The sequence below is a fragment of the Primulina eburnea genome, chromosome 10 (assembly GCF_022965805.1).
Source record: "Primulina eburnea isolate SZY01 chromosome 10, ASM2296580v1, whole genome shotgun sequence".
Taxonomy (NCBI): Eukaryota; Viridiplantae; Streptophyta; class Magnoliopsida; order Lamiales; family Gesneriaceae; genus Primulina; species Primulina eburnea.
The window spans coordinates 6,277,417-6,562,542 of NC_133110.1; the positions used below are offsets into that span (position 1 = coordinate 6,277,417).

A 285,126-nucleotide genomic window follows, 5' to 3' on the forward strand; every position below is an offset into this window, starting at 1 on the left:
AGATCTAGAATACGTGTGCCGTATGTATTCTGTGTTGTATTCTCTGTGCCTTGGGGACCATAACCTTATTTTTATTGTCATTTTCCATAAGATGTATCTTTCACCATCAGTTGACAATCGGCTCTTTAGGCAACCCTTTCTTTGCACGCCAATTGGCATATTTGAGACAATCCTTCTTCACATGCCCATCAGTCTTTTTGCAAAAGAAACAAGTGATCACTTTATCTTGTTTCTGTTGCTCCATATGCTGTGAAGTCCCAGAGTTTCCTTCCTTATTGCTCCATTTCCTTTTCTTATTGATTCAATTACCTTGATAGTTAGATGCCAAGTGAGCACTTTCAATCACATCTTGTTTCAATCTCTCCTCCTCCTGAACGCACTGCGCAATAAGCTCATTCAAAGTCCACTTTTCCTTCCGGGTATTATAACTTATTTTGAATTGATTAAATTGCGCAGGCAGAGAGATCAAGACTAAATGCACGACTATGTCTTCCGACAATTCCAACTTGAATGCTTTTAGTCGAGTCACAAGATTTGACATTTCCATTATGTACTCCCTTATGTTTCCTTTCACTTTGTACCTCATTGAGACAATTTTATTCAGAATAGTACTTGTCTCGACCTTTTCGTTTACAGTAAAACGATCTGATATTTGAGTAAGGAACTTTTTGGCATCATTTTCTTCGGGAATTGCACCCCTTATAGTATCTGGAATGGAATGTTTCATAATCATCAGACTCATGCGATTTGATCGCTCCCACTTTTCCAAAGAACCCTTTTGATCAGCAGTTCCTGAACTGGTCAAAAGTGCGGGGCGATCTTCCCTTAGCGCATAGTCCAAATCCATGCAACCGGGCACTATCATAACATGCTCTTTCCATTTCTTGAAGTTTGAGCCATTAAGTACTGGAATGTTGTTCAGATTGGCAGATATAGAAGATGCTATAACAAAATAGAACAAAAAAAACTCACGGTAAAATAGAGTTCATGCATATATTTAAATTAAATAGATCACAAAATATAAGCATGCTGATGGTGGGCCCATAAAAAAAATACCTGACACAACTTGATATTTAATCTTTGAACAAAAATAACAATTTGTAAGTGGTACACTCAAACATCATGGTTATTAAATATTGATAATAAATCCGGCCAACAATATGCCTTTCTTTGGACCGACAATTGCATGCATGGATAAATAAAAAATTATCACATATTTAGTACCACATATTATGCTAAAATTTGGCCAGAAAATGACCTTCCTTTGGGCCGATCATTTTCCGCATAAATTTAACAAAATTTAATATCATATAATGTGTCTACAATCTGGCAAGAAAATAATCTTCCTTTGGACCGATTAATTTCTGCATAGTTTTGACACGCTTTAAGATCACATAATTATGTGCTTATAATCTGGCCAAAAAATAACCTTCCTTTGGGCTGATTATTTTTTGCATAGATATAAATGAACCTTTTTTTTTTCACTTATTATGTCTGCAATCTGGCAAAAAAATAGTCTTCCTTTGACCGACTATTTTTCGCATAGATATAAATGCACTAGAAGAAGATATATTGAATCTAAAATCTGGCCAGAAAATAATCTTCCTTTGGGCCGATTATTTTCCGCATAGATCTAGACGCACTTTAAAATCATCTATTGTGTTTGAAATTTGGTCAAAAAATAGGCTTCCTTTGGGCTGACTATTTTCCGCATAAATTGAAACACAATTTATTTTGAACTTGAACAATATCTACATACTAAAAAAAATCACTTTATTAATATGTAATTTAAATTTAATCAAATTTGAGATACAAGATATTAATTTAACTTTGATTGGGCCAAATAAAACATAGAGACCAAATAAGCAAGAAATAAAATATTTGCACCTCATAATTATTCATGCACAAATATTTTATCGAAATAATCAAAAGCGATAAAATAATGAATAATCCCATATTATTTTTATTTCATGCGATTAAATTTTGAAATGATCGAATTTAATTAAACAAATCAGAATTGCGGAAGTCAAAATTTAATAAATGGTCAAAATTGTGGATTTCAAAATTTGGTTCAAAATAGAAACCAAACAAGGCCTTAAATTAAACCCAAAAAATCCCAAAATTCCCGAAACCCTAACCCCAGTCCCGAAACCGGCGCCGCCGCCTCTTCCGGTGATATCAGTCGGCGGCGACCATTACCCATGGTCGCCTTACCATCGCCGACCACTTACCTACCATATCAGACCACAAAGCTGCCGGAATCCGATCGAAATTCTTCAAAAATGGACAGAATGCGCGCGGCCAAAGATTCCAGGATTCAGTCGAAAAATTCGATCACTTCGCCGCGGTTTTCGATCGATAAACGAGACTAATATGGGCGCCAGGAGATGGGTAAAAAAACGCCTAAGCAATCACCGCCGGAAGGTGGCCGGAAAACGTCCGATTTTCCCTGAATCCGGCGGCCTATCCATATTTCGAAAAAATCGATTTTCCGATTTTCGATTTTTTTTTTCGAAAATAAATCTGAATTTTGGGTGTAAAATTCGAAAATACTATATCCAAAAACATGAATTTATTCAGATCCAAATTCAGAAAATTTAAAAATCAGATCTGAATCCAAAAAAATTTATAGACGATTGTCTTCAACCCATCATAGAAGACCTAATTGGGCTGAGCTTCTACACATAAGGTGGACCATATCAATTTATTTAATACTTTAGAAACCCATAATTAATTAGATCACTTTATTGGGTCCTTTATTAGATAGCTTGTCCATGTACAATTAATTAAATTATGTGAACCCACATAATAATTCCAACAGAAAATTCGCACGATCTTTTATGATAAAGATTCTTGAGCTCTGGTAACATGATGAAGATGTTTTCGTAGACATAGTCATAAGTTTCACACTGGCCGGGAGGGATTCAACTTCTGCTGCATTGACATTGTTTTTCTGGTTGCTTTCGAGTCATCCAGAAGTGGAAAACCAGATATCGGAAGAGATTGAAGAAAAAAGCAGAGGAAGCATCTTATGATGAAGCAAAGGACATGATCTATACGCAGTAAGCACTGTGTGAAAGCATGAGGCTTTATCCACCGATTCCTACTGAGTCGAAGTTAGCGGCGACAAGCGGAGCCAGAAATCCGATTTTATCCGGGCTAAAATTTTAATCTCTAATCTTTTAATATTTTAAATTGATCTAACCGGGCTAATATCAAAATTATAAAAAAAATTACATATAAAATTTTTAAATATTTTTGGAACACCCGGGGCTAAAGTCCGGGTGAACAACTGAGTGCCTCCGCCCCTGGCGACGAGTGATGATGTTTTGCATGATGGGACGGTGTTGGAGAAGGGGATGAGGGTAGTCTGTCATCCCTACGCAATGGGGCTGGTCGAGAAGGTGTGGGGTGCGGATTGGGCGGAGTTTCGCCCTATGAGGTGGCTGGAGAGAAAGGAGGAGGCCAGAGAATGGAGTTTTGCGAGTAGGGATTCGTACACGTATCCAGTGTTTCAGGCTGGACCAAGAATTTGTCTTGGAAAGGACATGGCTTTCTTGCAGATGAAGACAGTGGTGGCCTGCGTTTTGCAGCAGTTTAAGGAGGTGTGGTGGTGGAGGAAGGGGCGGAGCCACTATACATATAAGAACGAGGAGTGGTCTCATAGATTTTAATATGTGACACGGGTCAACCCTACCTATATTCACAATAAAAAGTAATATTCTTAGCATAAAAAATAATATTTTTTCATGGATGACCCAAATAAGAGATTCGTCTCACAAATATGACCCGTGAGACCGTCTCACACAAGGTTCTGCCAAGAACGAGATTGGAGAACAATTTTGTTATGTGTGATTTGCGTATTTTTCATTTTTATCAAGTTTCGCGAGAATAATGACGTGATATGTCAGTATTTCGGTAAAAAAAATTAAAATTATAGAAATAATATAAGTTAGTGTACTAAAATCATGTATTGACCAAAAACATGACTATAAATGAAAAATGTATAAATCACAATAATATCATCTATATTTTATAATACAACAATAAATGTTTCCTTTGTTTGAAGTATAATTTTAAATTTATGATAATTAAGTTTTCAATTTTTTCCCCAAAAACTCATAGATAGAGAAAAAGGACCTAGGACTTAAATTTGATTGATTTTAATATCTCAGGTATCATAATTTGTAAAGATTTATGAGGTTGATATATGTTTCCATATATGGAACTACATAGAAGGTTAAATGTTCATATTAATCAAGCACGTGGTTAGTTGCAAATCTCGGTATATTTTAAGAACACGTCACCTGCGAGACGGTATGCATAGATCTATATTTGTAATACGAGTCGATACGATCTATATTTGGAGTAAAAAAAATAATACTTTCAACATAACAAAATAACTCATTTCATGAGTCGGATCAGATATGAGATTCGCAAGATGATTTTAAAAAATGATAAAACTCATCGATTAGCTACACATGTCGTATTTTTAGTTGATCATGGATCTCAACTTACTTAGGAAAAGCTTCGAAGTAATTAATTCTTGTTATACGTTATCATTAGAGTACTAGATCATATTGTTATTATCTTTCTAAATATTCAATCTCATGTGATGTAATTCTATTTGACATGCGTGAATCTATAGAAGATAACGGAGGAGGACTCCGACCCCAAAATATTCACGTAATGTGGTGAAACGTAGGCAAATAATTAAAATTTTAAATTATGATGGAGTAATATTAATTATATCTTATGACGTTTCTCAGTATATTTAGAGTTGTACCTCCATCGTATATTCAAATAATGTTCACATCTCTAACATATGAGTAATATTAATGTCACGTCCCGAGCCCGGATCCGTGTCTGCATGACTGCTCAATGGGCCTATCTAGCAACTGTTTCGTATTCGTCCTCGCTTTATTAACTCAGTTGATATAGAAGTCTATTGTAAGCTCATTATAAACTCATTTTAAATTTTTAATATGTGGGACAAGGGATATTACAATCACCCCTCATTCAGAACACGACGTCCTCTTCGCGGCCTGATCCCTCGATATACCAGCACTGAGAATCTAGATGTGACTCCTATATATATGTTGAAGATGTGACTCTCATGCACGTAGCAACTATTAGGACACTATCTTTATGGTAGATTGAATTCAGCCTATATACACGAATAAACTTTGTATATAAAATTTTCTCTTTAAAGAACATGTTGCTATGATGATCGAATCGGTCTATTATAAAATAATGGTTCAACCGGTCGGACCCCAACACTATTTTATTATATAAAATAATAGTGTTATATAATAAATAATATATTTTAAATTATATATAAATAATAATAATTTAATAATGTCCATTAGCAAGGATTATAATGACATTGGATTTCTGTTCAAATTTAATAATAATTAATAATGTCAGTTGCTTTATTCTCTATATTTCATGCATGTGATAAACATGGGGAGAACATACTTCTTTTTTTGAAAAACAAAAATGAAAATCGATCGTATCCGTTGCTGCATTTAGTTTGCCCCATCTTCTGTTCATAATGATAAAATTAAATAAATATTTTCAAAAAACACAGTACTTAATTTCAGTTAATTAAGGAAAAAAAAACTTAATTGCCCGATAATCGTACTCGTGTCGATCTAACCGGAAACAAAAAAATAATTATACATGATTTTCTAAGATTTTAAATCTGAACAATTATTATATATATGACCAACTAAATTTCTAATTCACCTTGACAAATCATAGACCTTTCAAAAAGATAAAAACCAACATCTTTTACTATTTTCTAACTAAATATATTTAGCAAGCAAAAGCATGCGTATCACATATATTTCAACATGCATTAATGATTATATATATATATATATATATATATATATATATATATATATATATATATATATATATATATATATATATATAAATATATAAACACACACACGTATGGAAGCATGGAGCAAAAGTCAGCAACTGTTTTGCTAACCTTTTCTTGTAAATCTTTCCCATCTCATTTCCATAACAAAAGAGTCGTAGAGAACAGTAATAGTAATAAATATATCATATAATTCTTTTTATAATAACAACAATTATCATATTAAAGCGAATACAAAATATTCTAAACCCTAAAAATTTAAATAAATAATTGCGTGATTTATTTATATAAAGATTGATACAAATGTTGAGATGCATAATCTCATCATAATCTTTCTTTTCATATGCATAATTCCTTCATAATATTTTCTCATTTCCCATAATAATACCATAATTTTTGCGGTGATAATACGAGCATTTCTATAAACTGTGACTAAATTATTCGTGTAAGTTGAACAAATTCAAAAAATTGACATACTTATAATAAGCTTAAATTTAATAATAATAATAATAATAATATTAATAATAATAATAATAATAATAATAATAATAACCGGCCGTAGCAGCCAACTTCTATAAATATGGAATCTCGACAGGACTTTGTCATCACATCCATACCTCGTAACTTAAAGTTCCATCCCACAAGAACTGATCTTTCCAACATCTACCAATCCAACATATAATTTAAAGTAAAACAATGCTTCTTCAAAAGCATATTCTACCATACTTGATTGGTGTCCTCTCATTAAGTTTATGTTGCTCTTGTATCATCCACGACGACGATCATTTGTCTCGCGATTATGACTCCCAAGAAGAAGTTGGCTACGATTTTCGGGCTTACCCCTCCTATTTCAACCTCGACCAAGGCGTCGAGTTTGACAATAGTTCAATCGAGTTTGATGGCAAGCTTTCTGGCTTCGACGAATTCAAAAGAGATACCGCGTCGTCATCGACCAATTATAAAACCATCAATGTGCTCAACTATGGAGCTAAAGGTGATGGACATACAGATGATTCGAAGGTATAAATTATTTACAAGCATATACCTGATTTTTTCTGATATAGAGAAGTATATAATTATAAATTATTTACAAGCATATTCCTTTTTTCTAAAGGAAAAAAAAGAAGAAGAAGAAATAACAGCCTAACTCGAATTAATTTAAAATCAGGTATTTCTGAACGCGTGGAAGGAAGCTTGCTCGTCTATTTATGGTGTTAATTTTGTGATTCCCCGGGGAAGAAGTTATTTCTTGAAACCAATAAGGTTTACAGGACCTTGTAAATCTGACATAATAATACAGGTAATTAATTAGTTTAACTTCAACATTTCTTACAAAGTTTTAGCCGTAAATTAGTTTAACTCGAATTTATTAATTGCATAACATTCATAAATATTTTTGGTCTCTCTCATATATGTCATTTACGTTTTGTAATATTCGAGTCTACGATATTTATTTATCATTACAACATTGATCGGGGAGACGGTTTGTTAAGGATGATGGCGATATTTATTTCATCTCTCTTAATCTATAGTAACTATACTATATTATTAAGCGTGAGATTCTTAGAGTAACTATTTTAGAAGACACCGAAATATTTAATTTCATAATTACCTTTCTTATCCAACTAAAAATCATCTCAAGTTACTCATATTACACATAAAAAAAAATCTAAACAAAATTTCACTTTTAAATCGAACAACTCTTCTAAACTGAATAATTTCATGTTAATTGTTTAGTATTATTTGGTCAAATTAAAAATAATAATAACACATACAATACTTGTACATCTTTTACTAGTTCTCATGATGATCACGATGTGTTCGACAAATTCGGAATTATTTAGCTTTAGAAAGGCATTTTTCTTAAAAAAGGGTATTCGAATAAATATTTTTTTTTAAAAAAATGACAAGATATTTAATTTCTGATGACAAAGTCTAATTTGTTTGTGCAACTAACTAAATATATATATTCCCAGATATCTGGAACCCTTATTGCATCCAACGATCGCTCAGACTACAGTAAAGATGGGAGGCACTGGATAGTTCTTGACAGTGTTCAAAATCTTCAAGTTGAAGGTGGTGGGACTATTGATGGCAATGGCAATATTTGGTGGCAAAACTCTTGCAAAATAAATAAAGCCAAGGTCAAGAAATATATATATTATATTAATAATGTTATTGGAAAATAAATAAATTATTGAAAAATTATATTGTCTTAGTTACTAATACTCTGTTGTTTTTCTTTTATTATTATTATTCTTTGATTGCAGCCTTGCAAGGATGCTCCGACGGTAAATTCACGCTGCTGTATATTTTCATACATGAGGAAAATAAGACTTTGTCTCGAGTTCTATATGGATCATTCTACGTCATTGTGTTCTATCAGCTATTATATTTATCATCACATATAGTTTATTAATTTGGTTTGTATTATTTTATTATTATTATTATTATTATTATTATACAGGCTTTGACATTTTTGAAGTGCGCAAACTTGGTAGTAAATAATCTAAAGATACAAAATGCACAGCAAATTCACTTGTCCTTTGAGAAGTGCACAAACGTTGAGGCTTCCAATCTTGTAGTGAACGCACCAGAGAAGAGCCCCAACACTGATGGGATCCATGTGACAGCCACTCAAAACATCCGTATTTCAAGTTGCACCATTGGCACAGGTACATAAAATTTATGATATCCTGATCCCCGGTCGAGCATGAAACAAAACCCCGAGCTAGGAACCGTGTGTCACTTGATTTTTTTTTTTTTCAAAAAAAATAAAAAAAACATTACTCGGTGGATTAACCGACATGTCACGATTGGTTTCGAGGCAGTACTCTCACATCCTAAAGGCCTGAGAACTGTCGCCTCGAAACTATGGAAGACTGAAACTAATTGTTTCATATTTTGAATGAATTAGGTGATGACTGCATTTCAATTGTGAGTGGATCAGCAAGGATTCAAGCCACAGGCATCACTTGTGGACCTGGACATGGCATCAGGTGATATTTTCAAGAACCTGAATTCCATACAAAAAGATTGATTATATAGAATTGTTCTGCAATTTTAATTGATGGTGTTTCTTGATTTCAGTATTGGAAGCTTAGGTGCCCGGAATTCAGAAGCTCATGTGTCTGATGTTGTTGTCAATGGAGCAAAGTTATCTGGTACCACAAATGGAGTAAGAATTAAGACATGGCAGGTAAGTAAATTAAAAATATGTATATATAGATCCAAGATTATGTTAGAAATGTTTTGCTAAATGAAAATCTGGATGATCCCCTCCTTCGTTTGAGTTGTTTTATTTATTGATTCTTAAGACATAGCTTCATACGAATGTGAACAGGGTGGATCAGGAAGTGCAAGCAATATCAAGTTCCAGAATGTGGAGATGCAAAATGTGAAAAACCCTATAATCATAGACCAAAACTATTGTGACCAAGATGGACCATGCAAACAACAGGTAAAACAAATAAATAAGAACCCTCAGACAGAATGGTTTTTTCTTTTTAATTAATTACCCAAGTGAGGGCTGCGAACGAGTAGACTAGTGGCTCACAAGAGGTTCGACCAAAACTTGACTCGAGCCGGCCTGATCAAAAAGAGCTAGAATCAAGCTCAAGTATTAATATCTCAATCTTGATTAATAATTCAATAAAGTGAACATGTAGCTTGATTACTGAATTTATTTGGGAGTTGGGCTTGAGTGGGATGCTACTTGAGATGAAACTCATCCCCATCTATACAAACCTTTTTTTTCTTGTCAAACACAGGCATCAGCTGTACAAGTAAAAAATGTTGTGTACCAAAACATCAAAGGCACAAGTGCTTCGAATGTAGCTATCGATTTCGACTGCAGCAAAAGCCATCCATGCCAAGGAATTGTATTGCAAAATGTGGATTTAACAGGGTATGGGGGAGGAAAAGCTAAAGCTGTTTGCAACAATGTCAATTTACAGAAATACGGAACGGTTACACCAAGCTGCCCATAAAATTACAAGACAGTTGATGGAAAAATAAAAAAATTTGCAGGGATGAAGTTTCAAGGATTCTTTATACGATCTAGCATTCATTGGTGCACATAGCATAGGAATGTATAATATTCATTTTTATTTATTAAAAGAACATGAATAATGTTTATTGTATCCCTGTTGTATCATAAGCAATAATTGAGGACTAATTGTGCCTCGTAATACAATGGTACTGCTGTTTGCATATCAGAGGTTATTTTTCAATAGATAACTGAATAAAACGAAAAGCACAATTGCCAAAACACAACAAAAAAAGTAATCAATATCTACCAGCTTTTATTCAAGCCGAAAATGTTATTGCTATTTTCTTACGGGCTCACACGAAAGGCACAATGTGTAATATATTTTCAAGATTGAGAGTCTTCTATCAGCGTTTAAATGACGAGGAGTGCATCGCGTGGTGTATCTGGAAACAAGAATCTGTAGCATTAATTAGCAAAGTTAGATTGTGTAGCTAAATTTCAAATTTCTTTTTCTGCATTTCAAACCAATTATGTTGAATGTTGGAAGTGAGAACGTAAATACTAGGCGTACCTTATAATTTTGCATATACCCTGAACTTTCCAGGAGCATCCTTAACAGATTCTGGTATACGCAAGTTGCAAAAAAAGGTAACCCTTGAGGATGCAATTAATGTTTTATTCTCAGGATTGGAAGGATAACATTTTGAAAGGTGATACCTGCTCACAAAAGTTTCATGACATTCTAAATTAGAGGAGATGAAAAGCAAGAATATATACATATTTATACATGTTTAATTAGTTACAAACCTAGCCCCATATTATTCAAAATACAAAGGTTGCACTAATTTTCATCTGAATGTAAACCATTCCAGTTACTAGTGGTGCTTTTTTCCCCTTCAGGTAGCATCCATTCTCTTTGATAAAAGATCAGTTTTTCCAAAAACTTGAGGTAGAAGTGTAGTACAAACAATAATTTTATACTTTAGCATAGCCTCCCATTACAGTGTTCTAACAGGCCTCGCCTAGGACTGCCTAGGCGGCGTCTAAGCGCAGGCGGTCGCCCAGATTTTAGATCCGCCTAATGTAATATATAGAATTTTTTACTTTTAAAAAATGATTGTTTAACATATTTTTCAATCAATTTATATTGGATAAAGAGGAGGATATGTCATTGATTTTTATTTAGAATCTAATATAGAAGATTTATTGGAGAATACGAAGATAAACTAGAAAAATTAGATATTTATGTAAAAAAAACCGTCTAAGCTCCCGCCTAAATGCCTAGGAGGTAGGTGGCTTCTCAACTACCGCATAACGCATTTTAGAACACTGCCCACATATAAACCCTTAGACAAAGGAAGTATGTACCAAATTGATATTCAAGGCGTGGAAGTGTACATTGTTTGAATATCCACATATAACCCTTAGACAAAGGAAGTAAGTCCCAAATTGATATTCAAGGTGTGGAAGTGTACATTGTTTGAATATCCAGGCAACAAAGGCCGAGAAATAAGCATCTGACACGAAATTAAGGTAATATATGGGTTTTTGTGAACAAAAACCTCGAAATTATGACCTCTTAGCCCTAATACCATAGTAGAAACAACTTTCGGAAAGCTCATAGGTTTGGCAAAAGCAGTAGTTTTATATTTAACATTTATATTGAGAAGATAAATCACAAATTATTAATAATTTTTTTACCTGAATGGTTTTGCCAACGTTGCCGGTGTAGCCTCAGCAACGACAAAGTCTCCCAACTCTGCGCTCTTTAAATGGTTAATGCTGAGTTGTATTCCAGCCACTCTCTGCAGCCCTGATGCAAGGTGAGCTCCCATGCTTGCGATAGCCTCCGCTATCAGAGCCGAGACCCCTCCGTGCAACACCTTGAATGGCTGCATATCCAGATCTGAAATGCTCAATTAAAGAACTCAACTACCAATCATTTGAGTTATGTCACAAAGTTATTAGAATCTACTTGTTCCAAAAGTTGAAAATAATGGAAGGCGATCCAATAAAAGTTTTATAATTTTAACACTTTTTTTTTTTGATAAGAAACTATTATATTGATACTAGTAATAAGAAAACGATTACAAAATGTTGTGGACAAGCAATCCACTCAAAATGCTAGGAATCATAAATTAGCCTAAACTTAATGAAGTCATTAAATCAACACGAAATAAAGCTCCAATCCCTAACAAGATCTGATAAAAGTAAATGTTTAAACGCCGTAGTCGCTGTTGTCCATCTTGCTACCCTGATCCTTATGACTTCCCATAAATTTTCTGAAAGTTCTTCAATGCTGTTGAATATTCTGTTGTTGCGTTCCAGCCAAAGCGACCAAAATAAGCAATGAATAATGATGCTCCAGAAATGCTTTAGTCGTTTTCCTTTCAGGTAGCTATGTTCCATAAGGTACATATCTCTAGAATTTAGAAGAAAGGTCCATTCAAATCCCAAGTGTTGCATGACCTTGGTCCATATACGTCGCGAGTAGGAGCAATGAATCAGAATGTGATCCTGATCTTCGGCATCATTTTTGCACAGTACACACCACTGAGGACTTAAAGCATTGTTAGGATTCCTTTTCTGCACCCTGTCGGTCGTCTGCAATTTTCCCAACGCAACAATCCACGAGAACATTTTCACCTTATGAGGGATTGGCACTTTCCAAATTTGATCAATGTAAGGGAAAGTTGAAAGGGAATTATTGTTGAAAAAAAATGAGTATAAAGAGTTGACAGAGAAAAGACTCGAAGAATCACCTAACCACACCCTAATGTCCCTAACCCCCACACTCAAACCAACTGAATGCAAAACCCCAGAAAGAGATGTGAATTCTTCCAACTCATCGTCATTCAAACCTCTTCTAAAACGAACTTCCCACTGGACTGAGGAAAGTCCTTGAGAATCGAATGCCAAGTAAAAATAATTAATTGGTTTGTTCTTAGCGTCTGATAGTAGATAAAGAAGAGGAAAACAAACTTTTAAAGGACACAACCCCACCCATCTATCCTCCCAAAATCTCAAAATATTCCCTCCCTTAAGAACCGAGCCAATCAAGTTCCAACAAAGGCAATGAGTCCGAGAGATATACTTCCACGGACTTTTGAACGTCGAATGTCCTGCCTCTCTTAAATCCCAACCGTTAGTTTGAAAGCCATAAATACTGCCCACAACTCTTTTCCACAAAGGACTTTCCTCGACCGCGGATCTCCACCACCATTTTGCAAGTAACGCTTTATTCCTTAGAAGTATGTTACCTAAACCGAGGCCGCCTTGCTCTTTTGGTTTTGAAACTTGATTCCAATTTATAACGTGACAGTGCGAGTCCCCATCTGATCCATCCCAAAAGAAATTCCTCATTAGTTTTTCCATAATCATCGCAACTCGATTTGGTACCTTGAATAAAGACATGAAATATGTAGGTAAAGCACTCAAAACCGCCTGAATCAAAGTGAGACGGCCACCTCTCGAAAGAAAAGCCTTTTTCCATCCCGCTAGCTTAGCGCACAGCTTTGAGATGACCGGTATCCAAAATTCCACTTTTGTTGGATTACCTCCTAAAGGTACCCCGAGGTATCTGATAGGCAATTTTTCTGGCTTGCATCCAAAAGATGTAGCCGCACCCTCCACTGTATCATCAGATTGGTTCAATCCAATCAAAGAACTCTTATCGAAATTTATCTTCAATCCCGATTTTGAGCAGAACACTTTTAGAATTTCCACAACTGCCTTGACATGTTGCTCTGATTGAACGAGGAATAGAGTGTCGTCCGCGAATTGAATATGTGAAACTTGTTCTCTGTTTCTCCCAACCTCAAGTGCTCTAACTGTGCCCGAAGATTTAGCTTGATCAATCATTCTCCCTAATCCATCAATCACTAAATTAAATAGAAATGGGGATAATGGGTCCCCCTGTCTGAGACCCCTCTCGCCTTTGAACTTCCCTCTCGGTCTCCCATTAATGAGTATGGAATATGAGACGTTCGAAACGCAACCCTTAATCCACTTTCTCCACCTCGCACCGAAGCCTTTTTTTTGTAGGACAAAATCCAAGAAGCTCCAATCCACGTTATCGTATGCTTTCTCAAAGTCCACTTTTAAGATCCTGCCTTTCTTTTTTTTCCTTCTATACTCCTCAACAACTTCGTTTGCAATGAGGCAACAATCCGTTATCTGTCTACCTTGAATGAAGGCACATTGATATTCCGCCACTGTTTTGTTCAAAACCTCTTTCAATCTGTTAGCTAGGACTTTAGCCAAAATTTTGTACAAGCTGGATATTAGACTAATCGGTCTGAAATCTCTGATTTTCATTGCCTCTTGTTTTTTTGGTATGAGACACAGGTATGTTTCGTTTGTGATCCCATTTACGATGCCATCACTGAAGAAATCCTCAAAGACAAGTATTAGATCATCTCTGATAGTATCCCAACATTTTTGAAAGAAAGCTAGAGTGAAACCATCCGGTCCTGGTGCCTTGTTTCCATCACACTGGAACACTGCTCCTCTAATCTCTTCCTCGGAAAAAGGTTCTTCCAATTTCGATGCTTCCTCTGGATTTAACGGCATCCATTCCAATCCCTCTAAGTCAGGGCCATCTCCCTGTGATTTTCTGAACAATCTTTGATAGTACTCAATGATGGCCTTTTCGATCTCAATTTCCTCTGTAATCAGCGACCCGTCATCCAACTCGATTTTCTCTATCGTTGCTTTATTACGTCTAATTTTCAGTAACGAATGGAAGAACCTAGAATTTTGATCTCCATCAGTTAACCATTTAACATTAGCTTTCTGACTTTCCATCTGCAGTTTCCTTATATTTAATAATTCCAATTCGCTTCTTGAGAAGAAGGAAGCAGGCATTTGGTCAAGTGATTTTAACACTTGCACTCACATCTATGCTGTAGACCATGAAACATAGATCCAGAAAAATTATATAATGCATACACATGTGTGTCGGTCAGGAATTGGGCATCAAAGTTTGAGAAATCAACACACGACTTGTTTCAACGAAATATAAAGTGACAACAGAATAGAAGAATTGAACTTGCATAATATTGGTACTTATACCTTGGTAGACACCAATTGTAAAAAATATTGAACCGATAAGAGATTCTTAACAATAATTTAATGCATCGAAGATATCTTTATAGTCAGAATAACAAATAAGCTAGCATAAGGAGTGTTACTTTACAACACTTTGAAGTGACCAGAAGGTGGCCTGAAACTTTGTGAAGTGAAAGGTCATCCATCTCAAATCCAATTGTGTGAAGCGTAGTATCCAAAATCTCTGTATCTGGTCATCCTCCAGTAGGTAGCGGCGATGGGTGTTCATCCTTCTCTGTCTCTTGCTTGCTTCGAGTGCTCTTGTAGGAAAATAATAAAAAAATTAAAAACGGGTCGGATATACTATTTCTCAGCTAAACTTGAATGTCCACCGAAATAGCACTTGGCTACAATTGATCCAATCTTTCTAGAGCTAATGTCAAGGCAATTATGCACCCCTCAAATCCTAAGGTAAAAAATACTGTTATAAAAGAGAGTTTGGTAGGGAAAATTTGGGAGTTTATCAGGCCTTGCTTTTTATAGTTAAACGGTCTTATTAGAAATATTCTAAACTGAAAAGGCAATCCCATCAAATTCACAGTTTGAATTCTGATCCGATATGGAATTCTTATACCATCAAATCTGGATGTTTATCCTACATAATGTCAACTAGATCTCTCATTGAAGTCCCAAGTTCTTGTTCATCTCAAGTTTTTACCTCGAAGCTGGTAATCATGGTCCAGTATTCATTAACCATGAAAGAAAAGCTTCACAGACTTCCAAAAGTCACATTCATTACACAACGCAAAAGCTAAAAGCCATTTTCAAAGAACAAACAAAACAAAAAGCTAAAAAGCCAAAATTCTCTCAAAATGTTAAATAGATGCCTAAAAGCCAGAGCAAAAAGGAAAAGAGAATCGGCAAGAACTGAAAATAAATACAACCTCCTCAACCCGTGAATCACGTAAAAGTTAAAAAATAGCGCGCACAACCGCAAACATAAAACTACTCCCGATTAATGTACCGACTCAACAGCCAAATTATTTTTTTTTAGACTTCCGCAGATAAATTGATTTTTATAGAAATACAAGAAAACTCACCAGCAATCAGGTATCGTGTGGGAGAATTTGTTTAGAGAAAACACAGATTCAAAACAAGTGAAGAAAACAAGCATCCACCATTTGCAAAGAAAAGAAATGAAGCGACCAAATTATATACAATGGTAAGCCGTCGTGTTAGGTGAGATAGAGCCTTACATGGGTCATAAGCGTCGCCGCAGTAGCGCCGCCGTGGCCAATGAGGTGGTTGCGACCCCGCGAAATTGGCACTTCGATATATATTGCACTATGGTTAGAGGGTTATAAAAAAAAGCATGTGTCTCCCGACACGGTCCCACAAATCTTTTATCACTATATATTTATAATAAAAAAATATTCTTAATATAAAAAATAATATTTTTCATAAATAATCTAAATAAGATATCTGTCTCATAAAATATGAATAATGAAATTATCTCACACAAATTTTTATTTAAATAAATAACAAAGTGAATTCTAACCTTCAAATAAATTAAATTTTAAAAAATACCCTAAAAACTTTGTTTTATTATTTAGCCTTCATTTGACTCTTTTCTACATAAACACAAAATCATATTAAATTGCAAAACAGGAGTTTATAATTAAAATCTGAAAGTTTATACATGTGAAAAAAAATCTAAAAATAGAATAATAAATTTTCCATCAAAATTGAGATAAGTTTGTTTTTCTTTTAAAAAATAAAGATAATAATAAATCAAGAACAATTCCCATTTTGCAATATGGAATAATAGTGTAGAGTCAATTTTTATCCTTAATTTTTTTTTCCTTTTAAATTTTAAAATAGAAGATAAATACAAAATAAGTATAAAACAAAGATAATATTTAATAAAAGATTAAAAGAATGATGAACCATAAAAATATTAACGATCACTCTCATTAATAATAATAAAACTATAGCACATAATATTTTGAAATATTCATACAGGGATATTAAATTTTAATTTATAAAGTATGTTATTATCTATACGATATTTATACTATATTATTAATTTTGAGATATCTAGAGTAACTAAATTTTAGTGTCATTGTCTGTTTTAATAATTACTAATAAAAGATGCACACGTTGTATGTGTTACTATTATTTTTAATTTGATCAAATAATACTAAACAATTAACACGAAGTTATTTTCAATTTAGAAGAGTGGTTCGATTTGAAAGATAAATTTTGTTTAGATTTTTTTCTATGTAAAATATGGAGTGACTTGAGAAGTTTTTCAGTAGGGTAAGAAGACTAATTATGAAATTAAATATTTTGGTGTCCTGATAGTTACTCTAAAGGTATTACAATTAATAATATAGTACAGAAGTATAGATATATATAAATAAAGTGTTAAAATTTTAAAGTAAGTCATATGTAATTCAGCGGATACATCTTTAGTTTTCTAAGCATTAAGTTGTAGGTTCAATTTTTACTTGATTTTTTTTTCTTAATTATTCTTTTAATTCATATATCAAAATTGCAGTATCGTTTCACTATTTCTTATAATTATATTTTAATTCTCATTAACTATAAACAAAATAAATTATAAAAAATATTATATAAACACACAACGCGTGCATCAGTACATTAGTTACTATTGTTGTTGTTAATGTATTGATATCATCATTATTATTTTTTGTCAATTAAAATCTAGATTTTATTTTTTTATTTTTTAAACAACTTTAAAATGTTAAATAATTTGGTATTATAAGATATTTTTATTGTCAAAATTATCAAAAATGATATAATACTATGAATTAATATAATTAGTTATGTTCTTTAGGAGAAAATTATTTAATATTATTTTAATATGTATAAATAAAATGTTGATTAAAAAAATTGTAGATAATAATTTACTTAATACTACTTTTTGTTTTTTATATTCTAATAAAAATATAGAACAAAATTCGAAATATGATGACGATATTGTCGACTCTATGAGAACTATATCTCTACAATGGATAATTTTCACTCGTAAACATATGATGTCAACTCTATATCTAACGTCTCATTTGACTGAGACATAGGACGGTCGTGAATTCTGTCTTCCAAGTACTACTAGAAGAGCATGCTCGAATTTATCCCAAAAGACTATACTTTAAGTCGTGAATCTTTCAAATTTATTTCTCTTGCATATGGATTAGGTATTCTTTTTAGAGAATATCAATGTCGATATAATCCATATCTACAATAAAAAAATTAATATTTTTTGACATAAAAAATAATATTTTTCATAGGTCGAGTCGGATCGGAGATTAATCTCATAAATTGTGAGGTGAGATGATCTCATATGAGTTGTTGTGATATATAGTATTTTTAATGTCTCACTATAGTTTCGTAATTGCATATGTCTAGGTCATTATTTTTATAAATTTTTGTACTAAATTATTTCTTACTAGACAAAGAAAAAGAAAAAGTGTTCTTTTATGTAACAAAATTCAAGATCCAAGAAAAAAATGTTACAACTTTAGATTTGGAATGAAAGTGGAGGGCATCATGCAATAATTAAACCAAAATAATTCTCACTTTTTACACCGTAAAAGTGGTTAGCAAAGTAAAGAATAATCATATAAAAAAATCCCACCTTAATGATTGTAAAATTGAAGATTGAATGTTCGTGTCCGTCCTAGTGAAATATTGATAGAAAACATATACCCAATCAATTTTGTCTGCCGCTATATTATCTATTCAAAACTCTATGTATTAAGGAGGAGGGGTGTAGACCATTTTTTTGGCGAGTAGGTCTCTTATGAGACGATTTCACGAATTTTTATCTGTGAGACGAGTCAACCCTACCGATATTCACAATAAAAAATAATACTCTTAGCATAAAAAGAAATATTTTTTCATGGTTGACACAAATAAGAGATCCATATCACAAAATACGATCCATGAGACCGTCTCACAATTTTTTTTGTCTTTTTTGATCTATTGGAGAGACCATGGGCGGAGGCACTAAGGGGGCTGGGTTGGGCTCCAGCCCCCCTAATTTTTTTTTAAAAAATAAATATGTTTTATTTTAAAAAATTTGTTGATTAGTCCCAATTGTATTTTTTTTCTTTAACTTCTCTATTCTTCTCCCTCAAATCATTACAATTTTGATTACTTCAAATTGCCGTTACTTCATAATCGGTCGCCAATTTTAAAAATCGATTGTAGATTCGAAAAGCCCACGGAATAAGCTTTTTTTAATACCAAATTTTCGAAGTTTCTTTGTCGTCTTGAAATCAACCGTCGCTCATTTGTCGCCGTTTTCACCGAAAATATGAGAAAATCTTAATGTTAGACTTCTACCGCTCGTTCTTGTTGTTATTTGTTAGATTTCGAATTTTAAAGGTAATTTCAGATTTTAGTATTTCAAAATTTGGGTATTTTGGTTTTTTTTTTTAAAAAATTCTGATAATTGATATATATTAAATTTTTTTATTGTAGTTACTATTTTGAGCCGATTGATGATATTGATAATTTTTAGAATTTATTTGAGCATTATTTCGAATTTCCAGATTTTATATTGAGTATTGTTGATTTTTAGTGTTGATTAGTTATTATTTGGATGTTTAGATGCTATAGAAAATATAAATGCGAATTTATGGAATTTTGTAGGAATTTTGGAAAAATTCAGAAATATGTAAATGAGGTTTTCGGATTTATATTCAGTAGTGTTTTAGCTCCATATTTTTTGAAGGTATTAAATATTAAATACTATTGTTCTATGTTTTCATGAAGTTAATTTATATATTTTTTATTTTAATTTTTTAGTTAATTATTTATTTTATTAAATACACTATGGGACGGAACCAGCCCCAGATAATTTTAAATACTGGCTCCGCCCCTGGGAGTGACATTTTACTTTTTTCTTTTCCTCCCTTGCATTTCACTTTTTTTTTATGGATAATTATACCCAATCAAGTTTGATAATTTCAATTGTAGACAACTTTAATAAAATCAAATATTATACAAATACGCAACCTATGCGTCGAAATCCTAAGGCTCAAAGACCAAAATGTTAGGATAATATGACCCCTCACTTACTATGACTAGCTAAATTGCAGTATGGACTCCGATCATTTTTCATAATTATAATATTATTCATATTTGAATATAAATCAAATTAATTAAAAAATATTAAATTTCTAATAAAATTTTCACAAAATAATACATACCTAACCACACTAACGCAATTAGTACAAAAGTATGTAAGAAAGAACCCGCTATTTAAATAATAACCAATATAATTTTGAAATAATTGTCATGATCTTTGGCAATAATGCCACCTAAGATCCTCCCAACTCAATCATTAGTGCCGACCTAGTTGAAAAAAAAATAATTGTGCTCTTTATTTTCGTTTCCTCTGTTTGGTTAAAAATATATTTTTAGAATTTATTTTGTAAAAATCATGTGAAATTTTGAATTCTGTAAATTAACATACACATATATATAATTTTAATATATTGTACACTGAATGTGTGTACTTCTATATTCACTTATAAGGTGACATTCATTTATTTTATGTATAATTTGAATATGCTTTATCACATTTAATAGATGACTGACTTCATAGATATCATATCAAAACTATATATGTATATATATATATATATGTGTGATAATTATAAATATATTTATTTAGTAAATAAAAGTATAAAAAGTTTTTTTCTTCGAAAATAAAAATAAATAATAGGCTTTATTAAAGAATGCTATTTGGTGGAAGATTCAACTGTCTGTCCTGTCGCCTGTATATACACGCATGTAGTTACATATTTTAGAGGGAAAAAGAATAGGCGGGCGGAGAGAGAGAGAGGTCATAAGTTTCAGGAACCCGTAGAGATTAGGAAAAAAGTTGGTTGGTCCACAGCCTTACAGGTCTGCTCGTTACTGGGATTGATCCGAAGGTAAATTTTTGAGACGTCATTGTTATTCGTGACCAGATAAAACCAGACAATGTTTTTTTTTTTTTTTGAGAATGATGTCTGTAATGTCTTGTTTGTGAATGATTTAATGTTGTTTTCGTACGATCATGTTCTCCAATCAATGGATAAATGATATATTTTTTATACAAGCAAGATGTGTTTTTTTTTTTTTTTGTAATTGCTTTCTTAAAAGATGCGTGGGATGCACATAAACTCATGTTTTGTCAAATGGTGATGTCTGCTCTTGAGATTCTTGAAACGTGTATAGGAATTGGATGTCTTGGAAACAATATTGAGACACCCGATTCATCGCGAGGAAATGAAAATTTTCGGAATATTTGTGAGATCCCATTTTCTTGGATGATTTTTAAACTTTTACTTTGAAATGGTTTGATGAGGTTTTGATTTGAGGTGTCTTTTAATTTGGGAATATGTAGGCTGGTGCCGGAAAGTGTTCCCCTGATCTTACAAACTTTCCTTTCCCTCCTAATTCTCTTCGTGATTTTCAATAATCTCTCATACGCATGAAATATAGAAGGGAAAGGAAACAATCAAAGTTTGAAAGTGGTGGCGAGAAATAGAAAAGGAAATCTGTTGGAAGGGAAAGGAAAGATCAAAGTTTTAAAGTGATTTGGTGAGAAACAGAAAAAAAATATCTGTTGACCGGTCGAATATGAGTGCTGTTTCTGGGGTGATGTCAAGACAAATCTTGCCGGCATGTGGCAGCCTTTGTTTCTTTTGCCCCTCATTGCGAACCAGGTCTAGGCAGCCTGTGAAGAGGTACAAGAAGTTGATAGCGGATATATTTCCTCGGTCACAGGTCTGTATCATGACTAATTGTTTGTTTAGAAATTTTGCGCTAAAAGCTCAGTATCTGTTGGTCAATTTGCATCATGTGAACGACTGAATTTGTGATTCTAGCAGTAGTCATATCATTTAACTTGAAGTCCTGTGGCTAAACAATTCTTTAAAAATTGGCATTAATTTGGAGAGGTAGTGAGTGGATTTTACTCTGTGTTAGATAAGCCAAGACTGGATTTAGTTTCTTGAACAAGAATTTTGCATCGAATGAGGAATGATATTTTGTGGCTTGCTGATGTTGTGTATCTCTCTTTGTTTTTCATACTTACTGCCATTTTATTTTGGTTCTTTCTACTTGCATTACAGGAAGAAGAACCAAATCAGAGAAAGATTGACAAACTGTGTGAATATGCTGCAAAAAATCCTTTGCGCATCCCCAAGGTATTTTTACACTGACATAAATTTCTTGTCCTAGTTAGTTTTAATACGAAAATTCATGTCATACACAGCTATTTTTATTTTTCATTCATCCTGGTTTTTTAGTATTCGTTTTAAACTCAGTTGATGAGTTTTTGAATTTAAAGAAAGCTGCCAGTCTAATAACTGTCCTGGGATAATCATACTAACTCTTTGTCACCTGCGCTTTATGGAGACAATGCTGGAGTCACATCTAGTAAAATGAAAAAAAAATAGTATAGTTCAAGTCATAAAACTCATAATGTCACACGCCAAGCATGAATCGTAGCATTGGGTTGTGACAGACAATATTTTTTAAAATTAAAATTATACTTTAAGAAACTGTATCACACAGGTACAAAAGTGCGAGAAACTAGTCTATTATTGGATCAAAATGCAGAAACAGTTTGTTACATCTGGAAAACAAGTGAAATGCATAGCTTCTCGTTTTTGCTGGAAAGTTAATCGCAACGATGAACAAAAAATAAAAATGATAAAAGTTGCAATAGTTAATCAACTATGATTAAGCAATTACATGACTTAGCCAGAAGGTTGTAAAAGGTGAGTGACAAGGAAATCGTTCACAAGTAGAGAACCAATTTCTTCCTGTACAAACATTTTATAAGACAACATATTTATACAGAAAACAAAAACAACTAAAAACATTTTGAAAATAGAACAAAAAACAAATGCAAACAAATTTGTCATTTGCTTTGACTGGTTTTGAAGCAAAGTATAAATTAGCAGAAAATCATATTACAAATGCATTGGAATTTTATATGTCTTCATTGCTATTGATATAAGTAATATAGAATTAACCGTTCCAGATGCGAGGTTAGAACAACGGATTCACCCTTTGTATCAGGATTGGAATTAGGTCGAAACAACGATTTCCTACCATCTTAGGGTTGAGCAACAGTTATAACCCATTATTTCAGGGTAAAAAAAAGATGAAAATAGGAACATATTCATACTATTTGGTTCCAGAGTTTTCAGTACAGAATTATAAGTTTTTAAACATGAATGAGTCATCCGGGTTTAAAACATAATGCAAAATTTTAAATCAGAAACCGCTTATATGTAGTAGAAATGTCGTTGAAGCGAAAGAATGAGTTTGGGGACACAAGAAAGCTAGAAACACTGAGCTTTTCCTTGCTGGATTTGTCTTTTGTTGGGCATTTGGTGTCTCAAGCGGAAATTACAGTAGAGCTATTTCTTGCAGAGAGTATTTGTACAAATTTCTCATTGGAATTTGTTGAGGATTTATAGGTGCTGAATTCACTTGTAATTTAAGTGTCTTAATTCTCATTATTGCCATAACTTGACTGTTACCAGAGGGGTTTATTTTTCATAATTTATCTTAAATAACGGCTGTTAATGGCAGCCATTATCCCTGCAACAAGTTCCATTTACAGGCCCTTTAAGTTCTCCCAGTGATAAGGAGGTTTGGGTTGTATACTGGGAGCCTGGCCCTCACATATCAATGTTTAAATGCTCCTTCTTTTTCTGTACTCGGCAAAAGCTTTGTCAGATTCGTGTGAGCTAAGTAGCTAACTATTTTTACTGGCAACAGCTTCATATTAGTTTGATATGAATACAATCTCACGATTTTCAGGGGTTTGGCGACCTTATGACTTTAAGCTTTTGCAGGTTTTCATTATGGTTCACCAGAGGAATAAATGAAAAAATTATATAAATATAGTTTATTATCCCCATGCCCTCATGTTTTTTCATTGAATGCTCCTATTTTTGCCTTTAAAAAACAAGACGACGATGACAAATTGATAGGATTTTATGAATGTCACTTTTGAGGGTATGGAAGCTAATTTTTCAATTAGAAGATTTCAAGAAAAATAAAATATTATTTAGAAGTAATTAACCTTATCCATCAAAGAAAATAAAATGAATTCACAAAACTCCAAAATAAAGATATGGAAATGCTTCTTGATAGTTAGATGCATGAAAAATAATATGCTGTACACCCTTCTTTCATCATATTCTTTTCAGTTTATATCTTAGGCTCTGAACATAACTCATAATCATTTTATAAACAATATTTCAGAATTATTATCCAAAATTTTGTGTATCACAGTGCTACTACTTGTATTCTCTTAGTAAATCTATTTTTTGTTATTATTTATATTTATTCTTATGTTTGTTTCAAATTACAGATTGCAAGCACTCTTGAGCAAAGATGTTATAAGTACTTAAGAGCCGAAAACTTTCAATCAGTGAAAACAGTCTTGTGCATTTACAGGAAATTGATATTTTCATGCAAAGAACAAATGTACGTACACAGCTGCTATGTTCATGTGTGGTGCCCAATTTATTGGATTTTGTTATTTATTTATTGGTAAATCATTTTGTCCATCATGTCATAATTATATTGGTGATATAGCATCTGAATAATTAATTTCTTCAATATTAGAACTATATTGCGGTGCTCTGAATATAAATTGTCATAATGCTTCAGTTAATGGGGTTTTGAGCTTCTAAATAAGTCTGGAAATATTTGTTCTTGTATTGTCATAATTGTTTCTAGACATTGGTAGAAAATGAACCATGGAACGATCTGCGCCAACATGAATTTTCAAACTGAATATGATATCATACGGAAATGATGAATTTCCCTTTCACCGTGTTTAATATTTTCCATCATGTTTCAATCCTTTATTTGATTTGCAAATTATGATATTTCAAATATTTTTTGTCATATCATCTCCTAAAAAAACCGCTACTCAGAAAATATACGTATTTAATTTTATGTCAGGCCTTTGTTTGCAAATAGTCTGCTAAGCATCATGCAAACCTTGCTGGATCAGACAAACCAGGACGAAATATTAATTATTGGATGTCAATCTCTGTTTGATTATGTGAATAATCAGGTTAATTTATTTCTTTCTTGTCTCTCGATGATCAGCTTCTTAAGCTTATGGATAAGGTTCTTTAAAGTCCTATTATAAAAATTTGACTTATTCAACTCTGGTATTATTTCCAGAAAGATGGAACTTACATGTTTAACCTGGAAGGGTTTATACCGAAACTATGCCAACTGGCTCAAGAAGTGGGAGAAAATAAGAGGGCAGAATATCTACAGGCAGCTGGACTGCAAGCTCTATCTGCTATGGTACATCCTGTACATTTTCACTACTTTTTTTAACCTTTGAGTTGATAGATTTAAATTAGACAAGGAATCTGAGTCCATTAGGTCTCATTACTTTAAATTTAGCCTATAAAAAAATATGCAGCATTTAAGTGCAAATAAATAAATAAATAAGAGTGTTTGTGTGTGTGTGTGTGTGTGTATGTGTGTGTGTGTGTGTGTATATATATATATATATATATGACATTAAGTCCAAACCTTGGCAACATTTTTTAGTTCTCAATTTTTTTTCTTGCTTCTTTAGGTGTTTTTCTTCCTCTTTCCTCCAACTATAATGGGTTTTTTCTTTACTTTTAGTTGGGACAAGACCTTTTAACTTTACCTTCAGTATACTGTAGCATTTATTTTTTGTGATTTGGGTTTCTTCAGAAATGTTGCTGGTCAAATTGTAAAGCCAGTACTTTATAATGAACAACAACAAAATTTAACACACGGCTGAGATTAGGTCGCATTCCAATTATTCTTTTAAGTCTTCATTTCTCTGACCATCTGACTTAAGCAACACTAGGTGCACTATATTTCATTGATACATGTCCAAGTTTATGTTGTCACTTACTGAAGTTATCTATTTCCTGACATTGGTTGCTGCTTGTGGCTTGGCTTTGTTATGGATGCAGTAAAAATAAACAGTAAATTTGAAGAAAAGGTTGAATCAAAACACCATCATACATCCAGTATTCTTGACTTCATGTCAATGGTCTAATAATCTCTTTTTTCTGGAAAAATCCAGCCATTTCTCATTAAATTGTAATTTTTTGTTTTTAATCAATGTTGTTATTACTGGATAACAGGTAAGTAATTTGGTGAAGGGGAGAACTCCAAAGGAATCTAGTGACTGAGATATATCTATATTGATTTGTTTTCTGATACTTTTTGTAAGTGTAAATGCTGGGTGTACTCACTAGCAAGCTATTCTTACTAGTTAATAATATCATCCTTTGGGTTCTGGAACAGAGCAGGTTTTGTTTATCTTTCTAATGGATCCTTTACATCATATTTAAAGCACACCGGTTTTGTTTTTGTAAGCTTCTTACTAGTTGTTCGTAGAATGTAATAATAACCATGAATTTGGTGTTTATTTCATTTGTGATAAAGGCCTCAGCGCCAAATGTGCATTTACTTGTATTTTTAGCCATTCAACATTTCATCATTATAATTTCATTTTGGCTCCTGTCTTCTCTTGGGCTTTGAATAGTTCCTCTTTTCTTTCTTTTTTCTTGTTGTACAGATTTGGTTCATGGGTGAAAACTCCCACATTTCAGTCGAATTTGATTGTGTAAGTATGGTCTTTTTAAAAGATATGTGAGCTGCTCTTCTTTGTCATCCACCTAATGGGCCTAAAATAGAGAACACATTTATTTCCTTTAATTATGCTCTGTATCTTATTGCATCATTGTTTTTCTACCTAAAATTCTGTTCATTTTTATTAGTTTCTTAATTGAAGTTGGAGTATTGATAATTTATATTATCACATTATGGCATTTGTAGAATTTTGCATGTCAAGTTGACTTAACTGTTCAAGTCTGTACATTATAGCCACTACTACCACTTTTAGATCATTTTCAAAATTCGTTATTTACTGACTGCACCATGTTCTTTCTGGTAAATCAACGAAAGCCAAGTATGCCTTTTAAACAAGTACATTAAAAAATGTGTACATTAGCTCCCAAATAACAAACGCTATTGAATTTCGACGTGTTTTCAAGCACAAAATGTTGTTTAGTTTTATCTATCTACGTTACTGAGCTCTTACTGATTTCTTAACAATTTAGATGTTGCCCAAACTGTTATTTTGAATATTTATTTATGATGTTGATGATATCAACAGCCATTGCCAACTCAATGATAATTTGTATACACATGTACCAATCTCCATTAGATGGCAGTAGAATTTGTTTTTTCTAAGTTTTATCTTTTTTTGGCTTAATTGTTTTTTTTTTCAAAGTAATGAAAGGTATAAACTAGCTGTTATTGATAATAAAGGGGAAATATGTATTGTTCAAATTCACTCTTCATTTTAATCTGTGTATGCTACGAGAGTTTGTTATCTAATTTATATAGTTACGTGTCTTTCCTTTTTCATCACTATTTTCAAATTTACATCCGCTCCCACCCAGTTTGATTTTATTTATCAACTCAATATTTCTGTTCAGATTGTTTCAGTGGTTCTGGAAAATTATGGAGTTGCAAATAAGGAGTCCCACGACTCCAACCAAAATAATATGGTGCCAGAAGTTCCTAAAACTGAGGAGCATGTATCTCCCTTACCAGATACGGAGGTTCCTTCTTGGACAATGATCGTTAATGATAAAGGACAACTAAACGTGACAGAGTAATTTCTTCGCACAATTTGGGTTTTCCTTCGCCCTTTTCTTGTATGCTTAACTTGCATCTTGATTAAAAATCACAGGAAGGATGCAAAGAACCCAAGCTTTTGGTCTAGGGTGTGCCTGCATAACATGGCCAATCTTGGAAAAGAGGCCACTACCATGCGTCGTGTTTTAGAGTCTTTGTTCCGCTACTTTGACAATGGAAACCTCTGGCATACCGCAAATGGGATCGCTTTTCCTGTTCTCAAAGACATGCAAATTCTGATGGATAATTCTGGTCAGAGTTGATTATATTTTTTTCAAATTAGTATTCCAGTCCTTGGCCTGTTTCAGAGAAAAGTGTATTTTTTTCTCTACTTCTTTGTTTTTAATATGTTGCATTTTTTTTATACGTGCAGGGCAAAATACACACTTGTTGCTGTCATTATTAGTCAAGCATCTTGATCATAAAAGTGTTCTTAAGCAACCTGGCATGCAGCTTGACATTGTTGAGGTGGTCATTGCCCTCACTAGACTCACTAAGATCCAGTCATCAATAGCTATAGTTAGCGCTGTAAGTGATGTCATGAGACATTTGCGCAAAAGCATTCATTACTCACTCGAAGATGATTCAATCAAATGGAATAGAAAGTTTCATGAGGCAGTTGACGAGTGTCTTTCAGAACTGTCGTCGAAGGTGGATTACTAAATCTCTATAATTTTTCATCAAACAGTCCAAACTTTTTATAGTGGACTCATTTAGTTGTCACTACCATCTTTCCTTCTTTCAGCCGACTTTCTGAAATTCATGGTGGTGGTGTTATTTATATAATTACAGGTTGGAGATTCAGGTCTAATCCTTGATGTCATGGCAACAATGTTGGAGAATATCTCAAGCGTTACTTCTATGGCTAGAACTACTATTTTTGCTGTCTATCGTGCTGCTCAAATTGTTGCTTTTTTGCCAAATTTATCATATCAGAACAAGGCAAGCTCTTAAAAAATTGAAAAGATTTCAGCTACTTTTCTTAATAATTTCTCTAGGTGAGATATTGATGATATGGATGGTATTTTTGTTCCATGTCTAGGCTTTCCCAGAGGCTTTATTTCATCAGTTACTTTTGGCTATGGTGCATCCAGATATTGAAACCCGAGTCGGAGCTCACCAGATCTTCTCTGTTGTCCTTGTGCCATCTTCAGTTTGCCCTCATTTAGAATCAACTGTGTCTAAATCAAAGAAAAACATTGACTTTCCAAGGACACTCTCAAAAACTGTTTCTGTATTTTCCTCATCAGCTGTACTGTTCGAGAAGCTGAGAAACAAAAGGAGCATTTCCAGGGAAAACCTCAATGAAATAAACAAAAAAAGTTTTGGTGATGGAGAACATAGAAACAACACAAATGGAGTGTTCAACAAAATTAAGTCTACATATAGTAGCCGGGGGTATAGCTTAAGAGGTTCATCAATGCCAGATATTGATTCTGTGACCAAGTCAAGTAAGGACATGGTAGGCCTACTTGGTATTCTTCTACTTTTTCCAAATCTTATACATGTCAGATTTTGGTTACTTATTCTTAGGTATAATTCATTTTTTTATATACGTTATTTGAATGGGATAGGCTCGTATCTTTTTTTATTTTATTATATGATTTACAACTCGTTGTATTAGATGTTGGTTACATGGGTTCAAATAGGCGGACCCAGGATTCAGGGAGGGTGAGAGGGATTGTAAAAAGGGGAAAAGATGGGATTTCAGAATATTTACAGCTAAAACTCCATTTTTTGCTCAAGCTGTATGTATGAGCAATAGCCTCATAATTTCCGGGTACATTCGCAGTAGACAGTGATTTATTATGTATATAACGTTATCATAAGCAAATATTTTCCTTTTCACTTTCAGGATGTCCCTCTCAGACTGAGCAGCCACCAGATAACCCTCCTCCTTTCATCTATTTGGACTCAATCACTGTCTACTGCGAATGTACCCGGAAATTATGAGGCTATTGCTCATACATACAGCTTGATTTTATTGTTCTCTCGAGCCAAGGTATATTTCAGGTTCTGTAATTTCTTAAACATCAAGCATTATTGGTGCAATATGCATGTAAATTGTGGTCCTATATTTATTTTCTTTTTCTCTATCAATGATCATGTGTTCTATTTTTTCTGAAGATTTGCTTTTTGGTGTACTGGGGAAGGGGGGTTATCCCGAGTAATGTTATCAAGACCTCTTTTTTATTATTGTATAAAATCAAGTTGAGACTTGATGATGTTTGGGTCCCTAAAAATGTACATTCTCTTTACAAGAATGCTTTTTACTGCATTGCAAGTGATGCGGGAATTTTTTTTTTATCGAACTTTGGATATGGTTAGACCTAATTATGATCCAAGTAACTTAATATAACATGGTAACCAAGCAATCAACATAAAAGGTATGGGAACTATCCAGGCAAGTAATAACTGGGGTAGGCCCTTGACTGAATGGAATAAACACAAGTTCTTCCATCATCCTTGCAGCTGTACACAGACAGTGATAATTAAATGAATTCATCCTAAATTTTGTCCCCCCAAATTAGGAAAAAATTACCTTGCTGGAGCTTGTGGTGGATTCAGGGGCTTAAGGATGTAGAGATAGAATGAGTCCTTCCTTTGCAATTGATTCTTTTTTATTAGGCATGTTATTGAGAGGGTATGAGTTAAAACTGTGAAATTGTTTTCTTCTCTGGTTGCAGAACTCAAGCCGTGATGCTCTAATTCAGTGTTTCCAGTTGGCATTTTCATTGAGGAGTGTCGCTCTTGCAGAAGGAGGTGAGCCTTCTTATGATGAGAATTCAGTGGCAGATAGTGTTGATGTACTTATTAGAGTTTTGCTTTGATATGTTGTCAATAATGGTGCCATCTATTGCCTATAGCTGACTATAGCGGGTCAGGGTCTTAATCTGGGGACATAGAATAATAGAATCTAATGAGACCTTATTTCTACAATTTCAAAAAACCACATTTTTCATGCATTTTGTAACAATGAATAGATGGTGGATGTTTATATTCATAAATCATGTCACTCATTTCATTTGGATCATTTTTCAATCGACTGAACTTGATAATTCTATTTTTTGATAATTAAAAACATTGTGCTTAAATCTAAATTCAGTAGATGGGTTAACATAATAACACTAATTTACATATAATTCATATGAAATATGGTAGGGTTCAACCAGGTTGGCCAAATAATGTAAATTTAGTTACTGGAGGAATTTTTTGTAAGATGGAGATACTAAGAATGCAAAAGAAGAATTGTTTTTTTCCGGTGAAACAAGTTGGGATTTATTGTTTGTATGTCTCTTATAGCTGGTATCAGCAAGGAACTTTTCCTCTGAAATTGATTATATTATTTTCAGGGACACTCCCTTTATCACGTCGTAGATCTCTCTTCATGCTCTCAACTTCTATGATTATATTTTCATCAGTGGCTTTCAACATTCTTCCTCTTCTTCCATATGTGAAGGCTACACTTTCTAATAAAGTGGTGGGTTGCATATCTGTTCTAAGATCCTTCAATTTTTATAATGTATATATTCCCTTATATTGTTAAGTCTGATCTTCTTTCTTCGTTTTTTTTTTGGGATTTGTGTCAGGTTGATCCATTTTTATGTTTGGTAGAAGACTCCAAGTTGAAGATAACTGAAGCTGGTTTAGGACACCAAGAATTTGTTTATGGATCCAAAGAAGATGACTCTTCTGCTCTTACTTGTCTTTCAGAAATAAAATTAACCAAGGACCAGACTAGAGAATCCCTAGTTTCGATTATAATTCAAAACTTGGGTGTCTTATCAGATGTAAGTCTTTAAATTTCTCGATAATGATTTTTTGACAAGGTGTATAATAGTTGTTATATGATTATTATCTTCATCATTGCTATTTGGTGTAGTCTGAAGAGTCTACCATAAGGGAGCAATTGCTCAAGGACTTTGTGTCCGACGACTTGAGTTCTTCTGGTGCCCAATTGTTTATTGCTAGCACCAAGAAAGAGCGTGGAACTGATTCTCACAGTCTAAAAAATCTAGAGAAGGTAAGTTACTTGCATTGAATTCTGAATTATATTTGTTTGTTGATATCTTATTTCTTAGTATGATAATACAGGCAACCTCGACCATTGGATTTGATGATGCTTCTCTGACGGATTCACTCACAAGTAGTAATTTCCAACATGATTCTCAATCAACGATCGAATCTCCAAATTTTCTTAGTGTGGATCAACTCATGCAATCTGTGAGTTACTTGAATAATTTGCATGCAGCAGTCCAAGTTTTGATACACAACTCTATCGTGCATTAATATTTTTTAATATTTGTATACAGGTTTTGGATACGGCACATTATGTCAGCAGAATCTCTGTGAGCACCGCCCCTGATGCATCTTACAAGGAAATGGCTAATCATTGTGAGGCTCTTTTAATGGGAAAGCAACAAAAGATGTCATATTTGGTTAGCACTGATACCATCCAAGGAAACTTGTTAGCCATATCTTTGCCAAATACCGATGAAGGGTGCAAGAAAATGGCTTATCATGCGGTTATTGACTATGATAAACATAAGGTACTTAAAGATATCTAAAGTTTGTGAGCGTATTTTTTATTAAACGCTTGTATGTGGGACATGCATCTTTGTATGTGTTCTATCCTGCCAATCCATCTAGGCTAAAGATGGTGGCATATGGTTCTCAGATTGCATACACAGGTACCTCCTAAGGTCTGTTACATGAGGAAATTTTCCTTAAATTTCGATAAGTTTGACACACACTGATGTTAGGCTTAATATAAGATGCAACCCATACCGTTATAAATACGGATGGACCATGAGCAATTGCTTTAACATCACTGTTTAAGAATTGAACTGCCATATTTAAAACAACCAAAAATTACAGTGTTTTTACTTAACGTTTGCAGTAAACTTTAATGATTATCATTGAGAGACGTTGACTTAATTATTGAAACCTCTATTGCAGATTATCTTTATTATAATGACAATAACCTTATAATAGTCATAACAAGATCCAAATATGGCTTTATTTTGATTTGTTGTGATATCATTTTCATTTATTTACATGACATATTTCTTATCATATTTATTTTAAGTTTTTCATCTACAGAAAACAGTTCAATTATGTTGTAATAAATTGATTAAGTTCATATCGTGGATATCTATCTTCACTGCCGAAGGATGTACTTTTCTCTACACGTTATTTAACAGCTTTAGTCAATGTTCATGATTTACCTTCTATATATTGTGCCTTTAACTGAAATAACTGATCACAAAAATTGTCGCATCAGAATGTTCCTAGAGCCCCAAATGAACCACCGGCAACAGCGCAATGTGCAGCTGAATTGCAAAAGAATCCCCACTCCTTCAGACTGCCAGCATCGAGTCCATATGACAATTTCTTGAAAGCCGCGAGATGTTGATATGGATGGGATTAATCAGGTACCATCATGGCCATAACTGCGCTATATCGCTCAAATATACGTAAATGTCCAGTTCCGAGTACTTCTTGCTGCCGAGCATATAGATTAGCATTTGGCAAGAACATAGCCGGCCAGCATCATGGCTTTAAAGGATTCCTTAAATCATTCTGTCTCTTTCCTCTCCACTGGTGTGAAAGTTCACCATTGGATTCGAGCTTCTCCTCCCCGCGCAGAGGTGTGAATTTTTACTAGGATGTGGGGGTTTTGTAGCAATAGTTTAGACCACGACCTTCTCATGTACAAATATCGGTTTGTTCATGGTTCAGCATTATGCTAACTATAGTGATGAGGAAATGTGTATATTTTCCAAATTTGTATTAATTCTTAATCGAAGAAATGTTGACGAGTAATAAAATCAAAGAATGTACGCTTAAATTTAAATTTTGAATTTTTCTGTATCTTCTAGTAATCCTACTGTTTTGGGATTTTCTCATTAAATCCAGGGTGATGCTATAGTGGAATTTATCTTAGTTGATACCCCCCCCCCCCACCCCCCCCCCCCCCCCCCCCCCCCCCCCCAACCCCCCCCTTCTTGTTCCCATCATTTAAGGTGTAAATAAGTTTTAGAGAGCTCTTTGTAGCTTGATCATACGTCTTCACGGGCACGTAGTCTCGTAGATGAATGTAGCCAATGGACAGGTCTTACTTCAGATTTAGAAATTCTGTCATTTTTTATGTCGGCGATAAATGTAAGTTTGTATGAGAATCTTGAAATGACTTTGAATACTAAGTTTTTATTTTACTATGGTTTGATTGTGCATAAAATATAAATTGAATAATAACTACTTTTGAAAAAAATTGAATGATTATCTATTTTATTTAATTTTATATTTTGATTGTGTCTTCACGAGACAATATGCATTTTTTTGAGCTTTTTTTGCACTAAAAATATCAATAAAATAAAAGTTTATGCTCAAATGTATCACAAGTGTACGAATCAAGTTATAATATAGTTAATAAAGTACGAGTATCGATCATGCAAAGATTGATTAGACAAATTAACTCAAGTCATATTCTTTAGTTAATTAAAACACTAATTGAATTAATTAATAAACCAATTTAATAATGAAGTAAAAGGACGAAACAAACACAATATAAATAATTAGACTGAAAATAATAAATCAACAATCGTTAGGATATCGGTTCACACACTCCTCTGATGATTGAATTTCCATTTATATATCATGATTTTGACGAGATTCCCTCGTTTGTCAATATACTTAACCGAGCTATATTAATCTAATTAACAATATGAAGTAACCAAATATCTTTGTGTTATTTAATAATTACAAGCCCTCTCTCTTGTGTGGCTGCGTGTGTGAGTAAATCTGATGTAGAAGTGGTGAATGAAGATTTCATTTCATGTATTAGGGCTACCATTAGATATTACAACATCCAAGAGTCCTCAAAAATTGAAACAAATTGTGGAGATCATATTTCCTTATCGGGTCAGGCTAGGACGGTTGGTATCACCTCAGCGCAGCCTCCGCTTAAATCATATTTTTCTTCTTGTGCGAAAGCGCTGGGACGGTATTTTCACCGCCCAGCACAGCCTTTGTGCAATTCTGACTCGTTCCTTCTTTTTGGGGCACTAGTGCGGGCAATTTCATCCGTCCTAGTGCCCTCTGCTTTCACCTTTAGCCAATATGTTTTTCTTTTTTCATTATCAAATCTACCTACAAATCAACCGACATAGGTAAGGGAAGCAAAATATGCATAAATAATGAATAAAAAAGATAAAATGTAGACTCAACATCCTAAAATCATGCAATAATAAATTATATCAACACTATTGAAACATGTAAAACGACTCTTACCACCTTCCATCTGGAAATGGCAGAGCAACATGAGGTGAAGATCACTTCATCTTCACCTAGTGTCTTTAATAATACCTTTTTGTTTTTTATTTAATAAGATCAATCGAATTTTTATCCCGAATCAAATCACTGTTGCGCATGAAAATGAATGCTATGAACTTTCCTTATCATTACCGCAGATCTATACAATCAAAAGTCAACATCCAAATAAACATACCGTTAGAGGAGGGCCGAGACAATATTCCGACGTAACCTTTCCGATGCTCAAGTCAAAGACTGAAAATATACGAGAAAAGAGCTAAGACGCCCCTGAAAATGAGAGTGATCAATCCAAATGAAGTTTTCAAACCTGGTATTTATAGGAAAATATGTGGGCCCCAAACATATGAGGTGAGAATATATGCGTATAACTCACGCACCCTCTCAGTCTGGAGCTAGCCCTCTTGGGGCAAGCTAATTATATAGAAGCTCGCCTCCTAAGGGTAAGCATTCAACTTTGTCGCCTCTCTTGATTACAATTGACACAACTCCAACTACTTTATACACCCTCTGTATCCTAACTCCTCAGAACACCATCAACTCATCAACAAAACCTCATCTCCTCAACTCACCTGCCTGCCCCATTGACACTCGTCCACCCTGAGTATTGCCTACCATGGGTGAACTACGGGCTGATACCAGGGCCTAAAGATCACCCCCATGAGGCTCACCCACTATGAGTGAGCTTCTCACCCATGCTCTTCATGCTCGAGGACACATCCCTCCATGGTCCCTACTCATGATCACCCTCTCCTCATTCACCTCCACAAGCCATCCTTATTCAATTAGTAATGGATCCTAGTAATGGATCCAAGGTCTAGGATTCTGTCGTGGGCTTTCGTTGGGCTAAACTATATTATGGTCCAACTAATGAGGTATCATCGATCTCCCCCTCCCAAGTCGAGTTGAATCAAAGGTTCAAAGCTCGATTATTTCCATAATCGGACCCTGAATGTTACTTAGGATTTAGGTTTACATAAACATTTGTCGATTATTTAACTTTGTTGCATCAAGCTCCTTTATTAAGCCATAGTAGGAGAAAAATGGACTTTATCCTCTCCGTCTCAAGCTCATCTACTAGGTTTTAGCCATAGTAGAAGAAACATGAATTTTACTTTCCCGGCCTTAAGCTCCTCTACTAAGCTTAGTCATAGTAGGAAAAACATGAATTTCACATTCGATGCATCAAAATCCTCTTATATGCTTTAGCCATAGTAGGAAAAACATGTAAATCTTTTACCATCTTGTATCCCTGCATAAGTCCTTTGCAAGGCATGGTAGGAAAATGAAAATTAGAAGGAAAATGAAAGCTCTTTACCATCTCGCATCCCCGCATAAGTCCTTTGCTAGGCATAATCTTAGCAGGAATAATGGAAACCACTTACCACCTCGCATCCTTGCCTAACTCCTCTACTAGACATAACTGTAGCAGGAAAATAAAAACCTTACCAACTCACATCCTTGCACAACTCTTCTGCTAGGCATAACCATAGCAGGAAAAATGAAAACCCATTACCATCTCCGCATAAGTCCTCTGCTAGACATAACCTTAGTAGGAAAAATGGAAACCTCTCATCACCTCGCATCTCTGCATAACTTCTATGATAGGCATAACCGTAGTAGGAAAAATGAAAAATCCCTCATCACCTTGCATCCCAACATAACTCCTATACTAGGCATAAACGTAGCAGGAAAAATGAAAAATATCTTACCACCTCGCCTCCCTAGGCATAGCCTTAGTAGAAAAAAAGAAATATTGTAAGGACCATGTATCGTATTATCGTAAATTTTATGTTGATTATCGATATTTTATGAAATTGTCATGTGATTATGTATTTGATGTATATCATGACAATGGAAATGAGAAAATGAGTATTGAATATGAATTGACGTTGTAAGAGCTCGAGTAGAGAAGCCGGACGCCAATATAGTACAAAAATTTATATTTGTACAGAACGTGTGGCGCCCGGGCGGTAGAAAATGACCGCCCGAGCGCCAGGGTATGCAAAATGTGTATTCGGGCAGAACACTTCGCGCCTGAGGCGCGATGCAAATGTTAGGCGGACAGAACCCTCCACGCTCGAGCGGTAATTTTTGACCGCCCGAGCGCGGTACAAATCAAACTCGGGGGACAGAATGTCTCGCGCTCGGGCGCGAGAATTCTACCGCCCGAGCGCGAGAGCGGTGGAGATAAGAATAAGATTTTCCTTCTTTCTTTCTTTACTTTCATTCGGCAACTTCAAGAAAGAGAAAGGAAAATCGATTTCCTTCGTCCGAATCGACTTCGAAACGCTGTCCAAACGCGAAACCAATTATATATTCAGAATCGTTGCGTCGAGAGCTTCTGACTGAGGTAAATTTCTTTTGGTTCCAGCAGCTCTAAATATCAAAGTGCTGGAATAACATGTATTTGAAGTTGAAATTCCTATATGTAGAAGAATAACCGACAAGAAACTCATATTCGAAGTCGGAATTGAATTATGATATGATTTAGATTTGATATGAATTTTTGAAGTTTCAAATGATATTTGAAACTCATATTAATGATTTTGGATTATGTTATTGATTGGAATGAGTATGTTATTGATGTAGATAAAGTATTATACCGATATCTTCAGGCTACATCAACTGGAAACGAAGAATTGAGGTATGTTGCGACCGAGTAACATACGACATGTATCTGTATTATATGATATATGTTGGATTGATTTGGCTGATTGGATTGAGAATATGTGTCTATATGCCTTATTTGTTGAGTTTATGTGGCATACATGACATTGTGATTTGAATATCGATGTATAAAATAAATGTTTTGTTAACACACATCGTTTGATGCATACATCGATACATGACATGCACGTTGAGCTATGATCCTTGGATACCCTGATATGATTTGATTGGATTCTGGGGTTTGTGAACACAATGCTATGTTTGGTATTACGTGACCCTTTAAACATAGACATTTGTGGCCCCGACGATTGATTGAGATTTGGGATTTGATGGCGCTTTGTCGACGCTATCATACAAGTATCCCTGATTGAGGCCGTTGTGCCAGCTCGAGCATTGATTTGATAGCGATTCGTTTGACTCTGACATGTGCTCAGTGGATGGGCATTTGACCCGATACCTCCACGACATACATTCATTGCATACCATATATCATTGTTTAGATACTTGTGGTATATATGATGGTTGTTCCATACGGAGCTTTGCTCACCTCAAGGGGGGCTGCTGTTGTCTTTGTGTGTGGACAATGGCAGGTACTCCAGGATATCAGGAGGCCGGAGAGAGTACTTCTGGAGGGAGTCACAGTTTGGAATGAGGTTTTATGTTTTGTTTCCCAGTATATATATGTATCTATATACCGGGGTATGTCCCGAGGATATGAGTTGTTTGTATGTGGTTGGATTTGATTACGTGTGGGCATGTTTATGATGTGAGATGAAATACTATTTTTAGTATTCAAATAAAATGATTTGGACTCATTGTAAAGAAAAATTAAACTCGTTTTCCGCTGTAATTAATTAACCCTAGTCAGATTATATTGTAATAACGATTAGGAGCTAAAGGACCCACAAATATCAACCCTGCCCCGCCCCGCCCCGGTTACTCGCCCTCGCCCCAACCCTTGCCTGCTCGCCCCATCTTGCCATCGCTTTCGCTACTCGCTGCCTCGTCTCGCCTCGCACTATCCCACATTGCCATCGCCATCACCATCACCATCGCCTTCGCTACTCATCTGTTGTCCCACCCTCGCCCGCTCGCCCTGCCCCAACTCGCCATCACACTCACTACTTGCCCTCTTGCCTTGCCTGCTAGCCCACCCTCACTTGGTCACCCCACCTCACCCACTACATGTTCGACCAAATGCATACCCTAGTTTCATCTCCCACACCACATGTTTGATATTATACCTAAATCAACCTCGACCTCGACTTTGACCCCGACCCCGACCTTGAGCTCTCTCCTGGCCCTGGAACCTCGATCACACCAACCTTACCCTCGCTCCACATTCTTTTCTCTTTTGCCCCTCACCCCTCGCCTCTCTCACCCTTGCCTATCACTCAGCCCTCGCTTACTCGCCTCATTCTCTCCATAGACTTGTCTCGCCATATCCCACTCACTCACTACATGTTCGATCAAATCCCCACACCAATTTCATCTCCCTCACCGTCTGTTTGATAATTTGCCAAGAACAACAACACGGTCACTTACTTTCCTAAGACAATCTTTGCTCTGACTTCAACAATTCATTTACTTGTTATATTAACTCTTTACTCCAATAATTTCCATACGCTACTTCCAGTTATTTTTTCTCTTATACTACTTTAGTTACATTTAATATCTATGTCTTCTTCTGAGTCTGAGTTTACTAAAGCTCACCAAGTTTATAATAGGGCGGAATCATTTCCCATGGATAAGAGGAAAATGATCTGACTCAATGGCTAGATAACATGTCCAGTAAATCCATACAAAGTAGCAGGTACATTCTCGAGTTCTAATCCAACTTACTTCAATTGTGTCACGCCCCGAGCCCAGGCCCGCGCTTGCGTGACTGCACAATGAGTCCCTATAGCAACTACTTCATATTCGTCCTCGCTTTACGAAAATGATTAACCCAAGTTGCTATAGAAGTCCATTGTAAGCCATAATAAACTCATTTTAAATATTTCATTTTTAAGATGTGGGACAAGAGTATCACAATCACCCGTCCTTCAAAACGCGACGTCGTCGTCGCGGCCTGACCCCTCGATCCACCAGCGCCGAGAATCTAGAGGTGGCTCCTACGGGTTCAAGAGGTGGCTCCCGTCATGTAGCACTTTGCTCCGCAGGTTCGAGAGGTGGCTCCCATACACGTAGCACTTTGCCCCGCATAGCACTTATTTCTCAGTATTCCATGTCGGTGACCGGCTCTGATACCATTCTGTCACGCCCCGAGCTCGGGCCCGTGCCTGCGTGACTGCACAATGAGCCCCTATAGCAACTAATTCGTATTCGTCATCGCTTTACGAAAATGATTAACCCAAGTTGCTATAGAAGTCCATTGTAAGCCATAATAAACTCATTTTAAATCTTTCATTTTTAAGATATGAGATAAGAGTATCACAATTTGATCCAAAGTCCTTTCAAACAAGATATTTATTGAGTTTCCATTGTCAATAAAAATTATCGCCACTTCATTAACAGCAATGGTGATCGTCACCACTAGGGCATATTTTTGTTGAGTCATGATGCTTCAGAGATCTTCCAGACCAAATCTAATAGTAGGATCTTGTAGCAATTTCAACTCCCTTGATATCTAAAAATCTCCAACCTCTTCATGTGTGCTTTTCGAACCCATCCGGAGTCTCAATCAATAACACCTTCGAATATCATATGAATCATTTTCCATGTAGAAGTGTTATTCTCATCCACGCTCTATCTTTGATGGTCTGATTTTTGACATCGATCTCTATCTAGCAGATCTCTTCTCATATCCCCTACCCTTAGGTTTATCCTTGGAGGACCTTAGCCTCGCCCAGGATGTGGGTGAAAAACTTTGGACGACCTCCAAGTGAGGCCCCCTCGTACCTACTAGGCACATAGGACGAGAAATGTTCTTTAACCCTTATTGTCCTCTCATTCACACATACTTCACTTTCTACCTCTTATCTCCATCCCCTCCACCCTAACTCATCCTCTTCCATCCACTTGTGTCTGTGCATCATCTAAATTTACGTATTTTTCTGCACGAGCTAAAAGATTTTTATATTTTGGTGGCGGTTTCTTAACGAGTAAATTGAAAAACTCTCCACCCTCAACTCTAAAATCTTTGAAGGACCCTATATAATCGGGTTTTAACATGTTGAATGACTATTGTGCCGATCTCAAAAGCGTGCTTAGGAACACCATGCACTTAATCTCGTCGATACATTGATGCGATAGAGCCACATTCTTAAACCTCCCTAGGTGTTATCACGGTCAGTACTTCTATTATATTTTTCTATACTCGATTGACTAAAATTCGATGAGAAACCCTCTTACATAACAAAGGAAAAAGATATTTTATGTTTCTCATTTGCTTCAGACTTTCTTCATATACATTCATATCACCGTCCTTTCTCGAACACCTACTCACCTAACCCATGTTCTCACCATACTCACTCTCCAACCCCACAACTCGCCCTCCTAATCATATCAAGGCCTCCGGATCATCACCTTGCCTCGCCTACCATTTCCATGACATCTATTCGCCCTAACCCTATGCATGATCTACTCGCCGACAAGCCTCCTCAATGCAAAAATATCGCCCAACTTACCTCACGCCAACCTGCCTAGCACATCGCCCAAGTCTAGCACCCCTCCCTCATCCAGCACCTCTCCCCACCCCTTGCCTCTTATACCCACCACCTAATTCACCTCTCCCGCACTCGCGTAGCCTCAGTTTCACCTCACCCTCGCCTTGACTTTCCTTCTCCCACCCTTACTCATTACCCTCATTCACGCCTCTCTCTCGACTCTGCCCCACCCCTCTCTCTCTCCCATACCTCATCCCCATCCTTGCCAACATGTGCTTTAAAATTGTTCATACCTTATTCAAACCCTCACTGACAACTCATTTCTCGCCTCAACAAGACTATTCTCTCATTACTCTAGTTTCACCCATAACTCTTGATTGCATCTACACCACACTTCGTCCTCGCTCCTGTGCCCAAGAACTTTGCTCATCACGTGTTCAAAATTCTACATAGAACCCCAACCCCTCATCCTCGCCCCACCACTGTCGCCTTGCACACGCTTCTTTGTCGTCTCTCCCTCAATCCTCCCTACAACGTGCCTCGACCAATTCCCTCACATACTGGTTGTTGACCACGACCTTCAAACACTTGGGGTACTTGGCCTAATTTTTCCATGGTCATGTTTCCCACGTTCGCCTCCAGTGGAGGCTGCTCAGTCCTTGGGTGAGGGCATGATGATGCTAAGTTGGTTCTCCCACTTATTCTCCCGTCTACCATCTCTACTATTTGACTCAAATTTTGAAACATACGGCATCAAACAATATTCGCTAGAATTAGAGGGTTCTTTTCTAAGACCCGAAGGCGACCGGTGATAATTCTTCTGACCAAGCGAGCCTGAAAATAAGACAATCGTTAGAAAGAGGCCTTGAGAGTATCCCTGTACATCCCTCCGATGCTATTTAAAGATTGAAGATATATGAGAAATGAGCTAAGGAGCCCCTGAAATTGAAAATGATCAATCCAAATAAAGTTCCCAAATCTATTACTTATAGGAAAAGATGTAGGCCTCAGTTTATGTGAGATGGAATCATATACGTGTAACTCACACTAGGGTGTCAAAATGCAACACAACCCGTCAACCCGACATGATCCAACACAAAAAAAATCAGGTTCGGGTTGGGTTTTAGGTTCGGGTTGGTGGTTCGGGTTAGTGCCAGGTTAGACGGATTTCGGGTTGGGTCGCGGGTTGACCCGCAAATTTTGTTTTAAAAATATTACCTATATTTTTATATATTGTATATTTGAACAAAATTTATTGTATATTTATATGATAAATTTTCATCATTTAATATTTATTTTGTATATTTTTTATTTTTTAATAATTATTTATTTGATTTAGTAAATATACTTTTAATTTTCTACAATTAAACTTTCAAATTTAAATCGGAAATTATGTTATTATTTGTTTAAATTAAAATATTATTATTTTTTATTTTTTTGAATTTTTTTCATTAATTTTTTTAAATAAATAATTAAAATTCGGGTTAGATGGGCTCGTGTTCGGGTTGGGGGTTTTCGGGTTGGGTTCGGGTTGAAAAAAAATAAAAAAAAATTCGCGGATTGACCCGAAACCCGACCCACCTCAACACATTATCTAGCTCCTTAGCACAACATCTATATATATAGATATAAATATATAGATATACCAGTTGTCACTCTAAAATCATTATGATCACAATCTCTCGTACTTAAGCATAGAGGAGTTATATTGGAATGCTGATATAACGTCAATCCACATATAACAAAGAACCAACGATCCCAATCCCCCACCTAACATATTGTCCCTGACTTAATTATCATTTATCAACATCATTATTAATATATATTACTTGGAGTAATAGAAATTTCGATCATATTTGAATAAGATATCAGGTTGGAGTTTCATTCATTTCAATCATCTTTAAATAAGATATCATCAGGTTCAAGTATTATGAATGAAGAAGATAAATGGTATCATGATAGACAAGATTCAACTCGACTCTAAATTAGTTTGGATTCAATTATGATTTAGAAAATAAAAGGGTTTGGATAAAGTAGTTATTATTAAATTTTTATGGATCTTCAGTTGCCTTTTCTCGAGGGAATTGCTCTGCTACTTGAATAATTTCTGTACCATGCCCTGTGTAAAGTGGAACAAATCATCCAAAGATCGTTTGATGCGACACCACCAATTTTGGACATTTGTGCGTCAAAGATAATGTGCTTTCATGGCCAATTTGAGGAAAACATGTGGATACATCCATCTTTTCTTTTTCATGGAAGTGATCAGTTGGTTATTTAATTGAAGATGATCGGGTTTATAGTAAAATATTTTATTTATAAATTGTGCTAAAATATATTTGAGTAGGTTTCTTGTGAGACGGTATCACGAATCTTTATCTGTGAGACGGGTCAACCCTACCAATATTCACAATAAAAAGTAATACTCTTAGCATACTTTTTCATGGATGACCCAAATAAGATATCTGCCTCACAAAATAGGACCCGTGAGACCGTCTCATATAAGTTTTTGCCAATATATTTAGAGATGATTTTCCTTCATAACAAATTGCATGTATTTCTTTATATGAACAATTTATATCATTATGAATGCACCCATAGGTGATATATTCAGCATGAATGGTTTGACATTTGATATTTTTATTATCGTGTATGCTCAGAGTATCTGTATAGCGTTTGATTGCCAAAAAAAAAAAAAAGAAAACTAGTTCAATTTTAGGAATTTTTGGTTACCTTTCTACTTCCTAAATAGTATCATCTATATATTAAATTTATGTAATAATATCATATTAAATGTAGGCAAAAACTTGTGTGAGACGGTCTCACGGGTCATATTGTGAGACGGATCTCTTATTTGGGTCATCCACGAATAAGTATTACTTTTTATGCTAAGAGTATTACTTTTTATTGTGAATATGGGTAGGGTTGACCCGTCTCACGGATTAAGATCCGTGAGACGGTCTCACATGAGACCTACTCTTAAATGTAATATCTCATATTCGACAATTGTATATATTATACCAACACAAATCCCTTCTGGGTGCTTGTGTTCTCATAAATACTCTTCCTAAGAAACATTTAAGTGGATCACACATCCCCCAATTTCTCCAAGTTAATAAACATACTTAATTTTGGAGTTCTTAAACAGTGGTATCTCGAAAAAAGATGTTTTATCTTGATATGAATATACTTATAAAATATTTTAAGATATACTCTTACTATTAGCAATTTATAAAAAAAATAGCCATGATTGCTTGTTAATTTATACACTGCTGTGCCCTTATTTGGAGGAGGAGGAGCGTTCTAGTGCTTCAGGAATGAAATTTTAGAAGTCGCAATTAATCTAATCTCCCCTGAAGATTTTGAAAAAACAAATTTTTTTATAATTATTATTCAGTCGAATTTTTCTCAAAAACTTCGAATAAAATGTGTTTTCTATATATATAGTACCAGAAGCTTGGGAAAATATATTAAAAATCTAATTTTATATTAGTCTGTTTTCCAAAACTTATTAGGTTATAAATCCGAGTTACGTAAAACGTTACGTGAAATGATATAAGCCACAAAATGAAAAACACGTTTTGATAAATAGTAATAATAATCAATATTAATAAACTACCGGTCTTTATTATTTTGAGGGGACAAGGACAACAAGTTCAATTTTCCGATCGTCGTGATTTGTAAGCTACAACGTTAGTTGCGATTGTACGTAATTAATCTTCTATTAGAGTCTAAACTTATGTTCCTGCTTAAAAGAAAGTGGGATATTAATTATGATACATGTGAATTTGTAATTCATGCCATAAATAATATAGTATTCCCCGAGCCTACAATTCTCTGGATGCCTTTGCTCATTAAGTTGTGGGGGACCTTTTACACCAAAACGGACAAATTGTTTTTGTTTAAATGTTTTGGAATTTGTCTTTTTTGCTTCTGGGTCTGATTTATACCACAACCATCGTAACACGTAGCTCGCATGATTGAATAAAATCCATGACTTATCCGAATTAAGTTAGAAAACAAAATTGCATCCAACTTACGATTCATTTATGCGCCCATTTCGTCTAATACAAGAACACACACTCACACATATATATATATACACACACGAATTTGTTATCCTGTACACCAAGTATGCAGAGTATCATGTGCAACACTTACATGGCGATGCATGATTGATCAGCCATTTTTTAAAAAAACAAAACAAAAAATTTTGTATGGTTGTAGGCGTGCCACGTGGATATATATATATATATATATATATATATATATATATATATATATATATATATATACACACACATAGTCGGATGTGTGATTACACACCATTTTTTTTAATTATGTTAACAAAACACGTGCAATTTTGGTATTATATATGTCTTTTAATAATTTTGATTTTCTATATTATCATATTTTAATTTTTATCTTAATATACTATTTTTCGGTCATCGATCTGTGCCGCGATTTTTTTTTGTTTTAATTTTTTCCAATAAAATACATGTTGTACCACTTTCAAGTTTTATAGATAAAGAAGTAGTTGATAATTCAAAAGCTTTATTTAAAAAATAAAAATAAAAATAAAAATAAAAATAGAAAATTTCAAAACCTATAAGCTTCTTTACGCAATGGATGAACACCACTTTTGTGTGTTTAACTTGTGTTTGATATAAGTGATAAATCAAATTAATTATATTCTGAATCATAATTATAAAAAAATTAAGTTAATTAATTAATTTAATCAATAAAACGATGTATCGATTAATTAAATAATTTAATAGTGTAATAAATTAATAATAGGACATTCAAAATAAGGCGATATTATGGTAATTTTTAAAGTATCGTTACAGTGGTTTATTGTGTATTATATCTATATTATATTATTAAAAAAATCCATAATACTTACATATCAGTGTCTTGGTATGATCATTTTTCATATGTAGATATTACTTCTATTCTATATAGCTAATATATCATCGTTATCATTTGGTGTCCTTGATGAAAGTAAGATGACACGTAATTTTGAGTAAGTTTTTTGTGAGACGGTCTCACGAATATTTATCTGTGAGACAGATCAATCATATTGATATTAACAATAAAAATTAATACTTTTAGCATAAAAAGTAATACTTTTCATGGATGACACAAATAAAATTTTATTAAATATCCTTAAAAATTAATTTATCCTCATTAATTTTTATCAATTTTTAAAATCTGCCTCATATAAAAATAATAATAATATATAAATAAATAAATAATATTATAGATGGATATTAATAAAATTATTATTAGAACCATTACGAATAAAAATAATGAATACAATTATATACGTGGATTAATAACTATATTTATTTTAATACTATTAATATTATTATTATAATTTAACTAATAATTAAAAAATTATAAATATAAATATCTGTAGTACTAATAATATTAGTACTTGTTATATTTGTGATTAAAACCATATTTAATAAATAACATGTTAAAAATAATCATTCTATTATTTTCATAATGTTATGGTTTTTTCTATGTTTTTTAAATGTTGCACGTTTATTGTGTACATTTATATTAATATCGATGATATTATAATTCAAATTTAATAAATGAATATTAATTTATCGATTCTCAAATAAGTATGTACCGTGCAAGGTCATATATACACACATCTATACTATCTATACTATATTATTAAGTGTGATGACATGATAATAACTACCTAGAGATGACAGCAACTTTTTTCTCAGTTTTACCCTTATATGATACTAATATTACACTTTTGTTTTTTGTTTTTTTTTTTTTAAATTTCAACGCACACTTTTATTTTTATTTATTTTTTATTTCAACCATTCAAATATCAATTTAGTCCCTCCATAATTTGTCAAATTTCACTTTAGTCAATCGATAATGATAAAAAAGATTGTTGCGTAGGCAGAATAACTAGTATATATATATATATATATATATATATATATATATATATATATATATATATATATATATATATATATATATATATAAAGACACACATATATATACATGTGCGTGTGCATGTACGTCAATTATTTCATCGCCGATTTCTTCATTCCCTCACTCAAAAAAACGAAGAAAAGCCATCGACTTTTAATCTATACATACAAAGAAATGAGGGACGCACCTTATTCTATGGATGAATTTCACAGCCGCTTATCTCCACCAGCTTACACCACAGCGCAACCGCCGTATCCGTCGTCCAAATGCGACGTGCAGAGGTGTCCCTGGTGGCCGTATTCCAGTTCCAAAGAATTCAAGGCAAACACGGCCTTAGTCATCATCTTCCTAACATGCGCATTGATCTGTGGTCTCGCGTTCAACTCTGCCATTCGATACGTCATCCGGATTCATTACAGACGGCGGCGGGGACAACAACCACAGAATTCGGAGGATGGGAAGCAGGAGCTCGAGAACGGGGCGGGGGGAGCGGAGGCGGAAATCCTGGTCCTGGATTACACGGAGGGGATGAAGCTAGCTGGGGAAGAGACGGAGTGCATAATCTGCTTATCGGAGTTCGAAATTGGGGAGAAACTCAGGGTTTTGGAGGATTGTAAGCATGGATTCCATGTGAACTGTATCCAACAATGGCTGCTTCTGCATTCTTCTTGTCCTACTTGCAGAACCAAGTGTTTGGTGAAATCCTCGACTCCACCATGAAAACGAATCAGGCCAGCTTTCGTTAACTTACAACATTTTCCATGGCTGCCATTTTTTCTGTTCCCTAATTTGCAGAGTTTTTCTTGGTTTAGATTTAGCTTCTGCAAACTGCAACGTTGACTTCGTTGGGTGTGGCGGATAAACACAACGTAAATCCCAAATCGGTGCCTTAAAAATGAAATATTTCAATTTGGCCCCATCAAGTTCACTGATTTTGTTTTAAACAAGCTCAAACATATTAATTTCTTGTACTTTAATAAATGTGCAATTTATAATTTACACTTTTTTAAAAAATAATTACACCACTTTTTATTCTAATTTTAGGAGTGTTGAGTTAATGAACTCATTCAACCAGTGTTTTTATAACCGGACCGTTAATCGAACCGATCAAGCCTTAAAAAATGGTTCAACCGATTCAATCGAACGGTCGAACCGGATCAATAAAATTAATATTTTATTTATTTTATATAATAAATAAAATAGTAAAATATTGATTATTTATGTTTTTATAGTTTTTATAGTTTTTAAGATGAAAATTACAACAAATATCAAAATAAACATCACTTTTCAAATTCAAAAATCCAAATTACACCTAACATGTAACAAAATAGTTATGACCAAGTTTAAGTGCCCAAGAAAACATCAAGTTTAATTATACAAAAAAGTAGCAAACATCAAATTTCTTATACAAAAAAGTATCAAACATCCAGTTTCAATTTTTTTTTTATAATTTCACAGACCCGTGCGGTTCTTAAAGACCGGCCGATTTCCGGTTTTTCCTGTTTAACCGGGTTTTAACCGGTTTTTTCCGGTTAAACCTGTTTTCCGGGTTTTTACTTATCTCCGGACCGGTCTGAAGGCCGGTTCGCGGTTGAACCGGTCCGACCGGCCGGTCTGGTTTGGCCGGTCGGACCGGTTCGGAGAACAATGCATTCAACAAATTATTGAACAGTGAAGCCATTAATAATAATTAACTATTATTATTTAATTAATACAATCGAATCACCTGTTTTTTTATACAAGCAAAAAATCACAATTTTATTCTTATATATTTTTCTAATTCTGATTATAGTTTTCTATGCTCTATGTTGTCAAATTTAGATTTTAATCCGTTCTTTTTCCTCTCCAAATTTTATATCATATTCGTTATTAATTTTGGCATCCTAGAGCCGAAAACAAGAGATTTGGATCATCTATTGTGTACATAAACACAACACCAAGTGTAGTGCATTTTTTATACATTTAACGAATTTTTCATATTTGTCTGACAATACGAGAGGTCCACATGATCATTAATTGGCTATCTATATATATATATATATATATATATATATATATATATATATATATAATGCATAATATATGGTGTTGCGCTTATCCACGGGATAAGAGGATTGAAATCCGAAAGCAAGATACATGGAGTACTGATGGAAGGGGAAGATCACTCCAGTGTAAATAATAAATCCTCACTAAAAAATAAGCAAGTTGCCAACTCCAAATGTGTTAGGGCCTTCCAGTAAATAGCACTATCCCATTCAATGGCACGTGTTATTTTGTTTAAGCCCAATCGGTTGAATGGCACATTACTATTTTAATGTGTGATTTTAATTTTTTGCGATTTTATATTTATTTAGAATTTTCTTCATCCAATATTTTATCTCTCAAATTTTTTGAGATATATAATTTACAACATCCATTACGCTTCAAACATCATATAATTTGTTTTTTTTTTTAAAAAAAAAAGACAAAAACTTGTGTGAGACGGTCTCACGGGTCGTATTTGTGAGACATATATCTTATTTGAGTCATCCATGAAAAAATATTACTTTTTATGATAAGAGTATTACTTTTTATTGTGAATATCAGTAGGTTGACTCGTCTCACTTAGGATCCGTGAGACGATCTCACATGAGACCTACTCAAAAAATAAAGCTAAAAACCTTGCAATAATCAACTTATATTAGTTATAATACCACTCTAGCTGGATATTTTCATTATTTCAAATAGTGTTTTATTTTAAGGAAAATCACAATTTGTCTTTTTATGATTTTGATAATTTGTATTATCAAATTTTAATTTATTAATGTAATTTTCAATTATTGGTAAGTTTAATTATTTTTCTATTGAAGTGTTGATGTATCACTATGCACGTCATTAACATGCGCCATATGTACATCAACACAAACTCATAATTATAAAAAAAAATTAAAATCATACAAAAACAAAAATAACATATCAAAACTAAAATGTAAAACTTTATTTATGTATATCATAATCAACATCGACCGACTTATGCGTTACATGCATGTCATTTGTTATATTTCAATGTGCTTTGTTCAACATTTTGACCAAATCTGTTCTTTTTTCTTTCGAGAAAGTCTATTTCATTTTTCGATGGCAACCATTGTTATTCAAAGTAAAATCATCCAACATAGAGCCACTTGAATAAAACTTGGTTTAAATTAGAATTCTATATATATATATATATATCTATATATATATATATATATATATATATATATAAAAGTAATGAGACGGTCTCATAGAACTTTATTCACGAGACGCGTCAATAATGTCCAAATTTACAATAATAATATAGATGACTTAAACAAGAGATATGTCTCATGAATAAAGATCCGTGAAATCGTAGTTTAGTGTATGTACATAGGCTTGTTGGATTTGTTTGATATCGTTTGGTACATGTCAAGATTTATAACTCAAGCCAAATGCTAGATTTGGCAATGCTGGACAAAAGAATCTACAGATAAGCCATGTAAAACCTAACTTTCTTATATGAAAACTATAATGACTGACTGATTCGGTCTGAGGTAATTAATTAACCTCAACCCTTTTCCTCTTCTTCTCTATCCCCCTTTGAACTTCCATTAATCTCACACCAAAAAGCATAGGCCCCTCATGTTCATAATTTTCTTCTTCAACGGCTACCAATTCAAGAAGTTGTTTACATTTGCTCTTGGCGATTTCGAGCTCGAAATTCAGGACCCCATTTTCTTGCCTGAGCCTTTTGTTTTCACATATCAGAGAGGTATGTTCCGATGATGAAGTTGACGACGACCGTTGATCTTCATCCGATATTTGAGTTTGGCGTTGTACGTTGTTCAGTGGCTTGTTGGACAATGCCCTTCTTCTGCGAATCTCACATAGTTGGTCTTTCTCGCCCTTGCGGAACATCTCATTGCTGAACTCCCACCGGCGGTTTGTTGCAACCTTACGAAAACCCTATATTTGTATATATAAAACAAAAAATATTAATAAGAAGAATATTGTATTGGAATCTGATCAATGATTTTTAAAAATAAATCGAATTATATATATATATATATTGAAACAGAATATTGCTTACACATGGATCGATCCTTTTAAATTTCATTTTCCTATTAATTCGAATACGAAACTTATAACATACGTAAGTGTTGAGCTGCCTAATGAAGCTGGAGAAATTGCTGTGCTTGAACAGTGTGAGAAGGAGGTCCCGCGCGAATTCCGCCGTCTGCCACACAATGAACGTCGTGCCGTCGGCGTTCCACGATATGACCTTGTCGGTGGCCGGATCATCCACCACCATGTATGTCTTCACCAAGAAAGGCGAAGCCGTAGCATTCCGAACATATTCCGCCAAACTCTTTTCGTCACTTGGATGATCGCACACCTCCATCATCATACAGCTAACGACTTGATCTAGCTTGTTAGTCAAAATCAAGTACCCCTTCGATCTACTATATATATATATATATATATATATATATATATATATAAACACACACGCTTGATTAATGAAAACAATAAGGGAAGAGAAACTGTGAGTTAGAAGGAATGATATTTAGTGGTCGAGGAGGAGAAGAAGGGCAGTCAGAAACTCCCAAATTAACCCAACAATAGAAACCCAATACGACTCCACGGTTCATGAGAATTGCAACAGCTGCTTTTTCCTTTTGTCTCTCTTCTCCATATAAACAACCAAACATTTGGTTTTCGTGTTATATATTTATTTATATATGTGTCTGTGTGTGTCAATGCCTGTCTGGATGTGTCGCTGGATGTGTCGCTGGATTAATTATGTGGTCGAAAACCATACATAGTGTGTTTTTATGTATATCGTGTGTTTGTATATATATATATATATATATATATATATATATATATATATATATATATATATATATATATATATATATATGAGTAAGTCTTTTGTGAGACGATCTCACAAATCTTTATTTGTGAGACGAGCTAAACCTACCGGTATTCACAATAAAAAGTAATAGAGTGAGTCTCATGTGAGACCGTCTCAGAGATCATAATCTGTGAGACGGGTCAACCCTACCCATATTCACAATAAAAAGTAATAATCTTAGCATAAAAAGTGATACTTTTTCATGGGTAACCCAAATAAGAGATCTGTCTCACAAATACGACCCGTGAGACCGTCTCACACAAGTTTTTGCCAAAGTAATACTCTTAGCATAAAAAGTAATATTTATACTTTTTCATAGATGACCCAAATAAGATATCTGTTTCACAAAATACGATCCGCGAGACTGTCTCACACAAGTTTTTGCCTTTATTATATAAGTATTCTTGTTTAAAAATTTTGGAAATTAAATTTAGAAAAATTAAATATCAAATAAATCTTTTCGTCTAACAACTATGATAATGTGATTGAGGTGGTGGAGGTGATTCTATTGTTTGGATAAATAATTGCGTGTTTTGAGGTATTGTTATAACAAAATAGAGATATTTTAGTCATTCTAGAAAAAAATCATTACAATATTGCGTGTGTATCTATTAGTACAAAAACTCTTGTGAGACGGTCTCACAGATCAATTTCGTGGGTCGAATCTCTTATTTTGTCATCTATGAAAAAATATTAATTTTTATGCTAAGAGTATTACTTTTTATTGTGAATATCGGTATAGTTGACACGTCTCACAGATAAAAATTCGTGAGACCGTCTCACAAGAGACTTACTCATCTGTTAGACCCAACTTTAATTTATAGTGTGTGTATGTATTTATTTAATGTTATATGTTGTATTATTATTCAAAGGAAAGTTATATTTAAAAAAAGTTAAAAAAAAAAAATTTAAGATTTTAGTTGTCGCTATTCAAAGAGGTATTTTAGAATATTGAAGTTGGTATTGTAGTCATTGATGCTAGAGGTGCAATCGAGTCGAACTCGAGTTCGAATAAATTTTATTTTTACTGCTCGAACTCGATCAAGCAATCAACTTCATGATCGAATTCGAGTCATGCATATATCGAGTTACTCGAACTTGAAAAGCTTGAAAATAAAACATAGATGTTTTATAATTTAAATTACATAATTCTAAATAAATAAACACACACACACACACATATATATATATATATATATATATATATATATATATATATATATATATATATATATATATATATATATATATATATATATATATATATATATATTCGAGTAGCTCGCGTATTAGACACAATTAATGTCCGAGATACTTGAATTCGAGCTCGATCAAATAAAGTTCAAGTCGATTTTGACCGAACTACTAATAGTATCTTGATTCATTTTTAATAGGGATTAAAATTTTTCCTACGGGCGCCCTGTGAAGTAAACCCGGAATGGGACGAGTTCAGGTATACGTTTTCAGGTATATGTTCAAGTTCGGAGATTTTTCAAATCCCCGCAACAATTTTTCCTAACAATAATATAACTCTTCCAAACCAACCCCATTAATAATAATAATAATAATAATAATAATAATAATAATAATAATAATATAATTTTTCCTAACAAGTAACAAATCAGAAAAAAAAATATATGTGATCCTCAAATTTCGTTCACGATCTCACTCACGATAATGATTTGTTTCTTTTTTCTTTTATATTAAACCATGAATTATTAGTGTTTGTATTGTTTACGTAATATTATTATTGTATCAATATTTTCTAAGTAAATTGGTATTTGAAGCGGTGATCGTGAGGACAAGGATGTAGATTTAATCTCTGCGGGGTTGGGGATGCGAGGATGAGGATGACAAACTTATCCCAATATGTTTCTAGACTATTTGAAACGAGGATATGGACATATACAGATGAAGATTTATAGGTGGTTTGCAGAGTTTATAAGTTCTAAAAAACAACTTATAAGTTGTTTCAAGACTTATAAGTTCTCATAATTTGTTAGATAAAAAAAGTTACAAACAAATTATATGCTATCAAAATAAGTTGTTTGGCAGTTTATAAGATGTTTTAAATAAGTTTAGTCAAATATCTTCTTAATTCTCGCAGAGTCGAGGATGATGATTTCCCAAATAGATAGTGTGGGGATCCGGACACTAATCAAGTTCTTAATCATCATTGGGACTAATTAATCAATTTATAAAACAGGGTCTAAAAATTTTTCTTTTTAAATTTGCGGAACGTAGTGAAATAAAACATATATACATCTCAGTATATAAAATACAAATCCTGTATTACAAAGCATTTATTCAAACTAGAGTTTAACATCTAATATCAAGTATTCAAACCCTATCTCAGATCAAAGTCCGAAGTCTCCACTCTAACTCGATCTCTCCTCATCTCCTCGACCCTGAACATGTCCCACCTGTTGTCAAGTACACATACAGACAAGACAACAGTCGGATAAACCGGTGAGAATAACTCCCAGTATAAATCAATGAAACATGCAATCATATAACAAATATAAAGCATGTAATCAGGTATCAACAATATGTAACGAATCTGAAACATAATCAATATCAAACTGTCGACAATACTCGTAGCTACATCATTCAGACTAGACTCAATCCTAGTCTAGGGATCCCGATTCCAGAAGTTGGCATGCATATATCGACTAACAGTAATAGAAAAGACTCCAGTTCTATCCACGCCGATATGGTATCGATCAACAGTAATAGAAAAGACTCCAGTTCTATTCACATCGATACGGTATCGATTACCAGTAATAGAGGAAGCTATTATTCTATCCACATCAATATAGTACCGATTAACAGTAATAGAAGCAACTCTAATTCTATCCACATCGATATGACATCGATTAACAGTAATAGAAGAGCTACTAATCTATCCACATCGATACAATACTGATTAACAGTAATAGAAAAAGCCACCATCCTATCCACATCGATAGCCAAACATCCAGTGACAGACTTTGGCACATCCGCCAATACACCATCTTATGACATCGTGCAATGTGCCCGTGGTGATCCCACCACTAACGGCACTTCTGTCATAAGATGACTCCTCTAATATCTGTAATCTATAACTCAAGAAACAAGTATATCAATCAATCAATGCAAATATCAATGCAATAAAGTAAAGTATATGATTTAGGGAAACCCAAGTCTAAACCGACTCAAGTTCATCTCCCAATACCACATTGACTTATACCTTTCCTTCGTCGGTTTCTGGCTCAGTCGAAGTCCTGAACTCACAATCTGTCTGGTACTGACAATATCAATAATCTCATATCAATATACTAGTCAATTCCATAACAATCTGATCAATCTGGATTTAATTCAAAATCAATGGTATAACGGTACAATTTAATATCCCCGTTAATACCAATTCACCAGATAACAGTTACAATCTATAACTCATATCACATACAATCCGTAATCCCGCCACAATTCAAATCTTTCCGGTATCAACCGATTATAATCAGAAATTCATAACAATTCCATAATCAGTCTATTTCTTAATCTGACTTCGATTCTATGATGTCTAACATGTCAAGAACATCATATATGAATCTTATTCCATTCTGACAATAGCATACTTTCAAAGCATGTCAAAACGTAGCAAAACTTACGTCAAAGTGTAGCATACGCTGATAGGATTGCAATACTGAAGTCAGATTACAATTCAGACGGACGGATTTCGCACAATCTCGATCCTAAGATTCAAGGACCAAATTTGATAGCGTTTCCTCGATTTCCCGTTTTTCTATTCTTAACAAATGTATATATATATATATATATATATACACACCTCGTACATGCATCCAGCCACCCGGCACATTTTCTGATTGCATGCCTCGCGCTCGGGCGGTAATAAATTACCGCTCGAGCGCGACCTCCTCTGTCCAACGCTCGGCGTACTACACCTTGGCGCTCGGGCGGTTAAAACCTACCGCCCGGGCGCCACACATTCTGCCCGAACATCTCCTATGGAGCATTGGCGCTCGAGCGGTCAAGAATCACCGCTCGGGCGCCACACTCTCTGCCCACTTTCTCAAATTTCACATGTACTCTTATTTTCGTGTCCCGATTAATCCTTTCATAATCATATCAAATTTATAACTCAATAATTACAGATTACCAGGATTAAATTTCCGGGCATTACAGATAGAACAATACATGGGGCGGGAATGAAAATTTAACCCCCTCGTAGACGGAGATGGAGAATCTCTAATTTGAAAAAACGAGGGATTGAGAGGAGAATCAAGGCGCGCTTTATATTCGAGGACGGAGATGAGGAAGGCATTCTCGCCCCCGCCCCACCTCACTCCCACCCACTCCATTATCATCCCTAATTTGTACCTTTAGGCATAGTTTGGTACATATGATAGGATAAGCATGTGATATATAATATAATGATAAGTTAAGGAAAAATAAGATGTAGGATATTATATTTAATATTTGGTATGATTTTAATAAGAGTGATTAAATTTATATATTAGATTATAATGACAAAATTAACCTTATCATAATAAATTTTATAATTTCAAAGTTGTTGCTTGAGTTCATATTTTTTATTTGTTCATGTGCCGATAGTGCTTGCATGATTTATTTATTTTTATCTAATTTTATATATTATATAATATGATAATTGAGCCCTTGATTTTGTGAGTCAGGTCAAATATCAATTTTTAATGTTAATCGGCTGATACTAATAATGACAAAATTTATATATTAGATTATAATGACAAAATTAACATTATCATAATAAATTTTATAATTTCAAAGTTGTTGTTTGAGTTCATATTTTTTATTTGTTCATGCGCCGATAGTGCTTGCATGATTTATTTATTTTTATCTAATTTTATATATTATATAATATGATAATTGAACCCTTGATTTTGTGAGTCAAGTCAAATATCAATTTTTAATGTTAATCGGCTGATACTAATAATTTTATTGAGATTTATAAAAATTATTTGTATAATTATCTCGAATTCATTTATATAATTATCATATTATATAATATATAAAAATAAATAAAAATATTTTAATTTCTACCTACCAGCATAGATTTATAAAAATCATTTATAAATTGAGGGTAATTAAGTCATTTGTAGTGTATTTTATTCTTAAATAAAAATTATCACACTTAATCGAAGTGATATTTTATCCTTCTAAAAAATTATTTATCAAGGGCCCATGTTATTATCATGAGCTTTTATAAATGTGCCAAACATGAGATAAGAAGTATTATTTATCAATCTCTCTTATCTCATGTATCAAACTATGCCTTAGTTCAGGAGTTGAGACTCACTTTGATATACAATATAAATGTGCAGTATTAATCGTATAACATGTATATTTGCAGTTTTTATTTCAAAAAAAAAAAATCCGATAGTTAAAAACTGAAGAATTTTTTGATTAAAAAATAAATTAAAAATAAATTTAAAAAATATCGTAAAATATATTATTTAAAGTCTAATATCTTTTATATTTTTTGGATTTTGAGAAGTGTTTCATATCTAAATATATTTTAATTGAGTATTAATTATTCACTATTCAAAACGTGTCGGAAGTTCTTAATATCATACGGCAGCTGAGATTCATTAACTTCCAATTTAATTGTCAATTCATTTCTTTTTTAATGTGCATGCTTTGCCTAACATATATAATATTTTTTCCTAATCTAAAAAATTCAATACTCTATAAGCTGTGAGTATTAAATCATGTCGTTAAGCTAACTAGAGAGCCCTTTACAATTTATCGAACATCCGTTGAGAAACACTAATTAGCTTGCTGTAAAAGTGATTGAAAAATGATGTTTAAATTGCTATACGATTTTTTTTAAAAAAAAGAGTTTTATCGTCACCATTAACTATCTTTATTTAAAATCGATAAACGTGTGATCATATAATTGGTATCAGAGAAAAATCACATATTCGATTTTGAAATATTGCAACGCGTGCAATCGTTGTAAAGAGAATTGTTCAGAAATAAGAATTGTCCATATGAGTACATTAATCAAAATGTGGTGTTTGAGCTGCTGTAAGGATTAAAAGAATTGAAGTCACGTCATTATAACTAACTGTTAGTTTATGTAAAGGGACATACGTTTCGATTCGACGTTATAGACTAATTAAACTTTACATGACATTATTCAATAAATTTTGGATATTAAATGTTCACGTTTTGTTAGTTACCCATAAAAGTTGTACCCAACATTTAAACATTATGAAAATTTATTTCTATTTATTGTCTATGCGTAAGCAAGTATTTATTTATTATTAGAGGTTGAAAATTAAGCTTACCTAACTAACACTTTAAATTGAGCGGTCTCATGTGAGATCGTGGATTTTAATTTGTGAGATAGGTCAATTCTACCGATATTCACAATAAAAAGTAATACTCTTAGCATAAAAATCAATATTTTTTCATGGATGACCCAACTAAAAGACATGTCTCACAAATACAACCCGTGAGACCGTCTCACACAAGTTTTTGCTTTTTAAAGAGTGTGTCTCATGTGAGACCGTATCACGGATCTTAATCTGTGAGAATGTCAATTAATTATATAATAATTTATTAAATTAATTTAATAAATTATTATATAATTTAATGTGTGTATGATTTAAGAAGGATTCAACCTTTTTTCTTCAAAATATCTAATAAATTATATAATAAGATTTACTGTTAATTTAATAATTATTTATTATTTAGAAAAATATGGTACAGATTATGAGTGAGAGAACAAATACTAATAAGCCTCTAGTTTGGAACCTTACAATATGTTCAACATGTTATCCATTCTCCAAAACCAATGGCCATTGCTCCCTCTCCCAAGCTAGCAAACTCCGTCGTATCCAGAGCCGGAGCTGATTTCGAGGCGGGATTCCGGATACGAGCCGCCGCCCAATCGGCTCAGCCAGTTCCTATACCCTCAATGGCCACCCCTTCCACTCTCTACAGCGTTCTTCTTCCAGCTCGGGCCAATATGATCTTCTTCAAAGGTGGTTCGGCGCGCCGGCAGGACTATCGGCTCGGTTCAGCTGGTGTTTCGACTCGCTTAAATCGCCGTTTTCCTGGTCGCAACTTTCGCGCCTCCTCCGCGGAAGAACAGCCTACCTCTTCAGGTATCTTATTCTGTTTATGCGTGTGCTAATGCAGCCTGGTTCTGTTTGTAGTTCTGTAAAGTTCTGTGCATTTTGAGGTTAGGTTGAAATTTTTCTGCTGTTGAGGCTGCAAGCAATGGTTTGTTCTGATTAGAAGCAAAATGTTGCTATAAGCACAAATCCTGATCGCTGTGTTATTCATTTTTTATGCAGAAATAAGGAATTTTCTGAGTTTGAGTTGAAATTAAGTTATGTATATACTCTTTAAATGTATTGATTTCTTTTCCTTTGGCAGCCCAGGATCTTGAGAATGTGGTAATTATAGGATCAGGTCCTGCAGGGTACACAGCAGCTATATATGCGGCTCGAGCTAATTTGAAGCCTGTAGTCTTTGAGGGATACCAAGTAGGTGGTGTTCCAGGGGGCCAATTGATGACCACCACTGAAGTGGAAAATTTTCCTGGTTTTCCGGATGGAATAACTGGTCCAGACTTAATGGATAGGTATATATCTGACCGTCATTGGTCCTTACTGATATTCACATTATTTGCGTTGAAGCAAAGAAGATTGTTGTCTTGGTTGTCCTCATTTGACTAGGATGCGAAGGCAAGCTGAGCGTTGGGGAGCTGAATTGTTTCAAGAAGATGTCGAATTCATTGACGTGAATAGCAGACCTTTTACAGTAAAAAGTAGTGATCGCAAGGTGATACATTCTTGCAGTGGATAGCATCTTTGATAACCAGCACTAAATGTTGCAGTAGTTGGACAAAAATTTCATCTTGGCATGAAATTGAGGGCATTATGCATGATACTTGATAGAAAATAGAAATACGACGTTCTCACGTGAAGTTTTCTTTTCAACATTTGATAAATATGATTCTTATGTTGTGATTTAGTATATACGCTATTTTAATGCCTGCGATTTCCACAGTGTCTGGGTGAGGATCCGTAGCATTTCAAATATTGGTTGTGTTGTCATGTTTCTCCTAAAATGGATCAGCATGATAATACCATCCTATTCTCTGGAGTAGCTCAGACAGTTACATTTTATGGCATTACTTCATCCACCTGTTGAAGTTTTAGGCTTTGTATCCAATAGCCATTTCATCTGACAAATGTCAGTTTTCATATCACTATCACACTATTAAATACACATTTGAAGTTGCATGGTCCATAAAACCTTGTGAATGTTATGTGTCATCAGATTCAAGAATATTATGATTAAATAATACTTAAATATGTGTACTTATAGAAACTGTAGTTTTTTAGCTCTTCTTTTGTTAAGATATCATGAATGTACTAAGTCATCATTTAAGGAGCACGATTTCCATCTGACGACAGATTTACTATTGCAAATTTGGCAAAAAAAATTGTACGTAAAAACTTGAATTGCACCACTGGTTGTCCTGTTATTCAGGTAAAATGCAACAGTATCATATATGCTACTGGAGCAACTGCAAAGAGGCTGAGATTACCTCGAGAAGATGAATTCTGGAGTAGAGGAATAAGTGCATGTGCAATCTGTGATGGGGCATCCCCATTGTTTAAAGGTCAAGTCCTTGCTGTGGTTGGTGGAGGTGATACAGCCACAGAGGAAGCATTATACTTGACCAAGTATGCTCGTCATGTCCACTTGCTCGTTCGTAAGGACCAACTGAGGGCATCAAAAGCAATGCAAGATAGGTGAGCAAGATTGTATACTTCTGACGCATCTGCTCATGTTGTTTGATTTGCTCTTGTAATGAATTAATTCAATTAGTGAATAATCTGAAAATCATTAGTGGAATATTATTGAGGTTATTGTAATGATGTCATAGAGTGTGGGTTAAGTTAGTCTTCTTGTAATGTTGTTGCGGATTACTTATCCGCGCAATTGGTGTAACATTAAATTATTATAATACATCTAGTTTTCTATCCAAAAAAAAAATTAGTGGAATATTATTGTCTACGTGGGGAACTCTTTTTTAATTAGTTTTTCCACTTTCAAATGTCAGAAAAATTTTGCTAAGAAATCTGGTTCTTTCTTCTTACTCTTTTTGCGTAAATTTGGAGTTTTCACATTAAATTTATCTCCAGAATATCCTGAACCTCCTTTCTTTTGCTAATTCTTACGCTGCATAAGATGTAATAAGGCACCTGAACCCAGTCATTCTCTCTCCTATGCACTTTTCTGGCAATGTTATTATTAAAGTTTCTTCTTTCATTGGATATCTATTTTGCGGCGAACGGATCTTATCTTGAAAGCTAATGACAGAAAGAAAAATAGGTTTTTCGTGTAGGGTTATGTGGATTCATGCTCAGTTCATCAAGTTGGCCGGTGGCTTGTTACCGTATGTATAGAGAAGTGTAAAACAGCAGTTCTAATTTTTCCACATTATTATACTAATTCTGCCTCCTATACAGTGAATCTAAAAAATCAATAAATAATTGTTGGTCGAGCAACTCAACCTCTTTGGAAGTGAAATAAACCTTACTTTTTTTTCATATTTGTTGAAGTCTGTGATGACTGTTGTTGCAAGTTGCAACTTCATGAAGAAAGATCTATTGATTTGTGAAGAATTCATATATTTGTTTCATTTAGAAGTATATAGCTCTTTGTCTCTTTGACACTGAGATGTGGTGTCTTGAATTTGATGATGTATCTTTTTTATACTGGTTTTTGCTTCGCTTAGCCATTGTTGGTTAATGCTTCCTGGTTGTACCACGAAGTGGAAATATTGACGTTGATAGTTTATCAGGTCAAAGCACTTGAATAGCTCCTCTTGATTTTTGTGGCATTATGATGTCTGGATGGGCTGTCTGTTTTCATGTTTTATTCATGATATTTTAAATTTTATACAGACTAATTGAATTTTCTGCATGTCTTCCATGTATGTTTCTCTTGACTGTCTTTCAGGTCCCTGAATGTTTGCTTAACAGGTTGATTATGGCGAATGTTTCAGAGTATTTAACAACCCAAATGTCACCGTCCATTTCAATGCTGAAACCGTGGATGTCGTCAGCAACACGAAAGGGCAGATGTCGGGCATATTGATCAGAAACATCAATACTAAAGAAGAATCAGTTTTAGACGCAAAAGGCTTATTCTATGGAATAGGTCATTCGCCAAATAGCCAGTTGTTGGAAGGACAAGTTGATCTTGATGCCGCGGGCTATATTTTGGTTGATGAGGGTTCTGCAAATACTTCGGTGGAAGGTGTATTTGCTGCTGGAGATGTGCAGGTAAAATATGTCTAGAATATTTATTTTCCTGCATCATTCAGTATGATTAATCTTTCCATACTATTTGTGCTTATTTGTTACAATTGTGCTTAAAATATGTCTAGAATATTTTTTTCCTGCATCATTTCAATGTGATTGATTTTTCGATACTATTTATGCTTACTTGTTACAATTGTGCTTTGTTAATTTGACTTAGTGCATAATCCATATTTGTATTCTTGGAGAAAGTCTATTCTGCACAAACTACAGGTCTCAGTGCCCCGACACATGCCTGAGGCATTATTCCCCAAATCATCCATGGATCAATTTACTGCTGGATTTTCCAGTTGAGGATAATTTTCCCATTGTGTTATAGGCACGCTTTTTCTCACAATAAAACATCTCTATTGAGTTTAATCTGGCTCTGTATTACATTGAGAGCTCTTGTTTGTAAGTTCTATGCCTGTGTCTTCTGTGTATTGTTTCATTTCTACCCTAAGACATGTATTGCAAAATGTTGGACATGGTTCATTTTCGCCAATATTTTTTCTGTGAAACTTCTTCGTAATAGAGTTTGTGAGTGGTATAACATAAAATATTATGACTAGTATGTCCGTGTGATTTGCCCGATTGAGACCGAGCATCTGCAACAAGGATTTCTTAGTTTGAGTTTTATTTTTTTATTCTTCAGTTGCATCCATCTTAGTTATGCTTCTCTTGTTTCTGTTTTAGTATCACAATTTTGTTATCTGTGACTAGGATCATGAATGGAGACAAGCAGTAACGGCAGCTGGATCAGGATGTATCGCAGCTTTATCAGTGGAAAGGTATCTTACAAGCAAAGGTCTGCTGATCGAATTTCACCAGGTAGGTAAAATTTTTTGGATCCGCTAATGGAGAATATTTATCCATCAGGACACACTTCCCATGCACAAAAAAACAACTACATTTGTGAGAAATGAGAATGCTTCCGATTCTGTAGTCTATAAGCTACCTTCTGCAGATAATTTAATGTTCCGTGGACCATTTTCAGCTTAAAATCGGCTTGTGTAAATAAACGTGCAAAACCATGCTAATAGTCTTATGCAAAGTCACTGGAAAGGCGAAAGGACAAATGAGAATCGATGACCGTGTAGCAATTGCAAAATCTAAATGTGACGAATAATATATTGTTTCCATCTGTTTCACTTTTGCAGCCGGCCACTGAAGAGGTTAAGAAAGAACTCACTGACAGAGATGTAATAGAAGGTTTTGATATTACACTCACAAAGCACAAGGGCCAGGTATGAGACCCGGGTCCATAAGCTTCTAAAGTCAACCCGCTCATTGAAATTAATGTTGTAATTTTTAAGTCTTTTTCTTTTCCCTATGCAGTATGCTTTACGGAAGTTGTATCATGAAAGCCAAAGAGTTGTTTGCGTTCTATACACAGCACCTACATGTGGTCCTTGTCGGACATTGAAACCAATTCTTAGCAAGGTGAGTCATTCACTCCAACTTGAGAAGAAACTGTCTCTAAATTATTCACCCATTTTTCATAAAATAATTATTTATGTACCTTTTTACATTCACAGTTTTCTTGCTCTCTGTTTTCATCTAATGTTTGGCTTTGTTTTTAGAGTTTTCTAATAAATAATTAGTAAAACATGTTGGCCTGTGTGATGTATAATGCTTTATTTTTCGAGAGGAGACTCGTCTCCATTTGTGATAGTTGTAAGAATAGATATGATATAGGAAAAATTTCTTTGAAGGTAATGATTATTCAGGGGGTAATATTTCCTTTCATCACCTTGATTCAATTGTCGTTATTATGTCCAAAATAATATTTTTAATTTGGACCCAAAAATAGCTATTCTATAATGTGTCTATGATTCTTGTAAGAAACGAAATCTGAAGACTGCTGGACCCTACCAAAGCAGATGACATAGAGAACTATGAAACACGAAGTGCTTATGTTTGATTATGATGCACGCCTTAAAAAAATTTGAATCCACAGTTTATATTGGTCGTTGAAGAACTGTGCTCTGAACTGGTCTGGCAGGTAATAGATGAATTCGACCAGAGTGTCCACTTTGTTGAGATTGACATTGAGGAAGATCCAGAGATTGCGGAGGCCGCTGGAATCATGGGTACACCTTGTGTACAGTTTTTCAAGAACAAAGAAATGCTAAAGTATGTTTTATATCATCTTTTTCTTTTTTGAATTCATGTTTTGCGTCCTCCACCCAAATAAATCATCCGCCTTCACCCCTACTTGTCCCACTGCATTCCTCATGCCAAGTATTTTTACATCAACTCGATTCAATGGTGTTGTAAATGAAAACCACAAGACTCATCAATCATCATTTGCATATTCTGCATGCAGGACTATATCGGGTGTAAAGATGAAGAAAGAGTACAGGGAATTAATCGAAGCAAATAAATGAGTGTAAGCTCCATTGCTATGCTCACTGTAGGGCTTGTATTTTTGCATTTTTACGTTGCCTCGTTCCAAATTCGATTCAATTTTGATAATATCTAAAAAAGGTAGATGAATATGCCATGTATTTTCCAGGTAGTGGTGTGAGTTTTACTATACATTCAGAATGGTCTCCCATAAGTAATAATGTCCCTATTTCTTTTTTTGCAGCACATTGTAACATTTTTTAAAAGTTAAAATTTGGCAATTTGATTTGGGATTTTCGTACATAGATTTGAGTAATGGCCTAATGGGTTTCTGATTATTTATTTTATCAAATTAAAGATTTGAAATTTATTGTTGAAGCTGAAAAATTATTGAAGTAGACACGAAATTTAATGCATGAATCCGAAAATTGTTAAATAAGTTAAAACAAATACTTACCATTAATATAAATTCCTTGATTTCCAAATTAATTTAATCGGTGTTCAAATATAGCCATAACCTTTAGTAACGCACAAGTGAATTTTATATAATGCATTTTGTTCCTTTGTAATTCTTCAAGCCATGCACGTTACACAACCCACTCTGAATATGATTTACTCACTGCACCTAATCTTGTGAGGTTTCTGATAGACACTTTAGGGTCAATTTTATGCTACACGTATCATAAAAAGTTTCAGTTTCAACGTATGACAAAATTTACTTCAGGTATGGCATAGATTCAACCGACAATTTCGATGAGAATGTTGGACAACATACTTGCATTTTCGAAAATAATTCTGTGTTTTTTACCTTCGAATTTGAGGAACTGCTCCCATATTCCATTTTATCATCTCAACAAAACTATTCACAATACATGATGGAATCCTCATAAATGACTCTTACTTCACAAAGATGTCTCATCGTATAGCATCAAATTTGAAAATAAATATTTCCTACAAGTTCTCCTGTAAGAAACAGGCAAATAATGCTTGAACTTATGTGATATACTGTCCATCTCAATTTTGGAAACCTGTAACTTGCAGCAACAAGAGTAAAAATCTTAGATTACGAGTATGTACCTAGCCAGGCGACTAAACTAAAATGACACAATACATGTCCATTTTTTTCATCACTAAAAGCCACTCATTTAGGCCTTGGGACTATTAAGATTCTTGAGGTCTCTTTCCTTGGCATACCATTCTGGTATTATTTTGGCAGCATGGGGGTAAAGATCTTTGTAGGCATTCTTGATAGTTCCTTCAGCAACTGTCGTGGCGATAGAGATATCTGCAGGCATGATATTTGAGATTTCCGATAGACCGGAACACAAATACAATCTCTAAAGCATGATGACAATCACATAAATTAGCCAGAAACATAAAAGTATCGAGACACCATGTGCATTGACTCAACCTAACTAAGTTCCAATATTATTCGATTCCGATTTGAAATTATCGAACTTGGGTGGACTCCAAAATATTCCAACATATTTCTAAGAGCCGAAGAAATTTGCTAATAACTCACGAGATTATATATATTTATTACTATTATTATAAATATATTTAGAATTTAAACAAGGTAACAAGTTCGAATAGTAATTCGAGTTTCTTAACTTTTTTAAGCCTCTATGAGTAACTTCGAATCTAATGAATCAATCTAAATTTGAGCCGAATTCAAGCCTGAAATAAATCATTTTTTGAGCTTCAAGAATATTAAAAAATTCGAACTCAAGTACAATTACACATCTGGGTTCGACCCGATACGGAGGAATCCATGAAATCTTAGGATATGACACCAGTTTGGAAGGGAATTCGGTTCATCAGATATGTGGTCTATTTACCCGTGAACGAGGAGAGCCTTGGAAAAAATGGCCTCAAAACATGGCCCATACATTGAAACTTATAAGACAACCGTATTAAACCAAGGATCACAAGCAAATAAAAATGATGGAAAACATCAAATACCTCGCAATGGTTTTTTTGAATCTGCAGACAAATGGGTAATCATAAATATTATGGCCGCTGCAATTGATATAGGACTCCTCCTGTAAGCATAGAATAATGGTAATTCCCCTAAGAAGCTAATTCGTCAACAATACAAGCATACTATAAAACATCTATAAAACCTACAAATCGTTCATTTCATTTCGAAGCGCAATTTGAAAAGATGCATGGCTTACGTAAAGGCTAATTTACCTAAAAACTGTGAGGATGTAATAGTTGAATGTTGAAGCAAGGAAAAAAGTATCATGGCATTATGAAAAGAAAATAAAAATGATAATCTTCTCCTCTCCGAAATATTTAACATTATTCAGTTCCCCGACTTCTTTCTTTCTAGGCATACTCAAAATCACCAGCTACCAATCAAAATTCATGTTTATATACTTCTCCAACTTTATTGCCATCAATGGGTAGAAATGTGATCTTGTTCAAAATTCAGGTATAAATTTGGATACATAAATAGCAAGGCTGGATCACCGTGGTGACAAGATGATAAGACATTGGAACAATAGAAGAAGGTGTAAAATTTTGACTCAAAAAAGACAGAAAACCTTATATCAAAGTCTCCTGACTTCTGGACTGTTTCTTGGACAGCTTTGACCTCCTCGTTGCTCATACCAAGATTAGAGCAAAAACGTCTCTGTAAAACCAAGAAAGGACAAGATAACTCACAAAATTGGAATAAAAATATACATCACTATAAAGATTCCATTGCTAAAGAACTATCTAATCCATTTAAATAACAACATAGTTTCCTTCAACAAACTCACCAGGTAGTCCCCTGCATGAATGGTGCCCATCTCCATTGATTCGCCCATCTCCACCTTCAGCTGTTTCACAATAAATTCTTTTGCTCGGCCAATTTCTTTTTTCGTAGCTCCAGCAACAATGGAGCATATCTCTAATCGAGATCCACAGGTTTAGAGTACGTCATGCACAGGGTAACAGCAAATGACGATTATCAACATGTGCAATTAAATATGGCAGCACCTTTCACAGTGCGTGGCTTGCCCTCTTGCCGACAAGCAATGTAAATACATGCCGCAACAAGAGCCTCTAAATTCCTTCCTCTTGTGCACTTTTGATCTTCCAACCTTTTATATATTTCACTAGCCCGATCCTTTAATAAAGTACCATAAAAAACTCAATGTTTGTAATCTTGACAGCTTTTCGCACAAGTAAATGAATTTCCACATAAGCCAAATGCCAAAAAGGTAAATGATTTCAAAACAAAAAATGATTTGAATTGAATGGATATTCAATATTTGCTAACTTAAAAGCTTTTTGCATGAGCACACCAACTTTTACACACCCAAAATGCCATGTGGTTTATATATAGATAAAAGTGAATCATATCATATCTTGAGAACTTGGGTTTACATTTGCCTAAAGATAAAATGAATCATAAAATTATTGCAAGGCAACACTTCATCTCAACCATTTACAGCCTGTCATTGAATCTCTATTTTAACTATGTACTGGTTTATATTTGCACACAGATAGAAGAAATCGGATTTGGTTTATATTCGCACACAGATGAAATAAATCAAAAAAATATCACAAGGCAACACTTCATCTCAACCATTTACAGCAAATCGTAGCACCTTTATTTTAACTATGTATGACAGACAAACGTGTCTTGCACCATTCCTAACATCCCAATCCCTCACCCAGAAAGATAAATTCGACAACAACAAAAGAAAAAAGCCGCACACATGTAAGCTCGTGCACAAAAGGAAAAGGAACTATAGATAGACAATAATGGAGAGGCATTAAATATGGAGAAGGCAAGTGATAGGATTTGATATGTAGAACTTCAACAAATGAACCATTCATAGAGTCCAGTCTCGATTCAAGAAAATCTGGGTATAAATCCACGCACCTTAATGGTTGTGACCAGGCTCAACCTAAAACAGGCAAAAAATCGTTACAGTTAGTTGTATTCACGATTACATTATTAACATCAATTATAATAACTCATGGAAAAATGAGAATTAAACCAAGAACCAATTTGCTCACTTAGGTATCAACTAGTTAAGGCACTTTCATGGGGCGAAAATCCCAAACTAACAGATTACCTAACACCTAAACTATCAATTATAGATCGTCACAACATAATTTCCTTTGTAATTGGACAAGACATGTTTCGAACATAAAACATCAAAATCAGCTGACTAGGAACTACGATACCTACCACTCCTAAAAAAGAGGCAAACCTAACCATGTATTCGCACAAATACGCAGATCAATGCGCCGTCTTACCCGCATCATTTATGAACGAAACCATTTGAAAAAAGATAAAGTCTTGATCATACAATCTTACAACCACGTATCGTCAAACAGTTTCAAAACAAACTAAAAACTTATAGATTAATGTTAAATCTTCACCCGAACAACAAATCCTCAAAATTTCACATGACACTGAACAAAAACGTCCAAAAAGATATATATAATATGGTCACAACACACAGACACACCTATCAGCCATATTAGATATAGCCTTAAAGGCCAACAAAATAGCCCTATCCGGATCACCTCCCCGGTTCTGCAACCGGGTCAGCGACGCATCAACCGCCGACCCATTACCACCCCGAGATATAACCGTCGAAAGCGCTGCGTCAGACAGAAGAGGGTTAACGGGTCCACCAACTCGGTTCGGGTCGTGATCGCCTGAATCATCCACAAAGGTTCTCCACTCAGAAGTTTCATCAATTGAACGAGACTCGAGTACAAGCCCACACTCGGAGCATACGGCGTCCCCGGCAGAGTGATCAAACACCACCTCCGTATTCCTCTTGCAATCGGTACAGTATATATCCGACATCCTATCCGGATCAAGAAATCAAGAAACTTGATATCAAACCCGGATTTTTGTGGGTCCAGGGGGATTTCTTTACAGCTCCATCTCTAGAATCTTAGCTGTAGAGGAGGAGGAGGAGAAATAGAGGGCGTTACAAAGGGGTGGAAGGGGGTATATATATAGAGAGAGAGAGGGGATATGAATTTGGGAGTCGGTGAAGAAGTGCTTGTCGGGCTGGGCCCACTCACAACCTGGGCATGTCAAATATGGCACATGTTTTCTGCTGGCCTGTCTTCTTTATTTTTTCATATGTGTTGATATCTCATTGGGGCAACTTTTCCCACGAGTTTGGGGAAGTCGATTTTTTCGGTTTTGAGTTGAGAGATTTTGATGGGTAGAGATTACTGTTTTCATCTTTTATTATTATTAATATTATATTAATATTATCATTAATAATAATATATAATGATAAATTTTGGTTCGAGAAAATCTTCGAACTCGTTTTCATTTTGTCATGTTAATATTTTTGAAATGGAGATGAGAAGTTGATTCCCGCAGTTTCGAGTTCGTGGGCGGGTTTAAGAATCCTCGAACCCGAAAAAGCGGGGATCCGGAGGAGTATGAAGGTGAGAATAAAATTCCGGGACGAAAATGAGGATGGAAAATCAGCCCCTGCTCCGTCTCATCCTGTCTCATTGTCATCCTTAATTCCTTAGCACATAGGCACCAGTCTTTTTTTAATATCAATTTTTTTTTGAAATATAATTTAAAGGAATTGACCGAGCAAAAGAAGTTAGAAAGTATGTTGGTGTACGAAAATATTGAGAAATTAATACATAAATTATTGTAAACGATTTAATTGATACACGGTTCATATAAAAAAATCAATTTCACTCTTAATCTAAATTAATTTTAATTCCAGTTATTATAAAATTCAATTGAATATACATTTTTATTTTCAAATTGATTCTATAGATTTTTTTGATAACTAATATATTTAATTAAAAATTATATAATGATAAATAAGCATCATACACTTCATACTATAATAATAATATAATAATAATATATGTTAGATATATTTATAAATATAAATATTACATTTATTTATCAATATTATAGTATTATAGTTATATATTAATACAATTAAAATTTAATAAATAAATCATATACACTGCTAAAATATATTTAATATATTAATAAAATATAATAAAATAAGTATTTGTCAATAGAGCCGGCTCGTTAAACATTTGGTTCGTACTCGAAATTATCGAATTCTAGTTGAATTTCAACATGTTTAAATTTTTTTCGAGTCGAACTCGAGTCAAATAAATTAAATGATTTCATTTTTATTTTCTTAGATTAAGAGAGTTTGGATCGAACCATTTTTAATTTTTTTTAAAATCCAAATTACCATTTTTATCCAAATGAAATATTTTGATTGTTTTTAAATTTATTGAATATAAAATTATATATTTTTTGAAAAATTAAATGATATGAGAGATTTAGGGTTTTTTTTAGCTCCAAAACCTCTCTCTCTCTCTCCATCTTTCGTTCAACACTGTACTGCCATTCGGTAGTATAGAGTGTGTGGTGAGTGAATTTCTTCACCGAGGAATGGCGAGCGACACAGACATGGCTGGATGGACTGACCTTTTGCATTCCTCTTCGAAGCTTCTCGAACAAGCTGCTCCGTCCACTCAGTTCCCCCCGCTTCAGGTCTCCATTTTAATGATGCACGAAAGATTTTCTTGCCGTTTTTTACACGAAATAAGCTGGTTCTATTGTAATTGTACGTCTTTTGGGTGGAAATAGAGGAATTTGGATCAGTTGGAAGCCCTGTCGAAGAAGCTGAAGGCAAAAACTTTGCGAACTGAAGCTCCTTCTCAGTCCATTGCTGCCACCAGGTGAATGAATTTTACTGTTTTAGATTTAAATATTGCTGGTGTATGCATCTAATTTTGCCAGTTTTTTCCCCATTTTGTTGTTCTTGAAGAATATTTGTTTTTTTTATTATTACTATAATTCAAAACTTTTGTCGCTCTCCCAATTGTTGGACTTTTGAAATATACTGTCATTAACTAAGTGCTATAACATTTGGTAGCATGGTAGAGAGCAAAGCTTATTTGGTCCACATGGCATTTCCTTGTCGATTATTACAACATCAAATAGCTTATATCTGGTCGTTTTCTGCTATTCATCCTTTGCTTTTGAAATTCAATTGTGATGCATTTTTAGGCTATTAGCCCGTGAGGGATTGAATGCTGAGCAGCTTGCTCGTGATCTTAAATCCTTTGAATTGAAGGTATATTTTTCTTCTCATTCCAAGCATTTTTTAATATTGTTGCCTCAGATACGTTTATAATATGTGCAATACAGCCTTGGAACTAATGGAATGGTGTTTTGTATACTCCTGACTCAAGAAAAGAACAGAGGAGGATAGGAGTTTCAAGAAAATACTGATATTTCTGGAAAATTTCTTATGCTTATGTTATCACGATATACGTTCAAATGGTTGCAACCAACTATTAAATCCTTATATCAAGGATATGTTTTTAATATGGATGCTTTCAGTTTTGCTTGTATATTACATTCGTTTAATTGTTGCTTTGCCAGAAACTGATACCAATATCTCTCTTTTGTAACTTTTCATGCTACAAACAGTGCTGTGAAGTTTTTTCCGACTCTATGTTTCCTGAGTTTATTTATGATGTTTATGTAATTTTTTCTGTTTGGTCTTTTGTCTTTACTCTTTTTTGTTTTAAAGACAACATATGAAGATGTCTTTCCTGCTGAGGCTACTACTGTCGAAGAGTATCTACAGCAGGTAGTTTATTCTGTCACGTTTATGCATAATTCAGAAAGAACATGCACATATATTCAAAAGGAAAGGTTTTTCGAGAATTTTCTAATAATTGACATTGTGATTGGTGTGACTCAGGTCCGTGAAATGGCAATGGTTTCAGCTGTTCAGGAAGCTCAGAAAGATAATCTTAGAAGTTTTAATGATTATATGATTTCTGTTTTGGAGGTATATCTGTCTGGATTCTAGAATAAGATCTGTATTCACTTTCTTTTTAAGCATTCTCATTAATTTTATCTGATTGCAGAACATAAGGATAGTGTTTATATTTCTGGCTATTTTTTTCTCATGTAAAACTTCTTCCGCAGGAAGATTGGCGAAAAGAAAAAAGAGATTTCCTGCAGAGTCTGAGCCGAATTGCGACCCTACCAAAGAAAAATATAAGTGATTCTAGCCCTGGGGTGGTTGCTCGCTATGGTCAAATAGTTCCTGCTATTTCTAGTCCTCAGGTTTCATCCACCCCATCAGGTATGGAGCTGGCAACTTTGGGGAATAAACCTGTACTAGAAAAAAAGGCGGTCGTATATGCGGAAGTTGTGAAAAATCTTAACAGTGCCAGGGAGCGTGGCATAGCCTTCAAAGTAAGCTTTTTGAGCCGTAGTAAGAGCTTAAACAGTTTTACCAGAAACCAAGTGTTTACAAATAAACAAAATGATGTATACATATTAATTGTTGTTCGAGTTTCATGCTTTAAGTCTGTACTCATCAGTTATTGTTCAAGTTTGTCGTACAAAAAAAGTGCTTCTATTTTTGGTAGGCACTTCAACAGACTTAGGGAGTATTGGGAGAGCTTCTAGGAAGCACTTCTTGGCTTCTAGCTGAGTAAAAGTGTTTTGGGATGTCTGTGAATGCCATATTCTGCTTCAACTTCTATGATTTTTAATTAAAATTTAGAATCAAATTTTAGATGTTTTTTCTGCTTTAACTTTTTTATTAATAATTTAAAGTTACAATTCGACATTTGTACCTTTTAAAAATTTATCATATTTTATAATTGCTCTCAATTTTTATAAATATTTTTAAAGATTTTTTAAAATATTAAATTTTATTTATATATAAGTTTTTAAGAGTTTCGAATGGAATTTATAAAATTCCAATCATATTTTATTACAAACATTATATTTTAAAAAATATACAATACATTTTTATATAATTTTTATTTCCATTAAATTTTTTTTTGCATGTTTTGTGCATTTATAAAAAAAATTTCATTTGTTTTTTTAATTTTATTAATCTTATATAAATTTTCATGCATTCATATTATAAAAAAAATTAAATTGATAGTAATAATAATTATATAAATATATTGTCTATGGTGTGAGTATCAAAATTTAGATAATTAAAAAAGATAAATTTTATATTGTCATTTTACTAAAATTAAGTTTGGAAACAATTTTTCTCAAAACACTCAAACTTTAGCTTGTATTAGATTTAGACTTTGATTTCCAAATGTTTCCAACTTTTGCTTCTCGTCCACTTCAAAATAATCTATAGAAGAATCACTTAAAAATAAGCAGAAGCTCTCCCAAACAATCTTTTAGCGTGTTAGGTAAGGGTAAGCTAATTGTTTCTTAATCTCAGCCTGCTGCAGCTTTTGGAAATGCTTATGAGAGTCTGAAACTTGATACTGCTGGTTCAAAGTCTGTCAACATACTGAAAATATGGCACCTAGTTATGGTATGTTGCAAACAATGTGCTTATTTCCTTGATTTTCAAAGCATCATTTCCTCTGTGTGCACGATGATTTTTTTACATGAAATTCGGAACAAATTTAGTGGTGGATATATCGAATTTGACAGGCCTTAATGGGTGAGCATTTAAATGTTCATCGGAATGTTTCCAAAAAAATGTCCTTAATACTGGGAGCACGGCACCATCTGGAGTGGGGACATGGGAAGTATGTGATGGATATGATTCAAAATTATCCTGCACAGGTAGCTTTCTGTTATCTTTCATTTTTACCATTTTTTTGTCTAGCTGTCCGTCTTTATCTTAAATTATTGCCCAGCTTATATGAACTCGTCTGAGTGGATGTAATGTTAAAATACTAATTTTTTTTTATACTTGCTTTTGTTTTGTAGTGCTTCTGATTCTTAATCCAACCTTGTCTTGAACATGTACAATCTTTTGTTTTGTTACTAAATAAAGTTCATGCTATCTGCTAATGTTATTGCAGGCTGCTCTTGGTGGAGCTGTGGGTAATCTTCAAAGAATTCGTGCCTTCCTTCGGGTTTGTTTGAGCTTATTACATCATTCAATGAATTATTGAAATAATGTGAAGCAGTTGGATATACTCTTTCTTAGGGTTACTAACAATTTATTTCATTGTTATTAATTTTGTTCCGTAGATCCGTTTACGGGATTACGGAGTGCTTGATTTTGATGCTGATGATTTTCGTCGGCAGCCTCCAATAGATACCACATGGCAACAGGTCTGCTTCACCTTTTTTGTTACTAGTGATAATGACTAGTGAAGTTCCTCATGTTGTCTGTGGACTCGCCATTTATGTAATCTTACCCTATAGCATATGCTGGTGACTTGTTTAATCTAATTTTTAAGGCACATTTAGAAGATTTTTTTGGTGATCCTCTTTTATCATATTCAATAGTTTAAAACTGTAAACTGCTTATGGTAGACTGTTTAACAGATATACTTTTGCCTGAGAACTGGATACTATGACGACGCCAGAGAAGTTTCGCGGACATCTCGTGCTTCACAGAATTTTGGTCCTATGGTATTAATTGTAAATTGCTTATTACATAAACATATTTTCTTTTTATTTTCTTATATGTATTACCTCTCTATCTTGATAGCTTGCTGAATGGATCGATACTGGAGGCATGGTTTCAGCAGACACTGCATCTGCTGCTTCGGAAGAATGTGAGAAATTATTGCGAATGACTGACAGGGCGGGCCGAGCATCATATGACAAAAAAAAATTACTGTTGCATGCCATTATTTCTGGTTCCAGGAGGCTTATCGATCGATTACTTAGAGAACTTCCTACAATATTTAATACTATCGAGGATTTCTTGTGGTTCATGTTGTCTGCTGTACGAGTTGGCTCTGTTGGTTCCTCTTCTTCGGCTGTCCTAAGTGATGGATTGTCCCCTTACAGTTTGGAAGAATTGCAGTCTTATCTGAATAAGTTTGAGTCTTCATATTATACAAAGAATGGAAAGGATCCTTTGGTGTATCCATATGTTTTACTTTTGAGCATCCAGCTACTTCCTGCTGTTCACCATTTGTCCAAAGATGTAGGAGATGAAGGATACAGTGTTGATGCTGTGCATATATCAATCGTGTTGTCAGACTATGGCATACTCTCAGAAAGTTCTGGGTCAGGTCAAAAGTTGGGAGTGATGGATGCTTTTGCTGAGGCATCTAGTATGATCAGGCAGTATGGAGCTGCCTATTTGGCACATGGTGACTTGGAAACGGCACTGGAATATTATGTTCAAGCTGCTGCTGCTGTCGATGACGGGAAATTATCGTTGACCGGAATAGGTAATAAGGATCAGCGAAGGCACAGGACCTTGCTTTTAAAGCAACTGCTGATGGAGATTTTGTTACGTGATGGTGGGATTTATCTTTTAATTGGCTCGAGAGGTTCTGGAGAAGAAGGTCAGTTGGGAAGATTTTTGACTGAGGCGAAAACCAGACAGCAGTTTCTGCTCGATTCAGCTGGATTGTGTCTGCAGTCTAGCTTATATGATAAAGTAATCTCTCTTTAAGTTTTCATGTTAAACGAATTTAGTTAGATCTTTGCGCAACAATTCTTGAAATTCACTTCTAATTAGGTTTTTCTGCCCTGCCAGCATGTTCTAATAAGAATCAAAATATATTTGTTTACAGAATTAGGATTTGCTGTGCAACAATTCGTTTTTGTTTTCATTTTACTTTTTGTTATAATTCCCTTTTTTTCAACTGATATTTCCCCTTTCTAATTGTACTGAAGTTTACGAGTTCTTCTTTACCAACACATATATACCATCAAATTTCAGGCAATAGAAATTCAGAAGAGAATTGGAGCATTTTCAGCTGCATTGGACACTATAAATAAATGTCTCTCTGAAGCAATTTGTTCCCTATCACGTGGTAGATTGGATGGTGAAAGTAGGATTACTGGGTTTATACACTCTGGAAATGAGATATTGGAGATGTTCAAGTATTACCCAGAAATCAGGTTCATCTTAAATCTACTTTGTCCTATGTGTTGTTTTAACTGTTCTTCCATGGTGTGGTTGTTGTCATACTTGCTAGAAAAAGTGTATTCTATCTCCTTTTTTTTTTTAAGGTTTGTCCATTATCCATATGAACATGCTATAGTGAAGGTTCTTTCATTATGATGATTGCTGATTTTTTTGAAAAAGGTTGAAACTTGAATGCTTGATTTTTTGTTTCTTTGAAATTTTAAGTGCTTGATTTTAAGATCCCGTCCGTATTAAAGTGGTGAGTCTAATACTCAAATATTATAAGGTGTAAATTCCATTTTAGATCAAATTATTTCGTGTGAATGTATGAAAACTTCCAAATCGTTTTAAAAGGGTGATGTTGCTCAAGTAGGTGATTAGTGGATGCCTCCTAATGTGGCGTCATTTACTATATATTTTTCAGTTAAAGTAACCCGAGGCTTATGTTTGTGGAATTGCCATGCACTATTACATGATGAAAAAACTCGATGCTCCTTTCAATGCAGTGACTTACCTTCCAGTGCTGTATTTTGCCACTCACCCTTTTCACTTTATTGTTATTGTTATAGGTGGCTTGGCTTAATTTCTGAAATTGTTCTTATTCATGTTGTCTTGTGTGTCTCAATTACCTTGTCAATCCGAGTATATTCACACCCTTCCTCTCCTCTCCTCAACTGTTCTGTCTTGCAGTCCTCAAGAAAGAGAGAATGTAATGGAGCAACAAACAGTGCTAAGACAGCTGGAGGCAATATTATCCATCCATAAACTTTCAAGATTGGGAAACCTTCTAGATGCCTTGAGGGAGGTAGCAAAGCTCCCATTTCTTCCTTTGGATCCTAGGGCTCCTGATTCAGTCTCCAATGCTTTCCAGAATTTATCGCCACATGTCCAAGCCTGCGTGCCTGGTCTTCTCAAAGTCGCGCTGCATTGTTTGGACACTCTATCAGATACAGATGGTTCATTACGCTCCTTGAGAGCTAAGGCGAGTTTCACGTTTTGCTTCTGCTTGTTTTCAAAATTTCTGGTTGCTTATTTATGGGTTGTTGATTCATGCAGATTGCCAACTTTCTGGCTAACAATCTGAATAGAAATTGGCCCCGTGATTTGTACGAAAAGGTTGCTCGTAGCTTGTGAACGTTTTAGTGACTCGTCGACGTAGCATGGAATTCACCTTGCATCGCAAACAGTCTGCTGTATCCCTTGTTTATACAATCTACTTATGTCGTCTGTGGCCATGTCTTGGTGTGTTTTTTCGATATTCAAATTAGTGATGTCGACTGTGTTGGTGGACCGAACTGAAATTATATTCGAATCGTCTCATATAATTTAGCAGAAGAAATTTCAAGAAAAAAATACTGAAAATAGAAATTGGCTCCTTGTTTTCGTTTGTGGGCTCTGTTTTATAAAGAATACGAGTGTTCGTATATGCATTTGCTTCAAATTCTTTTATTAAAGTGCGTTTACTTTAAATAATTGGATTATATAGATAAATTATAATGATTATTAATATAATTAAAAGGGATTTGGAATAAAGATTGATAGATAAATTGTTTACGTTGATTGATTGTGATTAGAATTGATATTAAAATTTAAATGATAATTCCTACTTTACTCATTAATGTATAATAAAATTAAATGATAATTATAGTTGAAAAATGTTATATATTTATTTTTTAAAATATTTTATAATGTTCTTTAAATTTTCAAAAAATAATCATTTCAATAATATAAACGAAATATTTTTTAAAGTGCTTAATATTTTTTATAATATAATATTTAATAATATAGCATTATCTCAAATATAAGACCATATATTTTTAGTTAGTAATAATTTTTATTTTATATAATTTAATTTTATAATAGAACCATAATAACCATAAAATATTTATTTCATGTAGAATGTCAAATATTAAGGTTTTGTAATTAATTATCAGATAATCAGACATAATTAAAATAATTATTTAGTTGTTAAATTAATTATTTATTTGTTAAATTAAAATAATTATTTATGTCAAATAAATTCAATACGTATGTTCAAAATCTGTATTTTATAATATCAGAAAATTTAAATTATATAAAATATATCCGAAATTTAAATACCTCACCAGAAAAAAATTAAATACAAAATCGGGATAAATCATAAATGATTCGAGTTACGAATTAACCCAATGTAATTATCATATATCACCATTTTCATTTCTTTTTTTTAAAGAAGAAAAGAAGAGAAGCCCAAACCCCGACCCCTGCAACCCGTCGAGTCGTCGACCACCTCCAAGCTCAGCTCCAGCCGCCGCGCGGCCAGCTGCCGGAGAAGAAGTGCAGCATACAATCTGTGTTGATCGGAAGAAGAAGACATCCGAAAGCAGCTCGGTTCCAACCATTTCTGCGCTAGTTCTTCCTCTGATTTTTAGGTGAGATTTTGTTGTGATTACTTGGTTATTTGGAGTGTTTTGAGTAAGTATTCGAAGCTTATTTTCTCCCCGACTGTTCCTGCAAATTTCATCAGAGATTTGAGCTTCTCCGGCGAGTTTTCCAGAAATATCAGTATTTTCTTGAAACTCCTATCCTCCTCTTCTGTTCTTTTCTTGAGTCAGGAGTTTACAAAACACCATTCCATTAGTTCCAAGGCTGTATTGCACATATTATAAACGTAACTGAGGCAACAATATTTAAAAATTGTTGGGCTGAGAAGAAAATTATACCTTCAATTCAAAGGATTTCAGATCACGAGCAAGCTGCTCAGTTTATAACATCGTTATAAATTCTAGTAATGATATTAGCTGTATATTTACAGGATTAAAAAATATAATTATAAAACTATAATTATTTAACGAAATATAAATCAACTAAAATTGACATTTTATTTTATTTTATAGTATTTTTCGATAATGGCCTTCACAATGTCTCACCCGGAAATCTTTTGGTCGAACACTCACACAAAGAATCCTTGTTCATATCGGAAAAGTTCTCGGCAGTTTCTGGAAAATCAAGCACAACCAGTTGAAGACAAGGGAACACCGGTCACTTTCTTGCAAAATTTGGAGCACAGTTCGTATTTTGGTTTCCCTCCATTTTTTTGCTGTCTTTTCCCCTTCCCAAGCAGAACCGATTTCCGTGCGGATCCATACACGTAAAGACCTCTCAAAAGCTTCTCTCTTCTGTTCTTTGATTCACGTTGGCTGCTAATAGTTTTAATTTCGCAGTTTTTAAACTGTTGGATATGTTGGTTTGTTATCTCTAATTTAGAACAAACCAAAATTTGTGTTTACATGCTGTAAAAGTCGCTGCTTTAGGCTGTTTTTTGGGCAGTGTGTGTCACATTTTATCTCATGTCTAAGGAACAGTATAAGGCATCGTATATGATGGAGCATCTTTTTTTTTTTATGATTATAAACTAGGCGCTGATGAAAATTAAGGTTGAATGTTGGAAGAAGCTAATCCTAAAAAATTGTTAAAAATATGACTCTCTTTTTATTATGGATTCTGTCCTTTCATTGACTAAATATCATTTCAATCAATCATCTTGCTTATTTGATTGGTTGAAACATGGTCTGCGAGTTCCGAAAATGCTTCAACTCTAATGAAATTAAGTCTATAGTTGTTTCTGTTGTCACTTCATATTCTGACAATGTAGCTAGAACCTAAAGCTCAGAAAATTTGATTTTTGAGCTGAACCAATTGGTTTAGGCTTTAAAACTTCTTGTTAATTGCCATTGTAAGTTTTTTTTTTCTGATGTGTTTGTTAAGAGGAGCTTGGAATTCCAATTAATTTGGATTGATGGAAGCTAATGACTTGGAAATTTTGAGTGTTGTTAAAGGAGAATATGACTGTGATAGTGCATCTGAGGCATTTTTTGAGGACTCGGTTGATGATGATGATCTTTCCTATGGCTCAGGAGATATACCCAAGTTGCAATATAGGTATCCTCTTAAAAATAGTTAATGACAGCAGATTGCTTCTTTTTTTCTGGTGAAAAATGTTTCGTTTGAAAGTTTCTTTATTGGTGGTTTTTTTCTTGATGTTAATGGTAAGGAAAGAAGCATCAAGAGCGCTGTGGATTGATGAGTTGGGAATGGCTGAGGTGGTGGAGAAAAAGGGTAAGATGTGGACCACAACTGGGATAGTTCGCAGTGGAAAAGTGTATTGCTCGATTGAAGAAACTCTGTATGTGATGCAACCCACTCTCTGTTGTTTTAATCATGGTTTTCTCTAATTTTTACTTTTTCACAACACGTTATCAGCACGAAGCTCTAAAAGTCCTACATATTTTTCCAAGCTCCAAACAGAAGAAAAAGGTAACAAAAGTAATTATATTTATTTTACTGTTATTTGTTTATTGTGTATTTATTTAATATACAATATAATAAATAACAGTAAAATAAATATAATTACTTTTGTTACCTTTTTCTTCTGTTTGGAGCTTGGAAAAATATGTAGGACTTTTAGAGCTTCGTGCTGATAACGTGTTGTGAAAAAGTAAAAATTTACTTAATGTTTTGGTAATTTCAGTTTATCTTTAACCCTCACTAGCAATTAATTTAGATATTCCTTTTATTTTGATCAACCTAGATATAAAATCCCATCAGGCATCAAAATGAATTAGCAATTAAAAATTTAAACAATGAAATTTTGCGAAGAAAAATCTCCATATTGCCAAATGAGGTGAAATGTAGAATGACTAATTTTTACGAGATAATGAAACTAGTTAATAAATTTGACACCGCTCTAAATAATTCTACTCATATTTCCTTGCTTTGTAATAGTAAGAGCACCACATCATAAATTTGCTACTGCACCAAATAATTTTTCTAGTTCCCTTTCCTTGTCATTTGATTGTGAGAAACACATAATATATTTTGTGAGGCCAATTACAATTATAATTAATTATCAAACAAATTTGATTAATTTAAAACTACAGCGGAAAAATGATTTAAAATACTTAAAATGGACCTCAAGTCAAAAAGATATAAATCGGCATGACCTCCCCGTAAGTTGTATGACATACCAAAAATTTTAAATACCGGTAAAAAGAAAAATGTCTCAAGGACGAGACTGCTGAATTCATAAACAGTCACACACAAGTGTCAACCAGGCACAAATCAACAATTCACAAGCAACAATTCAATAAATCTGGCAAGACTCAAAGCAACATAAACTAGTTCTAAACTGCACAACGACTCCAAATAATTATACTGATACACGAGGCAACTCCTCGGTAAATAAACTCTGACATAAAAATTGACAAGGCTCCAACATATATAAATAAACTAACTGAGAGACTCCAACTCTGATAACCAAGCAATATTATCTCACTCTCGAGCTCCACTGACAGACCCTTAGCCTAGTGCTGCAAAACTAATCGGGTGACCTACCATAGTATCCAACAACAACCACAGCAGTCCCCCAATATAAAATACTGAGGTTAGTATTCTTCTATGAAACAGTTAAACAACAAAAACAATAATCATAAATCATGCATAAACATATACTAGATGAAATATGCAATTCATGAATTAAGCAACATGTACATGGGAGCTACATAGTCATGCAACTAAACCGTCCTCTCGTAATGTCGTGATGCTAACACAAACATCCACGACATTTGCTACGCGCCACAGTGCTAACACAAACATTCACGACTCAGCCTCCAACATCTGATAACGATACAACAAGAATGTACAATAACGAACAACATATGATGTCAAGATTTCAAGTGTATATCACACGAAAAATGCATAAAGAAATAGACAATCATAATTTCGGTCTCAGGAATAACTCGACTCGAAAACCGCCAACTGATTCCGAAATAATAGTCTTGTGTGCTAGGAATACAATAAAACAGGAGAAACGGGTAACAAGAATGATAGAACTCAACATGTATGTAATAATAAATGCACTATTCTAAATGCCACAAAATATGTCAAATAATTGCACATATAAATCAACGAGACATAAAACAGCCAAAATAACTCATATAGTTCACACAAATCATGTAAACGACATAAAATGTACATAAAACAAGACTTATATGTTATCGTCGTATGTTATCGAACTGTAACATACCTATGTCAAGTTTGACAATAAACAACAGTCGACGTTAATCTGCTCGGCCTGAAAATAATAACAATAAGCCGGATAATTCCACAATTCTCCAATAAAACTAAAATAATCTTATTTATTTTCAAAATTACTAAAGTTGAATTTATTTGATAAAAAATCCAACTTAATGATTTAATCATCAAAACTTTGTCCCAATATTCTCAATATTCTACCAAGTCACATATTACTTCCAGTAATTCTCCAATTCTCATATGAAATCAAATATTCAACTAAAATCATTCAATATTACAATAGTTCGATTACTTTTCCAACTATTCAAATAAATCGATTTATTAATTAATTCTAGCTCCAATAAATCCCAAAAACTCTAATAATCAACATATAAACAATAATATTCGAATATACGAAGAAACTAGTCTGATAAACAAGTCTGATGTCGAAGATTTACACCTCAAACACGTCCAACGCTTGAACCTACAACCTAAACTCAATATATACTTCAATATAATGCACCTTAATTGACAAAACGAATTTAAATCGAAGCGGGTAAAATATGAATTCAGGCAGCCCCTAACTTGAACCAAAATTTGGAATTTCAAGCTTGTTATTACCGAGAATCGTAGCTAGATTGAACAAGGGTGGTCTCACGGTACCATGGTGGTGTAACGTTGCTGGAAAACTCGCCGGAGAAGCTCAAATCTCGGATGAAATTTTCAGGAACAGTCGGGAAGAAAATAAGCTTCGAATCCATACTCAATACACTCCAAATAACCAAGTAATCACAACAAAATCTCACCTAAAAATTGGAGGAAGAACTAGCGCAGAAATGGCTGGAACCTAGCTGCTTTCGGATGTCTTCTTCTTCCGATTAAGAACAGATGGGATGCTGCATTTCTTCTCCGGCAGCTGGCCGCGCAGCGGCTGGAGCTGAGCTTGGAGGTGGTTGACGGGTTGCAGGGGTTGGGGTTTGGGCTTCTCTTCTTTTCTTCTTTAAATAGAAAAGAAAATGGTGTATGTATATATGTGTATTACATTGGGTTAAAAATAGTAACTCGAACCCAATTATCCTGGTTTTGAATTTATTTTACTCTCATGTGGTATTTAAACTCGGATATATATTATATAGTTTAAATTCTCCGATATTATAAAATACATATTTTGAACACACGTCCAGAATTTATTTGGCAAACATAATTGTTTTAATTTAACAACTAAATAATTATTTTAATTATATCTGATTACCGGATGACATTGCACATGAAATAAATATTTTATTTAAACTATTTAATATGCAAATTAAATTGAGGAGCATTGTTATGAGATCAAAAAGTTGGTGTTTGCTATGTTGGTGTTACGAAAATGTGTTTAAAATCAGGAATAAATGCATTGTCTTAAAGGTAGGACTATGATTTTGATACAAGTTTAACACCAATATTTATAAAATAAAAAATAATTCGGGTGGGTTCCTTGAGTCGTTTACCTAAATTTATTAGACAAATGCAATTTATATTGCGAGTAGATCATCGTAATGTATTTATTTTCTACAAACCAGTGAAAAAACAAACATAAATGCTGTTACTTCTTTTTATTTTTGGTAGAAACAATTGACTCTTAGATAGAGGTTGCAGTTTCCATTATGCTCCATGACATTTATCTGGTAGATTTTTCTTGTAGGTTTTTGGTTGAAATTGGGGCATTGGATGTCTTGAATGATGACGGTGCTCCTCTTTCTGTATGCGATATGTATAGAAAATTAGCAGAGGACAGGAGTAGATATGGATGCTCTTGGGAGTCTTTTGAGGTCTATAGACATCTGAAACATCTTGGTTACATTGTTGGTCGTCACGGCATTCTTTGGTCTTCAAAGAATTTTAAAGCTGATGCTACCGTAGAGGAAGGTTCCAGAGAATCTGACTTGACAAGGGAAAATGGATCAATTAGCGGTAGTTTCATCACAGAGAAGATATCTGTACTGCAACTCAGTGAAACCAAACCAATCTATGATGTGTATCCTCCTAATGGCATGTTTAAAAAATCTTCTCCTGGCAGTCCGTGTTTTGTGCTTTACCTCATCAGGTAACTCAAAATCTGGTGTGGTTTTTTGGGCAAGATTAGCTCCCCTTTCTTTCTGCCTTGTTTAAACAAATTTCTGGTTTGGTTGCCAATATGCTTTTTGGAAATATGCTCTAGTGGATTGACAATTGTCACATTGTTCAATATATTGGATGCTAAATTATACAATTCTTGTGAGTGGAATACACTTTTATTTAGTGCTAGGTTTGTTGACATATTTCTTGATGATATGTTACCCTTGCAGTGGTCGCCCACCATCAAAACAGGAAATCGAGAACCTTGAGAATCGTTGCAGCGGAAATCCTTTAAAATTTTGTATTGTCGAACACGGGCGGGTCAGTTTCTTGTCATTCAACAAAGTCGAGCTCCCTGTCCTCCCATGACCTTTCTATTTTTTATTTTTGGGTCCAAAAATATCACAATACAGCAAGTACACCTAGAGACGATCGTTCAGGTATGCTTCTACTTAGTTGCATAGGTGTCCGGTCAAGTGGGATTTGGTGATTTAATTTGGATCTGGGCGGAGCTTGTGTGGTGACTCTCTCGATGTTCTTGGTATTGGTTTAGCTATTGAAGCAGTTTGGGAACTTAATTTAGGCTTGGAGCAACCTTGTGATGGATGGTGGGCATATAAAATTATGGTGGAAGTGGATCGCTCTACTTATTTGCCAATTGAAATTGGTTCATTCCTGTCTGGAGATCCGGAAAATGCTCATTGACCTGACCAAGACTTAAAGAAACTTTGCTGTGATCTTGTAGTTGATCGGTTAGCAATGGAAGCCAAGGAACTGAATGGAAAGTGATACAGACCACGACCACTGTGACAAGAATTTACATCAGTTGGAAGGCAAAAAGTTAGTGAATTGAAGCCAATTTTTACTGGTGTACGTCTAATTTGGTGGTTGCTGAAGAATATCTGATTACCGCGATTATTTAACTAAATGACCATGAATTTGTGATCTAACTAACCTTCTCAGTTTTCACTTATTGTTTAGTCTTCGTATTTTCGTATGTTTTAAAGTCATTTTGCCAAAAATCAAAAATTTAAAAAAATTTTGACCAATCTGATGAGTTAATAGTATAAAGAATTTCTAGTCAGAGTAAGACATGTACATTTTAGAAAGGTGTTAATACCTCATTAGTGTTATGTAGATCATGGATTTGAGCCTCAAGTTGCTATCGGTTGGCGTGGTTTTATTTGCTAATTGTTCTTTAAATTTGTTCCTATCTTCCCTTTTTTTTTCCCTTTTCTAATTGTGTAAATATGAAAGTCAAATTTATGCTTACAAATTTGACAATGTTTAGCATTATAATATAATATCTTTTTGAATCTTGATTACGAGGAAGTAGCAGGAATCATCCCAATTTGATCTGCCTACTGAAACAAAGATTGATAATTAAGTCAGAAGTCCCACGTTGCAAGTTGCCAAATTGGGTGACCTTACTTCCAAGAATCAATTTTATATCGCGAAGACACCTTCGATCGTTGTCTGTCTGTGTGTGCATAGTTTATTTGATATAAAAATCTCAGGAAATTTGGTTTCAGACTCTAATATTTGTATAAAAAAATCTAAAAAAAAAAAAGACGTTGACTTGTATTCCCAAGGTCAACCCAGCGTGTACAGATAGGGCTAGTCGTATTTTTAAACGTGGCCACGCCATTTCAACACCTTGCAGATGCATAGCCGACGATTAAGGGGGGGTCATCGACCTTTTGTATTTTTACTAATATAATATATGACCCTATATAATATGATCCATATATTATTATAATAATAAACTCGATTTGAGCTCGATGGAGCCATGTTCTATTTCCAATTTAAATATATTTCTTTTAAAAAAATTCAAATTTTATATTAATAAAATATAAATATTTGTCCAAGTGTTACCATATAATGTTTTGGTTATAATTTCTTTAACTACTCCACTAATTTGTGTTTATATAAATATATATATATATATATATATATATATATATATATATATATATATATATATATATAATTTTGATATGTTATATATTCATCATATACACTTATGTGAATACTGATAAAATGACATTTATACATTAGATGTACAATTTTTTTTATTTTTTTTTAATTGGAAATGGAAATGGAAATTGAGAACTCATAGGTATATAAATAGTCAGAGAAAAATTGTTTCAAAACATTTGATAAAAAATAAAATAAGTTATAGTGTAATTAGAATATTAATTTTTGATTTCCAAATATATCTCATGATACTCAATAAAATGAATTTCCAGTAATTTAAATATACTTTAGGGAATAATAAATTTCCAATAACACTTTGATCTCAAATTACTGAAAATTCATATTATTGAGAATCATGAGATATATTTGGAAATCTTAAAATTAATATTCTAATTAATCAGAGACGCGTTTTTTAACTGATAATAGTAATTTTTATATGGCCCTTTTCAAGGAATTGATAAACATATTATATTCGCCTTGAAGTATAAGAAATAATAATAAATAAATCAAAATAATAAAATCATATGATAATAATAATAATAATAATAATAATAATAATAATAATAATAATACACGATTTAATATCTCGGACAATAATAATATTACTATTATAGAAAATAATAATTCTCATACGAAAAGGTTTACAAATCTTAATTTTTGAGATTTATTATCCATTTATATTTATTTTAACATATAAAATAATATAGTTTTATTTTTTCATTCAATCAACACAAAATTGACTAAACATAGTACGGTAATTGTACATAGAAGTAGATACGAAACCAACAAATAGAGTAAATCAGTTGTGAGACAGTCTTACGAATCTTTATATGTGAACGAGTCAACTCTATTGATATTCACAATAACAGGTAATACTCTTAGCATAAAAAATAATGTTTTTTTATTAATGACCTAAGTAAAAAATATGTTTCACAAAATACTACTCGTGAGACCGTCTTACAACTGATCTACTCTATTTATATAAGCTAGTGATAAATTCGAAATAACGGCCAGTTCCAGGGGCAAAGAAGTTACCCTTATTTATTTAGCTCTATAAATTATCCAATTCCACTAAACAAAATTTTATTTGCATTTACGTGTGTCCATAATGTCCAACTACCCCAACCAGAATCCCTCCGGCTACCCCTACGGCGCTCCGCCGCCGTCTCAATCCTACCCATCAGCCGGCCATCCTCCACCCGGAGGTCCACCACCTTCCAACCAGTCTTCTCCTTATGCGCCCGTTTCCACTCCGTACTCAACGCCTTCAGCTCCTCCCAGTAACAACTATGGCGCTCCCCAGCAGCCCTATGGCGCTCCTCAGCAGCCCTATGGCGCTCCCCAGCAACCCTATGGCGGTTATCCTACCCCTCCTTCTGCTCCGTACGGTACCCCCTTCGCCGCGCTCACGCCCTCGGCTTTCCCGCCGGGGACGGACCCTAACGTGATTGCGTGCTTCCAGGCGGCGGATCGGGATGGAAGTGGGTTTATTGACGATAAGGAGCTTCAGAGTGCACTCTCGACGTATAATCAGAGCTTTGGGTTGAGGACTGTTCATCTTCTCATGTATCTCTTCACCAACACTAACACGAGGAAGATCGGTAGGTGATTTTACTCTCCGTCTTTGTGATAAAAACTGGAATGTCATTATCTTTCTTGTTGGTTGCGATCTCATCAATTCGGAGGCTTGACTCCGCCACAACTGATATGAAAGAAAAGGCTGAAAATAAAACTAAATGTCGTCCACGTTCATGCGGCTGGTGTCGGCCGTTTAATTGTATATGGACTTTTTTTTAATGACTTTGGCATTAGAGACAGAGTGTTGTGCATGAAAAGAATTTTTTAATGCTGGATGTTCAATTTAGATCATGTCTTGAGAGGTGATTGTACTATCTTCTTGATAAAATAAAATAAAATAAAATGATAGAACAGATTTCTTGTAATATCCAAATAATAGCTTAAGAATGAAGCTGCATTAATTACTATTTTTTAGTGTTATTCTGATAGGGATTTGTTGAAATTTTCCTTTTCCTTTTTAAGGCCATATTTCATCAGCATATATCCATGTGCTGAGTGGAAATGAAGACTTGATCATCGGGATATCATCTCAACTCTCAATGGTCTTATATATTAAATCTGATGCCACCGTTAGTCCTTAGTCCAAGTATAAAGAAAAAGTGAGAACCACCGTAAATTAGTTGTCTTGCAGATAGGTCCTATTTTTTCAATTTGAACCTGTACTGCCAATGGTTTTTTTTTTTGGGTGGGATTCTGCAAGCTTATGGTTTCTATGCTTGCAAGTGCGTCGTCGAAAGTTGTCAATATCTTTAAAAGTCATGTACTTGTAGACTTTTAGTGCTCTCAATACTTTTACCCATTAATTTGGATCATAGATGTGTATTCGTCACCTTATCTTCGATGTCCGTTCCCATTCTTTTTTGTAAATAATCCTATTTTTTTATATGTTCAGTAATCAGTAAATTTTTCCTCAATCTTTGTAGAATCAAATCTACGTGTTTACAGAGCTCGAGTGCTTTAGTATCAATTCTTTGATAAATCTAAAACATGTTGGTCATTGGTTTATTATCCTATCTTAAAACAGGTCCAAAGGAATTTACACAAGTCTTTTACAGTCTTCAGAGCTGGAGGGTTAGTCTCAACTCTTTATGTCTCTACAATTCGATATTTCCTAAAATTTAAGAATGCGTTCATCTGATTGGTTCCTCATTTTCAGGCTATTTTTGAGAGATTTGATAGGGACAGGAGTGGAAGGATTGACTCAAATGAATTGAGAGAAGCGCTTCTTAGTCTCGGATTCTCAGTGTCTCCCACAGTTCTGGAGTTACTGGTTTCAAAGTTTGACAAAAGTGGTGGAACTAACAAGGCCATTGAATATGACAATTTCATCGAGTATGACTTACATTCTACGTACCGCATACCAAGAATACATTAACTCTTACCAAGTTTCATGACTTCAATTTCCATTTTTCCTTGGTCAGGTGCTGTCTCACTGTTAAGGGTCTGACTGAAAAATTCAAGGAGAAGGATACCTCGTTTTCTGGTTCAGCCACTTTTACATATGAAGCCTTCATGTTAACTGTTTTGCCTTTCCTCGTTGCTTAGGGCAATACACTCGACATCTGCACTGTGATATTGTGTTGTTTAAGTCTCACTTTCGTTTGTTTTTTCTTCTCAATTATTTGTCGTTTCCCTTTTTTTATTGAGTTTGTTAATGGTGCTGTATTGTTTACTTTATGCAGAAATATTTGTAGTCTACCTAGTTACAAAGTGATGGGTTTCCCTTACTCTTTGTTAAAAAGTCGCCTCTTTAGCATTTGCACGGTGTGTGATTTTCATTCTGACTATTGTCTTAACAAATACTGATTCATCGGCAACACTTGTGTACCATTCGGTACACTGGACAAGAGATGGTATATACTGCTTATCACCCCACATCCATGTTTGACTCGTTTATGGTAAAATTTACCCAAACCACGGGCTCAGTACAAGAGATGTATATATTGCTAATCACCCGGGTGATAACTGCTCACCTTCTCCACAGTCCGACGAACGGGGTCTGAAAATAACAAAAACGCTTCTTATGTCTACTGAAGAAAACCCTAAGGAGAATGTATTCAGAATATGTCAAAGGTCAAAGATAAATTTCACTGGTAAATAGTAGGGTTGGTTGTTAGAGAAGAAAGGAATCGAACTAGGCAGGGAGAAAGGTGATATAGCTTGTGCAGAGTGCAATTAACGATAAGCATCGTCCAATTGCTTTATATATTTGGTTGCGTTCTTGCTGAAGGAAAACCCCACTCGCTGCAACGAATTTAACTTACATAGACTAGAGATGTCTTTAATTGTTTTCTACCATTTTTCATGACACGGGCACGGCGAGAAGAACCCCAAAACTTGTACGACACAGTTACGTTAAAAGTGATTTAGGCTGCGCTTGAATAGGTATATGAGAGATGGATCTCAAATAACGTTCATCTTGGTGAATATATTTGGTATCCATTATCATAGAAATTACGTATTTTATGTAAAATAAATTTGAAATCCACTCGAATTTATTCGAGCAAACCAATCCAAGCGCAAATAATTAGAGTGCATGTCAAATTTAGGGCCTTTGCCAGAAATGAATTGCAACATCATAGCAATGACAACTGGTGACAAGAATACGCATCTTCGCATATCATATGCAAAGAAAATTAAAAGCAAGCATGCCGTTGGTGAAAGTGCTTGAAGAATCTAGTTTAGGAACAATATCAGTGTTAAAGAGAATCACGAGATTATAAACATCAGTGTTAAAGAGTGACACATTGTACAAAAAAATGATTGTTTTGTACATATCCAAAATGAGCTTTGAAGTGGAGCAGAGATGAGCAGTGCAAAAAATTTTAAGGGGTGTTTTTTTTGTAGATGCTGTCATATTTTATACACAGTTAAATGAAAGAAAACACCACCGCCAACGCTACCGCAGCTGCCACCGCAACCACCACATGAGCAAAAAAAAAACCCCAATCCCACCCAATGTTATAGTAAAAAAATGAAAAAAAAAATTCAATTTAATAGTTGCTCCGCCATCGGTCGTGCCAATACCTCCGGCTGTTGTGTCTTTCATATGAGTTGTCATAACCAGCTTGTCCACCAGACCAGCTTCCTCTTTCAGACGGGGAACTGTAAGATGTCGAGGGGCGTCCAGAATCACTACTTTTATTGCTGCTATTCGTTGAAACATTCCTCATCTTCTCTTCGTTATCATACTTTGATCTCTGCATAAAAAATTATAAAAAAAAATTATCAGTGGAAGACCATACATACACGTCATAACTCAATCTTTAGATTTTTGGAAGGAGCCAACATCGTAATTGAATGATATAACAAATTCTTTCAACCGATTTATTTCCCCTAGCCTTACGTGTGAGCATTTTAATACGATTGTGTGTGTAATATACTTTCAAAATAAATGCAACGAATATGATCAATTGTTTTTGGTTAGGTGTGGGGGTCACGTAAGTGAAATATAGTGATCAACTGGTCTGGCCAGATTATTTCTCCAAATAATCTAGAAAATAACATATATTCCCCCTGTTTCTGGATTTATTATTTTTTTCCTGCAATAATATAAGGTAATCCCATGAATGTAACAACACCTTGCAAGAATCTGAGAGTACTGTGTATGCCTCTCCGATGATTTTAAATAGCTTGTCAGCATCACTGTGAATTTTCTCACCGACATCCTTCCACAACGTCCCATCATCTCCTACATCACTCTTGATCAAGAACTGAATAGCCTATATGAGCACAAACTTCGTCAAAGTAAGCAAATACCCAAGCAGAAGTTAACCAACTTGAATGAGAGAGAAAAAGGGACAGAAAGCAAAGACCTTATCTGGATGATGTCTGAGAGCTGCCTTTCTGTAAGCTTTCTTAATCTCGGATTCTGTATCAGAAGCTTTGATTCCTCTGCAGGTCAGAATTTAGATTAATTGGGGACATTCTCAAGGAGGATAATGGAAAAGTGACATGGTTCATAGACTTACAAAATGAGGTAAAAATTCAAAGGAATTTCCTTTTTGGCGTCAGCTTCGATTTTCGAAAATAGTCGACGAGCTTTTCTTAAATCCTTTCCGTTACTTCCACCTGATTTATTTTGAGAACCAGACTGCCGAGTCTTTTCTTGTAATCTACTTTCAAGAAGATAGATCAGTTTCAGCAGATCACAAGTTGCCTGCTTGTAGTCTCTGATTGTCTCATGTAAAGTGGCTCTCCTAGATAATGCCTGCAAAGTGGTATGAGCAAACATGTCAGCAAGAGAAGGTATAAAAAATCATGAAAAGACAAAAAAAGGATTTTACATGTCTATTATGTTTTCAAGGCCATCTCATATATGAGTACACCTATCGGTTGTTTTCAAGACCATCTCATCTATGAATATGTTGATCAGACAATCAAAAATATAATGAAAATACAAAATAAAAGGGGATTATCTACATTACGTCATTACCAGGGAAAAAAAGTTCTACCAGATAAATCATCGACTGGTACAGATGAACAAATATCACATGGTCTACGAAAAAGGATAATGCTTCAAAGCATAACATCAAACAAATATGGATAACATAGAGGGAGAAACTGAAGACGACCGACTAACTATATCTTATGCCAAGAATTTCTAGTCGCTTTTTGGTTATGTAGCCGAACCTTTTGGTAATTTTCATCCAGAGCAATGGCTACACTACAATCTGCAATTGCGTCAATAATCTGACCAATTGATTGGTATGCAGCAGCACGATTGCAGAAGCAGATAGCCATAAAAGGGCGTGAATCAACACTTTTCGAAATAGCATGAGTGTAATGCTCCACAGCTTCTGTATATCTTCCAGACAGAAAGGCTTCATTTCCAGATTTCTGTAGTGACCAGAAAAAAAAATTGTATCATAATCTGTCAGGGAAGAACAGATTCCTGGGGAAAAAAAGCAAAGAATACTCGCCAATAAATATAATGAAATTGCAAGATTTCGATAAATAAGACTCAAAAGAGAAATAGAATATGCAAACTTAGTGAATTTGCAGGTGACTGAGCTGATATGAAAAATTAGAACATAGAACTCTTACAAAGATACAAGGCAAAACGCAATGGCTGAGTCGATAATTCTACAACTAAACATGGAATGGAGCAAATACTTCAAGAATATTAATAATAAAACCCAAGTGCATGAGAATAGGTCAAAAAACATGTTCGCATATATACGCGCGCGTGTGTGCATATATATATATATATATATATATATATAAGTAGCTGCACTATACCTTCAGGTGTAAAAGTTCACGTATAGATGAAGCTAAAGTACTCGCAGATTCTTGAGTTATGTCTCCAGACCTGCAATTGAAATATCAAGATCTCAATAAACATTGGCAGTGAGGATGAAAACACGGTGTTTAAGGTAAATCAGGTTTACTTCGTGGTAATGGGCAGTTTTTCTACTTGTTCTATCAAATCAAGAGCCACGTCAAGCCTTCCCAGATGATAGTGGGACTTGGTCTGTAGATACCACCTCCACAACCTCGCATAAGAACTTTTGCAGCTTCGATCATCCAGATGATCAGATGTGAAGTTCTTTTCAGCAATGTCAAGAGTTTGCTCACATAGTCTAATCAATTCATGATACATCCGCAACTGTTACAATTATGATGAAAATTAAAGATTCCTCGTAAGCTTGAATTCAGGTTGTGATTTAACAAGCAAAAATGCCAAATGTCCAAAATATTGAATTGGTACATACAAAGCATAGAGCCCTTCCTTTCATCTCAAGTAATTTATCTGAGTACATGCTTATCGACAAGGCCTCTGCAATGCTCTCCAGAGCACTATTTACAGCATCACGGGATCCTTCTTTCAAGAGTTTGTCAGACTCATGCATAAGGTTGGAGACTCTCTGCCAATCACAAATTTTGTCATCCAAAAATGATTCAGGAAATGCCAATTTTTTACTCTTTTAAAATGTTAAATACAAACCGAAAAAAAATTATATAAAAAAAAAAGAGTTATGGGTGTGAGTAAAAAATGGCAAAAAACCATATTCTGGATGCATTCTCCTTCATTATCCTATTGTTTTGGTCATCAATGATGTAATAAGTACGGTATTGCCACTACTAGCGGACGTCGAAGAAGTTGAAAATTAACAGTGTGTGTGTGTGTAATATATTTGTATGGAAAGAAAGCTTTTCACCCAATGAAATGTTAATAAAGGGGAAGTACGGGACATTTAGAAGGCTGATATTAGCTCTCTGTTTGTTGTATTCAAAGGAACCAACAAAAAAGTATTTGATTTAAAAATCTCATATCCCAGATTCCCATTCCTCAATTGAAATCATTTTCTCCTTGAGCAAAAATCATAATTTCTGGTTCTCAATTCGCCTTGAAATGGATTAATCCCATGATCATTACATCCAAGATGCAAGGTCCTAATGAACAACGAGCATGGCGTCACTCCCTTGAAATTTGAAGTTTTGAACAATTTTATTTCATAGCAATAAAAGTTCTATCACCATGTAGCTTTTGTAAAGTGATCTCATCTTCGAGATACCAAGGGATCTATTCATCCTTCTGAATTGGTGGTTATTTGATTCTAAAACCCATAGTAGTAAGGATCGGGATGAAAAACTAATAAATATCCATAAGAGCCAAACATATGTAGAAAAAAGATGTCTGTTATTACACTGCTTCCTTTGCTCCAAAAAATTCTTACATAAAACAAAGCATAAATACCTTGAATATTATGCTCAATTGCATCATCAGTAAACTTTCACGGTAAACATAATACCGAATAACAATAATGTCCCACCTTTGCCCTTTGTAGGCGATCAGCAGCTTCAATTGTAACTCTCCTGTCTAAGCACACATTAGTCCCTGATTCCAAGCATTTATTGTAACAATTAATCGCGTCTTCAACTTCACCCAATACCAAATGACAACTGCAATTTACAATAAAAAAATATAATTAATTACTAGGTCTAGTCAACAGTTACACAAATAAAAGAGAAAAAAGTTCTTTAGCATAATTGATGAAAAGACTCGAGGCTGAAAACAAGAAAGAAAGACTAAAAGGAAAGGTACTTACGTCCCAGCCCTTAAGATAACCTTAAAAAGGTTGAGTCTGAGGCTGCAGCCAGTGTACAGTCACTTATGGCTTCTCGCATCCTCCCTAAAGTCATTCTTGTGGCAGCACGGTTGCTATAGCAGAGCAGTAGTGGTTTCATGGAATATTCAAGGTCATTGGTACGTGGGGTAGAATTTATACCCATCGTGTATAACTCCTCAGCTTTAGAAAATTTTCCAGCTTGGTATGCCTGGTTTCCCCTGGGTGAGATTATAACAATTTGCTCAAGTATAAATGATTGTACACTATAATGATCAATAAAAAATTGCATCCAAAGTTAACAGCAGAGGAAGCATTTATCGTAGAATTAAATGACAAGAGTAAAAAATAAGCATGACAATATTATCACAAAACGAGGGGAATATGACCACGCCAAAACTTTACCTTATTCTCCAATGCTCGCAAGTGTCATGAGTCACAGTAGCTTCAGAGCCTGGCCTAGAATTTTCTTTGTCAAAATTATCGCCTTGGACGGTGTGATTTGAACCGACTTTCGATTTATACTTTTTCTTGTATTGATGTTTTATTGCTGTTAACCCATCTTGTGCAGGTAATGAAGTAGATAAATTTGTATTGCTCTCATCATCACGAGACTTTTCATTATCCTCTACAAAATCTTTTTTAACCCCAGCATGTTCTCCTTTTATTCCTATATCCATAGCTGCAGGTGGTGATTTGCTGCAATCACTATTTTGATAAGGAGAAAAATCCATTGGGGATCCACATCTGGGAGATACATGACTTTGCTGGGAAAGGTCAACTTTATTCTCACGATCCCGACCAGACAACTGTCGCATTACAGTTCGTTCTCTTAACTTTCCATTGGCCTTCTTCCCTTTTCTTTTTGTATGTATCCTATTTGAGTTACTGGCCATGTGATCAACACTTGAAAAGGAGAACTTCAAATCGATATCAGATGAATCTAATCCAGGTAGCTTGTTGGTAATGTTTATCCCATCATTCTCATCTTTATTCATAGTCGGGACATGAAAAAATTCGCAACGATGACAACTTTCAATTTCAACAGATGAAAAAAAATATGAAGTCTTATGTAACTGAGGATTATCATGAGACAACGGACTCTTACCTGGAATCTTCTCACTCAATTTTTTCAGATGATTTTCATCCATCGAACCATAGATTTTCTGGTTGCTTCCAAACACAAACACATTATTTACATTGGCACACATGTTGCTAGTGAATTTTGCAGTCTTGTCAGCGCCTGCTCCAGAACTAACATTCATCCGTTTCATCTCATTGGTTAAATTAAAAATGTGGTCTTCCACGAAAGCACCTTCTGTATTACAATCACTACTAGATTCTCCATTTCTGCTCGAGCCAATTTTGAAGTCGTGCTCCACAAAACGTTTGCTCTCTTCAGCTTTTTCCTTGTTCAACTGATTCATCTCGTGAACAAGCTTAGTAGTTCCATCACTGCTGAAAACCTGCATGCCTCTCAAACCTCCAAAGGTAAAAACACCATTGAGACAACCATTCTGAAACTCAATATCAAATACTGCATTCTCTATGCCCCCATCTTTAACATCAGATGAACTACCATTATTACAAGTGGGATTTTTCTCGAGATCTATACTTATTTTGGAATCACTATATGAATCAAACATATAATTTATGTTATCTTTTCCAATACCATCAAAAGATTTAGAAGATAATCTGACACAAGGAGGGGAAACCTTCTCGGAATCTCCATAAGAGCCCAATTCAAATTCAGACATCACATCAGGTACTACATTTCCAACTTCTTTATCGATTGCATCATTGTTCAATAGTTTGCCAGGATTTTGGCTTTGGGAACCAGATCCATTCCCACAAGCACCAAACACAAAATTTGCACTTTTAGCTTTTCCAAGCTCATCAGCACTCTGTTGCGATCCATTTTTCTCTACATAGTGTTGGTCTAACTTCACACGTGAAGTGTGATCATACTTATCAGAACCAAAACCATCAACTGTAGGGGACTCATCTACTTTCACCGTAGGGCAGCCAGCCTTCCTTGCACAAAAAATAAAAGTACCATTTTTCAAGCTAGCATCCAAATTTGAGCTACTTCTGTCAGAGGCAAAACGAAAGTCTCCATCTTTTGAGTGTGAATTAGATGTTGAACTAATCAAATTAGAACAAAAATAAGAATTCAGATTCCCCGAACTCTCGAATTGTTTCAATTTTCCATTTATGTCTGCATTCCTTTCACTCTCAGTTGTTGCCAAATTTTCATCACCAACCCCGAACACATTCTTCGACTCACCATCAGCTTTAAGTTTCCTATCAAAACCATTTAACCCCAAATCAATCTTTGCAGAATTTAGAACACTTCGAGAAGCTCCCATCTGTTCTCTACTCATCCTTTTCGGCCTTGGTTTTATTCTACCTGAAAGATTATTAATTTCGGAGCCCAATTTCGAGCAATCGAATCCAGCAGTGTCGCTTGAACTCGAAGTAAAATCGAAAGGTCCCCAAGACATTGAATCCCGATTCGTTTTGCAGTCTGTTTTGGGCATTTCAAAGGCGGGTTGAGCTGTTGTGATCGGCGGTGACATCTTTTCGCAAGATTTCAGGGCTCCGAGAGTGGAATGTTCGGAAATTTTTTTTCCGGTCTTCGGGTTTCCGGGAATCGAGAGGGAGTGCCTGGGATTGGGGATATGGTATGTGAAAGGGTTTCCGGTTTTGGGATTCGATGTTCGACCCAGTTTATTTGAACAATACACAATACCTTAATGCCGCGTTTGGTTGCTCACATAATTGAGCAGACTAATAATAACGTTTTGCCCCTCTAATTTATGAATAAAGTGTACTTCCACCTCGAACCAGAAGTAGCCGACTGCCCTTTATATATACTAGTACAACGACGCACGCGTTGCGTGTTGTACGATATGTTTTTATAATTTATTTGATTTATATTTAAATGAAGATCAAAATATATTTATAAGAAATAATGAGTGGCTAAATTATAATTTTGATATATGAACTAAAAATTAACTTAAAAAAGAATAAAAAAGACCCAAACAAAAATTGAACCTACAACCTCATGATTAAGAAACATAGGCTTTATCCACTAAACTACACGTGACTTGCTTTTAATTTTTAACACTTTATTAATATATAGAGTGGGAGTGAAGGGTATTTTAAGTATTTTAAAAAACAGACCAAGGAAGTTACTCTAACCTACTCCGCCTTAATAAATAGTAAGAGATACTAGGTAAGGAATTCTACCCACATTTATACTCTGATCATTTATATATTTTTTATCGTTACAGCTCTATAAATACAAAATTAATTATGTTCATTATATATTAAGAAATCATAGCTGATGATTTTTTATTTAAGAGTTTAGTACATAACTCCAAAACAAGCTCAACTTATTATAATATATATCACTCTCTTAAAAATCATCTAATAACCTTTTTTTGGAAGTAAAATTTCAACAAAATTATATTTCAAAATTTTGATTCAATAGAAGTTTCGCTAGATAAATTTATTAGTAAAAAATTATGCATTAAAATAATTATTTCAGCAATTTTTTAATTATATATATTTCTAAAAAGAAATTTATTTTATATTTATGTATGCACTACACACGTGATTTATTTAACTGTAGTACATCAAACAACATGCTCAAGCAATATATTAAAATCACAGCTGAGTTATGAAATATTACGTTTTTATGTACAATTAAACTATTTTAAAAAGTAAGTCATGGTCATAAACAAATAGTACAGAGTGCTTGTAGTGAATATGATATGCTGTAAAGGAAATCTGAATAAAAGAAACCAGAGATAAAAAGAACCGCAGGATCCTACTCCAAATGATCAAAAAGTTATATAAGCTTCTTCAGGTTTATTATCCATCATTACTTCAGGATGCGCCTCTAAAATCTCGGCCATCTTATGTTCTGTTGAGTTTGTTGTTGTACACGAAGATGCGGCGTCTTCATGCCTCTGATGATCAGATAGGCAACATTCTGATGAAAAGGGGCACATTAGAGTTCTCTTATTTTTAAAAAAAATTCCCGATCCACAAACATAACCATTTCTGAGGGAGCTAGAAAGACAAATCATCGCAAAAGGCCAAATGTACTCGACGGCTCGACCGTACAGTAACCATGCTAAATGTTTCAAGATTTACCAGCACAGAAAACAGAAAATGCAAGAAAATTACAGTGACTAAGACGAAATTATTGAGCCAACAAATTTGTTGAATCTCGATAACTCACAGGATTGAGAACAACACCCCTAGAATATGATGCAAGTTGCGAACAACTGATGGATCCAGCAAGAACCTATATACAAATATTCCAGTTTAACATTCATGCCTGTAACTCTAAAAATGTTAGTGATACAAATACGTATAAAAGTGCCAAGATATCAGGGTCAACATACATCGTTATGCACACCAAGGCTACTCTCTCGCGGTAAAGCTTTGAAACCAGTTCAATATCAACGCATCTCAAAAGATGGACTGGTCAGGAACTCTGTAAAAAAAAAGAGACACCTGCATGAAGGTAATATAGTCTCTTTTCAATACGCATTCTAAGAAGAAAACATAATGAATTCATAAAAGCAAAAGACAATATCTACTGATACTAATATTGTTCTTCTCTAAAAACAGACTTCAGACGACCAATATCTGCAGGATCAATCACTGTGGCCTGCATTTCATTAGCATTAAAAAATGGTCAGATCTCTTAGGTCACAATAGAGCCAAAATATTAATCTTGCCCTGCACTAAAAAATAATATAATCAAAATACTGACAAAATTAACGGCATGTTTCCTCTCTTTTTTTCTTTCTCCTTTATTTTTTTATGACAAAATAATCAAGAATTGGTTTAATTGCTAATGCAAGCATATAATAATCACAAATTTACAAATTTAAGTGAATGCCCTGCTCCAATTTTTTTAAGCCAAGGAAAAGTTAAAACTCAAAATTGCCCACATTTTTCCCCATTAAAAATAATCAAATGATTGAGCTAAGTAGACATACAATGATTCCCATTTTGGGAAGAATAGCCTCAATGAATATCCAAGTCTTCCTATAGCAGTCAGTCATAAACACCATATGCCCTCCAGCAGGAACCAATGCCATCAACAGGACAGTGCTAGCACACATTCCAGATGCCTTCAGAAGGGTTGATTCAGCCCCTCCCAGTGCACTGTTACAATTTTTGATAAGACATAATGCAGATGATGTGGTCCACCAGACCATTGTTTCTAATTGAATACTAGAAGAGAATTAAACAGGATAATCAATTTCACCTTATCTCCTCCTCAGCAACAACAGTAGTGTAATTTCCATATCACCCATATTCAAAAGTTGCACGTCTTTTTTCCATATCGTCCATATTCAAAACTGGAGAATCAATTTCACCTTATCTTTTCCTCGACGACGGCCCGAACGGAAGCATAGTTGGTGCGTCGTTTGTCTATTCATTTCATGGTCTGACCATCGGTAATAATGAACTGGGCATTTTTTTACAGGCCAATCTGTGTTTCTCAGCGTTTCGTTGATAACAATAGTCATCTTATATACCATATGATGTCGTATATTAAATTGTTGAGGGATAACTCAATGTAATTTAAAGAAGTGTAGGCAGTTGCTTATGACAATGACAATGTTGTAAAAAAAAACCTTAAGCCTTTAACCAACAGAAGCAAAGCATGTGAAGAAATCAAAAAACCCAAACAAGAACAAGGATTTGTTAAGCAAGAAGACAGTGATGAGACTGAAATTCTCGAGTAACAAGGACAGCAACAGCGAAGCATGTCAGGAAAGCAGGAACCACAAACAAAAGTAATACAAGGGCAGACGCGAAGAATTTAGATAAATGAAGAAAAACAAAACAAAAACAGTCTAAGAGAACCAACCCAACAAAAAAAAAAAACACCTCCAGAAATCGAAAACCCCAAACAAGAGTAAGAAGAGGACAAGCACGATAATGGAGGAAAATTGGGAAAAAGTACAACAAAAATAAGAGGGAGAAAACTAAATGCCAACAAGGGGAACGTCGCGCACGAGGGTCGAGGACGAGGAAACCGCAAGAAGATGGAAGTGGAGAACAGAGCAATCCAACCTTCTTTGTTGTCCTTTGCTCGCCGACACTGTGGTGAGGAGAAATTAGAAGCTCCGAGCAAAAGCAAGCCAAGAGTGAGCTATGTCCTCTGCTGCGGTGGAGAGAAGAACGCGTTTCACGGCCGCTGCTCTCTGTTGTGGTGGAAGGCAAAATATGTGACACGTATAGAGTTTTTACCTGCAACCGGGAAAAAACAGGCCCTTTACAACTTATTCATGCTTTCATATAAGTAGATATACACTAGTATTTAACCCGTGCATCGCACGAGATGATATTAATAAAAAATAGTGAAAAATGAATAGATATTTAAATTGAAAAAAATAATATAATAATAAAAAAAAATCGTTAATTTAAAAAAAATTCTTAAATAAAACGCATGTCAATTAATTTTTTTGGCTAATAATCACTATCATATATCAAAATTTTAGATTGTGTTAGTTTAAGGCAATGACATTATGCTTATCGTGTTTAGTGTATTGATTTCGACCACCAACCTTAATACATATTTAATTCTTTAATTTTCGAGAAGTTGTGTATTATTATTTTTTAACATGTGATAAAAAAATATTTTTAAATCACATTCAATAAAATTAATAAAAAATGCTCTTTTCAGAATCCAGTAATTTGATCTTAATCCACATTCACAAATAACCAAGATTTCTCGACTTGGCTTGCTTCATCAGACACTGTCTTTATGCTTGGTTTCAAGAATCGATCAACCAAATATTATGAAAGGTTCAAAAGCAAGCTCCTATTATATTTATATGTGTGTGTCTATATATATATATATATATATATATATATATATATATATATATATATATATATATATATATATATATATATATATAACAATCAGATTTTTAACGAGATATAATAATGTTGTATGCAGGCTCAAAGGCATAAAATAGTAATTTAAATTTTTTTTCAAGTAAACGCGAATACACCTCTTTTTTTGAATATAATGAAAAAATCTCCTCTTTTTTCTTTTGATATCTCCGAGTTTATTAAACGAATTTGTAAAAATTGGGTAGGAAAAATGAAAGTATTCAAATTTTTGTGTGTGTATATATATGGCCTATACCACATCGATGTTCAAATAAGCCTGCACGATAAGTTTTTATCATATCAAAACTATATAACCTTATACATAAGGTCTATGCATATCTTGATGGAATTTTGCCTCAACAAACATACAAGACATCAATATTAATCAAGCGATGAAAATAAACAGTTCGTAATAAATTTACAGTACCGTTAAAACATATTTTTCTCTTCCTTTGAGGTCAATGATGAACGTCTGATTTCCAAGATACAATGGAGGAACATTTAGCAATTTAGCACAAAATCTGCAACATAGATGAATTGAATATACTGTCTCTAAAAGGAAGCTAGTACGAATGAAATATTGTAAGAGGAAAATGTATCTTGAGGTTTTTCCATTTTTTAATTTTGTATTTTATGAGTTGTTGATATTATTTTTTCATTATGTTGTAGAGTACGTCTCATGTGAGACCGTCTCACGGATTGGTCAACCCTACCCATATTCACAATAAAAAGTAATACGCTAAGCATAAAAAGTAATACTTTTTCATGGGTGACCCAAATAAGAGATTCGTCTCACAAATACAACTCGTGAGACCGTCTCACACAAGTTTTTGCCTATGTTGTAATGCCTATTGAAATAGACACTCAAGATATTGTAATGTATTTTAAATCTCAAATCAAGGTTTAAAAGAGAAAAAAATTAATTTTTACAAGGGCATACACCGCACCCTATTCAAGTTTGACTTGGAAAATATATCAATACTCTGTACTTAAGTTTGAATTAAATTTAGAAAATATTTTTAAGCTCGAGTTTATATATTTATTTTACAAAAAATCCTTATTTTTTATATTTAATCATCAAAATATATGATTTACGATAAAATATGGCAAATTAATAATTTAAATAAATATAAAAATTGTCTTCTTATCTTAGAATACACAACTGTAATAAGTGAAAGCTCGAGTTTAAATTGAATTTTGGCCTACTAGCTAGTAACTCTAGAGTTTTTTTCCACTCCATAAATATATGTTTACACTACCATCAACAAATAATTATTCAATATTTATATTATTATTATTTATTATTCGATCAATTTAATGTGATTATTATGTGTCATATCTGAAGTATTTTTTTATATATATTTTTGTTAAATGTTAGCCATTAAGTTATCAACATATATGTCAACTTTCATAAAAAAAAAATGAGAGACTCACGTGATCTAATGATATTAAAATATAAAGAAAAACGCTCTCGATATAGTATAGACTAAACTAATTTAGTACTTCTATTCTTATTGAATGAGAGGTCATATAAGCTACATCCAACATTTAAAATAAATCAAAATTTATTTTATAAGCTACTCGCTTTCCTAAGAATTAGAAATATTCCAAAAAACGTTTGGTGGATCGAAAGAATTTATTCTAAGGGAATTTCAAATTTTTAAAAATTATTTAATGATGTTTTTGGATTGATGAAATTTCAAATTCATTACTTAGATAATTTGAATTACATAGATAAACTAAATTCAAATGAAATTTAATCCACTAATTTTTTTAAAAAAATTACATGCATTTAAAATTCATTACTCAAATATCTTCCATCAAGCTAAAATCCATCGATCCAAACGTAAATAACATATTATACTTTGTACTGTATAACACATAGACTTAGCCTCCTAGAATTCGAATTTTCAAGTGAGACTGGACTTGTAGTCCAGTGATCTCACCCCTGTCAAATTAGCTGGCTCCCAGAGTTCGAATCTCCCCTCCCCCGGCGTGCGTTGTAATAAAAAAAAAATCTAATTTCCAAGTTGTCACCCTACATTTTACTTGATATTATTTTATTGACATATGACACACATTGTAAACTTGATAATATTTTTATAATTAATTTCATTTATATTCAAATCAAGATACTATCATAATAATAAAAAAATAAAATAAAATGTCATATTATAATTTGAAATTATTATTGTAACGTTCCGAAAATTTAAAATTTCACGTGAACCACATGCAAGTTAACGAATTTCTTATGTATTTTATTAAATTGTTTTAACGCATTAAATGCATGATTATTTCATGATTATGTGTTTTAAATCATGGTTTATAAAAGTTTCATGCATAAAGGCTTTTAGTAGTTTTTGCGCTCGAACGAGTAACGAAGATCGGGATAATTAAGGAAAAATGTTTTTATTAAATAATTAATTTTAATTATTTAATATATGGTGTATTAAGTATGATTTTTTGAAAATGGGCATTGTTTGGGTATTTTTACTTATCGAGTTATATTTTAACCGATACACAAATTTTAGCGAGTCAGAAGACTTTTTGAAGGTTCGGACAATATTTTCTAAAACGTACCAAAACGAAATACTTTTCGGAAATATTATTGGGCTTGATGAGTTTATTTTAGTACTTAATGAGCCCCAAAAACCTTTTAACCTTTTAAGTTTTAATTAAAGGCCCATTAGTGTATTATTTGTGATTTAAACATAATAAACTAAACCCTAAACCTAATATCATCAAGTGGCCGCACCCTCCCTCATTCCATCAGCAGCTTTTTCGAAAATATCTAGTAGCCCTCGATTTTTCTCTCAAGTTTTCAAGAAAAATCATCTCCCGCCTCTCTTGTGCACATTCTATGCAAGGATTTCCATGTTTTCGAGCGGTTAAACGTTAAGGCACGCCAGTATCCTTTTTTCTCATCATTCGCTCCATTTATATGTTGATGTAGTTGTATTTGCATGAGAATCTCTTTGATTTATCATGGGGTATTATTTTTGCAAAGTTTTGACATGAAATATGCATGGTTTGTTTCATAACTCACGTTTCTTGTTATTTTTGTGCAAGGGGATGCCAAGTGAGGGTCCTAGGGACTGTTCACGTCAAGGAAATAGGCGTCAAGGGGCTGGAGTCGGCTGAGGGTCGAGACCTAGTGAGGGCCGATGGGTATTTCTTGGATAAATGGATCGTTTGCAGATTGATAGGAAGCTTGGGGCGATCTGACTATGCAAGAGTCATTCCTAACCTTAGAATAGACCCTAGTGGGTCTGAGTCATGGTTTAGGATGGCTCGAACGCTGTAGGACTTGGTCATGAAGCCTATCGAGCGTGAGGGGTGAAGGTTGGTCTCGGTTGGAGTTTTTGGGTGGCTCTCGGGTGTTTGCGCCTTATGGCGTGTATGGGGCTGAGGGATAAGGTCATATCGGTCCAGGAGGGTCCAGGGGTGGTCTAGGAAGAGTTGGCTCAAGGCTGGTCCTTGTCGATTTGGGATAGAGTCGAGAAATCGAGGCTAGGGTAAAACTAGGGTTTCGTGGTAGGTGCGCTGGAAATTTCCAGCAACGTTTCAGACGTGGTTCATAGGTCCTAAGGGTTCTGGAACAAATGATTTAGGGGCTGGTTGTGCAGGTGCAAGTCATGGTTTAAGTTGAGAAAAATTTGGTTAAGTTTAAGGTTGATTCAGGTTAAAACCGAGACCCCAGTCCAAGTTTTAAAACAAATCGTGTAAGTTACAGAACATGCTCGAGGTCACCTCTAGGAAATGCTTATAAATATGTTGTGAGGTGTTTTAAGGAGTTTGGTTGGTTTTGGATCGAAATTCTGAGGTTCAGGGGTAAAATGATCAATTAGGGTTTCCAAGGGCAAAATGATCATTTTGCACCCGAGTCGAGTTTTTAGTCCTGACAGTGCCCTAAACACGATTTGAGATGTTTTAAATGTTTATATTATCATGGATATGATTTTTTATGTAATTTTGAGAAATACGTTGCATGATTGATTTTAAAGAAAATTTACGTATATGCATGATTTTTATAAGTGATGAATATGATTACATGTTTTGAAGGATGATAATTGGTTATGACTAATATGTATATGTATACGATGACATGTAAGGCCAATACTCAGTGGATGAGTAATACTGTCGCTGATGTCCCTGCTGCCGGGTACTATGGTTATACGTAGATGGATCCATCGAATAGAGCTGATACGAAAGTCACAAGTAACTAACCGAATTCAATCAAGAAAATGAACATGTATATGATGATATGTTGAGGCATGTTTTGACATGTTATGCTTTATTACGATACGTTTAAGTTCACGTTCACGTTTTAAGATCATGAAATGTATATTAGTTACAATACTTTTCACTATTGTATGTTATGTATATGTACTCGTTATAACGTTACAGGTGTGTTGAGTCTTTAGACTCATTATGTGTGAATGATACATGTGAGCATATTGACCAGGAGATGGATGTGACGAAGACTGAGTAGGCAGATTTGGATGTGCGCATGCGAACCCGAGGATCGTATTTTCCACACGTTATGTTTTGAGTTAGGGGTGGATGGATATTTTCATGCTCATTCATTTTATTATGTTGATGGTTATCATGATCTGTACACGTTTCATATTTTTTTTATTTTAAATAACGTATGTCGAGTGTTGACGAATTGTCTATTTTTTTTTAAACTGCACTATTTTCAGCTGTTAATTGATTACTTTTATTTTAAAATGTGAAATTTTCAGATACTATTGCATACATGCATAAAGATATAATTTTCGAAAATGAGCTTACAAAAAAAAATTGTATTTATATAGTAAAATGTTTCATTATATTTAAATTATCTCAGTTTATATTTGCAAAAACTAACGAAAAACTAAATTGTAATTTAAAATAATGAAATAAAAACACAAAGTGACTAAACTACCATTTGAAAAAATGAAATATAAAAAACATAAAAAGATAAAATAACATACAATTTAACCATGTTGTGAAACTATGACACTATTTTAACTATGTTTTGAAAATTCTTAATAAATAATAATGTTTAGATTGATTAAATTCAAATTTATGAATTTTAAATATATTTATATGTGTTTTTGTAGTTTGAAAAGACCATAATCTCTAAAGAGTGGGTCTCATGTGAGACCGTTTTACGGATCTTAATCTGTGAGACGAGTCAATCCTACTCATATTTACAATCTAAAGTAATACTCTTAGCATAAAAAGTAATACTTTTTCATGGATGACCCAAATAAGATATTTGTCTCACAAATATTATCCGTGAGACCGTCTCACACAAGTTTTTGTCATCATTAAATACAATAATTCTACGTTTATATATAATTGATGTTAATTAAGATTTATTTCAATTTCACACAATAATAAAATTATTTGAAATTTAATCATATTTTGTTTAACTAATGTATAAATAAATATGACAAAAATTTATGTGAGACAGTCTCAGGGGGCGTATTTTATGAGACGAATCTCTTATTTGGATCATCCATGAAAAAGTATTACTTTTTATGCTAAGAATATTACTTTTTATTGTGAATATTGGTAGGATTGACTCATTTCACAGATAAAGATTCGTAAGACTATCTCACAAGAGACCTACTCAATAAATATTATAAATCAAAATAATAAAAATATAACCAAATTCATATTTTCCAAATACAAGGGATTTATTTGTATCATATATTTGATAAAAGTGTTTTTTTAGAATCATATAAAAGTAAAATTTTAACTATATATAATCTTTTAAAACTACGTGTCTTCGTCGCACGAGCGCAAGATACGTGTCCGATGATATCGTGGACACATTAGCGTCTTGAAAACTCGAAAAAACTCGTTGTCCAGATTGTTCAGAAACTTCGAAGGGTGGCGAATACTGGATTATTGAATTCAACGATTTTATCCGGGTAATGGGTTACTTCTGCTTCTCATAAAAATTGAAGTCTTTTTGCGGCCTTTATTTTTTGTTGGTGTTTTTTCTTGGTACATGGGCAATGGCTGTATTTAGCTGTGCTATTATGTTTCATATGAAGATTGATTCTCAAGAAATTTGTTCTAATTTATTTGTAGAAGAAAAATGTATGGTTGAATTGTGGTAAAAATATGGTTGATCAGATATGTGGTGTTACAGATTTGTTTAATAGATCGATATTGTTTTAAATTTAGTCTCAAGTCGGGCTAAGCAATGGAAAATTAAAGGTTAAAAAAAATGCATTTGATTGTCATCGTTGTTGCTCCTTGTTAAAGCAAATGCACCACTTTTAAAGAGATTGCTGAGAAATAGTTTAGTTTCCAGTTTGTGCTAAGTTCCTGTTAATAATGAAGGCGTGGATGCCAAGAACGTTAAATTCTCCTCTGCTGGTTCACAAATTTTAAGAGACTATCTGTGGAAAATTTATTTGCAACATTGCATAAAATTATTTGAAAATTTTGCCTTCTGTAAGGACTCATAGTACCTTTTAGGCTCACACGGTCCCCCTTAGCCTCTGGTCTTTTTTCTCTTTTTTGCCTTGTTCGATGCTATTAATTAATCTCTTCCATTATATCTTGTCCTACATTTATTGGAAATCACATTTCAACCTGGAATGACTTATCCCTATTCATCTGCTGTTAATAGGTTGTTGTTTGAGAGATCAAGTGCTGTATTGGTCTGACAACAGCTGGCCACAGTATTCGAAATGTGAAAAAGTTGGAAAATTTGAGTGGTCTCTGTATCTGGTTCATGACTGAATAGTTCAGTTTGAATTTCATCTTTGTTGCAAGCTTGATTGATTTTTTGTAGATACGGAGTCCTATCATTGAACGGTGTTGTGGAATGGTGCAAAATGGGTAATCTGTATAGGTGGTGACTGGTGTGCGATACTGTGTGCTCGATACCTTTTCTTATTCGGTGTCTATATTGTTTCGTAGCATTCAATTTTCCTAGGACATGCATATCTGAATAAAATTGTTCTTGGAAACTCTAGTATCGTCCCTTTTCTTTTCCTGTTCCATTAATAACTTATTATGAAATTCCTGCATCTTATTATGTTCAGAAGTCATCAATACGCCTGAACCTTTCTTTTTATCATGCACCAGATAAGAGAGAAGTGGAGCCTGAAGACAAACAGCGAGGTGGATATGACTGAACAGCTACCTTGGTCTCCGGCAACTAGAGATGCTTTGGTCAAAGTGAATATTGAAGCTCCTGTTTCTGGTGATAACGTTGTACCTGCTGGAGGCTTTGGAGCTACAAATGATATAAGCAGTAGCGTTTCATGTGCTGGTGGTTTCACCGATATGGAGGCCCATCTGCACAATGACCAAGAATATGGAGATTTAGATGGTAAAAATTCTGGACCGTCTGCTTCTTTTGAAGATATTCCAGAAGTTCGAAAAATTGATTTTAAAGGCAATGAGAATGTTGGGGAGCATGTCAGCCTCCCTGGAGATTCATGTGAAGCAATATATATGGAAGCTTCTCCCACAGCTGACGAAGTTTTAAGGGCTGGAGGATTTGGAGCTACGGATGATATCAGTAGTTTCCTTCCAGTTGCAAGTGATTTCACTGATTTTGAGGCCCATATTCGTGATGTTGAAGACTATGAAGATTTAGAGAAAGAAACTGCGCGGCCTGGTCTTGGCTGGACTAATGATTCAACTTGAATATGTTGCGATTGCAAGTTTATACTGAATCTCACTTGTTTTGTGATAGATACTACTTCCTTCTACATAAAAGTCCTTTTTAAAAGTTCAAGTGATCTGTTTGTCAATGACTTCTGCTTTCCTTTATGGACTTACAGCTGATTCAGCCTTACCCTTGAGAACAATGCATCTTGTCTTTGAAATAGCTCTTTAAACATTAACTAGAATTTAATTTAATATACTCTATGGTATTATTAACAAAGCATAAAAGCGAATTATTGCTTTATCTCTGAGATCAGAAGTTAATATCATAACCTGAAATGCAATATATTCCTTGCTTTTGAAGGTGAAGTCCTCAAAAGTGGAAATGCCAGCATAATACTGTGTTGTGACTGAGATTGAGAATACGAAGTTCTACATTTATCACATTTTATGAAGCTGTATCAATGTTCCTTGAGCTATAATAATACAGACTGATGTATCTTTAAGGTTACTTCTGGTCAAAGGAATACGCTCTTCAAAAGATTCCTTGTCCAGGAGCTAAAATTCCGAGGGGATCATAAGTCAATTTCCTTCTGAAGAAAGCTTCCCAGTGAATGCCAAAGTGAAGCTTTCCATTCTTCTTGTGAGAGCTATAATGAGGCAAGTACTGTTTGATCACCAGACTTGACATTTCACAAAACTTCAAGATTCTGTTGTTTTTTGAGACAGAATGTGACAGTCTAGACCATCTTTTCCGGTGGAAGATGGTCTTTCCGAAGATAGGAATGCGACTAGGTAGAAAACATCCTCCTCAGGACCTACAAAAATGAAATATGCTCGAAATCAAATAACATTTTTCGAAATGATGTCGCCGTCACAAACTTGCAAATTTTGAGCATAAGTGTATGAAATAAGGTGTTGAATAAAATTAGAAAGTATTACGTTTAGTATTCTCAGAATTCGTAGTTATCAACCGATATAATATGCTTCATGTATGCTAGCCAAACCTGACCAGTTTTCTTTCTTTCATGATCAAAAAATTATGATGATTGAAATGATTTTAGCCAACCACCATAAGATTTGTCAATAATTGCATCCAAGAAATTGTGTTAATTATTGAAAACCACAAAATGATCTATAATCTATGGAGTAATTGTAGTCGATACTGATAGTGGCTGGTGATAAAATTGTAACTTGACCCGCCGATCTCAAACATGATCTCATATTAAATTGGAGATCTTCGTATCAAATCAACTACAAATCATCATGAAAATGAATGTGTATTATAAGGCTCAAAAGTTATACTTTTATAAAGAGAGAATAATTTGGTGAATATAATTGCTATAGATTCACTATGCCAACCATATCAGCGAACATATAATTGGAAGGTTTGATGCGGAATGTGGAGACGTAGCCAATAGCAAAGTCATGATTTGTGGATTTTAATAATATATAGATAGATAAATTAATTCAATATGCAAAATATTTTAACAATTTAATTTTACCTTGTAGTCATCAATCGTTGTTGTTAGTTCAAGTAGTGCCGGATGAGTGTGACGCTGTTTGGCCCATTACGTTTGGTGGAAAAATGTGATGTGTTGAGAAGATTAGCCTTGAAGCAATAGTGATAGATTTGATTGACCATCCAAAGATATCGTGTCTGAATTATTGTATGATTTAAAAATATGATATTGTTCGACATTAAGCTTTTGATCCTACGACTGGTAATCGAGTTGATTTCGTATTTTCGATTTTCATATACGGGAAGGTGGCGTACTTGTAAAGAGGTTGGAACGTGGCAATCCGAGAGTGAATAAATGTATCATGGTTTTTAGGTCGAGCTTCATTGAAGTATGAGTTCACATGATAAATCAAAGTGCCTCTCGCACGTCTATCTCGAATTTTAGTGCCTCTTGCAATATATCCAATTATGCATACTAAATATTAAATAAGAGCAACTTAGTCATATTTTAACTTTTTTATTTTTCTAATTTATACTTAAATCAGAAGTAGTGAACATATTTAAATCACAAAATACATAATATTTACATGTCTTAGGAGTATCCGACTCAATATTATGGGTATATCCGTGCATGCTCGGCTGGTGATGCATAGATATGTAGAGTTGGTGCTGAAGGGTCACTTTCTTGCCACATTGCTGCATTTTATCTATTTGTCTTCAACAGTTGTGTATCCCAGGTAACTCGCAGACGGTACATACCCGAAATCTCCATCACCACAAGATAAAGATCGTATGAATCCATCAAAATTTAATATGAGCATTGAATAAATTTTAAAGTTCGCCGAAGTTCAAGAATTTCACCCTTGTTGGGCATCATGAATAATAAATGCATTTAGCATAAGTACTCGGATGCAGATAATGGCATTCAAGAATTTAGATGAATGTGTAAACTTACACTTGGAATAATAACGAAGGCAGAAATGTTTCACACTAGATATTGAAAAAACCAAAAGAAACGACTTCATTGTTTTGAAGAGATTAGTATTGAAAAGAGTATTTGTTTATTTGAATTCTGAGCTAGTCATCATAGTTGGAATCCAAGCGTGTTTGGATGGAGTCATGGAAAGAAACAAACATGAAAGGACATGGAAAGGTGGATAAGCCTGGTTGAGGTTACCGGCCATCTTAGTGACTTATTTGCAACCACTACAATCTACAGGAGTCGAGCACTTAGACACAAGCACAATGTTTCTCCGCTGTGTCGCCACATGGAAGAACGAACTTCATGGTTATTAAAATCATGAGACTAATCATACTTATAAGATGAAACCCACATTTTATTGAAGTGAAATTTAGTGCTCTAAAATATAATAGACAAGAATCTAAATATCTAAAAGAAATTATAGCTTATAATAATATCAAATGCCATCAGGAGAAAATACTCATTAGTACGTATGCGAAAAGAAATCACAAATGTAATCTTGCATTTCATCTTGGATTTACTATCCATACATTTAAGATGTGCTTAAGAAGATGCTTTGAGCTTCTACAAGTGAACCAAGCTTAGGGCTTTGTTGATAAGGCGCATGCTTCAGAAAAGGGCTACGACTTAAATTGTTTTGTAGACGCAATGCAAAGCCTGAATCTTGAGCCTACGCCTTGTGTGCTTTTAAAGTACGATAATTGAGTTCTAATTGATAAGGGTATGTCACACTTGAAGTTGTGAAATTTTGTGTGGACCTTGATTACTACACATGTGTCATGGTGACATGATACAACAGTAACTAAATGCTCACGTTTACATTCAAAACTCAAGTCAATAAATTAGTTTATACAAGAACACACAACATTGAATGCCAAAGATCAGTTGCTTGTATATGTAATTCAGTTGAAATTCAAACTACCAAAATTTTTTGAAATAACAAATACTGATCTTATTCACGTATAAAGTAATCCTCAACTAGTAAATGAGAAAAATTTCCAAGTAAACCAGTGTCTCGGCTCACCTTCTGAAGGCTTATGATGATTCAACAGCAGTCAAAGATTTGAGCTTCTTTGGCGGAGGATTACCTCCAGATATCACCACATACAAATAGAAGCACAGCATTGCAGCACTAGTGCAAATTGAAGAAACGAAATAGTTTATTATTACATAATAAAGTAGATAAAGATCAATCATAAGACCATGTTGTACCTGATGACCGTGCTCAAGCCCGTTGGAAATAATTTTTTAGTCTGCAAAAATCAACATTTTTAAGATAATTGTGGAATATACGAAAAACCATAGAAGGAATGATAATGTGAAGTCTAATGAATTACCAATGCATATGTCTGACAATTGTTCCACAGAAGAGCCAAAGAGAGCACTGCATAATGATAAAGAGGGAAGATAAATTAATACATATGAATACCCAAAAAAAAAGAAACTTGTAAACTTATTATTAGATGTATTCCATCTCAAATGCGGATTCCTGAACCAAAACATAAATATAGAAAAACATCCCAAATACAAGGTCAGTTTGGCGAGCTTAAGCTTGAGCTTGGACTCAAGCCACATTGTTTACAGACACAAGTTCAAATGCATCTCAACTTAGATTGTGGAGAATGCTCTAGATGCATATCACATTGTACTAGTGACCAAATGAGATGTTACGCAATAAAAAATTAAAAAGAAGAAACATTATACAATTGCATCGAACATGGGGAAAATCGAAATAATGATTCCTTACACAGGAAATAGGTAATCACCTGATTGTCCCAGTATAAATGGTAGGCTGGATTTTCCTTGTCTCCAAACCTTCAAACTATACAAGCTGAGGGCCAGTAGAGCACCTCCGAAGAGCACACCAGTGCTTAAATTAACAGGGTTTCTTGTGAAAATAAAGCCTACAAGTCCCCCGCTTAGAACAATCCCACCTGAGGTTAAGAGATCCCAATTACTGAAACCAAAACAAACTTACGCAAATCCAACATCAACTGCAATATTAGGTTTAACTTTTATATTCTGGGTAAATGTTGGGAAATGTTTTTGATAACTAGTTTTAGGAGATAAAAAGGTATGTTTGATATCATTTTATGTGGAGACAGTTTTTACTGTGCATGCATATGAAATTGCGTAGATTTTAATGGGAAAATATGATTTAAATTATGTTTCAATTGCTAACTATGGGATCATATTCAGTGATATGAAAATATAATATATTTGATTAAAATATTGTATAATCATAGAGAATTTTTTAGAATTGGAGAAAAGTAGAATGAAATTTAAGGATTATGTTGGAAAGCGTAGAATCGATATAAATGTGCTACTGGGAAAAGGATTCAAAATAAGGGGATGATACTTGATTTTATTTTGGGGAATCAAAATTGGTTTGGGAAATTAAAAGCAACCATTTTGAATAATTTTTATATTACAGAAACATGCAAACTAAGGTTTGTCAAAGGAGAAGAAATTCGACACAAAACTCTAACTCGAAAAATAACTTACCGAAGGGAATTCCAAGACAAAAGTCGTGAATCTTGGCTGCCCTCTTTGGTTCGCTGGTGACTTGATCTTGTATGTGCCCATTTGTCACTTCTTCAACGGTACAACCTTCTTTAACAGCATATGAATTTACAGAATTTCTATCATTTGATGTTGATGTGTCTTCTATGTAACTTGGCGTAGTTTCATTTTCCAAGCTGTATATTTTTGTGTGATGAATCTCACAGGTTGTAAATGTCGGAATCTGAAAATAAGACATCTGGAGTCAACATCAAACTTAAGAAAAAACCAGAAACCTCGTCAATTTTGTAGCTGCCTCCATACTTTAGGCATCGAATATGACATTGCATATTTTGTGACCGAATAAAGAAAGCAACAAGTCTTCTTCTTTGTTTTCAAACAGAGAAAAATCATGTTCGTGGAAGAGTATAGTCAATTTATTTGTCATTCAGAAGAGATCTTAAATAGAACAACAAAACATCAAAAATCATGAAAACAATCTACAATCATGGAAGATCTTGAGTAGGTAGGTACCTGGTGGGCTTTCAACAGAGTTAAAACTCACCACATATTTTTCTGTTGAATGAAAATCATGTACAGATCAACATAAACAGGCTTCCCAAATGTTGTTAACATGCCATCATTCCGATGTCATAGAACTCGCTTCTTTTAACTATGTAAAATGATTCTAATGCATCAGCAGACATGTCATGAAGAATCTCCATTTTACCTTCTAGGGAATTAATCAAAAAAATTCTTGTACCATGTTTCAAACATCACGATTGAGAAAAAACACTTAAATGGTTTCTGCAAAATAATATGGCGGACATTTGAGAAGAACGTATCCTCTTATTTTCTTTATAATAAAGTTGTTGATTGGTATACGCTATATAGATCGAAGGAACAAAATCAAATCCCAACAAATCTGGGAAATATCCTATCTTACCAATAATATAAAATCCTAGTCTAAATTAAACTTTATAAAATCCTATCTGCTCGACACTCCCCCTCAAGTTGGTGGGAAGATATCTATCATGCCCAACTTGTTCACTTGTTCTTCAAACGTTTATTTGGATAAGCCTTTGGTTAAGGTGTCAGCAACTTGTAGTAAGCTTGGAACAAAAGGAATACAGATTACTCCGTCTTCAAGCTTTTTTTTTATAAAATGCTTGAGAATTTCGATGTGCTTAGTTCTCTCATGAAGAACTGGATTGTGAACAATGCTGATAGTTGTCTTGTTATCACAACACAACTTTATGGGAAAATTCACTGTCAACATTAGATCCTCCTTGACTCGTTTGAGCCACAATTCTTCACACACTCCTTTTGCCATGGACCTAAATGTTGCCTCCGCACTGCTTCTTGCAACTACCTTTTGCTTTTTGCTTCTCCATGTTACCAAGATGCCCCACACAATGTGCAATATCTAGAGGTTGATCTTCAATCATTGACTGATCATGCCCAATCAACATTTGTATGCCAACTTCTCGTTCCTCATTTTTTTCAAGGAAATACTTCATCTGCCTTTAGTTTTTGCTTTTGGACACCATGACTCTTTTTTAAGCCCTTGCTACCTTCATTCCAAGGAAATATTTCAACTGCCCCAACTCTTTTGCCAAGCTATTCTTAAAACCTGTTTATCTCCACTATATCATCATATGTCAATATGTACCATCGACATAGACAATCAATACTAAAATATTTCCGTCACTGGATCTTTTTGTGAAGACAGTATGATCAGATTGTCCTTGATTGTAGTATTGGCTTCTCACAAATTTTGTAAATCTTTCAAACCATGCTCTGGGAGACTGTTTCAGTCCATAGAGTGGTTTTTAAGTCTACACACATATGGTCAAAACAGATCAGTAAATCTGGGTGGTGGTTCAATGTACACAATTCCTCTTCTAGATCATCGTTTAGTAATATGTTCTTAACATTTAGCTAATTTAGTGGTCAATCTAGATTTGCAGCAACATAAAGAATAATTCGAATTGTGAGTTTAGCTACTGGTGCGAAAGTTTTCGTGTTGTCAACTCCATATGTTTGGGTGAAGCTTTTGGCAACCAAACATGCTTTATACTATTCCAAAGATCCATAAGAGTCGTATTTTTGGGAAAATACTCACTTACACCCTATAACAGATTTCCCAATTGGTAGATCAGTCTTCTCCGGGGTAGAGTTCTTTTCTAGAGCTCTCATCTCCTCATAAATCGTCTCTCTCCATTTAGGTATCACTTGAGCTTCCAGGACATTGTTAGGAATCCTAATGGCATCTAACTGAGAGACAAAAGAACAATACGAACATAAAATATTTTAATAAGACACAAAGTTTGAAATTGGGTGTTTTGCGCATGATCGAATGCTTATTCTCAAGGCAACAGGAAGATCGATATTGTTGCAAGAAATGTCGAGACATCATTCCGAGTTTCATGATCAAGCCCATGAGTTGAATCATGGTGTTATTGCATGACAGGTTCTCCCCTTTTCTTAACACCACTGTTATTTCTATAAACTAACCATTTGAAATGTTTCTCACTTGTCTCCACTGTCGTGTCAAAGTGATAAAAAATTGGTTCAAATCTAGGCAAGTCAAATACTTCATAGGTTCCAAGTTCTACATTAAAATCAGACTCAGTTAAGTGGTCATTTTCACTAACTTTGGACTCCTCCTGAAGATGAGAGGAGTAAAATGACCGACCTTCAAAGAATTTTACATCCATGGAGATAAAAAAATTGCAAAACGCTTATATCCCCATTGGTTTGAAGGATAACCAACAAGAATACATTTCCGTGCCTTTGGGTCCAGTTTCGAAATGCTAGGATAAAGGTTGTGAACAAATGCTAGACTACCAAATATTTTTAGAGGGATTTTGGTGATAAGGCGCATATTGTGAAAGCCTTTTTGAAAAATATTAATGGGGGATCGGAAATTCAAAATCCTAGATGAAAGTCTATTTATCAAGTAGGTGGCAGTCAAAACTGCCTCTCCCCAAAGATATTTCTGAACTTTAGTTTCAAAACTAACCGTTCGAGCAACTTCAAGAAGATGTTGTTTTTGCGTTTGACCACACCACTTTGTTGAGATGTACGGGGACAAGAACTTTGTTGAATAATCCCTGGCTCTCGAAAAAACTCTCCTAGCATAATATTAAAGTATTCCCTCTCATTATCACCCCGAGAAATTTTGATCCTAGTCCGAAATTGAGTCTGAACCGTTTTGAAAAAAAATTGAAAAGTGATTCCTTCATTAGACTTATCTTTCAAAAGGAATACCCAAGGCAGCTATGAATGGTCATCAATAATAGACACAAACCACGGTTTATCAGTAATTGTTTTTACTTTGCATAGTCCCCAAACGTCACTATGAACATAGTAAATGGTGCGGACTTTTTATAATGTCGAGGAAGCAAAATGATGTTTGGTTAACTCACAAATTCACAATGCAAAGTAGTAATATTTTATTGATAAACAACTTGGGAAACAATCTTTATAAAATAAAGTTTGGACGACCTAACCGACTATGCCATAATAAAATATCATAGACACTAGAGTACAGGGGCGGAGCCAGGATTTAAAATTACCTGGGGCTGGCTCTGTCCCATGCAGTATTTAATAAAATAAATAATTAACTAAAAAAATTAAAATAAAAATATGTAAACATTGACTTCATGAAAACATAGAACAAGAGTATTTAATATTTAAGACCTTCAAAAACATGGATTTAAAACACTACTGAATATAAATTTGAAAATCACATTTACATAATTCTGAATTTTTCCAAAATTCCTACAAAATTCCATAAATTCGCATTTATATTTTCTATAGCATCTAAATATCTAAATAATAAATAATCAACACCAAAAATCGACAATAGTCAATATAAAATCTGGAAATTCGAAATAATGCTCAAATAAATTCTAAAAAATTATCAATATCATCAATCGGCTCAAAATAGTAACTACAATAAAAAATTTAATATATATCAATTATCGGAGTTAAAAAAAACCAAAATACCCAAATTTTGAAATAGTAAAATATGAAATTATCTTTAAAATTCGAAATCTAACGAAGAACAACAAGAACGAGCGGTAGAAAGTCTAACATTAAGATTTTCTCATATTTTCGGTGAAAACGGCGACCAATGGGCGACGGCTGATTTCAAGACGACAAAGAAACTTCGAAAATTTGGTATTAAAAAAAAGCTTATTCCGTGGGCTTTCCGAATCTACAATCAATTTTAAAACTGACGACCGATTATGAAGTTACGGCAATTTGAAGTAATCAAAATTGTGATGATTTGAGAGAGAAGAATAGAGAAGTTAAAAAAGAAAAAAATACAAATTGAGGCTAATCAACAAATTTTTTAAAATAAAACATATTTATTTTTTAAAAAAAAAATTTAGGGGGGGCTGGAGCCCAACCCAGCCCCCTTAGTGCCTCCGCCCTTGCTAGAGTAGAAAACAAAGTTGAGACACTTGTTCTAATCACGTTTTCCGAGAAAAGATTGGGCACCAAGAGAGTAAAGGCCACCATCATGTCTAGTATTGCCAATCATCATCCACAAGGCCAAATCTTGAATTTCACAATGAGAAGACAGAAATACGACCTGACATTTGAGATCAAAAGTGAGTTTGCAAATTGCGAAAGGGAGAGTGTAATACATTTGTAAGGGTAAAAACAGAAGAAATAACAACAGTTCTTTTTCCCCGCAACAGATGCAAATGAGCCATTTGCAATTTTAAACTTTTGGTTTCCGGCACACGGAACATATGAGGAAAAAATGCGATGATCATGTCATATGATCTGTTGCACCTGAATCTAAAATATAGGCGATGTTAGCGATTGCATTTGAAATATTTGCACAAGAATAAACCTGTTTGGGCCAAGGAACATGAAGGATTGGATCTTTTGTGAGGAAGGCAGTCTGAGGATGACGAGGGCATTCCAGAATCTTCATCACCTGCTTGAAGAGCACGACCACTAGTGTTTGACCTGTTGCTGCCAAACTTTTTCTTAAGATGGGCTGGTTTACCGTGTATTCTCCAGCATGTGTCTATAGTGTGCCACAGTTTCTTGCACTTTTCACAGAACAATTTGCCCCCAGATCCCATCTCCCGACTCACGAAGGTCAAACCTTCAGATTACACCGCGAGTTCAATATGCATCACTTGGCGACGAGTTTCGTCACGGCGGACCTCGGAAAACACTTTCCGAAGGCTGGGTGCCCAAGTACTTGGCCTCGAACCTCGTCCAATTCCTTATTTAACCACTCAAGGAAGACAAACATTTTGTTGAAGTCCAGTTTTGTCTTGCATCGCGAACAGTTCTTGCTGCTCTCCCACTCATCGAAATCAAGAAGGTCCAATACCTGTCATAGAATCATTATCTCGTTTAAATATGTCATGACATCCTTGATGTCTTGTTGCATCTCTCATAAACGATTAGCTCGTACAGTTGGGAGTAATTTTCAGCATCGGAGCAAGTTTCTCGGACTGCCTCTTAAACATCACGAGCCGTGGGTAAAAACATGAATGGTTTTCCAATAGCCGGTTCCATAGAATTGATTAATCATGTCGTGACCAACGAATTCTCGAAACGCCACTGCTTGTATTTTGAGTCTGTCGAACTTGGGCCTTTCACTTGCATTTATAAACCTTAGTTTGCCTTTGCCATCAATCACAAGTCAGACTGATTGTGCCCACTCCAAGTAATTATTTACATTCAATTTGTGGTTCGTTATTTGAAGAGAAGAATTTGATGGAGCGATAGTTGAATGGGTTCGTTGGAACCGGGCCGACCATGGCTACTTTAAAATTCAAGGTCGATCCTTATCTCCGTTACCACATAGAATAATATGGCGAACATTCAAGAAGAACATACCCTCTTATTTTTTGATAATAAAGTTATTGATTGGTACACTTTATATAGATCAAAAGAACAAAATCATATCCCAACAAATAAGTGCTCGAAAGTTTCTCTTTTTGCCAAGAGAAATCATAATAATCTTTCCCAAGTGTGATTAGATCATCTCAGAAATTCCAAATGCTCAACTTAATAGTGGGGTATATTGATTATTGAATAATCCAGTGGAAAAAATATCCTAAAATTAATACTCTTGAATCGGTAAGACAATTTTTTTTTTGATAGAAAACTAGAATATTATATATTAATAATGATTTGGTTTACAATTGATCGCGGATAAGAAATCCGCTGTCAACTAACTCCAACGTCATCATATTCTAAACTGTAAGGCCTTCAAAACTAATGGCCCGACCTAACAAACTTCCAATCTCTAACTACATCTGTTACACATAAATGACCGAATTTTTGCAAGCTCGTCGTCCATATTGCAATTCTGAATTTTACTTTGTCCCATACATGATCGACCGACTCTTGTTCATCTTCAAATATTCTTCTATTTCTTTCCAACCATAAAGACCAAAAAACCCCATGAATAATCATCTGCCAGAATTCCTTCAGTGATGCTGGCGGTGGGCATTCGGAGTCAGCATCTAATAGATCATTAGCCTGATTCGGAAATGCCCATTGAACTCCCATTCTCTTTGAACTTTGATCCATATGCACCGAGCGAAAGAGCAATGTATTAGGATGTGGTCCTGGCTTTCTTCCTCGTGTCGACATAAGCTGCACCATTGAGGCCGTAGAGCACAACTCCTCCATCTTTTTTGCATCTTGTCACATGTCGGCAGCTTCCCCAAAGCGACGATCCACGAGAAAATCTTAACCTTTTGTGGTACATTTACTTTCCAGATATATGTGAAGTAATTGAAATGTGGAAATTCTGAATTGTTGAAAAAAGAGCTGTAAAAAGACTTGACAGAGAACAACCCCGACGAATCCCCCAACCAAACTCTATAATCCCCCAAACCTAAATTCAATCTAACTCCTTGTAAGACTCCTGACAGAATGACGAACTCTCGTAACTCCTCGTCGTTTAAATCTCTCCTAAACCTAATATCCCAAATCAATGAAGAGGAACCCCCCGTATTAGAGACCTGATAGAAATGACCGATCGTTTTGTTATTTGTGGTAGAAATACGAAATAATGAAGGAAATTTGTCCATAAATGACTCCCCTCCCTCCCAGATGTCCTCCCAAAATCTTATGCGATTACCCTGATTTGGCACCCCTCTAATTAGTTGGTGAAAAGACTCGTAAGACCGAGAGATACACTTCCACGGACTTTTAAATGTCGTTTTCTCCGCCAACCCCAGATCCCACCCATTTTCATTCAAACCGTACTTGCTTTTGATAATCTTTTTCCACAACGTTCCCCTCTCTGTCGAGCATCTCCACCACCACTTTCCTAGTAGTGCCTTGTTTCTGAGATTGATATTCCCCAATCCCAAACCTCCTTTTTCCTTTGGTTTACACACATGTTTCCAACCTACCACATGACAATGTTTATCTCCTTCGTCACCATCCCACAAAAAATTCCTCATTAACTTTTCCAATTTTGCTGCCACATTTTTCGGTACTTTGAATAGGGACATAAAATAAGATGGCAAGGCGCAAAGGACGGACTTAATCAAAATGAGACGCCCACCTCTAGATAGATAGGCTTTCTTCCAGCTGGCCAATTTCTTCGACATTTTTGAGATAACAGGTTCCCAAAACTCCATCTTTGAAGGATTTCCTCCCAATGGTAAGCCTAAATACCTGATCGGCCATGACCCTTTTAATCCCCCAAAAGTAGCAGCCATCTCATCCACTTCCTCATCCGGGTAATTCAATCCGAGCACAACACTCTTCCCCATATTTATTTTCAGTCCAGATCTAATTGAAAAACTTTTGAGAATGTTTACTATGACCAACAAGTCCAGCTGTGAGCTTGCGAAGAAAAGAACATCATCTGCGAACTGTAAGTGTGAGATTTGCAGCTTATCCTTTCCAATTTCGAACCCCTTAAACTCATTAGCTTCCCTCGCCTTATCCACCATTCTTCCCAACACATCTACAACAATATTGAAAAGAAATGGTGATAGTGGATCCCCTTGTCGTAGCCCTCTTTCCCCTTTAATTTTCCCACAAGTTCTCCCATTGACAAATATCGAGAAAGAGACCGTAGATACGCATCCCCTAATCCACCTCCTCCATCGCTCCCCGAATCCCTTTTTAAGTAGTGCAAGATCTAAAATTTGCCAGTCGACATTGTCATATGCTTTTTCTAGATCAACCTTAAGCACCCATCCCTTTTTCCGCTTTTGACGATATTCTTCCACCATCTCATTCGCAATAAGACAACAATCAAGTATCTGTCGTCCTTTGATAAATGCACATTGGTTTTCTGCTATGGTGTTATCCAAAACCCTTCTCAATCTATTAACCAGAACCTTGGACAGAATTTTATACAAGCTCGTGACCAAGCTAATAGGTCGGAAATCCTTAAGTATTGCATTCAATCAATGGACTATCCATCCAAATCAAAGTGACTACACAAACCTATACATGTCAAATGCATTTTACCTTCACCTAAATTATCTTCAGCCGAATTTTAACAAGCAATTTATGTTAGAAAGGAAGTTACCAAGTTGCTGGGTTAAGACGGACACATTACAGGTACATATAACCAAAACCATATGAATGAGCCTAATGGAGGAATGCAAGATGCATCAGTTCATAACGTGAAAAGGATAAAAAGCCAAATAATAGTGAGAATAAAAACTAGTCATTGGATTATCAAAAAAATAAAAATACTAGTCATGGGGGGATAAGAACAAAGGCTTCGAAAGGATCCAGAAAAATTTCGTCGAAACACGTATGCTTGAATCCCCAGACTCTATAACACTAGTAAATAAAACCAAAAGACACCACCATGCATCCTCCTGACTAACTTCGGAAGATACTCGCAAACACAGTCGTCATCACCGTTCAATGCCTACTATGCAAAAACAGTGCATACTTGGAACTTCTCCCTTAAATTACTACATTTTTCTCGAACCCCAGATTCTGTAGACTAGAAAAAAAATGAAATCTTGAATTCGAAATAACATTTAGTGCAGATAAACAGAAAACATTTACCGAGTCCCCCAAAATTCTCCACACAACAACAGAATCAACATCAAAGTCACCGAATCATAACAAATTTCGCACTCATATCATATCAATCATAGTTATAAACACGTATAATCTAAAAAAACACCTTTACGGCGCCGAAATTGGCAGGGCGGTGGTAACGTCCGTTGCCGAGTTTCCACCGGCGATTGCTCATAATAGATGAGAAACATGAAATCTGAGAAATTGAAGACGACATGTTCTATTCTGAGAATTGAGATGAATGATTGTGTCTGGAACCGTAGGAGGAGGAAGCTGGTCGGCAGAAGACCTTATAAATCACTTTTAGCCCTCTGATGTTTTGATTATATTTTGTTTCGCCCCACTAATTATTATTATTTACTAAATTCTCTTATTATTATTAATATATTATTTTGGCAAGCTCCACTAATGTTGACCACGGTAAGTACAATTTGGTAAACACGTAAGTTTGTTAAAACAATTTATATTTAAATATATTTTATGAGCATATTTATATTTAATTAATCATAAGATTAACCTCGAAAAATGTTTTAGAACATTAATTATTTTTCTATATCTACGAATATTTTCGTTAAGTTGTGTTTGGATAAAATGATTTTAAGTCAATGCTCCCATCGCAGCGGTTCTTTCGCTCTAGGCGTGCCCATGTGATATCCACGGTTTATTTCATCCTACTCATGTGAGCATTGTCTTCATGATTTGATGAATGACCAAGATTTGTCCATGCATATATAGGACCCACTTTTTTTTTGAAATTGTATGTATGACAAGATCTTACCCGTTGAAATGAAATGAGGGTAGGATCTCATTAATCGATATCCACAGGTTCATTAAGGCTGGATCAGGCACTTGGCATGGCAAAAACTTGTATGAGACGGTCTCACGGGTTATATTTGTGAGACGGATCTCTTATTTGGGTAATCCATGAAAAAGTATTACTTTTTATGCTAAGAGTATTACTTTTTATTGTGAATATGGGTAGGGTTGACCCGTCTCACGGATTAAGATCCGTGAGACGGTCTCACATGAGACCCACTCCACTTGGCATTGGTGGATTCAGGGGCGGAGCCACCCTTGGGCTAGGGTGGGCTCCAGCCCCACCTAAATTTTATAAATTTTTGTTTAGTTTTTCTATATTTTTTTATTTGTATCTTATTTTTGTGTTTTTTTTCTTTATTTTATTGATACAAATTTGAAAAAAAATTTAATCATGAGTACCTTTTAAAAATGATTTTCTGCAAATATATATGATGAAATTTGACTTTTGCTTGCATTTTGCTCAAAAGGTTGAAGAATTTGATGTCAGTTGATTTTTAAAATTAGTTTTAAGTTTCAAACATTATTTTGGACTATATTTACAATAACACACAAAATATATTAAATTTAACTAATATGGTAATAGAATTATACAGTTGCTACATATTTTATTATATCTTTATTTAATTTTTTATCAATATTAAAAGTTTTATAGAATTTTAATTTTTTTAATATGAACTAGTATATGTTTATAATAATTTATTTTGAGAAAAATAAAGTAATGATTTTGAGAAATTGCGTATATTTTCCATGTGAATCATAGTATATGATATTATATGATTTATCAATGATTTAAATTTTGTGCATAATGACTTAAATGATGTAACAAATTTTTTGTTTTCTATTAATGTCCATATTATTCTTTGATGTTTGTCAATGTCATTTTTTTTTTTTACCATTGGTTTCAAAAAATGATGTGAAATGACTTTGGCTTTTGATCACAATAATTTTTAAGAGTAAAAAATTGAAAAATCTTTTTTGGAATTAAGATAAGGCAATACATTAATTCAGTTTATGAGTGAACAAAATATCGATTTCAACCCAAATAACTCATCGAGCTGAATTAATAATTAATAAGTTTTATTCTAAAAGAATCGAAGAGCACAACTTCAGTAGTGTTTTAACTTCATGTTTTGAAGATATTAAATATTAAATATCATTGTTCTATGTTTTCATGAAATCAATGTTTACATATTTTTAATTTTAAATTTTTTAGTTAATTGTTTATTTTAGTAAATACAGTATGAGACGGAGCCAGCCTCAGGTAATTTTGAATCCTGGCTCCGCCCCTGGGTGGATTAATGCCTAAGGTTTGCATCTAGATAGGTTTTCTGTATGATTGGTGTTTGGTATTGTCCATTTTCTACGCGAATGAAATTATTGGTGTCAATTAGGGGTTACTTTCACCGATGACCAGTCTTGTCCCAAACCTAGCCATATGTTGAGTTAGCTTTTGCGCGCATGAGGATTGTCTTTATTTTATTAGCTTAGGTCTTCTAGGTTTTTCTTCCATGGATTTTTTTTTTTTGAAAATATTCATGTGAATATTTTGAATATATAGTTTCTTTTCTGTATATCGGCAACACATCTTGTCATGATATAGTTTTTTTCCTTTTTTACATTCTTTTGCTTCAAATTGGAATCTAAATGTTGATGGCTGATCCCGATTGCTTTAATCAGGGAAGAATGGTTGAAATTTACGGGCAAGAAGTATCGGGAGAGACAACGCTGGCCCTTCATGTTAATCAAATAGGCTCAAAAGCTTGGAGGTTTGTGTTGATCTAAGTTTTTTGGCAATGAGATGCTTGAGATTTGAAAAGTTGCGAGGAAAAAAAAAAAGGATTCGTAGCAAACCAACTCTCAAGCTTGTAGAGTATTTTATAGGTTTTTCAGTACGTCGGCAGACATATTTTCTATTCCTTTGAATTTTTTTACTCTAATGCGCATTTGAGTTGTTCCAAGCTTCTGGACTTTTCTCACTTGAACACAAGTACAATGTTTTTTTTTTCTTTTTCTATTCATTCACAATTTGATCAGTAATCGTGTAGTTTATGTGGATTACAGCAATGTTTAAGTTTGTAAACTTGAGCACATGTGTGAAAGATTCTCCAACAAAAAATACAGGTAGGAAAGTCTAAGATTGTGGGGACCCGGGCTCTAATTCTTTTTCTTGGGATTAAATGGATCAATAATATAAAAGTGGGTCAAATTTTCGCTTTTTACATTACTCAAATGTAACTAAACAACATCAGTTCTTTATTTATTTTACAACATGCAAACGTAATATACAAACATAGGATACAACATTTCTTGTTTTAATCCATCCTCTGTAACTAGTAGTGAAATACAGTACAAGATAAAAGTAACTCTACTAGTCCATCTGCTAGGCCCGCGATCACCACGCTATGTCCATCGCTCATCTCTGTCGTGACCCAGATCCTGCCCCACCTGTTGTTATGCTCACATACAGACATAACAACAGCCGGAAAACCGGTGAGAACAAATCCCAGTATAAACATGTATACATGCAATACAACAATCTAAAACATGAAACATGCTAATATGAATGTCATTCATATATAATCATGCAATGCGAGTCTAATCATGTCTAGATGCGACTCGACTAAAACTCTAGGGATCCCGTTGTGAATAAGACGTCACTGGCTGTCACCTACCCTACCAATCGAGGTGCTGTACGTCTTATTCCTAGACTTCGGCCTGATCTGTATCCGCGTCTACAATAGGGGCGGTGATCTTCCCCTAAGCTGAGATATCGCCGAACATCTAGTAGTCTGCCTGATCTCCAGACTGCCCTATCTTAATGCATGAATACAAAATCTGTAAACAAGCATAATGCAATGCTACATGATCTGTAAACAAAGCATAGCAAGATCTGTGATCGAGCAAAACTTGCACAGTAAAATCTCCAATAAAAATAAATAAAAATTCAGGCTCGAAATAATCGCAAGTGCACGATGTCAAGTTATAGTAAAACGTATAAGAGTACGAGTATCGATCCCACAGAGATTGATTAGACAAATTTACTTTAAATTAAATTCTTTAATTAATTAAAACGACAATTGAATTACTTATTAACTAAATTAATACTAAAACAATAAATTGAAACAAACACATTAAAAATAATATAAACTAAAATAATAAATAAACGAGTGTTAGGATCTCGGTTCACCTACCCGTCGTTAATTTAATTGATTAATATCGACACTGATTTACGCTTTTGACAGAATTTCCTAAGCAATTAACATACTCTCTCGAGCTATGCTAAACTAATTCTACACGAAAGAATAATAAAATCTCTTTTATTATTTACTAACGGTGAATTGCATGTCGATCTATGAAATCCCTTAGTTTTCGCTCTACTGGACTATGACTACCAACGTGTATCCAACTTCATATCTCTATGTAAATTGTAGATCCACGGATTATGCTACTTGTTCCTATCGCAAGTTATTCTCTCGAACTCACCCACAATATTAGATATTATTAAAGTTAGCTAGGCTTTAACAATTCAATGTAAAATAATAGCACAATCAAGAATGAATCAAAAGTCGAGAATTAAATAATCAAACAACGGTTCGGGGTCGGATCCCCTAAATCCTAACTACAATAAAAGAGTAAAGAGAAAACGCTGTTGAATTCTTGTTCCGGTTCCGTTGAGCTATCGCCTGCTACAGTGCTCTCCCTTCCAAATCGCGGCCCCCCTTTTCTCGTGTATTAGGTTAGGTGGTTTTATAGAGTCCATAAAATTTGGAAACAAATCTTCTCGAATTTCGTCGCTCGCTAGGGCGGCCACTTTTGACCGCTGGGGCGAGTGGTTCTCGAATAAAAATCCTTGGCCGCGTCTTTGGTCTCGCTGGGGCGGTCACTTTTGACCGCCCTAGCGAGAGGTTCGCGCAAATACTCCTCGGCTGGATTAAAATGCTCGCTGGGGCGGTCACTTTTGACCGCCCTAGCGAGACCTCTTCGATGCTATGCAAATAAAATCCCATTTTTTGGTCCACTTCCTACAAAACAACCACAAAATACACGAGATCAGCCAAATGCTAAATAATGCTAAATGAATGCTAAATTAAACTAAAACAAACTAATATGATGCATGAATGCGACTCAAAACTAACACTAAAAACACGTAAAAACGAGTCCTATCAACCCCCTCATACTAACCTTTTGCTCGCCCTCGAGTAAAATAGGTTAACGCACGAGATACTAAACAAACTCAACAAAAACAAACAAACTCAAACAAGAAAAAACCAACACAAGTAAATGTCAATGGTGAGTCGACAACGGTTATGTTCATGCCTCAGTTTACTTTCCCACTACCAATCATAGTCAAGTCAAATCGCAAACGAATACTCATTTCTCATCTACACATAAATATCAACACTAGTTTGAACGTGTGTGTGTGTGTCGTGATGGGTCTAGTCATTCGTACGTCAAATAGATCAATTATCAAATCATGCGAGTCACTTAATTAGCACTTCAATACAAGTCTCACTAGCATGCATTCCCGTATCCATTTATCACTAGCCATAAAGTGAACTTTATTCAACTTTTAAGAGCAGATAGGGGTGTCGAAAGGAAGGGAAATAAGCTCAAGTGGCTAAAAAGTTGGGAGTACACCGATCATTTTCATTGTGCAATCGTCAAGACTTTTGCGTCTGACTTTCCTCGTCTCCTTACATCTCCAACTTTTAGCCTAGGAATAGAATTTCATTCCTTTTATTTAGGCTCCCCCTCACCTTACATCTCCTTATTTTCTTTTCTTCCTTTTTTTTTGAATGCACAATTTTCACACATGTACTCCCTAGGCTAAGAATGATATCACTTTGGATTATAGCCGGTTGGGAGTTTGATCTTTTAATTAGTGCATTGGAGAGGAGGTACAAGTAAAGTTCAAGGCAAATCAACTTTTCTCAATCAAGGTCACTATTAGCGACTTATTTTCACGGGTTTGCATGCTAAATCAACTCATAAATGGTGCCTTTCAAGTTAACGAAACAAAATTTTCAAATTTCACCATTATTCCTACAAAATCCTAGTCCCCACGCAAATGTGCTCAAAAGTTCAAATTTTGTACCAAACTTTATGCTTCAACAATTAAGAGTACCGTTCACGAAGTGACCCAATCAACATTTTTGTAAACTATCAATTCAAGATCATCATTGGCTTATAAACTATGTCTTCTCACCATAAACGACACCAACTAAAAGAAATGCAACGAAACTTAAAGAAATGCAATGAACTAAAACAAATAGCTAAACAACCAAAACAAACTACCCACCCCCTCATACTAGAGTTGTGCCATGTCCTCATAGCACAAAACGAAACAAAGACTAAAAACAAACATAAAAACGCATGAATGCAAATGCAAGGACTGAAATAAGCAAACAAATAAAAAAGAAAGGGGAAACAGTAAACTCCCCTGATCAGAAGTCCTCCTCCTCGTCATGCTCAGGTGGTCGGACTCCCTCGTCAGCTGGTATGCTCACCTGGCACAAAAGAAATTGAGCAAAATCAAATAACCACGAACCCGAGACTCAATGCAACAACTAAAATTAAAATAAATAACTAAAATATAAAACGCTTGGGTTGCCTCCCAAGTAGCGCCTGATTTCTAGTCGTCGGCTTGACCCTCCGAAGTCCTTATCAAAGAGCGGCTGATGCCCAAAGTAAGTGTCATATGACACCACATCTGGGTCTGGATTCCAAATGCCCTCAAGTCTGGCTAGATATAGGCACATTAAGCTCGTCACCTCAACAACACACAACTCTGAATAATTGGCATGAGATGAGAAAAATAGTGTCGGCACTCCTTTATCAGAAAATTCTTCAAAAATCTCTTCCGACTGAGGCTCATTTACCAGCGAAGGATCAAGCAACTCTAGATTTTCAGTCTTATCCAACTCATTCTCACTATCTTGGTTGTTTGAGTCATCATCATCAAACCAAACCGGATCGATCACCGGTTGAGTATCTCGCTTCACTTCATGTTCTCGGCGACTCTGAAAGATGGATTTCTTGATATTCTCTATTTGCTCCTCAAGGTTGCGCAGAGAATTAATTTGATTTTCTATAGCTGCCTCAGTCAGTGCCACATACCTATCCACGGTATCTTCTAGTTGAGTCGTGATCAGTTCATGGCTATCTCTCTCATCATTTCGAAACTCAAATGGTTGGTCTATAAACTCTGGGTAATGATCTTGTGTGTATTGATGACTCCAACACTGAGGTGAAAGATCCCAATATCTATGGTAGTCAAAGTCCGCCATATCACCCAACAAAAGTATCATTTTCTCATCATCTCGGCAAAATAGTGGACTGCCTGTTGTTAGTGCTCCGTCGATCACCCATCTTCGTGTCAGTGCATCCAAACCATTAAGGAAAAATTTAAGAAGAGAATAGTCAGAAAAATCATGATACAGGAAATTGTTTGCTAAATAATCGAATCTCTCCCATGCTGCGTAAAAAGGCTCTCCGCGTTGTTGGGCAAATCTTGTGAATACTTTTCGATGAAACATCTCAAAGTATTGCACAAGAAAATTTCCTGAAAAAAGAAAATAGAAAACGGTAGATCACGCAGGAATAAAATAAAATAAATAACTAAAAAAAATTAAATTAACTAAAGAAAATAACAAAAAGAAAAATTTGTCAATTTCAATCCCCGGCAACGGCGCCAAAAACTTGATCGAGCAAAACTTGCACAGTAAAATCTCCAATAAAAATAAATAAAAATTCAGGCTCGAAATAATCGCAAGTGCACGATGTCAAGTTATAGTAAAACGTATAAGAGTACGAGTATCGATCCCACAGAGATTGATTAGACAAATTTACTTTAAATTAAATTCTTTAATTAATTAAAACGACAATTGAATTACTTATTAACTAAATTAATACTAAAACAATAAATTGAAACAAACACATTAAAAATAATATAAACTAAAATAATAAATAAGCGAGTGTTAGGATCTCGGTTCACCTACCCGTCGTTAATTTAATTGATTAATATCGACACTGATTTACGCTTTTGACAGAATTTCCTAAGCAATTAACATACTCTCTCGAGCTATGCTAAACTAATTCTACACGAAAGAATAATAAAATCTCTTTTATTATTTACTAACGGTGAATTGCATGTCGATCTATGAAATCCCTTAGTTTTCGCTCTACTGGACTATGACTACCAACGTGTATCCAACTTCATATCTCTATGTAAATTGTAGATCCACGGATTATGCTACTTGTTCCTATCACAAGTTATTCTCTCGAACTCACCCACAATATTAGATATTATTAAAGTTAGCTAGGCTTTAACAATTCAATGTAAAATAATAGCACAATCAAGAATGAATCAAAAGTCGAGAATTAAATAATCAAACAACGGTTCGGGGTCGGATCCCCTAAATCCTAACTACAATAAAAGAGTAAAGAGAAAACGCTGTTGAATTCTTGTTCCGGTTCCGTTGAGCTATCGCCTGCTACAGTGCTCTCCCTTCCAAATCGCGGCCCCCCTTTTCTCGTGTATTAGGTTAGGTGGTTTTATAGAGTCCATAAAATTTGGAAACAAATCTTCTCGGATTTCGTCGCTCGCTAGGGCGGCCACTTTTGACCGCTGGGGCGAGTGGTTCTCGAATAAAAATCCTTGGCCGCGTCTTTGGTCTCGCTGGGGCGGTCACTTTTGACCGCCCTAGCGAGAGGTTCGCGCAAATACTCCTCGGCTGGATTAAAATGCTCGCTGGGGCGGTCACTTTTGACCGCCCTAGCGAGACCTCTTCGATGCTATGCAAATAAAATCCCATTTTTTGGTCCACTTCCTACAAAACAACCACAAAATACACGAGATCAGCCAAATGCTAAATAATGCTAAATGAATGCTAAATTAAACTAAAACAAACTAATATGATGCATGAATGCGACTCAAAACTAACACTAAAAACACGTAAAAACGAGTCCTATCAATCTGCATACAAGTTCTATAAACCAATCTATAACAATCATAATCATATCAAGGTATGAACAATAAAACAAGTATGTGATTTTGGTTGGGAAACTCAAATGTGATCTCATTTGAGTCGTGATTCCCCAAACAAAACATGTACTATACCTTTCGTCGTAGAATCGCTGTCACGGTCGTCAATACGAATCTGAAATGGAAATGTGGATACGCACTCTATCAATTTCTAATCTAAATCAACACATAACTAAGTCACTACGTGATCTCAATAAAATCTGACGGCATAACGACGTAATTTTCTATACCAGTCAATTCAATTCTCAACAGATATCAGCACTATCTTATTCTCAATCACAATCCAATACAATATTCATCCAAACACAATAATTCTATCCCAACAATTCATAAATCATACTAAAATTCATAGGAAATGCATATGATATCCTTTCTTTGATCCGTCTACAAATATATCATGCTCAATACGCCAAGAACACAATATAATTATCATATTCTCATTTCCTAAACATCTGAATTTCGAAACTTACTGAAATTCCATACAACTTACATCACTTTATAGCCAATACCGAGAGGAGCTCAAAACCGAAGTCGGATTTGAATTTGGATAAGTAATTCTTGCAAAATCACAATTTGAAAGTTGAAAAGGAGTTGAAAGCTTTCTTCTGAAATTCTCGTCGATTCCTGTTGCTGAATGAAGAATTCGTGCCACTTCTATATATACATTGCATGGTTTAAGACACATGGCAAATCCTTTGAGATACACGCCTCTCGCTCGGGCGGTCAAAAGTTACCGCCCGGGCGAGTAATGCTCGGCCCTCGCCCAATCCAACAGCCTCGCTCGGGCGGTCAAAAACATCCGCCCGGGCGAGTGACTCTCGACCCTCTTCTCCGAGGCAGTCTCGCTCGGGCGGTCAAAAATGTCCGCCCGGGCGAGTCACTTTCGCCCCACACTATTTTTATCTCAATTTAATCTTAAGATAACCTGGTTATAATCATGTCACTCAAACTTGATAATCTCAAACTAACATGTTATAAAATCTTGGGCATTACAAAGATGCTGCGCGACGGCCTCTGAAATGGTCAATGTTCCTGCAATAATAGGAAGCTAAAACCACCATATCAAATTTTATATTGCTTATGTAAATGTGGGTTGAAAAATTTCGGCAGACATGGGTTTGAAAAATTGATGAAATGATTCAGACGGAAAATGCGTTTTCACACGGATGAGCAACTCTAGCTTTATAAATAGAACTCCCTCTCCTTATTTTATTTATCCCTTCATCGAGTTTTCTCTCATCTTATAGTATTTGAGTGCTTAATTAGTTCTAAAATATTTGTAAGATGTTTATTGATCTCCTGTATTAAGAGAGTTTGTGTTCTCTTTGAAAATACAATGAGTGGTTGTACACCATAAAAATATTATATTGGAATTTTTTTCATCTTGTTCGTGGTTTTTACCCTAATAATTTTAAGAGTTTTCCACGTAAATATCGGTGTCCAAATTTATTTTTTCATATTATTATCTCAAGTTGTCATACGCTAGACCAACAAATTCACCACCATCGCAACTGATTGTATTGAGGCCGGGAGTCAGCTATCTGGTGGTTTAGTTGATTGTATTTCCACGTAATCTATTTATCGAGGGAGGAGCTTCAGAGCAATTTCTTTATGGTCTCTTAGGTGTGATATGCGACATGGGTTAATTTGTAGTTTTAAGATTGCATTATATACTAATTTGTAATTTTAAAATATTGATGAATTTTCTAAATAATTAAATATTGAAGAAAATGAGAAATTGTAATTTAGAGGGTTTATTCAATCTAGGAAATGACTTTTGAAGAATTAAGAAATTTAGAGGTATTTATTTTAAAATTTTATAAACTCTATAGAAATTCATTGGTATTTGAAATATATTTTAGTAGAGTAATAATTATTGACTCCTTGTGTTTTCAAATCATGAGTACACATATTGTCCGTATCAAAGTGTTATACGTTGCAAGCAATCGTCTCCAAAATACAACGACTTCACTTCGAGATTTTGCAGCACTACAAGTCTCGAATGCAGCGAACAATTGCATGCAAAAGCTTTCAAGTGCCAAACGAAAATATGCAACTATATGTGAAAGAAGAGAGCAGCAAACAATTCAGCAGCTTTTGAATATGGTTTAAGGGATTATTTATAGATGATCATCGGTTGCGTTGAGGAGACACCTTTCTCCAGACTGGATGCTTCGAAGAGACACCATTCTAGTCAAGGGATACATTGGTTGGGCGAAAAACTGATGCCATCATAGCCAAGGGACGCGCATGCTTTCAGAAACAGCGCTGCGCGCGACAATACGCGCGGCCGCGCGCAGCATTCTGTATGTGTGCGCTCACAGTAGGGCGCGCACGTCCTGTTCTGTCCAAACATGCAACAGGCGCGCATCCGCGCGCCCAGCTTTGTTCGAGTGCGTGCATCATGCACACTGTTGTGCATTCTTGTTGAGTTAAAATTTAATTTCCAAATAAATTTGGTCTAAAAAGATTAACTTTGGTCAAAGACCGCACCACACCGACCCGAGACGAGCGCGCGTCGCGAGACGCAGCCTATTAGCGTCTTCTCTCTTCTAAAAACTTTTGGTACCCCTTGGGGCCCAAACCCTTGTCTCAACTTAGAGCTTATTAGGGAAACTTCACTTATTTGATTTCTCAATGTGGGAAAAGTCACATTAAGACATCATCTCACTTCCCTTTACAACTCCCCACTCTTCATTATTCATTTATTCAACACATATCACTAAAAGTACGTACAGATAAAAATACGAACGCTCAAGATTTGAAAACATGAGAATGTATGTGTCCAAGATTTGAAAACTCAAGGAGTTAATAAATCATTTTTCATGAATTTTTTTTATTAATCTCGAGATTTTATTGGGGTGAAGTATGTATTAAACTTTATTATTAATCTTGTAGAAAAAAAATAATTGTTAGGATTTTTTTTAGATATAGAGGTATTTTATGAATTTTTAGGTAATTTTATTAAAAAATGTTTTTAATAATGTTGGAGCAACTGTCCTTGATTACGTGCAACAGGAACAGGAGGAGAATCAGCAATTTAATTAATGTAATTTGATGGGTTACAGGAATATTTTCTGAAAGCTCACAATCGAATGTTATTTTTTATATAATTAATTAAGATTGACAATATTTCGTTGTGCAATTATGCCTTGAAAATGTAAATTTGTAAGGAGATAAATACGAAAAAGCTTCCAAATTATATTTGATTAACATATATTTTACAACAATCTTGACTGAGATTTGCATGTTATACAATATGATAAATTTTAATTAATTTCATAATACCACTTTACATGCCTATAAGTCTGAGATCGAAATTTTCAATCTCCACGAAACTGGAAATATATATAAGTTTAACAATGTCTAATTTACATGCGTTGCTCCATTTGCCCGTGAAAAGTACCGTCACATTCATAATCTTGATTGGGTTATTTCTTCTTTGCTCGAGTTTAGCAGGTCGATTAATATAATTTCCTGTTTATTCATCTTTTTTTTTGTTTTTGACTCGATAGACTAAATAATTCTCCATTCAATGTTATTGAAATGAATAAATGATATCGAACTTGATGAATGTTGGATCCAAGAAAATTAAAACCTGATGCAAATATTGCACCGGAATCAGCAAGAACTAATTATGTTTTGCATGTTTGAAACAAATGAAATGCAGATGCTCAAACGGGAGTATGTTATGGAATTCTCGGCAGCAATTTACCTTCGCCACCAGAGGTGGTTTCACTTTGCCTCCAACACGGTATCCGCTCGGTCCGAATCTACAACCCTAACCCCAACATCCTCCAAGCCCTGAGTGGCTCCAAAATTTCAGTCATGGTAGGGATCCCGAACGAAGATATCCCTGCAATAGGGAAAAACCCTGCTGTAGCAAAAGAATGGGCCCAAAACAATATTAGGAGATTTCCAGGCGTTAGTTTCAAGTACATCGTTGTGGGAAATGAGATCGACCCGTCAGACCCCGCCCATGCCGGAATCGCCCCATATATTGCCCCTGCCATGGAGAACATTTACTCGGCCGTTTCTGGAACTATCAAGGTTTCTACGTCCATAAGCACGGGACTTCTCGGCCAGTCGTATCCTCCCTCGGCAGGAGCTTTCAGAGCAGAAATAGCTGGGTTTATTGGCCCGATCATCAATTTCCTCAAGACGCATAACTCTCCTTTACTTGCAAACATATACCCATTTCTGTCTTACGCAGGGGATCCAAGCCACGTAAGCCTGGAATACGCTCTTTTCACTTCTCCTTCGGCTGTCGTGATAGACGGGCCTTATAGGTACCAAAACCTGTTCGTATCGATCCTGGATGCCATTCACGTGGCTCTGGAGAAGTACGGGGCACAAAATGTAGACATCGTGGTTTCCGAAACGGGTTGGCCTACTGCCGGTGGACCAGCTACAACTGTGGAGAATGCAAGGATTTATAACAACAACTTGGTTAATCATGTACGTGGTGGAACCCCGAGGAGGCCTGGAAAGTATATCGAAGCTTATATATTCGACTTGATCGATGAGGATCAAAAGAGCCCGGAATTCGAAAAACATTGGGGGGTCTTTTATCCAAATAAACAGCTTAAATATCAGATCTCATTTTCTTGATCCGGGAATTGATTATATACATACATGTGTACTGCACATGCTTGAACAAGGTAAATAACAAATTTCCAAGCAGAAATAAATTGTGCAACTGACATGAACAAATAAATGAACATTAATCTTATGTTGTAAAAACGCACTATCAGTGATTTTCTATCTATCCAATATTTTTTTAGTTGTAGTCTTATGATTGTTTCCTCACCGATGTTTGATCTGCTGGTTATTCTTTAACCAACTAAAAACTTCGAAAATTGTGAGAAACGATTTTTTTGGTCCATCAAATTGTCTAAATTTGGGTTTTAGTCATTAGCTTGTCAAAATTAGGTTTGATTCACTAATTTTTTATTTCAGCTATTTACTTACGTGATATCTGATAAATCAACAATTTTTTTTGTCATGTGAGCATTTTTCGGTACGACGTCCGCAATTGCACCAAATAGTCGAAAATTCAAAAGTTAGTATACTAAAACCAAACTTTTAAACTTAATTAACCAAAATCCAAAATTGAATAAGTCAATTAGATCACTAAAAAACTATATTCCCTAAAATTATTGGTTAAACATCAACTCCAATATTGAATAATTTGGAATCTAGCTGGGTTTTTTTTTTTTTTATTTAGATTATTTTCGTGTATAAAATAAATTTGGACGTAAATGTTGATTTTTTTTTTATATATATACATTATATATAACTTTCTTTTCATTTCAATATCGAATATTTTAGTATACCGAACTTACCGTATCATAAATATCACACATATGGAAGCTTATGATATATTGGTCGGAAAATTGTATGAAGAAAATAATTAATTTAATTAGACATTAATTATAACATTTTTAGCTATTGGACTTATCTTAATCGAAATTAATTTGAGTCTCCACAGACTACAATCAATAATCTCCATGACTACAACTTTGGACTAGTTCGAGTCTTATTCCATTCCATGCATGTTGATTTTCTTTTCCTTTTTGCTAAGCGTTTTCCAACATTTGCATCAATCACCTTGCTAATTGGCAGTACATACATTATTAACTGTTAAAATTTGGGGTTTTGGTCAAATAGTAAATCTCATTCAAAATTAATGTTAAAATTTGGATTTTTTGTTGATGAATTTGGAGTGTAAAATTTGGATTTTTTTAATAAAAATTTTTAGATAGGAGATGAGCTGAGAGATTTGAGTTCAGACTTCGAATTATTTTAGTCATAACTGGAAATCCATATTTGTATAATACAACTGTAGAATACAAATATGTATATGGAAAGATTGAGATACCAATCATAATAGAAAATAGTAATCTATCTTTATTTTTCGTTGTGTGATTATGCCATAAAAATGTATATTTGTAATGAGATAAATATGAAAAAGCTTCCAGATTATGTTTGATTCGCATATATTTTACAACAATCTTGACTGAGATTTCCATGTCTTTGTGGAATATTACAACTTTTAATTAATTTCTAATGCTACTTTACATGCCTATAAGTATGAGATCGAAATTTTCAATCTCCACGAAACTGTAAAAATATATGTAAGTTTAAAAATGGCTAAGTTGCATGCGTTGCTCCGTTTGCCAGTGAAAAGTATCGTCACGTTCATAATCTTGATTGGGTTATTTCTTCTTTGCTCGAGTTTAGCAGGTCTATTAATATAATTTCCTGTTTATTCACCTTTTTTTTTTTTTTTATGTTTTTGACTCGATAGACTAATTAATTCTCATTCATTATTATTGAAATGAATAAATGATATCGAGCTTGATGAATGTTGGATGCAATAAAATTAAAACATGATGCAAATATTGCACCGGAATCAGCAAGAACTAATTATGTTTTGCATGTTTGAAACAAATGAAATGCAGATGCTCAAACGGGAGTATGTTATGGAATTCTCGGCAGCAATTTACCTTCGCCACCAGAGGTGGTTTCACTTTGCCTCCAACACGGTATCCGCTCGGTCCGAATCTACAACCCCAACCCCAACATCCTCCAAGCCCTGAGTGGCTCCAAGATTTCAGTCATGGTAGGAGTCCCGAACGAAGAGATCCCTGCAATAGGGAGAAACCCTGCTGTTGCACAAGAATGGGTCCAAAACAATATTAGGAGATTTCCAGGCGTTAGTTTCAAGTACATTGTTGTGGGAAATGAGATCGACCCATTAAACCCCGCCGATGCCGGAATCGCCCCATATGTTGGCCCTGCCATGGAGAACATTTACTCGGCCGTTTCTGGAACTATCAAGGTTTCTACGTCCATAAGCACGGGACTTCTCGGCCAGTCGTATCCTCCCTCGGCAGGAGCTTTCAAGGCGGAAATAGCTGGGTTTATTGGCCCGATTATCAATTTCCTCAAGACACGTAACTCTCCTTTACTTGCAAATATATACCCATTTCTAGCTTACGCAGGGGATCCAAGCCACATAAGCCTGGAATACGCCCTTTTCACTTCTTCTTCGGCTGTCGTGATAGACGGGCCTTATAGTTACCAAAACCTGTTCGTAGCGATCCTGGATGCCATTCACGTGGCTTTGGAGAAGTACGGGGCACAAAATGTAGACGTCGTGGTTTCTGAAACGGGCTGGCCTACTGCCGGTGGACCAGCTACAACTGTTGATAATGCAAGGATTTATAACAACAACTTGATTAATCATGTACGTGGCGGAACCCCGAGGAGGACTGGAAAGTATATCGAAGCTTACATATTCGACTTGATCGATGAGGATCAAAAGAGCCCGGAACTCGAAAAACATTGGGGGGTCTTTTATCCAAATAAACAGCCTAAATATCAAATCTCATTTTCTGGATCCAAGAATTGATTATATATACATGTCTACTGTACATGCTTGTACAAGGTAAATAAGAAACTTCCAAGCGGAGAAAGATTGTACAACTGATATGAACAAATGCACATTAATCTTAGTTGCAAAAACGCACCATCAGCAATTTATCTATTTATCCAATATTTTTATTTGTAGTTTGATGATGGTTTTCTGATCGATGTTTGATCTGCTGGTTATTCTTTAACCAATTAAAAAAATACTAAAATTATGGGAAACTAATTTTTTGGTATATTAAATTGTCTAATTTTGGGTTTTGGTTCATTAGTTTGTCAAAATTTGTATTTGATATATTAATTTTTAATTTTGACTATTTTATTTCAATTGTGTACAACACATTTGATAAATCAACAAATTCTTTTGTCTCATCCGTATTTTTGATTATGACATATGTAATTACACCAAAATAGTCGAAATTCAAAATTAATATGTTAGAAAATACTTTTAAAACTTAATGGCCTTTGTTTGAATATAGAGAAACAATTTCGATTAATGATCATCTTCTCCCCCACACGTCGTGTCCCGTACAATAAGAACAACGTCAGAAGAATACGGATTTACGACCCCCACCAGCCAACTCTCCGGGCTCTAACATCCAGGTAATATTGCAGTACGTTGGATTCGTTCTTCCGTTTTTGAGGAACATTTTTATTGTGATTTTTGGTTCCGGACTCGGCGTCCACTGCTATTGACATAGAAGTTCTTGGGTACTCTTACTCTCCGGCGGATGGAGTGTTTAAAGATGATGTTCGGTCATAACTTGGTCCGATCGTAAGCTTTATAGCAAATAACGGAGCCCCTTTGCTCGTAAATTAATACCCTTACTATTCATATGTTGGCAATCCTGGAACTACTAGCCTTCCTTGAGCGCTTTTTACATCTGATGGAATCGTTGTTCCTGATGGACTACGGTATCAGAATCTTTTCTACGCGATCTTAGATGCTACGTATGCAGCACTTGAAAAGTATGGAGCAACGTCAGTCGATATTGTGGTATCCGAGAGTGGATGGCCTACGGCAGGAGGAATTGCGGCGAGAGTTGAAAACGCAAGACTTTATAAGACGAACTTGATTCAAAGGGTCAAGAATGGAACGCCTAAAAGACCTAAAAGGGCAATGGAAACATACATCTTTCCGCATTTAATTTGCATAAAATCAGAAGAATCCTAAGATTGAAAAGCATTTTAGGGTCTTCAACCGAATGGACAAAGCAAGTATCCGATCAGTTTTAACTTGTTCTGTTGAATAAAAATTCTATCCATAGAATAAGGACTTCAAGTTCAACCGATGTATTACAATCAAACGTTATTAAGCTATAAATTCTACTGAACATAGTGTATTTATCTGGTTTCTTCACTATTTTACCTAGTTTTCTATGCTAGAGAACCGAGTCTGTAACATGATGAATTTCAGTTGGCGATAATATATGTCATTTTACAAACAAAAGATAAAAAATTTGGACTAGAAAGAAAAGAGGGCTCTCTATTAGATTCATCGGCCAAAAAGTAATTAGAAAACAACAAATCAGAGCGGAAAGGCAAAAATTTGGGTAAATGCACATATTGACACGATAAATTGTAATCTAAGCTCAGAAGTGGGAGTATATTCAAAGGTTTAACATATAATATAAATGAAGACTGAATCATTTTCTTTCTTAATCTTGATGAACCATGATGTTCTTCTTATAGGTGTTAGTTGTTTGACCATTGAATGAACTTGATGAACAAATCTTGATCTTGTACGGAGAATGTTGGCCTGAGTATGTGTCACATAATCTCAGCCGTTGCCTTGGTGTGCTCAGTGATCTAGACTTGGCCTTAGCAGATTCTGTGGTGGTCATGTATGCTGGAAAAACTGGAGAATTGGGTAAAGATCCATCTTCACCTATTGATTTCTGTTTCATGTGACAAAACGATCTTCTTGGTAATGAAAAGGGTGAAGTTAGTTCTTCCATTAGTTCTTGTTTCTCTGTAGTTCGCAGCCTAAGGTTTGAAAGTGGCAGATTCTTCGACCTCTCTGTTTCTTCATGCTGATGTTCCTCGAATTCTCGATCAAACCAGCTGCTTTTTCTGTTTTCTTTGGGGTTCATTGATCCTTGCAGGTTTTGGTAATTTTCCCTCTCCTAAATAAGAAAAAATAATCTCTCTTGAAATAAATAACGAAAAGGTGCACAAATTTTTACGCCTTATTTGGTTATGAATAAAGATACTTGTCATACAGCACCAGACAAGCTAATAAAAGAATCAAGATTACCCGATGAGAGAACGAAAAATGCTTCATTCGGTCCCTTTTAGCGACAGATTCTTGCTTTCTCAGGTATAATCCATCTTTGGACACTAAGGTTAAATCCCAACTCCTGTGAGTTCTACAATGAAGCTGCCATGAACAGAATAGAGGTTTCTTTAGTTCGATTTTTAAGCCAAAAGAATCATGCAAAATAATGCAGAATCTTCCTCATTTACTCTTAGTTCTTCAGATTTGATCCCTTCCTTTCCCCTAAGATTACGTCTCTTTTCACTGTAATTTAGGTAATCAAGAAGAGTTGGAGCTCTACGATGATGTGGTTTTTCCAACTGCATGGATGCTAAGTTCTTAGCAATTCCGCATCTTACTAGCTCGCCTCGAACCACTGCTTGAAGTTTCACTATTCCTTTTAATGCACTCAATGCTTTTCTAGCCTGCAAAACATCCAAATCAATCTAAACATCCGATTTCGATACTTTTAACTTTTGCAAAAGACCTACCCATTTTTTTCTCTTACATAGTGATTATTGAAAGCACAATTTTTGTGGCGAAATTTTCTATGAATTTAAAGAAACTCACAAGATGTCCCCTATAAGCACTTTGGATTTTGAGGGTTGCCAAGTACTGATTTTTCAGTTCAATTTTGTACGAGATATTTGTGAGACGGACAACCTCGGCTGCAGCATTGGCAGCAGCAACGGCAGCTTCTGCTGCAGCTGCTGTTGCAACGGCCACAGCTAATGCACGTTTTCGCTGCTCTTCTGTCGCCTCGTTTAGCAATTTTTGAGGTTGTTCCAGCTCAGGGCACTGCATGAACTGGAAAATTCCTAAAAACCAACTCCATTTCTTTGATCTCTAACCATTCACATTCACAGAACCATTATCAAAAACAAAAGTTTATGAAAATGAAGAACAGAACATATTATGATCATAGAATTTTTACCTCATCTGATTTCTGTTTTGACTCGGAAATGAAAAATCTTTTCACACAAGTGAACCAACCTTTTCCCTTTCCCATATCAAACAAATCTCCTAAATCAGTTAAAGAACAAAAAGGTGAGTAGGTCATCGATGATCCCGTTGGTTCAAGTGATCAAAGAACCTCATTTCATATAACCGTCAAGAAAAATTCAGCTGTCAATTTCAAGAAAACGAAATTTAGAGATCATTCATCAATCACAACTAACGAAAAGAGCAGAGTGCCAGCTAAAAGGAGCGGCCCATATGCATACGATTCATTCAAAACAATAAAATCGTCCTCCAAAATACATCAAATCACTCGTTCTCGACTAATGATCGAGAGATGAAGACACCTCAAGAGTAAAACCATTAATGAGAATGTTACGATACCTTCCAGAAATTCATGTGACGCATGCAGGCAGAAAGCTAACAACGCAATTTATACAAAAAACTCCATCATTTTCTTGGCCTTCATTCTTGAATGATGACAACAATAAAGGACATATTTCTTTTTTTATATAATCATAATATAATAACCCCTTCGAAAAAAAAAGGTTCCAAGTACAAGTAGTTGCTTTGATTTTTGTGCTCTGAATAGCAATACATGTGCTGATAAGAAAGTGAGATCGAAAGCAACTTTAGGCTACGAATTAAAGTTTTTCCAAACAACTATTTGAATTATCAAGTCATTGTAAGTACTGTTTTCGGGTGACACGAGGAAATGCTTTTAACATCAAATGGGCTTGGATTTTTGCATTCTTTTCTAACTGTCATTTTCTCAAATACCTGCCACTCATCACTTCAAATGTCTCTTTCGCATGAATCAAATTTATTGAATCATTTTAACATATCTAATTTTTGAAGGGAAAAAGCCAATATCTGATTCCCTCAACCATTCATTGGCATTTGTACTTGTGATAAATTCTTGAAACATTTTTTTTATCGCTTTCTTGAAATATACAAGATATCTTATGGACGGATAAGATTTTAAGTTTACGACCAAGTCTTATTCAATTATAACTAACTTCTTCTTCATTAAAAAAAATATATATATCTTCTGAATACTATTAGAAAAAAAAAAAAAATTATATTAAATTTATGAAATTAATAGTCATATTATGTATAATATATAACATGATATATTAAGCCCAGTTTGGTATGTATTATTAAGGTTAGATTATTTAGTAATCTTTTGTTTGATTTCATTTTTAAATTTGATATTGACTATCTGTTAGACGATTTTTACTGTTTGAATAAATCCATGTATTGAAGATGGATAATATTTATCCCGCTACACTCAGAAAGATTAATGACCAAAATACCCTCGAAAACCAATCTTACACTCAAATAGTTGAAAATTAAAAGTTAGTAATCTTTTGTTTGATTTTATCACTCTTCATCTCTCAAATTACATATCTTATCCTATCAAACATTTATCAATCAAATTATTAATCATTCAATTATCACGTCCTAAAAATCAAACGAACCCTAAATACACAATCTAGTAAGTATTGTTATTATTATTATTATTATTTTATAACGATGAAATCTACCGTCGCTATCTTCGATAAATCCATTGTCCACTTGATGACCAACATAGCATTAGATATATATGTACCTTACGAAGGTTCGTGTAAATAAATTTTAAAGGGATTCTTCTTTTAAAAAAAAAAAAAAAAAAAAAAAAAAAGTTTTTCCATCTCACTTTCAATCATTCAATGTTCTAACCTACAAAAAGCTTCATGTATCGATTAATTGACGTCACTTTTAATTTTTCACCTTCACCTTCCCCAAAGAGCAGTCACACGAACTCGAATTCAGAATTTAAGTATCAGAAAAGATACCTACATTGGCCACACATAATAAAGTAAATTGCAATCTTTTTTTAAAAAATCTTCTGGCAAAGTTAAGAAATGGGAAAAAATAAAAAGAAATAGAATAAGCAGAAAGCGTGTTTGGCTTTTTAGCTGTTAAGCGAATCAAAGCGTTTTAATGATGGAAATCAAGCCTGGGATATAATTTTAGAATGCACCAGTTTGGGAACTAAGCTTGAATCTTGATTCAAAATGGTCTTTCGAGAGAAGCTAAATTACTATAATAATGAAAAGAAAATAATTTTTTTACGAGCAAGTCTCATGTGAGACCGTCTCCCGTGAGACGGGTCAACCACACGGATATTCACAATAAAAAATAATACTCTTAACATAAAAAGTGGTACTTTTTCATGGATGACCCAAAAGAAAGAGATCTGTCTCACAAATACGACCCGTGACATCGTCTCACACAAGTTTTTGTTTTTTTTTATTGCTAAAGTTCAAATGTTTTAAAAAAAATTACTTGAAAAGCAAAGTCAAATTTCAAATAGGTGGTAAAGTCCCCATTCGAGGCTTGAATGTAAACCTAGAATAGTCAATATCTACATTCAAAAAAGAAAATAAAGAAAAAGTCAATACCTATTATTTTGAAATAAAAGAAGATTGGACACAAAACTGGTGTTTTTCAAGAAAATCAGCGTCAAAAAAATTTATAGTGTCAAATCAGTTTGGACGTACTATATTTTCAAGTCTCACGTCTATATGTAAGAAATTTAAAAAGAAAAATTGAGATCTTAAAAAGAATAATGATGTTATGCTTAGAAAAGGTGAATTAAATATAGATTAGGCTCATATACGCTTATGGGTTTTTTTATTTACTTTTATTATAATGTTTAATTAAAAAAATTGAAGATTTGCTTGCGATTGAAACGAAATAATGGGCATGACCCCGAGAAAATGATGCCACCCACGATGCTTACAAATTTTAATTTTTGCTTCTTTGCTTTGATCAGATATCTTTACAAGAAATATTCTCTCCATTGGATCAGATCAGTCCATGTGAAAATATGTTTTTTTTTGAAAAATGTTAAATTTCATTTACGTATATATATATTTTTGATATGTTGTACGCCCATTGTAAATGATGATCACTTATTGGATACACGTAACATTATTTAAGTCCCTTCTTCCCTGTAATCTTTACATTTTGTATGAATTCTGCCACATTCATAACCGAAAGCAACAAACTTTATGGACAAGATTGGGCCAATCTAAATGAATCATGTCATATTATAAGCAAAACGAGAAAGAAACATCATCAAAGCACAGGTCACCCTGGAAATAACATATGCGCTGAAAGTGCGAGATTTTTTTTTTAGGATCAAGGAATTTTTATGTCAGATTCAGACTGTAATATGACGTTTTTGCCCTACTACACATATCGAAACCGAGGATGCTGCATCAAGAAACCAAAAACACAGTTTTGCAAATTAGATGCTTCCCTTTTTCGGACCAAACCAAATTAAAATTGATTCCACAAAAGAATCCAACTTGCACGTATTCAATAGGCTAAGAGTTTCCAAATGTTGCTACCCATTTCAAGAATGCGAGCAAAGGATCATGGATCAAGATGGTCTTCAGTACCCTGTAGTAAAAGAACCTTTAATCCCAAATATCGAGGAAGAGTCTGGTTCACGTCAGTCTTATAGTTTTGAGAATGAGGCCAATGGGACAATGATCACTTCCAGCAACATATACCTACTAAATAGCCTAGTTAGCCATAGGATCCCAACTTCCCCTAGAGACTTCCATACCTCAATTGGTATCTCATCTGGTCTAACTGTCTTCTTCGATTTCAACTTCTTCAATATCTATGTTACTTCCTTAGCACTAGCTCTACGATGGAACACTAAATGTCTTACTTCCTGCATCTCATGTCTCCACACCCTTAACTCCTCCCTATTTGTCTCATTGAATAAGTTCTTGAAGTAATCTGCCCACCTATCTAAGATAGTTTATTTTACATTAAACTTCTACCATCTTCATGTTTGACGCACCTGACATGGCTCACCTTACATGTTAAAAAAAAAATTACAAGGCTAATAACTACCTTAATCTTGACTTAATCTGTTGCAGAGTCATTTCTCTATAACCATAGTCTCATCCCCGAGAAATTCATTCTTTAATTAAAATAAGTGCTCTGTGCATAAAACAGGACAAATAGTCCAACTACACCAGAGGTACTTATTACAGTCTGTTCATTAGAATTTGAAGTATATGTTTGGGCAAGTATTTTAAAAATATTTTTAATATAAGTGAAAAAATTTAAAGTATGTATTTAGATAAGATTTTTGTATAAAAATTATGAAAACATTTTAAAAAAATTGTTCTACTAATTTACTTTTTAGATAATAATTGAGATATATTTTTTTCATTTTTTAAAATATTTTTAAAAAATTGGTCAAACGGGTAATAAATCATAAACAAAAAATTTTAAAAAAATTTATAGATTAGTTTTCCAAATATCTTCTTAATTATCTCTAACTATAAAAACAACTTTACAAAATAGTTTTTCAAACGCATATTTATTTTTAAAACACCTTTTAATATATTTTATATTTTTATATAAAAATATTTTTATGAAAACGTATTTAAATACTTGTCCAGACGAGCTTATATAACGTCTATTTAGACATTTTGAAATTAGACAAAAACTTATGTGAGACGGTCTCACGGGTATTATTTGTGAGACGGATCTCTTATTTGGGTCACCCATAAAAGAGTATTACTTTTTATGCTAAGAGTACTATTTTTTATGGTGAATATGGATATTGTTGACCCTTCTCACAGATTATGATCCGTGAGACGGTCTCACATGAGACTCACTCTTGCAATTAATCTCAAACGAAAATCTTGATTATATGTGCATATATATAGTTCGTAAAATTTTTATTTAAAGTAAGATTAGATCTCTCCCGGTTCCGTACGTAAAATAAATAATAATATTTTTTATTGGTGTATTTAAATCAATCTCAAAAAGAATATACTATTAGAAAATTCTATGCACATCCAAGAATATGAAAAATTTGTGCTCGTGTATCTCGCACAACATGCTATACAAGATTGTAGGGACTCGGGCGATCTTCTTCTCCATGTGTAGCATAAAAATTAAATATCACGTATCGAGATGAATGCCATACGTGGGCGGCGCCTGCGGTGGAATAGCTGGAAACTGGAGAACATTCCGAGAGCGGGTTTGATCGTTTATCGCCCTCAAATACGTGTTGTTTTCAGTGTTAATGGTGGATGGATAGGTGCTCCCAGATGACATACTTGCTGTAATGACAGAACTGAAAAGCTGTGATTCCCTTAAGCTTTGTATGAGGACCTGAAAGTATATTTGAAAAGGGGATGAGCCAATGTAGAAGCAGAACATGTACATTTGAAATAAGTAGTTATTTTGTAGCTTCACAATTGGAGAGAATGGAAGTACCATTGGAGTGTGTATTCGGGTCAGCACGCCTTCTTTCAAGAGTTTTAAGTTGAGTTCCTTGTCGTCCCAGACAACATGAGCACGGTACCTGTGGAAGAACAACAAGGGACGACGAAGGCGAAAATGTTTCATTGTTTTAGAGATTTGGTGAATCTACTTGATTCTGAAGTTCTGAAAATATTGAAAAATATGAGGAGATAGTAGTAATCACCAGCGAAGCATTTCTTCCTCTGTTGCCGTAGACGCGATCACAAAAGCCTGCGGTTCAGGTCGGTTTCGAGTTAAGTATGGCAACTACGTTGTTTGAAAAGAGTGTAATCGGTAAAATACTCCAAGATAACACGATTTTTGGAACTCACAGCTCTATCAAAGTCTAGCATGAAGCATCTTTCAATGTCTTCCTCTGTAAGTTTACAGCCACATCGATCACGTCTCGAAGTCAGGTCTGAAAACTTCGCATATGTGTAATGCAAAACCGCAGCCTCGTTGAAACTGATCTCCCTTTGGAAAAGAGTAGAACAAAACAGAAACTTTGGAAAATCGGTACTTCTTTTGTTATAGTACAGGTAATGTACTTGTAATCGAAGCCAACATACTTGGGAATCTTGTTGTAATTGTGCCATCTGTGTGCTCCATTGGGACGCAGATGGTGCTGAAGACGAGCAGCAGACTTCCCATTCCCGTAAGTCAGAAAATAGTTGGGATTCCCATGAGACGCCTCCATGTAATTTCCAAAGTAGACATCTCTCGGAACATGGTCGTGATTCTTCTTGAACATCGAAACCTGAGACGGTGTAAGAAATAAAGATGTGAAATTCCCTTCGAAGCAATTGCAAGAAATCATTAGTTACTACCTCGCTGAAAGGTTCTTTGATATCATCTCTTTCCACAATACTCTCCTGCGCGCAGAGAGAAACATCCTTACATATTCATCTTGATTTAACTTGATACGAATAACTTCATTTCAAGGGAAATATATATCACTCACATAATTTGGGAAAATAACCAAGTCGACATCCTGAGGAACATCGAGCAACAGTTTTTGGACAGAATACTGGCTGCTCCCAACAGGATGAATCAGTTCATCGGTGTCGACGTGGATTATCCAATCCATACCAGCTTCCTGGCGTATTATACACATCAACATTAACTGATCAAGCAGCGATATATTTGAAATTCGTTAAAGTTGGTCGTATTGGTGAGGACATACAGTTGCCATGACAATGCCCATTTCCATATTGAGCGTCTGCTTGACAAATAACTCGTAGTTGCATGGTTTATAAAAGAAAGATGACAGCCAAGTTTCGTTCCAGATTCGGCTAAGGATTACAGATATATAGCCATAGGTGAATAGTCCACATTAATGGTCCACCAAAAACTACATTTTGCAGAGGAACACCTACCTCTTAGCTTGTTGCTCATCTAACTCTCGCGTTCTTCTTACAACTCTCACCCCCTGCAAGAAAACGAAGCATTGTAAGACAAACTTGGCCTTTGTCCATCTACATAAAGCTCAAACATCGCGTTCCGACAGTGGTAACAACAATGTCAATTGTCACTCCTCAACAATACCATGAAGCTCACAGTCAAGTAGTGGAAAACAAAAACAAGCTAGACCAGAAAAAGAGGTGGAGCTGGAATTGGTATCTAACCGGGATGGAGTCGAGGACTTTATAAACAGCTGGTGAAGCAGCTTCCCCTTCCACGAACAGAAAAAATTTTGCAACTCCAATAACCTTGTGATAAAATATCCACGGTAGAATTTGCTCTAAGCCGGCAGAACTTGTTGAAATGATACATATCTAACATATAGATAAAATCCTCGATTATGAAATATAAGTTACCTAACGAGGCCAAACAAAACTGCAAATTGCTTAAGCAGCCCTGTGATGAACATAGGAACTAACTAACAATATCTTGTTTCCAAAGCATTTAATTTGTAAGGAACATAATGGGGTACATATACATACACGTGTATACATATATGTAGAAAATCCCACCATTAAAAATCTTTTTCAATACAATTTTTTTTAAAATGTTGATTTCTTAAATTTAAATTTTTTAATGTGTACTTTTTTTTTAAAATGAGAAAATTATATTAAAACTTAGAAAATATTTACAAATACAACTCTACATGTAAAAAATTTATAAAAACAGTACTGCAAAATATTTCGGAAAAAAAAAATTTGAACTAATAATTTTCTAGTTATTCGATATGTATTGTTGTGGCTCAGTGCTCTCTTAACAAATTTTTCTTGTTTCTGAATAGTTTTGCCCAAAAATCCCAACTTTGGAACATAATCAAAACATCAATAAAATCCCAAAAAAAAAAAAAAAAACCACCAAAATTGTTAAAAACCTGCTCGAATCATTCACCGAAAACAAATTTTTTATTTTTTTCTAAAAAAAAAACCAACCTTGGGTCCAAGATCCGACCCGAGACCAAACTTCCACTCCCTGTAATACGGAAACGACACCTTATCACTCATTCCAAGAACTCCCGCGCAGTCCACCGAGGAAGGCGAGGAGCTAACGGGTTCCGAAAAAGCCAAACCCGCAAATGCAGCAGGGCCATCGTTGCCGTGTTGTAATCGGACAGTCGGGTCGGTGAACTGCAGGAGAAAAGCGAGCAACGCGAGAGAGATCAAAAGGAGGAGAGTGAAGAATCCGATGGGACGTCGGAAAGCTAAGAAGGCCGGAGAAGAGACGGCGGTGGTGTTCCTGTGAGTAGTGGAGAGACCTGCCGGACGACATTTGAGAGTTAGATTCGAACGTAGATTCTGATACATCGATGTGTATGTGTTTACATGCAAAAGGATTCTCTGTGCGTGAAACGAAGCGGAAGCGCCGTTACTTAGTAGGATATATGACTTTTTATCGCTATATTTTTCTAATATATGTATGGAAAAGTTTGAGAAGATAATTGTGAATTTTTTTAAAAAAAAATCGGATTGTGATTATGGAGATTTCAAAACATTTATCTGATACTGACTTTTCAATGTATATCGAATCAGGAGCGGATCTAAGATTATATGTTTGGAATATCGGTTCTCCATCAACTATGAAAGTTGTAAGTTGGGTGTTTGATCCTTTGTAAAGGTCCGTTATTTAGTTTTTCGAAAAAAAATTGCAGAGAATGGAACGCAGACCACATATATATACCTTACAGTGAATCCGCCTCTGTATCGAATGATAACAAATATGATTCATAAACAAAGATCGTAGATATGAATATCATCAATTACTATATGCAATAACGTGTGCCGTGTTTAGTTATTAGTAATTTTAAGCATTAGAAAAATAGTATTTACACTATTACTTAGTGTAAAAAGTCTAAACAAAAGGTTATATTGAAAAGAATGTATCAAAATATGAAAGAGTGGGTTGTACGGTCTCATGAATTTTTATCTGTGAGACAGGTCAACATTATCGATATTCACAATAAAAATAATATTCTTAGCATAAAAAATAATATTTTTCATGGATGACTCAAATAAGAGATATGTCTCACAAAATACGACCCGTGAGACCGTCTTACACAAGTTTTTGCCAATAGTAGTTATTTGAATGAACATATTTTATTAGCCAAAATAGTTAAAAACTCATGCAAATTTACATACACATAAACGTATATTTCTTAAATTTCTTGTTATTTTGACTCGTTTAAATTACGACACAATAATGGTTTGATTACATTAATTAATCAATTAATAATCAGTTGATACTTTGGTAACCGTGGTGGGATTAATTTATATGCAATAAACGTTTTGGCCCTTAATTTTGGGGTATTTAGGTTTTTTTTTATACTTTAAAATTTTTAAAACAAAAAACAAATAATAGTAGACCAGTGCATAAAATTAATCATTTATCATTATACAAATCTACAATTTAATATTTTCTCAAGATGATATATCTTCTCCAACAACTGGTTGGAATCTTGGATTTTCGTCAGATAATTAGGGTGGGTTGTTAATATTTTTTATTTAAATTTAATTTCATCGATTTTTTTAGTTCGAGCTCGAAAATCACACTTTTTTTTAAAATTTAATATTAACATAGTTAGAAACTTAGAAGTATTGAAACAGTTAGTTATATATAATCCATGTGTTATTACTAATCCTAAAAATTTATCTCCGTTTACTCACTCGTGAACAACCTCGACAAGTGCTGTAGGCTTCACTATAATAAAAGTAACATTAATTCTACTTACAATTTGAATTGATTTAAATTAAAATCTATTCTTTTAATTTTTAAAACATAAAGAAAATTTAAAATATATTCTATTTTATTAAAGTTGAATACATCACAAAAACCGTTAAGACGGCAAAATTATTTTCTATTAAAATTCCAGTATAACCCCTCATTATTTCTTATATTTACATTTGATTCTCATTTAAATATAAATCAAATGAGTTAAATTTGCTTTATATATATATATATATATCCAAGTTGATGAGTTGTTGCATAGCTAAAATAAGAATACAGTGAGAAAATCGATCCAGAACACCCTTACGTAAAAACCAAAACCATGGTGAAGTTATCTATATCTGAAGCAGACAAATAACACCACATTATTATTAGTACACAATGGCGAAGTTATCCATACCGGGAAGTATATAAATCTAAAAAAAAAACTAAAGTATATAAAACAACAAGCACATAATCTACAAATTACTGGCTGTTGCTGAGTTTAATGATGATGAATGGTGAATTAATAAAAATAAAAATTGACATGATATTGATGTTATCTCCTCAGTAGCTTTAGTACATCTCCAACCAAATGCAAGGACCCCGTAACAAGAACCTGTAAACTCAGGAATAGCAGATAAATGCACGTCAATTACTGTATGCTTGGATAAGTCTTGTCAACGTGTAACAACCAACGCGAGAACGACAAGTTTCATTTCAAGCATGAAACGTCAGTCATATAGAAATATAGAAGAAAGATCTGAATCCAAATATTTGTATAAAACTAGTCAACTATCTGCAGGTAGTGATATTTGGTGAGCACGTAACATTCAGAAAAAGGCATTATAAATTTCAGTTCTGAATGCTTACTTGAATCCTGAAGGATGGGTTTTCTTTAACGTAATCCCTTAACCAATTTATGGTCAATGGCAGAGAAGAAACCACCGCACTGCAGGTAAAACGTCCATTTAAGGGACTGCAGTTTGATATATCATCGTTCATGAACCTCGAACGTGGTTTACTTTCTGGGATTTCCATCTGAAAATCCTTGCATTGGATATCTGAACGATGATCATAACAATTAAAAAAAATAAAAATATAAGAGAGACATCAGAGCTTGGCGATAAGTTCAGCTTTACAAACTCAAAAATTAAATAGACAGATCACATGAACTCTTATTAACTAACAAGTTGATCTGCTTTGCCAATACATTTCAGTTACCATAAGCAGCAATATTCGAAGAACTTCAAATTTACAATTTTGACGATCATAAAAAAGAACTTAATTAAAATGAAGCATACGGTATATGAACAAGAGCAAAAACACTTTGATTTGAGATACTGTAATTTCATCACTGCCGCAACTTTTTTAGTACAACACTTCAGTATGAAGATGATGCTATCAAAAACAACTTGCATCCTCTGTAACTGGAAGTCCAAATCCTAAGCAATGTTCACTGTATGCTTGAGAAGGATCTCATTCAGTATTAAGAATAATCAGGCAACTGCAATGCTCTACTCTTGGAATTCATCTAAGAAGCACTTTACATGCACTATTTGATCTCTTAAACAATTCTACAAGGAAACGTGAATAGTCAACCTTACTCAGTGATTTCCACAGGCCTGGATGCTTAAGGTCTACTCCATCCGACTAGTTCCGGGTTCGAATCCCGGGCAATCCACTTATTTCTTTATAGGCTATGGAATAGTTTCCAGTAATTGCTTTGGCAAGCTAACTGAAGGATCGAGGCAATGAGGATGGGATGCGACTATAGAGCTATAAGAGGCATATAAGGACTACTAATTAATGGTTTGCATATAGTAAATTCATAGTGTCGAAGAAAAAATGGGTATTAGAACGTAGGAATAAAGAATCGTATATTTATGGAGAACCTCCAGGCTCCAAGTAACTAAAGGGGGTTGTTGATTACCAAGGATTTCAGAAAGTAACCAAGGAGATGTTACCTTTTCCGTGAATGATCTTCTCCCATACACTTTGGAGGAAAAACTGCCACGCCAAATCCTTGGAAGACATATCCAGAGGAATAACCGACGAACCAGAAGTAACCTTGCTATATTTTGATATACTAGGGACAAAAATAGCTTTCGAGAAATAAGTGCCTGAAAACACAACACATTCATTGCAATTGGCATAGTGCAAATAAGTGTTGAAATAATTGGGAAGGAGGAGAATAGATTAAGATCCACAACACTAGAGTTTCATTAAAGTAAATGCTATTCAGTTATAGAAAAATGTCTCAAAGATCAATCACAACTTGATACAATGTCGGGCCCATACCTGAGGAAGCACATGTATTAACAAGTGTAGGGAGAAGAATTTGGGGATCTCTCACATCCATACAATTGAATAAAAGAATCTGTAAAATGTGAATAAGTATATGTTAGATCAAAAGAAGGTCTACTACTCAAGCGACCATTTTCCCATTATCCAGAAGGAATGGTGAAATTTACTTTCTTGGAGATTTTGTCGGAGGACTCGGGCTTTCGCTGTTTTGTGCAACAATTAATCAGTGTTTCTTCCGCATTATGAAGCTTTGCATGGAAAAATGGAATTGATGAACCTGTGTTTTTCATTCTTTCACAGCACAAGAATACCATTTGGCACAAGCTTCCATACTTTCAGGACTATGAGCCCCATCCAAATAGAAGATTAAATCCCCTGAACTTCTAATCGCTCCAGACTTTTCAGAATATGTAGATGGAGAATCATGAACAATCTGAGCCCTCCCAGAAAGACGGGCAGTTGAAAGTCCCCGTAAAAATGGCTCGGGTAAACTTTCTTCAAAGTCACCCTGATTTGACAACCAAAAGATATTAGCCATCTGATTGAGTAGGACAGGCATTCACCAATTGAAAAATATAAGTCAAAATCCAGAAACACCAGTCAAGTTACTCGAGGCATTAGAAGTTCTATAAATTCGGTGGAAAGACAAAAGCATACATTTGTTTCAGGTAAAGCTCATTCTCAAAAGATGGGTTACAATAGCGTTTAACTAACATGTGGCAGCTTTTCCCTATGTCCCGTTCTCTGGAGCCAACTTTTACAAAGAGCAACAGCAAGGCCAGCATTGGTGAACTGGTGATCCCCAGACAAGCTTAGGGATACTCCATTTAGTTTCTTATGATCAAGTGGTCCAACGACCTCCAAAGGGACCTGCAGCAAGTGAGAAGGCAAAGAGCCTTGATTATGTTGAAAGTCAGATCAAGCCCCATTTCCAAATAATTAAATCTCAATTTTAGGGATTAAAATAATTTCATTGATGAAAACTAGATACAATTGGTGATATATTCTAGAGATTAATTTCCCTTCTTTTTGAACATGTACACCAAATTTAAAGAAGAAATTATCCCAAAAATCAAGTAATTTTTCATTCATGAAAATAAATAAACAAGATTGTGTTTTCCCATTTGTTTACATGTTATCACCATAAATTTCTGAAAAGAAAAAACAACAGGGAGCAGGGAGCAAAATCTGAGCTGCCACCAAAGCAGCTCACAGCAGCAACTCAATACTGTGATGACAAAAGAAAACATAGCAGGCAGCAGGCAGCAGGCAGCTTAAATTTTATTCTTTTAGCAGACAAGCCAATGTTTCAATTCTTCAACAAAGCTTTTCCTATGTTAGTGAAAAAATTAAAGAAGGAAAAGTTTCTGCCCATGCCACGTCTCATTGCAGTTTCTGAAACCATCAATTTTGTGTGCTGCGAGTTATTGTTCGTGCAGGTCCGACAAAAAAACCATGAGACCTTGTTTTTCCTTGTATCCAAAGAAAAGGAGTCATAGTAGAATTGTTCAACAAATTGGAGCAAGTGAGCCACTTGCACCATCATAGCCCCATTATAGTTTTCTCACTGGAAATTGTTTTCATCGTCATTTGGCAGCTAAAAGTCACCAAACCATACAAAGACAAAGCACTCTGAAGTATCAACCTATCAAGTGAGAGTGATTATTAAACACGAAGAGCACCATTTTGCGTCGATCTGTGGTTAAGAGTGACCTCTTATTATGACTACGCAGCGTGGAGAATTGGTCAGACTTCTAAAAAACAATAGTTGATACTTTTTTGGTGTTGAACTGATACAGGAAATAAATGAGGGGGAGAGATAGTGCAGAAGAATGGTGCAACCAGAAGTTTGTGGAGTAACCACATGAAGCTGGTGCCTCATGGAAGCATGACAAAAGTACGCATAACAGACGGAGTAAATTCTCCAAGCAAGACGATGATTCATGCTCCTTTTTTGTCCAAGCAATGAAGCACAAGATCCTTCATCTCGAGGGGGATGTTAGAAAATCAAATTAAGCTCCATTCAGTCAACTAAATCTCAATATAGGGGATAAAAGTCATCCATTGATTGTAGCCTAGATATGATTGGCGATATATTTTAGGGATCACTTTTCATCTTCGAATATCTAATCCTACTTTAAAAGAAAAATCAGCCTATAAATCATGTGGTGTTTCATTTGATAAAAACCAATTAAACAAGATGAATGCTTCCACATTTTTCTTACAAAACTCCTACAATTAACTCTTGTGCAATTTTAGTACAAGACTAGAAATACAATTATTCAGACACATGCACAGAGACACGCCACTTGCTGCATGTTCATATAGGCAAATGTGGTGATATTAAGCACATCGAAACCCCACGATTGATTCAATGAAGAGATTTTGGAGATAAAAGGCCAGTTAACTCACTCAATGGAAATCATAGATAAATAAAGGGTGTTGGTGCATCAAACTATAACTTGCTTTACTAATCTCTTCAAAGATAATATAAATTCCCATTAGACCCTCCTTAGTAATCCTAACTATATATAGTCGCTAATTACATGCCTGACCATTGTTTTCAAAGTAAGCTGAGGATATTTCATAACATAACAATTCTGTGGGGCCCGTAATTGAATTTCCTAAATAAAAAATAAATTCATGTTTTGTCCCGCGGAAGTTATAGAAAATATAGTAACAGTTAACCAGTAATGGTTTTTACGGAGCTATATCCACTAATATCATTTAATTAACTACGTGATTCACATAGTCATGTTCTGGTACAAAGTAGTCTTAAAGGAGTCATCTCAGGGAATAAACTCCAATCAAACAAATCAGTAACATAGACGTGAACTATATGATTAATACATGATAAATTAGGTCCTTAGAACGACCAACATAAACATAAAATGTAAGGAAATGTTGAGTTACCTTCAGTTCGCTGGCCTTCTTCTGAAGAACATCCATTGCTTCTGACAGCTGTGGCACAGTGAATGCAGGAACTTGAGGCTTCAGGAGAAGAGAAAACATCAAACAATTTTAACAAACACTTGACTATCAAATGCCTATCCAATGTAAAGAAAACTTCTACACATTATTCCACAGAAGCATCCCGTTAAAAGGCTTTTACCTTGAAGATTCCAGCCTTATGAGAGGCTATCTTCCCAAGTGTATCTCCTGGATTAAACACCACGTACAAATAGTTAGCTATGCTTAAAAGATGAATCTAGCAGAAGGAAAATCAAAAAATTTCAGGTGCCCCACGTGTGATTGAAGTTACTGTTTGATATTTATTTATTTATCTATCTATTAATTTGTTGTTAGGATAAATAGATTTTGTATTTTAAAGTTTGTTTCTTTATCAAGTTATCTTCGGCATATTAGGTCTCCAAGATTGGTTGATTACATTTATAAATATGTGACTAGCTGTTCTTCTTCAATATCAGAAATTCCATATCTCTTGTATTTCTTTCATTATTAGCGACATGGTATCAAAGAGAGTGAGTGATCAATGACGAAGTATGGCATGGCGTCCTCGTCGGGTGATTCTTCATCTCCATCTGACACATCCTCAAACCCTACCCATACTGCGACTGGAATTTCAGATCATATGGCCAGTGGATGATATTGTCCTCACAGGGAATCATGTTGAAGATCTTGCAACCTGTGAAAGTAGTGTGTGACAACCAAGCAGCTATAAGCATAGCCAAGAACCTAGTCCACTAGGATGGAACGAAGCACATTGAAGTGAACCAACACTTCATAAGTGAAAAAGTTGAGAGAAGAATCATTGATCTCAGCAATATTCCGACACACATGCAAATTGCAGACATCTTGACTAAACCTGTAAACCAGTCCATCGGCCAGTATTTGAAGAATGAAGTTCCAAGCTGGACATGATCAACGTATACGACCAAGCTTAAGGGGGATGGTTGGATATTTATTTATCTAATTAATTGGTTGTTAGGATAAATAGATTTAGAGTATCCTAGATTTGGTTGATTAGATTTATAAATATGTAACTAGCTATTCTGATTCTATATCAGAAATAATATGCCGACTTTCATATCTCTTGTATTTCTTCCGTTATTAACGACGGTTACTAAAGATCAGATCTTATGCACATTGTTAACTGCATGCACTATGAGCATCAATTAGATTAAAAATTGGAGAAGAACAAACCCAAAGTTTCCATGTGATCCATGCCAAGGGGACTAACACCACATACAACAGGATCTTTGACCTGCTCAATTTATAACAGAATGATATTAAAATGGCATAAATAGCATAACTGTATTTCTTTGAGACCAAAAAGAAATAACAGCATGATATGATGCTGGCAGAAAGAACGCAAGTTTACTTCACTAGGACAAAGTGGAATACTGTGTTCTTTTACTACCATATATCTAAAAAAGAAGCTCCCATTTTTGAAATCTCAAGTGGACAGATATCAGTATATGCCATCAATATTGAAAAATTGACTTACAGGACTGTATCAATCAAAGACAAGAAAAATTACCACATTGGTTGAGTCACTGGTCCCTCCAAGACCAACCTCAATGACAGCGACATCAACCTGCAAATGAGACGTCTCAATCAAACAAGGCACACTATAAATAAAAACTGGAACATGTTAAATGCATTTCACAAATAATATGGTATGAGAAATGACAACAAAAATATGGCAATGATTTTCAGCTAAAACGTACGAAAAAAGAAACATATTTCTTCTGTCAAACTGCCGTAACGGATCTTGCTTAGCACTTAGCAGCCAATCATGTTAGAATGATAGGTTAAGTGAGAGATGAATCTGTTCAAGAATAGAATAAAAACTAATAGGCAGAAAATACTCCAGATAACGAAATTAATTTAAATTATAATATGTGTCTGTTATTCTTCTTTCCCGCTAATCAGAAATTAAAAAAGGGAAAAAATGGCACCAGGGCCCTGTCCTTTGTAATAAAGACAATAACGCAAATCTTTTCATAATCTGAAAAGGAAGAGGCATAGGAGAGAGAGGGAGAGATTATCAGAACCCAAAAAATAATATTTTAAAGGTTTAAAATTATTTTATCAAACCATTTTTTACATGACTTGGCATCTACAAAAACAATTTTACTTCTCTAAAACAAAATGAAACATTCAACATTTAAAATATTTTCCAAAACATTTCCACAAAATCAAACAAGCCCATAGGATCTGGCAAAGGACATCACCTTACCTTTTCACAAGTAAAAATTTTAAGGGCCAACACAGTGAGGAACTGGAACAGAGGAGGCATAGGTAATTCATCATTGACATTTTCCTGCAAATCAAAACTTTCATGATTAGAAAAGCCCACTGCAGGAAATAAAAAATTATGATGGGCGAAGCCAAATGCAAACTTCTAGTTAGAAAGTTGTTTAATTATTGTCATGTCTTTCTCAGAAGTTTTTTAACAACCCAAATACTGCATGAATGGGTCAATAAATTGTTAAGGAATCAAGTAAATTTAACTAATCAAAATGTGCGTCGATGCAATTCGATTTCTGAATGATGCACCATGCTTCCAACGAAGTCCAATGACTCCAATCATTACATGTATATCAAAATATTTGTCTTCTAAGTTGACTGTGATCCAGAAGTAAATAGCCTTCCACATTCCACTGCAAACTCAACTGATCAGGCTACCGATTGTTGTCGAGGAAACAACATGGAGAACAAATAATTAAAATAAAAAGTACATCTATCAACAACTTTTTTGGGGGTGTAAAAGAATGTCAGGAGAAATAAATCAAATGAGGAAAAAGTGCATAAGAATACCCGCAGCTGATGCCAGCATGCCCAAAAATAATGTAAAAACTTTTCTTCAGATATATCCAACCTATAAAAGAGAAACAAAAATGAACAAGGAACCATATGGGATAGCCTCTAAATGACATATAAATAAATCAATTGATGTACAAGCGCAAAATAAGAAAGTAGTGACAACGATTAAACCTTCCACCCACCCAAACCCCCAAACACAAAAGTGAGTGCAAGAAAGAGCGCGCGCACTCCCACAAAAAAGGAATAAAAGACATGCCGGTGCTACTCAGATAAAGAGATATATTTAGGCATTCGGATGCTGACCCATCTAGCCGAAATCTTTCTCTCACGTCAATTAAGTGAGGAGAAGTGAATAGTCCAGTTCTAAACCCGCACTCTCTCAAAATTGCCTCACAAAATGCGCAAGTTGATCCCTGAAACATGAAATTTAAGAAGAAACAAAGAAGAAATGTGAAAACAATTGAGTAAATAAAGCATAACTCGACATCGTTCTTTAAATGCAATGCATTTTCTCTTATACTTGTACAGCAGAATGAACAAAGGAGTCAAACCCTTGCCCAAATCATTATCTCTTTATAAAGGTACAACCCTCTTATCTCTAATACAACCCCCAGAAAACAAAAAAAAAACATCATAGTTGAGGTGAAACTCAAATACTGGAATGTTCTGTAGAAAAAAGCAAACAAGTAGCCGTGACGATCTTACGTCGCATGAACAAAAAATATCTTTCTTTCTCTTCATCACCAAGTTAACAAAAATGCAGACAAAGGTCCCTAAGAGCATCACATTTGAGAAATCGACAATGAAATATATGCTGGTTCAAAATCTCATAAAAGGGATAATTGCAACCATAAGCTAGGGCGCTTCCTCAATCATTTCAAGATACAATTTGTAAAAACTTGTTTGTTCACAAAATTTAAAAGATATAGCCTTTATCAATTGAAAGTCATTCGAGCAAACTGGTATATTATTATTTTCATAAATCTATCAACCGCATAAAAAGTTTACGCTTATGAGAAAAATACCTTCCCTTTAGTTCCAGAAACGTGGATGATTTTGAGGTTAGCTACATGTTCTTCCAAATCCAAAATCTGCCAAGAGAGCATGCACTTAAATTTACTTTTAGAAAAATGATGTAGACGCGAAAAGTACAAAGTAACATCTAGCTAATGTTATCAACTATATCTATGCTAAACATAAACCAAGATAATAAGATTAATTGAGGCCAAACAGCACAACATTTCCTCAAATGCATATGCAAATATTGCAAAGGAAGTATTTTGAGAAACACTTCACAACGCATAGCCCATAAAAAGAAGGGATATCATAAGGAAATACACAAGCAACCAGATCTCATGCATCTAATAACAACGGGAGCAACAATAGGCAGGGGGAGAAAGGTTATCTTTTTTACCATATTTTAATGGATGTTATTCATTAAGAAAAAAGGTTATGTCCAGATATTACAATTCCAATTTATTTCCTAAAAAAGAACCAAAGGTAGACATTAAGTTTCAACACAAAGAAAGGGAAAAAGGACCTAAATGAAACACAAGAAAAATTTACGGGGAATGAGTTTAAGTCCATGTCAACAGAGTGAGTGGAAATGCCTCTGAACATTTAAGGTGTTTAGCAATCTCTCTAATAAAACTATTAGAAAAACAAGGTGCAAGCAAGATGGATGAAATGGATAGTCTAAGAGAAAACATGATGTTCCACCTCTTGAGATGGACATAGGAGCCGAGCCTTATGAAGAGTTGGGGACATAGAGCCTTTAGCTGTTGCAATCTCGTTCCAGGTCCTTCACCGATCTCCGCTCGTCGCCCTTCTTTTTCCGACGTATTGCCATAATTTCCGGTAGTCTTCTCCGGCCGTCCGCCGATCTATCGTCAGACAGGCGCTTTCATTTTAAAAATCGACCGTCAACCTCGGGTCGCGATTATGTTTAACATCGGCAGAAATTTCAGGGATGGACTTGTCACATTACGGTCTCATATCGGAGACGAGACGATTAGGATCGATTTTAAATTATTTACCTTGAGATTGAGCTCGGACGGTAGATCCATTTGGTGGTCAGAAAAAACAAGGAATGCTTGCTATATGCTGGATTTTCAGCGCGAAGAGGCACGGTGGATTAACTCTGTTTTCGGTGAGTATATTTACTCCAAGCAAGCAGGTTCGTCCTTTCGCCGCCTCAGAGGAAGGAATGCGGTTTTCATAATACAGCGTTTTGAAAACAAGCGTGGGAGATTCATTGAACTGTCTAAGTTCAACAAGCAAGGGAAAAAGCTCACCACTATTGTACCAAGTGGCGTTAATGCAAGTGGGTGGATTAGAGTGACGAAGGCCATGGATAAGCTGCTTATGGGAGACTTTCAGAGGGTGTTTTCTCGGCAATTACCCGTTCCAGATAAATATCAAAACAACACCTGCAATAATTATCAAAAGATGGGTTTGGGGGACAGGGATTGCAAGGTAGATCTTAGGGCAGATGTGGACGAAAGTAGAGAGCAGCGAGGTCACAAGAATTGGAACGAAGCCATCATCATTACCAGAGACAAAGTAACATCTAAGTGGAGTCTTGTTGAAGAGGTTCTCCGGAAGGCTACGACCAGAAACATTAAGCTATATCCTTTTCAAGCCAATAAAGCGTTATGGTGGCCATTTAATGCGGAAGAGTACACGTACTTTATCAATTTGAAGAGAGGGTACTTCGAATCAAGAGTGCAGTTGGAATTTAATCAGTGGTCCAAAGATATTAATACATTGGACTCGGTGGAGAATTGTTGCAATAGCTGGATTTGGATAAGAGGTTTACCTTGGGACCTATGGTCGCCAAATACGTTTAAAATTATTGGGGAGCGTTGTGGGGGACTGTTGGCCATTAGCCCGGATACATTACATTTCCGAATGATCGGAGCAGCGAGGATCAAGGTGAAGGGAAATGAAGGTGGTTTTATTCCGACTACGATGGTCATTCCTTTGGTAGGTGGACCTACAGAGATCAGAATTAGGGTCGAAACTTTTGACTCAAAGGGTTATGAAGAGTATGAAAAGCAGACATATGCTCAAGTAGTGGTGAATGGAAAAAAGATATTGGCGGGTTGGGGTAATAATAACATCTACAACACTCTTGCAAGGAATGAAGATGGAGAAACGAATCAATACAAAGGAAAATCAATTATGAGGGAACCACAGATGCAAGCCATGAACGGTGCGGAATCAAGTCAAATTTTCGGTCCAAAGAGTGGGAAAGGCAGATTACATGAAACTCAGGGGCAATTGCTCTCGAAAGGCACAGGAATGAAGCAAGTAACAGAATCCGTTACAGCTGATCGGAAGTGTGAAGGAAAGGTGCAGAAAATACTAAGGAATGTTGATCCTAAAGATGTAACGAAGTTTACAACATCCTCTATTGGATCCACAAACAAACAACATTCTGTGGATGTGGACAAACGGCCCGGAGCTCGATTGCTTAACACTACACCGGATCAGTTCTGGAAGACATACCGCCGTAAAAGAAATTCAATTGAATTTGACGGTATTGTATCACAGGTGGTTCCGGACAGCCTGACTCAGAAAATTCATAGTACGGATTTGTGCAACAAAGACGACGGAGAGTACAGGGGTGAATTTGAGGACTTGGAATTTGAAGACTCTCAAGACGACTTGTTAGAAGAGGAGCATTACTCCAGCGAGGCAGAAAGTGTTGGGTATACCAGTTCTGACAAAATTGATTCTTTCGAAGACGCTGCGGCAGATTTGGATGACTTTTTCTCAACTCCAAAGTCTACGAGGTGCATCCCTAATGAAGTACAGGTGGAAGATTTCGTTGCAGGACTGGACGCGTTGCACAAAAACCCAGATGGTTCAAATAACAACGCAGACGATGGTTTACGAGACATGGAAAGATCTTTTGTGGGACAGGTACTGCATGGTAAGCATTCATCACTTCCATATCATTACGTATCGTTAAACTCCATTTTGTCATCCCCTTTCAGTGTCTTGGGTGAGGGTAGAGGTTTTGTAGGGAGTGGGGTAGGAAAAGTTGTTGAAAAGCCCTGTAACATCAAAGAATTATCAGCGCCGAAAGTGGGGGAGGACATTGAAGGTTCAGTAGCACAAAATGAAGGGGTGGGTTTAACTGACAAAGGTGGTGACACAGAAAAACCACAGAATAGTCGATTGAAGAGAGAGTTGATCAGACTTCAATGCGGAATAAGTTATGAAAGAGGAAACACTTCGACGGGTCCGAAAGGTTTTAGATGAAGATTCTCTCTTGGAATATTAGAGGAGGGGGGGCGTTGAGGAGAAGACAACTTGTTCGATCAGTAATTCAAAAGGAAAGGCCGGATATTGTGATTCTTGTGGAGACAAAACGTGAAAAAATAGACAATAAATTCGTGGGCAGTGTTTGGAGATCAAGATTTGTTGACTGGGTTTGCTTGCCTTCGGCAGGTAGGTCGGGAGGTATTCTTGTTATGTGGGATCCTAGATTAGTGTCGGTCCACAACAACCTGATTGGGGAATTCTCGGTTTCAATTGAGATTTCGAAGGCTGATGAAATAAGATGGTGGTTTTCGGCCATATATGGGCCTGTAAAGCCGAGGTTACGAGAAATGTTTTGGGATGAATTAGCGGGGTTGAGAGTAATTTGTGGTGATCTTTGGTGTCTCGGAGGTGACTTCAATGTGGGGCGGAATTTGGGAGAAAAATTGAATAGCAATTCAGTGACCACAAGCATGTCATGTTTCGATGCTTTGTTAGAGGAGTTGGAGCTTGTTGACCCACAGCTGCTCAATGCCAAATTCACATGGTCCAACTTCAGATCTACACCAATTTGTAGTAGGTTGGACAGATTTCTATTTTCCAAAGGTTGGAGGCAAATATTTCCTAATCTCAGACACACGGTGCTCCCAAGACTCACCTCGGATCATTGCCCGATCTTGCTAGACACATCTAATCGTCGATGGGGTCCAGCACCTTTCAGATTCGAAAATGCATGGCTGTCGCATCGACAATTCACACAATTAGTTAAGCTGTGGTGGAACAAAGAGGGCGTTCAGGGGTGGGAAGGATATAAATTCATGCAAAAGCTGAAATTGTTGAAAAAAGAAGTCTCCGAATGGAACATGTCAGTGTTTGGAGATGCCCGGGTAAAAATAAAAGAGTTGACCTACAAGATTGATCAACTGGATGGGCTTGAGGCAGCTGGAAATTGGTCAGAGGAGTTGAATGATGAGAGGAGGCTGGTTAAATGTGAGCTGGAAAAAGCATCATTTACAAGTTTTCAGATTAATAACCAAAAAGCAAGAACTAAATGGTTACAACAAGGAGACCAAAATACGAAGTTCTTCCATGCAGTGTTGAATAACAGAAGGAGCAGAGCACTGATTGAGAGAGTGGAAGTGGAAGATGGCAGCATTCTTACAGATGAAAAACAGATTGTGAATGAAATTGTAAGCTTTTATAAGAAATTGTTCAAGAAGGAAGAAGGGGAACGGGGGTTGGCAAGTGACTTGGGGTTGGGTATTGAGGGTCTGGATTGGAAACCGATTACGAGAGTAGAAGCTGATGAGTTGGAAATTAGTTTTGAGGAGAATGAGATTAAAGAGGCATTGTTCAGTTGCGATGGATCAAAAGCACCAGGGCCAGATGGATTCACTTTGGAATTTTTCCAGAAAAATTGGGACACGGTGAGATTGGATGTGTTAAAGGTGTTTGCGGAGTTCTTTCAAACGGGGGTGGTGAATGGAATCACAAATGAGACTTATATATGTCTCATTCCTAAGAAAAATGATGCTACGAAGATTAAGGACTTCCGACCTATAAGCTTGGTTACAAGTTTGTACAAAATTTTGGCAAAGGTTTTGGTTCACAGATTGAAAAAGGTTGTGGCTAACACCATTGCGGAAAATCAGTGTGCTTTTATCAAAGGGAGGCAGATACTCGATTGTTGTCTCATTGCGAACGAAATGGTGGATGAATACCGTAAAAAGAAAAAGAGGGGTTGGGTGCTAAAAGTTGATTTAGAAAAAGCGTATGATAATGTGGATTGGCAATTCTTGGACTATGCTCTACTATAAAAGGGATTTGGTGAGAGGTGGAGGAGGTGGATTAGAGGATGTATCTCTAATGTCTCCTTCTCAATATTTGTGAATGGGAGAACGTGTGGGAAAATCAGAGGGGAAAAAGGGCTTAGACAAGGCGATCCATTATCACCTTTTCTATTCAATATTGTGGCCGATGTGTTGGGAAGGATGGTGGATAAGGCTAGGGAGGATAAAGAGGTTAAAGGCTTCCATATTGGAAAGGATAAGCTGGAAATTACACATTTACAGTTCGCAGACGATACTCTGTTCTTTTTGGATTCGGATAATGATGTGACGAAGATAATAAACATACTCAAAACTTTTTCTATGAAATCAGGGCTGAAAATAAACATGGGTAAGAGTGTCGTGCTTGGTCTGAATTTTGTGGATGAAGAGGTGGCGGAAATGGCTGCATCATTCGGAGGGATGCAGGGTTCATGGCCCATTAAGTATTTAGGTCTGCCGTTGGGGGGAAATCCGAACAAGTTGGAATTTTGGGAGCCCGTGACTTCGAAGATGGCTAAGAAATTAGTAAGCTGGAAAAAAGCTTTTCTATCCAGAGGTGGTCGCCTTATTTTGATACACTCGGTTCTTTGCGCCATGCCATCTTATTTTATGTCCCTCTTCAAAGTCCCGAAACAAGTTGCGGCACATATGGAAAGGTTGATGAGGAACTTCCTGTGGGATGGTGATGAAGGAGATTCACATTGTCATGTGATAGGTTGGAAGCAAGTGTGCAAACCGAAAGGAAAGGGAGGATTGGGTTTGGGGAATATCGGTCTTCGAAATAAGGCTCTTCTTGGAAAATGGTGGTGGAGAAGTTCGTTAGAGGGGGAGTCGTTGTGGAAAAATGTGATCAGAAGCAAATACGGATTACAGGATAACGGGTGGGACCTGGGATTGGCGGAGAGAACAACATTCAAGAGTCCTTGGAAATTCATTTCTAGGTCTTACCGGGCTTTTCATCAACTTACTAGAGTATTGCCTAATCAGGGTAACATCATTAGATTTTGGGAGGATGTTTGGGAGGGAGGGGAGTCATTCAAACTGAGATTTCCATCATTGTTTCGTATTTGTACCTCAATTAATAAGCCTATCAGCCATTATATTCAAATCGCAAATACTGGGGTTGTGTCTTCTTATACTTGGGATGTGAGGTTTAGGAGAGATTTTAATGATGAAGAGTTACAAGAGTTCACAAGTTTGTTAGGTGTCTTAGATGGAGTCACGTTGCGGTTGGGTCTGGGCGATCGTAGGGTATGGTTGGGGGATTCCTCGGGGTTGTTCTCAGTCAAATCTTTCTATAACTCTTTCTTCCCAGATTCTGCTTTTCAAACATTCGATTGCTTCAAAACCATTTGGAAAGTTAATGTCCCACAAAAGATCAAGATTTTCTCGTGGATCGTTGCTCTGGGGAAGTTGCCTTCTTGTGACAACGTGCAGAAAAGATGGGGGAGTTGCACTCTACTGCCTCAATGGTGCTGTTTATGTCGGCAAGATGAAGAAAACCAGGACCATTTACTGCTGCACTGCCCATTCGCTCGCTGCATTTGGATAAAAGTTCAGAGGGAAATGGGAATTCAATGGGCATTTCCTAACTTTGCTAGAGAGCTGTTACAGGATGATTTTGATTGTCCATTACCATCTTCACTTAATGATTTCTGGGCTATGATTGTTCACTGCGTATTTTGGTCACTGTGGCTCGAGAGGAATAGGAGAATTTTTGAAGATATGCACGAAACGACAGACCAGGTTTGGGATAAAGTAAAATTCAGGATGGCAATATGGACAACCAGATTGAGAGAATTTAGTCATCTATGTATAAGTGATTTGGTTCGAGATTGGAAGTTTGTATTGCAATATCATTAGTGTCAAGCTCATTTCTATTAGGTTAAGTCTGTAGAGCAGTATGCTCATTGAGGATTTCTTATCCTCATGTTATTGTAACTCAGTCATATTATTCTAATATAATAGTTTTTTATCAAAAAAAGTTTAAGTCCATGTCAGAACATACCAAATAAAGATATTTATAGACCTAATTGACAATTTTAATGCACATCCTTTGGATGAGGCATAATGATTCCTCCAAAGAAATTGTAAGTTAGTGCATATACTTCAAAGGTTTCATGAGCAAACCCTTTCGTGAAGCAGAATCAAAATGGCGTCAAACTTATAAATGCACGATCGTACATCATTTTTCAGTTGTATAACACCTGAGATAGAGAATCAATTTTCTCTACAGCATTACCTTAATATACATCAACATCCTGTCCATTTTGTTATACTTGCCCCTTACTGGTGATCCATCGCCGCGCTTTTTTTGAGTAATGAGAGATGACAGTGCCTCCATGGCAGTATCATACGCAGATGGAAGATGCAAGTTTTCTTCAGTCAGCATATTACCATCCATCGTCTCCAGAACGTGAGATACAAGGTTCTTATCACTAAAGCCTAAAATATCGAAACAGATAACCTGAGAAACTCAAAATTGACGATATTCCAAATTCAGAAAAGAATAAAAAAATCAAAAAATTCAATAACTTTGACCACCCAAAGATTTCCTGAGCATATGCCATGTATAAGTTCATATAAGCATTCGGCATACCTTTGTGACCTATTTGTACTTGAGAGTGCAGTCTTTTGATTTCACTTAGACCAAAGCCATTCCTTGAAGCAGGCAAGCAGGAGAATATCCATGTCAACTTATAAGGAAATGGGCATTTCTTCAGACTGAAGCCTGAAATGGCAACAAAATTTTGCCACTGATAAAATTGGTTGTATCTGAGCATAGGTCGATTAAACTCTGCAAACCACAAAAGCTTCAAATCAGCAGAACTTCCCAGAAAAGTTCCTGAAGTCAGACCTACTTGGAAATAGACTCCTCGGCGAAACCAGGTCGCTAATACACAACGATAATACGAGCATTCAATAACTACGATATACTAACAATAATGAATCAGTCTATAATTTAACAACGCACGCCATAAAGCATCTTTCCAACACTCAGTTGAACTTGAAATCTAACAAATACAGGCAAAGCTCAGTACTTTTTTTCAAAATCATTCGTATTCGTTTACATTTATAATAAAGAAAGCCATAATAAGCTACAAACCTTCATCATACCCACACATACATGGCCAAAAGAACAAATTTTCAGGCGAGAAATTTATCTTACCTCAGAGTTACCATCTTCCAATCTGATTGCCAGCCGTCGAGAGAACCGTCTTCACCATCTTTCACACGCAAAATGAGAGTTCTGGGTGGAATACATACACGTAGTCGAAATCGAACTTCGCGATGTGCTCACACTTCCATCGCGAAAAAACGTCCATTTTATTTTTTCCCAATTATCATTATTATTATTATTTTACCATAATAATCGTTGAGTGAGTCTCAAGTGAGATCGTCTCACGGGTCGTAATCCGTGAGACGAGTCAACCCTACTCATATTCACAATAAAAAATAATACTCTTAGGTTGCGTTTGGTTCGGGTGATTAGCCTGTATTGATTATTTTATCCTACCTAGTCAGCTGTTTGGTTCGCGTGATTATTAAACCAACTCAATCCCTCCTATGAATGATTAGGTTATATTAGGTAGGTTAAAATAATACCTCCTCACCCCCTAGGATTATTTATCTCACTCTTAATACCTCCTATTTTTCTAATTTTACCCTTCTCCTAAATTCAAACTCACCACCACTTCCCGCCACCGACCGCCGCCTCCACGACCGCCGCCGGCCGACCACCGACGGACCGCCGACCGCGGCCGAGCACGGCAGACCGACGACGAACTGCCGAATGCCGGCCGAACACCGGCCGACAGACGGTTAGCGACGGTTTGCAAAAATTCCGTCGCAAATAGCGACGGTTTTGTTATAAACCGTCGCAAAATGTCAAATTTTTTAGTAATTAAAATAATTCAAAACAAGATCGGCGACAGTTTCTCAGGATAGCGACGGTTTTTCAGAATCCGTCGGTAATTTCCGGCAGCCGTCTCTCACCCACCGATCTTTTCCGGGGGGAAGGGCAATTTCGTCTGTTCATCAAAAAATTCAAAATTATCCTACACTTAAAAATCTTACCAAACATAATATTATTTTACACCATATATTACAATCCTACCACAATCATTTTCTTTATCATTTACGTACTAATCATTAGTTTATCCTATCCTTCCAACCAAACGTAACTTTAGCATAAAAAATTATACTTTTTCATGGGTGATCCAAATAAGATATCCGTCTCACAAATACGACCCGACCCGTGAGACCATCTTACATAAGTTTTTGCTATAATTCTTTATAATTTTGTTGGTTTCGGGAATTATCATTATTTTAAATAATAATCTTTATAATTTTGTTGGTTTTGAATCCAAATTCATTTATTTTTTTAAAACTAAAATAAAATCATTCATTTCAGATAATAATAAATAAATACTCAATTCAGGCAAAAACTAGTGTGAGAATGTCTCACGGGTCGTATTTTGTTAGACGGATCTCTTATTTAGGTCATCCATGAAAAAATATTACTTTTTATCCTAAGAGTATTATTTTTTATTGTGAATATAGATAGAGTTGGCATGTCTCACAGATAAAGATTCGTGAGACCGTCTCACAAGAGACATACTCAATTTAGACAAAAACTTGTGTGAGACGGTCTCACGGGTCGTATTTTGTGAGACGGATCTTTTATTTGGGTCATCCATGTATTACTTTTTATGCTAAATGTATCTCTTTTTATTGTGAATATCTGTAGGGTTGACTCGTCTCACAGATAAAGATTCGTGAGACCGTCTCACAAGAGACATACTCCCAAAGTTAATCCATGAAGATGCAATAATAATTATGATATACTTAAGATGTGTGTCATTTCAAATACATCGTTTATTTATCTCTCTCCAAATCTATATTTTCTTCCATTTTTGAGATTCTCCAACTCCAGCATTCAGCGACTTTTACCAAACATATTCCGGCTTAGTATGTGAAAACATTCAAATATGCATTCGGTTCGCCTAAATTCACGACCTAAATTGTATTTTTGCTTGTTCTGACTAATATATATTATCCTTCATTAATAATTATATTGTTTTTAAACCCAAATCTCTTTCCATTACAACCAACAAGTGGTGTCTAGTGGCAATTCAAGTGCTGCACGCTTAGTATTAAATGTGTGTCATTCATCAATATCAAAAAGAAAACGAGACAATAATTTAAAGATTGTTTTCTACTTGAATCATTTTCAATGGAGTTACCATAAAAATGGCAAAATTGAAACTAAATAAAGAAAGCAACGATATTTAAAAAATCTTTGTTCCTAGACCGTAAATACTAGAAGAAGATGGTCATTTGTGTCAATAATAATAGAGTGATGACCGGGTGAATCGGGTGTGAGCTTAGTAGGCGATTACACCAAGTCGATGTGATGAGCTAGAGGTGTGAGTTTCTCGCCTCTTTCTCTTCTCCCAGCCTCCCGCTTTTGTTTATGTGCCTCCTCCATGTTAATGTATTTCTCCGCTCGAGACAACAAATCCTCAAAGTCTCGGGGTAATCTCTTCACTAACGACATGAAAAAATCACCTTCCTACAATTATCTATGTGAAGGCAGTAGTTTTTGTCTCGTGGGCATAGGATGATACTTCCAGCACCGCCCTATTAAATTTGCGGATGTAAGTCAACAATGATTCATCCTTGTTCTGCTTGATCTTGAATAGTTGAAAGCAGTCCTCTTGTACCTCTTACTGCTACTGAAATAATGCAGAAAAACCCTCTTGAAATATTGAAAACTCCGTATACTCTGGGGTTCCAATCTGTCGAACCATCATTGGGAAGAATCTATCAACGTGGTTAAAAATGTTTTACACTTAATCTCATCGCCATAACAGTACAGCATGGCTATATTCTCAAACCGAATCAAATGTTCTTCTGTATCAAAATTGTCATCATATTCCTTGATACTCGTCGACTTAAAATGGGCGGGCAAGAGCTCATTGATAATGTGGGCAGATAAAGGGCATCCTCTCGGCTGGACTCAGGGAACACATGGAGATCCAGCTTGCCCATCCAACTTCTTCACCTTTTTTTCTCAAGTCTTCTAGCTCATCGACCATAGTGGGGGCCCTGGAGCATTCTGGTGAGCTTTCTTCTTCTTCTTCTTTTTTCCTTGGAGAGGGAGACTTGTCTCCTGCCCTCTCTTTGCGTTGTGCCCGGTCATCACCAGGGGGCAATTTTTCCGCTACATATTCTGAACGGTTGCTGCTATGATTTGAGTAAGCTATTCTTGATTAATTTTAATGGTTGGTTGAGGCTGACCTTCTGGAGAGACTTCCGAATCAGAAGGCTCTCTCCCGGTGTTATCTCTTCGAGTATATTTTCTTGTAAAAACCATTATCAACGTCTTAGATCACGATTTCCCACAGACGATGTCAATTACTGTGAATTGGGTGCGAGCTTAGTGGGGCGATACACCATGTCGGGGTGATGAGCTGGAGGTGGTTGCCCGGGTACATTAACCTACACTCTCAAGGGAGAAAGAATGTTAATGGGCGTCGGAAGATTCTTCTACAAGATCACCCCTAGTCAGTAAAAGGTTTTAGAGAGAATCTTGTAATAAATATTGCATGCAATATGTAAGTGAATGAATCTTTAAATGTTAAACATACCTAGTATTTATAGAAAAAAGTCAATGATGATCTTGTTTTCAGTGTATGCTTACTAATTATGGAAAAATGATTGTTCATGCCATGTTTCTGACACCAACTGCTTCTGACCATCCACTATGTCCCCTGATCTGACGACGATGATTAATGAGGTATCACCAATTACCATTTAAAATTGCTTGCAACTCGAGAACTTGGATCCCGGATTTCAGATCCGTGTACCACGAGTTTCTTGAGTCCACACATTAAAAATAGCGCCTTTTCTTAAAATGATTTTTACGCCTGTTAGTCCTTGGTTTCGCAGAAGAATGAGAAATTCAGCTTTCAATCGATCAAGGGCCTTGATCTTATTAGCAAATCTACTCCTTTCACCTGTAAATGAAAGACAATTATGTATCAACCGTTTTCACAATTGTTATAATGCTCAAGCTTTTGCCTGATACACGCGATGACAATATTGGCGAATCCGAGGATTTTGATCAAGTAAGCGACATAATATATATATTGAACAAAACAAAACTATTATTTTATGACTATTAAAAAGCGAGTCAGTCCAATGGTTCTTCCCATGCATGCTGTCACTAATGGTATACATAATTTAAATCAAAACTGGCCAAAAAAAAATTCGTTCGACAACTTCAGGTTTATTGTTTTCTTAAAAAATACTTTTTAAGTATCACACCCTAACATAGAGTTCGTTCCGAATCCCAAAAAACATTTTGAAAAAAAAAACATAGAATTCATTTTTTTAAAAAAAAATTAAGATATGCACTTTTGCGTCCAAACTCACCACAGATAATTCAAGTTATGCTTCCATGAATCTATACATTCTCATTTCATTAAAAAAAATCATGCTCCCGTGAATTAGTAAGATATTTACAATTTATGGAAGGATTTTATGTCCGTTTTACCTTATATTTAATGTCCCTGAGTGCAGAGCAGAGCTACAACCTCTTGTATCTGGACTTTAGCCTGAGTGGTCCAAAATTTTTTAAAAAAATTTATATGTAAATTTTTGTATAATTTTGGATAAATTTGATATTAGCCCGGGTTATAAATTTAAAATATTAAAAGATATTAGAGTTTACAATTCTAGTCTGGATAATACCAAATTCCTGACTCCCCACTACGTGAGTCCATCAACCACCTCGTTGAAGCACTATGCCAACAATCAAATGGAGAATGCAATTATTTCGTATATCGAAAACATTGCTACTGAAACAAGTTTCTCCTCCTGCAACTGCAAATCTTCCCCATTTCCGTGTGCATGACTCGAACTGATTCGATCTGTTATTATTTATTTTCTTTATGGACAGCTGCGGAAATTTGGTTACTTGGATTGAATAACAGAAGGTTTTTCATCGATATATGAGACATGATTTTACGTTCATATATAACTAATCATACATTATTTACTGTGATGCAACATAATTTATTAAAAAAAATTATGGACCCACCGAGTAAAGAGTGTTTGAAAATGATGCGCATGCGGCATGACTCTATCATTCAAACTGGAAACAGGGAAAGGTTATGATCCATCGGTTGTATTTCATCCGATGGATCTGGATCATTCATCAAACATTTTGTGCAGTCCCCTTGCCTGGTGAATGCAACACCGGGTTTTTTAGCATAGCCTTACGAAACAAACCGTACTGAAATAATTACTTATAAGAGTGAAATACAAAGACAATTAAGTAAGAAACATTTTAACTAAATGGCCTCATTTTCCATTCTTTTCTTTTCAAGACTACGAACATCTTCTTGTACATATTTCAAGACTTCGTTTGGTTAAAAACTAAAACAAGGGACGTCAGAACATGTTAACAAGGCTTAAATACAAAGAGTTGCAACCTTGCTTTTTATACAGAAAGTTACATGAAACAAAGACGACAGCTTCTGTTAAGCAAGCTGCCAAGTACTACAACCACCTAAACACTTCAGCGAGGCTGCTGAATGAATCGAGGGCTGTGTTTCGGGCTAACATGCTTGGCTGTTTTTCCCCAGAACCTCATTGGCTCCCTCGGGGACTTCAGGTCTCTCTCTTTGGACATGCCGATTCTCTTCACAAGCGCCTGCGAATTTGAAATGAAACCTAGCAACCCATTTAACATACAATAAGATAGATGTTCTAAATTTTGGCCTGCGTAAGCAAAACTACTACTTTTTGTAAAAATCATTCGCCTTCAGCTAGATATATCCCCGAATTCTATCATAGACTAATAAAAAAAGAAAAGAAACAAACCTACAACCCAAAGTACTCAAGGTTGAAAAAAACGACGTCTCAGCATATATGACGAGTGTTAACATATCATCCTAACCCTATTGTTTTAAATTTAAACATTTAATGAGATCAAACCTAAATCAACTCGAAACAGCAGGATTAGTCATTAAATTTACTAAAATAAGTATGACTTCTTAAAAACTTGACGATGCAACAAATTTTTTCAATAAGTCCGCAACTATATATGCTTTGTGTGAAGTTGTTTAAGCCAGACAAATCAGGAAACGAAAAGATCAAGTGATGATAAAGATTACACAAGGTTTTATAAGGTCATAGCCATTAAAATGGAAATAGCATACCATTTTCAGACACTCCCTTGATCGACTTGTTCCCATGACCAGACTCGGCCAATTGGAGAAATTCCTCAAACTGCGCTTCCATGTTTAGTACATCTTCATCCACACCCAGGTCAATGTTATCAGGCAACAATCCAATGACATCGTCCCCGACGAAACAATCATTCTCCGCGAAATAATCTTCTCCTTGGTGTTGACTGATCCAGTAGTCATGGAACCAAGTCGATGTGTTTACAAGGTTCCACCACTCTCGTGAGAAATCCTCCACTTGCCGCACCGCGGCTGGGATGAAAGGCCGTGCATTTGGATTGAGTGATGACCTTCTTCCAGATACTAAAGCCATGATCGTTGAGATGATAAAACCAAATCTCCTGAAAGTTTAAGAAATTTTTTTTTGCAAAATTATTAATGGTTTTAGTATAGTAAAAATGCTTAGTTCGACAAAACTTGAATATTAATAACTTAACCATCGTAGCAAAAAACAGAAACGTAGCAACCGATTTGCACAAGTAAAATCTAAGCATTCAATTTCAGAGGCAAACAAAAATAACGCGTTTCAAATTCTAGCAACCCGAACAGAGCGCGATAAAAATGTAACAGATAGATGGAGAAAAAAATCTGCAGAAAATTAAACCATCTCTTCCTCACGTCCGAAACCAAATTCCAGAATTAATTTTTGAAGAATTTCACGTTATTCGAAAACACTAGCGACAGAAATTGTGGATCTTTCACTGCTATGTTGTAATTTAACTTCACACAAATCAACGAAGAACATAACGCATCCAAATACATAAAACCCACAGATCAGAGCACAATCTCGATATTCCGAGAACAATTTACTCAGGGTCAGCGACAACCAAACTAATTCGAATCGAAACCACTAATTTCAAACAGACAATCTACAGATCTATCGATCAAAGGTCTACATCAACAAATCAAAATCCATAAATCATATAATTCGAAAAATCAATCGATCGAACTTTGAAAAAAGTTAGTAGAGGTTTGAGAAAAGACCGAGCCTGCCAAACGTACCCTTCGGTGAGATATCAGATACTTCAAGGAGTTTTGCAAGTACACAATGATCAATGACTCGCTCTGAGTATTGTTCGAAACAATTTATAGGGCGGAATAAGCCGAGCCTGTGAAGTCGGCTTTCGAAATCTTAGGCTTGGAAAATGACCGAGCCAGCTCCATGATTGACCTTCCAGATGAAAATGACCGAACCTGCCCTATGATCGAACCTATTATGAGGCTAAGGAGACCACCGCCTCAAAGTCCGGTTCTGAGGGGTCCCACATACATATTTTCAGCTGATAATATGTTGAAATAAATTTTTTTGGGCCCAATATTAAATAAAAAGAAGAGTAATCTGATTATTTTTTGTTTATAATTGATGAAACTCAATCTTTTTTTGAAGTTCGAACAATTTAAATAATATCAAGAGACTTTGAGGCATTTGTTGAGCTTGGAGAAGTTAACGAATTAGTTTTTAACTAGTTTGATGACGTATTGTATAAAACTTCAACGATTTTTTAGATACTACTGTGTTTAGTAAACTAAATTATTTATTCTCAAATACTTATATTACCTATAAAATTTTGTTAACTATCCTAGTAACATTTGCATAAGTCAAAAGAAACTTATTGAAGTTGGAGTTATTAAAAACTTATCTTCGATCAATAATATCACAAAATAGACTAAATGAGCTAACTATTTTGTTAGTTGACAGAGAAATTATCCGAAAACTGAATTATACAAATTTAATATATATTTTACTCTAAAATAACTAGACATTTATTATTTATGTAATTAATTCAAATATTTATTGACTTGTTTTTTATATAATATATCATTTTTTTTTTGTATTGATTATTTGTTAACATGATTGTAACATTATTTATAACAACACGATAAATCATTTTAAAATTTTCGCTTTAGGATTCATCGAACACATGTACGGCTCTGATCAGGAGTTATTATTTGTCTATTAATATTTTATCGAACTAATATGCCGTACAATATTTATTAAGTCAAATTTATCTGATCAACATAATTTATAGGTTGTTATATTGGTTTGAATTTATTTAATGTGTATCTAAAAACAATGACGTCAGATTTAGAAAAACCAAATGATTTCTACACATTTTATTATTATCATATTAAATTATTGTTGTTGTTATTATTACACAAAGATAATTTAATGATTGGTCGGAAGAAAATGACCTTTTTTATTTTTACCAATTGCACATTTTCCATTTCAACACAAAAGTAAGCATTATTTTACTATATTATATTGTCATTCTTTTTTCCTTAATTCGAATTAAAATTTTATGGTAACACATTTAATTAACTTTATGAAAAGTATTGGTTAGTTATCTTACATCTTACTATCTAATTAAAGTTGAGTTCCCTAAACATTTTCTAGTTGATTTGATGAAGTCTTGTTCAAAATTACAATTATACCCTTGTTATATAACTTTGTTGATGAAACTTCTTATGCATTCACTTCTCGTGTATTTAATACATTAGTCCTATATGTAACGCAATAATTTAAATAATTACTTAAAATTATTAATATAACGAATATATTTAATTATTATTATATGAAAATTATATAAAAACTTGTGTGAGACAGTCGCATGGGTCGTATTTAATTTGTGAGACATATCTCTTATTTGGGTCTTCCATGAAAAAGTATTATTTTTATGCTACGAGTATTACTTTTTATTGTGAATATCGGTAGGGTTGACCCGTCTCACAGATAAAGATTCGTGAGATCGTCTCACAGATAAAGATTCGTGATACCATCTCACAAGATACATACTCAAATTTTTATACCATTTGATAATAATAATAATAATAATAATATCAATAGATCATTACCGTCAAAGGGAGGTGACGTACAGATTTTTTCAACCATTTCCCCTATAGATTATTGGAACGATCTTTTGATGGAAATGGTGAAGGATACCTATGTATGAACATGCGAACACTAATTTATACATATTCTTACATCTTATAATGATTCGTTTCTTGTATCTTAATTCTTTGAAGATATTGAGTGGGCTTGTCTATTCAAATTTGGCAACAACTTATGTGAGACAGTCTCATGAGTCGTATTTGTGAGACGGATCTCTGAGTTGGGTCATCCATGAAAAAATATTACTTTTTATGCTAACTACTTTTTATTGTGAAAATGGGTAGGGTTGATCCGTCTCACAGATTAAAATCCGTGAGACGGTCACACATGATACCCACTCTTCAAATTTATATTTCCTTTGATTTGATTTTATTAAATAGTTAGTTGTTTTATTTTTCATCGCATCGTGTTAGGTATTTTCAACTTTTTTAAAAGAAAAAAATTAACACGAGCGATTATTCGTTTCTTATATATATTGGTTTTTAAACAAGGTTCAGTTCTAATATATATATATATATATATATATATATATATATATATATATATATATATATATATATATATATATATATATATATCATAAAAACTTCGTGCTAAAAAATATAAATGTGAATTAGTGTTATATTCAATAATTTTCAAATTTCAAATATCATGAATTATTTTTTTTCAAAAAAATAAAAATATTTCACATTATTTTTCAAAAAAAATAATAATAATAATAATTATTATATATATATATATATATAATAATTATTATTATTATTATTTTTTTTGAAAAATAATGTGAAATATTTTTATTTTTTTGAAAAAAAATAATTCATGATATTTGAAAATTATTGAATATAACACTAATTCACATTTATATTTTTTAGCACGAAGTTTTTATGGTAACCTGCTATATATAGCAACAACTACACTTGTTTATATATTAATATCTCATCTGTGTGGCACACAGATTATTAAAATTAGTGAATACGAGCGTTTAATACTTTAATTAGTTACTTAAAATTATTAATATAATTAATATACTTAATTATTATATAATTTTTTTTATATCAGTTAAGATCATATTCAATAAGTCAAATAAGGATAAGAGTCATGCCGCAAATTGAATTATTTACTATTGTATTTGATATAATGATTTAATGAAATTGTTACTAATAAAAAAATAATAAACAAAATATTAAAAAATCGTATATTGTTTGGCTATCAAAATTTTAAAGAATAATATATATTTTTCAAAAAATAAAATATGATTTATTAGATAAAAATGTTGAATAAAAGTTATAATTATTTTTGAACATTTTAAAAATTGAAAAGCATAAAACTATTTAAGATTGAATTAGAGTTTAGAGGAAGTGAATAAACAATTTTAAAAAACTTCTTCTAAACCCTGTCAAATAGTGCGATCTGTCAAATTTTCGATTTCATCCACAAAGTTTTTTCACAAAGTACATGTTAATTTGTTGTTTCTAACAAACAATAAATGTAAAAATTTAAATGTCAAAAAATTAATTCACCACAAATAAAATCTGAAAATAAGAAAAATCGTAGTTGCGCTAAATCTTTTATAACGAAATTGACAAGTTTTGTAGCAACTCAACTAATTTCTTTATTTTAAAACGAGTCTCTTGCTATTATTTTATCAACGACATAGAGAAAGAAATAAAAAAAATCGTAAGTAGACATCAAGGCATCGTTTGGTTGGATGATAAAATAAACTAATGATTAGTATGTAAATGATAAAGAAAATGATTGTAGTATAAATGTAATATATGGTGTAAAATAGTATTTTGTTTGGTAAGATTTTTAAGTGTGGGATAATTTTGAATTTTTTGATTAAAGGACAAAATTGCCCTTTCCTCTTTTTTTTCCTTCAACTCCGGCGGCGGTGGTCGGCGGCGACGGCGATCGATGTTGGCGACGATGACGGCAGGTCGGCGGCTGGCGATGGATGGCCGGAAGAGGTGTTTGGTGGTCGGCGGCGGCGGCGGCGGCGAGGTCGACAGCTGGCGGTGGACGGTCGAAGGCGAGGCGGTCGTCGACTGGAAGTGGCGACGGTGCCGACGGTGGTCGGCAGTGGCCCGCGGCAGTGGTCGGCGGTTATCGGCGGCGGCGGTTGGCAGTGGCCGGCGGCGGTGGTCGACCTTTGGCGGGGGTTGCCAGTGGACGGTCGGTGGAAGGAAATGGTGGTGAGTTTGAATTTAGGAGAAGGGTAAAATTGGAAAAATACGATGAACTAAGAGTGAGATAAATAATCCTATGGGGTGAGAAGGTATTATTTTAACCTACCTAATATAACCTAATCATTCATAGGAGAGATTGATTTGGTTAAATAAAAAACGTACCAAACGAATGATTAGGCGGTTTAAAAAAAATAAACCAACCTAATCAAGCAAACCAAACGTTGCCTAAAATGATAGAAAATGTGATAGATCCATAAGTAACGAATAAAAATAATTAGCATAGCAAAAAAATTCAGTCTCGTCAATGATATCTGTATTTTTTTAATTTATAAAGTTTTTGAATTCAAGCTTCATTGATGGAAAGGTATTAACGAAAACCTCAGTTCAACTTCACAGACGTCACTGAATAAAATATACAAATTTTGAATAAGGTGATCATTTCGAGAATTCAAATTTATATTTCGAATAGTGACTTGAGTTGATTTCTAATTTCTAGAAGATATTTTAATTTTCAGAATTGAAAGTTGAACTATAATTTGAATGTTGTTTGATATTCAAAGTCATCAAACATTTATTATAGACAAAAACTTGTGTGAGACAGTCTCACGTGTCGTATTTTGTGAGACAAATATCTTATTTGGGTCATCCATGAAAAATAATTATTTTTTATGTTAAGAGTATTACTTTATTGTGAATATCGGTAGAGTTGACCCGTCTCACAGATAAAGATTCATAAGATCGTATCACAAATATAATATAATATAATATACGTAAACATATTTCAAGTCCTTTCTTTTTTTACAACGTATATTTATGTGGGAAATAACTTAAAATAACAGACAACTTTTACCTCCCTTGTAAAAAAACACAAGTGATAGCATGTAAAGGAAACAAGTCTTAAATATATTAATTTAAGGGAAGGTAAATAAAAAAAAAACCATTAAGTATATATTATAACGAAAATATTAATTCAGAGGGAGTGAATTCATATTGTATTAAAAATATTCAAATGTTTTAAATAAATAAAAATTTTAGGATCTAAAAAAAAACTATAAATTCCCATTAATGTTCGCCCTTAAACACACATATATTTAAAATAATACACGATAAAAAAATTTAAAACAAAAAATGTTTTAATCTCTAAAAAAAATATTTGGTTAAAGTCAAAATATTAAAAAAATAGTTTCCCTCAATTTAAAGACAAAAACTTGTGTGAGACGGTCTCGTGTCTCGTATTTGTGAGACAGATCTATTATTTGAGTTATCAATGAAAAAATATTACTTTTTATGGTAAGAATATTACTTTTTATTTTAAATATCAGTACAATTGATCCGTCTTATATACTAAAATCCGTGAGACGATCTCACATGAGACTCGCTCCAATTTAAATACCGAAGAGGGCAGCTTCTTGGAATCTCGGTGTCGTGGGTCCCGCATAACATTTATATTCTGATAGTTGTCGTTTTGAGGTATTGTGATCCAACGGATGAAAATATAGGAAAAACAATCCGACGGCAAGAGAAGGGGGAAACATACCAAGTTGTTAGGTAGTGGGCCCGGGTCATGAGCTATAAAATACATGTGACATGGGTCTTGGGTTGGCGGCCGACCCACGTAACACCTAGCTTCAGCCATCAGCTTCGTACACGATTTTTTGTCTCCTTAATGCTATTCTACTATTCCAATTAAGAAATTAATTGTGCTAAGATATTTGCTAATTTGTATATAAATTTAATCACTCTTATTAAAATCATACCAAACATTAAATATAATATCATACCTCTTATTTATCCTTAACTTATCCTTATATTATATATCACATGTTTATTCTATCATGTGTACCAAACTATGTCTTAGTGGACACGAAAACACGTTGCTTTAATTGCTCATGGGTTGGGTTAGACCATGCTATTTAGGCCCGTTTCCACAGAAATCATTATCGGGTTTATTTCGAATTGCATGCTTTTATCATATCTATTCCATATGTACAATCATTTCCTTAGTAGGACACGGGCCCAAGAGGTTAGTCTATGAAGCATTTCAACAGAGAGTGAGAGTGTTTCTCTTTTTATTTTAATATCATTAGATTATGTGGGTCTTTCATATTTTTATAGAAATTGACATATATATTGATGATCTAAAAACTAATATTGGATCACATCACATGAGAGAAAATACTCCAGATGTAGCATAGAATTAATAATCCGGTCCACGGACACGAAAGTGAAGCCATAAATATGCTGTGATACAAGGGAAGAAATGAGTGCCAAAGCTAAAGAAAACAAGATAAAAAATCAGAAAATATCACCTTTTAAGTTGCATGAAATTTTAGCACAGAAAAGATTCTTTACCCCATTTAGAGAGAGATCGTAAACTCGAAATACATTGGAAACAGATACACAATTCAACTGAGTTGCGCTCGTTGGACCTTATCATTTGTCTATGCTCCAGGAATTTTCGTGTGGATTAATTGAGAAATTCTTGCGTGGCAGCTTGGGAAGTCGTTTTCGTTGATTCATTCAAAGATCTAAACTTGATATATCCACCATATTTCCGCAAAGAAGTCAGTGAATATGTTATATTCATGTTCCATTTTATTTGCTATGTCACAGGTCTCATACATGTACGTGTTGAGTTTTCGGAGAAAGCTGCATTCCACATGCACTCAATGTGGTCAAATATTGCGGTTCATATGTTTCTTAGTGGAACAAGGTATCCCTTCTTTCCCCCTCCCCTAATGCCAACTGTCCTCTTCCATATTTAGTAAGGTAATCATCTGTGTTTTTTTAGTGAATTGTGCGCGGTATAGTTTGGTATACTGGACAAGAGAGATTGATAAATAATTATCTTTATCTTACGTTTGACATTTTTTCAGAAAGCTCATGATAATATCATGGGTCCGTGATAAATAATTTTATACAGAGATAAAATATCTCTTTTATGGGATGTGATAATTTTAATTTAATGATAAAAAACACCACAAATGACTTAATTGCCCTCAATGTATAAAAATCCTAAACCCTATCAAATATTTTTATTTACTTTTATATATCATCAAAATAATGGTGTTTTGAACTCGATATAATTATATAAATGATTTTTATAAATATTTAAAGTTTTCTCTTGTAACAAACCCCTGTCTTTTGATCTTAATATAAAATTAAAATCAAATAAATATTTTTATTTATTTTTATATATTATATAATATGATAATTATATATGTGAACTCGAGATAATTGTATAAATGATTTTTATAAATCTCAATAAAATTATCATTATCACTCGATTAACCTTAAAAATTGATATTTGACTTGACTCACAAAATAAATGGCTCAATTATCATATTTATATAATATATAAAATTAGGTAAAAATAAATAAATCATGAAAAAGCGCTGTCGGTGCATGAACATATAAGAAATATGAATTCAAGCAACAACTTTGAAATTATAAAATTTATTATGATAAAGTTAATTTTGTCATTACAATCTATTATATAAATTTAATCACTCTTGTTAAAATTTTATCATATATTAAATATAATATCCTACATTTTATTTATCTTTAACTTATCCTTATATTATATATATCACATATTTATCCTATCATACGTATCAAACTATATTTAACCGGCCTTCCTTCGCAATTTCCGTGGATTGTAATCCCCTGGAAAGAATATGGAAGCATTAATTGTCACGATTCCGTGTATGCATGCATGCAGGCCAAGTTACATGTAAAACAAAAGTAATCATGGTTTTTTCTAACTCGGCATATCCCTCGCGTCTTCTGGACTCGTATAGAAACACGCACGCACCCATGTTTCAGTTAGCATGATCGATCATTCAAGAAACTGCAGCTAAAATATTTTGACTTCTGTCATGTACGGTGTACCCATCTTTTTTAGGAGGCAGGATCGAGTTGTAGTTTTACCTAATACTCTTCCTTAATTGGTGTACGTATTTGGCAGGATTTGTGTTTCCTGTTCCGAAGTCTCCCGATTAATTTAGTTTGTCTTTGCTGGTTTACTTATGTATGCACACCAACAATCCGAGTGGATAATTTTTGAGATCTTTCAGGATAAATCCAGGCCAGACAGTCGGTGTATGAGATGCATATAAACTATTGCAACTATGCACTTCTTCTGCGGCACCGATTGGTTTTGTGTTGATATTTATTTTTTGAAGTACACCTATTATGTCAAATTAAATAAAATAGAAAATGTGTATTATTTTGATTGGGTTATTTTCGGAATTTCAAAAGTATTGTGTATCGTCATCTTATCTTACATTCTTATCCAATATATATATATATATATATATATATATATATATATATATATATATATATATATATATATATATATATATATATATATATATATATATATATATATATAACATGTTTTCGCCAAAAAGCTTCATTCTAAATAAATATAAATTAATGATATATTTATTAATATTTTAATTTTTAATATTATTAATTTTTTAAATAATATTTCTCATATATTTATTTAAATATATTAGTTTTGAAAAAAATATTAAACAAAAAAATATTAATATATTTGTATATGTAATTAAAGTAATAATCTATATTATAATATAATAATAAAATATTTATTATTTTTGAAAAATTTATTCGAAAAACTTAAATCAATAATAATTATGAACTATACAAGTATTTACAATTTTTAAATAGTGTGATTAAATTATTTTGTTACCATATTTACAAAAAATTACTCAAGATAGAAGAAATGAATTTATCTAAATTAGTTTGAGTAATATCCTATGAGACGGTCTCACATATCTAAATTCACGAGACAAATCAAAATTTGGTTCATATCTTGAGTGAAAAATAATAATATTGAGATAAAACAATATTTTTCATGAGTCAATTCGAAGATTTGTCTCACAGATTGACTAATGAGATGATATCATAAGAATTTTTGTTAATTAGTTTTAATATTTTCTTATATTTATTTAAAAAAATGTATAGAAGACATTGTATATTTGTATCAATATTTTAAAAAATCTTTCAATGACATATTAGATATTTTAGTGTATTTTAAAGAATGTAACTTAAATAACACTTTTTAAAATGTTGGCATTGATAATATTATTTCATTTAATTTTGGTTACAATTTTGTGTTATTTTTATAACTAACATACTCTTAAAATATTAAATAAATTATAAATTTTTTATATAATATCACGCTTTTTAATTTTTTAGTGAAGAACATCATAATGAATTTTTGGTATATTGATTTTCCATTTATCATCATCATTATTATTATTATTATTATTATTTAATTATAACTTCAGTATAATGTTTTTAAAATGTTCAAAAAATAATCAAATTTTTTATCTCATAAAATATATTTTTATTCTTTGAAAAATATTTATTTATTTTGTAAAATTTTGATCGAAAAATAATATATTATTTTTTAATATTTTTTAAATGCTTTTAATAAAAAATGTTTCACTCGATCAGTGTATCAAATTAAATCGTAAATAATTCAAATTGACAAAAAATATTATTTTTATTTGACTATAATCTCAATATAAAAAATTTATAAACTAATTAAATATATTTATTATTATCAAACCATTTTAATTAATTATTTAAACATTCATATTTATTAATTTTAGTATCCTGGGTTTCGACACATATAAATATATAAATATAAGTCCGTAGCCGATGTGTCATGCCCACGACTTTATCGTAATCCAATCTGAATCAAACTCCAGACTTTCTGAAATTTAGCATATCCTTTCGATTTAAAATTTGAATCCTTATCTTTATACAAATTTGCACGTTTTCTTCAATCACACTTCAGAGATGATGTCTGTCTGCTTCTCTTTAGTCGGAAGAAAGATAAGGCTCTGGAAAAATTAACTTCCGGTGGGATTTATATAAATTTTGTGGGGTTGATTTGTAGACGCTTTTGGAGTTTGATCGAGTGGACACTGTCAAGATTGAATCTTGAGGTTAAATTTCGGGTATTTTGCACTTTTGTTTTCTGGGTTTTACGCTGCGTTGTTTCGAGGATCACCGGAGGAGACGGATATCTGATCTTCTTCTCACAATTTTGTGAGTTCAGAGCTGATTCTTGCTCACGCGGGGAGGTTTAGATTCTCTTACTTCAGCTTCTCGATTCCAACCTTTTGACTCTTGATTTCTCGTCCTCTCCATTACATTTAATAAATCATTAGCTGGAATATTTATCTCGATCTTCATTCTCTGGTCAAGTGTATAATTTCTGGTTGCTGTTAATAAAAAAAGATTTAACCGTAGGTAAGGCCATGGATATAAGTAATGAGGCTAGTGTCGATCCATTCTCCATCGGGCCTTCTACTCTCATTGGTAGAACCATTGCATTTAGAGTCTTATTCTGCAAGTCTATATCACATTTAAGGCATCAAGTCTTTAGAATGTTGCTGTATCACTTTAACAAATTTAAGAGTTGTTTGAGGGACTGCTTATCACCTGTAATCTCATGGTTTCATCCTCGAAATCCTCAAGGGATATTAGTAATGGTGACATTGATTGCTTTCTTGTTGAAGAGGTACACTAATGTCAAGACACGGGCAAAGATGGCGTATAGGAGGAAATTTTGGAGGAATATGATGAGAGCTGCATTAACCTATGAAGAATGGGCTCATGCTGCTAAAATGTTAGAAAAGGAAACTCTTAAAATGAATGAAGTGGATCTGTATGACGTAGAACTTGTAAGGAATAAACTTCAAGAGCTTCGCCATCGTCGGCAAGAGGGTTCTTTTCGGGATATTATTTTCTGTATGAGAGCTGACCTCGTTAGAAATTTAGGTAATATGTGCAATCCTGAACTCCATAAGGGTAGGCTTCAGGTGCCAAAACTCATAAAGGAATATATAGATGAGGTTACAACACAATTGAGAATGGTCTGTGATTTTGATTCAGAGGAGATTCTGTTAGAGGAGAAGCTTGCTTTTATGCATGAAACAAGGCATGCCTTCGGTAGGACGGCTTTGCTTTTGAGCGGGGGTGCTTCTTTGGGAGCTTTCCATGTAGGAGTGGTGAAAACATTGGTGGAACATAAGCTTTTGCCACGGATAATTGCAGGGTCTAGTGTGGGGTCGATTATGTGTTCGGTTGTTGCCACTAGGTCATGGCCAGAGCTTCAAAGTTTCTTCGAGGATTCTTGGCATTCTATCCAATTTTTCGACCATATGGGTGGAATTTTTACTGTTTTTAAGAGAGTCATGACCCGAGGTGCAGTTCACGAGATCAGACAACTGCAGATGATGCTCAGAAATCTTACAAATAATCTTACTTTCCAAGAAGCTTATGATATGACAGGTCGAATATTGGGGATCACTGTCTGCTCTGCGAGGAAGCATGAACCTCCTAGATGCCTCAACTACTTGACCTCACCTCATGTTGTCATATGGAGTGCTGTGACTGCTTCTTGTGCATTCCCCGGTCTTTTTGAAGCTCAAGAGCTGATGGCAAAGGATAGAACTGGAGAAATTGTGCCTTACCATCCACCATTTCATTTGGGACCTGAAGATCCTTCCGTTTCTTCTGCACGTCGTTGGAGAGATGGTAGCTTGGAGATAGACCTGCCCATGATTCAGTTGAAAGAACTCTTCAATGTGAATCATTTCATCGTGAGTCAAGCAAATCCTCATATTGTACCTTTGCTGAGATTGAAGGAGATTGTTCGAGCTTATGGAGGCAACTTTGCTGCTAAGGTATAATTTGTAGGAATATTTTTCTTCCATTTTATGATTATACAGTTTTTGAGCATACATCTCGAAGTTGACTTTAGCAAATAGAGGTTCTCTTATCCTCTATATTGGGTTAATGCTGACCACATCTCACTTTTTTATAGAGTTTTTTTACTAAGTTTGTGCATTGACTAGATCATTGAAAATTCCATGAAGTTTTCTATCCTGTGGTTTAATATATCCCTCTTGGTTCATTAGCTTCATTACTTCTTTTTTTTTGAATAAAAACTAGTATATTTTCACCATTCTGTTCCTGGGAAAAATATATGAATTTTGAAAAACTATTAGAAACATCATTGTCAGACAATAGAGTTCGATCTAAAATAAATGGCAGTGTTTAAACGGAGAATTTCATATTTTCTAAAAATTTTGGTCCTTTTCTTTTGGAACCTTCATAGGGTTCTTGTTGATGGTGTTACCCTAACCGGAATAGACATTTTTATCATACAAAATGCATTCGCTCAAAGGTTGAATGTCATTGGTATACAGAACTAGTTAGTAAGTTTGCTCTCCGGTTTAGAGGATTGTATTTTTGGTTTGGACCCTCTTCTCGGCTTATGGTCTAATGTTTGAAAACAAGATAACTCAGAACTTCTAGAATGTGTTGTGGAGTGATTTTAAATCTCGTGGATAATTCTTATTGAATGATTTTAACCATAATGTATCGTGGATAAAGAAATACACCGTCTGGAAGTTTTTTACTGTTTTTTTTCTCTTCTGGATTTCGCCAAATTTACGTCTTAAATCTATGTTAGTTTTATCTTTTAAGATGAAGAAACCAGTCATGAGTGTTTTACCTATGCAGCTTGCTCAGCTAGCTGAGATGGAGGTCAAACACAGGTGTAACCAGATATTGGAGCTCGGTTTTCCACTTGGGGGACTAGCAAAGCTGTTTGCTCAGGACTGGGAGGGTGATGTAACTATTGTAATGCCTGCTACTTTAGCTCAGGTATACATGACGATTGAATCTTGTTTATATTTTAAGAAAACACCCCCTCTTTGTAAGTGGACAACTCGTATCAAAATGAGTGAATTGATAGATGCAGCCTTTTTCTGATTCTTTCTTTGTGATTTTCAGTTATCAAAGATAATTCAGAACCCATCTTACACCGAACTTCAGAAGGCTGCGTACCAGGGCCGGCGTTGCACTTGGGAGAAGCTCTCTGCCATAAAAGCGAATTGTGGGATCGAACTTGCTCTCGATGAATGTGTAGCAGTGCTGAACCACATCCGTAGATTGAAAAGAAGTGCCGAAAGAGCAGCCGCCGCTTCTCAAGGTCTCGCCACCACCGTCAGGTTCAACGCATCTAAGAGAATCCCTTCTTGGAACGTCATTGCGAGAGAAAATTCGAGTGGATCCCTCGACGAAGACCTTGCTACAGAGATCAATCTGTCTCTTCACCAAGGAGTTTGTGCTTCCACCACCGGGAAGATTTCAAGAAACTGGCGGGCACAAAGATACACACATGAAGGAAGCGACAGTGATTCTGAGACGGCTGATCTGAATTCTTGGACGAGGTCTGGTGGTCCTTTGATGAGAACAACTTCCGCAGATAAATTTATCGATTTTGTGCAGAGTTTGGAGATTGAATCAAGAATCAACAAAGTGTCTGCGACCCAAATCAGTAGCAAGGATCAAAACAATCCCAGCTCAGAATTTGATAGGAGGGACAATGGTAACCGAGCCCCCCACAATTGTAACCGAGCTCCCCCTAACAATTCAAGCATTATGGTCACCGAAGGTGATCTTTTACAGCCGGAAAGAATTCAAAACGGTATAGTTCTGAACGTTGTGAGGAAGGAAGTATTTTCGCCCTCTAACAGGAGTCATGATTTGGGATACAATAGCTCTCCACATGATTCAGTTCCGGAGTGCGTACAACTTGACATGCCTGATAAGGAGATGGACGATGTTTCAGTGTCTGAAAATGGAGACGATGATGGAGAAGACATGTACACAGATGAAATCGAAGCAGGCGGTTCCCGGAATAGTTGTATAGTCAAAGATATATGTGATGAGCGTGTTATGGATGGTTGATCACCGTGGTGAGCAAAGTTCAAGAATCTGCTGGTATTTTGCAGAATTATCTGAATTCTTTCTTGGGAGGTTGAATTTTTTTGCAATGGCTCCGTAGTCAGGTTATTGATTCAAGACTTGTAAATGTATTTCAAATAAAATTTTATGCTATAAAAATTATGTCATCATTCGCTGATGTATTATATATAATGCATACAAATAGGGGTGGACATAAAAACCCGAAAACCGAAAAAACCGATCGAATCGAATAATTCGGTTTAAGTGGATCGGTTTTATCAGTTTGTTGGTCGGTTATGGTTTTAAAATTTATGAAATTTTTTTTTTCGGTTAGGTTATTTGGTTTTTAAAAAATCGAATTATAAGATTTTTATGTATAACGAGTCATGTTATTATGAAGTATAAGACTTTTTATTTATAATCAACATATTAAGATTTAGGAATTTAATATCATTAACCTTTAATTTTCAATCCGATCTAAGCGACGGTTTACAACAACCCGTCGCTTTTTTAGCCACGGTATAAGTTGCTATTTTAGCGACTGTTTTTAATAAACAGTCCCTAATAGTGCGATAGTTTAATAAACTGTCGCAAATTATTGCGACGATTTTAAATATATCGTCGTTATATAAAACAAGCGACGGTTTACATTAAACCCGTCGTTCATATAGCAACGGTTTAATAAAAACCGTGGCTCTTAGAGCGACGGTTTAACTTGGTCGCCAATATTGAACGGTTTATCCGCTAATCAAAATAAGCGACGGGATATCTAAAAACCGTCGCTTTTGTAGACCAAGCGACGTTTTTTTCGTAGCCCGACGCTATGAAACAGATCGGCGACGGTTTTGAAAAACCCGTCGCTATATGCGACGGTTATTGATTTAACCGTTGGAAATAGCGACGGTTTTCTCATAGCTCGTCGCTATAATTCTATATATACCGAGGTTTCCGAACATTTTTCTTTTGCGATTTTCGTCTATCTCTCAGGTAGTAACGAATCTCTATAAATTTTTTGAAGTTTCGGTTTTTTATTTTCTACTAACTATTTCGTATTTATTCTGTAGATTTGTTACTCGGTGCGATTTTCCAGTATTACACGGAAGCAGACATATCTTCGCGCAACATCAGGTTTTAAAGTTTTTTTTTTTTTCAGAAAATTTAATACATGATTTTATTTTTTGCGTAGTAGTTTATTTGTGTAAATTTAATACATTAATTTTTGGTTAAATTTTATTTCTTCGTGGTGTGCATCAGGTGGGACTTTATTAAAAACCCGCCAATTAAGATAGGTACGGTTTTTACGTATACCGTCGTTTAATATAACGACGGTTTTGGAATAACCGTCGCTAAATTAGCGACGGTTTTGGAATATCTTACTCTACGATCTAATAAAATTTTGATAAATTAAAAAATTCCACCTCAATATATTATGTGTATTTTGAAAAAATTAACCAATATTTTGTATATCCCTATTAAAAACAGAGATAAAATATTTAATATTAATTTTTTAAGATTTTTTTTTAACGACAAAAAATTATGATAGATTTTTTAAATAATAAAGTTTTGGTTATTGTCTTACAAGAATTGCATTTGTGTTTTTTAAGGTAAATCGAAATTTTATAATATAAGGAGATACAAAAATAATATTGTCTATTAGTAATTGCATCATTGTTTTTCTTAAAAAAATAAACATTATTCAAATAATAATTCCAAAATATAAAAAAAGAATCATAAATATTTTCAATATTAAAGTTCATAGTTTAATCTAAAAATTAATGAAACTCTGATATTATTATTTTTATTATAATTAAAGATTGAGAGACCTGAAGTAATTAAATTTGATGTCATTTTTCTAATTTTTATATACCAAAAATTACCTCAAACAAATGATAAAATATTTTATTTTGTTTAATAAAAAATATCACCAAAACTTATTTTTATAAATTTGTGGTTCGTCTATAATTATCAATTATCATATGCTAGTAAATATTTCTTTATGTTTATAAACCAAATTAATCTTTTAAAATATGATATCACCTCTAATAATTTCATAAACTTGAAATAATAAAATACTATCATATTTAAGTAATTATTCTAGTTAATTATAAGAAAATCATATAAAAGTTATTTCTAATTTTTTTAATATAATATCAAGTTTATTTATTTATTTATTTATGTGATATCATAATTTTGTGTGGTGTGTGTGTGTTTGTATACTCAATCAGGAAGCCAATTTGCATGCTTGAATTTTAATTAATTTAGAATAATTTTTTGCCACAATATAAAATACTTTTCATCAAATCAAGATTTTCTGCATTGGTATCTCCTATAAACCCTAAGCCTTCACCGCTTTCCACAGGCGAGTCTTCTGTGTTTAATAATTATTTTGAATTTGGTGTAAATACGAAAGAAATCCGTTGTTTTGTTCTGTACCGATAATCTTCGCTGTTTCACGGTTAAATGATTTCAACTCAATATTTTTGTTAGCCCTTTATGTTTTCTGTAGTGGTTTTGTGTTTCTGAAGTGCGTAAATTGATTTTGAAGTTCTGTGAATTTTTTTTGCTAGCATAAAGATGTCGTCTTTAAGGAATGCTATTCCAAAAAGAGCTCACAAGGAGCGCGCTCAGCCGTAAGTGTGATTAATTTTTGGGGCCATTAATTTCTTTATTGCCCGTTTTGAAATATTTTGATGTATATTTCCGGTTCACTTAATTGATGATTTGTTGTGTGTACCAGGCATTTGAGAAGGAAATTTGGGCTGCTCGAAAAACATAAAGATTATGTCCTTCGTGCAAAAGCCTATCACCAGAAAGAGCAGACTTTACAGGTAATTTCTACTACCCTGCGTCTTGTTGGTTTTGGTAGCATTTTATGAACGAAATTTGGTGAGTACTTATCATAGTGGTGAGTAGCTTCTGCGTGTTTATAACAGAAACTTAAGGAAAAAGCAGCATTGAGGAACCCAGATGAATTTTACTTCAAGATGATTAAAACAAAAACTGTTGGCGGAGTCCATAAACCTGAGTAAGCTGGAAAATTTTATTTTATTGTGAGGTTATGTGTTCTCTTTTGAGGATATTCATTTTATATGGCTTTTGTAAAGGAGCCAGGCTAATAAGTACACTAACGAAGAGCTGATATTGATGAAGACCCAAGACATTGGATATATTTTGCAGAAGCTTCAAACTGAAAAAAAGGTTTTGTTTTAGACTTTCTGGTTTTTTGGGTCTAGAATTCTCGAGATAGCTGTCATGCAGGTTCTTTATTCTGAAATTCAACTTTTTGGAGGCAGAAAATTGAAAGACTGAATGGTATGCTGCATTCTCTTGACAATCAGTCATCATCCAACCATGTTTATTATGCCGACAACAGGTGAGTGATCAAGCCCTTTTTCTGCTGATTCCTGATAGTTTTCATACCCATTTTTTAGAGTCATGTTATTCCAGTTATGTCACCACCAAAGTTTATTCTTTTCTCATTGTTAGATATGGTCACTTCTGATAGCTCAATTAATTTATTTCTTCAAAGTCGTTTTATTCTCTTCTGCTTTAGAAAGAACATCTAATTTATAATCTAGGCAATTAAGATAAAACTATCCGAAGGCCAATTTCAAAAGTTCAATGACCAAGGGCAATGAGACTGTCTTCTCTGGAACTTCTGTTTGAATCACTTTAATTCCATGTTTACACTTGTGTGTCTGCAAATGATGACATATTTTTTTTCCATCCAAGACAGTGATTTGGTGGTAATGTATTGGTCACACAAAGTATTAATGCATAAAATGGTACAGGGTAGTTATTGCTCAGTAGTATAGCATTTTTGAGCTTAGTAGATATTTTTGTGTTTCATGAAGCATGTTGACTGCCTGTTGATTCTATTTTTAGGGAGGAGGCAAGAGAAGTACGCAAAAAAGTTTCAGAACAAGGGAACCCATCTGCTTTTAAATACTTGCCTAAAGCTATTTTGAGGTACTGAAAGCTATTTTTTTTACTCAGTTGCCTCCTACGAAATCGGATTGCCAGGTTGATAACCTGTTTCTACTTGCCTCCCCACAATTAAGATCCCTACCGAGTACCGAATGATATCATTACCATAAATCCGTAAGCTATATTGCAAAAACGAAGGGGACTACAAATTTTGCTCGACAATCAGAAATAATTTGCTTTAGTTATTTCATATTTTAATTCGGAAGTCTGCCTGTCCTCATAGCTCTTTCATTCGCCTCTTCACCACCCATACTTTACCCCCTTGAAGTTATCAATACCTCACGTGTTGATTGAATATGGTGATATTTGGCGCCTTGTCATAATATCTTATTTTTCTTATTGAATTTAGTTTTCAATTTCTACTTCTTTGGTAGTCCCTGCTATTGTTCTAGTTTTCTCTTCAAAAACTTTTTTGGATTTGTTGGTCACAAATATATACCAATTGGGAGTATCAATCGCATGCTATGTGAGTTAATTATAATTCCATTTATACGTGCATGATAAATATTTATGGCCGTGTGTCCTTTTTGTCTTTTCTGGACTTTCTACTGGCTTCTATTTCTTCCCAGAGATCAATACTATCCCGTCATTGTGAGTGGTGTATCTTTGTATAAATTTTATGGGAATTAGGGGATGATACTCCTCTCCATCATATATCCTTGCCACTTGATGAACTTTGGTTCAAGAAATCGAATTGATGCACAAGTGCTAGAGCATTTAAATCCAACTGACGTTTCTTATATCATGAACTGCTATCTATCATATTCCCTAAAGGGTCTTGCTTGTTGGTAATCGTTGCTGCATTTTTCCTAAAATTTAATCCTTTTTCTGTACTGTATCTTTCTGCTTTCATTTTGGGTATTTAGTTTTATTCCAAATTACTGTTCTGTTTCTTGTAGAACATAACTTTATCGAATCAATTGGTTGGTTATCTGTCCGCCATGCACAAATCCTTTTCCGTTTGATGAGCTTTGCTTTGGTTGATTTCCACATTTCTTTTCAGTCTCTCCTTAGTTTAATCGTGTATAGAAACATGGTCAACATGCAGGAAGACAGATTCTTCATATCGAGAGCTAGAGGCTAGAAAAAAACGGTTAAAAGATCTAGAGAAAATATACACGGATATGTCTATGCAGAAAGAGTTACAGGTATCAATATTCCAGAGAGTACATTATACGCTTCATTTTTTCCTTGTTTCGCTGTAGGGTAATAATTTTAATGCATCATTGGTGCAGAAAAGGGGTAAGAAACGCAAACTGCGTGAAGATGAAATGGTTAGTCCCACTTCAAGACCCGTGTATAAATGGCGACAGGAAAGGAAACGTTGAATAGAACACTTATATATAGAAGATTTCTTGAATGAGAGCATGAGGAGGGGACGTGCAACAATATCCTGAAGTCATCTGGGAAGGACAATTTTCGTATATCTGGAAACTGCATGATTTTTAAATCGGAACAACCATAAACGGCGAAACATAATTTTTCTGTGACTGATGTTGGAAACAAGATTATATGCTTCCATGTTTTTATAATCGGATTGATGATCGGATCGAAAAACACATGATGAATTCATGGTCGAAATGAAAACCATTATATTATATAAAATAATATTATAATATTATAAATAATGAAAAAGATATAGTTACCAATATAGGGGGATATTTCTTGCTATTAAGTTCCCAAACAAGACTCTGCCATAAGAGGAGTCAGATCCTTAAGTTTTGAAAAATAGAGCTCGAATATGGAGGTGACATTTCCAAGCGACGTATATAATGCTCTTCAGCCTCCTCAGAAAATCCAAAGCCGCCACTGTTACGCCGCGAACTTCCACCTCTCCTCCACCCTCCGCCGCCAACAGCCCCTATTCTCCTCAGAAATTCATTCTCTCTCAAAGCGAGCCCTTGAAGCCTTAGTACTCTCTCCCTTTGTCGTCGCGGCAAATTCCACGGCCTCCTATCTGACGTAGTCACTGCACCCTCTCTCCTCCTCACTGCCTGCCAGTACCACAGAGAATATGCCCCCGAGACTCCTCCGCCGCCGCACACTATTGATTCAATTTCCACACACTTCTTCTCCCTCCAAGAATTGTCCTTTCAACCATGTGAAAATTCATTTGATAAAAAAGGATGTTTGAATGTCAGATAGTAAACGTTGAATTGGGTGGGGTTTGTTTAGGCAGGTGTCTGCCTCAAGAATCCACATTGAGTTCGATGTTGATCGATGTTTACTTTAATGGGTTTGATGAGGAAGTTCAAGAATTAAGATTAAGCACGAATAAAGAGATTCCTAAGTTCATGGAAAATGATCTTGTCTCGGCTGAAAGAGATTCCGACCATGTTTTTTGTAAGCCATTGAAGATTTATGATATCCGATTATTGGATGAAATATTGATTGTTACTTCAGGAACAAAGATGATGACTTTAGAATTGAAGAAAAAAGTAGTGAAGTTATGGATGAGATATTGATTGTTACTTCAGGAACAAAGATGATGACCTTAGAATTGAAGAATAAAGTAGTGAAGTTATTAGAACGTGATTTGGATTTGAGAATGGATAAACTTATGACAGTCATTCATAACACGGTTGATGAGAAGATAGACTTCATGGGAATGGAGCTTCAGGCAGTTGCACCTTGGTGCTCCATCCGCCTAAGACAGAGAAAGCTATTATGGCACAAAAAAAGTATCTTAGGCAAAAATAAGTCCGGATTTTGGAGTTGAAAAATGCAAAAGAGAAAATAGGAAGAAGTTATGAATGAAGTTATTGAAGCATGTGTTCAGGAAGTTGTAACAGAGCAATGGATTTAAATTTGAGTTCCAGATTGAGAATGAAGCGAGACAAATTTTTCACACTTGGGATAGTAAGTGGTTCAAGAGTTTCTTGGATCTGTGGATGAATGAGCTGAATGGCATCGGAAATTGTCTGCTGGTGATTTTCGCTCTTCGAAAAAGATTCGAAATTTCTCTTCCACGTGATCTTGTTGATGCTTATGACAACTTCCAACATCAAGTTTATTAATATTTGTAACCGATGAAGGCTAAGAAGGTGTTGGAGGAAGAAGTGAAAAGAGCAGAAGAGGAAGAAGAACGGAAATCTCGAAAGAACCATTGAGTATTTGACAAGACGGTACGTCAAAGTCGATGCACCCATAGAACTCATTTGGAAGGCAGTCAAGATGGTTGGATTCACCAATAGCACGGGTCGTCCTAGGCCTCCAACTTGGCTTATGGTTCTTCAAGATATCGACATAAAATGTTATACCGGGGTGGGAAGAAAGGGGCTGGATTTTTATTGCTGCTGCCACAACTTCCGAACAGTGAAAATCACCGTAACTTATCATCTTCGATTCTCTTGTATCTCGACTTTAGCAGAAAAACACGAAACCACCAATCCTGAGACAATCAGGCAATCAACAGTGTCTATTTAGAAATGATTCATTGGGCCGTGTCCAAATACAAATTGGACTGGACTCAGGTCAGAGTCTAGCAGGCTCTATCATCTGGGTTCGACCAATTTTGAAAAGATACATTTGTCTCGACCCAAAAACGACTAAAATTTTAAGTTTCATGGTGCCTCCTTTCGTCTGTTTATAATTTTCGAAAATATTTTTTTCTTTGGAAAATTTAAAAATTAGAATATTTAGATAAATTTTAAATTCTTAAATCTTAATCAGCATTTTCTAATTATTTTAATTTCGTTATTATTATATTATATTTTTACTCAAAAACTTTACAAGAAGGACAATAACAAAATATGTAACACAATTTTCGAAATAAAATTCTAAAAATAATTATTTATAAAATTAATTATACGGATTACAAATTTTAAATTTATGCACGCAATATTATTGAATACATTCGTGAAAAAATATAGTCAAGCTAGTAAATGTTGGATATGGTGGGGCAGCCAATAAATGTACTGGCAACATTTATTGGTGGGGATGGTTAAATGTCGTTAATATAATTATTATTATTATTAATTATTATAAATATATTGATATTATGTTTTATTAAAAATAATTAAAGATGACAAGACTAGACAACCCCACGCTTGTCGGGGATAAGGGACCCACATACCTCATCCCTCGTTTATAGCATCTGGTTAGTTTAACTCCTTTGTCTCCTTCTCCCCTTGCATAAAACTAATATAAATATAAAAAATAACAATTTCGATTTTTTCAAGCGTGAATTTTGCTAGAAATATTTAGGAGAAATTAAATTTTTTGTTTTTGTTTTTATATGTTCGTGTTTTTTACGATTTTGATCTTGTATATCATCATATTTCAGTTTTAATGTGCAAAATGTATTTTTAAAATGTAATCTTATTTTTTTCGACGTGACATTGACGTGGTGTTAATATCATGATAACGTAGTATCGATCTATTTAGTTCCACATCAACTTTTTAAATGATAAATAACTAAAATTATCAAAAATCGAATGATCAACCGTGTGAATTTGATAAAAAAAAAATCAAAATTTATCCTATAGAATTTACATGTATTATAATCTAAATTTATCCTATAGAATTTACATGTATTATTTGAGTACATGTGGAAAAGAAAATATTAATATAATATTTGTTTGGCTAACCGGAAATTTTGGGGCTCTCTTTGACTAGATATACTTGTTCGCACATGCATTATTAATTAATCTCATTAAATGAACCCTCAAAGATAAAATAATTTAATTATCAGAAATGGAGAGAAAAATTTGTATATTATTATATAAAAATAAACGGGCCGGGCCGGGGACCATGCAGCAGATCTTTTTAATTGTACGTAGAGCAGTAACTTCAGTCAGTTGTAATTATTCAGAAAAGAGAGGCAAAAAGAATTAGCCAAATACTGATGGGTAGAATGAAGTGACATCAGAATCGTAATTTCGTTTTTAAAAATATTTTGCCTTTATTTTTTATTTTAAATTTATTTTTGCGAGAATTAAGATATATATATATATATATTTTCATTTTATGGTGAATGAAAGTATATTGTTATGTGAAAAAATAGTATATAAAACAATATATATATATAAATAAAGAAGCAAACTAAAATTTTATAATATAGATCACGAAATTCATAAAAAAATAAACATACAGTATCGTAGCATTATAAACACAAATTCCAACAAAAAATAAGATTTTTTTTTGCTTTCCATCACACACCAAACTTTATTTTATTGCATTAATATCGTAGAATTCGTCCAACGACGTTTGATCCCTACCTAGACGACCTAAACACTCCGCACTGATCAGGACGCTGACTAACGCCTAACAAAATTTAAAATCTTATTATATATACATACCATAAAACAATTTTTTTTACCTCTCTACATTTTTCTTTTTTTTTTCAACTTTTACATAATAAAAAACATTTATTGAATCCGTTAAAAAAAAATTATTACTGCAAAATGGCACGTGAAAATCAGTGTCCCATACAAAAATCTGTAGAGGAAAAAGAAGTTCTACGTTAAAAAAAACGTACGTACAATTGTCATGTAACTAGAATACACAATAGGGATCAACAAATTTCTGACAGAATTTGAGCTCTGAGCGAGACACACGTGTCTTCGAATCCAGGGTTTAGATTACGCGATCGTACGGCTGATAGGCGTTGCTGCGTGTCTGTAAGAGAAGTCATGGTCAAGAGTCCTTGTCAAATCCTTTCCACATGTATTTACGGAATTGTCACATCACATCACTAAGTTGCGATTTATTTTATCCTACTTAGGCTCGACGTTGCTCTCATGATAAAATTGATGGTCAAGATTTGTTCATACATATATGTGATCTACTTTTTTTTTGAAATTGTATGTGTGGCAAGATCTTACCCATTGAAATGAAATGAGGGTAAAGACCACACATAAATAAGATCTCATCTACCCAAAATCATCTACAATTAAATTTGAACCATCACCACTTTCTTCAATTTTTTGAATCTCGTCGACGAGTTTTGTCGTATAAAATTTATTTAATATAATTTATCTGACTAACAAGAATTTTAGATTATCATATTAGTCCGATTGTTTAATTCTTTGCGTGCGGTTGTGAATGAAGTTGGTCACAAAGCTCTATTGAAATTGGTCAAGTTACACTCACTAGTCTACAACGTAAGTAAGACAATGAATAGGTAGAGATCATCACTTTTAGTAGTGAAATTAAATTATTTCTGTGTGTGTTCACAAACAATTTTTTTTTTTTTTTTTTTTTTTTTTTTTTTTTTTTTTTACAAAATATGATTCTGGGTGAGCTTTGTTTTTTTTTACAAAATATAATTCTGGGTGAGCTTTGTTTCCTCGATTTTAATGAATTTTCACGCACGTGGATACAAATTTAGACAAAATACATGTTTTGATGATATTCTGCCATTTTTTTTTTCACTGAGTGCATCTGTCGACTGTCTGTCTATCAATTTGACAGGACATTTTAGGTGAGAGCTGAACAAATAAATATTTTCAATTTGTTTGCATTTTAGTCTTTGAAGAGCGCATATATATATATATATACACACACACACACCTTTTTTGTTTTGTAGCATGAAATTTTAAATTTACATTAAAAAAATTCAAAAAACTTATTAAAAATCCCAAACTTTTGAGAAAATAAATTTAAAGATCTTGTGGGGTTATATATAGATATTGTTTGTGAACACACACTGAAATAATTTAATTTCACTACTACAATTTTGAATGATATGTATTAGACTAACAGTTAGATTGTTAGTTAACTCAGTTATTAAGCAGTTTGAGTTTGTTAGATAGCAGTTAGTTTACTCATTGATTACTCTAGTATAAATAAGAAGTGTACAGACTACTATTAGTCTCTCTGAACATAATAATGAAGAATTCAGTTTACATTCGATGCATGCTCATCTGTGCAATATGGTATCAGAGCATTTCCGCACCATTGATGAGCTTGTGATTCTCTCATCGAAGCTACGGTCAGGTGAGTTTAATTTCCTCGGTAAATTCTAGATCGGTGTTTTTCATTCTCAATTTTGCAATTGGAACTTCTGAATATTCTGGATCCATGGCAAATACAAACCCCCCGGCGTGGAATATGCAAATGGGGCGATCAGTTGTTGACGATCAATCGAGTCCCTATTTTCTTCATCATTCTGATAATCCAGGGCTGCTCCTGGTCTCACAGCAACTCACGGGTGAAAATTTTCCGTCATGGAGTCGAGCAATCACAATTGCAGTCTCTGTTAAGAACAAATTGGGGTTCATTGATGGATCCATTCCCAAGCCACCAGAGAATGATCTCAATTTGACAAATGCGTGGATAAGGTACAACAACATCGTAATTTCCTGGCTCCTAAATTCTGTGTCCAAGGAAATATCAGCAAGCGTTCTGTTCGCGGAGTCGGCAGAAGACATATGAAAAGATCTGAGGGATCGTTTTCAACAAAGCAACGCTCCCAGAATATTTCAACTACGAAGAGAGTTGCTCAGTTTGCGCCAAGATCAAGATCCGGTTGGAATTTACTTTTCTAAACTTAAGGCCATTTGGGAAGAATTAAACCAATTTCGACCAGTTTGTAATTGTGGTAAGTGCAACTGTAGTGGGGTCAAGAACATTGAAAATTATGTTCAGATGGACTATGCCATGACTTTCCTCATGGGTCTCAATGATTCATTCTCTCATACTAGGAGTCAAGTTCTTTTACTTGATCCACTTCCACCTGTTAGCAGAATCTTTGCTTTAGTCATACAAGAAGAACGACAAAGGGCTATTGGGAGTCAGTCCAATTTCAACACACCAACAAACGACTTGGCATTTGCCCTCAAAGGAGAACAACAGCAATCTCAATACAATAACAGAGCAAGAAATAAATTTCAGAAAGTAAGGCCCTATTGCACTTCTTGCAATGTCCCTGGACACACTGTGGAGACATGTTATAAGATTCATGGCTATCCACCCGGATACAAGAACCGAACCAGAAATGTGAACAGAAGCTCACCAGCCCCAATAAATCAAGTATCAGGACATATTCCTTCATCTGGGGCACGAGAAGTTCTTGGTGCTTATCCTTCAAATATCTTACAGAATTTTGATAAAAACCAGATGGAGCAACTAATGGCTATGTTTGTTCAACATCTCTCAGCTGCTGACAAGAAGCTTGATCGGCAAGAAGGTTCCAATGATCATTTCAATTCAGGTACTTGTCTATCGATATCTATTCCTAATGTGTTACATTCACCTTTGTGTTGGATTGTGGATTCGGGAGCATCTCGACATACTTGCTCGAATATGAATTCTTTCACTTCCCTTAAGACAGTAGACAATTCACGTGTCATTCTGCCCAATCATGAGTACATTGATGTCAAATTATGTGGTGAAGTCAAATTGGGATCTTTAGTTCTATCTGATGTTCTTTACACACCCGAATTCAAATTTAATCTATTGTCCGTGAGCTCCTATATAGCCAACACAGAAGTGGTGATCAGTTTTCATCGTGATTCCTTTACCATTCAGGACATGACAACCAAGAAGATGATTGGCAAGGGTAATCGGACGGCAGGTCTTTATGTTCTAGAAGTCAAGAATCTGGAAAACTATAACTCACACTCAAAGGTTCATGTCAATCAAGTTAGCTCACAAGTTTGGCATTGTCGTCTTGGGCACCCTTCAATGAAGATCGTACAGACTCTGAAGTCTCATTTACATTACACGGATATTGATGTACCTGATATACCATGTTCTATATGTCCATTAGCGAAACAAAGAAAATTAACATTTGTTTCTCACCACAATATGTCTGCAAAGTCTTTTGATCTCATACATTGTGACATTTGGGGTCCATATCGTGTTCCTACACATAATAATCAAAGATATTTTCTGACTTTAGTTGACGACTGTACAAGGTTTACATGGGTTTTTCTCTTGCAACACAAGTCTGAAGCAATGAGTATAGTGTCTAGATTCTGTCAAATGGTTGAAACGCAATTCACAATGAAAGTCAAGGCCATTCGTACTGATAATGCTAAAGAATTAGCTTTCACCAAGTTGTTACAGACAAAACGAATTCTGCATCAGTTTTCATGTGTGCAAACTCCTCAACAAAATTCTGTAGTCGAAAGGAAACACCAACACTTACTTAACGTTGCTCGTTCCTTGTTCTTTCAATCCCATGTACCCATTCGTTTCTGGAACGAATGCATTTTGACAGCAACTTATTTGATAAACCGCATACCTTCTCCTTGGACACACAACAAGTCTCCTTATGAGTTGTTGTATCAGAAAAGTGTGGACTATTCACAGTTTCGTATATTCGGTTGTCTTGCGTTTGCTTCCACTTTATCAGCTCACCGAGACAAGTTTCTTCCAAGAGCTCGTGCATGTGTCTTTTTGGGATACCCCCCAAACATGAAAGCATACAAATTACTGGATACCAAGACCAAGGAAATATTTATATCACGAGATGTGGTTTTCCATGAATCCATATTCCCATTTATCTCTATATCTCCTGAGGCAGAAATGATTGATCCATTTCCCAACTTGGTCATTCCCACACCAGCAAGAGTTGATAGTACTGAATGTTTGAACACCAATGCTCCAGTAGATGTTCCACACGAGACATCAGACGTTGATTCACTTGCACCTTCAGCCACTGATGCACAAAATAGCGCTCCAGAAATTCCCTCTCATATTGCACCTACTCGCACTTCTTCGAGAGTGACCAAACAACCATCATACTTAAGACATTATCATTGTCAACTACTGCAACATCAATCACACCCAACCTCTGCAGTCTTGTATCCTTTGGAGGCTCACATGTCTTACCAAGCATTGTCCTCAGCATACAAAAATTTGTACTTAATATTTCCACTCAAGAGGAACCTCAATTCTTTCATCAATCCGTCAAATCCAATGCATGGCGGGATGCAATGAGTGCTGAACTCGATGCCATGGAAGCCAACAAGACATGGTCGGTGGTTCCACTTCCTTCCAACAAGCAAGCCATAGGCTGTCGATGGGTATACAAGATAAAACACAAATCTGATGGCTCGATCGATAGATATAAGGCTCGGTTAGTGGCGAAAGGCTACAACCAGTGCGAAGGTATTGATTTTTTTGAAACCTTTTCCCCAGTTGCCAAGCTAGCCACTGTCAAAGTTTTACTTACACTTGCTGCTAGACAAACTTGGCATCTTGCACAATTGGACATTAACAATGCCTTCTTGAATGGCGATCTCCTCGAAGATGTTTACATGGATCTACCTCTTGGATTCATTCCTGAGGTACAAACTGATTCAGCAAACTCAAAGCTTGTGTGCAAACTACACAAATCCATCTATGGCTTACGCCAAGCCTCTCGCCAATGGTACACTAAATTTTCAAATGCAGTCCTTGCATCTGGATTTGTACAATCCCATGCCGATCATACCTTATTCACCAATGGATCGGGGTCTTCTTTCTTAGCATTGCTAGTATATGTTGACGACATCATTATTGTCGGACCCTCTCTTGGTTTAATTCATGAAGTAAAGACTGTCCTTCAATCCAAATTCAAACTCAAAGATCTAGGGCCCTTAAAATATTTTCTCGGCCTCGAAATAGCACGGACAACACAGGGCATATGTCTATCACAACGCAACTATACGTTACACCTACTCGAAGACACTGGTTTTCTTGCTTGCAAACCAGCGTATGTACCTATGGAACCCAGGATTCAACTTAATCTCACTGATGGGGAATTACTTGAAGACGTCACACAATATAGACACATCATTGGACGTCTATTATATCTTACCTTATCAAGACCAGACATCACATTTGCAGTCCACAAATTGAGTCAATTTGTGTCTCAACCTCGTACTCCCCACCTAAAGGCTGTGCATCATGTTCTACGATATCTCAAGTCCGCTCCTGGCCGAGGGATATTTTTCTCAGCCACCTCTGCCATGCACTTACGGGCTTTTTCCGATGCGGATTGGGCAGCATGTGTTGACACACGAAAATCTGTCACTGGATTCTGTGTGTTCTTGGGAGATGCTTTAATTTCATGGAAAACCAAGAAACAAGTGACCATTTCCAGATCCTCAACGGAGGCAGAATACAGAGCACTAGCCACCACAACAAGCGAAATCATATGGCTCACTCAGTTGCTTAAAGACCTACAAGTCACCACTTCAGCTCCTGCCACTATATTTTGTGATAACCAATCGGCCATCCATCTCGCGTACAATCCCATCTTTCATGAATGCACAAAACACATTGAAATAGATTGCCACTTTATACGTGAGAAAATCAAGGACGGAACAATTAAACTTCTACCAATCCGGACACAACTCCAGCTTGCTGACATATTCACAAAACCTCTTCCACGTACAACCCTCTCTCATTTGATCTCCAAGATGTCTGTCAAAGATATCTACAGTCCATCTTGAAGGGGGAATATTAGACTAACAGTTAGATTGTTAGTTAACTCGGTTATTAATCAGTTTGAGTTTGTTAGATAGCAGTTAGTTTACTCATTGATTACTCTAGTATAAATAAGAAGTGTACAGACTACTATTAGTCTCTCTGAACATAATAATGAAGAATTCAGTTTACATTCGATGCATGCTCATCTCTGCAATAATATATTTATCAAAGCATTGTTATCTCTTTGATAATTTATTTTTCTTAATATATATTATTAAGAGGTTATGGGTGTATTTTTGGATTTAAGATTTGGATTGTGATATAAAATTATACTTTTCGTCTTTTACGTTTATTTTTTTGTTAATTTATTTTGTCGAAATTGAGTCTTAATATGATATCTTTATTTTCTGACAATTTAAATCCTTCTTTTACCGAAAATAATGATGTGACATTACACACATGAGTGTCATGTTGTCACATTAGATTCACAATGTAAAAATGATCAAAATTGTAAAAAAAAAAAATAAAAAAAATCAAAGAAACAACGGTCTACGTCTAAAATTTGATAACGTAAAGCCGAAGTCAAGAAAATATAAATATGTAAGGCCGATATCACAATTTTCCGGGATTGTGACAAATAATATAATGCACGACATTTCATCAAATTATGACAATTAAATCATAATGTTTGAGTAACCATATGATCTAAATTGACATTTTTCTACATCCATATATTATGTCAAACCCTAAAGGTTAAGGAAAATGGTTAATAGTAAAAATAATGATTATGAAATTTATTACGAATCCATCGAATCCGTACTCATTCTTCTACATATCTACAAATTATCTTAAATATTTTTCCCATAAGATCTGAAAGCGATTATGTTTCACCTAGCTTGCAAGTGCTTCCTTCCCATGTTAAAAAATGATGTCCTTATCATGACTTTTTCTAAAAAAAAAAATTTATCTTCTATTTTTTTTTTCTGGATTACATATTTTTTCATTTTATATACTATTAAATGATGGATTTGATATAGTGGAATTTTTCTACTATTATTCAAGTTGCACTAAGTTAAAGATCAATCAATCTATATATTCTTACAATACATGACCCACAAATGAATCTCAATAACTAATTAATATATTCACACACATATTTACATAAAAACTTTTATGAGACGATCTCGTAAGTCAATTTTGTGAAACATATATCTTATTTATGTGACCAATAAATTTTTTTTTTTTATGTCAAACATAATATTGTTTATTATTATAAATATTGACAATATTGATTTGTCTCACGGATAAAGATATGTGAGATCATGTCACAAGAAACATGCGTATAATTTTGTGTATATATATGGATTAGTGCTTAGTGGCTAGAGAAAGAGAGTCCACTATAAGATATTGGGATCGGAAACAAGAATTTTGAACCTCATATATTGGTAGGGTTTCAAGTTCCATATAGGGAGTCAATGGAGAATATAAAAAAAAAAAAAAAAAAGTGTGTGTGTGTCTATGAAAGTGAAATTTCTTCATGAAGTTTCATATTGTTTGTGCTTATTCTACTTGAAGCTAGCAAGATTTTGAAGAGATTCAATTATAATGTCTTGCTCTTTTCAATTCAATTGTTTCACAATAAATAAGCTTTAAAAACAAGTAAAATTCCTATAGAAAAGAAAATAGTAGACGGTCTCACGAATCTTTATCTGTGAGAGGGTTCAACCAAACCGATATTCACAATAAAAAAATATACTCTTAGCATAAAAAATAATATTTTTTCATTGATAACCCAAATAATAGATCCGTCTCACAAAATACGACCGTGAGACCGTCTCACACAAGTTTTTTTCGAAAGAAGATTAACCTAGCTAGCTAGGCGGTTCTTGTAAGTAGACCTAGAAGATCTATCTTGCTAATCCAACAAACCGTACACTACTATCGTCAAAAGACATATTAGTAAATCAATAACAAAATATCTTAAATCAAATTATGTTATACTCGACAATTTTAGTTAAAACAATAATTTAAGTTATGTTCAAATCCTAAATGATATAATTTATCTCACGTTAACTAGAATTTTCATTTAAAATTATATTCGAACGATATTTATCTTTGTTTAGCTTATTTGTGTACTAATGCTAACTATATGTAACTAAAAGATAAATATTTTAGTCAATTAATTTATCCAATTTTGAGTTTTAGTCGGATGAATAATCAAAGTTTAGATTTGGTGAAATAACTTTGATTTTTGTCTTTACTCTTATTTCACTATATTGTTGATGTAACACCAAAATATGATGGCGTAGCGTTGAACAGTACTATCATAACAACGAAAATTGTTTATATGCTTGGGTGACAAAAAAATGTATATGTATCGAGTGTCACATCAACTATTGGACCAAAATATCCAAAACATAAAAGTCAATGTATCAAGACCAAAATTTGACAATTTAATAAGCTGAAACTAGAGTTGTCAAGTTGAGCTGAGCTCGTCGCGAGCTAGGTTTGGGAAATCTAAACCCATTTGGAGGAATGCCTAACAGATTGAGCCCGCACGGGTTGTGGATTAGGATGAGGCAGACTGTCTCACCAAAATATTATTTTCTTAAACTTTTTTTTAATGAAATTGTATTTCAAGTGTTTTTATATAGATATTTTTAAGTTTTATTTACTTAATTTTATTTATAATTAAATTTGTAATATTTCTTTAGTTTTTTTTTCTTCATTTTTATTTAACAAATTAAATTTATACTTTATCAATCTCTTGAAAAAAAAATAATATTGGTTGAACTATTTGATTAAGAATTTTTATTTATTTTCTTAGAATTTCAAATGTTTTAGTATTTTTTATTAAAAAAATTTATTAGTATTTTCCCATTTATTTTAAAAATAGGTGGGCATGCCCGTCTAACGTGCAATCGAAGATAGGTTGGGTTGAGTTGTCAATTTAAGTGGTCAGCGAAAATGGCGGGGAGGGTTTAGACGGGTTGCGGGTGGCCTATCTTGCCATCCCGTTTTGCGATCCCGAGCTGAAAACCAAAATATAATAAATTATTGAGTTTGAAATGTTATTTTCCAAAAAAATTAAGTCTATACAATAATTCATTTTTATCCTCAATATAAAAAAAAAACAGAGGAAAATATAAACCCAAAAGAATAAAAATTAAATATTTCTTTATTTTGAAACAGTGTCGTTAATATTTATACTTTACGTTATTAAAATTCCACTTTTGGTAGGTTGTCCCTTAAAAAATTAAAATGTCGTCGCTTTATTTTCTTTTTACAAATTATGCTCCAGTGTCGTAATAATTCATTTCTAAAATTCACTACCCCAAAAATATAAGGATATTTAATTAGTCCCGTATATATAAAAAAAAATTTTGTATCCCTTTTTTTAATGTATGTTGCTAGCTAGCTAATAATATTAAAGTATTATTATTTGATCAACAAGAATAAAAAATTACAGAGATTTCCCATATTTTTTCCCAATTAGGAAACCTAAGAGTGAAAACACTAAATTAGTCTTGATTTCCATGATATAATTTACTATTTGAAATAATCTTTTCCTTAAATATATTTTTCTTATTGATAAGATTTTGTGAAATATTAAATTAACGATTTTGCCTTTCTAGATATGATATTTATGAAATGATATCATTGTTTAATAAGAGTTTATTTCTAACAAAACTCTTGATTTTCATATCTTGTAAGACTCTTTTTGGAAATAAACCATATGAGAGAAGGAAACAATAAATATGAGAAGAGTTAGTCTCATGTGAGACCGTCTCACGGGCCATAATCCGTGAGACGGGTCGACCCTACCCATATTCACAATAAAAAGTAATACTCTTAGCATAAAAAGTAATACTTTTTCATGAGTAAACCAAATAAGAGATCCGTCTCACAAATACGACCCGTGAGACCGTCTCACACAAGTTTTTGCCATATGAGAAATAAGTTAAAGAAAAAGACTTTTGACCTTTGGCATTTTGACTGAAGCTTGGATGTTTGGTGGCAACTCACTTTTGCACTCTTGCACGTCGTGATTTTCAAAGAAAAATAATTCATAATGACATTGTTGTTTTGAAGAGTGCGGTTTCACGTATTGCCGTGATTGTTAGAGATATATGCAGACAACACACGTAGAAGTGTTGGTTGAGGATCAAGTTTTATTGCTCCAGTTTTTGATACTGTACTTTGCTTTCTTGAATACATTTTAGCATTGTTGATTGTTTTAGAAATAAATTTATTTTCTCAATGTGTTGAGAAAAATAGTTTTCATTAAAATTACTAGGGTTAGTTTTCTAAACTGAAATTGGTTTTCTAGTTATTATTTTACCTGAGATATAGCGTATTTATACTTGTGCACAATTAATTATGGTTATTTTGGTTTAAGTTATTTATTTGTGTGTTATATTATTCTGCTGAGTGTTGTAAAATTTGGGACATCATTTAAATCTGATATACACAACCTTTTATTTTATTTTATACATTTTATGTTAAACAAAATATACCTTGTACCAATAAACACCATACACAAGTTTTTTAAACAATAATTATTTTCAAATAATAATTAGAGGGTTATCAAACTCTCAGCTATGTTCTTACAGTAATTTTATCGCTACAAATCTATTAACAAATTATAATATGTTAACATATTTTATAGAAAACTGATTAGGGTTATCCTTATCTTAATGGACATTAAATACTTATTTAACCAATGCATTACTAAATAAAAATTGTAAATAGAAATACAATTTAAAGATATATATCATCTTGTAACAACAAACAACTATCTTACTTCTTTAATTATTTTAGGAAAAATTTATAATCTTTGTTTTGAAATTTCACATTTTGTATTTTTGGTTCTTTATATTATTAAAATTGTGTTTTACTCATGAATATTTCAATTTCGAGAAATTTTAGTTTTTTTTCTCAATAGTGCTGATATTACATTGACATGTCAACACCGCAACTAAAAAGTGATCAAAATCGAAAAAAAAACAACGAACACACAAAAACAAAATATTGAATTAAGACTGAAATTAGACAACATAAAAAAACTAGAATCACAAAAAATATACAGACTAAAATTTCAACTTTTATTATGTTATTAAGAAACCTAAAATTACATATTTAAAGTTTTAAATTTTAATATTACATCTAAATTTTTTCTAGTACTCTAAATTTTTTACATAAAAAAATTATCAACACTAAAATTTTGTCTACAGGAAACTCATTTATATTCACAATAATAAATATCAGAAACCTGATCCTGTCTCTGTTGCAGTGAATCCTCGTGCGATAACATTAATATATAGGGCCCTCGGGAGCGAAGGGTGCTAAATTATTATATATATGTTCTGTCCAAGTCCGAATGCGAAACACATGAATTTATTACTGCCTCTGTTTCCGTCAGACCAAAAGTTAAAGATCAATAGTTTATTATCATGCCAAAAATTATAGTCTTTAGTTAAAAGATAATTTTATTTATTTTTTTATATTTATATCAGTGCAAAGTGCAACGACTTAAGTGCTATAGATCAGGTTGTTTAGGCTCATGAATGTGAGGAGGTGTGTATCTATCTGCTGGTATTGTCTCATATCTTTACTTTTTCCCTATTGTCGGCTGGTCCCCAATAGAGACAATATTACCCATTAAGATCTGATGTCATTTTTTTACGGTTCACATAGTCAATCAAATCAAACGGCGCAACGTCAACAGTTTGACTAATGAGAACTTGCTTGCCACTTTATCAAAATTTATAGCTAGAAGTAACAGGACAACTCAAATTTTTAAACCGACATAACGCATTGAACGAGATTCGTACCATCGATATATATGTCAGATAGTCAATTGAGGTTATAATGGGTTCACAATTATTTATTTAGTAAATTTAAAACATACTAATCAAATAATAATATTATTAGTGATGACTAATAAGTGCAAAATTATCATGAAATATTTTAGAAATGTCTATAATAGATTAATTAATTGAGTAGTTAAATAAAAATTATTTAATTTAAAGAATTAATATATTTATAAAGTTGATAATAATTTAATACATTTTCAAGAGTATAAAATAAATAAATGAGAGATTTTGAATAATGGAATTATCGTATGTGATTCAAATAAGATTTCTGATTTGAGCATAAATTAAAATTTATAAATATTTTACACACAAAATTTTGTCCTCTCTCTATCCTTCAACATTGGTCATCGCCCTCTTTTGCAGCACCGTCGCCCCGACATCACCAGAATTTTGAGAATTTCGGCGATAAACTCTCGACGCAAATTTTGTTTAGATATCTTATGCGATCTATATGATGAATCCAATTTCTGATCGTGAACCCGATTCAAGAGATTGAAGAAGGTGGTTGGTTCCAGTAGATTGCTCGTAGGAAAATATAACAAGGACGGTCTCGGTTTAAAATCCTGCTTAGTTTGATCTTCATTATTTAAAACACAAATGTAAATATTCTAAACGTCCTATGAATAGCTTTAAAGCATACGACGCTCAAGAACGTTTTAAACGTCAAAATAATTTTTTTAAAACTTTCTATGAGTTTTGGATACGAAAAAATGATATTTTGTATGTATGGTATTTATATTCTCAAAGTAATCTATAATCTGAGGTTCGTTAATCAATTGGCAGGATATGATCCCACTGTTACTTTTACCCGTGGGAATCCATTGGTGTAACATGGTTATTTCTCCCCCTTCTCCCTGTGTGAGACGGTCTCACGGATCGTATTTTTTGAGACAAATATCTTATTTGGGTAATTCATGAAAAAATATTACTTTTTATGCTAAGAGTATTATTTTTATTGTGAATATCGATAGGATTGACCCGTCTTGCAGATAAAGATTTGTGAGACCATCTCACAAGAGACCTATTCTCCACATAATCTGAATTTCTTTCCTTCTCATGACAACTTTGTAAAACACACACACAAACACTCATGAGTGTGTGTTTTATATGATTGGTTAGCATATTTGGAATTAAATAAAACGAGGGAAGGGCCAAAATTGACGACTCATCTCCAATTAAATTAAATCATATGTTGTTCTAGGTCATGCCTGACATGAAGATTTGAAATAACGGATTTCAATAATTAATTTTGATGATTTCAAATACACATAATATATATATATATATATATATATATATATATATATGTAAAACAAATCTATCAATCTAAACATAATACGAGGGATTTAGTGATGGAACTGGAAGATGTTAAAACACTAAGAAAGATCTTAAAATGTGATTTTGGAATTGATGTTCTGATGGTGTTAAATATACACATTTCTGTGTTTAGGGAAGCATGAAATCTTAATTTCAAGTGTAAATTGCACTGAAATATCTCATAAAGGAAACAATTTCAGTAATATTTATATTTATAGAACATAATTACTTAATGAGACTGAAAATACATCACTTCACTGTACTTCACCATAATAGTGAGGACCTCTCCTTTCATCATACAAAGGAAGCATCCAATTGCGACTCAAATGATTACTTGGGATTTTCTGATAGGAAAAGCAACAGCTCCGAGACTTATTGAGTCCATTGCCAACAATATTGACACACAAACCACACATACCAACTAGCCGATTCATTTCACCCTGCCTTGTGAGGCACTGTCTCCGTGAAGTGATCAAAGGCTCAGATTTACACACACATACACCCCATGAAGTGATCAAATGCCTAAATTTAATCACCATGTAAAATCAATGGCTGAGATCCTGTGAGGACACTGCCCCCACAGGTAACATCGACATTACCCCAACTAGCCTCTGCCAAGATCTCCTCAAAATATTGGCGATGGATTGATTTTGTCTAATTTAATTTGTTTGTAGTGTGTTGAAATAAATATATATGTGATTTTAGGCGAATTAAAAGAAAAATTCTGATTCCAGTATCATAAATTGTATATTTTATGATTTTGATCATCTATATTATCTAATAATATTTGATATTTGTATGTGTGCATGTGACTCGTAAGAATCCTTGTATATACATGTACCACAAGAATGTGTGTTTCAGGCAAACATCAAATGTATTGATTCATTTGATTTTAAAATGTTTCGAATATATAAGCAATACTTTTGTATTCTTATACTTGGGATTTTTTTTATTGTTATTGTCGGCTAAACCAACTACACAATATATGCTAAACAAATGTTTTGTGTGGTTTGTTTGCTCTAATCATTGTGTCATTAGATCAAATAATATGTTTATTGAAAACTTTACCGATGCTAATTATTATTTCCAATTCCCAACGTTGTTTGACAAACTGTACGAAGAACAAAATTTGACGAGCAACAAATTTTTACGAGCGACGAATTTTTCGAGTTATTAGATAGCCCAAAACCAAGTATTTATTAAATGGAACTTGCTTAGCCTGTTATCGATTTATTCCCCAATCTTCCCCAATATTCATCTGCAGACAAGTCTTAATCGACTCCAGTAGTTGCGTCGTCTCTAGGTTTGATTGAAAGACCCGTGAGGAGCTGTAAGTCTATTTTCTTGTATTTGCTTTGTTCGGGCTTCAAATTACTACTACATAGTTTTTTACTTTCTTCGGGACTTTATGTGGTATCTATAAGATACGCTTTTTGACTGAAATTTTGGTGGATATAAAGCTTATCCGGCTTTAAAATGCTCATATTGCTTATAAAATCTTGTTAACTGTCCCGGTCACAGTAGTAAGTGCAGAGCGATGTTTCTAAAAGATAAGCTCATCAAAATTTTTCTCCGATCAACCATGTCACGAGAAAAATTGAATGGATTGGCTATGTTATCGATCGAGAAAGAAATTACTGAACAACTTGATTATACAGACTTGATTATTATTTTTAGCTCTAAAAATGTTAGGTGCGTTGTTTTTTAGTGATCATTTTGGACATGTTTGATATTTTTAATCCTTAAGTTTTTTATTTTGTCTTTGTCGTATTGATTTAATTTGAAAAATTGCTATGGAACTAAAAAAAAATGAACACACATTATGATTCGGATGCATCTTGTTAAAAATTAGACTCAAGCCCAAATATTGTTAAGATCGACTCTATATATACTTATATGAAATTCGTTGATGTAACATAAACCTGAAATTTTGAATCTTTGGCAAGCCACAATGAATGTTGTGAGGTAGATTTGGAAAAAGATAAAATAGGGAAATGCCAAAATTGTGGGGAGGCAAAGGCAGAGAGGGGGGAGGAGTGGTGTTTTGTAAAGTTGGGGAAAGTGAAATTAAATGAAATTGGGGGGGTTTTGAAAAGACAAGTCAAATGTCAAATCTTAGCACCTCAAATCATAAGACAGTCAGTGTGATGTGTTGTCTATCAATATGCTAATGCCTTTTTTTGCCCCCTTTCTTTACCATGCTTTAGGGTAAAAACAAACAGTTACCTTTCAGCCAACCACATATTTATTTATATACATTTACTTTTTACTTTTAACTGCGGGATTTTAATATAAGAATATTTATTGAAGTAAATCTACATTATTTATAAGATATATTAATTGTTGGAAAGTATCTAATTTTGCTCGAGGTCAGGTTAGTTCAATTCTATACATAAATATTTGATTCATTGAAATCAAGCTTAAATTCTATTGTACAATTTTTTGAAATTGTTTTTAATTTTAATGATTTGAAAATTAATTTGTTCTTGATTTTATATCAGTATCTATAAACTATTGGTATTACAACATAAAAAATATTTTGGTAAAAAAAACATAAGTGAATTTCACACATTCATTAAGAGACTTGATTTAATGTTTGATATTATTCCTGCATGTCTATGAGGGCAAAAAATTGTGTTAGACGATCTTACGGATCGTATTTTGTAAGACGGATATCTTATTTGAATCATCCATGAAAAAATATTACTTTTATGCTAAGAATATTATTTTTATTGTGAATATCGGTAGGATTGACCCGTCTCACTGATAAAGATTCGTGAGATCATTTAACAAGAGACCTACTCGCACATATAAGTGAAATTTAACAATAAAATGACCATTGTAATTTCCATACATACAAGCATAATAACAAAATTAATATAAACAAAACATACGACCAATATCCTTCATTAATACGACGTCGCTCAAAATATAATAGGCTAGTTTGTTTTCTAAAACAAATAAGAAAATAATTGAAAATGAAAAGTTTACGAACAAATTTTTTATTTTAATTATATTTAATTCATTCAAAATATTTTTCAATATTATTTTAATTAGCAAAAAATAAGAAAACCTAAATAATTGAGATGAAGAATGTACGCACATTAAACAATAAAAGCCATTTATTTACTCACACATGAAAATAAACTTTCATAATTTTTTTGGGTGTGAATTATAAATATATTTCATAAAGTAGTGCATAAAAGTAACTCAGAAGTGGAACCACAATTCCCAAGGGTCATTAAATAACCAAAGAGTGAGTCTCATGTGAGACCGTCTCACGGGTCATATTTCGTGAGACATGTCTACCCTACTCATATTCACAATAAAAAATAATACTCTCAGCATAAAAAGTAATACTTTTTCATGGGTGACCCAAATAAGAGATCCGTCTCATAAATACGACCTGTGAGACCGTCTCACACAAGTTTTTGACATAACGAAAATTCCCAATGATCATTTAGTTCCTTCATGTGTAAATTATTGTTAGAAACAAAGAAAAATTATGAAATTATTATCTTTATATGTACTATATATAATTATTTGTGGATTCTTCGTGTAAGATTATTTCGGATGATTATTCATGTGATATTATAACAAAAACATAATATTAATATATTTGAGTTATATGATAATTAAGTTAGTTTTGTATATATAGATTTGTGATATTTTTAGTTTTGTGTGTTACGTTGAATCAATTATAGTTTTATAAATATGTTTTTTTTTTTACAATTTTAGTTATTATTATTGTAATTAAACGATAAATTTTACATTTGAATTTTTAAATGATCATATCATGGATGAACTAAAGTTTTATTTTACGAAATTCCTCATAAACTGTTCAATTTAATTAAATAGAAATAAAAAAATAATTATTTAATAATTTAGTATAATATAATGGGGAAATATAATATAAATTATACACATATTAAGGCTTAGTTTGATACACATGATAGGATAAACATGTGATATATAGTATAAGGATAAGTTAATGATAAATAAGATGTATGATATTATATTTAATGTTTGATATGATTTTAATAAGAGTGATTAAATTTATATATTAGATTGTAATGACAACATTAATCTTATCATAATAAATTTTATAATTTCAAATTTGTTACTGAATTCATATTTTTTATCTGTTCATGCGTCGATAGTGCTTGCATGATTTATTTATTTTTGCCTAATTTTATATATTATATAAGGCATAGTTTGGTACATGTGATAAGAGATGGATTGATAAATAATCCTCCTTATCCCATGTTTGGTACCTTTTTAAAAAGCTCATGATAATATCATGGGTCCTTGATAAATAATTTTTTAGAAGGATAAAATATCCCTAATAGAAGGTGTGATGATTTTAATCAAATGATAAAATAGACTACAAATGACTTAATTACCCTCAATTTATAAATGATTTTTTATAAATATATGCTAGTAGGTAAAAATTAAAATCAAATAAATATTTTATATATTTTTATATATTATATAATATGATAATTATATAAATGATTTCGAGATAATTATATAAATAATTTTTATAAATCTCAATAAAATTATTATTATCACTCGATTAACCTTAAAAATTGATATTTGACTTGACTCAAAAAATCAAGGGCTCAATTATCATATTATATAATATATAAAATTAGGTAAAAATAAAAAATCATGCAAGTACTATCGGCACATGTACAGATAAAAAATATGAACTCAAGCAACAACTTTGAAATTATAAAATTTATTATGATAAGGTTAATTTTGTCATTACAATCTAATATATAAATTTAATCACTCTTATTAAAATCATACCAAACATTAAATATAATATCCTACATCTTATTTATCTTTAACTTATCTTTATATTATATATCACATGTTTATCCTATCATGTGTACCAAACTATGCCTAATATGATAATTGAGCCATTGATTTTGTGAGTCAAGTCAAATATCAATTTTTAAAGTTTATCGAGTGATACTAATAATTTTATTGAGATTTATAAAAATTATTTATATAATTGTCATATTATATAATATATAAAATAAATAAAAATATTTATTTGATTTTAATTTATAACTACTAGATTTATAAAATCATTTATAAATTGAGGGTAATTAATTCATTTGTAGTGTATTTTATAATTAAATTAAAAATTTTACACTTAATAAAAGAGACATTTTATCCTTCCAAAAAATTATTTATCAAGGGCCCATGATATTATCATGGGATTTTCAAAAAGGTTCAAACATAGGATAAAGAGAATTATTTATCAATGTCTCATTTATCCTATGTACCAAACTATGTCTAAGTATATTCCAACGCACAGACATAAATTAGGAACGAGATAATTAATCAATTGGGATTAGGTTCTGGTCCGCAATAATGGATCCCATGAAAATTTATCTCCATTTTACAGATTATTAATCCCATATTATTATTTTATATCCCCAAAATAAATATTCCATCCCCTTTAAAATTTAATCTCAGCCGACCATATTATCCATTTATATTACACCTCTCTCTCTCTCTCTCTCCTCAGGTTTTACTTTTGAGAAAATAATTTATCACAAACAAATAGCAAACAGTTGATCGTCATCATCATCATCGATTGAAGGAACATATCAAATTAAATGATGGAATGAATCCACCTTCAGGATTTTAGCTTCTTTCTCAATTCTTCACGGAGAAATATTTTCCTTCGAAAAGTATATCGACCTTTTTACAGGAGAAAACAGTGTATCGCAATGACCCCCGAAGACTCCTTAAGATCTCTGTCCCTAGACTACCTGAATCTGCTGATCAACGGCCAGGCTTTCAGCGATGTAACTTTCAGCGTAGAGGGTCGTTTAGTCCATGCGCACAGGTGCATCTTAGCAGCCAGGAGCTTGTTTTTCAGGAAATTCTTTTGCGGGCCAGACTCCCAGACGGGCTTAGACCCGATAAGGATGGGCCCGGGAAGTGGGTCGCCTAGAGGGCCTAGTATTCATGTGATACCAGTGAACTCAGTTGGCTATGAAGTTTTCTTGCTGATGCTTCAGTTCTTGTACAGTGGGCAAGTCTCGATTGTTCCTCAGAAACATGAGCCGAGGCCTAATTGTGGGGAGAGGGGTTGCTGGCATACGCATTGCACCTCCGCCGTTGATCTTGCCCTTGACACTCTCGCAGCCGCTAGATCTTTTGGTGTGGAACAGCTTGCTTTGCTCACTCAGGTTTCCATATTTTGATCTTGGTGTCTGACTTTCATTTTTTTTTAAAAAAAATAGTCAGTTTGTTGTTTGATTATTTTATTCTCTTTTTGTTTGTGGGTTCTAATTTTGAGACAAATGTATAACAATTTTGGTTTTAAAAACTTGGATCGTATTTTTCCAGGTTATGTTGGTCAATACGGAATGATTGAATGAGCTTAATCGATCATAGTCATAAAATTTTCTTTTCATGAATCAGAGGTGGGGTTTCTTTTAATGATCTAAAAGAAATCTAGTTCTTTTGCTCATTCTTGTGATTAGTTTTCTTCTTTTTTTATTATTTATTCCTGTAGTAATTTTTGGTATGCAGCATCTATAGTCTGCTGCAAAAGTGGGTTCTATCCATTTTATTTTTCATATTTTGAGCTCACAAAACATGTATTCAACGTTGAGTTCTTCCACTGAGCTTCTTGTTATTTTTAGCAAAGGTGTATTGATAAGTCTTCGTCTTGATTTCATGTAACATTACTTTTTGAAAATTTTAAAGTTCTGTCTCTTTGATCACTAGTCTTGTCTTCCACAGTGATCCCTAAAACCCAACTTTCCTAATTTTCTTTTGAAATTAAAATGAAATTAATTTTAAAATCTTCCCATATATTTGCACTCAAGGGCTTAGCTATTTCACATATATGCCCTATAGATAGTATCAAACTATTATTAATGAGCCAATTAATTTCATTTCAACAATTTAATACTAAGTTTTTTGATCAATTTGCAGAAACAGTTGACAATCATGGTGGGGAAGGCATCCATTGAAGACGTAATGAAAGTGTTAATTGCTTCAAGAAAACAAGAAATGCATCAACTTTGGACTACTTGCTCGCATTTAGTGGCAAATTCAGGCCTCCCTCCGGAAATCTTAGGTAAACATCTCTCAGTCGATGTTGTGGCCAAGATCGAAGAGCTTCGCCTTAAATCCTCCCTTGCCCGCCGTTCTCTAATACCCCATCACCACCCGCACCACCACGACCTCGGTGGCGGAGCTGCCGACCTCGAGGAGCAAAAAATAAGACGAATGCGCCGGGCCCTTGACTCCTCCGACGTGGAACTTGTTAAACTTATGGTAATGGGAGAAGGTCTCAATCTCGACGAAGCATTAGCTTTGCATTACGCAGTTGAGAATTGCAGCAGAGAAGTAGTGAAAGCTTTACTCGAACTCGGTGCAGCCGATGTAAACTATCCCGCTGGTCCAGCCGGGAAAACCCCACTTCATGTCGCCGCAGAAATGGTTTCGCCGGACATGGTGGCGGTGCTCCTGGACCACCATGCGGATCCCAATGTCCGAACTGTAGACGGGATTACTCCGTTAGATGTGCTTCGAACCCTAACGTCTGATTTCTTGTTTAAAGGAGCTGTCCCAGGGCTAGCGCACATCGAGCCGAATAAGTTACGGCTGTGTCTCGAACTAGTACAATCAGCTGCAATGGTGATTTCGAGAGAAGAAGGGAATGGAAACGCGCCACCTTCAACAGCCACCGCCTCCATATATCCACCGATGGGTGACGAACATGCCAGTAGTGCAAGCAGCGGCGGCGCGGCCAACATGTCAGTGGCGGGAAGCGGCCTGAATCTCGATTCAAGAATAGTCTATCTAAATCTTGGAGCCCAAATGGGTGTCGGAAAATTGAGCGAAGGAGAAGAAAGCAGCAGCCACAGAGTAGGCCATGAATCGAATGTATCACCACCAACACCAACACCATCATCACTCCCACGATCAGTATTAACTCGACTAAGTAAACATATTCCTTCTCTATCAATATTTATATATTATCATATTTTGAAATATAAGCTGGGATCTTGAAAATTAATGGTGGTTCAAAATTCATGAAAATAATTAATTTGTTGTCATTATTTCGAGGGTTTCATGCAAGGTTACAGATTCATAGCTCGTTCTTTTACTTATCTGCGGGGGGTTTTGTGGGATAGGACAAGAGTATTATCGAAGGTTTTTTTTTAACCTTATCGCTGTGATGATGGAGCGGACACAGGTCAATCTTCTCAATACCTTCTCGGCCTCTATTCATTTTTTCTTGTTGCAAATTTTATTTTATTTTTGAAGAAGTTCATTTGCGTAGGTAGTTTGATGTTATAATATATGTATATATATATCTATATATATTATATATACAATTTTGATATCTTGCACACCTACCGTGCACACCTTTGTGAGCACCGATGAGGTGTCACTCATCCATTGGATGCGCAATTTTTCTATAATGAACTTGAGACGTAGTTCAAGATGAGCCTTAAAATTGATTTCAATACTTCAAAAGTTAATTTTCCACTTTGCTGACATTCGATCTATTCAAAGAAATGGTGTGATGTGAATGAAGTAATGAAACCAACTCTCATGTTATTTCCCAAAAATAGACACTTCGAACATTTTGATGAATTTGATTATAAATCGACAGAAATCTAAAGGGGAAGTTCAGATTTGGAATATCTACAAGCATTTAAAATGTTAAAATTTAAGATCTTCCAATACATGTATATATACACACACAAACACATACTTGTTATTTGCATTGAATTTGTTTGGCAATATATTTTACGCATCACGTCATATGATAAATTAAAAACCAGTGCTATTTAATTGCCAATGCATATATTTATGTAAAAGAACATATTTTGTCTGAAACTATTTATTTGTGCATAAAAATGTATTCAAGAATGGTAACTTTGGTTTCTTGTGCTGGTAGGGTAATGGGATAATGGGGTCTTTTGGAAGTTTATTGGGAAGTTTTCTTTTTTATCTTTTAATGAGAAATAAACTAGAAGGTACATGGACATGAGTTGTCTTTTCCATTTACTATTTATATTTTGTATATTTCTTAGTGTATGTATAAATAAGAATTTTGATTGGCAGCATTGAATGTGACCACTTTCTTGGTCTCAATTGCTCAAATCCCTCAAAAATCTTCTTTGTTTGAGTTTGTCTGCAATCTTATGTAGGTTTACATCACGTGTGGTTTGCAAGATACTGCATATATTCGAGGTTTACCCAATGCAATACCATTTTCTGCGGGTTCGCCCGAGTCTATAAAAAAAGCATGTTAAATTAGAATATTAAATTTAGATGAAGTGTTTTTTCATTATAATCGTATATTGTAATGCATGAAAGTAATTTAATTCGGTCATTTGTATCATATCATGTGTATTTCCTTGAGAAATTAAATTTCAGCTTCAAATTTTATGCATTTTAATGTAAATTACTCGTGAATTAAAATAATAATAATAATGCGTGTAAATAGCTCGAACATCGTAAATTTTTTGAATGAATAATGTTTTTCATTTATAGAATGAAACTTTTGTGGAAAATACGTTAAATAGCACATTAAAAATGTTACGGAAATCTTGTGTGTAAAAATGTCTTCGACAATTTTCATGTTCGAAAAAACATTGATCTATGTATGTGTTTCTGTGTGTGTAAATTTATGGACTCATATAATTTTAACTAAAGATGTCTTTGTGCAGTGTTTGGGATTCATTTTTGGACCTTACACGTTCTTTTTAATGTTTGATCGTGTAACTAAGATCTCATGTTTTTTAAAAAGAATATATATATTATATATTCGTATAAAAAATTAAAAAATTCTTAAGATCATAAAGTAAAAGTGATCGTACAGTATCGAAACTTATATACAGTACTAAAAATTACGGAATAAGAAAATATATACCAATATCGTGCCGAAACTTTCTGTATGTTTTATTAGCATAACAATTAGACCAAATTTTTGCGGTATACCTATATTTCGATACATTATCGGTTGTTTTATATATTTTAAATTTATTATTTAGAAATAATATATATATATATATATATATATATATATATATATATATTTCGGTATATACTAAAAACTTTCAAATTTTATATCGTTATCGTACCGAAATTTTTGGAATACCGAATTTTTTGATATGAAACCTCGGTATACCAAAACTTTTGCTATTTTTTTCCATCCATATCCATGAGTATGATTTCATCAATCAATTATTTGGGAAGAAATTTCAGTTATATATCGATCGATAACTAAAACAATGTCAGGGAAGATAATATATGTAAATGTTTGACTTATAAATCATCAGATACCAAAATTCTAAATTTAGAAGACATATATCAGGTTCAATATTCAACTATAACAAACTGTACTGTCAACTATTTTTTTTTTTTTTGTAAAAAAAACCATTGTTAATTCATTCTCGGTCTCCCCACATGAGGCAATGCATAAATTATGGCCGTTCGACCAATAAAAAAAACTTAAGAATATGATATTTAATTTTAAAAAAAATTAAAATCAAGATGTGAATGGTAGGTAATCTCTACCTGAGAAGTTTATGCATCTGTTGTAGTGCACGTTTGCCTTTTGATTCCTCCATTTGTGTCACTATTGGCACACTGTTTAGTGAAAAATTATTATTATAGAAACTGATAAGATCCTTAAAAGATATTGTACTAATCTTTATTTTTCTGTCTTTAATTAAATTAAAAGGTTGTCGACTCGTAGGTTTATAGAGTAGATTAGTGTGGGCTTAATCTAATTATTATTTAAAATGATTTCGCCACTTGAGAAGAGAGTGGCCAACAGATTCTGAACTGACGGGGCAACCACAAAATTTTAGAGTGTTTTTATAATTGACAAAAACTTGTGTGAGACGGTCTCACGGGTCGAATTTATGAGACGGATCTCTTATTTGGATCATCCATGAAAAAATATAATTTTTTATGCTAAGAGTATTACTTTTTATTGTGAATATGGGTAGGGTTGACCCGTCTCACAGATTAATATCCGTAAGACGGTCTCACATGAGACTCACTCTTTATAATTTGGTGTCATGTCAATAGAATTTTTTATTTTTATTTCATCACTAGTTACTTCGACGATTATTAATTATGAATTACTATATATCAATCAACTTCTGTAATAACACCGATGAAGTAAAACATTATTTTTTTTATTTCACAATTTAAAAAATACGAGCTTCACTTATAATTTTTTGTAACATTTTATTTTGAAAGAGTGGTTTTGATGAAGTAAAAAGTTAAAAAAAAATTAAATTTATATTTAATGAAGTAAAAAAATGAACCATAATTATAATTAATTTTTCTTAAATTATCTTAATCCATTGATATCCTCATTGAAAAAGCTTTGTAGAAAACCATTAAAAAAAGTAATTAAGAGGAAGAAAAAAAAAGAATTAAAGCAGAGAAAACCCGTCCCCCACGAATCATTCCCGCCCCGCACGTGAAAGAAAGAAGAAAACCCAACAACCCTACTCCCGTTGCTTTCCAAGATTCTAGGCTATTTTTTTTAGAGCTAAATGAAATTGTTTTAAAAGCTTTCCGAAAGATTTAAATATATTCCCAAAGTTTGGTTCAAGTTCTAGCTAAAGATATATTATTTACCATCAAAAGTTTGAATATTTCATCTACAAATTAGGGTTTTACGTTTCCATAACCCAAAATAAGTGATTTAACCAACATTTTTCGGATGAGTATTTCACACAGAGCTTGTCCATTACGGTTAATCACGTGATGAGTGTGATCCATAGGTTACTGCGATATCCCGAGAGTTTTATTCTGTGTTCGTCGAAATATAGTGACTTCAGGTTCCATCGTCATAAAAAAAATACACGACTTGACAATTTCGATAGATGATGGAGTGGCAGGGGTGATATTTTGATAAAATTTAATACGTCTCGATCAAGCATCACTCATTATTCTGTTTTGTTTTTCGAAAACCCTTTCAATGGAAAAAGGGATTAAAGGAAATTAGAATAATTAGAAAGAGAGATGATTAATTAATTTTAAAATATTTGTTTGGCCATAAGTTTTGTAGCAATATATAAAAGCTTGTCGACATATATGCATAGGGCAACACTAGATTAGAGTAGGCTTTAATAATTTGTTCGTTTAAAAATGTTTTAGCGACATATTTCATGTAAAACTACGATAAAAACAAGAGTGGGTCTCATGTGAGACCGTCTCACGGATTTTAATCTGTGAGACGGGTCAATCCTACACATATTTTATAATAAAAAGTGATACTCTTAGCATAAAAAATAATATTTTTTTATGGATAACCCAAATAAGAGATCCGTCTCACGAATACGACCCGTGAGATCGTCTCACACAAGTTTTTGCCTAAAAACAAATGAGAACTGGCTGGCAATAGCATATATTATTTTATTACATTAATAATTAATATAAATTTAAGCAGCCCTGACATACATTGAACAACTTTATATTCTTTCATCTTAAAAATGACTACCAAGTCTTATGTGAAGTACTAGATATTTTGATCAAATTACGTGTAAATTAATTTTGATATTATATAAATTTTCACGATTTACCGTTTGATTCGTGAATGAGATGATAAATTATGGATATTGTAGATGATAAATCAAAATACATATAATCATTTTTTTAAAATGAATTTTAATGTTTTATCATTCGTACCAAGTTATGTAGAATAATGATAAGAAAATAAAAATCGATTCACTATTTTTTTATTGACGACTCATTTCATTTTAGCTGATTACGGTCATCCCGATCCATATCATATTTTAGCGTAAGCTTTGCATTAAAAAAATATAATTTTGAACCAAAAACAAACTTATCTCCTGCTCATCTATTTCAAATTTTATTATACTATTAATAGAAAGTTACTTGTTAGTTTGTTTAGAATAATTATTATTTTTAACATAAAAACTCATATAAGATTATTTCATAACTCAATTTTTGAAACAGATCTCCGACTTAATCCATGAAAAATATTATTTTTTATGGTAAAAATATTAGTTTTCACGATAAATATGAAGTGAGCTGACACGTTTCATTAATTTAAATATGTAAAACTATCTCAAAAGAGACATACTCTAATATTACTCAATCAACTATCTATTTATAAATTGAAGTAATTGAATAATTAGTTTTATTTATTTTATAAATTATAATAACTGTAAAAATAAGATTACCCCCAAAAAACTATGAAAAAAAAGTGTATAATGCAATAAATTATATATTGAAAGTAAGTGTATATCTTACCATTGATCTTTTGAGTCTTTGATCAATTTTAAAACATTAGTACAATAATTTCATTATCAGTTGTTAAAAATATTTATATTTCTAATCATACTTCATTTGATTGGAAACACTATTTCTACAGTATCGGTATAATTAACATAAAATAAATTATTATTAACTCTTTAATTATTTATTTAAAAGTAATTAATTCATGTAATTATATCGAAATATATGACATATTTTTTTCAAAAAGACAAATTAAAGTATATGACGTATGACGCATTTAAGAAGTTTTCAATAACTTATCTATTACTAAGATAAATTTATTACTATTTTTATATAAATTTGATAAAATTTAATAAAGATAATATAATTAAAGATATGCTATTTAATTACAAAAAATTCTATGTTTTTTTCTGAGTCGACTGTAAGGGTGGTTAAGTTGATGATACATGTGGGGACAGTGTCCCCACATGGTTTGGATGGACAAGATTCATACACATATCTGATTTTAAAAAAACTAGTGGACCCCATGTATATGTGGTTAAATTTGAGCTTTTGATTCTATCAATGAGTAGTGTAGCTACATGTAGGATGAAATCAACCCGTAATATTAGGGTGGAGTTACATTACATGTATGTCCGTCCACCTTCTATTCTATTTTAAACTTTTTTTTTTATTTTGAGATTTTAATTCAATTTGTATTTAACTCATATTTAAAAATATTATTATTTTGTATTTTGTTAAAAAAAATTAACTCGAGCGGTATTAAATTTGCGTCAGCATGGCATATTCTTGCTTGGGATGTCGGCACCGGAAGCGACCAAGTTTAATGTGTGAATTTGTACTGCTTCTGGATCAATTCCTAATCAGAGAAATCTGTCTGTTTTGCTTCGAAAAATTCATTTTCTGATGAATTTTAAATTCTTGTTTTATAAAACAAGAATTTAAAATTCATCAGAAAATGAAAACAACACAGCTGATATCGTTCTCTAATACCCATCTTATTTATAATTAAGACTGCTTCATTCAACACAGCTAGCTAACATTTACAAGAAGGTGATAGCAACAGACATAAGCCCAAAACAACTAGAATTCGCACCCAACCTCCCAAACATATATAACATACAAATGTACTTCTCCAAACATGTTCGATTCCCAGGCCGGATCTCAATGAAGTGCTGTTTTAGTAACAACAGCTCAGGCCATGCACTGGTTTGATCTCTCACATTCTACAAACAAGTCAAATGGACTCTCAAAAACCCGATTGGAGTAATTGCCGGCATGGTGTTACACCGTGCCTGAAGTTAATCCGAGCGTGGACTCGGTGTTCGAAAGGTTCTACAGCATTGATTCGGAACCGTTCTGGGAACCGAAACTGGGGGACCATAAGTATGAAACTATCGAGTTTCCATTTGTGGCTGCGGATGGACTCGAGAACAATGGGCCATTTCGGTTTGATTCGGAGAAGTTGATGGACCTGGAGGCTTTTTCCGCGTATTCAAGATCGTGGTCTGCTTACCGAACTGCTAAAGAAAAGGGCGTGGAACTTTTGAGAGATGAAGTTGTTGAAGAATTCAAGAGGGCTTCGAGTGAAGACGGTGAGGTGTAGAAGATTTTTACTTTTACTGTTTATTTGAGGATTCGAAAAGTTGGCTCGTCTCAAATTGAATGAGTGCATCAATTTACATATACTTTGGTTCATGTTATAACTTATGATGTACTTGGAGAAAGACTTTATATGTATGTGTCTACACCGTTTTATGTATGATCCTGCACATAATTCATGTAGGAGCAACACATGAATGTGATATATCCATCCGAATCCAGACTAAGATTTCCTGTTAGTTATTTGACGATAGTATTAAATGAAGCCTAGAAACGAGAAAGAACATTAAGTTTCACCATGTTCAAGCCCTTAAAACAGAGGTAGAAGAAATGGTAATAATACACACCGAGTAACAAGGAAATCTAGTCAGAATGACGAAGAAATGATTCAAGAATTTCATATTTGCAAGTCCTATAGTAAAGGGGTGGGGGGGGGCATTAAACTCAGGTTTGCACGAAACAAGGACAGTGACTTCATAGCCAAGAAAGCAGCGAACGATGCGCAAATGAATCGATCATCTATTAACACGAGAGAGTAGATGAAACAACAGGTAGCATTTACATATTGCTTGATTTCATGCAGTCTTTATTGATTAATATAATCAAAATGATAATCCGGAAAAAAGAACAGCCACAGCTACACAACGTTAATATTTTGAACAATTATACACAAACACAGCAACCTCTCGTAGAGGTATATAATCACAAACAATTGCCAAAGAAATTGTGTAAATTTGTGAGCAATTGAACTCAAAGGCAACAAAACGGGCACCGAGTCAATCCATTCTCATTGCACTCGGGGCACCTACTCAAACTCCCTTCTTCATCATCATAAACCTTCCGGCTCCCGTTGCAATTCGAGCAAGGCACAAACCTCACATCCCCACAACTCTCGCACACAAGACCCCAATTCATAACTGGAAAACCTTTCAAAAGCTTAGCCAATTCTCCCGTTTCATTGAGCTGCTTAATCTCCTCAGCCCCGCCAATGTGATCCCCTTTAACAAATACTTGTGGCAATCCCACCACCGCCTTCCCTTTCAATGCGTCCTGCAACTCCTTCCTATATGAACAATCCATCGAAATATCCCTTTCATCTACACACACTCGAAAGCCACTCAAGATCGCTCGAACCATACAACAATCCTCATAAGTCTTCCTAATGCCCCTCAAGCTAGTATAATACAACACAATCCTGTCCTCGGGACCAGATAAATCACAAGATTCATCACTAACTAAAGAGTCAACCTTTTCTGGCTTTGACATGCCATTTCCACAACTGGATAATCCATCATCAGACTCGATTTTTGACAGCAATGATTCATCGGATAAATGCTTCCACAAAGGCTTATATTTCGGTTCCTCAACAAATTCATAGGAACTCAATATTTCAGTGTCATCCACCTCTGCTTTACCTGGATTTATGGGGTAGCCCACCATGTGAAAATCAAACTCCTCTTCATCAAGGCCTTCCATTAGCTCCCACGTATTGATAACCGAATCTGGAGAAAGAGGGTCCTCAGAATTTCCAAAATCTTGAACCTTTTTGGTCGGGACCACTGGATGATCAAAATCTTGGCCTTTGAAAATGGGGTCCGGCGGGTTAATGAGCACCAGAGATCCATAAGTAGTGGAGGTGAGTGAAACAAAGTGATTGGAATCTCCTTCCCTCAAGGGTGGATGATGGATTAAAGGGGTGGGAAGAGATAGGGTCCTCGAAACAGGAGTAGCAGAAGGCTCCGAAAATGAGTGATAAGGAGAAACAGACTGCGAATTCCAATGAGTTGGAGAACAATTGGAGGAGGGATTCTTGCTTTGAGTTACGAAATTACTTGGACAAGAAGCTGTGCAGCCCATTATAAAGATCAAGAATCGGACTTACAAAACAATGAGACAAAGAAAATGAAAGCTAACGCCTTTGTTTCCGCAGATCACGATCACAACTACGATTGTTGAGTCTCTCTGTGTTTCATTAAATTTTCTGCAATTTTAGTCAACTATGTAGTTGGGATTTTGTAGAGATATTTGGAGGCCACGGTGAGAAACGTTTGGTGGGAGGGGTTGTCGGTGCGTGGGGACAGGGGGGAAGAGGAAACGAGATTTAATGCAGGATTCAGTCATCAACCTGTGTCGATTGATTACTGCGATAAATTCATCGAATGAAAAATTCTCGAAATAATATTTATAAATTTAAAAATATTTATTTGTCAAAGAAATAATATATTTAAAATTATAAAAAATTACATTTGTGTTTATATATATATATATATATATATATACATATATATATGTTGTCAAATTTTAATCTCATATATCTTTTAATATTTTGTAATTTTAATAATTTCTATTAATGTCAAATAAACATCAAATCCAAAGACTAAACTAAAAAAAAAAATCAGATTTAAAGATTACCAAAATTACAAAAGTCAAAAATACTTAACCAAAAATACTCGAAAAAAACTTGTGTGAGACGGTCTCACATGTCGTATTTTATAAGACGGATATCTTATTTGGGTCATCCATTAAGAAGTATTACTTTTTATGTGAGAGTATTATTTTTTATTGTGAATATCGGTAGGGTTGACTCGTCTCATAGATAAAGATTCGTGAAACCTTTTTACAAGAGACTAACTCAAAATACTCTGAAAAACTTGCTCTCACTTTTTAAAAGGTCCATGTTGATTGAAAGTTACAACTAAATGGTTTTAAATTCATCCGATCGTCCTATTAGTGGATGTGGGATCCTTAGTTTGGTTGATTATATTTGACCTTTTTTTTATTCATATATTTTACATAGTATTGTCAAGCTAATATGTTTTTCGTTTGTTTGAAACATAATCTTATAAATAATTTTAATATATGATAAATTTAGAATGCGTACAATTAAATTATTAAAGTCTAATGCATAAAATATATATTATGTTTATTCTTATATGTAATTAAATAATCAAACAAATAATATAAACAAATATATGCCGAGAAAAAATCTGCAAATTCATAATATATTGATTATGTTGACTTCGAAGTTAATTGGGTAAATGTTATAATGGTAGGATATACTTTTTGCACGAGTTATGGTGAAGACAAATTTTTTTTTGGACAAGAAAAATTATAATTATATTCATAGCCAAAAAAAAATCTTTACTCATCAAATGAGAAAATCCACAATCTTCCACACAAAAGGTAAAGAAAATAAATAGCAAAAGAAGTTAACAAGTGTGCAACGTCATTCGCCATGCCCATAACATGGCGAAGACAATTATTTGACCTATGATCGATTTTATTTTTCCTGATAATATGCTTTCTAGATCAAAGATGAAGATTGAAAATCGGTGTGAAAAAAGTTAAAGATATCAATTATGAGTTTTCTTTTCAAGCACATTCGATCAATTATTTCGAAAATAGTCAAATATAAAAGTTAAAGATATCAATTATGAGTTTTCTTTTCAAGTACATTCGATCAATTATTTCGAAAATAGTCAAATATACTAATGATTATGGCGTAGAGAAAATGTACCAAGAAGGGATAATATGATAAAAAAAATTAAAAAAAAAGCATGAGAGCTCTGTAATTGTGTTGTAATTCAACAATCATCTTCATAATAACTAATTTTTTGTCATTTATGATAATCGAACATGTTACTTTGATTCTGATATTAATATAGAATTGAGAACTTATCATTTATCAAAAATTATAGTTGATTGTAATAGTGAAACTCAAATACTTTAAATCATACAACAACCTAAACGTCACGTATCAATTATTTTTCTAACAGATACAATTGTTACACATCAACATCGGAGTTTTTCATTATTTATTAATGTTAACTTTAGATTATTCGAAGTACACGTGCTAGATGGAATAGAATAGAATGGAATGGAATGGAATGGAGACTTCTTTATCGTTTTCAAGAGTCATACTGCTCATTCGTGAATAAATGCACATTTTTAGACTCGATTATTATAAATTGTTCTGTTTATGAAGGTCCACATCCTTAGCAGGCGCCTCCCCCGGTTTGTTTCACTCTGCCCGTGCCAGCACTGCCTTCACGAGCAATGAACGGCCCGGATCCCTCCACATGAGTGATCCGGGCTCACCTCCCTGTAAAAAAAAAAAAAAAAATTGACTCGGAAAAATCCGAGCCGTTGGATCGACACCCCCCCCTCAATGTGAATGAAATCGATCCATCCAATCGCAACTCAATGATCCTCGGAGTAATTATTAATGGATATTCATTATTCATTCAATCATCCACACAATTTGGGGTTTTTTTTAAAACTAATTTAAATTTTAATTTTTTTTTCAAAAATAACGTGGAAAAAAAAACATTTACAAAACTACGGCAAACCGCGCTTATGAAGCGCGGACGCTGCACACGTGGAGCAGCGTCCGCGCTTACAAGGCGCGGAGTATGCTCCAGGTTGGAGCGTCCGTGCATTGTAAGAACAGACGGTGGTTTATACGCGACGGTTTTTGAAATCCGTCGCTATGAGCGACGGATACCAAAACCGTCGCTATTACACCGTCGCAAATAGCGACGGTTACGTCAACGATTCAACATTTGCGACGGTTTTGTATCAACCGTCGCTATATGGTGTTGAATCAACCATATTTCTTGTGTGCAATCAATCTATTCGGTTACCGACCGAATCGATTCAAAAATTTGCAAGCTTATGAACAACACACATAAATGCAAGCTGCGGATATTACTATCTACAACGTGCTTTTAATTCACGTCGTTATTTCTGTCAAATGCACCCATATGTGCGCTGTTAATATTGTTCGAAGTGCAAAATTTCGGTTAAACCGAATTAACCGACCGACCGGACTAATTCGAAAATTCGGTTCGGTTAATTCGGTAGTTCGGTTTAGAAATTTTAAAAAAATCGGTTAATTCATTAAAAAAAAATGACTGACCAATCATGCACTGCCACGTAGGCGGTGCACATGATACAATGCACACATGATGTGCAGGGTAACAAAATCGTATATATATATATATATATTCATTATTTTATCTTCGATATTTATATTTTTTATTGATATTTTTTATTCAATATTTCTTGTTATTTATGATATCTGCGCACATACAGATGCACTTGAGAGAAATAACGACGTGCATTAAAAGCACGCTGCGGATAGTAATATCTGCGGCTTGCATTTATGCGCGTTATTCATAAGCTTGCAAATTTTGAATCGGTTCGGTCGGTAATCGAATAGACCGATTGCACACAAAAAAAAATTGTTGTTGATTCAACAATATAGCGACGGTTGTAACAAAACCGTCGCAAAGTTTGAATCGGCGACGGTTTGAAAGGTTTTGTTTAACCGTCGCTAGATGCGACGGTGTGGTAGCGACGGTTTTTTAATCTGTCGCTAATAGCGACGGATTGGAAAAACCGTCGCAAATAAACCACTGTCTGTTCTTACAAGGCACGGACGCTCCAACCTGGAGCATGCTCCGCGCTTACAAGGCGCGGACGCTGCTCCACGTGTGCAGCGTCCGCGCTTCATAAGCGCGGTTTGCCGTAGTTTTGTAAATGTTTTTTTTTTCACGTTATTTTTGAAAAAAAATTTAAAATTTAAATTAGTTTTAAAAAAAACCCCACAATTTGTAGTCACTTCATTCAAAAACTTGGTGTAATCCATGTTGAATATTTTAACACTATCAAGTCACTCGGTAACTCCAAACCATCATGGTCGTATTTCCATACGAAGAGCAAGACTCCTTGATTCCGACCACGATCTACGGGTTCTGCTTGCGGGCACATGCAATGCGCCAATTTGATCGACACTACGGGGTCATTCCATGTATGTGCTAATTAAACCATTTCTCTCATCAACAACACACTTCAAACTATCTTTGCTCCATTTCTGTATAAAGCAAGGCTCCTCAACTTCTTGTAGTGATGCGAAGTATACAAACCCACTTAAATTAGTGAGCAAATTCAAGTCCAATCAATTTCCAACATTATCATTGATTAAAACTAGGTTTGGTTTTTATGTCTATATGAGGATATTTCCAGGGTTCATAGTTTATTTAAGTTGATGAAATGTTTGATTGCTGAGTGGGATCAGATGTGATTAATTCAATTAGTATAACAGAAAGTGTAACTGTGGATGTAGCAGATGCTCGCAAACTAACTTCATAAAGGGTAACACTGAGTATAGTAGACGATGCCAAGAATCAGAGTGTAGGAGGATCCTAATGCAAGAAAAGAAACTGATACACATGTACAAGCTTTAGCTACTTTCTTACTTAATCCTATGAACTCACACACCAATCAATGATGCCTTCAATTAGTTTGAAACCATTATGCTTCTCTAGTAAATCTTGAAACCTATTTACAAAAACTTCAAGTCAACCAAGGATTCGCCCCAGCAACGACAAAATCGCAAGAGCAAAAGAACATATTCATATATGCACAAAAATAGAAGTTAATGAACTAGTATGGTAGATAGGTATTTGGCCACAATTCGAACTATTACACAAGTGATGGTTCAGAAGAGTACCTTGAAAATCATTCACCGCCAAAATCTTGGTAGCTTAAACCCTCTGATATAGTGTCCAACCTCCTTATGTCCGCTGAAAACCAAAACACAACTATTTTATTTGTTTCCTTTTTTTCTTTCTTTCCTCAGGAACCATGCCTATATCGTAAAAAAGAAAATAGGAAGGGGGGAATAGGATTACCTTGCTGGTCATCCCTGAGACGAGGGCCCATGAAATTTGCATCGGTTCCCAGGAATGGAGATTTCGAATAGTTCTCCAGTATATCTGCAGAGATTCAGTAAAACATATAAGCCATGACACATGAAATCAACTACTCAGAAAAATTGGAGTTCACCATTGCAGAACACTAACCCGTACTGTTAGAAAAATCAGCTGTCAGGTCCGATAAACTGAAGTTCCGGGGGATTTGCCCCAAGAATCCAAATGTATTCATCTCTGGGTCTAATATAGTCTCATTCAGAGTGTGTGAACTGGGTTCTACACCATCAAAGTGAGGCACAGATCCTTCTCCTATCACATTACGAGATTCAAGAAGATTGCTCTCTGAACCAAACATATATGGGGAATCACCTCCATAGCCAACTTCTGATTTGATTATCCCCCCATTCATGCCTCGCATTAACGTGTTTGAACCCTGAACTGACATCGTGTTTGATGGCACATCAATCCTTCCAGTATCACCCATCATGTTGACAGCAACTTGCATGCGTTGTTGCATGGAATGTGCCCCATTAGTGTAAGCATTAGGTACGACACTCATTGCTTGGAGCATGTTTTCTGGCTTTATAGATAATCCAGTAGGTCGTGGGGCTTGGTATGCTTAAATATTGTTTCATGCAAAACAAAATTTACTTCTCAAGTCAGAACAGTTATATGATTGCTGATAAATATATTTACTCGTCAAAGCAATATTGAAGTTCCGATATAAAGGTATATTATCAGTAAAAAAGTATTTCATTCATGTAAAGGAAGTACCTTAGCTCCAGTCATGGCACTCGATCGCGCATGTGTGTGTGTATTATATGCATATATGTGTGTATAGATCAAACATAGGAATAAACAAATACCAAGCAAACCAGCAATAATACTTCGAATATAATTTGAGTACTTTATAAAAATTAAAACCTATACATAATACAATAGTTACAAACATTGTGCATATTCAAATTCACATATATAAAGATATATTACACTCCAAACATAAAAGCAAATGACACATAAAATTCAACAAACAAACATCCAACTGTCCATATGTATTACTATTTTTAGTTACTATGTTATGCACCAACTATGTAATCAATGACTTCAAATCTAAATTATCATGACTCATGAGAGATACTTGCGGTTTTGGTTATATACACTGTGAATAGATTCGAATTCAGTATAAACTTTTTTGCTCCTCAATTCTAGTTATTTCTAATTTTTAATTAAATTAATAAAAACATTAAAATTCTCAAAAAATTAAAAATTAAAAGTAACCAGAGCAATCAACACATGGCCATCAGCCAAATCCAATACAGAATCCATATTTTTCTATTTTGATTTCAAAAAAATTTCTATTTTGATTTCAAAAACTCTAATTAAAGTATTTGATACACTCCTACTAAGTATCCTTAGCATCCGACGTGATACTTTGCCATGTTTTAAACTATTTGTGCATCATACATCAAACTTATTGATTAAAAGAAGACCTACTTGATTGAATATGAGATCCATTTGACGGAGGAATAAAAGTTGCTCCGGTTGAACATATTTGGCGCATTAGTTCAACTTGTCTTTCCAGCAGTTGATTGAATTGTAATATCTGGTCCTTAATTATCAGCCTCATATGATATGCCTTGAAAAAATCCTGATTTTCTGCTTCAAGTTTCTGCCACACTGGAATATGACCCAGAAGTTATTTCAAAAACTTACACACTAAACTTCCAATTATGGAATGGTATAAAGAATAAAGACACAAAAATCCCCTTCAAATGTCACATAAGAATAAAAAACATTTCAAAATAAATTGTATTTCAATCACCAGAGAAGCTACCTTAGATAGAATAAAGTTGTGGTTTGTCATATATTTTGCAAGAAACAAGTTAAGGCCCGGAAACTCAAACATTCTTTCCTGCTGCTAAGACATGAGAATTGCTATAAGGAGTATATTTGAAGGTTGATCTCGTCTTTTCAAGTCTCAGACCCTATTGTGAAAGCCCTGACTTTGAGTTTTTCTCGTCTCAGTAGAACATGTAGATGGGCTAGCGGCCTATTGAAATAAAATACATTGATCAACACTAAGTGTTACAAGCCCATCAGATGTTACCTAAACTTTGCGATACGGAGAACAGTAATATCACAGTGCTGGGGGATCCAGATAGTTTTAGACCATGATGAATGGTTTAAGGGATATAGAAACTTTCGACCACATCACCACCATGTACGCGCTAATCCTTATGCTCTAACTAGTCTTAAATGAAAGAGAGATTGATTCATTTCCCTGGAGTACTGGACTTTAATTCCTTTGAATGATCTCGAGATCAGTGAAGGTCTTTTAACTTTATAAGCGATTGTAAAATGTCACAAAGATTTAAGGTCATTTCTTCCCTCTCCATTTGTAAGTTCACAGCCTTCGTGGTAACTTCATCAATATTACCTACCAAATAAAAGGCTTGTTCAGGAAGACCATCTAATTCTATGGAAAGGATTGATTGAAACCCTCTAATAGTTTTAAATCAACATATTTACCTGGAGAACCAATAAATACTTCTGCTACAAAAAAGATTTTGTGATAAGAAACGCTCAATTTTTCGCGCTCTTGCTACAGTTAAACGATCTTCTTCGGATAATTCGTCCAACCCGAGGATAGCTATAATGTCCTGGAGTTAACAACAATGTAAAACACTGTTGCATTGACGAGAATGTGCAGATTTGTAGAAGATAGAAGACGAATGCAAAGAATTGTAGAGAATGAAGCATTGTAATATGTAGGTCTGGGCAGTTCAAAATTTAAAAATATTCATACAGAAGGTCATATATTTTAACATATTCAGAAGATGGCCATTTTTTCAAAATTTCTCAGCAACTCCAGTCTCCTTAAGGTGAATAATTACGTTATGATAAGAAATTTACCAATAACTAGATGTAGCTTATGTAAGAATGATTCTTAAGCACAATGCATTAAATCAACTACCTAAAAACAAGCATAAACTGGAGGAGGAAAAAAATAACAATAGGAAAGGAAATGACTTACCAAGTTCAGTGAAGCCGGGCTCAATTTTTGCCTGCTGTAATAGGGTACTCACAACTTCACCCTGACTCATGTAAAGCTGAAGACACCTTTCTATGAGATTTTGAACCTGTTACCATAGCGAGAACAAGAGATTTGCGAAAATGATTACATTTTTTAGTACCAATTAATATAGCTTTAGATTCGATGATCGAACCTGACTAGACAATACCATCTATATCACACACCAGAGCAGGCACAAGTCAACTAGTCAAAACAATTTATATAGCCCAAAACAAGTGATCCATTACATAATCAGTTATGTCCACATCACAATATCTGAGTAACTACTAAAATTGTTTCATATATATTATGCATATAATAATTGTCTTGATAAAACAAATTAAAATTTTCTGCACAAGCAATTCCTCTACATTCCAGTACAGAATATATGTTTCAGATTCTTCCTGCACTAAATTCAGCTGCTTATTAAAGGGAATGAATTATTCTGTGTACCAACGCTTGAACATTCTCAACTTCAGAAGTTTCGGTTCTCATTACCACTTGTTAAGAAACTCCTATATCATAAAGATATGTTTTTAAAATTACTAAATTCCGAACAATTTATCTAGATCACAATATAGTTGTTAGTGCAGCACGAAAATATTTACCGTAATTTCAGGTGAATAAATGAAAAACATGCACTCTAGAGTTACAACCATAGTCTTTTATTGTACTTTCTTCCACGCTCATGCTTATCTTAAACAAAATAATGAAAGCAGACGCCTGAACATATCGATCCATCTCTTCCCCGAAAAATGAGCACAATTTACCAAAATAACAAAATCACAAATGGAATAAAAATATACCAATGTATAGAACCTTACAAGCTGTATATCCTGTACTGAGACTCTTCTAACATCTCCATTTGACATTTTGCAAGTTCACCGATACAATGAAATTAGGAGGCCAAAATATCATGCCACAACAGCTCAGCCACAGAATACGGTAACTTTGACTTCGTTTATCAATCAAAATGTGAAATCTACACTGCCTGGAACCATTATTCAAGATGTTAGTAGATTCAAGTACAGTAAACCCCTGGATAACAATATAGTAACAAGGGGCAACTATGCCAATATACAACGCACGACGGAAGGTCCCATGAGCTCGAGCTTGTGCCTTGTAGTATAAATGATAAATAACATAGTATCAATCAAGAGCAAAATGGCCTAAAACTCTTGGTTTGCAAACCCTTTATATTTTATTAAGTTCGTATTGTGTACTTGTTTTTGCTTATGTCACCCAATCATACTCCTCCATAAATCAGATCTTAAAAAAACTGATCTTTACCAACAGGAAGAAGACAAACTAATTCGTGCTTACAAGGACAAAATATCAATGCGGCTGGAAATCCTGGTTATTTATTGTAGCAGTCGGAATGTAGGTCTTAACGAATTCAAACAAAGTAAAGATCATCTGGTTCTAACTAATTCCTAGCGCATGCTCAAATTTTACCCGGATATATTTCAAAGTTCTTTCTTAGTTGTTTCCGCCTTTTTTCTCTCTTTGTGAATTTATTCAAACGAACCAAGAAAAAAACTCATTTCCCAATACCTATCCCCTTACCTGAATCACATAAACAATACGAAGATCATTCAAATTTTCTAATAAGAACGCATTCTACAAATAAGGGTTCACCATCTAGAACTAAAATCAGCTGAGAAAAAATTATCACCAAGAACTTGGCAAAAGCTCAACACCGCCACCATAAAATTCAAACCCAATATTAAGCTATGATCCCGTAAACGATAACGCAAAAAAATAATATCCAGGAAGAAAAGATCATCAAAAACAGAAAAAGAATCACACATGCAAATCACACAATCAAGAAAACGGTGAATGGAAAAAACAAAGATTAAACCCTCGCAAACACACGAAAGCACAAATATTTACAGGCTGGAAAATTCAATTCACCTGAAAATTGTTGGGGTTTTCTCACTTTTTTCCTCACAAAGCAATTTCGGTTGCAAGACAGCAAGAGAATATTTTCTCGGGGAGAGGAAGTGATGGGCTTTGCTCGAATGGGTCGCGTTTCAATGTATTTTTCCACAAGATGATAATTCCAGCAAATAATATGTTGTTCCCAAACAAACGTACGACTCTTTCTTTGCAACGTACAATCAAACGAAATCCTACGCACTAGCATTAAAAAAATCACCTGGCGTTATCCATTAAGGAAAAAGTTCATATGCCAACTAGATATTAAATATGGCTGCGGTTAGTCAAAACACAAACTTCCACACAACTTTTTTCCTTAATTGTCACGTTTTCATTATACATAAAAATTATAGGCAAAAACTTGTGTGAGACGGTCTCACGGGTCATATGTGTGAGACGGATCTCTTATTTGGGTCATCCATGAAAAGGTATTACTTTTTATACTAAGACACCGTTTGGTTTATGTGTTGGTATAATTAAGGATAGTTAGTAAGCTTTACAAGTAAAGTCAAAGTTTTGGATTATTATTGTAGATGGATAAGAATGTACTCTGTTTGGTATTCTTCTAAGTTCAATAATAGAATGGTAAACACAATTGTGAATACCCAAAATGCCCTTTCCTCTTTACTACAACTTCTTACATTCGATGCTTTCGTTCCCCTGCTTAAATCATTTTTCTCATCACACAGTACTGTACATACGGCTTCTTCTTTACGCCACACGCTTCTGTGTACAAACACAAGCATCTCCTCGGCTGAAAACGGTGAGTGAACACAATTATTTTGACCAGATTACTCTACTATGCTAATTGCTTGAAATGAGACCCAAAATTTCAGTTTAGATTCAGTTTCCCTTTCTTCCTCGTCTTAGTCCGTTTATATGTTACTGTCGTAATGTTGCATAATTTCATTACGCCCCGATCAATCGCCAACATACCATCACTCATAGCTGTAATTTGATACCGTATGTAACCTTTAAATTGTTTTGTTGTAAAACCTAATTATTGTTCTTGTACATAGGTAGATTTCTGAAGAAACTACTGATTTCATGTCTATAATAAGTTATGTTTAATTTTGTAAAAGGTTTTTCTCTGTAATGTGAGTTAATGTGTTCAACTCTTTAGTGGTTATGGAGACAAAGCTTACTCCTGACTGTGAGTGTGGCAATGGGTTGATGATATTACGTAAAGCTGGTGATCGATCCACTCGTCCGGGTGAATTTTACTACATATGTCCGGCAGCTCTTAACCATCGAAACAAATTCATCTGGTATGACCAGTATCAAGGAAGCAAGGTCATACGGGAAAATAGCAAGTCAATGGAATATACTACTGGCTCTTGCAGTGGTACGAAGAAAACATGTCTCAATCAGAAAGTTCCCTCAACGGAGGAACATTCATTTAGTCAAGATTGTTACCCAAGAAAGAAAGAATCAATCGCCCCCACAAAAGAATTTGTTGTACAGGCCACTGACGGCAAAGAAGCATCCGGAGACATTGACAAAATGGTCCCAAAGCCCATGACTATTTCATCAGTTGCTATTTGTTGCTGTTTCGGGTGCACATGTTGTTTCGTAAGTGTGTTCCTCTTTTTCTTACTGTTGTGTGTTATTTTGTCAAAGTAAGATAATTAAAAATATTTGTACGATCTCTGCTACTTGTACATGTACGTTGTGTCATTCATTTTCAAGTAGAATGATGCAAGGTTAGTTACGACGATGAGTTGTTTGATTTCACATTTTGTATTTACAAAACAATGCAAGCAGATCAGTGGGAATCCAATGACTTTGTAACATTATTTGTGCTACTTGTTTACTTCATCGAATTATCGTACAATGTTTGCATTTGTCATTACCGTCGCTGTCTATTGGTTGATTTCATAAGTAACATATAGTACGAAATATTTGGTGCTGTGTTGTGTTCAGGTGGTGGGTCATTTTTTAACTTCTCCACACCCAAACAATTGATACATGTATATAAGAGAATTGAATGCTTCTCCTCTTGATTTTTCACTGTATTTAATTTTTATCATTGTTCCAATAGAGATGGGACATTACAATTAATTTAGTTGTCAACTCAGCAATGAGGAACAGATTAGCTGGAGTTGCAATATTGGTAGTAGGTGTATTGTCATAAATACATGAATCACTTCTATTTAATTCCTTCCATTTGTACTCGGACTTCAAAGCATTTTGTAAACAAAAAAAAGGTAGTTGAAAGGGAAAATGTCTCGAGATTTAGATGTCTCATCTGAGGAGTCCGTGAATAGCACATACAAAGCTGTATTCCCAAGTGTTATCGAGATTTCACCAAGTGATGATGAAGCTGAAATAGAGATCATAGTAATTTCTTCGGACGATGAGCAGGATCTCAAAAGCCATGAAGATGTCAGCTTCGGCTTCCCATCACCTACGCCTCCAGCAACAGGTAATCTTGAAGAAATTGTTGAGCCTACTGCTGGTAATGGACTACTCTCTGCCAACATGAATGGAGATTCAACATCACTACAACAGAAGGGTATGAAGCCTAAGATGGATACTGAGCTTGACGGGCAGAAAGTGAATACAAACGCGGATAATGATGGTGCAAATGAGCACGTTGTACCGGCACTGGTTGGAAGGGAGTCGGTGGAAATCAAGTGCTACAAAGGGCCGAAAAGTGCTCTCAACTGCACTGGCTGAAAGTTGGATCTTGGACTAAAGTTAATTAGTTTTGAAACTTTTTTGTTGTTGGTTTTCACCAATATGTCTTGGGTGCAATGGTGCGTAATGCTGTTGTCCATATAGGTAGCACTGTTTTTTGTTTTTTTCCCAACAATTGTACATACTCACCCAAGTTAATATTACTGGTTCCAAAACATTAATATCAAGTGCTTTTGTTCTTCAATGTCAACATTCGGAAACAGAAGTAGAGTACTCGAGCAATTTCATTATATTTCCAAAATGAAATTAAGATACACAGTCATACATTGTCACATAAGTTTCATTTACAAAATATGGCAAAGGTGTATGAAAGAGATGATCAAAGGAACTAACTACAACATTCAACAAACAAACTAGATTCTGGGCTAGTTAGTTGATCACTGTCATAAGCAAAATACAAAAAAATTTCATCCCATTTCAAAACCTTTGTGAAAACGAATGTATGAAATGTGATTTGAAGTATATTCTTCTTACTTCAGTCTTCCTTAAGCAGCCTTCGAACCAACTTCAGTCTTGCATGTTCAGGAGCTGTAAACAACAGATTCTGCTGCTTTGGATTTTCTGCTAGCAATGCAGCCGCGACAACAATTTCATCTTCACTTAGTTCAGGGATTGTTTCGAGCACAGAAAACACATCCTTTGTCGCGTTCACTGTATCATACTCGACGCCAATTCGCTTGACAAATTCGTTCATCGTTGATCTTGACATCTCAGTGAAATTGTTAATTGCAGCAATGAATAGGTCTCCACCTTCTGATTGCTTCTTCCGTTTCTTAGTGTTCTTTGATTTACAACCAACTTTGTTGACGGATGGAGCATTTGAAACCGACATTGATTCACCTGCTTCCTCAGTCTCGTCGAATAGAAGAGTCGGTCCAATTTTGTCTTCTGGAACAATATCATTATCATCAGTCATGTTTAGTACTCCTTGAAGGGCCTCCGCAAAGCTCTCTGCATGCTGTCCCGTTGCACGGTCATTTCCAAAAATTTCGCACCAATCGGGAAAATAGGGCCAAGTTTTGTATCGCCACGTACGGACACTGCTATCAACCTGCTGTATATTGCAGATTCAATAGTGTACAAAATCAAAATGTAAATGACAAATAGCATGGAGTTGCAAACTGTACATAAATATGAAGTAAAAAAACAATGGAAAAAGAAAAAGATGCAAGAGAGCATTACCTTAACAAATGAATCCCACGTTTCGTCAGTTGCTTCAATCCTCTTCTCTGTTTCATTCCATCCAATGCCACTCCTGCTAAGCATTGTTAACAAAGAAGCATGAGTCCTTTTCCAGACATGTATCTTTGAGTTAATATGTGGGTTCCCTCGTAAATCGGTATTTGGAAAAGCCTGGGCAATAGATTTCTCTAAGACAGTCAAGTATCCGCAGCGAAACCCATTTTCACTCTTCCATCCAGCATTCACTAACTCTTTAAGTGCCTGAAGGAGGTATTCATCCTCCTTCTGTGTCCACACTCGGCGACATCTCTCAGATTTCTTAGCCATGCTACTTGCAGTAGCAATAGGTGAGCTAATATCCATGATGACTACAACAACTTATAATAATCCCTGTACAATGCAGAATTATTTACGTACACAATTGTAGTCGATAAAAGGAACAACCATACATAAATTTATTAAAATACACAACCAACATTGAGTTTTACAAAGGAGAAAGATGAACACAGAAAACGTCAATCAGCAAAGAAAACAGAAATCATCACCCTTGCACATATTGTCTAAAGTAGCACAAATACAGATAAATACATTAACAACAACATCTCTCAGTTACTATGGTACATAGACAGTGCTAAGTTTTCCCTCCATGTGTCCCATGCAGGAGAAGATTCGACATTGCCAATGAAGTCGAAATCTCCGGTTTCTGTAAGTGCAACACATGATTCATCATCTACATCTACAGGGTCATCTACCATTTCGGATCGAATGAAATTATGTAGCAGAATGCAAGCCATGACTATACGATTTTGAACTTTCAAGGGATAAAAAGATGGGCTACGAAGAATAGCTCATCGTCTTTTCAATAACCCAAATGCTCTTTCGATAACATTACGAGCATGACAATGTTTAGAGTTGAAAAACTCTTTGTAGTTCTGGGGTGCAACAGAACCGCCCATCCACTGATCCATATGATATCGAGTTCTCCTATACGGCGTCAAGAATCCTTCAACGTTTGGGTAGCCATTGTCGCACAAGTAATAACAACCTGTCATTTTTCATTAGTATTAAAAGTTGGCGACAACAAATAAAAAACGTAAAAAAGTGACTTAGCAACAATTTATATTTCTAAGCTGATTATGAAATAATGTTGTAGAACTATTATTTTATTTATTCTTAATTACAGTATGACATATTGAATAAACATATATTAAATGATATGACAACATATTTATACTCCTTAATGAACTTAAGACAGGGAAGTTATAACCTCTGGGAATCTTTAGCCCATCTTGGCGATTAACTGCATCACGTAGAACACGAGCGTCTGCCGCTGATCCTTCCCATCCGGTTAGTGCGTAAATAAACTGCATGTCACGATTGCATATCCCCAAAACATTTATTGCTGTTGTGCCTTTTCTATTCCTGTACTTCGCTTTCTCTTTATTTGGTACTTGGACACTTATATATGTTCCATCCAAAGCACCCAAACAACCCTGGTATGTATGTTTTTCGTGTACATCAAATTAGTCGAAAAAAATAATATTGGGTTCCTAGTCTTTACAGCATGAATTTAAATGCATGACGTCTAACTAATGAGTTCGACAAAGGAAGCCAAGAAATGGTGATTACGAGTAAAGACACTTACTTTGAACCATTTCCAAGTGTTGTTGGAGCAAGTCTCATCCACAGGAAGTGGTTTGACAAGTAGTAGGGGGTGGAGTTTCAGAATCGAACGGAGCACTTCGTGGAAATGAAAGCTCACCGTTTGCCCACTTCGTAAATAATCATGACCAATCACTCTAACTTTCTTGTGATGTGCTAGAATAGATAAAAACATTGCCACCTTCTCCTCGATACGAACATATCTGGAATCCACTACGCCACTCACATTTTTAACCAAATAACAAAGACGTGCAAATGCATTTCGATCCATTCTCAAATTCGAAACACACTGCACATCTCCTAATTCAATAATCCTATGTAGATGGTTGATCTGAGAAGGTATTCTCCCAGTAACATTGTAAGTACGGTCTCTTGTACGGTATCTACGAGGCGACCGTGCTACAAACTTCGTAAAGAAACGTGTTAACAGCACTAAGAACATGAAGGACCTGCTCAAATGTTGGTGTACCGCTACAAATGTTGCGATGTGCTGATGTACTTGAGCCATGACAGAAAGATTTATGCCACAAGTTCAAACCATGAAAATTGGTCTACTTAAAAACACGAACACCATATAAAAACTTATATCAACACAAATATATAATCTGTACAACAAAGAAATCCATAAGAATTAAGTAAATATACTAACCAAATGTAACGAAACCTACAGAAATACAAATAAATGAAGAAACTAGTTTCTTCATTCTTCCCGTCAAAAATAGCTCAAACAAATTTATCAGATCTGGGTAAAAACGATGGATACGAAAGTAACTTACCCTTTCTAAGAAGATAGTGGACGGCTTCCAGTGTTGTGCTTACAGGAATGTGATGGATGCTGCATTCCCATTCATGGCTGCGGAAAGAAGATGAATGAGAATTGTCGGTAAATTTTCTAAATTAATGCTAGGGCAAGAAGGGTAAATCGGTAAAATGTGTGTGTACTACAACTCACTGTAGATATTGATTACAGTTGTCTTGGCCTGCCTGTAGTATTAATAATGTCTCCCACACAGTTAATTGTAACGGGCCCATACACAAACACACATACATTGTCAGCGTACCAATCAAGGTACTATTTCTGAATTCAACACAAATTAGTCTCTTATACATGTTATCAAACGGTGCCTAAGAGTATTACTTTTTATTGTGAATATGAGTAGGGTTGACCCGTCTCACAGATTAAGATCCGTGAGACGGTCTCACATGAGACTCACTCAAAATTATATGTTTGCGACCTGAGTGATCTTCAATGTCAAAAGTGGTTGTACAAACAACGAGAGGTTTTTGGTTAATGGAACCTAAATGAATCAATCTCATATCGGAACTATAGATATTTTAAGACTGTGCATGTACGATACTGTATAGTTGAAGAGAGTTTAAAAGATTTGATATATATCAATCATATCAACAAAACGCTTCTTCTTATAAAGATTATCCGAGTTGTTAGAGTAGGTGAGCGCTTGATCAATAGTCAGAAATTCGATTATTCTGACGAACACTTTCTCGGACGAGTTTGTTACATATGATTTTTCCAGTATGGTTTTAACTAACATAATTTGAATGCTATTTTGGTAGTATGGATGTTTACTCAGTGCACACCGAAAATTAGTGGTAGTGGGTCATGTCATAAAAAAATAAAATTATATGTTTAGGTTAAAAAAAAATTGCATGAATAAATCACCAAAAAAATTAATGTTTTGTAAATAATGTTGAACGTTCATGTCAAGTTTGTCATGTATATGTGGTGTACGAACTTTTATCAATTTTTATAAATTTCGAGATTTTCGCGAAGTTAATGGCTTCTAAATATTAAACACATATGTTAGATTTAGTATTTTTGGACCTCCCAAATGCAAAAACTCTAGACAAAAACTATAAACATCATTAAATTACGTGAATCTCTTCCATTTTATTAGAAAATAACATATAATTCAGTTGTTAAAATTTCACTTGTATAAAAAAAATCTAATCAAATTATGCGAATCATGAGCTTGGGCCAACCCAAATCTGATTTATATATTACTAAATTGACGGGCAAAACGGGATCCATCCTAAACATCACTCTAAAAAACAAATGGGTGGGCTACTGGATGCCAAGATTTTGGGTCGTGAAGATAAAAGTTGAAGGCCCGAGTTCTCTTCCCAGGCCCAATTGAAAAAAAAATTGAATATTATTGGACGTTGGGGACAGCATGTACTAATTTAAAACATGCACGGTGCATCTCATTCAATGGTTCTCTAGAACTTTTATTGGACGAATACTGTCTTGAGCGTCAGAGTGTATTCGTCGGACAACTCTGACATAATTCTTTGCTTTGTGATAAGTTAGCAATCCATGAAATTAACTCTTTGGGGTTGTTAGAGTAATAGCCGGTCATACGGATCTCCACGAACTTACACGGGTTTTCTCTAATCCGGTAACATCGATTTTTGCTTTTATATGTAATTTCTGTCTTTGCCACTGCAGATCAACATAGTATATATAACGTTGTTCCAAGTATTGCACATGATACAGAAAACGAAACCCTTTATTGATCCTCCTAATCTAATTCTCCATGTACACATATATCCATCCGACAATCGAAAAACCTCAACCAAAAATCAAGAAACACAGAGAAAACACTAGAGATAATAACAAAGTAATTACAGTGAAACCACTGTATTTTTGCCTTAATCCGTCTAGTGAAATCCCTTCATGATCACTAGATTTCCTCATGACATTACTTTTATTTAATCCAACTTTTTGCTGTTTCTGTGTTCGGATTCCAGATTCTTCCTCCTTCGACTCTTCCGTTTCTTGATTTACTATAATATTCTCGAATTTGGTTCTCATCAAATGGGGTTTAAGTTTATTTAAATCTGACAATCTCACAGGCTTGAGGAAAAATTCTTCTGCTCCTTCTTCTAAGCATCTGTTAATTAGTAAAAACGATTATCTGTTAAACATGAACACTTAATTCTTACCTTAAAAACATAAATGAGCATCGACTTAATGAAAATTTTTCCTCTCTTACCTGTTGATTCTTGAGGGGACATGCTCAGAAGACATGATGACTACTGGTATGTTTCTCAAATATGAAGACTGCTGTCAAATGAAACCAAATCCCATTTTTGTATATTAAAGTCGATTTCTCAAGTCATAAGATGATGAAATTATTTACAAAAAAAAAAGAGAAGAAAGAAAAGTATAACAGAGACAGTAAAACGAAGAGTTGATAATCAGATTCGTCGACGTTCTAAGAGACAGTAAACACGATCGTCGACGTTCTAAGTAGGTCACTAGATATCGACATAGCCAACTAGTTCATACCTAATGATCAATGTGGAATTAATGATTAGAAAAGTATAACAGAGAGAGTAAACACGAAGAGTTGATAATCAAATTCGTCGACGTTCTAAGAGACAGTAAACACGATCGTCGACGTTCTAAGTAGGTCACTAGATATCGACATAGCCAACTAGTTCATACCTAATGATCAATGTAGAATTAATGATTCCTCTGATTTCAAAAAAGAAAAAGAAAAGTAACATAGAAGAATTGGATGAACATGTGGGATCCCGTAAATGTGCTGTCAAAATCTTGTTCTTCGATGGGGCCAAGATTTTGCAAATATTCTTATTTTAAGTCACATTTATTCCAATACCTTCTAAAATTGCTAACAAATGATAGGATTATAAAGGATATATGATATTGTAGAGGAAATAACAGAGAGACTCAGAAAAAATATACCTTCATTTTCTTGAGTAAATCATATCCTGTCATTCCAGGCATACAGTAGTCCGTAATAACAAGGTTTACTCCCACTTCCTTAAAGGGACATAGATCAAACTAAGATTAAGATTTTGACTCAAATTAAATTATTTTTAAGTCTACATTAATTTTTTTTAAAAAAAAATTAAATTAAATGAACCTGATGAATGTTGGGAGAAACAGAAGTTTCAGTCGGATTGCTTCTTTCTTCCTCAGACCAACCAAGAAACTCCAAAGCTTTGCAGCCAGAATCAACTGTCGTGACTGCCAAAAGCAATAACTAGTACATTAAATAGAAAAAGAAATCGACATCCTAGATCGATTGAATCGAGCCCATCTATCAATCATTCCAGCAAGAAGAAGAAGAATAAAAAAAAAAAAACCAATGGAGATAAAAATCCAAAAATGGAAATTCTTGTTTCGAATTCAAGAAAACAGAATCTGGGCTGTACCTTGATAAGAAGATGTTTTGAGCAATCTCTCGATCAATTTTCTGTCAATTAAGCTGTCATCAACGGCCAAAACATGATATCGAGACTCTGATGCAGCTGCAGCCATGCCCATTGCTGCTCAAATAATGAAATGACGAGGAGAAGAAAGAAAGAAAGAAAGAATTTGGGGTAAAGTTTGGTGCTTTTTTGGTTAAAAAAATAGTGGGGTTTGAAAGAGGTGAAGGGAGAGATGAAGAGGGGCTATCAATGGAGAATGTAAGGTCCACCAAAATCCACAACCCACAAAGCAAGATCTGACCAGATTTGTTCCAAAGATTTTCTCAAACCTTTTCCCAACTTGGGATTGAATTTATGCTACCTAATTATTAATACATGGGGTCGCATTGATGATACTCGAGGCATGTGTCGTTGTGTTTACAATGTCTTTTGGAAGTCAAAAACTTGTGTAAGACAGTCTCACGGGTCGTATTTATGAGACAGATCTCTTATTCGGATCATCCATCAAAAAATATTACTTTTTGTGCTAAGAGTATTGCTTTTTATTGTGAATATGGGTAGGGTTGGTCCGTCTCACAGATTAAGATCCGTGAGACGGTCTTTAATGATATTTACTTCTTTTGGAAAATATATTGGAAGAATTATCATAGACCAATGGAGAAACATGATGTATATTGACAAATTTCTTTACTGTGTAGATGGCATGTAATAACATGTTTCAGGCTATTAAGGATCAAACTTTCATCTTATGTTTATTTGAAATCAAAACATAATTTAATTCTCATCGAAACTTTAATATATAAATAACAAATGTAGCTCTTGAGAGATGTCTGAGTTAGTGAATTAGTTGAGTAATTGACTAATTGTCATAAATTTGATTATCTTTGTTAACATCTTCTCGCATGAGTCTGTCGAACATGGTTTGTTCAGTACAGTTTACTTGATTAACGTGGTTTGCAGGCTATTGCGATAGTCTAGAAATCTACTTGGTGCGCACTAACGTAAAAATAAATAACATATGTTACTTAGTATGTGGCTTCCAAATACTTTAACTTGGTTAGCTAGCATTTTCAAAATTTTCTTAAAATGTTGCAAATATGTCATCTACGGGGAAAAGCTTCACGATTATCACCTAAAACAAGAAATTGTTCCTGAAAATAATTTTTCTTCCCACAACAAAAAGGGTTCACTGAAAACTACTCGAATTTTTTTTGGCACTGAACATAAAATTTTGAGTTTTTCACAGTGAACAAAACGTTTTGATCAGTACGCGACACTACCAAATGTAGATAAAAATTTATAATATCTAAAATATAATCTTAACTTTTTTAAATAGCATCTCATTTTTTATTACAACAAAAGAAGTATGTTGTGACAGTCTCATGATCAATTTATATCAGTGAAACATGTCGATTCGACAATAAAAAACAATATATTTGACATTAAAAATAGTATAATCGATAATTGGTTTCACAAAGTTAATTAATAAAATGGTCTAGAATTTTTGTATAACAATAATGATCGAGGTACCCAACTAAAATCTCTAGAATTTAGTAAATATAATATAAAATTAGAAAAAAACAAAGAAAAGAAATATTCATTGGACTTTGATTGATCGAGGTACCCAACTAAAATCTCGAATTTGATTCTAAAATTTGTTGACCAATATACTTAGCTAGAATGTCACCTTGTATATATCAACGAATGAGAATCATTACATTGTAAAATTTATCTTCGAAATATGATTTCTACATCACATGTAATATTATATATATCCTACATAAAAAAAGGAAAAATATTTGTTTAACGAATAGTTCGTAGTATTTTTATTTGTATAATAAAAAATCACATTTCCTTGAAAAAATGCAAGGGAATCAAACAATATGAATGTACGCATAAACGATCATGGACTATGCTCAGCTTGGACTCTATTTGGGGTCTTCTCTCATAAACGAGCTTTCTCTTAGATTTTCTCTCTCACGGGTTTTTCATATATCATTATTCATAGCACATCTTTATTCTTAGAAATGAGTTTCTTTCTCTCTCTCAACACTCGAACCCAAGATCTCCATGATAAATCCATATATTCTTATAGTTCTCAATTGGTACCCACATTTATCCAGAGATCTTGGGTTCGAGTATTGAGGAAAATGAGTCCATTTTCATGGATGGAAATATGTGATGGGTAATAGTGCAAGGAAAATCCCGTAATGGATAAGGTTTTAGATGAGCTCCATTTGTGGAAAAAGGTCCCAGAAAGAACCCAAAATCTAGAACTAATTATTTTTCTAGCTACATAGAATTCTTAATAGTTGGGTTAAGCTTTGAGTGAGATTAGTAATGTGATCAGTGACCTCTTGGAAAGTTATCGTATGCCAAGCTGTTGACATTACGCTGCTTGATCTGGTTGGCTAAATGAGACATAAAAAAGTGACTTCAGATCTTAACGGGTGATATTGTCTTTTTTGGGGACATGACAGACAGTAGGAAAATGGTAAAACTGATATCTAATGTATATGATAAGCATCAACAGATAAACACGTACCTCCCCGAACTAATTGGCCTAACAACCCGACCAATTAGCACTCAAATAGGTGCACTTTACGGTGCCACAATTATAGAGAAATAAAGTTTTGTGTTGGCTAACAACTATAATTTTTGACATATTGATAAGAGTTTGATCCTAATAATTGGTATAAGAGCGAGGTCATGTGTTCAAGTATTCCAAGAAGCATAACTATATACTTCTTGGGAGGGGGATGTTGAGTTAAGTGCGTATACGTAAGAGTAGTGATGAGATATGTAACCTCCTCGGAAGTTCTCGTACGTCAAACTGCTGACATTGTGTTGTTTGATCTGGTTGGCCTGGTGGGCCGTAAAACATTGGTGTCAGGTCTTAGCGGGTAATACTATCTCTACTGAGGACAAGATAAACAGTAGGGAAATAGTAAGACCGATATGTGAGTAATATGAGATAGTAGACAGTACTAGCAGATAGACGCGCACCCCTCAGACTCATTGACCTAACAACCTGATCCACTAGCATACAAGTTGGTGCACTCTATGCTGCCACAAGTATAAAAATAAAAAAAATTACGTTATTTTTAACTACTATAACTTTTGACTTAATAGTAAGTGTTTGATCCTAACACCTCAAAAAATACTAGTCGAAAGCAAGTTATCTCCGCAATAAACAATATTTACACATCAAATACAATGAACTTTCCTCCCTACACACAAACAAATATATATATATATATATATATATATCCAAACCTAGGTGAATGCAGGGATGCAAATGCAACTATTACAAGAGCTTCCAATATTTTAAATGTGTTCATCTCGTTCATCGGGCCCACCATCTTCCAGTCTTGATCTCCCACTATTTCTATTACTTATATTTAAATAGCCATGGCACATAAGGGATACATCTCATGGGGTGGGAACGTGCCATAAACATGGTCCACTTTAATAATATCAAATATTAAAACCGAATAAAACAGTAAAATATCCTAACATACACCTAACACATTGGTCAAGGCTCTCGATGATCCTTCATGCATTTAATATCAAATATTAACAACAATTTAATTAAACAATTTAATTAATTGATAAATCATATATCTAATAATTATATCACTAACCACCACAATTATTAAATTAAAGATTTAATAAATTAAATAAACCCCTTTATTTAATTTCCAATTAAATCAATAATAATTGATTTATTGTAAAAACTCATTTTTACTATAAATAATTAAAATTTAAAATCATATTCTAATTATTTATTTCACAAGAAAATTATTAATTTTCTAAAAATCAATTTCTAAAATAAAAATAAACCGATTTTAAAAAATATCAATTTTAACCAAAAACTTGAAAAATCAGAAAATTGCACCTTAGGCCCAACCAATTCAAGCCCATCATCCAGCACGGTTCCCGAGACACTTCCGGGCAGCCGCCCGCCCGCTGCCCGAACGTTTCGGGCAGTGGCGGCAGCCCCTGTGCGCGCAGGGCAGGACGCCGTGCGCGCTGGCGTCCCCACGCCGCGCGCGCACGCTACGCGCTGCCGTGCGCGTCCCAGCGCACACGACTACCCGGAATAGTTCCGGGCAGATTAAATTTTTTTTTCCTCTGAAAAAATAATTTTCCTTGGTGCTATAATTTTCTGAAACATTTTCTTATGCGGTTAGAAATAAATTATTCAATATCAAACCATACGATTTAGAAAAATCTTGGCTCTGATACCACTGTGAAAGTCCGAGGGAGGGTTATTCGGTATAATCCTCATATGACTACCCATCTGCATGTTTGGACATCTCTATGCCCTTACCAAGAAACGCAGTACACAACATCACATATGCTAGTCTCGAGTTCAAGCGACCTTTATCCTTGTTTTAAGCGGCTGAATCGACTAAGAACAAATTTAGAATATGCAGTATTTACAAATAAGTTTCAACATCGAATTACGATTCATATATATATATATATATATATATATATATATATATATATTCTATACTATTATATTAAGTGTGAGTGCCTTAGAATAACTATCTTTGAGGACACCAAAATATTTAATTCCATAATTACCCTTCTTACCACTTAAAACCTTTTCAAGTAACTCCATATTTTAAATAAAAAAATCAAAATAAAACTTCTCTTTTAAATCGAACAACTTTTCTAAATCGAAAATAGTTTCGTGTTAATTATTTAGTATTATTTGATCAAATTAAAAATAATAATAGCACATGCAATGCGTGTGCATCTTTTACTGGTGTATATATATATATATATATATATATATATATATATATATATATATATATATATATATATATACTCGTGCATGAGATCTGATTCAGCGTTTGATTTTAATTTTTTATATTTTATGTTATTATCGAAATAATTATTGCATAATTTTACCAATATATTTAATAAACTATATTGAACGAGCATATATATTTTATTTCCCATCTATCTATTGAAAAAATAATTAAACCTTTTTTCTTACGCCAACTTGTAAACAGCATACAAACACACATTGCTTCTTTCCGGCCAAACTATGAACAAAGCCAATGAAACTCGTCGGAAGCATGAAGTGATTTTTTTATTTAAAATAAAAAATGTCGATAACTTATAACACATCTTTCATTAAAGACTCGGGTTTAAGACGATGATCTTTCTTCTTTTTAATACCCTCTCCGTGAATTCTTGCAAAATACATTTCACAATTTTATCGAACTTGCCAAAGATTCTTCAATGATATATAACTTCTATCATATATATTTTTAGACAAATTTAATATAATGTTAATTACCATTATATTTGAATTAAATTATATTAATTTAACCAATATGGGGAATGTGATATTTTGAAAAGGCAAAAATTTGTGTGAGACGGTCTCACTGTCTCACGAGTCGTATTTTGTGAGACGGATCTCTTATTTGGGTCATCCATGAAAAAATATTACTTTTTACGCTAAGAGTATTAATTTTATTGTGAATATCGGTAGGTTTGACCCGACTCACAGATAAAAATTTGTGAGATCGTCTCACAAGAAACTTACTTTCTTGAAAAAAATAGATTTCCAAAATTGAGATTTCAAATGAAATATTTAATGCCAAGGGTGGTGGGGGTGGACAGGGGTGGGCATTTTGTTGTATAGTATTGTGGGTCACTTCTGGCTTTGCGTTGAGGAACATGGGCGAAGGGGGGGTTGAGTTGTTCATGTCTTGTATCTTATCAAAAGTATCCCATGACCTTTTTATGTCAAAGTTAAACCCGATTATTCGGGTTGTTTCAGATTTAATTGTAACAAATCGACCAAAAAATTATAGAGTTTAAATTGATCGATCACGTGCCGAGGTACAATAGTTTTAATATTATTCATAAAATTTATAATGAATTTTGCATACACCATAATTAACATATAACATGCCGCCAATCAAAATATTTATTTTTTGTTTTAATTAATATATATATATATATATATATATATATATATATATATATAATATCCATACTTATATATTATATATTATTAAGTGTGAGGACATGATAATAACTACCTAGAGAGGATATCAACTTTTTTTTCGATTTTACTTTTACTTTTGTTTTTGTTTTTTTAAATTTCAACACACTTTTTATTTTATTTTTTTTTCAACCATTCAAATATCAATTTAGTCCCTCTATAATTTGTCAAATTTCACTTTAGTCTATCGATAATGATAAGAAAGATTGTACACATACATCGCGTGTACATAGTAACTAGTGTAGCTTACGAAGGCACATTGTATATATTGGTCTCCTCAATTCGTTTGCAATAACCACATTCATCAAAATAAACTTATTTTATCTTTTGATTATCTAGATGGGGTTTGAATTTAGAGAATTTGGTTTTTATTTTTTGTAATTGAACACTTATTCTTTCATAAAAAACTAAAATCATAATGATATTGCAACTAAATTAATTTTTAAATCGTACAAACAACACAAATATCATGTTTGTATATTTAAAATGAAATTAATATTTTTAGCATAATTTTTCATGAATCGGATCGAATTGGAGATTCGTTTCGGTAAAATCATTGTCGTGATTGAATGATTTTTCTAGCGTTTTTTTTTTTTTTGAATAATTTAATAAACACATTGGTGATACCCCCTAAAGATCCAGATCGGGGTCATGGATGACCCGGGCACTATCTCTCAAGAACCCGGGCACCACGCCTCTTCCCGGTATCACATAGCCGGTCTCTCCAAACACCATACTTTACCCGGCACTCTCCATCCCGTCGGCGAAATCAGGCTGTCGAGTTACGGGTGCCTCCCACTGGGCAACGATAGAGTGCGTCTTTTAGACCGCTCACGGGTCATATCCCGACGGTCAAGCATATCACTAAAGTATCCTCTTAGCATAGTTACTTTTTTATGGGTAGAGATCCTCACAATTGACCCGAGGGTCTCACACAGTTTTTGCCCCTCGATAATTGCACCACACTCGAGTATGATTGATACAAGCAATTCTATATGTCAGAACAACTTGAGCTTGGACTGTCCTAGAAGCCATCAGAAGCTAGAGTATGGGCAACCGACTTGCCATACTTAGTAGGTGGCACTGGAATCGAGGTACCTACCCCATTTTCTACTATAAATAACAGGTATTAATGTCATTTAATGCTTCTGAAATCTTTGAACTCTAAGCATTATACATATTTTTTCTCTCAAATATTACTTGTGTTCATCAAAAAACCTGCTGACTTTAGCATCAGAGTGGTCATGCCGGACACCCCTCCGGCGCCCATTCACGAGTTCTTTTCATTTTTTGCAGGTGCTAACACAAGCATTATCTTCACTCAAAATTCTCAAACACTATAAATTGTTGATTTGATCCGTTGGAGCTCCTTACCCGGCTCACCAATTTCAACGCGATCACATCACACATGGTCACATATTATTCACGCATTACTCATATGGGCATTGCTGAAAATATACAACCCATCCAAATCTTTTGGCCACCCATCAAATCTTTTGGCCAGGTTGTACCCAAGGTTCTCTTGTTTCATTCTTTGTTTTTAAATTGATTTGGTTAAAGCAAGTCGGATGACTCATGCCACAACTGATACCAAGATTTAAAATTTGTGACGAAATATCGGATTTGAGATTCGAGTATTCTAACAAATTTTTCCCTAATTTTTGCCCCATTGAAAAGACATCTTAATCCATGCACATTGCTAAATTTTGTGTATTGAACATTTAATTATCAGAGTTTAGGCAATTACCATTATGCGGGATTGAAAGATTCCAATTCATGGGGTGATTTTGCTTCAATCCAAATATATCCAAATCGTTGTTTTAGCATTATACTTAGGATATCCTGAATATATTTATTGTTTTATATATTAAAAAATTCAATAGAAAATATATCCAAATTACTTTTTGTGGGATAAAGTTGGATGTTCGAACGTGGTTATTATTTATCATGTCACGAATTATTATAAATAATATAAATCTTTCAAAGTAATCAACCAATTACCATACATAATCTATTATAAATATTTCAAAATTGATCGACATATCTAAAACATTACAAATAATATAATTTTTTTTCAAATTTCATCAAATATAATAAATAATTGTAAATAATATAGCATTCAACTCATCCACACATAACTCGTTTCAAGACTCATCAAGCATACATAAACCATTGAAATAAAATATAATAATAAAAAAACTCTTGAGATCTTTAAAAACAAAATAAAAATAATTATGTTTTTGAAAAGGAAACATTTGTGTAGCTCGGGCTCGAAGTCAAATATGATTAGATTTAAAATTTATTAATACACGGATTAATTGAGATTCTTGATTGCAAAATGAAAAATTATTTCATTCTTGCAAAATCTCACATGTTTAATTGGTCTTTCTCCCATTTCTATTGGCGGAATTGACGGGAAAAAGGAGAGGGGGGAGTCTTTTTATTCCAAATCTTTTGCAACATACTCTGTAATGTATCATTTATTTACGGATAATTCAATAGTCTGAATATCCAAATCAATCACTCTCAGTAGATTGAATGTCGGGATTAGGATCGAACTAACCTGTACAAAACATGAGGGAGTCGTACCTCTTTTTATATAGACAAAACTTTGTGAAAAACGATCTCACGAATCGTATTTATGAGACAAATCGTTCATAAAAAATTATTGATTTTTTATGTTAGGCTATTAAGAACGAGACGATCTAACGTGACACGTGTGACACGTGAGACTGGCTCAAATATAAAAGGCCACAGCTCATCTTCGGACATTTCTAGGTTCCGTTTCATTAAAATTTTTGGTAAATTTGATCAGCATAATCCCAATTAACCCAAACCCATGAACTCGAAGCTTATCCTAATTGCAATAGCGTTGCCACTGCTCGCGGTGGTGATTACCTTCGCCAACACCGGCTTGTTCACGCCGCTGCCACTTCGTGGGTCGCACGACGTCCTCATCCAGGCAGATAGGATCCACTTCACCGGAGCAGTGGGGCCGGAGAGCTTGGCCTTTGATTCCAGCGGCCGAGGCCCTTACACCGGCGTTGCCGATGGCCGAATTCTCAAATGGGACGGCGGAGATTGGGTGGAATTCGCTGTCACCTCATCTAAAAGGTAATTAAAACTCTCCCAGCCACGCCACCTGTACTATGTGTATATGCGTGTTTTTTAACTGGGTTTTTCAGTATATAGCTTCACTTTTATGTTTATGAGCAAAAATGCCCGGCCTAAAGTCGGACAAGTGGCCGGGGAAATTTGGTCAGAGCCATGTCAAATTTTAATGTACCATGATGAATTGAGTTTCGTTCTCATAAGAATTGAAATTATGTTTATGCAAATTAACTGTAATTAAAATAATCTCGACTTTATTAAGATTAAGATTTAAATAAACTAAACTAATGCGGAATATCAAGGATGATTTTAGGTACATGGTCTGAGACCTGTTTTAGATGCAAAAATTTAACTCAATTTCATTCATGTAAATCATATTAATTGATTATATCACATATTGCCAATTTATAGGCCAAGAACCCGCAAGTGTTATTCATGGCCTCTTCTAAGTGTCGAGTAAATATTATTATTTTAGTGTCAGTTTTGATATCACTATCAGAAATCAGTCATCAAAATAATTTAATCAGTTTTTATGGTTATCTTTCAAATACCTCAAAAGAAATTGTAGGCTTCTTGAACTCTACAAAAATCATAGGTTGTATTTTCTTATGATCTTATTCAAAATCTTCTCTCTCAAGTTCCAGATTTTGGGATAAATTTAACATCCAATCATCAATAAATTGGAAGGCAAATAAAACAGCAAGACACAAATAAATTATAACGCAAATAATAGTAGAGAAAATAATATGCAAAATATGAAGTTAAAATCAAGCTCCATCAATCTCTATAAACAACCAATAAATTTATAATTAAAAAAAAAACAGAGATATTTTAAAAATATCATAAATAAATCAATACAAATAATAAAGATTACAAGTAAAGTTGATTATGTTACCAATTAATTTTCTCCGTCTTGTGAATCAACTATCCCTTGTTTGCTCCTATGTCTCAAATTTGTGTCCCAAACCTCCTTGAATTCATAATTGTGTGGTAGTGTTGTTTGGATATTGTGTTGTTGGGTGTTCTTGGATGAAAGAATGGTGATAAGTGTCATCTGCTCCTTAAAAAACGGCCGTCATCTTTTATTTATATCATTAGCGGACCAAAAACCTCGGATAAGAACCAACACAGGCAGGTTTCCCTGCGGGGCCCAGAAAATCTGCGCCCCGAATCTGAACTGTATCTTTTGGGCAGCATGCTGGGTCCCAGCACTTTCGATTCTGCGAGCATTTTCTGTTTTACCGATTTTCGTGCTTTCTTCATGCCTTTGCGTCTTGTCTCCTACAAGATGAATATTAGATTATGTTTGTGCTTAAAATCAATGGAAAACATCTTATGACATATAAACATGACAAATGGGGGACTCATCATGGCACTTGTAAACGTCTTAAGAGTCTCAAGTATTCTTTGATTGTTGCCTAAGATAGCTAGTGCTCATCCCATAAGGTCCACGAAATCCACATGGATACTGTATACGCTTCAAACTTTTGGTGTTGGAGAAAACTTATTCAGCCTCGATTTTATTTCTTTCCATTGTGAATTGGATTACAATTTGGCGCTTGTTATCCTGTTTGATCATACTACTTTTGGAATTTCCATAAGAAGAAAGAATCTACCTTGCACTTCTGCATTGCTATTTGAGATACAGCAAGTTCATTAGCTATGTTTTACCATAATTTCAGTGTCATTTAAGCTGACAAGAACCAGGTTGTTGCGTATCCTTGGGATTGTTGGAGTACTTTTTTACACTTGGTTTCTGAATGTTGGACTAATTGTCCTTTTTCGATCTTTGGTGTCCAAATTTGCATGTCTAGGCAAAGGCAGTGTCACTTGGTTTAGATATGCTATATTGCTATGAGTTCCTTGGTTCCACAATCAATGGTGGAATTGATACTGAAGTTTGGATGTTTTCTGACATCATAAATTAATCTCTTGAGTTGAGCTCTCTCTCTTGTTAAACTCTGGTTATATTACTGATGCTTTTACTAAGAGTTGGTGTAGCTGTCAAAACTATTTTAGAAAGATCTACGTATATCGAATATGGATAGGGTTGTGGTTGCTTAAAATATGTGCTCAGTATAGAAATAGGTGTGGGAAAGTCATGGTGTCCATGGCTATTGGCTCCTGATAAGGTGGATAATCTTGAACACCCACTTTGGCTCCACAAGTAATTCTATTATGCTACTCAATTTTTGCAAGATCTTAAATCTAATAGACTAGTTATTCAGATCAACTCTCATGTGAACCCTAAATTACAACATATTGGTCTGCTGACCCTGAAAAAAACAAGATTCATCCATCATGTCTCATCGATCAGAAGCACGATTTTTAGGTTGCATCAATCTGATCTTGAATATTGAAAGCCTCGTCTTGTTAGTGTTGGTAGTGTCGGGCCGTCGGCCATGCTCACATCACAGGCATGTTAAGTGCATTTGTCAAATATGACTGTGTAAGTGAAGGCATATAAATTATGTCGTGGATGTCGATTTCTCAAATGGTAGAAACTATTATATTTGCCTTTTGGATTGATTTTTTTTTTAAGCTTATGTTTAATAATATGGAAACATCACAGTTCGGTTTCCCAAATATCATGATTCGTCCTCTGTGTTTTACTGATCAGAACTCAGTTAATTAGTGTCTCTGTTCCAGAATATTGAAACCCTTATCATGTTTGTTATTGCATTGGTAACATGTAGAAGATCGTTTAAATGATGGCAATTCCAAATTTTGGTTATTCATTATCTTGAGTTACACAAGTATTTTATGCCGAAATGTACTTCTATAGTTCTATTAGTAAGATTTCATTTGAAAAAATAGATTTCTTTGCCTGTGCTGAAGGGAGAAATGTTCTCAACCATTCAATCCAGCAATGGAGAACGTCTGTGGTAGGCCATTGGGACTGCGGTTTCATGCAAAAACAGGAGATCTTTATATTGCGGATGCTTACTTGGGACTCCAAGTAGTTGGGCCAAATGGAGGAATGGCTTCACCGCTACTAACAGAAGTAGAGGGCAAGCCTTTGCGCTTCGCCAATGACATGGATATTGATGAAGATCAAGATGTGATTTACTTTACGGATACTAGCACGGTATTCTACAGAAGGTATTTGGATTTTAAACTTCAATTTATTTGCTTATACTATGATTAAGAAATTAACCTTTTTCTTCTGTAACATGAGATATGCCTCTGATTCACGGTCTAACCGAAGGAATTTAACAAGCTTTTGTGTTTGATGTAAGGCAATTCATACCCTCAATCTTGACCCGAGACAAGACCGGCAAGCTGATGAAGTACAATATATCAAGCAAAGAGGTCACAGTTTTACTTCGAGGCCTTGCTTTTGCCAATGGCGTAGCCCTGAGTAAAGACCGTTCTTTCCTCTTAGTAGCTGAAACAACGACATGCAGAATACTGAGATTCTGGCTTCAAGGCCCTGATGCCGGAAAACATGAGACATTTGCCGAACTCCCAGGTTTTCCAGACAATGTAAGAAGAAATTCAATAGGTGAGTTTTGGGTCGCTCTCCACTCAAAAACTGGACTTCTTTCTAAATGGGCAATTTCTTATTCGTGGTTCGGAAATACGCTTTTGAAACTCCCCCTCACGTTCAAGCAACTACACTACTTGTTAGTTGGAGGCAAGCCTCACGCTGTTGCCGTAAAGTTAAGTGACGAAGGTGACGTTCTGCGCATTTTAGAAGACACTGAAGGGAAGACATTGATGTTTATCAGTGAAGTAGAGGAGAAGAATGGTAAGTTATGGATCGGTTCTGTGCTCATGCCATACATTGGGATCTATACCTTGTGAAATAGATGCACCCAAGTTCATGGATTTGGTTCATTTTTCTAATGGTAACAGTTGGATCAAATGAAAAATGTGTAATTGACGTGAAATTTGTTTCGTTTTCACTATAATTGTTTTACAAGCTATGCTCCACACGTATAAAATCCGAATGAAGCTTTTTTAAAATAATTATAATATGGACAATGATATTTATATTAAATTACCATGAAGTTTGATTGATTCTGTTGATAAACAATAATTGTTAACAATTAAATCGGATTGTTATATAATTTAAATTAAAGATTTGAATTACAATGTTATCATCGACTATTAATTTTTAATAAAGTGATAAACATTCAGTCATATTTTAGTATCAGAGTAAATGTCATATGTTTGATTATCATATATTGCAATGTGTGCAATTATTAAGAGTGAGATTGTTGTTGTGCAATAATTGTCTATATAAAGAATGTTATCGAACTGTGCTACTATGATTATTGTACGATTTAAAAAAATTGAGTAGTAAGTTTTGGTAAAATGACAATCATTTGGGTTAAATATTTCATATCGGCTGTATTAAGTTCTTGAAAGTTGTAAGTAAATGATTGGACAAATATCATCCTTTGAGCTAATTTTTGAAGTGAAATTAAGCACAAGTTTATGATCTTAACATGATATCAAAGCTCAGATTCACCGTTATATATTGTATTGTTCTTGTAAGTCATCCAATAATATTTTATAAACTAGATAGTTATTTCTTTTACTATTTCTCTTTAACGAGGTGTTGTCACGCTTCCCTATTGAGTTTTTACATAATTTACTTACTTATTTTAAAACGCATTTATTGCTCATTTGAGGAAACTACGTTAGTAGGAAACAATTTTTAAATAAAAATTAAAGAAATTTTTAATGAATGAGACGCCTATTATTAAACTTAAACATATATTATTGCCTTGGAATTTCAGCACCTCTATTCTCAAGACAATTACAGTGCTACAACCATTTCAGACACTTCTAGTTTTTGAAATAATTTAGTACGTACCATAAGAAGCGATACACCATGCATAAATATATTTTTATGCTTGGACCTTTTGCAATTTGTATCCATGTGCATTGTTCTTTTCCGAGTTGAAAAAAAAGCCACGTACAAAGAACACAACAAATTTTGTTCGAGAGGATCTCATGAATCAATTTCGTAAAACGTATATCTTATTTGGTTCATTCATGAAAAAATATTATTTTTTATGCCAAAAATAGTACTTATTATTATAAATATGAGCATGAATGCATGATTGACTCGTCTTACGAATAATCATCTTGCATGAAAGTTGCAATCATCTTTCATCCTTCCCCTCACCTTACCAAAAAAATAAAATTTAAGCAACTCATTTAGATGGAAATGATTTTACAGGTTCAGAAAAAAAAATGTCATGGAATAAATTAAATTATTGATACAGTAAATGAAGATTTTTCATTTTTGGTTTTATTATCAATCAATTACGAGCCTATCCAATTAATTTACATTTTTTTTTCAATTTTAAATTTTTTCACGAGAATGTGGTGACATCGAGCACCTTAGCTGTGGTCAGCGGCCCGTGCTACGTCATCATTTCTGATATCAATATCATGTCAGCACTCCGATGAATAAATACTAAAATTGAAGAAAAAAATGCGTAAATTAAAACCGTGAATTGATTAGGAACATGATAACAATGAAAACGGTATAAAGTTACCAAAATTTTCAATACGATGTCGATGAAATTAAGATTTGTTAGGCTGTTTAATTAATTAATAAAGCAACTGCTCTCGGATGTTGAGGCTTACTCACTCATAACCCTACATAATCACGTACCAATTAATTAAATGAAGATGACTTAAAATTTCACTGTGTGTGCCAGATTTTGAAGAGATGTTAGGCCACCCTAGGGACACGACGTTTTAAAGATCGAGCCCCATATTAGCCTTGCCAACTTACTAGGCTTAATATTATATATATATATATATATATATATATATATATATATATAAATATATATATATATATAAATATATAAATATATATATGCATGCTTACAACAGATTTCTCGTACTATATATATATGATACATGGAAAGAATCCCATCAATTTTTAGCCAAACCAATGACCTTAAAGTTCCATTCAGTTGCAACGGCGATTGCATTCGTAGCAATCCTTTTAGTATCATTCGACAATGTTAAGAATTGGAGCAAAAATTTCCAGGGGAATGGAACCTTAATGCCGGGAAATGATCGATTTGTTCTAGATTATGAGCTGATAGGGCTGCCCAATGGAGCCGTTGGGCCGGAGAGCTTTGCATTCGACGTCACTGGCAGCGGCCCCTACACCGGAGTGTCGGATGGGAGGATTATCCGGTGGCAAGCAAATGAAAGCCGCTGGGTGGATTTCGCTGTGACCTCGCCCGAGAGGTGAGTATCAACTGATATCCGACTGATTTCCTGAGTGTTCGAGTTTATTTATTAGAAAAATAAAATCGATCGTGGAGATGATGAGGAAAAGTAGATAAGGGTTGAAGGTGGTTTTAGGATTCTCCATCCAATTATAAATTGGATAGGAAAACTAATGTTGTATGATGATAAAATATATCCCGATACGATATTACAGATTTTGGACTTAAGCTCTCGTAGATTTGTTCTGGACTTTATCCAAAAAGTATCATATCAAAAATGTAGATATATTGCATCTTATAAACACACGATCTTTCTTGTTATTTCCACCATGGGACTTAAATTTCATTCCTAATAATCATCCCCTCAAACAAAAAAAGATCGTCATTATTCTCATGGTCCAGACCTTCCCTCAAGTCTATCATCTCCACTTATAGGTCGTCACATATTTACTTAGAACATTCACCTCATTCGTTTAATTATCTGATGATTCCACCCATCATTTCTTGTACAACATTAATATCGAATTCGAATTTTATAAGGAATTAATCCATTATGACATGACGAATATTGTATAGTGATCAATCCCAAAGTTTATTAAAGCATTGTAAGTTAACTATATATCTATGTGGTGAAGAGAAATGAGCATATTTGGAAGAAAAAAAAAACACTCATCTTTCTTATTGAAAAATTAGCTGCATGAAAACGAAATTCGATGGTGCATATAATAATGTATAGTTAGTGGAATTCCATGTCGCATTAAAAAAAGGGTGGGAACCTAATTTTTTCACAATTATGGGATGATTGGAAAAGTGGGGACATTGTAATTTTCGAAATTTTAGTTGATGGGCAGTTGTCATATATATGTCAATAATGGCTATTTAGCATTTTTAGTTGTTGGTTGGAAGTCTAGTGGCAAAAATCCATTATTCTTGCCCTTGAATAACATACGAGTCAAATGTTAAAACTTAGTACGTAATTGTATGCAATTAAGAGTTTTTAGGTTTGGAATTTGGTTAATATAGCTATACTCTACTCCACAATTCATTCTCTCTTGGTTTTCTAATCACAAATTTCTGTCTGGTGAGTTTTGATATAAATAAAATAATACTTGAGTTAGGGAACGTATACATACATGCGTGTATTACAAACACGAGGTTTGATATGATGTTGCACACAGGGCAGGAGCCAGAAATATGGCTTCGCCAGGCTAGAATTTTAATCTCTAAAATTTTTAAATATTTTAAATTGATATATCCGGGCTACTATCATATTATTCTAAAATTATACAAAATTTACCTATAAATTTTTTCAAAAAAAAATTGGGCCACCCGGGCTTAGAAGCTAATGAGTAATGTCCCTCCGCCCCTGGTTGCACACTCACCGTAGAGACCTATGTTTGGCCCGTCCTAGGCTGTAGCTCAACTCATTTTTTTTTTTACAAGGATTTATATAGATTCATATCAATTCTAATTTTACTTTTTTTTGGTAAATATATACAGAGATTTAAGCACAGTCTGATTTTTTTAAAAAAATATTACGAGATTCAATGTGTCCATAATATCAAATTCTTTGTACCAGGTATAGAAAAGCTAAAGTTATCGACCACTTCATTTTTTAATTCTCTCACATCAGACATTAGTATCTCCACGAGTGCAAGCCATTTCTTTTTTAAAACTTTTTAAGTATTGCTTTTTATGTGGTTACATATTAATTTAAATAATATATAAATTTTGAAAAATGATATTGGTTAAACTTCTTTTTTGAAAAGTAACTCTCATATTTCAAATACGCTAGAAACACTAGTTTTTTTTAAAAAATATCTCAAGATTATTTTGCTAACTATTTTCATATTAATATCTTTTATATATATATATATATATATATATATATATATATATATATATATATATCCGTCTTTGTCGTAGACATCTATGTGAGTACTACTAAATTAACATTCACTTGTTAAATGTGAGCTGTAAAAACATAACAAATTATATATTATTATATTTTTTGAAAAAAAAAAAAAGAAGACATTTTTAGGAGTTCCTTGTCATCTCCTCCCAATTTTGGACCATCTCATCTAATTTCTTTATAAAAGAGGTTAGGGGCCACATTCTAAAGCTCTTTCAATATGGAGAGGCAATATAATTTACATTATGACAATCAGGACAATAACACAATTTGGACAATATTTTCAAGTTTTTTTTTCATTATATTTTTAAAAAATTAAATTTCATATAATTTTTACGCAGATATCAATTTCTCTCTAAATTTTAAATATCGACCAGGTGTATTTATATTATATTTTGAATTATTTCAGTTATCAAAAAATATTGAATTGTCGTCCGTGTATCAAAAATCCGACGAGTTAACATATGATACTCGCATCCTTTTATCCAACGATAATTAAACAATAAGTAAATTTTACATCATAAATCCTAATATATGATCTTTTAAACCCCCTACATTTAATTCAATTATTTTATTTTATTTATTTATTTTGATTAAAGCTAATTTATCATAATAGGTATGGATGCGAAGGTCCAAAGGATCACTCGGTGATGGAGCACATTTGTGGGAGACCATTGGGCCTGCGGTTCAACGAACAAACAGGCCATCTCTATGTAGCGGATGCTTATATGGGCCTCATTGAAGTGGGCCCAAATGGTGGGTTAGGCAGCCCACTTTCAAAACAAGTGGACGGAGTTAGTTTCGGGTTCACTAATTCATTGGACATTGATCAGAGTAACGGGCTTGTGTATTTTACAGACAGCAGCACCCGTTTTCCACGAAGGTAAGATATATAATAACAAAATCAATATTTTCATAATCGGATCCGTGATTAAATTAATTTATTTTAAAAACAATCAAATCAGTTGAATCGGTTTAACCGAACGGTCGGACAAAATACTGTTATAATATAATTAGTAATATTATATTATAACAATTATATACGTTTTTAAAACAAAAACAATAGATTAAATAAAATGTAGAACTATTGTATTATATTTTTAATGAAGTCTAAATTTCAAATAATCATGCATATATAACCAAATATTAAATTTAAAATTTTAAAAATAAGAAAATTAATTTTTTTTATAAAAAAAAAAAACAGCTTGAATTGTTTTTCTTGTTCATAGTCGGTCCAACCGGTTCTGGACAGAGTTTGACAGTTTTGAACGTTAAATCGGTTTTTGAAAGTGTTTCGGACCGGATTCATGACTAGCTCCTAGTTGAATTGTTTTTTTTTAATTTTGTTTAAATTTAATAATGTTAATTTAATTCTCGCCACGCCACATCTATAGGAACCATATTCCCGTGATTTTAAGTGGTGACAACTCGGGGAGATTGATGAAATTTGATCCCAAAACTAAGGAAACAACTCTACTTTTGAGCAATCTCATGTTTCCAAATGGAGTTGCATTGAGCAAAAAGGGCGATTTCTTACTTTTCGTAGAGACGACTACATGCAAATTATTCAAATTTTGGCTCAAAACGTCGAAAGCCGGGATCCTTGAGCTCTTGACTCAGTTACCCGGATTCCCAGATAACGTCAAACGTAATAAGAAGGGGGGATTTTGGGTAGGAATCAATTCGCGAAGAACTAAATTCTTGGATGTGGTCATATCAAATCCTTGGATTGGAAACCTCCTAATCGATTTTTCCGTTGATTTAACAAAATTACACGCGTGCTTGGCTCGGTTTATTGGGAGCTCAGGAATGGGAATTAGGTTGGATGAAGATGGGAATGTGATGGAGGTACTTGATGGCACAATGAGAAGTAAATGGAAATTTGTAAGTGAAGTTGAGGAAGAAAATGGGAACTTGTGGATAGGATCGGTGACAAGGGCTTTTGTTGTTAAAGGAAAGATGTCAAGGACTTCCAAATCAATATGAAAATTTATAGTTATCGTTTTTTAAGAGGCAAACATATATTATATTAAATATAAAATGGAGTGGTGAGAAAATTTGTAGATATTTTTTTTCCATTTCTATATTGGAAAATTGACTTTATCAAAGGTTTAATTTACATTATGAAAAATATTGTTGAAAGTTGGAACACTAATGCATGTATTAATAAGAGCTTTTATTATAATCTTTCTCATTTATAAGCTTTTTGCACTGAATTGATCAAATGACATATTTATAAGGTAAAAATTTGTGTGAGACGATCTCACGGGTCGTATTTGTGAGACATATATCTTATTTGAGTAATCCATGAAAAATATTAACTTTTATGCTAAGAATATTATTTTTTATTGTAAATATCGATATGGTTGACACGTCTCACATATTAAGATCCATGAAATGGTTTCACATGAAACTCACTCTATTATTTAAATCTCGATAAAAATACACACATTTGATTAACGAATTAAATAAAGATAAAATAATTTTTTTTATAAATTTTACTTTTCTAATAATTTTTTTAAAAAATTTGAGTCAAATACAAGCAGCTCTATATATACTACTCAAGCAAGAATTATTGTAAAAAAATCAGACGCAAAGAGCAAAAGCGTAATATTTTGATAGATCAAATGTCAATAATTGAGTTCTTGGCGAATGGAAAATTTGAAATTCAAGAAATGGGACCCACCCTGCATGTATTTGATTGGCTGCAAGGGAATTCAAAGGCTGTAACAAAAAATGGGTCCCTAACAACATACACCACAAATTTGGGGAGCCTCTCCTCCACAAATTAATTTTGACTTTTTTCAATCTAAAATCTAGTGGTCTTCTTTTGTACATAAAAAAAGTTATTGTACCAATTTGGACCACTAGAAAAATTAATATATAAATATAATATATTTAATATTATATGAAAAATTAAACATTAATTTAAGTTTTCATGACATCATTGAGTAGGTTTATTATATGACGATTTTATGAATATTTATCTGTGAGACGACGGATCAACTCTACTAATATTCACAGTAAAAAAGTAATATCTTTATAATAAAAGATAATATTTTTTCATGGATGACTCAATTAGATATTTGTCTCACAAAATACGACCCGTGAGACCGTCTCACACAAAATTTTGTCCAATTTTATATAGTCTTGTCAAGAAAATATGTGATACATAATTTCACTTTAAAGTGAAATATATAAATAAATTTCCAATTTATAATTTTCTTTGGTATACAAATTTTAAATGAATTTCAAATGTAGTTCATATCATGTTATATATAATCTCAATATTAATTATTATGGATTTGAAACAGAGACAAAAAGTGTGCCATTCGAACGAAAGATTTGAACTGAAACTATGATATGATGTGCTTGAAATATATCAAAACGACACAAAAAATAATTAGTTGAAATTCGAAATTCATTATCTACTTAGATTACCAAGTAAACCAACAATTTTGTTATCATGAATTTTAAATCTTCAAATTCAAATCCACATGTTGGAATTTAAATGTAAGAATTTGTTAAAAACACAGATAAAACGTCTAAATTTACTCCAATTATTACACGACAAAATCATCTATACCAAGATATGAATCAGGGGTAAAACAGTAATTTAACATGCGAACTTCTTTCCATTTATGCTTCTCTCTCCCTGCTTTTAACAAAATTCTCGAGTGTATAATATACACATACAGACTCATTCCTAGCAAGTGGCACACAGCTCAATGTAGGATCACTTTCGAATCGATTCCAAGGAAAAATGGCTTCATCGGCAAGGACCAAGATCAGCAAACTCTTCAGTATCACGCCCTCTGGAGCGCGGCGCCGATCGTCGTCTTTCTCGACCTCCGCCGCCGTTGCGGTCGATTCGCGGCCGCTACCGTCCCCGGAGGAGGTGTTGAATGGGTCGAGGTTACTGGGGTTGGTTAAGGAGTACGAGGATTATCGAAGGAATCTCTACGGTGGGCTGACGCATAAGGCTTTGTTTGTTGATGCTGTGGGTACTCTACTTGTTCCTTCTCAACCCATGGCCCAGGTTCCTTTCTTTCTTTTCCTTTTTTTTCCCTTTTTGCTTGATTTTTAGCAATTTTATGTACCATATGTGATCTTTTTTTTTATTTTTTGGTCGGGATGTGATTTCTAATTCATTTAATGGTTTATAATGACGAAAAAATAATCTCGAGGTACGAGAGTTTCAATTTTTCTTTGTGTGCGACTTGCATGAGATGCTTGGGCAAATCAACTGTTTTGTGTGCATGAATTATGATTATTATTGGGGTTGAGGGGTCAAAAAAACGTTTTCCTAAATGATTATTTTTTAAAAAAATATTAACTTTAATTATATGGAAACAGGCCATTTCCGCTTTCATAAATTCCTTTTAGCACTGTTGTACAAATTTATCACATGATTTACTTTTGATGTTTTGGCGGATTTTTTGTTCAATCCTTCGCATCTACTAAATCATGTTATGGATAATTTCTTCTTGGTATTTCGCACAATCAGTTTTTGTTGGCATTTAAGTTCCATTTAGAGTGGCCCTTGTGCCTCCTCCATCTGTTTTTATTGGCATTTAAGCTCCATATTTTACTGAAATTTCTTGTTGTGATCCAGATTTACAGGGAGGTTGGTGAAAAGTATGGAGTGGAGTACTCAGAAGTTGAGATACTAAACAGATATAGGCGTGCTTATGGTCAGCCTTGGGGTAAATCTCGCCTCAGGTCTTATTCTCTTCTCCATAACATTTTTCAATTCCCCTTAATTGTAAGCGAAACAGCAGCCAGCCATAAGGGTGTTGATTAGTTATATTGTCTTGTTTGAACTAAATATTGCAGCTTTGTTATCATCATAATTCGAGGTGGATTCAGATTTGGGATTCATTTTATCCTTCGTATTTGAGAGTCGTGTGTGGAGTTGTTAGTGTTTTCGTCTTCCCAATTGGTCTGAATGAAAGATTTTAATGAGACTAAGTAGAATAAAAAAACCAAACCGAATCTTTTTCACTTTTCCATTCATTTCCTCTCTCTTTTGTTCTCCTATTCATTCAAGCTTCTATTTCCACGATTAACTTTCTGAGGCTTGCACGTCGATCTTGCTATATTTTATTGCATAGTTTAGGTTACTAATGCTAGTTTTAAATATTCCTTAGTTCATTGAGTCCAATTTCGTGCACCATAACATCAATGGACACCCTTATCGAGTAGGCTTGCTTTGTTTTGGAAGTGCATGAAGACATTTACTTTTGCTTGCAGATATGTTGATGACGGGAGACCATTTTGGCAGTTCATAGTCAGTTATTCAACCGGTTGTTCAGATTCGCAGTATTTCGAGGAGCTATATGATTATTATACCACTGAAAAGGTTCGCCTGTAAACTGCAAATGTTGTTTCTGCTTTAAATTCATCAATTTAATTCGTTCTATAAACAGTACGGTTTATTTTTGTTTGTTATTGTTTCTTGGACAGGCTTGGCACCTATGCGATCCAAATGCCGAGAGAGTTTTCCATTCTCTTCGAAAATGTGGAGTAAAAGTGGCTGTAGTATCTAATTTTGATACCCGGTTACGGCCATTGTTAAGAGCTCTCAAATGTGATCACTGGTTTGATGCTGTGGCTGTGTCAGCTGAAGTAAGTGGAAGTGACTCTTTTTTGTGTTTCCATACATTAAGGTTCTTAATATATGAAAACATAATTCCTATCCGAATCAGGTCGAAGCTGAGAAGCCAAACCCCACGATATTTTTGAAAGCTTGTGAGTTACTGGGTGTACAGCCTGAGGATGCTGTGCATGTCGGTGATGATCGTAGAAACGACATATGGGGTGCTAGAGATGCTGGTTGCGATGCTTGGCTTTGGGGAAGTGATGTTAATTCCTTTGAAGAGGTATATATCTCAATTATTTTTCAGCCAATGTTTCTGTTTCTACTTTCTAGTCTTAGGCAAGCGTTTTTGGAACATGTTGTTATTAAAGAAATGGTATTTTTGGTTTGCTTTGTTTAAAAGAAACACTTGGAAAGCCGAAAATAAGAAAACAGATTATATTGTTATTAGGATTCCTGCATTGGCTGCTTTTCAAAATACATAATATAAAAAATGGAGACAGATAGTATGATATAGGTATTTTGCTTCAACTTCTGTTTGGAAAAGATAAGAAAATCTCGTTTGCAATCATTGAACTGCTTTGTTTTCTCTCCTTTTTTTTGGTGTTAAAAGTTGGGCATTTCTGTATCTGAATTCACCGCTCCTCTTTCAGAACTAGTTATTTTTCTCGAGTAACGATATACCTAGTAGATAATGCACATTTTGTGCCAAATTCTTAGAGACTTCGATAACATGATTTGATTTGTAATCTTGTTCCCACGAGATTTTGTATGACGAAATATATCGATGAACAACTGGACTTCTTGTTTTGGGATACAGGTTGCTCAGAGAATAGGAGTTCTGGTCTGAAACTGGTTTCTTGTTTTACCAGAAACATGTGGAGATGCAGTTGTTGGTATTGTATGAAGCGTTCGATCCTTGGAATGGTTTCATTGTATATATTTTGGTGTCTTCGTTACTTTTCAATGTGTTGTAAGGGAGAAATGTCAAGGACAGAGGTCATTTTTGTATAATATATGCAACAAATGGAATGTGGGCAGAATCAGAGTCAAATCTAACTGTGGTTGCTAATGGCTATGCGTGCCTCCGGGGTGTATAGATCTCTCGGTATAGCGTAGCCATAACCAATGGAGTGGTGGTAGAACCAGAGACAAAGCTAACAGTGGCTAAAGGGATGACCTTATCTTGCAAAAAGAATCAAATTTTATGCTTCGTTTTTTACAATGGAAATTCTCATAAGTTTATTTAGCACTCAAATCATATTTCCATTTCGCCTCTCTTTCAGTTGACGTGCTTATAACTAGACTTTAGTTGGCTTTGCGATCTGCATGGATCGTTTTATTTATTTATTCGAGTTGAGGAGAAAATATTACAATTAAGTCTCAAACACGAGATCTCATTCCAAGTTGAGGTTTTTTTTTTCCTGTGTCACGGATTATATTATTTATCTTTTTTCCAAGTTTTCATGGGTTGAATATAATATATCTCGAAGGTTCTGATGATTCCTCCTTCAATTTCCAAAATCGCATCTAGAGGAAAATATGAAAATATAAAAGTGATGACGACTGAACCAGTGGCTATAATGACGTCATTCATATCAAGACCTTTCATGTTTTTGTATGGTATTTGATCAAGAAAAGGAATATCGACAAGTTGGAGGAAAAACATATAAAAAAAAAATGCATGCGGGTGGGAGAAAATGAGAGACCACATTTGGTATGAATTCCAATGACAGTGAGTTCCCATTCTTATATATTTAGTTTACTTAAACTAATTAAAACTTATATTTTAATAATGAGAATAAAATTACATTTTTTATAATATTATATGTAAATTATTATTTTATTATTATATAATCAATAGTAACTATTACTTAATATTATTTATTAATATTATAATATTAAGAGATAGATTTAGATTAGTTAAAATAAATAAAAATAAATTTATAATAATTAATTGAGGATCAATAATTAATATTTTATTATAAAAATTATTACAAAGCAGTTATTATTTTAAATTTTTATTTTGAAAATATTTGATTATTAAATATAATTTCTTTTCTTTCTTTTTTCATGTCTTGATGAACAAATCATGAAATCAAATAAATCTACCATTTCATTTTTTATTTTTATTCATATCCTAATTTGTTTCATTCCAATGTGCCAATGATATCTTTTTTTTTTCCCCGAATATTTTAAGTTTTGGTGATTTAACAAAACTGGTGATCCAACATATAATAACAGAGTTTAACATAACTGGATTCAAGAAGGAAAATTGAATATTCATAAGAATAAGTTTTTAAAGGAGTCTGTCTAACTGATTACAGAACCAAACTGACAAAACATTCGAATGATACTAATAGCCAAACCGATTAAATGATATTGATGAAACCCAACTGATAGTCTATCTAAATCGTTCAGTCAGTACAAATCCAAACATTCCTTGAAGAATCAATATAATCAGTGATAAAGGATCGAAGCACTCCTAAACGAGCGGATAAAGTTTTTTATACCAGCAGTCACTGAATCTTAGTGTAATATCGAGTTCCTATGCACTACTAGAACATGTTGGAAAGGACGATGTCATGGCAATGACGACATGACAATGACGAAATCTGTATTTGAAAACATATATATTATTTTAAAAAGATTACCATTATAGATTAAGCTATAAATAGATCTGTTGATAAGTTCTGAAGGTTACACAGTTACGTAAACAATCTCTGGAGTTTTGAAAACTAATTGAGCTTCTTTGAAAAAGGCTTCTGCGAGCCAAATTGAAAATCCAACATACATTGATAGTAATTAACTGATCATTGTGAGGATCAAATTTGTGTTTAGAATTTCTTTGTGAAATCTGTGATATTGAGAGTAAGAAGTTTTACTGCTCAAACAATTTTAGATTGAAGTTTACTAAGAGTTTCAGCTAGGCAGTGTTAAGTCCTACTGAAGTGAGTAATTTCAAATTGCTTATAACTATCAAAGTCTTTTAGTACAATATTTCTGTGAAGAAGAAATGGTAAATTAGAAATATTGAAATCTCCGAACATCCAGAAACAACTTTGAACACACTTAATTCTCAGTTTATCTACCTTAAATATTATTCAGCAGACTCAATAGAATCCAACTGAGTTTCTAGATAAGACATATAACGTTCGAAAAACCAACATATATAAACCACATTCATACAAAATAATTTTAATTGCTTTATTGTTTTATGTAATTGTTGTTAATTGCTTGCATGATATATATTATATGATTAAATGCATGATTGCATAATTAAATGCTAATATTACATGATTACATTAAATTAAGGATTTCACCCGAATATTCGATCAAGGAAAAGGAGACCGGAGACGACCAAGACAAGAATATGTAGTTTTCTTTAATTAATGGAAATGCTTCATAATCTGATTTAATTGTCTTAAAAATGTTGGAGTTCGAATTATTTTAGGAGTCGAGCTCGATTTTGGGCAAACTAGAAGTTTTAAAAGATCAAAAATATTATTTTATAGAAACTTATTTTACAAACTTTTATGCTTTAATTAAATAAGAGCTATTGAGCTCAATTTAATTAAATTAAGTAAGTCCAATTACCCTTAAGCTTGCAAGCCCAAAACCAAAGCTCATTAATATGTTAATTAAATTATAAATAAGTGTCCTAGGTTTTCTAAACCTCACAAAATCACACCATCAGCAGCCGTGAAACACAACACACACACACACTTCAGATTTTTGAAAATTATGAGGAGAAAAAAAGGCTTGTGTTCTTCGTCGTCCGGTTGTCCAACGTCGCACCCTCGTCGAAAATCGTATATTTGAGATTTATAAACACAAAGGCACGTTTCCTAAACCTTTTCAAACAACATATAAATCATAATATGTGTGTTTTAATTGATTATGCATGAAAAATAGTGGGGTTCGATTATTTTACGATATGTTACGTATTTTCAAAGTTTTAACGATTTCGCGCTTGTTTTGAAAACGTTTTTGAATCCAACGAGTACGCTACCAAAACATGATAAAATATGATTAAAATATGAGCAAAACATGACAATTTTAACAAGAAAATAATGCTGGAACCGAAGGGAAAAATTCAGAATAGGAACGTGGGTGTGGGTGGATTGTACAATTCTAGGAACTCGGTTTTCATGCATGGGCACAGGTGGCTCGACCTAGTACTAGGTTGGGTCCTAAGGGTCATGGTTAGGTCCTAGGAAGAGTCCTAGCATGGCTAGGACTCGTGTATCAGGCTGGGGAATAGTCCACGAAAGCTAGGACTCTCCCCAAGCTCTTTCTCGAGCGGCTACTGTACAAGGGGCTGCGGCTCGGTTTGTGTATTGCCCAAATTCAGTACACGTATAACTCATGCATTTGATTAGTCATTAAAGTATTTATTTAAATTTTAAAATGAGTCTAAGTAGTGCATGATTTATTTAAATGCATTATTTTAAATTAATTATTTTTATGTGATGAACGTTAAAATAATTTTTCGAGTTTCATGTTTCAGGCGATTATTCGAGGCGGGATCCAGGAAAAGACCGGGGATGATTCTTGGCAAATTTAAATATGCGGTATTTTATTTTAAAAGCTAGGAAGGGGCATTTTAAATAATTTATTTAGTTTAGCATTTTAAAGCCTTATTTATGTGTTTAGTTATTTAAGAGTTTAAAACTTTTAAAATTAGCATTTTGTGTGCATTATTTTAATAGAGGGATTTTAGTAAAGTTTAAAGGGGGTAGTATTTTAAATAGTTTTATTTATTATTTAATTAAGCAATTTACTCCCTAAATTCCTATTAACACACACACACACACACATTATTTCACACACTACTTATCAGCTAAACACACACACACTATCACAATTCACATTTTTTATTTTAAAACTAGGGTTCTTCCTACTCTAGTGCAGCCGCCCCTCCTCCACTAGATTTCCAGCAAGTTTCGTGTATTTTGTGACAAGAAAATCGTTGCATAATCGTCCCGGATCAACCTCGCTTCTATCTCCGCTTCAGTGACGCCGTATCGGTAATGTTTGATATCATAAGGCACATATAATCTCTCTTTTCTACGTAGATCATGTGATAGTATGTGTTGCGTTGTTTTTATGCGTAAAATCCATGTGTGATGTGTAGTAGTTTGGGCAGGAAATTTATCGATGCATTTTGCAATAGTTTTTAGATCTTAAATCCCGTTTTTCACTGTATTTTGGGTTACTGAGATTTTTCAGTCAAGAATCTGAGAAAACTTTCAACGCAAAAAATGTAGAACCTTTTGATACCTTCGATTTGATATAAAATTCGAATTATTTGGATAAAAATTGAATGAGTTATGGCGTTTTTCGTGGGACTGCTCAAACTGCGACTTTTACGTAAATTGTGTTCTTGAAGTTTATTTGTTGCAGGCTTCGTTGGGGATCAACGGGCGATCGTTGCTGCATGTAGGTATATTGTTATTGATGTGGGGATGGTTATTGATATTTCGTTTCGTGTCGTTAGGCATTTGGGAGATTGAATAGTCGTTTATAACCGTTTTGTTGTCAAAGATCGTGTTTACGAGTTTAGTGTGTACTTATAATTGTGGGGTTGTTTTGGAGACTTTTGGGAGGTTAAGTGGAGTCGAGTCAACGCCCTAGTATCCTAGGACGGGCCTCGAAGCGTTGTTCACTATCGGTGTGATCGAATTTGGGGAGATTAAGTTTCTAAGTCGTGGAGCACAGTGCACTCGGCGCCCGAGCGGTAATTTCTTACCGCCCGAGCGCCACCCCTTCGGTTCAGTGTAGGCATCCAGTAGACCTGGCGCCCGAGCGGTAATATATTACCGCCCAAGCGCGGACCCTGGCGCCCGAGCGGTATAGTTCCACCACCCGAGCGCCACCCCTTCTGTCCAAATATTATGTTCTTTCTTCTTTTAAAATTCTAATAGTGAGTTCATGTCTTTTATGGTTGGGAAATGTTCACACGGCATCTTAGAGTTTGTTTCGGGGTTTGATGTCCTGGTTAGTATGATTAAACGAGGTCAATTCCCGAGTGATTTAGAATGCCATAAGCTATTTATGCACTTCAGTTGTGAACTCGAGTACCTACGTCTAAGTTATGCAAGTTAAGTGTTGAAAGTCATGTTAGTGTGCAGCAGCGGCCCCAAATGAAATCCAACGAATCCCTCAACGCCAAGTAAGTATGTTGACGTGCAAGAAAATATTTTATTTTTGAGGTATGCTAAATGTCTTGTGACCAAATTATGAATGGGTTCGGAAGTCGGTGAACGTGGCCGAGGACCTCTCCACCCCGTTAAATTATGAACGTGTTAGATCGTGGTTGGAAAGCGTTAAATTATGAACGGGGACCAACCAGCCCGTTAAATCATGAACGGGGATCTCATGTATGTGGCAGTGGATACGTCCCTGTCAGCCCAGTACTGTGGTTTGTCTGATCAGACATTTATTATGTGTGGGTCACTTGCTTTAAAACATGCATCTACGCAAAATGAAGTCATGTATGTTTAAGTATGATCAAGTATGCAAGCATGTTTATGAAAGCTTTTAAGTTATGGCACGTCTATGTATGTAAGCAAGTTCAAGCTCATTTCAATTCCAAGCTTCAAGTATGTATGTTCTATTTTAAAGTTGCATGCGATTTTATTATGTATTACTCGTTATTCTCAGTTTATACGTGTTGAGTTTTTAGACTCACTAGACTTGATCGATGCAGGTGAGGATGTCTATGAGGAGACAGGAGGTGGGGACCAAGGATCAGGCTTGGACTGAGCGGGAGGTTAGACCCGAGGACCGCCCACGTTATTTTAATGTTTTTATGCAAGTTTAAAATACTCTGATTTTATGTTTGATGCGAGATGCTTTGATCAAACTTTTCTTTTAACAAGATTTTTACTGGTGAATGGATGATGTAGTGTCGACCGTATTGATTTTATTTTCGTATTCAAGAAGATTTTTAATTTTTCCATAAATTTTAAGTAGTACAAGTACGGTCGTTACAGTTTGGGCCTGGGCAATGTTGTCCATCAGGGTCCTAGGGTGATGGGCTGGGGTCGGGCTAGGGGCTAGGGTGACTGGTCTCGCTGTTGGCTCGAGCAGAATGCAAGAACCGTGAGAGAATAAGGGATAGCGCACAGCTTCTGTTGGCTTCATGTGGTCTGTGCACGCGGTCAGCGGCCGGGCTTTGTTTGGGTCTGGGCGAGGTCTAGGGATGGCTGGGGTGTGCTGGGCTTGGCGGCTGCTGTTGTGGTAGAGTCCAACTCCAGAAGCGCATGAAGAGTGAAATGCACAACTTGTGTCTTCGGGCAGGAGGCTTGCTGCACGGGTTCTAGGGATTGGGCTGGGTCTGGGCGTGGTCCAGGGTTGGTTAGGGTCGGGTGGGCTCGGTGGTGGCTCGGTTGGGAGAGTACTAGACTGGTTAGGAGTCTTATTGCTCTAAGGAGTCTCACGCACACACATGCAGAATCTGGTGGCTCGATTGCTGGGCTGGGGAGCGAGCTAGGATTAGGTTCCGTGGTCTAGGTTTGGTCAAGAGGGTGCCTAAGTAGGTTGTCTCGGGTTTGGCTTGATGTGGCTCGACCATGGCTCGAGTAAATTGGGAGATGGCTCGGTGTGTTCGTATATGTGTCAAAAACGAAAATAATAATACTAAAATTGAAACCATGGGTCCACGGGTATGGTTCATGGCTCACAAGGATAGAATAAATAATAAAATGTTATGTTTAAAATTTGGGATCAAAATACTGAGTTTTGAATTTATCCGGGATTTAATCGCCGCACTAAATGTTAATTAAAGAGTTAACTAAAAATCCTAGTTTTAAGCTTTATAAAATTATGGAAAATTATATTTAAACTTAAATAATTATTTATAATAAGTCAATGTCATTAAAAGTGAGAAAAAGATAAAATCGAGAATGTTGGGTGCAATAATTGTCCTTGCTTGGTAGAGCGATCGAACCATGGTGCTTGTGTTGTTGTGCGGTTTAAAAGATTTGAGTTGCACCATTACCACTAGCTATAGCTATTGGTAAAGCGGTAAGCACTCGGTCCTACAATTGGTATCAGAGCCAAGGTCATGGGTTCGATTCACATTGATTGCAAGGAGTGCAATTATTGGGAGGGAGATTGTTGGGTGCAATAATTGTCCTTGCTTGGTAGAGCGACCGAACCATGGTGCTTGTGTTATTGTGCGGTTTAAAAGATTTGAGTTGCACCATTACCACTAGCTATAGCTATTGGTAAAGCGGTAAGCACTCGTTCCTACATGAAATTTTAGTCCAGGGACAAAACAATAATTTTACACTTAGGAAAATACGTAAATGCTTGGCAGCGTCCTGAAGGATCATAATGCTTGTAAAATGATATTCTATGATTTAAAATGATGATTTTGATAATAATATGTTATTTTATGATTTTTGGAAAAGCTGTGCAATTTATACTGTTTAAAATGTTATTTTTGAAAAGATATGCTATTTATGATTTTTAAAGAAAAGGAAAAATATTTTGAGGGATATGGATTGACCGTGACATATGATATATGATTTTTGAGGGGTCCGTTTATGTAAAGACGGTAAATACAATTTTGTGGGGATGTCGTGAGGGGAAAAGGCCTCAGAGGGAGCCTTTTATGGGAAAAGGCCCCGGAGGAAATCCGTCTATGGAAGAAGGCCCCCGAGGGAGCCCCGAAGATCGTATTTTCATGGTGGAGCCTAATGCCCACCCCCATGGGCCATGTGGAGCTGAAGGCTGACCAGTCGATCGAAGGATAAAAGTTAGTCACTTTCAAGGATCAAACTTCACCCAAAATGATATATGATTGAAAGCTTATGATAAAAATGATTTTATGATATACGATTCATGATGATGATTAAACCTATTTTTAAAATGATTTATTTATGCTCAAAAGTATTTGTAAATGATTTATGATTAAATGATTTTAAATTGTTTAATTATGTTTAAAAGCTACTTTAAATAAAAGTATGATTTTTAATGCATGTGATTGTATATTTATTATTTGTTATCCATGTTTAGAACGTGCTGAGTCTTTAGACCTATCACTAGTTTTGTATGATGAAGGATTTGTTGATTTATGGGAGTCGGTGACGATTGAATGGATCGAGTGCAGCTGTACACACCCAAAGACCTCTATGTTTCCGCACTAGCTAGATAGATTTATGATTTAAAGATTTATGATAATGATTTTTATTATAGATATTTTATGCTTTATTTTTATTGTTAGTTGATCTTCTGAAGGTTGATTTAGGATGTTTTGTTAGTTGATGATTTAAGATTTATTTTCTGCACTTGAGATTTAAATTGTTAAATTATTATGATTCATGATTATGTTAAATTATTTTATTTAGTAATTTAGAATTTATTATTTAAAATTAAGAAGAAAAAAAGTTGAGGTCGTTTCAAGACATTTGTTCGAACAGTCTCAATCGGTCTACTTTCGCACAAATCATACTGATTGACTTACTAAAAAACAAATTGACAAGAATAAAATTTTATTATCGCTAAACCAACTGAAATATTTGTTCACCCTCTCTAAATTTATTTCCGATCCTAGCAATGGTATCCGAGTGGATTTATTCTTATCTCTGAACACAATATTCAAATGGCTTTCAGAAAAATCTCAGTGTTGTCTAAAGTAGATTTTGATGATTGAAAGATCAAGATGCATGCTCATCTAGCAGCAGAAGATGATGATATATGGTACGTCGTCACTAACACTGTCATTGACATTTCTGATGGTGTTCATCAGATGATTGAAAAACCGAGAAATGAATGGACTAGTGATGATAAGAAAAAGGCAAATCTTGACAATGTTGTCAAGGACATACTACACGAGACATTGAACAAAAATACTTTCGGTAAGATAAAAAATGTGTCCCACTGCCTAAGAGATCTGGAATATATCGATATAATTATGCGAAGGAAATGATCAAATAAAATAGAACAAATTGTCTGTGGCAATCCAAAAATTTCACAGTATCAAGATGAAGTTTGGAGAATTGATGTCGGAATTCGATGAAAGAATGATCAATATAATTATTGAACCAGCTGCTTTTGGCAAGGAATACGAAAATAGAGAAATAGTCTTGAAAGTTATGAGGCCACTCCCAAGAGAAAGAGATATCAAAACAATGGTTATGCCAAAATCAAAAAACCTTAACAAAGCTTGAACTCCAGGATTTGTTTGCAGATCTCAAAGCATATGAATTCAAATTGGAAACAAGAATTGATGGTGTATCTTCAACAAACTGACAAAGGCCCTGACTGCTGCAACTACTGAATAAATTGTCTTGAAAGAGAAATCATTTATGTAGTGATCCAATGTCGTTGTTTGTAAAAAAACTTGGGAAATGCTTAAGAAAGAATCATGGTAACTTTCAAAGCTTAAGCAGAAGCAATCATCACAAGAAATAGTCCACCAATGAGGACAATGTGTATTTCAACTATGAGAAAGTTGGGCATTTCATAGCCGACTGTCACAAGCCAAAGAAAGACGACATGAAGTCATTCAGAAAGAAAAGAAATCAAAAATGCTTATGGTTGAAGACAAAGCCAAGTGGGCTGACTCATCCGAGCCAGACTACTCCACCAGTGAAAGTTATGGAGAGGTGGTACAATGCCTTATGACTGATGCTGAGATGAAATATATCTATGATGAGGTATTTGACTTTTTCTCAAATGATTTTACATGAGAAGATCTCATCATTGCACTCAATAACATGGTATTAGAGTACATGAGACTTTCTCAATCATTCGAGAAAATTAATGTAAAGCAAGCAAGCCCAACTGATAATGATGTTGAACCTAATTGGGAACAGTCCGAAAATGTATCAAGTATTAAGGCAGAAATTGCAAAGCTAAAAACTGATAATGAAATAGTACTGAATGAGCATAAACAACTTATTTCTGAGAATAATTGTAGTAGCCCGAATGCCGAATTGGGTAATTAACGGATTAATGGTGATTAATCATGATCGGAAGGTCCGAAGATGGTTCGGAAGCACCGAAGAGTTCGGAAGGTCCGAAGTGAGTTCGGTGGATCCGATCATGAGGTGTCAAGAGCAGCTGGACACGTGCATGTTCGGACGGTCCGAAGTGTATGATCGGAGGATCCGATCATGAGCTGTCAAGAGCCAGTGGACACGTAGCGTTCGGACGTTCCGAAGTGGTGTTCGGAGGATCCGAACATGGCCTATAAATAGTGGTCGGATTTCCTCATTTTGACTCGCCAATTCAGAGAGTTCCATAGCATTTCAGTCGTTTCTGACAGGTTCTAGTCGTGTTCCGAGATTTGGGCACTAGCGGGGAGCTGCTGGTCTTGTAGCAGAGCTGTGCTCTAGTTGGGAGCTAGCGGCATCAGCGGGCTAGCGACGGACGAAGGTTTGGAATTTTATCAGTATTTATCTCAGGATTATCTAGTTAAGTCTGGTAGATAAGTTTAGTGATGGTTTTCACTTGATGAATAGGCTTGGATTAGACCTGTTGTCTGGTTGTTCCAGTGGATTAGGATTGCTGTGATAGAGGTACGAAAGTACTATCCGAGATATCCTGGTTGAGTATACATTCATATATGTGTTGCATGATTATGTGGTGCATTGATATATGTCATTTGATGCATGCTATTATGTCACGAGTTATGATGCATATTGCATTTCATGTTGAGCCGTATCTCCTTCGAGATAGCCTTTGCTGTTGAGCTGTATCTCTTTCGAGATAAGCTATATCTTGGGGCCGCTCAGCCCTGTCTTGTGGACGCATGGACACCGAGAGTACACAGTGGCCGACGGGTCGGGAGGGCTTCGGTGGTCCGGGACATTTTAGGTCCACGTCTGTCTTGTAGTGGATGCAGTGACCCAGAGGTTGGACCGCGCGGCACTATCCACTTGGCGCCTCTAGACTGAGCATTGTTGAGATCCTTTTGTGATTCCTGTTTCTTGACTACCCC

At 34.3% G+C, this 285,126-nt stretch overlaps 29 protein-coding genes, 3 long non-coding RNA genes and 4 pseudogenes across 72 annotated transcripts; 21 read left to right on the top strand and 15 right to left on the bottom strand.

The window, feature by feature from the left end:
• Positions 1 to 301: 301 nt before the first annotated feature.
• LOC140803738 (uncharacterized) lies at positions 302 to 2,203 on the bottom strand. Its single transcript, XM_073159625.1, has 2 exons — positions 2,107 to 2,203; positions 302 to 942 (listed from the first exon to the last, which is right to left on the bottom strand). The coding sequence occupies exons 1-2, from the start codon at positions 2,201 to 2,203 to the stop codon at positions 302 to 304; spliced, it is 738 nt and encodes a 245-aa protein (XP_073015726.1).
• Positions 2,204 to 6,520: 4,317 nt separating this feature from the next.
• On the top strand, positions 6,521 to 9,889 carry LOC140842828 (polygalacturonase-like). The gene is made up of 9 exons (XM_073211009.1): positions 6,521 to 6,910; positions 7,059 to 7,190; positions 7,867 to 8,034; positions 8,161 to 8,181; positions 8,358 to 8,565; positions 8,808 to 8,889; positions 8,981 to 9,089; positions 9,234 to 9,350; positions 9,661 to 9,889. Exons 1-9 carry the CDS (start codon positions 6,587 to 6,589, stop codon positions 9,877 to 9,879), a joined length of 1,380 nt encoding a protein of 459 aa, XP_073067110.1. The 5' UTR covers positions 6,521 to 6,586; the 3' UTR covers positions 9,880 to 9,889.
• Positions 9,890 to 9,978: 89 nt separating this feature from the next.
• On the bottom strand, positions 9,979 to 16,248 carry LOC140842829 (1,4-dihydroxy-2-naphthoyl-CoA thioesterase 1-like). 7 transcript variants are annotated; one of them, XM_073211011.1, is made up of 5 exons: positions 16,187 to 16,248; positions 15,079 to 15,250; positions 11,583 to 11,773; positions 10,453 to 10,598; positions 9,979 to 10,338 (listed from the first exon to the last, which is right to left on the bottom strand). In XM_073211011.1, exons 2-4 carry the CDS (start codon positions 15,217 to 15,219, stop codon positions 10,454 to 10,456), a joined length of 477 nt encoding a protein of 158 aa, XP_073067112.1. In that variant the 5' UTR covers positions 15,220 to 15,250; positions 16,187 to 16,248; the 3' UTR covers positions 9,979 to 10,338; position 10,453. The 7 variants fall into 7 exon arrangements, with proteins under 7 accessions (XP_073067112.1, XP_073067116.1, XP_073067111.1 ...); XM_073211015.1 differs by having other exon boundaries at positions 11,583 to 11,787; XM_073211010.1 differs by lacking the exon at positions 16,187 to 16,248 and adding an exon at positions 16,031 to 16,180.
• A 4,486-nt stretch (positions 16,249 to 20,734) lies between these two features.
• LOC140842830 (protein SEMI-ROLLED LEAF 2-like) lies at positions 20,735 to 33,543 on the top strand. 2 transcript variants are annotated; one of them, XM_073211018.1, is made up of 20 exons: positions 20,735 to 20,899; positions 21,355 to 21,737; positions 22,085 to 22,159; positions 24,346 to 24,461; positions 24,945 to 25,059; positions 25,173 to 25,301; positions 26,566 to 26,613; positions 27,491 to 27,669; positions 27,748 to 27,944; positions 28,066 to 28,343; positions 28,485 to 28,634; positions 28,735 to 29,154; positions 29,548 to 29,694; positions 30,380 to 30,455; positions 31,046 to 31,173; positions 31,283 to 31,483; positions 31,576 to 31,716; positions 31,788 to 31,916; positions 32,006 to 32,242; positions 32,977 to 33,543. In XM_073211018.1, the coding sequence occupies exons 2-20, from the start codon at positions 21,591 to 21,593 to the stop codon at positions 33,106 to 33,108; spliced, it is 3,045 nt and encodes a 1,014-aa protein (XP_073067119.1). In that variant the 5' UTR covers positions 20,735 to 20,899; positions 21,355 to 21,590; the 3' UTR covers positions 33,109 to 33,543. The 2 variants fall into 2 exon arrangements, with proteins under 2 accessions (XP_073067119.1, XP_073067121.1); XM_073211020.1 differs by having other exon boundaries at positions 30,380 to 30,450; positions 31,044 to 31,173.
• Positions 33,544 to 47,332: 13,789 nt separating this feature from the next.
• Positions 47,333 to 48,189, top strand: LOC140842831 (RING-H2 finger protein ATL79-like). The gene has a single exon (XM_073211021.1). It carries the CDS (start codon positions 47,336 to 47,338, stop codon positions 47,984 to 47,986), a length of 651 nt encoding a protein of 216 aa, XP_073067122.1. The 5' UTR covers positions 47,333 to 47,335; the 3' UTR covers positions 47,987 to 48,189.
• A 2,382-nt stretch (positions 48,190 to 50,571) lies between these two features.
• On the bottom strand, positions 50,572 to 52,012 carry LOC140803792 (heat stress transcription factor B-3-like). The gene is made up of 2 exons (XM_073159666.1): positions 51,414 to 52,012; positions 50,572 to 51,226 (listed from the first exon to the last, which is right to left on the bottom strand). The coding sequence occupies exons 1-2, from the start codon at positions 51,666 to 51,668 to the stop codon at positions 50,819 to 50,821; spliced, it is 663 nt and encodes a 220-aa protein (XP_073015767.1). The 5' UTR covers positions 51,669 to 52,012; the 3' UTR covers positions 50,572 to 50,818.
• Positions 52,013 to 58,974: 6,962 nt separating this feature from the next.
• Positions 58,975 to 65,175, top strand: LOC140842832 (thioredoxin reductase NTRC). Its single transcript, XM_073211022.1, has 10 exons — positions 58,975 to 59,329; positions 59,604 to 59,811; positions 59,906 to 60,011; positions 60,726 to 60,991; positions 62,251 to 62,530; positions 63,269 to 63,376; positions 63,706 to 63,792; positions 63,884 to 63,988; positions 64,551 to 64,681; positions 64,875 to 65,175. Exons 1-10 carry the CDS (start codon positions 59,017 to 59,019, stop codon positions 64,933 to 64,935), a joined length of 1,665 nt encoding a protein of 554 aa, XP_073067123.1. The 5' UTR covers positions 58,975 to 59,016; the 3' UTR covers positions 64,936 to 65,175.
• A 642-nt stretch (positions 65,176 to 65,817) lies between these two features.
• On the bottom strand, positions 65,818 to 69,889 carry LOC140842833 (transcription initiation factor IIB-2-like). The gene is made up of 7 exons (XM_073211023.1): positions 69,370 to 69,889; positions 68,775 to 68,799; positions 67,883 to 68,012; positions 67,663 to 67,793; positions 67,444 to 67,532; positions 66,857 to 66,936; positions 65,818 to 66,179 (listed from the first exon to the last, which is right to left on the bottom strand). Exons 1-7 carry the CDS (start codon positions 69,714 to 69,716, stop codon positions 66,040 to 66,042), a joined length of 942 nt encoding a protein of 313 aa, XP_073067124.1. The 5' UTR covers positions 69,717 to 69,889; the 3' UTR covers positions 65,818 to 66,039.
• Positions 69,890 to 71,189: 1,300 nt separating this feature from the next.
• LOC140842834 (nuclear pore complex protein NUP93A) lies at positions 71,190 to 78,132 on the top strand. Its single transcript, XM_073211025.1, has 15 exons — positions 71,190 to 71,411; positions 71,508 to 71,599; positions 71,931 to 71,997; positions 72,460 to 72,519; positions 72,634 to 72,723; positions 72,864 to 73,136; positions 74,137 to 74,232; positions 74,355 to 74,489; positions 74,732 to 74,785; positions 74,904 to 74,987; positions 75,204 to 75,290; positions 75,370 to 76,275; positions 76,561 to 76,742; positions 77,440 to 77,731; positions 77,806 to 78,132. The coding sequence occupies exons 1-15, from the start codon at positions 71,310 to 71,312 to the stop codon at positions 77,881 to 77,883; spliced, it is 2,598 nt and encodes an 865-aa protein (XP_073067126.1). The 5' UTR covers positions 71,190 to 71,309; the 3' UTR covers positions 77,884 to 78,132.
• An 821-nt stretch (positions 78,133 to 78,953) lies between these two features.
• LOC140842835 (calcium-binding protein CBP-like) lies at positions 78,954 to 90,208 on the top strand. Of its 5 annotated transcripts, XM_073211028.1 has the most exons (9): positions 78,959 to 79,160; positions 79,626 to 79,879; positions 80,499 to 80,670; positions 80,783 to 80,914; positions 84,485 to 84,886; positions 85,128 to 85,218; positions 89,477 to 89,523; positions 89,609 to 89,784; positions 89,874 to 90,208. In XM_073211028.1, exons 3-8 carry the CDS (start codon positions 80,528 to 80,530, stop codon positions 89,664 to 89,666), a joined length of 873 nt encoding a protein of 290 aa, XP_073067129.1. In that variant the 5' UTR covers positions 78,959 to 79,160; positions 79,626 to 79,879; positions 80,499 to 80,527; the 3' UTR covers positions 89,667 to 89,784; positions 89,874 to 90,208. The 5 variants fall into 5 exon arrangements, with proteins under 5 accessions (XP_073067131.1, XP_073067128.1, XP_073067129.1 ...); XM_073211027.1 differs by lacking the exon at positions 79,626 to 79,879 and having other exon boundaries at positions 78,958 to 79,160; XM_073211026.1 differs by lacking the exons at positions 78,959 to 79,160; positions 79,626 to 79,879 and having other exon boundaries at positions 79,902 to 80,670.
• A 968-nt stretch (positions 90,209 to 91,176) lies between these two features.
• LOC140842836 (uncharacterized) lies at positions 91,177 to 95,743 on the bottom strand (annotated as a pseudogene).
• Positions 95,744 to 96,205: 462 nt separating this feature from the next.
• LOC140842837 (uncharacterized) lies at positions 96,206 to 98,299 on the top strand. Of its 2 annotated transcripts, XR_012120495.1 has the most exons (3): positions 96,206 to 96,344; positions 97,204 to 97,287; positions 98,049 to 98,299. It is a non-coding gene; the product is annotated as an uncharacterized lncRNA (long non-coding RNA). The 2 variants fall into 2 exon arrangements; XR_012120494.1 differs by lacking the exon at positions 98,049 to 98,299 and having other exon boundaries at positions 97,204 to 97,361.
• Positions 98,300 to 99,173: 874 nt separating this feature from the next.
• On the bottom strand, positions 99,174 to 101,217 carry LOC140842838 (uncharacterized). Of its 2 annotated transcripts, XR_012120497.1 has the most exons (5): positions 100,816 to 101,217; positions 100,544 to 100,712; positions 99,941 to 100,209; positions 99,775 to 99,840; positions 99,174 to 99,522 (listed from the first exon to the last, which is right to left on the bottom strand). It is a non-coding gene; the product is annotated as an uncharacterized lncRNA (long non-coding RNA). The 2 variants fall into 2 exon arrangements; XR_012120496.1 differs by having other exon boundaries at positions 99,174 to 99,840.
• Positions 101,022 to 101,400, top strand: LOC140842839 (uncharacterized). Its single transcript, XR_012120498.1, has 2 exons — positions 101,022 to 101,152; positions 101,212 to 101,400. It is a non-coding gene; the product is annotated as an uncharacterized lncRNA (long non-coding RNA).
• A 6,848-nt stretch (positions 101,401 to 108,248) lies between these two features.
• LOC140842855 (uncharacterized) lies at positions 108,249 to 110,340 on the top strand. 8 transcript variants are annotated; one of them, XM_073211053.1, is made up of 3 exons: positions 108,249 to 108,382; positions 109,093 to 109,320; positions 109,561 to 110,340. In XM_073211053.1, the coding sequence occupies exon 3, from the start codon at positions 109,596 to 109,598 to the stop codon at positions 110,118 to 110,120; it is 525 nt and encodes a 174-aa protein (XP_073067154.1). In that variant the 5' UTR covers positions 108,249 to 108,382; positions 109,093 to 109,320; positions 109,561 to 109,595; the 3' UTR covers positions 110,121 to 110,340. The 8 variants fall into 8 exon arrangements, with proteins under 8 accessions (XP_073067154.1, XP_073067150.1, XP_073067151.1 ...); XM_073211049.1 differs by having other exon boundaries at positions 109,093 to 109,317; positions 109,554 to 110,340; XM_073211050.1 differs by having other exon boundaries at positions 109,093 to 109,304; positions 109,554 to 110,340.
• Positions 110,341 to 112,049: 1,709 nt separating this feature from the next.
• Positions 112,050 to 124,367, bottom strand: LOC140842853 (protein FATTY ACID EXPORT 1, chloroplastic-like). 2 transcript variants are annotated; one of them, XM_073211047.1, is made up of 7 exons: positions 124,191 to 124,367; positions 115,031 to 115,271; positions 114,292 to 114,459; positions 113,863 to 113,909; positions 113,738 to 113,778; positions 113,550 to 113,657; positions 112,050 to 112,309 (listed from the first exon to the last, which is right to left on the bottom strand). In XM_073211047.1, the coding sequence occupies exons 1-6, from the start codon at positions 124,299 to 124,301 to the stop codon at positions 113,561 to 113,563; spliced, it is 705 nt and encodes a 234-aa protein (XP_073067148.1). In that variant the 5' UTR covers positions 124,302 to 124,367; the 3' UTR covers positions 112,050 to 112,309; positions 113,550 to 113,560. The 2 variants fall into 2 exon arrangements, with proteins under 2 accessions (XP_073067148.1, XP_073067147.1); XM_073211046.1 differs by lacking the exon at positions 112,050 to 112,309 and having other exon boundaries at positions 113,325 to 113,657.
• An 11,928-nt stretch (positions 124,368 to 136,295) lies between these two features.
• On the top strand, positions 136,296 to 137,571 carry LOC140803881 (glucan endo-1,3-beta-glucosidase-like). The gene is made up of 2 exons (XM_073159730.1): positions 136,296 to 136,406; positions 136,618 to 137,571. Exons 1-2 carry the CDS (start codon positions 136,310 to 136,312, stop codon positions 137,556 to 137,558), a joined length of 1,038 nt encoding a protein of 345 aa, XP_073015831.1. The 5' UTR covers positions 136,296 to 136,309; the 3' UTR covers positions 137,559 to 137,571.
• Positions 137,572 to 139,070: 1,499 nt separating this feature from the next.
• LOC140803831 (glucan endo-1,3-beta-glucosidase-like) lies at positions 139,071 to 140,595 on the top strand. The gene is made up of 2 exons (XM_073159700.1): positions 139,071 to 139,193; positions 139,412 to 140,595. Exons 1-2 carry the CDS (start codon positions 139,097 to 139,099, stop codon positions 140,362 to 140,364), a joined length of 1,050 nt encoding a protein of 349 aa, XP_073015801.1. The 5' UTR covers positions 139,071 to 139,096; the 3' UTR covers positions 140,365 to 140,595.
• A 282-nt stretch (positions 140,596 to 140,877) lies between these two features.
• LOC140803740 (glucan endo-1,3-beta-glucosidase, basic vacuolar isoform-like) lies at positions 140,878 to 141,639 on the top strand (annotated as a pseudogene).
• A 208-nt stretch (positions 141,640 to 141,847) lies between these two features.
• Positions 141,848 to 144,289, bottom strand: LOC140842951 (protein IQ-DOMAIN 12). 5 transcript variants are annotated; one of them, XM_073211161.1, is made up of 6 exons: positions 143,980 to 144,289; positions 143,573 to 143,661; positions 143,209 to 143,436; positions 142,848 to 143,063; positions 142,639 to 142,761; positions 141,848 to 142,507 (listed from the first exon to the last, which is right to left on the bottom strand). In XM_073211161.1, the coding sequence occupies exons 2-6, from the start codon at positions 143,645 to 143,647 to the stop codon at positions 142,040 to 142,042; spliced, it is 1,110 nt and encodes a 369-aa protein (XP_073067262.1). In that variant the 5' UTR covers positions 143,648 to 143,661; positions 143,980 to 144,289; the 3' UTR covers positions 141,848 to 142,039. The 5 variants fall into 5 exon arrangements, with proteins under 5 accessions (XP_073067262.1, XP_073067258.1, XP_073067261.1 ...); XM_073211157.1 differs by having other exon boundaries at positions 143,209 to 143,484; positions 143,573 to 143,763; XM_073211160.1 differs by having other exon boundaries at positions 143,209 to 143,484; positions 143,980 to 144,288.
• A 4,148-nt stretch (positions 144,290 to 148,437) lies between these two features.
• LOC140803741 (glycosyltransferase-like At2g41451) lies at positions 148,438 to 151,685 on the bottom strand. The gene is made up of 11 exons (XM_073159627.1): positions 151,314 to 151,685; positions 150,549 to 150,698; positions 150,300 to 150,352; positions 150,107 to 150,215; positions 149,885 to 150,019; positions 149,751 to 149,795; positions 149,493 to 149,680; positions 149,256 to 149,397; positions 149,108 to 149,154; positions 148,897 to 148,984; positions 148,438 to 148,791 (listed from the first exon to the last, which is right to left on the bottom strand). Exons 1-11 carry the CDS (start codon positions 151,683 to 151,685, stop codon positions 148,579 to 148,581), a joined length of 1,542 nt encoding a protein of 513 aa, XP_073015728.1. The 3' UTR covers positions 148,438 to 148,578.
• A 1,708-nt stretch (positions 151,686 to 153,393) lies between these two features.
• On the bottom strand, positions 153,394 to 170,612 carry LOC140802828 (folylpolyglutamate synthase-like). Its single transcript, XM_073158447.1, is given in 18 exon segments — positions 153,394 to 153,700; positions 153,955 to 154,145; positions 155,049 to 155,204; positions 155,383 to 155,461; positions 155,556 to 155,677; positions 155,680 to 155,896; positions 156,103 to 156,258; positions 158,302 to 158,379; positions 158,501 to 158,547; positions 159,553 to 159,613; positions 159,890 to 159,946; positions 160,592 to 160,675; positions 161,173 to 161,233; positions 161,482 to 161,591; positions 162,204 to 162,269; positions 169,519 to 169,721; positions 169,876 to 170,073; positions 170,446 to 170,612. Coding segments are annotated over 17 exon segments (1,932 nt in total). The 5' UTR covers positions 170,060 to 170,073; positions 170,446 to 170,612; the 3' UTR covers positions 153,394 to 153,640.
• A 5,018-nt stretch (positions 170,613 to 175,630) lies between these two features.
• Positions 175,631 to 177,681, bottom strand: LOC140802862 (protein EARLY RESPONSIVE TO DEHYDRATION 15-like). 2 transcript variants are annotated; one of them, XM_073158479.1, is made up of 3 exons: positions 177,536 to 177,681; positions 176,507 to 176,874; positions 175,631 to 176,018 (listed from the first exon to the last, which is right to left on the bottom strand). In XM_073158479.1, exons 2-3 carry the CDS (start codon positions 176,844 to 176,846, stop codon positions 175,864 to 175,866), a joined length of 495 nt encoding a protein of 164 aa, XP_073014580.1. In that variant the 5' UTR covers positions 176,847 to 176,874; positions 177,536 to 177,681; the 3' UTR covers positions 175,631 to 175,863. The 2 variants fall into 2 exon arrangements, with proteins under 2 accessions (XP_073014580.1, XP_073014581.1); XM_073158480.1 differs by having other exon boundaries at positions 177,518 to 177,655.
• A 9,637-nt stretch (positions 177,682 to 187,318) lies between these two features.
• On the top strand, positions 187,319 to 191,614 carry LOC140802880 (triacylglycerol lipase SDP1). Its single transcript, XM_073158500.1, has 3 exons — positions 187,319 to 189,339; positions 190,181 to 190,324; positions 190,454 to 191,614. The coding sequence occupies exons 1-3, from the start codon at positions 187,909 to 187,911 to the stop codon at positions 191,411 to 191,413; spliced, it is 2,535 nt and encodes an 844-aa protein (XP_073014601.1). The 5' UTR covers positions 187,319 to 187,908; the 3' UTR covers positions 191,414 to 191,614.
• A 791-nt stretch (positions 191,615 to 192,405) lies between these two features.
• On the top strand, positions 192,406 to 197,005 carry LOC140803622 (probable U3 small nucleolar RNA-associated protein 11). 4 transcript variants are annotated; one of them, XM_073159524.1, is made up of 9 exons: positions 192,406 to 192,538; positions 193,978 to 194,040; positions 194,148 to 194,238; positions 194,344 to 194,435; positions 194,515 to 194,608; positions 194,704 to 194,783; positions 195,296 to 195,379; positions 196,446 to 196,545; positions 196,633 to 197,005. In XM_073159524.1, the coding sequence occupies exons 2-9, from the start codon at positions 193,985 to 193,987 to the stop codon at positions 196,723 to 196,725; spliced, it is 690 nt and encodes a 229-aa protein (XP_073015625.1). In that variant the 5' UTR covers positions 192,406 to 192,538; positions 193,978 to 193,984; the 3' UTR covers positions 196,726 to 197,005. The 4 variants fall into 4 exon arrangements, with proteins under 4 accessions (XP_073015625.1, XP_073015624.1, XP_073015628.1 ...); XM_073159523.1 differs by lacking the exon at positions 192,406 to 192,538 and adding an exon at positions 193,618 to 193,769 and having other exon boundaries at positions 196,633 to 197,004; XM_073159527.1 differs by lacking the exon at positions 192,406 to 192,538 and adding an exon at positions 193,644 to 193,769 and having other exon boundaries at positions 193,985 to 194,040.
• Positions 197,006 to 197,608: 603 nt separating this feature from the next.
• Positions 197,609 to 198,911, top strand: LOC140803801 (nuclear intron maturase 3, mitochondrial-like; annotated as a pseudogene).
• Positions 198,912 to 219,454: 20,543 nt separating this feature from the next.
• On the top strand, positions 219,455 to 222,043 carry LOC140802939 (BTB/POZ domain and ankyrin repeat-containing protein NBCL-like). The gene is given in 3 exon segments (XM_073158549.1): positions 219,455 to 220,166; positions 220,921 to 221,865; positions 221,867 to 222,043. Coding segments are annotated over 3 exon segments (1,470 nt in total). The 5' UTR covers positions 219,455 to 219,701; the 3' UTR covers positions 221,927 to 222,043.
• A 5,967-nt stretch (positions 222,044 to 228,010) lies between these two features.
• Positions 228,011 to 229,178, top strand: LOC140803744 (uncharacterized; annotated as a pseudogene).
• A 155-nt stretch (positions 229,179 to 229,333) lies between these two features.
• LOC140802940 (uncharacterized protein At5g39865-like) lies at positions 229,334 to 230,935 on the bottom strand. The gene has a single exon (XM_073158550.1). The coding sequence runs from the start codon at positions 230,689 to 230,691 to the stop codon at positions 229,585 to 229,587; it is 1,107 nt and encodes a 368-aa protein (XP_073014651.1). The 5' UTR covers positions 230,692 to 230,935; the 3' UTR covers positions 229,334 to 229,584.
• A 3,576-nt stretch (positions 230,936 to 234,511) lies between these two features.
• On the bottom strand, positions 234,512 to 240,695 carry LOC140802941 (uncharacterized). Of its 5 annotated transcripts, none has more exons than XM_073158555.1 (8): positions 240,538 to 240,695; positions 239,430 to 239,614; positions 238,585 to 238,690; positions 237,045 to 237,227; positions 235,701 to 236,168; positions 235,530 to 235,613; positions 235,349 to 235,418; positions 234,512 to 234,709 (listed from the first exon to the last, which is right to left on the bottom strand). In XM_073158555.1, the coding sequence occupies exons 2-7, from the start codon at positions 239,493 to 239,495 to the stop codon at positions 235,357 to 235,359; spliced, it is 969 nt and encodes a 322-aa protein (XP_073014656.1). In that variant the 5' UTR covers positions 239,496 to 239,614; positions 240,538 to 240,695; the 3' UTR covers positions 234,512 to 234,709; positions 235,349 to 235,356. The 5 variants fall into 5 exon arrangements, with proteins under 5 accessions (XP_073014656.1, XP_073014654.1, XP_073014657.1 ...); XM_073158553.1 differs by having other exon boundaries at positions 234,514 to 234,709; positions 235,349 to 235,421; XM_073158556.1 differs by lacking the exon at positions 234,512 to 234,709 and adding an exon at positions 234,966 to 235,176 and having other exon boundaries at positions 235,349 to 235,421; positions 239,448 to 239,614.
• A 476-nt stretch (positions 240,696 to 241,171) lies between these two features.
• On the top strand, positions 241,172 to 243,400 carry LOC140803800 (uncharacterized). Its single transcript, XM_073159673.1, has 2 exons — positions 241,172 to 241,324; positions 241,685 to 243,400. Exon 2 carries the CDS (start codon positions 242,785 to 242,787, stop codon positions 243,238 to 243,240), a length of 456 nt encoding a protein of 151 aa, XP_073015774.1. The 5' UTR covers positions 241,172 to 241,324; positions 241,685 to 242,784; the 3' UTR covers positions 243,241 to 243,400.
• Positions 243,401 to 243,520: 120 nt separating this feature from the next.
• Positions 243,521 to 247,235, bottom strand: LOC140803624 (uncharacterized). 4 transcript variants are annotated; one of them, XM_073159531.1, is made up of 5 exons: positions 247,058 to 247,235; positions 246,089 to 246,958; positions 245,711 to 245,936; positions 244,444 to 244,833; positions 243,521 to 244,312 (listed from the first exon to the last, which is right to left on the bottom strand). In XM_073159531.1, the coding sequence occupies exons 4-5, from the start codon at positions 244,804 to 244,806 to the stop codon at positions 243,737 to 243,739; spliced, it is 939 nt and encodes a 312-aa protein (XP_073015632.1). In that variant the 5' UTR covers positions 244,807 to 244,833; positions 245,711 to 245,936; positions 246,089 to 246,958; positions 247,058 to 247,235; the 3' UTR covers positions 243,521 to 243,736. The 4 variants fall into 4 exon arrangements, with proteins under 4 accessions (XP_073015632.1, XP_073015630.1, XP_073015631.1 ...); XM_073159529.1 differs by having other exon boundaries at positions 243,521 to 244,315; XM_073159530.1 differs by lacking the exon at positions 245,711 to 245,936 and having other exon boundaries at positions 243,521 to 244,315; positions 246,882 to 246,958.
• A 1,286-nt stretch (positions 247,236 to 248,521) lies between these two features.
• LOC140802943 (two-component response regulator ORR3-like) lies at positions 248,522 to 250,633 on the bottom strand. 5 transcript variants are annotated; one of them, XM_073158558.1, is made up of 5 exons: positions 250,309 to 250,633; positions 250,017 to 250,120; positions 249,836 to 249,934; positions 249,120 to 249,190; positions 248,522 to 249,017 (listed from the first exon to the last, which is right to left on the bottom strand). In XM_073158558.1, exons 1-5 carry the CDS (start codon positions 250,418 to 250,420, stop codon positions 248,696 to 248,698), a joined length of 708 nt encoding a protein of 235 aa, XP_073014659.1. In that variant the 5' UTR covers positions 250,421 to 250,633; the 3' UTR covers positions 248,522 to 248,695. The 5 variants fall into 5 exon arrangements, with proteins under 5 accessions (XP_073014659.1, XP_073014660.1, XP_073014661.1 ...); XM_073158559.1 differs by having other exon boundaries at positions 249,120 to 249,187; positions 250,309 to 250,631; XM_073158560.1 differs by having other exon boundaries at positions 249,836 to 249,913; positions 250,309 to 250,629.
• An 8,451-nt stretch (positions 250,634 to 259,084) lies between these two features.
• Positions 259,085 to 263,422, top strand: LOC140802945 (protein STRICTOSIDINE SYNTHASE-LIKE 10). The gene is made up of 3 exons (XM_073158563.1): positions 259,085 to 259,453; positions 262,289 to 262,552; positions 262,690 to 263,422. Exons 1-3 carry the CDS (start codon positions 259,179 to 259,181, stop codon positions 263,255 to 263,257), a joined length of 1,107 nt encoding a protein of 368 aa, XP_073014664.1. The 5' UTR covers positions 259,085 to 259,178; the 3' UTR covers positions 263,258 to 263,422.
• A 1,914-nt stretch (positions 263,423 to 265,336) lies between these two features.
• On the top strand, positions 265,337 to 269,626 carry LOC140803717 (protein STRICTOSIDINE SYNTHASE-LIKE 2-like). The gene is made up of 3 exons (XM_073159609.1): positions 265,337 to 265,678; positions 268,188 to 268,454; positions 268,966 to 269,626. The coding sequence occupies exons 1-3, from the start codon at positions 265,374 to 265,376 to the stop codon at positions 269,555 to 269,557; spliced, it is 1,164 nt and encodes a 387-aa protein (XP_073015710.1). The 5' UTR covers positions 265,337 to 265,373; the 3' UTR covers positions 269,558 to 269,626.
• A 1,623-nt stretch (positions 269,627 to 271,249) lies between these two features.
• On the top strand, positions 271,250 to 274,579 carry LOC140802946 (uncharacterized). Its single transcript, XM_073158565.1, has 6 exons — positions 271,250 to 271,610; positions 272,187 to 272,293; positions 272,825 to 272,933; positions 273,038 to 273,199; positions 273,280 to 273,453; positions 273,991 to 274,579. The coding sequence occupies exons 1-6, from the start codon at positions 271,335 to 271,337 to the stop codon at positions 274,018 to 274,020; spliced, it is 858 nt and encodes a 285-aa protein (XP_073014666.1). The 5' UTR covers positions 271,250 to 271,334; the 3' UTR covers positions 274,021 to 274,579.
• Positions 274,580 to 285,126: the final 10,547 nt, after the last annotated feature.

Excerpts from the sequence above, each read along its gene's own strand:
- LOC140842834 (XM_073211025.1), top strand. The coding sequence starts at position 71,310 with ATGGCGAGCGACACAGACATGGCTGGATGGACTGACCTTTTGCATTCC. Across the intron at positions 72,520-72,633 it reads TCGAAGAGTATCTACAGCAG|GTCCGTGAAATGGCAATGGT; the intron begins GTAGTTTATTCT and ends GGTGTGACTCAG. Across the intron at positions 75,291-75,369 it reads CACAGAATTTTGGTCCTATG|CTTGCTGAATGGATCGATAC; the intron begins GTATTAATTGTA and ends CTATCTTGATAG.
- LOC140842831 (XM_073211021.1), top strand. The coding sequence starts at position 47,336 with ATGTGCGTGTGCATGTACGTCAATTATTTCATCGCCGATTTCTTCATT.
- LOC140842855 (XM_073211053.1), top strand. The coding sequence starts at position 109,596 with ATGACTGAACAGCTACCTTGGTCTCCGGCAACTAGAGATGCTTTGGTC.
- LOC140802862 (XM_073158479.1), bottom strand. The coding sequence starts at position 176,846 with ATGGCTTTAGTATCTGGAAGAAGGTCATCACTCAATCCAAATGCACGG. Across the intron at positions 176,019-176,506 it reads CAAGGGAGTGTCTGAAAATG|GTTTCATTTCAAATTCGCAG; the intron begins GTATGCTATTTC and ends ATGGGTTGCTAG.
- LOC140802940 (XM_073158550.1), bottom strand. The coding sequence starts at position 230,691 with ATGGGCTGCACAGCTTCTTGTCCAAGTAATTTCGTAACTCAAAGCAAG.
- LOC140803622 (XM_073159524.1), top strand. The coding sequence starts at position 193,985 with ATGTCGTCTTTAAGGAATGCTATTCCAAAAAGAGCTCACAAGGAGCGC. Across the intron at positions 194,436-194,514 it reads GGCGGAGTCCATAAACCTGA|GAGCCAGGCTAATAAGTACA; the intron begins GTAAGCTGGAAA and ends GCTTTTGTAAAG. Across the intron at positions 196,546-196,632 it reads CTATGCAGAAAGAGTTACAG|AAAAGGGGTAAGAAACGCAA; the intron begins GTATCAATATTC and ends TCATTGGTGCAG.
- LOC140842832 (XM_073211022.1), top strand. The coding sequence starts at position 59,017 with ATGGCCATTGCTCCCTCTCCCAAGCTAGCAAACTCCGTCGTATCCAGA. Across the intron at positions 60,012-60,725 it reads TAAAAAGTAGTGATCGCAAG|GTAAAATGCAACAGTATCAT; the intron begins GTGATACATTCT and ends CCTGTTATTCAG. Across the intron at positions 63,989-64,550 it reads TGAAACCAATTCTTAGCAAG|GTAATAGATGAATTCGACCA; the intron begins GTGAGTCATTCA and ends CTGGTCTGGCAG.
- LOC140842829 (XM_073211011.1), bottom strand. The coding sequence starts at position 15,219 with ATGAACACCCATCGCCGCTACCTACTGGAGGATGACCAGATACAGAGA. Across the intron at positions 11,774-15,078 it reads TCTGGTCACTTCAAAGTGTT|CCATTCAAGGTGTTGCACGG; the intron begins GTAAAGTAACAC and ends CTGGATATGCAG. Across the intron at positions 10,599-11,582 it reads ACGTTGGCAAAACCATTCAG|GTATCACCTTTCAAAATGTT; the intron begins GTAAAAAAATTA and ends TTTTGTGAGCAG.
- LOC140803800 (XM_073159673.1), top strand. The coding sequence starts at position 242,785 with ATGTCTCGAGATTTAGATGTCTCATCTGAGGAGTCCGTGAATAGCACA.
- LOC140802946 (XM_073158565.1), top strand. The coding sequence starts at position 271,335 with ATGGCTTCATCGGCAAGGACCAAGATCAGCAAACTCTTCAGTATCACG. Across the intron at positions 271,611-272,186 it reads CTTCTCAACCCATGGCCCAG|ATTTACAGGGAGGTTGGTGA; the intron begins GTTCCTTTCTTT and ends GTTGTGATCCAG. Across the intron at positions 273,200-273,279 it reads CTGTGGCTGTGTCAGCTGAA|GTCGAAGCTGAGAAGCCAAA; the intron begins GTAAGTGGAAGT and ends TATCCGAATCAG.
- LOC140842828 (XM_073211009.1), top strand. The coding sequence starts at position 6,587 with ATGCTTCTTCAAAAGCATATTCTACCATACTTGATTGGTGTCCTCTCA. Across the intron at positions 8,890-8,980 it reads GGACCTGGACATGGCATCAG|TATTGGAAGCTTAGGTGCCC; the intron begins GTGATATTTTCA and ends TCTTGATTTCAG. Across the intron at positions 9,351-9,660 it reads ATGGACCATGCAAACAACAG|GCATCAGCTGTACAAGTAAA; the intron begins GTAAAACAAATA and ends TGTCAAACACAG.
- LOC140803738 (XM_073159625.1), bottom strand. The coding sequence starts at position 2,203 with ATGGGTAATGGTCGCCGCCGACTGATATCACCGGAAGAGGCGGCGGCG. Across the intron at positions 943-2,106 it reads GGAATTTTGGGATTTTTTGG|CATCTTCTATATCTGCCAAT; the intron begins GTTTAATTTAAG and ends ATTTTGTTATAG.
- LOC140842835 (XM_073211027.1), top strand. The coding sequence starts at position 80,528 with ATGGAAGCTAATGACTTGGAAATTTTGAGTGTTGTTAAAGGAGAATAT. Across the intron at positions 84,887-85,127 it reads TTTGTGCTTTACCTCATCAG|TGGTCGCCCACCATCAAAAC; the intron begins GTAACTCAAAAT and ends TTACCCTTGCAG. Across the intron at positions 89,524-89,608 it reads ACAGTCTTCAGAGCTGGAGG|GCTATTTTTGAGAGATTTGA; the intron begins GTTAGTCTCAAC and ends CCTCATTTTCAG.
- LOC140802943 (XM_073158558.1), bottom strand. The coding sequence starts at position 250,420 with ATGGGCATGGCTGCAGCTGCATCAGAGTCTCGATATCATGTTTTGGCC. Across the intron at positions 249,935-250,016 it reads TTTCTCCCAACATTCATCAG|TTTGATCTATGTCCCTTTAA; the intron begins GTTCATTTAATT and ends TCTTAATCTTAG. Across the intron at positions 249,018-249,119 it reads GTCCCCTCAAGAATCAACAG|ATGCTTAGAAGAAGGAGCAG; the intron begins GTAAGAGAGGAA and ends ACTAATTAACAG.
- LOC140803717 (XM_073159609.1), top strand. The coding sequence starts at position 265,374 with ATGACCTTAAAGTTCCATTCAGTTGCAACGGCGATTGCATTCGTAGCA. Across the intron at positions 265,679-268,187 it reads GCTGTGACCTCGCCCGAGAG|GTATGGATGCGAAGGTCCAA; the intron begins GTGAGTATCAAC and ends TTATCATAATAG. Across the intron at positions 268,455-268,965 it reads AGCACCCGTTTTCCACGAAG|GAACCATATTCCCGTGATTT; the intron begins GTAAGATATATA and ends CCACATCTATAG.
- LOC140842830 (XM_073211018.1), top strand. The coding sequence starts at position 21,591 with ATGAGTGCTGTTTCTGGGGTGATGTCAAGACAAATCTTGCCGGCATGT. Across the intron at positions 24,462-24,944 it reads TTTTCATGCAAAGAACAAAT|GCCTTTGTTTGCAAATAGTC; the intron begins GTACGTACACAG and ends ATTTTATGTCAG. Across the intron at positions 31,484-31,575 it reads ACTTGGGTGTCTTATCAGAT|TCTGAAGAGTCTACCATAAG; the intron begins GTAAGTCTTTAA and ends TATTTGGTGTAG.
- LOC140842853 (XM_073211047.1), bottom strand. The coding sequence starts at position 124,301 with ATGTCGTCTTCAATTTCTCAGATTTCATGTTTCTCATCTATTATGAGC. Across the intron at positions 113,779-113,862 it reads ATTGTCAGACATATGCATTG|ACTAAAAAATTATTTCCAAC; the intron begins GTAATTCATTAG and ends TGATTTTTGCAG. Across the intron at positions 113,658-113,737 it reads GGCTTGAGCACGGTCATCAG|TGCTGCAATGCTGTGCTTCT; the intron begins GTACAACATGGT and ends AATTTGCACTAG.
- LOC140803831 (XM_073159700.1), top strand. The coding sequence starts at position 139,097 with ATGGCTAAGTTGCATGCGTTGCTCCGTTTGCCAGTGAAAAGTATCGTC. Across the intron at positions 139,194-139,411 it reads TCTTTGCTCGAGTTTAGCAG|ATGCTCAAACGGGAGTATGT; the intron begins GTCTATTAATAT and ends AATGAAATGCAG.
- LOC140842833 (XM_073211023.1), bottom strand. The coding sequence starts at position 69,716 with ATGTCGGATATATACTGTACCGATTGCAAGAGGAATACGGAGGTGGTG. Across the intron at positions 67,794-67,882 it reads CAAGCCACGCACTGTGAAAG|AGATATGCTCCATTGTTGCT; the intron begins GTGCTGCCATAT and ends GATCTCGATTAG. Across the intron at positions 67,533-67,662 it reads TTCATGCAGGGGACTACCTG|AGACGTTTTTGCTCTAATCT; the intron begins GTGAGTTTGTTG and ends TTGGTTTTACAG.
- LOC140803624 (XM_073159532.1), bottom strand. The coding sequence starts at position 246,613 with ATGGCTCAAGTACATCAGCACATCGCAACATTTGTAGCGGTACACCAA. Across the intron at positions 245,937-246,088 it reads ACACTTGGAAATGGTTCAAA|GGTTGTTTGGGTGCTTTGGA; the intron begins GTAAGTGTCTTT and ends CATACATACCAG. Across the intron at positions 245,489-245,710 it reads TGGGCTAAAGATTCCCAGAG|GTTGTTATTACTTGTGCGAC; the intron begins GTTATAACTTCC and ends GAAAAATGACAG.
- LOC140803741 (XM_073159627.1), bottom strand. The coding sequence starts at position 151,685 with ATGTATCAGAATCTACGTTCGAATCTAACTCTCAAATGTCGTCCGGCA. Across the intron at positions 149,681-149,750 it reads TCAAAGAACCTTTCAGCGAG|GTTTCGATGTTCAAGAAGAA; the intron begins GTAGTAACTAAT and ends ACACCGTCTCAG. Across the intron at positions 149,155-149,255 it reads TGCTAGACTTTGATAGAGCT|GCTTTTGTGATCGCGTCTAC; the intron begins GTGAGTTCCAAA and ends CCTGAACCGCAG.
- LOC140802945 (XM_073158563.1), top strand. The coding sequence starts at position 259,179 with ATGAACTCGAAGCTTATCCTAATTGCAATAGCGTTGCCACTGCTCGCG. Across the intron at positions 259,454-262,288 it reads GCTGTCACCTCATCTAAAAG|GGAGAAATGTTCTCAACCAT; the intron begins GTAATTAAAACT and ends CCTGTGCTGAAG. Across the intron at positions 262,553-262,689 it reads AGCACGGTATTCTACAGAAG|GCAATTCATACCCTCAATCT; the intron begins GTATTTGGATTT and ends GTTTGATGTAAG.
- LOC140802880 (XM_073158500.1), top strand. The coding sequence starts at position 187,909 with ATGGATATAAGTAATGAGGCTAGTGTCGATCCATTCTCCATCGGGCCT. Across the intron at positions 189,340-190,180 it reads GAGGCAACTTTGCTGCTAAG|CTTGCTCAGCTAGCTGAGAT; the intron begins GTATAATTTGTA and ends TTACCTATGCAG. Across the intron at positions 190,325-190,453 it reads TGCCTGCTACTTTAGCTCAG|TTATCAAAGATAATTCAGAA; the intron begins GTATACATGACG and ends TGTGATTTTCAG.
- LOC140802941 (XM_073158553.1), bottom strand. The coding sequence starts at position 239,495 with ATGTCAAATGGAGATGTTAGAAGAGTCTCAGTACAGGATATACAGCTT. Across the intron at positions 236,169-237,044 it reads TGGATCTCATATTCAATCAA|CATACCAAGCCCCACGACCT; the intron begins GTAGGTCTTCTT and ends ACAATATTTAAG. Across the intron at positions 235,422-235,529 it reads TCTCAGGGATGACCAGCAAG|CGGACATAAGGAGGTTGGAC; the intron begins GTAATCCTATTC and ends TTTGGTTTTCAG.
- LOC140842951 (XM_073211157.1), bottom strand. The coding sequence starts at position 143,698 with ATGACCTACTCACCTTTTTGTTCTTTAACTGATTTAGGAGATTTGTTT. Across the intron at positions 143,485-143,572 it reads CAAAACAGAAATCAGATGAG|AGATCAAAGAAATGGAGTTG; the intron begins GTAAAAATTCTA and ends GTGAATGGTTAG. Across the intron at positions 143,064-143,208 it reads GTGCTTATAGGGGACATCTT|GCTAGAAAAGCATTGAGTGC; the intron begins GTGAGTTTCTTT and ends GATGTTTTGCAG.
- LOC140803792 (XM_073159666.1), bottom strand. The coding sequence starts at position 51,668 with ATGATGATGGAGGTGTGCGATCATCCAAGTGACGAAAAGAGTTTGGCG. Across the intron at positions 51,227-51,413 it reads TTAGGCAGCTCAACACTTAC|GGTTTTCGTAAGGTTGCAAC; the intron begins GTATGTTATAAG and ends ATACAAATATAG.
- LOC140803881 (XM_073159730.1), top strand. The coding sequence starts at position 136,310 with ATGTCTAATTTACATGCGTTGCTCCATTTGCCCGTGAAAAGTACCGTC. Across the intron at positions 136,407-136,617 it reads TCTTTGCTCGAGTTTAGCAG|ATGCTCAAACGGGAGTATGT; the intron begins GTCGATTAATAT and ends AATGAAATGCAG.